The sequence below is a fragment of the Anopheles arabiensis genome, chromosome 2 (genome assembly GCF_016920715.1).
Source record: "Anopheles arabiensis isolate DONGOLA chromosome 2, AaraD3, whole genome shotgun sequence".
In the NCBI taxonomy this organism is placed as follows: domain Eukaryota; kingdom Metazoa; phylum Arthropoda; class Insecta; order Diptera; family Culicidae; genus Anopheles; species Anopheles arabiensis.
Window position 1 is genome coordinate 86347169 of NC_053517.1, and position 275330 is coordinate 86622498.

General features: G+C 45.4%; 22 protein-coding genes, 2 long non-coding RNA genes and 1 other non-coding gene across 56 annotated transcripts; 11 read left to right on the plus strand and 14 right to left on the minus strand.

Annotated features, from left to right (window-relative positions):
- Nucleotides 1–2223: 2223 nt before the first annotated feature.
- LOC120893818 lies at nucleotides 2224–58076 on the minus strand. Of its 9 annotated transcripts, none has more exons than XM_040295933.1 (8): nucleotides 57954–58076; nucleotides 56892–57305; nucleotides 24948–25647; nucleotides 14906–15090; nucleotides 14743–14815; nucleotides 12259–13650; nucleotides 11972–12191; nucleotides 2224–4823 (listed from the first exon to the last, which is right to left on the minus strand). In XM_040295933.1, exons 3-7 carry the CDS (start codon nucleotides 25033–25035, stop codon nucleotides 12025–12027), a joined length of 1905 nt encoding a protein of 634 aa, XP_040151867.1. In that variant the 5' UTR covers nucleotides 25036–25647; nucleotides 56892–57305; nucleotides 57954–58076; the 3' UTR covers nucleotides 2224–4823; nucleotides 11972–12024. The 9 variants fall into 9 exon arrangements, with proteins under 9 accessions (XP_040151867.1, XP_040151871.1, XP_040151874.1 ...); XM_040295937.1 differs by having other exon boundaries at nucleotides 56892–57277; nucleotides 57954–58074; XM_040295940.1 differs by having other exon boundaries at nucleotides 56892–57251; nucleotides 57954–58064.
- On the plus strand, nucleotides 37417–39028 carry LOC120893820. The gene is made up of 2 exons (XR_005738155.1): nucleotides 37417–37869; nucleotides 37991–39028. It is a non-coding gene; the product is annotated as an uncharacterized LOC120893820 (long non-coding RNA).
- Nucleotides 58077–58480: 404 nt separating the features above from the next.
- LOC120897504 (NADH-ubiquinone oxidoreductase 49 kDa subunit-like) lies at nucleotides 58481–60144 on the plus strand. Its single transcript, XM_040302455.1, has one exon. The coding sequence runs from the start codon at nucleotides 58608–58610 to the stop codon at nucleotides 60021–60023; it is 1416 nt and encodes a 471-aa protein (XP_040158389.1). The 5' UTR covers nucleotides 58481–58607; the 3' UTR covers nucleotides 60024–60144.
- A 3109-nt stretch (nucleotides 60145–63253) lies between these two features.
- LOC120896396 lies at nucleotides 63254–64529 on the plus strand. Its single transcript, XR_005738422.1, has 3 exons — nucleotides 63254–63346; nucleotides 63435–63492; nucleotides 63561–64529. It is a non-coding gene; the product is annotated as an uncharacterized LOC120896396 (long non-coding RNA).
- An 18110-nt stretch (nucleotides 64530–82639) lies between these two features.
- LOC120893393 (ADP-ribosylation factor 6) lies at nucleotides 82640–119197 on the minus strand. Of its 4 annotated transcripts, none has more exons than XM_040295235.1 (6): nucleotides 119070–119197; nucleotides 117130–117676; nucleotides 84010–84454; nucleotides 83754–83909; nucleotides 83516–83662; nucleotides 82640–82925 (listed from the first exon to the last, which is right to left on the minus strand). In XM_040295235.1, the coding sequence occupies exons 3-6, from the start codon at nucleotides 84089–84091 to the stop codon at nucleotides 82783–82785; spliced, it is 528 nt and encodes a 175-aa protein (XP_040151169.1). In that variant the 5' UTR covers nucleotides 84092–84454; nucleotides 117130–117676; nucleotides 119070–119197; the 3' UTR covers nucleotides 82640–82782. The 4 variants fall into 4 exon arrangements, with proteins under 4 accessions (XP_040151169.1, XP_040151168.1, XP_040151170.1 ...); XM_040295234.1 differs by having other exon boundaries at nucleotides 119023–119154; XM_040295236.1 differs by having other exon boundaries at nucleotides 119011–119140.
- A 335-nt stretch (nucleotides 119198–119532) lies between these two features.
- On the minus strand, nucleotides 119533–122343 carry LOC120896452 (probable elongator complex protein 2). Its single transcript, XM_040300580.1, has 4 exons — nucleotides 122078–122343; nucleotides 120657–122016; nucleotides 119801–120587; nucleotides 119533–119739 (listed from the first exon to the last, which is right to left on the minus strand). The coding sequence occupies exons 1-4, from the start codon at nucleotides 122198–122200 to the stop codon at nucleotides 119625–119627; spliced, it is 2385 nt and encodes a 794-aa protein (XP_040156514.1). The 5' UTR covers nucleotides 122201–122343; the 3' UTR covers nucleotides 119533–119624.
- Nucleotides 122344–123523: 1180 nt separating this feature from the next.
- LOC120893737 (ARF GTPase-activating protein GIT1) lies at nucleotides 123524–128937 on the plus strand. Its single transcript, XM_040295804.1, has 6 exons — nucleotides 123524–124377; nucleotides 124454–125130; nucleotides 125222–125464; nucleotides 125551–125829; nucleotides 126886–127064; nucleotides 127137–128937. Exons 1-6 carry the CDS (start codon nucleotides 124320–124322, stop codon nucleotides 127852–127854), a joined length of 2154 nt encoding a protein of 717 aa, XP_040151738.1. The 5' UTR covers nucleotides 123524–124319; the 3' UTR covers nucleotides 127855–128937.
- A 462-nt stretch (nucleotides 128938–129399) lies between these two features.
- Nucleotides 129400–131186, minus strand: LOC120893738 (dynein light chain 4, axonemal). 6 transcript variants are annotated; one of them, XM_040295810.1, is made up of 5 exons: nucleotides 131067–131186; nucleotides 130955–130987; nucleotides 130698–130814; nucleotides 130406–130489; nucleotides 129400–130236 (listed from the first exon to the last, which is right to left on the minus strand). In XM_040295810.1, exons 3-5 carry the CDS (start codon nucleotides 130764–130766, stop codon nucleotides 130072–130074), a joined length of 318 nt encoding a protein of 105 aa, XP_040151744.1. In that variant the 5' UTR covers nucleotides 130767–130814; nucleotides 130955–130987; nucleotides 131067–131186; the 3' UTR covers nucleotides 129400–130071. The 6 variants fall into 6 exon arrangements, with proteins under 6 accessions (XP_040151744.1, XP_040151743.1, XP_040151742.1 ...); XM_040295809.1 differs by having other exon boundaries at nucleotides 130698–130875; XM_040295808.1 differs by having other exon boundaries at nucleotides 130698–130833; nucleotides 131067–131185.
- A 525-nt stretch (nucleotides 131187–131711) lies between these two features.
- On the minus strand, nucleotides 131712–131783 carry Trnae-cuc. The gene has a single exon. It is a non-coding gene; the product is annotated as a tRNA-Glu (tRNA).
- Nucleotides 131784–131951: 168 nt separating this feature from the next.
- Nucleotides 131952–140770, minus strand: LOC120897775 (pre-mRNA-processing-splicing factor 8). Its single transcript, XM_040302862.1, has 8 exons — nucleotides 140628–140770; nucleotides 140114–140383; nucleotides 139275–140037; nucleotides 139079–139204; nucleotides 137886–138747; nucleotides 136974–137798; nucleotides 136710–136902; nucleotides 131952–136427 (listed from the first exon to the last, which is right to left on the minus strand). The coding sequence occupies exons 2-8, from the start codon at nucleotides 140370–140372 to the stop codon at nucleotides 132289–132291; spliced, it is 7167 nt and encodes a 2388-aa protein (XP_040158796.1). The 5' UTR covers nucleotides 140373–140383; nucleotides 140628–140770; the 3' UTR covers nucleotides 131952–132288.
- Nucleotides 140771–141867: 1097 nt separating this feature from the next.
- LOC120897776 (myosin-2 heavy chain-like) lies at nucleotides 141868–149866 on the plus strand. The gene is given in 7 exon segments (XM_040302864.1): nucleotides 141868–142363; nucleotides 143031–143106; nucleotides 143172–145584; nucleotides 145586–147077; nucleotides 147149–147220; nucleotides 147310–147432; nucleotides 147496–149866. Coding segments are annotated over 7 exon segments (4287 nt in total). The 5' UTR covers nucleotides 141868–142279; the 3' UTR covers nucleotides 147523–149866.
- Nucleotides 149867–151077: 1211 nt separating this feature from the next.
- LOC120902982 (serine/arginine repetitive matrix protein 1) lies at nucleotides 151078–156781 on the minus strand. Of its 2 annotated transcripts, XM_040312125.1 has the most exons (4): nucleotides 156633–156781; nucleotides 155987–156561; nucleotides 154888–155901; nucleotides 151078–153175 (listed from the first exon to the last, which is right to left on the minus strand). In XM_040312125.1, exons 3-4 carry the CDS (start codon nucleotides 155118–155120, stop codon nucleotides 151360–151362), a joined length of 2049 nt encoding a protein of 682 aa, XP_040168059.1. In that variant the 5' UTR covers nucleotides 155121–155901; nucleotides 155987–156561; nucleotides 156633–156781; the 3' UTR covers nucleotides 151078–151359. The 2 variants fall into 2 exon arrangements, with proteins under 2 accessions (XP_040168059.1, XP_040168067.1); XM_040312133.1 differs by lacking the exons at nucleotides 154888–155901; nucleotides 155987–156561; nucleotides 156633–156781 and adding an exon at nucleotides 153392–154602.
- Nucleotides 155806–174087, plus strand: LOC120902992 (putative polypeptide N-acetylgalactosaminyltransferase 9). Of its 6 annotated transcripts, none has more exons than XM_040312153.1 (6): nucleotides 155806–155928; nucleotides 171792–171991; nucleotides 172063–172582; nucleotides 172645–173012; nucleotides 173074–173295; nucleotides 173371–174087. In XM_040312153.1, exons 2-6 carry the CDS (start codon nucleotides 171884–171886, stop codon nucleotides 174040–174042), a joined length of 1890 nt encoding a protein of 629 aa, XP_040168087.1. In that variant the 5' UTR covers nucleotides 155806–155928; nucleotides 171792–171883; the 3' UTR covers nucleotides 174043–174087. The 6 variants fall into 6 exon arrangements, with proteins under 6 accessions (XP_040168087.1, XP_040168105.1, XP_040168114.1 ...); XM_040312147.1 differs by lacking the exon at nucleotides 155806–155928 and adding an exon at nucleotides 168750–170928 and having other exon boundaries at nucleotides 171369–171991; XM_040312162.1 differs by lacking the exons at nucleotides 155806–155928; nucleotides 173371–174087 and adding an exon at nucleotides 168750–170928 and having other exon boundaries at nucleotides 171369–171991; nucleotides 173067–173254.
- LOC120903019 (protein Lilipod) lies at nucleotides 157088–178415 on the minus strand. Its single transcript, XM_040312200.1, has 11 exons — nucleotides 177526–178415; nucleotides 164749–164873; nucleotides 164087–164226; nucleotides 163775–164005; nucleotides 163602–163670; nucleotides 160970–161125; nucleotides 160734–160895; nucleotides 160503–160657; nucleotides 160187–160418; nucleotides 159956–160112; nucleotides 157088–158318 (listed from the first exon to the last, which is right to left on the minus strand). Exons 1-11 carry the CDS (start codon nucleotides 177595–177597, stop codon nucleotides 157943–157945), a joined length of 1875 nt encoding a protein of 624 aa, XP_040168134.1. The 5' UTR covers nucleotides 177598–178415; the 3' UTR covers nucleotides 157088–157942.
- A 363-nt stretch (nucleotides 178416–178778) lies between these two features.
- Nucleotides 178779–179758, minus strand: LOC120903027 (ATP synthase subunit e, mitochondrial). Of its 2 annotated transcripts, XM_040312219.1 has the most exons (4): nucleotides 179606–179758; nucleotides 179227–179383; nucleotides 179070–179149; nucleotides 178779–179003 (listed from the first exon to the last, which is right to left on the minus strand). In XM_040312219.1, the coding sequence occupies exons 1-3, from the start codon at nucleotides 179648–179650 to the stop codon at nucleotides 179103–179105; spliced, it is 249 nt and encodes an 82-aa protein (XP_040168153.1). In that variant the 5' UTR covers nucleotides 179651–179758; the 3' UTR covers nucleotides 178779–179003; nucleotides 179070–179102. The 2 variants fall into 2 exon arrangements, with proteins under 2 accessions (XP_040168153.1, XP_040168145.1); XM_040312211.1 differs by having other exon boundaries at nucleotides 178985–179149; nucleotides 179606–179757.
- Nucleotides 179759–180010: 252 nt separating this feature from the next.
- LOC120896918 (complex III assembly factor LYRM7) lies at nucleotides 180011–181312 on the plus strand. Its single transcript, XM_040301441.1, has 4 exons — nucleotides 180011–180145; nucleotides 180224–180367; nucleotides 180460–180541; nucleotides 180633–181312. The coding sequence occupies exons 1-4, from the start codon at nucleotides 180125–180127 to the stop codon at nucleotides 180737–180739; spliced, it is 354 nt and encodes a 117-aa protein (XP_040157375.1). The 5' UTR covers nucleotides 180011–180124; the 3' UTR covers nucleotides 180740–181312.
- Nucleotides 181313–185137: 3825 nt separating this feature from the next.
- Nucleotides 185138–186483, minus strand: LOC120894539. Its single transcript, XM_040297191.1, has 4 exons — nucleotides 185923–186483; nucleotides 185783–185851; nucleotides 185620–185712; nucleotides 185138–185393 (listed from the first exon to the last, which is right to left on the minus strand). Exons 1-4 carry the CDS (start codon nucleotides 186481–186483, stop codon nucleotides 185316–185318), a joined length of 801 nt encoding a protein of 266 aa, XP_040153125.1. The 3' UTR covers nucleotides 185138–185315.
- A 5163-nt stretch (nucleotides 186484–191646) lies between these two features.
- Nucleotides 191647–199590, plus strand: LOC120895457 (ras-related protein Rab-8A). Of its 8 annotated transcripts, XM_040298852.1 has the most exons (7): nucleotides 191655–191867; nucleotides 192446–192711; nucleotides 192772–193161; nucleotides 194913–195112; nucleotides 196459–196551; nucleotides 197406–197519; nucleotides 197586–199590. In XM_040298852.1, exons 3-7 carry the CDS (start codon nucleotides 193038–193040, stop codon nucleotides 197712–197714), a joined length of 660 nt encoding a protein of 219 aa, XP_040154786.1. In that variant the 5' UTR covers nucleotides 191655–191867; nucleotides 192446–192711; nucleotides 192772–193037; the 3' UTR covers nucleotides 197715–199590. The 8 variants fall into 8 exon arrangements, with proteins under 8 accessions (XP_040154784.1, XP_040154785.1, XP_040154786.1 ...); XM_040298850.1 differs by having other exon boundaries at nucleotides 191647–191727; nucleotides 192446–193161; XM_040298851.1 differs by having other exon boundaries at nucleotides 191647–191717; nucleotides 192446–193161.
- Nucleotides 199591–199631: 41 nt separating this feature from the next.
- LOC120897346 (serine/threonine-protein kinase Nek8) lies at nucleotides 199632–221535 on the minus strand. The gene is made up of 8 exons (XM_040302166.1): nucleotides 220815–221535; nucleotides 220456–220739; nucleotides 220110–220393; nucleotides 219929–220046; nucleotides 219224–219860; nucleotides 219019–219153; nucleotides 218390–218493; nucleotides 199632–199859 (listed from the first exon to the last, which is right to left on the minus strand). The coding sequence occupies exons 1-8, from the start codon at nucleotides 221526–221528 to the stop codon at nucleotides 199745–199747; spliced, it is 2391 nt and encodes a 796-aa protein (XP_040158100.1). The 5' UTR covers nucleotides 221529–221535; the 3' UTR covers nucleotides 199632–199744.
- LOC120897344 (cysteine-rich venom protein 6-like) lies at nucleotides 199947–200535 on the minus strand. Its single transcript, XM_040302164.1, has 2 exons — nucleotides 200346–200535; nucleotides 199947–200280 (listed from the first exon to the last, which is right to left on the minus strand). Exons 1-2 carry the CDS (start codon nucleotides 200518–200520, stop codon nucleotides 200048–200050), a joined length of 408 nt encoding a protein of 135 aa, XP_040158098.1. The 5' UTR covers nucleotides 200521–200535; the 3' UTR covers nucleotides 199947–200047.
- Nucleotides 213751–214255, plus strand: LOC120897345 (venom serine protease inhibitor-like). The gene is made up of 2 exons (XM_040302165.1): nucleotides 213751–213875; nucleotides 213952–214255. The coding sequence occupies exons 1-2, from the start codon at nucleotides 213815–213817 to the stop codon at nucleotides 214197–214199; spliced, it is 309 nt and encodes a 102-aa protein (XP_040158099.1). The 5' UTR covers nucleotides 213751–213814; the 3' UTR covers nucleotides 214200–214255.
- Nucleotides 221536–222077: 542 nt separating the features above from the next.
- LOC120895577 (40S ribosomal protein S4) lies at nucleotides 222078–224365 on the plus strand. Its single transcript, XM_040299073.1, has 3 exons — nucleotides 222078–222182; nucleotides 222742–223000; nucleotides 223640–224365. Exons 1-3 carry the CDS (start codon nucleotides 222180–222182, stop codon nucleotides 224164–224166), a joined length of 789 nt encoding a protein of 262 aa, XP_040155007.1. The 5' UTR covers nucleotides 222078–222179; the 3' UTR covers nucleotides 224167–224365.
- Nucleotides 224366–225601: 1236 nt separating this feature from the next.
- LOC120895576 (BTB/POZ domain-containing protein 9-like) lies at nucleotides 225602–227267 on the minus strand. Of its 2 annotated transcripts, none has more exons than XM_040299071.1 (3): nucleotides 227180–227267; nucleotides 226282–227138; nucleotides 225602–226193 (listed from the first exon to the last, which is right to left on the minus strand). In XM_040299071.1, exons 2-3 carry the CDS (start codon nucleotides 227069–227071, stop codon nucleotides 225820–225822), a joined length of 1164 nt encoding a protein of 387 aa, XP_040155005.1. In that variant the 5' UTR covers nucleotides 227072–227138; nucleotides 227180–227267; the 3' UTR covers nucleotides 225602–225819. The 2 variants fall into 2 exon arrangements, with proteins under 2 accessions (XP_040155005.1, XP_040155004.1); XM_040299070.1 differs by having other exon boundaries at nucleotides 226282–227112; nucleotides 227180–227260.
- A 9838-nt stretch (nucleotides 227268–237105) lies between these two features.
- LOC120894877 (trypsin 3A1-like) lies at nucleotides 237106–238167 on the plus strand. The gene is made up of 3 exons (XM_040297730.1): nucleotides 237106–237428; nucleotides 237511–237845; nucleotides 237928–238167. The coding sequence occupies exons 1-3, from the start codon at nucleotides 237138–237140 to the stop codon at nucleotides 238118–238120; spliced, it is 819 nt and encodes a 272-aa protein (XP_040153664.1). The 5' UTR covers nucleotides 237106–237137; the 3' UTR covers nucleotides 238121–238167.
- Nucleotides 238168–239926: 1759 nt separating this feature from the next.
- LOC120897724 (paternally-expressed gene 3 protein) lies at nucleotides 239927–247123 on the minus strand. The gene is made up of 4 exons (XM_040302787.1): nucleotides 246991–247123; nucleotides 246757–246916; nucleotides 241089–243398; nucleotides 239927–241008 (listed from the first exon to the last, which is right to left on the minus strand). Exons 2-4 carry the CDS (start codon nucleotides 246760–246762, stop codon nucleotides 240757–240759), a joined length of 2568 nt encoding a protein of 855 aa, XP_040158721.1. The 5' UTR covers nucleotides 246763–246916; nucleotides 246991–247123; the 3' UTR covers nucleotides 239927–240756.
- Nucleotides 247124–275330: the final 28207 nt, after the last annotated feature.

Genomic DNA, 275330 nt, shown 5'->3' on the forward strand with positions numbered 1-275330 from the left:
AGCAAACTCACCGAAACAGAGAACCCTCTAGGTGGATTTGAATCTTAATTCCCACAATGTTTGGATGGTCTGGATGATTTTATGAGGTAAAAAGAAGGCAAGAAAACAAAAATCTCACCACACGACGATAGGTTTTATGTTTTCCAAATTCCTTCACCTTCTCTATTACTCCACCTGCCACCTGGTTTCCTTCTTGCCTCTTAGTCCTGTGTCTGCCAGCAGCACTGTTTCTTATTTTTACCCACTCCTTCATTCTGTAGCCGCTTCTCTCTTTTCTGCATCTTTATCATCTGTGAGGTCTTGGTTTGCCTTCGCCCGCTTAAATCTCTCACCAAGATCTGCTCATACTTTAATTCGGTGATCTTTCATTCACATTCGCTGCTTTAAGTCTGAGCAACGTTCGTACCACCTTCGCGCTGTCTGGCAGGGGCAGAGCATGGCCGGTTGCTATGATACCTACACTAATTCTACCGTTTAAGCATCTACAGTGCACGACCAGTTGGTGGCGATACTGGATAGTGGAGTTTGTTTCTTAGTTTTTCTGTTAATTTTGTTTTGTGTAATTTTTTATATTAATTATTTCGATAAGATAATGTGTGATTTTTTTAAAATAAAAGTAGCGATCAAACGGCCCACCTCGTTCTGCTGTTTGACCTCATGTCGGCAATCAGACTTCAAATACCGTCAATCTGTCTCGACTCACCTCAATCAGTCGCCCCGGACCGTTACTGCGTCACCGGGTCAGCAGGTTTCGTACAGCGGTGGAATGTGGCAGCAGCCACACGCCCTTCTTCAAATATTTTAAAAGCTTTTTGATATTGCCGTATGACAGCGGGTAATGTATGCAAGTTTTTTTTCTCTCTTTCGTAGCGTGATTAGCATCGTACAGGAATGTGGCATTCAAGGTAGACAAACGGTGCTTGCCAATGCCAAAAGGCTAGCTGAATAAACAAGGTCGTACCAGGTGGTTACCATACAGGAGGGCAAATTATGCAGAAATAAACATGGATTAGTGTTGAATGTTTGATTGTTGTTTTGTTTGAAATGATACATTGTTGCTGTTTAGCTATTTCCACATTAAATAAGGTGAACAAAACACTCAGCGTCACGTCGTACGACCTAACAAGATGTTCATCATGGGTTCAAACCCCGTATGGATCTTGTATCATATTAGCAGGACTGGCTGTTATTGTATAGCCAAGCCCATTAGTAGTGACTATGGCATGCTTAGGAAGCGGTCCCATGGTACAGTCGTCAGCTTGCACGACGCTTACCCACGACTTAATAACATGCCCGTTGTGGGTTCAAGTCTAGACCCTAGACCGTTCCTTCGTAGCAAGTACTGCCTATTCTGATAGGTGGTTCTAAATAGATCTCTCGAAAGCCTGTACATGCCGGCATGTCCGCATAGGACGCTACGATTAATAGAAAAATAAGAAAAAGAAAAAGGCTGGCCTAGACTCACTACGGCTATTGCAAATCATAAGGAAACAACTTAAAACTATATTTTATAATCATTATAATAATAATTAACATTCGATTACATGGTGTGGTGCAGTCGTTACGGGTACGGGGCCGACTTTTGACGAAATTCCGATAATGTTACTGATATGAACGTAGGTAAAAAAGTACTTTGAGTGAGTAATTTCAAACACGTATCCCATATTTCATCTAACTTAAATCTATCTTAGATAATTCTTTCATCTGACAGTGTAGGATACAATTTAAGTAATAATAATTCAAATCATATTTCAAGAAGTATTTTTACCTTTGATTTACAGTACCGACATGAACAAGCATTTAGATCAAGGGTCTCCAAACTACGGCCCGCGGGACGCATGCGGCCCTCAAGAGCTTATAATGCGGCCCACCATGACTTTGCCAGAGTTAATATAAATATTACATTATTATGACTTTTTCAAATAAAAATGTATTTTTTACTTTTCTTAGACAAAAATCAAGCTTTAGTAACACGAAACTGTACAAGTATTTTGTTGTAAAAAAGAGCCGCATGTTTTGAAGCAATGCGGCCCGCGAGCTAAAAAGTTTGGAGGCCCCTGATTTAGATGAAGGAATGAACTGATAAATGAATTACGAGACATTTAATAACGCACCTTAAAAAGAAGCACTTACCTTACAAGTTAAAACTTTCGATTACTTACCACTTAAAACATACGCAGCAATAAACCAAAAATAATTAAAAAAGGCCATCAACCATCGTCATCATCCTCGGTAAGTTTTCTCAGAAATCTTCGATTTATTTTTCGTAAATAACGTAACACTTTCACTTTGCTTCACCCCGACTGCACCGGAACTCCCATTTGCTCCAGCACATTGTCCATACACACACACATCCAGGGAGCGATCTGCAATCGTTAGGCTGCAATACAATGCACCGAAACTACCATCCAGAATGTATCGGGATTCAGCCCATTACCCACACCCACTGTACTAAGTGTTTCGTATCATAACCACCGTATTGTATGAATGTATGTATGTATGTATGTATGCGTGTATATATATAATATATCGAGTACAATTTTCTTCCTCCCTAATTACCATTCATTGGATAGATAGTCGATCCTTTGATCCGTACGTGATGTGTTTCTTTCTGTTGTTGTGTCTTCCCGTCGATACTTCTGGCTGCCACATTTCACCACGCCTTTCTTCCCTACTCTTTCCACCATCGAGTCTTTTATACTGCTCGACGGAGAAAAATGCACTAAAATGCAAGAAAATTACACTACTAACACGAGTGATTGAACTCGAACGCGCTAGAACACCCAACACGGGCGCACAGTACAGTTAAGAACAAATTCACCTTGCCATCTGCGATCTACGTGTGTCGGGGAATGTAAGGGGTTGTCAAACTATTTTGTCAAACTATTTGTATTTGTTATGTTTTTTTTTTTTAAGAGCTGCCTTCACTCAAGCTGTCTGTAGAGAGTTCGATGCCAACAGGGCAGAAAACATTCGACCTGAATAACACACGGGTTACGGGATTCCGCTTCCTACCAATGTAGTTTCTTCTGGATGGGTTAGTGTCTACAGAGAATTCCCGATCGCTTCTTAATGTCCTTAGTTTCGTACCCTTCTTTGTTGAACTATTCTAAGTATGTATATACGTGGTAGGTTATAAAGAGTATAGGTCCTTAGTTATACTTGTTTTACATCAAATGTTTGATTCAATAAACTCGGCTTTTCCATTTTGTCCTCACCAGTTCTAAGCTTACTGTTGTAGCTCACTGTAGTATGGAGAGAGTGTGTGAGTGGGCAGTAATAGATAAGAAACCATTGTTAAATGAATGACAATCCTGTAAGCTTTTCAATTGATAACTAATTGCTGGATAAGTGCCAATCAAGCTAACCATTTCAGGGTTTTCGGTTTACAACAGTATTGGAAGACTAAAATTCGTTTGTTTCTACATAATATTACTTTCCAGTTTGAAAACGTTTTTAACGAACACAACATTTGGGTAATTTATTTTGAAATAATACAACCTCAAAGCTGTGTATTAAGAACCAACAATTCGTAAGGAGAATATCTCGTTTCGTTATATAAATCATGGGAAAGTGATCCATTTAAATATTCCACTAAAGTTTAACTTTTATTTTCCTTTCCAGTACACACCCACACTCTTATCTTACTCTTTCAAAACGCTTCCCATTCCATACTAACCACCGTTTTGTCGTCATTCAAACAAATCGTGACGTACGTGACCGTTTCTAAATGAGAGGCTGACCAACCGATAGAAACGGAAAGGAAGAAGGAAATGGGTTCATCCGCAATATTCTGTCGTTTAATCCTACGTCCAAGCGAAAACCCCACTGAAGCCACCGTGTAGATGAGGTTTTAGCCGAGCTTTTGCACCGGTAATCTCATTTTAATAGTCCTTCGTGAAACTTTTTGTTTTGTTTTTGCTATGGTAGAATATGCTTGAGCGAGAGTTCTGATTTTTTTTTGCTTTATACTCTTGATAAAAACAAATCTCACCCAAAAAAGCTACGGTTTTCGGTTTATATTTCCTGCCCATCTGTAATTAATACTTTGCAGATTGGTTGAAACGAAAAGTTTACCTTCAGTTTGCTTGAGCCACGTTGTGTTATTGGTGAGTGTACAGTTTAAGTCTATTTTGTTGCAGCTTTTCATAATACCGCTGTACGCTTCCTATCGTGTTGAGCTGTGTCGAATGGCTGTGAGACAAAGTGCTGTCACCGTTCGGCAAGTAAGAACAAGTTTTATATATTCACAACGAACAATCTGACAGATTTGCTACGAATCTAATCGAGAACGGCTCGGTCTGCCGGCCCGACGAACGGAAACGGCAATGTTTGCTTAACGTAAAACACTTCGGCTTATCGCTACACTAAACTGCACCTTCGTCTAATAGTATCACTAGTGCTAGCGTTTGGAAAGTTTTGTTTTTTGCTCTACGCTACCATTTGATATATTTCCTTCCGGGCAGCCCAGTTTGAGCCCTTGTAGGTGTGATATTTTTCCTTCGATATTGTGTGTCTGTTTGTTGCAGACTGGCTTATTGTTTTGGTTGATGTTGTTGTTGTTGTTGTTGTTGCTCTATTCTTCTGCTTTCCATTCTTCCCAACACTACGCTAAAAAGATTGATCCGCTATGTATGTAATTATCCCCTGTTTTTTTTTGTCTAACTCATTCCAACAGTTTTACCTCACTGTGTTGCGACTAGATGGTGACCTTTAGATATACTTTTTGCCAAGACCCTTTCCTCTTTCCCCTTGTTGGAATGTGTCATGAGTGATCACTCGCGAAGATGTTGGCTGCGATGAATCATCAAGATTTACTTTGCCTGTGAGAAAGTTTGTGAAAAATTACTGCAATTGCTTTTTACGATATTAAAAGTTCAGTGAAACAATTCTTTGTTAAATGCGGCAAACTTTTACCAAATTATAATGTATTAAAATAATAATAGTACATTTTAAACAAATAATGAATAATAATGTCATTATCGTCATTGTTTGCTCTAAATTTTCTACAGTTTGTACCAGCCCATTTTGCAATGTTGTTGTAGTGCACGCTTCAGAGAACTAATTTTCCACAATGTGGCCGTACGACTTCAACACACTCCCTCCCAAGTCCATTAAACCACCAGTCAGCCTTGCCTCTACACTCGCGACAATGAACAACGATAACCATTTGCGTCGTGGAAGCTTGAGAGATAAGAAACAACTTTTCCCATATCGTTTCCGCAAAAGCTACGCCAACTTCATCCTCATTTACACGCCCAGCGCGTCGTGATAAGACTCGTGCAACTTTCCCCCCTACCGCAAAAGGTGGAACAATTTTGTTTTCCAATTTACGCAATTTTATCGAACCGCACTGATAACATACACACTTGAACCCGTCAAACGTCGCTCAAGCCGTTCGCTTTACACAGTAGTCCCTCAGCATCCAGCAACCCCAAATATGGACGACCGTACCCGCATCTTCAGAGCGCTCGATCGATTCCTAGTCCAAATTCCTAGCTGAAAATAATGCCGGTAGTCGGAGAGCCCGTGCCCGCGGGATCGATACATACCATGGTGTGTGGCGGGAAAATATTCTCGACGTCGGCTCATGGCCGTTGGAATGCGGGCATGCCAAATCCCGTCGAATTCGGGGCGACCATCCCCCTCCCCAGGTAGCGCCAGATTGATGTAATACGACAGATGGAGGTTTTGGTTCAAGTCGGTTCCATTACGGGAACGGGTGGTTGGCGAAAATCAAACACTTAAGCCGACATTGCTAGCGGTTAGGGAATGTTCGCTTGCTTCCATTCGGTGGATTGGCTTTTCTAACAATGTATCGAGAGGTTCCCAGTTTTGGGTTTGGAAGGGAAAAAGGAGCGTGAAAATTCCACACACATAATCGGATATTTCCTCTTCCCCTAATTTAATTGTGTTTATTAAAAGGTGCGGAACAAAGTTTCAAAAGCTACTCAAACAGTTCAAAATGGCAGAAACTATGCTCTCCGACGCTCACTACTCAGACTCATAATCCAGTTTAGAACCGTCGAGGCATTTTATTCAAATGAGCCATTCAACGCAATGTATAGCACTTTGCCCCAAAACATTAAAGGTTGTTGCATTGGATGCCGACCCTAGCTAACACCACTAACACGAAGCTAGTAGAGATGCTCTTTGTTGTTTATTTGTAGCAAGCACCTCACATTAACGATTTGTACCCCATTTAAACCGACCCAAACCATAACCATTTCAGAGGAAAACGCATGATGCTCTAGCACGAGCAGAACCTCTTTTATGCTTCACCAACCCACAGCATACAAATTAAACATCACTATTCAATCACCATTCCCTACGCATTAGCTTTTAATTGCTACACATTTATGGTACTACCGAGCAAAACCACAAACCACCCGGCGCATACATCAAATTGAGAATAAAATGGAAAATCCCCGGCAGGCTTTCCAGCACCGCCGCAGTGAACGAGACCTCCTGGGGCAAAACAGTTTGCTGCCATTTCACTTGCAGGACGTAGGTACGTGATACGAGTTGAAATACCAATTACTGAACAAGATCAACTATGCCTTATTGAGTGATGGAATTTTCTCATAATACATTTTCCCGTATCATCAAGAATGCTAATTTTTGAAAGTTCTCTTACGTCGAGCAGGTATTTGCAAAGAATTATGTGTTTGTGCATAACTTAAGGCTTTTAAGAATGAAAGATACGAAACGTTCCAGGTAGCATCCGCAACAAATCACATTCCAATTTGAACCTTTTGATTCACGGCAATCGTGACGAAGCAACACTTTTAATTGATTTGTTTTAGCAAAATCTCTATTAATTAATGAAAATGGCAAAAGTTTGCCAATGAAAATCAATGCATTATTTATGAATGCTCTGGTCTATTATGGGATGATTTTTTCCACCACTGGATTAAGTATCCTCTCCACCACCCGTTCATTTTACCCACCGTCAAGCTGCACCGACTGGTTAAGCACCGCATCCCGTTGGTTTGCTAATGAACTGATTTATTGTTAAAAGATAATTTAATTTACACCCTTTCGAAACGTTCCATCCACCGGGAGCACCGGAACCTGGTTCACTCTACACCGCCGGGTTCAACCACAAAGTGGAGGTCATTTCCGCTCGGACCGAAAGCATCCTTACGGAACGATGCCTCAGCTTCCGATCAGAAGGCAACGGCTATCAATCAGGTAGGCTAGAACGTGCATACAAACCGGACCGGTAGACCCCGTATAACCCACGACGGCGAGTAAAAATGGAAAATTAATAACTCTTCTAAAACTCGTAACCGAACTCGAGAACCGGGCTGCCCATTTGCTAATGGGATGTGTGTGCTGCAAATTGCATAACACTAGGCGCCTCACATCGAGGGGATGAATCGAGGGGTTCCGTTTTACAGTAATGGATTGCCCAGAAGCTAAACCAGGCACAGCATTTAAAACGAACGCTGCCCATGGCGATGTTTTGTGAATGCTCTAGCAGGAAATTGATTCGTTGGAAACCATGCATATGATAGGAAGCATCGTTACCGGAGCATTTAATGATCACCATCGTTTGTTGCTAATTGTAACCTACAATTATAATCTGATCAGGAAGAAAATACGTTAAAATATGTTTCTTTTCACTTTTTATTTCATAATGTAGATCGGAAAAGAAGAACAAAGCATTCCACACCATACAACATTGTAGCATTTTGGTTTCATTGATTCCAGTTACAATAGAATGTTAATTAACCAAGCACAAACTAACACGCAAACCAGACAAATCACAGTTTTAAGCATCGCCTTGTCGCCTGTCACCTTATCGGGCCTTTTAATTGACATTAAATTTGCGAACCCACCCATTTTCACACCCACCGAAAATGTGAAGAAAGAAAAAAAACCTACCACGTAGGACGTGGAAACACTGGACAACCACCCATACCATCTTCATTTATCCTTTCCAAGGATTATGGTGCAGGATTACCCGCCCGTGATTGAATGAAATTACCATACACAAACATGCTGACCCCGTATTCACCGGCACGATCACGCATTTTTGGACACCCGATAATGACCAATATCGTCCTGCCCCACGAGGGCACCACGATGGACGGATGTCAAACCATAGCTTGGCTGGGGTGACCATACCATTTCGACCCACAGCGCCTAAACGGGGTCGAAAGGCTCCGTGCTATTAATCGTGCTGATCGAATTAAGTGGCGGTACCGCTTTATAATTCATCCGACAGGCTACAACATCGTGTCTGATGATGGGGGTTTGTAATTACGTGCCGAGCTCAAAACACGGCTCTTTTGGTTTTGGTTTTTGTGTGCTTGGTTTTTGCCAAACGCTAAGGGATGCATTTTACCGTACCGCATTTTACCGCAATTAATTGAAATGTTAAGGCTATTCTACATTTTTAGAACATTTCGTCAGTCTATTTCAAGATTTTTTTGCGACAAAAAAATCACGTGTGGAGAAAGTATCAATTTACATTAATCAAGCACTAAAATTCAAATGCTGTACCGTTTTATGAAGCGATTTTTTTTTATTATTTCATTTCATTCCACATCTCGCTTTGCAACTACGATTCCCGCTTACTCCTTCATCAATTATGCCATTCCGCGTCGTGCATCATGGAGCATCGTAATGGACGCCATTTTCCAGTCGCTTAAATGGACAATACAATTAGGCAAACGACAGACGCCAGCTAAATGAGTTTCTGCATCAATTATCCAATTGCCAGCTACGCTCTGCGCTGGCGAGCTCTCCTCGTCGAATGAGCCAGCTTTGTACCCTTGCACCAAAGCACGGCCCAGAGTACGACATCTCGTCGTCAGGATTCCACCGTTCAGGGCTTGTATCCGCTTGTTGCGGTCCATGGAACAATAGCGCAAAACCCACCACCCAATCCTAGCGAAAGGCAAGCGTTCCCTTTGCTTTCGCGCTCCGTGCTCTGGTTCAGATCAAATCCTGCCCGTCAGTCATTTGGGACCAAAATTCGTGTAGTTAAACCATTCGATCGTATGCACAGCTGGTTCAAACGCTGCTGGATGTCTGCTGCTGCCGATCAGATGGATGCGCAGCTGTGTACGCCATCCCTCCGCTCACATATGCAACTGACAGCTTAATTCGGCTGCCATCCCGCATCAAATCGATTGCTACAACTGTCAGCCAGCGAAGAGGAAATTAATAACTCGGGCTAGGATAGTATCTACCAGCGCTAAATAAGCGTAACGTGTACCTAGGCAGAAACGGAATCGATCGATTGCAATAGAACGGGATGGGAGGGAAGGATTTCAATTCACATTATGCACTCTTTCTGTTTGATTTATCAATGATGAAGTAGTTTACTCTATTATGCAAATTTATGAAGCAGATTAAAATTTACCCCATGGTATGTACAACAATACGCGCGCGTAATGCAGTTTGTTTGTTGTCATAACAGTCATTGTTGTCAATAAATACGGTTCTTCAGTCAATATTTAGTTAGGACGGCATATAAGGAACAGATTAACATAAAACATCGGGTGCAAACACAATGAAAAATGAATTATTACAAGCAAATTTGCCGCCACAGTTTGTACAACATCGTTAACATCATCATAAACTATGTGGCAAAACATGTATGACCCAATCGTATTAACAATGTAATTTGATTCCAATTCAATAAATTGAAATCCAAAGTAATGAATAAAAGAACTAAAGCAAATATACTACAGATAATCTTGGATATTTCATTCAATTACTAACCAATGAATAAACATTGTTAAACATTTTTGCAACGTGAGTGACTGAGAGGAAATTACATGTCCATTTAGCAAAAGTAACATCCATCAAACATGGTCAAAACGGAATCTTACGATATACTACATCAAAGAATCCATAATGTCCCACGGACGGCGATTACCTTAGTGACCGGAAGTTGGATCGCTGCGGGAACCAATCATTGTCAAGACATCAAGACAGATGGAAGCTTCTTGTTCATGAAGCTTATGTTTTTTTTTTTCATCGATCCGAACGACATATTACGCCTCAGGATCGCTTAATCGTGTCAATAAACTGTGTAACGCAACTTCGTTTCATGGTTTCTTTTATCCGTTCGTTCAGTTAATTCGAACGTTCGTCATTAACTCCTAATACAATTTGTCCCCTGCTCCATGCTTAGATATGTAAGTGGTAAGCAATTTATTATATTTTGGAAACAGATAATTCAGAAATGCGATGAAATTACAAATTTTTTCATTGGTCTAATTTCTATAATGATATTATTGCTACTCATGATATCTGTGAGAATAATTAGTTTTAAGATCATTCTATAAAATTAAATAAAATTCAACAGCGAATTTATATCTGTGAAAACGTTGACAAACCGACATCTATTTAAATACAAACAATTCAATATGTATGTCTTTCCAACTTAAAATTCAAAAGAAAAGAAAAAAAAACAAAAGGATTTGTATCAGCAAATACAAACAGCTACGCAAATCTATTCTCGCACTGATGCAAAAGGCAAGATCACATTTCCCGCAAAGAAAAACTGCTCCATTCCCCGGCAGCACCACGCTGTGTGTAAAAGTACTCCTAAATCTCAAGTAGCGGAAAATTGAGATGTCACTTCTGTACCAAAAACCTATTCCAGGCTCTCTTCTTTTCCATCCCTTGCCAGCTAGCTGCTATCGAGCTCACGCCACCCTCAGTCGCACGTGGGTCAATCTGGTAAATCGTTAACGCTAGCTTTCTCAGCTATGAAATGTTGAATAAAACGGAAAATCCTATCCTTCGTAGCAAAACGATTGTGCGAGTGCGACTCAACAAAAAACTGCAAGACTCATAAACGACCATGATCCGGAGCGGCCGAAGACCTACTTCTGGCTTATCAAAATCGAAACCATACGCACACGCACAAAACATCTCCATCTCATGTCTTCCCTATTCGGCACACACTTTGACCACTAAATAAATCTCCCCACGGATGAAAAATGGCGTCCATTCGTGCAGGTTGTCGGATACATTCGCCGGTCCAGCAAACAGTCAATACTAGAGAAAAAATATGATCGGCCTAAAAAGCGCTTTAGCTTCGGCTTACAACGTCCCTTTTCAATCCTCCTTTTCAGCGGAAAAGCCCATCGCACTGGGTTTTTTTTTCGAGGTGTAAGAGGAAATTGAAATTTTATTGATTTAGTTGTCACCACTGGAAAGCCACCGATGCTGGTGCTGGTGTGAAAATTTTGATGGAAAAATGTACATCGATCCGACCTGGTCGTGTGCGCGCATGTGTGTGTGTGTTCTTCTTACTAAAAGCACAATAAAGCTCACCGTAAAAGAGCCACCGAAACACCGGTAACATTGCAAACATTGTTATGCGAAACTGCGCATCATAATTGCCGTTCGCATCGTGTGCTACGAATTGTGATCGATTTCAGCTCATCCCTGCCGGAGCCGCACGTGGGAACTGCACGGAAACGAAGTGATGCAAATTTATACTTGATTATTTGACATTACGATGAGGGATTTTTATTTCACTGCTTCCCCATGCCAGGGAAATCCCTTCGCACGTTATGGAAATTTTGCGCTCACATTACATCTAGCTCAGTGCATTAGAACAGAGCGACAGACACCTGTCGGCAGGGGGAAATCCATCTGAATTCTCAATGCAAATTTTGTCGTCGTTAGCTGGCTGGTTGCTATTCAATTACTGTAATTATGGTTGAACATCTTTTCACCGGGAAAGGTAAATGCTTTGGCATGACACTGGAGTTAGATATCGATTTCATTGAACCGGAAAGTGGGCCGCGGTAAGCGTAGTCATGTCAACGTAACCTAATGTATGTTAATTTTGAAGGGTTGTACATATTCTACAATCCAAGCATATCGATCGTCTTTGGAGGAGTCTTGGTTTGGTCGAACTCAAGGCTCACAAAATCATACAGGAAACAACTAAAAGCTTAATAAAACGTTATCTAAACATCGTTCTTTCACTTACCTTTACATTTTGCATCTTGTTCCTATTTTGTGTATGATTGCTCCCATCTCCACTTAAAATCCTGCCCCGTCCAGAATATCCGGCAGTATCAAGGGTGGACAGTTCAAGGGCGTGCAGGTAACCCTTGGAGCGGGATCATTCTCGGGACCGGCAACACACACACACTGCAGACAGTTGCCCGTTTCCTGTTTCAGCACTGCTCCCACCGGATAGGTAACGCCTGTGCGGACGAGACATTCAATTTACATTAAATCACATTTAACCGCAAATAAATTCCACAAACCTACCCATAACAACGCAGTGCTGTTCACTTTGATCCTGTCTGGTGGTCGGTGGTGTGATAGTGCTACTACTGATACTACTACTACCACCACTACTGCTCATGGATGGGACTTCCGGGTAGATTAGCTCGGAGTGATTCGTTCCATCGACATAGTCCGTCGTCTCGAGCGTTGTTGAGTTGAGGATATCAATTACCGACGACGGTGACGGAGGCAGCTGCGTCGAATGCAGTCCCTCACCGAGACTGTACTTGCCCTGGGTGACGTTTGTAGTAAGCATGATCGCTGGCGCAACAGCACCAACGTCATCCAGTCGCTCATCCTCATCGTCCCCTTCGTCACTATCCGTAACGTCGGAATCTTCATCACCGTTTGTCGCTTGATCCTGAGTCACACGGGACGATACTCGTCCATCGAAGCTAAGCACATCCCGATACGGTTGCTTCTCAAGTCCGTCGCCATGGTTTTCGGTCCCAAGCTCAGGTCCTGCCATCGCTCCACTATCATCAAACATCTCCACATGCCCGGACGAGGTGATTATGTAGTGCTGCGGAACATCCCGATCATGCGACCGCATCGGAACCGTTGGCTGTCGGTGCTCGGACTCCGACTCGTGGATCATCCCATAACCGTACCCGCCGAACTGTTGCTGCTCCTTGCCATCTGGCGCATTGTTATTTCTCTCGGTTACTTCCACTGACTGATCACGGAACTTGTCGCCTTCCCTGCTAGAGTCGATCTCGGACATCTTCGGCAGTGCGTCACTCGCAATCGAAACTGTCGGTTTGCGATCAAATTCGTACGAAAATTCCCCTTCGTACTTCCCCTTCAGGAGATTCTTTTTGTGTTCTTTCAACTTTTTGTGTCCCAACGTACCGGCTTTCCCCTTTCGAACTCCCGTTGCCGCCGACCCGACCTTGGCGACCTTGCGACCACCGTCTACATACTTTCCCTCCCTCGACGTGGTGGACGTGATAGGACCCATCGATACCGGGCGATACATCATGATTGGTGGTGTCTGTGGAAAGCTTAAAATGTTCTTTGGTATTCCATCCAGCACATCCGTAGTGTGCACCGATCCGTGATGCGTTACCGTCTCCGAGGAGCTATGATCGCTGTCTAGCGCTTTCGATGCGGGTGTTGAAATCGGCAAGGTGCTGCTTATGACTGTTGTTCCACCGTCGCTAAGCGAATCTGCTAGCACGAGCCGTGTAGCTCCGTTCCTATTGTCTTCTGTGGCCACTGCGTCAAAGGATGATTTTGATTTTGCTTCATACGCTGTGCTCATGACAGTTGACGCTTCGGAGATCAATTCCGTTGACGTTTGATCACTCTTGGGTGCTTGCTGGGCTAAACTGATTTGTGGATCCGTGTCATCTACTGTTTTCGCCAAAGAATCTACAAAAAAGCCAAGAATTTACGTTATAATATCAACAACAAACTTTTGGACTTTTGCTTAGTTAAAATAATCTCGTCCCAAATATTCCCTGTTTTAAGTTCCAAGTCCTTCCCGTTTACAAACAAATTTGAATCATGTGCTGATGTCCTTCATGCTATTTTTCCAACTAAACCACCATACACAACATGGACCGGCACCAAAGCGTCCTTTGCCTATTGGTCGGTAACAAAAAGCTGTTGAAAAATTGCATTACCTTAAGTGACACTCTCAATTTGCCAGCATTCTATCTCCAGCCCATCCCGGCCACGGTCACCCTCTTATCGCACCAAGAGTATGCCCATAAATTGCATTATGAATTTAAGGGATGTGCCGATCCGTTTCCCGCAAAAAGGATAAATCACGATAGCCCACAACAGTGCCCGGTACAGTAGGCAGACACCGACAGGCCCGAACGAGCCCTGGTACGCCGCAGCACATGCTTGTGGATGAAAAATGTTCATCTGATTAGTAGCTGGTTGACCTGAATGCTGCCAAAAAGCATGCGAGATAGGCTCGTTTGGTCTTTGGACTGTAGCAAAAATCGATCGGCACCAGTGCCAGTATGGTAAACCGATGGTAGCATTAATTTACGACGGATAGATAAAAGATTCTCCTCCGCTGCAGGTGACGTATGATTGCGGACCGAAAAGGGGTTTAGTGTAAGAGGTCCCAGTATTGTTAGGATCATGAGGATCCGTTTTTGTTTTGGAATAGTTAAATTATAGCTATAAACGGCAGAACGGTACGAACGATACAAGATATATAGAAGCATTGCTTTATAGGTGAAAGATTGTGGAGGACAATATTATGCACCACGTTTGAATAACAACAAAATTATGGAAGATATAAACTTTTACAGATATTCATCGATTACTACTTCGATACTATAGCATATTTCATTGATTCTATGTGCTTTACCATGGTTTAGCCGTATTAAAAACACTTACATGAGCATCATGTGAAATGAAATATAAAAACCACACGAAAAAACGGATTTTTCATTCAATGAATCCAATTATTTCCCTGTCCTTTGTCCCCGGTACATCACTTACCGCACTGTTTCCACCAGCAGAATATTTCCCCGTCTATGCAGAGACAAATTTCACACGGATCCAGTCGTTGTATCTGTCGACAAAAGGAGGGAGAAAAATATTATCATTCTACCGTTTCAAAACACAGCAAGAAAAGCCTCTGTCTCGTTCCCCAAACACCTACCTTCTGGCCGTGGTCATACTTGTAGTCATCGACCAGACAAGATTCCGCCTTCTGCAGCTCACCGCGATCGTTATCGTTAATGATGTCGGAAAGCATCTCCTGATCGTACCGGGCTTCCGTCTGCTCCGCGTCCAGATCGATGCTGTTGCGAAAGTGTTGCTCCATCTCCATGAAATGTGTCGGCACTGGGAAAGAGAAGAAAAAGAAGAAACAACAAACCATAAGCATCTCTCCATTAATTAATCGATCTCGGGGTGAAACAATCTCCGCCACCACCGGGGGTGGCGAGATTGGGCGAGCAAACTTTTCACGAGGAGTGATTTTTCATCCGACCCCGAAAGCAGAGCCACACCATTGCGAACAGCTTTGTAATCCACTCCAAATACTAACACACACACATACACACCATTCATCAAGGAGCAGGTCTGCAAACGAATTAACAAAACAAAGAGCGAGAACCACTTGGCAGAATTTTGGGGAACAAAAACAACCCCGTCGGTTGTTCATTTTGCTGCTCCTCCCATTAGGAGAACGCTCCAAGAAATATTTAAAAAAAATGGCGCAAGGATTCAATTCAACAACTCGGCTGCTTGAAATGATAAACAACCGTCGGCCCATTTAAGTTTTCACCGCAAAACGACTCGACTCGGTGGGCCGCAACTTGCTTATCGTTATTATTTCCGCTTCAATTCAGTACAACAAAATGCCCGGCAGATAATGCATCTTTCACACAGAACCAGCCACATGGTATGAGAAAATGAGAGAAGGAAACTCCAACCCCCTGCAGGGGAGTCGGAGAAAATTAAACTATGAGCAGGAAAAAGTTCAACTCTTCTTATCGTCGCCATACAGTTGCATTCGTGTTTTCTTGTGGACATGCACATTACAATGCTTGCGCAACTGTTCGCCCGTGTTCGCCTCGAGCGCGATGGATAGAGCACTTCTTCTTCTTCTTGTGTGTGTGTCTGTCCACTCGAGAGCAGCGTAAGAAAAGGATGCTCGAACCGATAGCCTGTCCTCGCCGCCATCGGTTGCCATCAAAGCCACAAAGTGCAGTTGTACGATCTTTTTTATTCCCGCCATCTTCGCCTGTGCTGTGAAAAATCGATCGCACACAAAAAAGGAACTCTTTCCAAGCGCTCCCGCCTGCCCTGCTCTGAAGGAACAGGATCCAATTTTTCACCGACTCTCGTTTGACGATGTTTTTTTTTCATAAATTTTCTTTCTTTCGTTCCGCTTCTATCGTGTGCCAAGTGTTCGTACAATTGTTCCAAGTTTTGCTTGTCTCGTCCAGGAGGTACGGTATGGGGCGGTGAATTGAAGAAGGCGGGAACCGAAAGCGTCAACCGTTGCTTACAAGTTTACCCAAAATGATAGACGATGTTTGTGGAGAGCTTGTGGAACGATTGGGAAGCCGGTTGACGACAGCCGGACCGGCAAAAACGGCGACAGAGCGTTAAAGTATTCACAGCTTGCACTTGGTCGTTGCACAATTCATGCTTGCGCGTACTTGAACTCTCTTTCCTTTTTGAAAGGATGTGTGTGTGCGCGCGCCTGAAAGCTGTTTCGTCTACTTGTCTTCTTCATGTCCACGAAAACAAATAAGAAAGTGCAACGGAGGTTGCAATGCTTTTAGGAACAACAATAAGACAGGGTTTGCTTTCCTCTTAGATAATCGTATAGATGCTACCCTTTACTTTGTACTATTTTTGTAAACTACCATGAACAAAACTATGCATCGAACCAATCATCGACAACGATATATTTTTTTACTTACATAAATATGCTATCAAACATTGTGTTTGTACGAATAAACTGATAAAATAAACTAATCTGTTAGCCATACATCAACCAACCCTGCCCTGCGAAATGACCTATTGAATGTGCGCTGGTACGGAAATAAGGCGTGTACAGCTAACGGTATGGATAAAAACCATCCACTTGCCGAGCCGGCATTGCATCCCGAGTGTTGGAAACTGACAAAACCATACGAACGCTTCTGAAAACCCCGCCGACCCCAAAACTCCTCGGTAAAGCTACAACGCTCGATTCTTTATGCACGCGTTATGGTTGTCTTCATTCTTCCTTAAATATCATAAACATTCATACACTCACACCCGCGTCCTTCACTTTCTTCCTTTCCCCGCTCAACCGAACCCACCATAACGCTCCGTGGAGTGAAGGAAAATAATGGTTCCCAATGTTTTCACATGGGGCGATAAAAAGCTCCACCGAACCATTCGCACCACCACTTCCACACGCATACGTCCACGACGATGGTCGTTTTTCTTCGAGCCGAGTCTAAGAAGAAGAATATCTCAATACAATGGGGCACAACGGGCTGTGCTTCACACCGGGCAGATTTGACCACCAACCGCTGGGGAGCTGGGTCCCGGTAGGAGGCTTTAGGTGGAAACTTTGGACAGAACTTTCTTCAACAAAACCCCCTCCTTACTGGATTTGTCTTGTAGCGATTGTCTTTCGTTCCCAGTAGTCGGGAGCAGAGTTTGCTTTTGGCTGCTGCTCGCACTCACACACTCTACGCCCCCCTCATCCCCCGGTGGCAATAGCTGAACTGATTGGAAAGTTTCAACTCGCCCCGGGAGGATGTCCTGCCCGATCCGAGGGCTCGGAGGGTGAACGAAATCGGGCGGACTTTACGGTTATTTTTATAGCAAATGTTTTCTTTCCCCTTGTCGAGGTTTTCAGCGTAATTTGAGCATAAAGTGCAAAAATTGAGTTGTAAAACCGGATGCTCAAGATCACCGATCGTCGTCAATAGAGCTGCTTATGTTGTCATTATACAAGGGTACTTCATTTTCATAGGGAATGAGCACGCGTTTGATAGCTTTATCAATTGGATTTAATTTGTTTGTATAACCTTTACATGATTGAATAATTTCTCTCGCTTTAACACACCTCAATGCTTTAAGCACTTGTTCTGCGTTCGCTACTACTCATACATAAATATGACTTTCGCTCTAGAAAAGCAGTAACATTCGAAAGCCGCATCAACTTGTCAACCTAGTGTTTTCAGAAAGAGTGACGAAAAAATCTGTGTTTCCGCTTTCAGAAATGTTGACGAGTTTTATAATTTTATTCTCATCTTCCACCTCATTTCTTCTCCAAAGGAATCCCCAGTTGGGAGGGATTCATATTCACCCACCAGTCGGAACAGACCATTTCGCGGAAAGTGTCTCAGCAAACCTATGAAAGTATTGCCACCTGGGATGCGGCCAGGGCCACTTTTCACTTTTCTATTAACAACCAGCTCAAAAGAAAACTTATGAAACTTTCTTCCGCTAGCCCATACTAACTGGTACGTGATTGCAAAAGCCGCTGGCCAAAGTTTATCCTTCCACTGCAGCTAGCCCATCCGGGTAAGCGGCTAACCTGTCTCCCGTGCTGTTGTGCACGTTGGTTTTGTTAGCAAATCTGTGCAAAAAAGACATTCTTTGCCAGCGAGGGAGTTTTACAACATTCGCACAACATGTTAGCATATTAGCTAACTCTTTCAGACTGTGGTTAGAAATGTCTGCAAGAAGCGGAATGAAGAAGAGCGTGGCATAAATGGAGGGAAACTCGGACCGGGAGCAGTTTAAGTTTGCAGGAATAATTCAAACCTCCCCGCAGGTGTGCTGCTGGAATTCAAACAGGTAAAAGGAAAAGTTGACGGCACAAGTTTCAGAGATAGAAATTTTCCAAAGTGCCCGCTGCGAAACCGACGGTAAGTGGTTTCGGTTGCTGATGATTGCAATTGGCCAGTTTTCATACAATGCTCGGCTCATGGCTCATCAGGTTTTACCGCCAATTTCACTTTGGACAGCAGGTTTGATGGCGTTTTAACGTGTAGAGTCAAACAAGATATTTTTATACAGAATTATTCCAGTAGAAACTACTTTATTCAGTACATTTTTATGCCATTAAAAAAAACAATTTAATCTATCTTTTTTTACCAAATTCGATTGAGATCAGCACATTCCTCCAATTTCCAACGAAATTCGTTTTCGACAATATATTTTACCAACTTTGCGCAATCACTTGCTTATCATAAACTATGTTTGCTACCAACTTTTCCTAGCCTGTGCTTAAATCTTAATAACACTTCACTATCAGAGCTGTCCGATCGCGGAAGAGCGTCCGTCGTACGAAATAATCCAAGCGCGAATAATCCGTCCCCTGTGCCGACAGCGCCGACAAAAACCTTTGTGAGAGCCTAATCAGCTGCGCTGATAAGATGCAATTAAACTTTCCCAACAAATTTCCTCGCACAACCACCACCACCTACCGTCGCCCGGCGTCCTTCCGGCCTAACACTATTGACCTTCTAATCCATCTTGGCTTGGCTTGGAAAGGAACCCCAGTAGGCCGGGCGAATGTCGTGCTCGCGAGAGGAAGTTTTAATATTTATGAAAACTTTGCCTTCCACACGGCCACATGGGGGCTGTGTCGGCGTAACCGATGGTTTCTTTACTGAATGCCCGGCGCTTAATTTTTCTCCCACCGCTGCTGCTGCTGCTGCTGCAAAGTGCAGCTGAACCGTTAAGCCAACGAAACCGAACTCGAGATCAGTTTTATTTCGTTTTCCAGTCGCATTTTCTCCCGTTGCCCACGCGCGTCGCGACTTTTCCACGCGCTAACTTGCCAATTTTCTCGCGAGGATTGAAAATCATAGCTTTCCGGCTGATTGAATTAAGAGCTTTCCTTTGCTCGTGGCCCAGCGCCCACCCAGTGCAAGTGTCAAAACCCGGGCCACCGTCCGGGTGAGCCACGGCGGGCCAATGTTGGGATCAGCTGCTGCCGTCTTAGCGGATCCACGGGAGCCTAAATTTCACAGCACCGTGTCCCGCGGGTGGGCAGCAGGAAACGTCGCTACCTAACTTCGCCTTGTGAAAACAATCCACCCAGACACTACGAGGTCGACGAGGGACTTCGTTTGGGGGGCGGGAGAAAACTTCTGTGCTGAAAAAGCAAAGTGACTCAAAATCTCGCTTTCTCTCTTTACCGCTTGCTTGCGAGTGGGCACCAGCAGTGGAAAGTTTATTCGTACCGCAGGAAGAAGGGGAGATCCATGCTTTCGCAGTTTTTTTTTCAAAACTGCCTCAAGATGGTGAACTTGTATTATCCAGCCAAGTCAGCAGAAATCCATCGTGCGGCTGTTTTGCCAACTGCCGCTAGCGAGATCTGTGGCCGTCAAAGTAAGGCTCATTAAAATAATAAACCAAAACCGGACCGGGAGGAAAGTTTGGCTTCGTTCGCGTGTGAAGTTTATCGACACGAGGCAACACAACAATAAGAATGAAGAAACAATGAAAAAGAAACGGACAAGCAGGGCAACGTGTTCTAGTACATACGGATTTTGTTACATTATGCTACGTTTTAATCCTAATTTGGAGCTTTGATTCTTTTCATTTTTAACGCGGTGATTTGGTTAATTTTTTATGTGTTGCACATGATGCTGACAATACTAGACATTTAATTGAACATGCTTTTTCTAGAAAAATAGGTAATAACGCAAAGTACCACATTCACTAAGGTAAAATTCTTTTCCTGCTCTGATGTTCCACTGGCCAAAAATCCAATAACAATTGTTTTCCTTTTTCCATCAACTCCACAGAGCATGAAATAAGGTAAAGTGTTTCTAATAACTATTCCTCCGTCGTACCGAAACTCTCCATTTCCCAAGCGTATATACGAGCAAACACCGTTCGTCCTTCACAGTCTACCTAACCATAACCCTACAGGCTTCACTTGAGCGGTCACATTTCCAACATTTCCTCCAATCGTCGACCGATTAATCTTTCCCCGCACATTCTTGAAGTACCTGGTTTTTGCGATCGAAACAGAAATTCGTCCACTAACAAGGCCGACCTGCAAGGTGCCTAATACACGTCACGTCTCACCTTGTCTGACGCCGGTTTTGTTTCACTCTGCTGTGTAGCAGTTTTTTTTTTTGTGTGTTATGCCTCGATGCTTTCCATTCCCAATTGTTATTCCCAAACGTGCGGCCGTGATTTTTGTCGACCATCGGAGGCCAACCGTACGTCCACGTTCAACATCACGCACCGGTGAAGCATATGATGGTAAATAGCAGAAGCAGACTCGCTGGTCGATATTCGATTTCCGCTTTCCGGACCAACGATTCGGTGACCTAAAACCCCGTGCCCTAGCGAGCAGTGAAGCACACACTTTATAATACCGATATAAATTCGGGTAAGCCTTACGCTACCGACCCATCGCATAACTACCACATCGCAGAGAATAGACCGACAGTTGCCGACCAAATCAAGCTCTCGTAAGTTCCACCCGTTCGCGTCCCATGCACCACGCTGCACCGCCGATTTCCCTCTTGAACATCTCAACCGCAAGAAACTAAGCCAATTTCAAAACCCATTCCCTATGCCCTTGCCAACGGACGGCAGATTTGAGAGTTCTGATTCAAAATCCCCATGCTGCTCCGTATGTGTTTTCCATGTGTTCCTTCCGACCGCGGCCAACCACTTGTCAAAGCGGGACTGTGGCCAGCAGCTGTACGAACTGGCTTGCCGGGCTGCACTGAATGTCGTCACCACACGGCACCGTTTGTTTGCATGTCATATCTCGGTGAACTCAGTGCCTGCCAGGAATCGATGTCCTTCACCACCATCCCGGGTCGGCCACTCCAAACACTACAGCTACACTACGGTGCATGTGAATGGCGATTGTGCAACGGGATTACACTACAACCTAGTGTCAGTAGTGATAACAACCGGTTACAACCGGGTCGCCGTGTGCAATTGGAAGACATTTCCTGAGGAATCATCTTGTCGAGGAAGTGCCTGGATTTGTGCACACGGAACTGCCACAACTGCAACACCGCACTGCATACAAGCACGTATGCGCCGGGTTTTCTCGGAAACGAATCCGAATCTTGCCCCATTGCCCTCCTGTCCGCCTTTTGCCGGCCTTTGTCTATCATTTTCCAGGGCTAAACAATCGATTTTCTTGCCCAGCGTTAAGCAAAGGTTCCCGGTCTCATCTCGTATTCATACGCTGGGGTTAGATATTACGAGTAAATAGGATGATTTGATACCATTTCCACGAACACCGGAGATTTCTCTCTCTCTCTCTCGGTACGTTAGATTTGTAAATTCTATCCCTCACAGAAGAAAGCATACGCGTACAGACGGGTAGGAGTAGGGTTGTGGTAAAGGCTACCCAGGGAAAGGAAATAACATTTTCTTCCGCAATCTATCACGTGCACAAACCTTCCTCTGAGTGATGCAATAATAATCTCACACACGTCACGAAGGGGATTCCGTCGGATGATCCTCGTGTCAGTTCAAAAATAAAAGAAGTCTCTGTGGCTTCCCATTCAACCCCATATCCGTGTATTTTTTATGTTGCTGATTGACAAAGAATAGAGAAGCGTCGATGTTGTTCAGTCTGTCCGAATTATGCTTTTGTTACGTATGTACTCTATCACTTAAAATTTAAAAAGTGCGTAAAATATCAATATTACATTAACAGATTTACTTGATGATAAACTAAACAAACTTCAATCCTAGAACATAAAAATTATAAGACCATTGCTGTATTCTTTCCCAATTGGAAACCAAATCCACTAATATAAGCCCTTTCCTATTCCTTGCATTGAAACACGCACCACAGTTTTGCTCTCAAATCCTGTAAATCCTTCTCCACGATCCAGGCCCAACATCTGGAGCTGAAATGCACCGAGCTGGGGGCAATATTTATAGGAAAAGTTGCCACATCCAAACAGAGCTATCGTACGTGTTACGAGAAAAAGGGAATGGAATCCTCACAAACAATGCCCACTGGTAATTCCTTTCATCATCTCCGGTTGGGTTAGTCCCAACCATACAGGCTCCCAGCCACTGTCACACACTGCACACTGTTTGTGCCTTAAGCTGCAACAACCAAATGCAAGCCGAGCGGAGCACACAAAGCAATAAAAGTGTCGTTAATCAAGCCTGCACCTTTGCCAGCAGTTTTTACAATGGCCATCGAGTTCGGTAAAGTTTGTGCCCATTCTTACCCGCTCGTACTATCCCTCCCTCATCGCGTGTCTCTGCAAAATGGTTCCGAGCAGCATGGTTGTCGTCAGGGCTGGGAAGCGCACTGCGATAACTTTTCCGCTAAATTGCAACCGCTTTAGCTAAACCTTTACCGAAGCAGTTTGGTAGCGTTTAGCTGCTGTATTGTGATTTCAAAGTGGCTCTTTGTTGTGCCAAAGCAGTGTCAAACTACCGACAAACTGACATTTATTATTATCCTAGTTTGATGCTTTTCAACGGTACTTTAGTAGCAATATATGCACAAGTTGTAGCTGCAAATAATAATAATAGTAAAAACGCTAAATATACGTCAACTATTTTCTTCTCGATTCAATGTACAATAATATCTACACCAAGTCAATCGAAAATAATTCTATTAATATATCATTTCTTCTTCAAATGTGTTTCTACTGAAACATTGAAAGCTTGCGAGCTCATCGTGCTGTTAAGAAGCTTAAGAGTTTTTAGCTCCTTATCAAAAACAGACTTCATTGTTGGGAAGAGACGCAGCTAGAAGCACCGGCTGACTTCCAAACAAGTAGATATCGAATACGCAGTTGCTGTTTTTTTTGCCTTTCTTCTATTTTTGAACACAATTTTTGCTCAACCTTACGTCAACTTTCTCCCTCTCCAGGCGTCTCCAGCTACAGTTAGACACTTAATTTTTACACTACATCAGAGTACGGAATGCAAAACAGATAGCCCGCATCAAAATGGAACGGACTCCGCAACAGCCATCGCAGCACATCATCAGTCCCCGTCACAGGCGTCGCATTACCTTCGCTTCCATCACACTTCAGCTCTCATTAGTAACTCATCACAGTGCCGGTGTAAGGGAAAAGGCACGAGCAATAATCGAATTCCCCAAGCACATGAACGCCTGGCAACGAGCTGCCATGACGTCGGGCAGCGTTCCTGAGGGACGTTAAAGCTTCCGAAAGCAAACGATTGCTAGCTTTCTCTCGCTCTCCCTATCTCTAGCAGTTCGTCTTTGCGAGTGTCAGTACTTTCAGCCATTATTTTTTGTTTCCTTTGTGCGAGTGTGTGTGTGTGTGTGTGTGCCGTGGCCCACAAAAACCCCCTTCCTCGGGGCCGGATGGACAATTTAAATGCTCATTTCCTTTCCGCTTCCTCGCGCTTGTCAACGATCTCATTAAGGGAGGTGATGCTTTTCTGGACGCTACCGGGAATGGATGAGCCGCCCTTTTATGCATCACAAATGAGTGAACGGCACTGTTCAAAGCACCCACACACACACAGTCGGATGGAAAAGCCTGAGCCGTTATAGCATCTAGGCTCATTAGACCGGGAGCATTTCCAAAACGCTCAGTCATTTCAGAGGGGCCAGGAATTCGGGTGAAATGGGCGACGATGAGTGCAGACTTTTGGTGCCTCCAGTTGCGATTCCGTTTGCTTGGTTGCATTTCCGACCGCTTCAAACGGAATGAACGGAAGCGGCGCATGAAGCATTCAGGAATAATTATTCGCCACAACCGCTTCCCCTTTTTGGGTGACCCGTTCCTGGTAGGTTAATCTGTTCATCGCCCTTTAAGTATTTTCCACCATCTGATAAGCTTTGGATTGATCGGGGTTTTTGCTTTGTTGATACGTTCTCCACTAGAGATGCTCTTTAATTTATTTGTACATTATTTGGTCAAATGAACTTGGTGAATGTGTATTTCTAAGAATACTTAATTTTAGCGCTCAGTAAGGATTTGATATTGGTATGATAATCTTTTTCATTTTCCTATCCAAACTTAGTGTCTTGGGTGAAAGAAGCAATTTTGCATTTAAAAAGCAAACCATTTTCCATGGAATTGGATTATGTCTCGCTGACAGATCTACTACAACAAGAGTAACGATGGTAACAACTTTACACAGCGAAACGCTCCACAGGAGAATCATTTGGCTTCATTTTCGTGAGTAAGTTTTGTCCTAAAAATCAGTTTAAAAATATAAGCAGCTCAGTGAGGAAATAAACTTACCACACAATGACATCCTTGTCGCTAGTAGCAGCACGATAACTACCGGGAAAGCCGCCACCGTCGACATTATTCCAATGTTACCCCCCATTTTTTCTATCAACTTTCCTTCGACCGGGAGTTGAAACCTAACTTCACTGATTTATATTTTTCACCAATCAGCACAGAATTAATACCCCTTTTTCTTGTTTTCAATTTGCACAACCACCACTGGAAAAAAACAAAAAGCACACCCGAAAGCGAAAATCCACCGTTACACTGTCACAGCTTCAAGCGCAAACACAGACACACAGAGCAAAGGACTACGTTTTGGTTGCTTTTTTGCTTCCTTACACCACACCAGCTTCCAGGGCAACGTTGTTCGGGTTCGATTGAATTTCTGACAGCTTCGAACCGATCACCACGATTGAATGCCTTCTTTCACTTCGTTGCACTTGCTGCATGTCAACTGCTCGCTGCATCATCATCGCCGGCGCTGCTAATGCTGCTTCCGTTGAGTATGCACTTCATTACTGCATCCCTGTGCAGCTGCCCTTGGTTACCGTCGTCGCTCGCTGTCACTCCACACCTTACTTTGGTTTCCTTTGCACCACGATTGCACAGCGCTCAACGGAACGGGTTGAGAGCGGTGTCTGTGCGTTTGTGTGTGAGTGTCGAAGTAGACCGCGGAACCCGGAACCGACGATTGGTAATGTTCGGTGAGCTGTAAAGGTGGAAAAGAAACGTGATGATTGTTAAGTAGTGTAAAAACAAGCTGACGGTGGAATCAAATTAAGTTGCCACGCATTTTGTTCCTATTCAAACATACTTAGTATTCTTGGATGATTGTACCAGTGCGAGAAGAAAATTGTGCTCATTGCTATTGTGCTTTTGCTTTGTCTCGCAACGATTGGTTTGTTTCTGAAGAGCATGACTATTTTTACCATTCTGTTGATAGACATTATATATGTGTTGAGAGCGCAAAGTCAATTTTTTTGATAGTGTTAAACTACGTCTTTTATTTTTATATTACTTTCGCGTATTTTGATAAACTCTTTGCTACATAAAATTGCAATTAATTGCCTACTTTTTTATAAAATAAAGATTATAAACGCAAGTTCTTTAGTACACTAGGTTGCCAAAATCCACATTCTCGATACTAAAGGCGAATTCAATTCAATAAGCATTAATATCCGTCCTATGTTCTGCTCAATCAGTTTTTCCTCGTTTGGGAACACTTACTTATGCTTATTGAAAAAAGGAACATTTAAAGTAAAAAGCATTCTCTTTATCGAGCAAAAATAATGGAAAACAAACATTTTCCCTGCCATCGAGCGGTCAAGTGCCTTTCACTCGGATTATTCTACCAAACCAGTTACCGAATGTGCTCCAATACCCTTTCTCCTCGTGTGATGATTTTAATTACGTCACCTTGATTTCCGATTAACTTCATGTATCATGTAGCGCTTGGTGTGCGCATGCCATGTACTACGGGATCGATCCAACCCTTTCAACGGGAGTGAAACTTTTTTAATCCAAAACACAATCAGTACAGTACATTGTTGAAACTGCAACTGTCATTTTCGATCCGAGCGCTGTGTCGTCAACTTCGGGAACACAATAAACCTTTCACACACGAGGGTATGGTAATTCCGGTAACACAACAAACCGTTCACAGTAATGGGTCGGGGTTGGCAATGAATTTGAACCCTTCACGGCGAGAGTTAATTGATTCGAGCTTTAGCCAACATTGAAATCCCTTTTCAACGTACGCAAACAAAGCCGGTGGACAGCCTAAATTGAAGGCAATAAAGTGGTTTCATAGTCGGTTCTCAAACAACCCAACCAATCATATCATACGAGAAAACAACAGACGTTTAATTAAATACTTATTTATTACTGATCAATTTTTGCTCATCAGTTCTCCCTGTCAGCTCCAAACACATTAAAGCACAAGTAGGCCTTAAAACTGCTAAACGTGAATCTTACCCACTCATCAAAATAAATAATACCCACTGCGAATTGCTGATCGCATTCAATCATAAAAAGAAACTTATCATGATTCCCTTGCTCAACTCCCTTGATGAAACGGGGACGCATACCGCACCTTCTAATCTCCCTTTGGACGCGAAGCAACATCAACCAGGCAGGCGAAACCGCTAAGTAAAATGACCCACCTAACCACAGCACCTTTTTGCTTCCGTTACCGGTAAAGTACGAGCAGAAAATAACAAATATAACGCCGAGGCAATGTTTCACTCAGTGCGACCACAACACACACACAAAAAGAAGGAAAATGCGAAACACATTCCTGCACGATATAAGTTCACTTAAGGCACGCGGGTAACTTCATTCCCTCGCGGTCAATCGCTCGCTCCCGCGCTCAATCAGGTATATAATCCTCTTACAGATAAAGTCCAAGCTAAACGGGATGTTGCTTTCTTTGTGGCATTTTTGTTCCTTTCCCACCCTTCCCATCCAATCCCAACGCAATCTGTACCGTTTGCATGCACGCGAAGGTAAAGAGCCGCGAACATTCTCCACCGCAGACCAATTTCGCTTGTTACATCGTGAGCTTTTTTCCTTTTCCTTTGTTGCAAAATAAAAAAGGCAAACCGATCGTTTATGTAAATTAAGCTCAATCCATTCGATCATTTCGGTTACGTTTTGAAAAGCTTGCGATACGCGCGCTGCTTTATCAAATCCCTTAATCCCTTGCTTTATTATGTTTGAAAACTGATGATGGTGATGAGACGAGCGAGAGGAAAAACGCCAATCATTTCTTCGATTGATACCGGTTCTGCGTCGCTTTCCTGCTTGTCCGTTTTATTAATCCATATTGCGAAGTGGAAAAATAACACACAACCATTCCTAGGAGAACCAACCAGGCACGGTAATACGTGGGCTACGTTTGTTCTCTTTCTAGTGAATCCCACATTTTTTACCCACAAAAAAGTATACAATTTCTTTTTACAATGATTGTATTGTAATACACCACACCATCCTCGAACGATGATCAGTGTGTTTCCGCTTCGTATCCGCTTTTGTCGGGTTGATAAAGTAGCGGGACAACGTTCTGGTGGTTTGCGTCTTTGTGTTCCTACTCCCAATAGCTAAACTAACGACGTGATAGTATCCTTTCAACATACCGACCATTACAAGGAATTGACAGAATATCCAACTTCTACCACATCCAACCAGTTTTGTGGCGAACGTGCATCGATGTATTTCACTTCGGGTCACCGTACTTCCTTCCTGATTGACCGCTGTACGGAGAGACAGAGAGATAGAGAGGAAATCGAAAAGCGTCATGATCGGGATTGAGTTACATTGGTGTACGTTTTCTACAATAACTGTCACTCGCCAAGGGGTTTCTTTTTTATTTTCCTTCTACTCCAAGACAAGAGCTTAAAGTTGTGTTATTCCGTATATCGTATGATATCGAGCGAGACACCTATAAAAATGGTACATGCTTTGTAGTGTGTAAACTTACTGAAATTCAAAACAATTTTAACAATAAAATAGTACTATTTCCAAGTCTGTTGTGATTGCTAACGACCAGATTTGAAACGTCTGTGTATCCTTAAAATATGTCACATTTGCTAAATGCACTGCCCTCCATTAAAGCAATGTCACCGACTGCATGATTAAATGACCAGTTGACAGTTTACTTCCCAATCACAAACAGCACACACATGCGCCAGGCCTGCATGTTGTGTATCGTGTCGTGTCCACCCATACCTTGCGAAGTGTATAATTTGCCATAAATTTGCACACAAATTGGTTCACCCAATTACTCAAAACGGTAGTCTACACGCTGCCAAGCCGTTTGCTGCTGAATATTTCATCAGCGCCAAACATTTTCGGGTCTCTTCGCAGCGATTTATGTGTTCACCCTCGTGTCACCCTGTGTTGCAAAATGCCATGCACACCTTTTACGCCAATACGCCTAAACTATTCGAATAAAAATAGGATGTATGCGAAAAGCATAAAGATGCTGTTGTAAATGGATTAAGTTCAGCCCTGAAAGAGAACTGCCTTTTTGGTGGAAGAGACACAAACACCACACACACACATACTAGGCACAGCTAGCAAAACATTCATCCATTCTTTCCGGAGCACATGTCAAAAAGGTTGACCGGAAAATTGAATGTACAAAGCGTTCGTCTGTCGAACAAATTCAACGAACCCATCCCGGTGCCTAGCATGGCTTCGTAAACGATTTACACTTTTCATGCATTTATAAAACAATACCCATCGCTCCAAAACCCGGCACAGGGCGTTCGTTTTGCAAGGCTAGTGTTTGGCCGCCAGCCAAACCGACGCTTCGCAAAGGCGAAAGTACCGAAAAAAGCCCCAAGAGTGTGTAACGGAGCCTCCCAGCGGGGTCACTGGGATGAATTTTCAAATTGCCTCGTTCATTTTTCATGATGCGGGGCAGACAGACTGACAGACCGTGATCCTCGGAAGGTCGGCGGTACGGTCACTTCTCCAGAAACTCTATTCGCTCAACCCCCCTGAGGGTGTAAATGGTACAGAGAGCAAAGGTAGATACAGTGACTTCTCGCAGGGAGGTAGGTTTTGTTCGTTTCTTGCAGCTTTTACTTTTATCGAGATAAGAAGGCGACAAATCAGGGCAGGATCTACAACCAAAAAGACCAACCAAAGAACTAAACAAACTTCACAAGGGACTGGTTTACATAAGTTAATTTCATGAATAGCATCGCTTGTTACCTTTCTATTAATTGTAAATTGATTATATATTTTGATCACAAATCAGAATTACTTTTTGACACTAAATAAGCCATTTTCAATTCACATTCGAATGCTTTGGAATAGAAACGCCAACGGCAGGGTGTATTTCGTTCTTGGCGGTAAAGCTTTGAAATGGCCTCACCGCTTGATAATAGTAATGGATATTTTATCCATCAAGGTGATTCAATTTGGAAACGTACGTAGCTTTGTGTAAGATTTGCCAGAATATTGAATTGCTTCCTTTTTTTCCTACTAAATATTCTCATTTTAGCTAGAAAATGTCATTTCTAATAAATCACAGTAAAATGCACTTTGCAACATTCTTTCTGAAATTAAAATTTATGCCGCATCATCAGCAGTCTGATTTACGATACAACACGAATCATGGACATCTGTTCCTGCAGCAGTGCGGAAACAAGCCCGATGCACCGTAAATCTTTACAGCACAAATTTTTATCTAACCATACCTTTACAACCCAACGGCTCTCCCTGTACTTTCCAGACGCACGCTTGATCGTGGGGAGCAGAAACATATCACCATGCAGCCCAGTGAACCATTTAGTGGTGACCAAAAAATTGTAATACTTGCTGATTTATGATTGTTCACTATTGTCCATCATGGAGCAGGACATGCAGATTGTGGCAAAATAAATCTCTACTTTTACTCTGCTCGTTTTGGTACCAGTTTTGTGTCGATGCACGCATTCAGCTTACGTACAGCACGACGTACGTCAAGTCAGCAAAATATGAAAACAATAAAACAAAATTATAAACTTTACTATCGTGTGCCATCAAACTCTTCTCGGCGTGTTTGGACGGATGTAAAACTGGCACCAATGTACCAAGCGAACAACGCTAAGTCACGCCATACTAAATGGAACACACAATGCAATGCCAAGCCCAAAACAGAACTCTCTGTTGGGTTGTAAAACTGTTTAAAAAAAATTCGCTACCCAAAAGCAGTTCCAGTTAAATTTGAGCTGCGTGTCAGCGCAAAATAACGGCGCACAAATGATACCAATAATTATAAAGCCAGCCAACGAATATCACTCCGGACACTCATCAGCCAGTCCGCACAGAAGATGCCTTCTTTGCATGGCCCCACCGGCCAAACGAATAAAAGCTTCTATACAGCTGAAATGCCCGGTTTTTTTTTGTTTGGTTGGTCTTTTGAATACTGAATATTTTGTCCTGCCTACCTGCCGACCGCTTGTTTTGTTCTAACTCTCGCACACCGAAATGAATTACTTCTTTTCTACTCATTTGCTTAGTTTTATTTTTTCCCCACTCATATCAATTCCATCCCGCATTGTTTATGCGATTGTTTCACCTTGGTTTGGAATGATTTTTGTACCATTTTTTTGCTTTGTTTTGGCTGCTGCTTTGTTCTAGCTGCTTTATTGTTTCACTGCTGGCAGTTGATTGGAGTTTTCGGGTGTTAGTTGGTATACCTGTTTTTTCATCGACAATCATAACTGGCATCGTGCAATCGTGCTTTGTCCGGGTGGAAAACGGCACCGAAAAACCGGTCACGAACGGTCTCCGGGCAGTCCCCCCCTCAGGGCATAAGGGAGAATGCATGAAATTTCACCATGATTGACACGGCCACTGCTGTAGATGCCGGCTTTGCCATCTAAACTAAGGGCTGATGAGGCAAAAAATACCCGCCGGCGCTTTGACTCGCAATCACTGACCATATTCAGGCAATGGAAGAGTTGCCGCCACCGGGGGATCGATGGAAGCGCCTGGTATTTCACGCCAGCACGCAACAGCAAAAGGTATGCTACCTTTGACGGAACACATCAACAACGCAGCATTTGCCCCGACTGGATTTCCTTCGCACGTGATCTTTATGATTGCTTTCTCTGTTGGAATTCACGTGAAATCAAAGGGCACAGAAATGATAATCGGAAATGAATACCATTATTATCTCAACGATTGTCCTTTTTATTGCTTATCGTTATTTCGCAATAATCATCATCATTTTCCCGCTTGCCGTGGAATTGCCCTCTGCCTCCTATCGTCTCGCATCAACCACTGGCTAGTACTTGTTCATAATTTACGACCGCTCCAAATGCAAGCATCCGATTTAACTTTTTCCTGCCATTTACCAACCAAAGAAAGAGTCTCCAAGCTTTTACGACAATAATTTGCAGCCTACAATGCGTGGTGGATTGGATTCGACTTACATCGTGAACACACTGGACCGTACCCGCACTGTTACTGCAGTGCCAAACAAAAAACTGCCCCCACGTTTCGTGGACGTGTTTGTTTCGTTTGATGTTCGTAAGGCGAACCCAGCCGAGTAAAAACGGCAACGCAAGCGTTTGAAAATTGCACCAAAACGAGCGCAAGCAATACTCCTCACACTGATGATGGGTGGGCATAACAAACAGTTGGAACGCAGCAAGTAACAGGAGGAAAAAAAACAGCCAGCATGCCAAGCACACGAAGCAGCAATAACTTTCAGTACCGCTAGTGCCAACAGCCGACCATAACCGCCAGAAACAGCAGCAGCAGCAGCGATAGTGGTTAGCAGCCTAGTAGCCTTCTACCCTTGAGCTTTGTCGATGGATGGCGATATTTTTGTTTAAGCATTTGGTGGCCTAAGTGCTTATATTTTTGTTTTTGCTCCTCCTCATCCTCTTTCGCGTCCACGTTCTACCATTCCTCTGAATTTCAAGCATTTTTGCTTGCGTTTCTTCAAGAAGCCAAGCGGTCGGCCTACGGAGGAACTTCGCTTTACGAGCATCGACCGCACGGGGCACGTGCTTCTTATGTGCTTTGATAGTTAGCTTAAAGGCATATTTGTGACCGAAAAAAAAACTGGAGAGGAGGAAAAAACCGCTTCAAACACACTTGCTCCTGAGCTAACGGTTCAGTTTAAGGGAAGCGAAACGACTACAGTTACGTGCATTTTTTATGGACCGTTTTTTTATCACGACTTGCTGATTCTAGCTGCGCACATTAAAAACAGTCCATCTGGCATATTTTGGATAAAAAATTATTATAAACAGAAGATATTGGTGTACCTTGGGCATAGTAAAGTATTTAACAATTATTAAGACATAAATGATCGGGTTTTAGTACAATAAATCAATCAACACAAGATTTAATTTAAAATTGATCAAATTTAATCGATCCAATCCTTGCCATCAAAATGGTAACTAACAAGGTTAAACTCACTCAAATAGAACACTGACTACATAGCAAAGGATTAAGGGTCGATGTGCTTCAGTGCATTTAAGATTAAATTAATACTTTTCACCATCATCAACGTCGTGCTTCAAATCAACACATTTTACATCCGTTGGGCCCGTGGAAGCTTCTTTTTTACATTTTTTACATACGGCTGCCTGCCTTCAACTAGCAACCAACACGCACATTCCGAAAGCCTGAGTGAGATAGAAGACGAGAACATAAAATGAGCCATATTTCGAAGCACACGGCACAAGTTACGCAATTATAATCTAAACCACCCAGCGAACCCTTTCGCAGAGCGAGCTACCAGTAAAGCAGAAGCTTCAGTTCGGTTGATGTATTCTTTTCCCTACTTTTCTTTTTGTTTCTTTTTCACCCATCGTATCCTCACTCGAGCATTTAATGACCGGTATGGTGACGGAAATCGTCCCGAACTTCATCCGCAGAGGCGGAGAGTCACCCGAAGTGATTAGAAAACTTTTCCCTGCACGCCTTGGCGCGTTGCAAGTATGCAAACTCGTGTTCACTCCATTTCACCCGTTCCTCCTTCCGCGCAAAGCAAAGGAAAGCAACCCATTCAGAGAGCTTTGACAGCAAGCAGGGAAAAGCAGGGAGTACGTAAAATCAACTTTCGAAAAACGATTTCTCGCCAGCACGGGGGGTGGTGGTCCAAAACAAAATAACTTATTGCTTGCCATTCTGCCAACCGATTCCTTGGCGAAAGTTTAAGATGCCCTCCAGCCTCAATCTCTCCCATGCCCGGGCACGTCACTCGAGCGTAAAGTTCGATGGATTTATTACGCCGTTAGAGGATTTCATAAATCTACTCTCGCCCCGAGAGAGGATGCGACACGAGAACAACCAAATTTTCACGATCTTGCGTAAAAATCGAGTTGAAACAATTTGTAACTGAAGAGCGCTTGCAAACTCGTCCACCCTCGAGCCCGATCTGTCCGCGGCGTGTGAGAAGGTGTTGTTCATAAACGTCAGAGCAGTGGATATTAAATTAAATTTCCCACCAAGCCAGAAGCACAATCAAATCAATCGCACACCGTCGAGCGAGGCGTGCTACATCAATCAATGTAGCGCAAACATTCTTCAACCATCCCAGAAAACCAATCAGCAGAAGCGAAAGTGACAGCAAATCATAGGCTCAGAGGGGTCAAATTTCCAACAATAACAACAACCATCGAAAAAAAAGACTTTTGAAATGAGATGCATTTTTAATTATCCATCACCGTTGCTGGTAGAAGTAGACAGACAGAAGAAGCGGTGTTGTGTTGTTTCCATTCCTTCTCCGGCAGTGCACACACAGCCAACACTCCGAACCGTCTGATAATGTTCAGACGCGAGCGAGCCCGTGAAAAATGTGTTCAGATCGGGCTTAATTTAATTAAAAACTTTTTCCTCCTCGCTCCCTTGCTTGAGGTGCAACATTCGCGAGATATTGGACACTAATTGAGGAGAGGTGGGAGCGCTTTCCACCCGACAGAAGCGAGGAGTACAACATACGCCATCTGGTGGTGGTGCTCTGCTGGTGCGGCGAGGTTGAAACCTTCCGGACGCCCTAGAGACACCAGTGGACGGTGTCATAAACGTGAGAGACACGTGACACTGTTTAATTGGTGATGCTTTAAAGGAGATGATGCTTCACAGTGCACGGGTAGTTCGAGGGTCCTCAAGGTGTAGCGTAGACTATGCCATTCGAAACCTTGTGAACAAAATTCTGCAAACTAAGTAAAGCAATTGTTGAATGATGGCAGGTGTAGTTTTTTACGCATTGCAATATTAAACTATGTACAACAAATTCAATTACATTACATCACAATGGATTTTGCTATACCTTTCTGTCCGTAAGCAAAACTATTCTATTATGGATCAACATCCCAAATCACTTCAAGCAAGATCTTGCAAGACTCAAACTGTTATCACTTCCTTTGCGTTCTTAACAATATCAGCCTTACTTCTTACCTCTTAACAAATATTTGACAGATCTTCACAAAGCAATATTTATTCAGGTCATTCTCAGTAAATCCACTACCCCCTTAGCTCTCTTTCATCCGAACACCAATATATATATATAGCCACACATGTAGCACCGAGCCACTACATCAAATCAAATGGAATTGAATGTACACACAGGCTTCCTAATAATAGAATCAATTTCCTCTCACCACAGAAAGCTTCCGCTCTGACTGCCCTATTCCTGGATATGACAATTCCTTGTGCACCAAACTCCATTCACAACCACATCAAAGAGCGTATATTTACACACACACACATAAGTACTCGGCGTAAAGAACACGATACATCAATCGACTGTGCAAAGTACGCCATTCAAATGGAGTTCTGTTGCGGAATCTGATGGCATGAAAAAAAGCGTTCGTATATATCCTTCTCAGAATAATGTTACGATGTGTAACTTCTAACAATAGTGTGGCTGACTTGCTTGAGCACATGCCGAATGCATCTTAAATGCAGTCTCCTTTATTATGATGGACAATGATGGTAGCTTCACAGAAAAGAAGATGCATCCATCAAAGAGCTAAATCCCATTGTCCGCTCCGATCCATCCCCGGTCGTTCAAAAGCGCAATCCAGTTCACTAAACGCTAACCCATAGCTCGAATGGCAGCTACGGCTTCAAGCACATCTCAATTTTCAATCACAAATGCACCCGCGCTGTCAAAAGGAGCAGGTGCGCCCACCTACATACGCGCTCATTCAACGTAATCAATCTCATCAATCTTCCGCCGGACGCTACCCGACGCAGCTCCAGACCATGATGATGGTCGGCTCAACCTCCAAGCATAAAGCGCTCAAAGGTTCCGGTGATTAACTGGAGTAGCAGCGGGCTCGCGCGGCAGCCGATGTAATCACCGCAACAATATGGCCGCTCAAATCGAAACATCAAACTGTGCACGGTACGAGCTCATGTCAGCTGCAGATGTGGACCGGTGTTGGCCGCAGTTTTTGGTCTGTGTTGTGCCGGTGATTGAGTTGGTGGATTCGGGAAAAATTCGACTCGACAAAACGCTTTTCCCACACGTCCAGGCAGCCGCACCACTTCAAAACAATTATCGCACACATCATCATTTTCCGGCTGTCCCAGAAAGGGAAGCATGACCGAGGCCGTCAGCAGGGGTAAGAGGTGTATTTTTTTTACGGCGACGTTATCATCACAGCAGGCGTTGCATTACATTTCCTGAATTGGAATGTATCCGTGCGAGATTTTGGCATCGGTTGGCAGCCGACAGCCGGCGTGAGATGTAGCAGGAAGTGCTTTTTTTCATCAAACCCTTATTCCATCTCATAGCTGGGAACTTCCAAATCCGACAGAGGAAATGCCTGCCGGTGCGGAAAATCACACAAAACATGCAACGGGCAAATGCAATTGCTTTCGAAAGGGAAATTGTCAATCCACACACACGCACACACACACACACAAAACACCGATTGTGCACGCTGCATCCGGTCCCGGTGGAGAGAGGTTTTCAAAAACCATCTGTCTGACAGGAAATTCTATCCCTCCTGTGCCAAACCAATGGCCGGAATCGGACATTCTTTAACCGGCACCCGGCAAAACGAGAATCATGACGGAATTATTGTATCGATGAAAAAAGAAAGCGACAGCAGGCTTGCAACCCGGGTGCCAATCGAACGCAAAATCCAGCATTCAAACTCAATTCGGACGATGCGCAGCGTGTGCGAAATTCGCATCACAAACGGTTGCACCTCCGGTGGCTCCGATGGGCGATTGTTTCGGCTTCATCTCCATAATCTATGCGTTCTTTGTCAGCTTAGCAAAGCCCATGGCATCAAATATCGATGAAATTGCAAATAGGGGGGAGTTTGCAACGGCAACAATAACCCCGGAATCGAACGAGTTTCGTTGAACTGTACAACCACGATTGCTTTAAACGTACACGGGCTATTGTTGGATAGTTCTAGAAATGGGTGAAACATGTTCATTATAAACTATTACTTTCTCGAGTTGGGGATTGTTCAGTATAAAATAATTTAAAAAAAACTCAATCAACCTACACTTTATGGAAGTACGAAGCATATTTTCACAGGATTCTATTGTACGTAAAGATCCAACACAAATTCATAGCATCAAACAAAATATCAGAGCAGTTATAAATTTCTCACTGGGTTATTGAATAGAAAAAAAGCAACTTCCTTCATCAACGTTGTATATGTTACATTTGCCGTTAAAATGCACATTATCGTTTTAGCGATAATGTTTGCATGCTTTAAATGAACTAAAGCATATCAAACGCACGCACCAAGCATTGCACATTTACCCCATAAATAACAACAGCAGTGTTGAAGTGCATTTTCTCCACGATTATACACACACACTCAGCATTTGCCGCGCGAAAGCCTTGCCTTGCAAATGTAAAGGATCAATTTTCACGCCCCGGTTCACGCTTATCGCATTCTCTAATTAATATTTATGCTTCCGTTATACGCAAACACAATCCCAACCAGCTGCTGCCTTTTGTAATGCTGCAACTGCAACAGCTAAACAACAGAGCTCCATGTGTAGCTTCTCTTATCGCAGCCGCAGTTCTTCAATGCAGGCACCGTCGTGCAGGCTGCTTTTTAAAATTAAATTCCACCTTCTTCTAGCTCTGTTTAAAAAAAGGAAACATTAGTGTAGCAACAAACACACACACACTAGCTGCTACACTCCAGTTTCTAGTAGTGCTCGCGTAATGAGCAACTACGCGCTACGAGCCTGAGCCGGAGTCCGGGATGCACGAACGAGCAAACAATAAAAGCGCGAACCCGTCAACCGGCACCGGATATTACGTTTGCAATGGTGGCACCATTGTGCCGGGCTGCATTAATGGAGGATGCTGGGTGTGATGCGAATATCTTGCAATGCAATAAAATCAATCGACTCTATTACTTCCAGCGAATGAACAGTTGCACCGCAACTGTTACAGTGCAGCGTGCGTGTTTGGAATGGTTTGTTAATTTATGTAAGTATATTAAACAAATGGAAATATATGAATATTCATTTCATAGTGAAACACTTTGTGCAAGAGTATAAACTTGACATAAAACAAACTAACGATTTACTTCAACTTTACTCAACTTGAGAGCTCTTTGTTAATTACAGATAATTCCCGAAGCCAAAAGTATTGAAAAGCGTTTGTTCGCTCGTTACTCTGTAAATCACGCTTTTCGATCAATCCGTGTACCTTCGCCGCCTTTAACAACGACCATGGCTGCACTTGCATTAAGCGCAGGACCGCAACCGTTAATGCACATGCCCCGGCCCGCTTCCGCTCGACCGGAAAGCATTCAATCGGTAATTATGGCCACGACCCTCTCGGAAGTGACCCATTCACCGCGAACGATTATAGCCAATCGTTCGACAGGACCTCCCGCTGCCCATATCCTACCCACCCTTCGCGCTTTGAATTGCTCCCGTTAATATGATTTTAACCTTTTCATCCCTTCGCTTTCGGGGCGTGGAAAAGGGCCAGAAACATCGCAACCAACAGTGAAGCGATAATCCGGTCAACGATCAGCATTGTTGTACCCACGTGTGCTTGAAGAGCCGCACCATCGCACATTACAAGGCTGTTCGGAAGGCTGTTAAGCAACTGCGAGTGCAGATAATAGTCACTTAAATTTATGAACCCCGTTCCCTGCCACACACACACCCCGGTTTTTGGAGCGATTTTGGTGGATGAGGATGAAAATGTTCCTGTTGGATGCAGGGAAACAATTTTAAACATTCCATTATCAGTATGGGAGGGAATGTTGAGGATTTGAAAAGGCATGGGAGAATCGGTAATGATGATGATCGTCTATTTTGTCCGTGCAATCGTCTAAAAAATGTGTTGTGCTTTCGCGTAGGCAAAGCTTTCTACTTTTCTAGTAGTTGGATTTTTCATTCTATCTGCAACAAAAGAAAGCTCTGTGAGAGGTACCGCACCACACTCCGAGGTGCTAGACCGAGACAAGACTTGATATGAAATGCTTGATATGGTGCGTCTGCCGGTTGTTAATAACCTAATGGATCGCGTATACCCCATGTAAAACAAAGAACGTCATGTAGTGCTTCTCATTATCATACATATGATAATATATAGAACGGAATATGTGTTATTGTTGTTGTTGCCAATCAAAGCTGTTACCATAATGTGTTACCATTTGTTGATTTGTAACCATGATATGTCACGACGATTCCATGAGGGACATTCGACATTCATAATTGAAGAACATTGTATAGGGTCAATATATAAATGAAAAGTACTTATTTCAATGCTTTTCACGGTATCTTTATATACAATTATTTAAAATATTTTTGTTTTGTCTATTTTTAATTTATTTTAATATGTTTCAACGTGTTCCACCTTTTCGCATTAAATCGCATTAAAAAAATTATCGCATTAAATTGGGAAGTAGTCATTACACCCTAGGACAGATTTAAAAATATTTGATAAACAGGGAAAAATCATGACATCGTTTTTAAAAAATGTAGCGGATCAATAAAATCCCAAGTGAAAATGTTAAATAAATCGTCGGAAGAACCCTGTAAATGAGTACTGTTAAACATAGCAGCTCGTTTCATAATAATATTAAATTCGTTGCTTTATTACATCGCAAAAAGAGTGTGCATAATACGAACAGTTCACCTGAGGTTAGGTTCCTGATAGGATGTGTTCCTCGAAAGGTGCACAAAATAGTTGCCGGTCGACTTGCCACTGTTACACACAGCACAGTGCTTGGTGAGATTAACACAAAATCACCCGGACGGAAAATTGACCATAAGCTAAACCCTTCGCAGAACGGTGGTCAGCAAGCTTGCTCTTTTATCTTTCACCCGGCAACATTTAATTTTTCATCCACCTATGGGTACATGATGGGCAGCGTACATTTTACGCTCGACTTTTTTGATGAGGAAAACAGCTCGAGGAAGAAAAGAAAATTCAACTAACAAACATAACGTACAGGCTAAGCTATCGATTGGGCTGATAGTAATACTCTCGATTAGCTACAGATGGGTGTGAGCGCAGTCTTCATCCTTGCAATCAAAACTAGTCGCTATACACAAAAAAAACAGGTAAAGTTACACAGCAGGGCGGTCTTATCTGAGCTAAGGATTACGGTGGCTCTGACGTATCAAGACTAGCTGTGCTCCTTCCTGTCTCCGGTGCGGTGGTTTGTTTATGTTCTTTGATTATGTTGCTCTTCATTTTTTGCCCCATCTTTTGTATGCCGTTCTCTGCTTCTATCGATGCGCTATCGATGGATTATGGTCAATTTATTATTCAGTATCGTTTGTTTACACGTGTATCTTTATCCTGCTAGAGAGCTACTAGCTGCCACCAGGGAGAGATTATTACAGAAATGAACAGTTTTCACGGTACCATAGCACAAAGACAAAAATAGAAGCAACAAAACGATGCCGTTTAATGTATACCTTATCATTCTTATAAATTGATTTGAACGAAAAACGGGAACAAACAGCGTACAAAGCAATCGATAGATGAACTTACATAAAAAAACGAAACTGGCAATGAATAAATAACTGAATTATACTTCTTTATCAACTGTTTTGCTGCTGGTAGTGGTGCGAAAACATCATTTGGTCTTAATCGAATAGATCATCTGCCGACAAAATGAACTGCTACTATAAGGAGCATCATCTAATTTTAGTATTTCAATGAGAGTGAACGAGAAAAAAAGCTCCCCACTAGCAGCACAAAAAGCGACACACAGAAAAAGCTTTCTCATAAAACCTGCCCATAGTTACCACTTCATACTTTATGGCAACCCATCGCTGAACCATTCCGTCTGCGTACGGATGCAATCACGGCCGAAAAAGTACGACGATAGCGAAAGGTTCGCCATTCGGGAAGGGTAAAACCGAGGGACGACTTCAAGATGATCTCGAGGAGAGGTGAAATTACTTTTTTATTACAAAACTTTCCACCGTGCCCCATCGCTTCTCAGATCCCTTTGCAAAAGCCCACTCCCAGTACCAGCGACTGCACATTTTCATCCCGCAGGGACCGTTTTTCGACGCAAGTCTGAAGTGATATGAAAATTTGAAAGGATTTAATGCTCTTGCTTTGCTGTCAATGTAGAGTCCAATGGAATAGGGAGGAAGAAAAAGGATCGACAAGGTGCACAGCGCGGTGAAGTTTGATGACGCCTGTTGGAGAGATTTGCTGCATCCATCCCATTCCGTCATACACAGCTTAGCTAAACCGGGGTTCCCGTACACATAAACCCGAATTGAGTGCTGGCCTTTCCTCACGGGAATGTTTTCAAAGTTGCAGCGGAAGGTTCTTTTTTTTTTTGGGTAGCCTGGTTGGATTCGACAAGAATTTCTTGGGACAACTTTCTGCAAGCATTCAACTTTTCTTCCCAATAGCTTATACTTTTCCATGCGTTCACACTTCGCTTTTCGATAAAGTTGCCCGTTGGCTTGATGATTGATGGAAATTTTATGACAACATTCGCACAATATATCAGTTCCTCCTTCGTCGGTGTTTCGAGAGTTTTTTTTTTGTTTACTCCAACACCTTCTGGCGCATGGTGAGAAATTTAAAAAATCAAAAATCCATACCTTCGTGCTAGGAAGGTACGTGACAAGCCCATGTTTTGTGGTGCCCGTATCACCCGGAAAGGGCACTCTCGGTCAGGTGAAACGAGCGATATTAAAATCGAACCATACACCATCGAACAGAAGTCGTCGGGATGGAACTTCAGCACATAATGATGTCAATAACTTTTGCCCTCGCCTACCCATAAACCACACAGAGTCAATCTGGGTGGGTGAGAGCATCAGAAAAGAAGAGCCTTGATAACCTTCAGCTACTCCACGTGTCCGGTTGCGTGGTTTTGAGTGGGTTACCAAATACTATCTGAAACTCATTTCCACAGTCTTTAGCTGGTAGGGTCTTCTTGGATCTACACCGATCATCCCAAAGTTTTGTGGGTTTTTTTAGGAAAACAAACAAGCACAATCATAAAACCACATCAAACGTTTGTGCAAATGGAGGCAGTGTCAACGGAAACCCTTGTTGTTGCAAGGTTTCTCTGTAAAACTTACGGAGCATCGGTAAGGATTATTGGGAGGAAACCCTGCGAAGCCTACGGTCACTGACGAGAATTAAAGATTAACAACCTGCACGGAGCAGGACATAAAGTCGCATATAAATGAAATAACCTAAATTTACATCACCATGTTGGTGTCGGCTTTCGTAGAAGGACATTACTATTTATATTGCAACAGCTTCGTAGAATCATATCCTTCCTAGAATATGACGCAAAAGCTTACAGTGCGTGTTGCATGACGTGCTAGCAAAAATGATCGTATCACACGTGCCGCAATGCATTAAAATGAAAAGAAAGAGATAATACTTCTGGCGTTATCACGTTATCATTCTGACAAAGAATATGTCAAACTATTAATCAAATAAAGCAGTTCTTTTACTTGATACGTTGCAATTTGCGTACTTTCTAAAGGGCAACAGTTATAAAACGTTCAAGAATGCATTTGTCTAACTGGATCACCATCAAATAACATACCAGAATCAACATTTAAATGCTTCAAATAATTTAAATTTACTTCCAATATCACATGGTAGCAATACAATCAACAGACAGAAATAAATTCTCCTTACGCGTTCGTACTTACCGTCAACGTACAATGATTATCCACCAAATCCTTTTCTTAGACTAGACATTTGTTCCTAAACTGGCAGCAAACTACCACCGAACCTTCATTGATTGAATAAAATGGGACCTCTATCCTGGCTACATTTTATCACCCCATTTACCCTGTCATCAATCGTCCGTTACAGTTCCCATGCCCCCCAAAGCCTACCGTGAGCAATCATCGTGCACACTAAAAGAAGAATCGAAAAAGGAAACTAGACATCGCTTGTCCATATTTCCTAACCTTGCACCCTTCGATAGACTCCGACAATCCGTTATGAATTCCCAATCCGAGATCCGATAAAGGTTGCTTTTCCTACTTGTTCTTCTTACTACTCCTCTTCCTGATTTCAGCACAGCACCAACACGTCGTCGAAGGCCCTACACTGACACAACAAATTGTTTGAAGATAACCCACCGAAATGGGGTTTGACATTCTTTCAGCCGGAGTTCTCATTCATTTCGCCTTGCCGACTCTAACCTTTTTTGGTCGATGAAGCAAGGCAAAGGACTCGGGTCTAAAACGACAAATAGGCACGACCATCATCAGTGTTAACACTGTTTCACTTAGCAGGTTACAAAACAGGGACGATGGGTTGGAGAGCAACACAGACAACCTCCTCCACCGATGGGTCTAGTCTAGTGGTGGGTGACCATCCACCACCGTGCAGCAACTTTATAACGGCCATATTTTAACTTCTTCCATTTTCATTCCAGCCTCGTTGTCAGGGCTCGTGTCTCGGAAAAAGTCCTTTTTGCCGGAAATTCGACCCTTTCGGTGTGACGCTAACAACGCGACGACTAGACACAGTGTGCAGAGGAAAAAAGGATACTAAACCAAAAGGAAGATGGCAGTCCCCAAAAAAAAAAGAAAGTTACCACAAAAAAAAGCAAAAAAAAAGCAACGAATACCATCGTTCTACGAAAAAGGATAATCGAGCTATCCGTGGTTGACCAATCATTCTACTAAATGGGATGCTTTACGAAACCATCGTTCTCTACGTGTGTATGCTTGCGGGAAGAAAGATGTATGTGTGCGCCCCAAAGGATGCGGTATATACATCGACAGACGGGTTTCTCCACAAATGCACTTTACGTGTTACGTTTTTCTCGCCCGCCGAACGGCAAAAAAAGAAAATAAAATAACGCCCTCAAGCCACTCACTTAATCATCGGCGTTCGATGATCCCAGGAATTTTACGGTTCATTAGATGTGAAAAAGGGGTACTCAAGAGGAAAAAGGATTGTTTTCCGTGTGCCGACAGTATACGGCCGGTGAGGAGTAGAGAGAGAGAGAGGTGAATTGGAGAGGGAAAATTCTTCAGGCATTTCGTATACCCCCACCCAAACGCAAGCTCGATAATGATGAAGCGGCGCTCGACTTTCAAACGTTAATGTTGGTAAATTATTTGTTCAACATTGTTTTCGCATCCATCAAGGATCAAATTTCATAATTCTTGCCCTCATGTTTCATAAGTTTCTTTCTAAAAGTCATTAAAACTTGTCTACCACTTTACGCCTTGTTTTAGACACTTTTTTGTACGACCAATATGTATTATTTACGTTGCACAAGCGACGAACGACTCCAATCACACTAAAACACTTTTCTCCTTGCTCAACGGAGACCGAAGCTGCTGAGTAACATTCTTCTTACATACGTGTACGTGTTGTATCGAATCCCAAAACGACAGCCATTCTTCTGCTCCCGCTGAAATGAAACATTCCCTTGGGGTTGGAAAATTAGAAAGAAAAAAAAAACCCATAGGCTCCCAAAAACCCCATCCAATAAAGCCCCGTGCGAGAGTGTGCAAAAAATAATACATCATCACTCTTTTATTACACTCCGGGGCGCCAGGGGGATCTACCCGTACAGTGTGTTGCGCACAAAAAAGGGGTAGTTTTTTTACATTAAATTCAGCTTACGATGATCCCTCTGCTCCGTAGCATAATGGATGATAATGGGACGGGCTGGCAAAGGCAGCAATAACATACACAAAAAATATACTCTCCACTCAACCTTACGACCGATCATCCTCTACCTAACACACACACACACAGTAAGGTGATCAATATTGATGTGCTGCGGCGTAACCTGCCCCCTACCGGAAACATCAACATTCTTGCTGACGGGAGGCACACATGTAATGCTGCAACGGCAAAACAAAACACAGAACCATCTCAAGCAAGAGCTAAACATTTGTAAGCCGTACCCGGATGTGGTAACGCCAGCTCGTCGTTCGTTCCAGCTCCGGGAGTCGGAGCCGGTTTCGTGCCGGAACTCCCTCAAAACCGCAGTGTTGCAAAATATCATGCTGCGCTGGTCAGTTTTTAAACCCAATTTATGGTGCATCCGATTAGCCCACATTGGATGGTTCAGGCCGGGGGCAAAACTGCCGCCACTGAAAAGAATGGAAGCAATGAACACGTTTGGGGAGGACGTATTTTTTCTGAGAGGTCAGCATCGGGTACGGTACGGCATACATAAAAAGAGCAGGACGTTACATGTATGCAACCACTCTACCAGGGGTGTTTTATGTGTTCATGCAGCCATCGTAAAGGGATTTTTTACTTGAAGTGGTGCAAAAGATTATTGTACGTAATTCGCATATTAAATAAACGTAAAAAGGGCAATCAAATGATTTTACCAAGCGATGATTTTATCAATTATTTTACAGGAATGTACTCCAGGAATGAAGTCCATCAGTTTTGGGGTTTTATAATAAAATTGGTTGTAAATCATTGCCTTTTTGTTGTCGTTTAGTCCTATCAACAAAATCTCTACCATTTGTATTTGTATTTGTAACACTGATGCCAAAACCCTGATCTTCATCCCTAAATCCTTTTTTTCGATTCGATAATCAAAAAAATCTTCCACCAGCCGCCACCAGATGCGCTAGTGAAAATCTAAATTACACTAGCGATTACGAACAATGTCCTCGGGCCTTTACATTTGTTATATAAATCGTCTTAAATCCACAATTGTAGTATTTAATTTACAACTGTGCTTCCAACACAAACAATACATACTCTATCCTTCATACAACATGGATTGTTGCTCAAATCCACAACTGCAAACTCAACCACATTCACCCTTTTTAAGCAAGGTGTTTCCTCTAATTCGAATGAACACTTTCGGTCTAGTTGCAAAGAGCAAAAAGAGAAAAAAACAGAATTGCCGACAGCCTTTCCTTCCAACACCCGAGTGTATTGTTATTGATTTATTAATGAGCTCTGCTTTCTTTCCCTGGTTCGTTACCTTTTGCTTCTTTTGTTCGTGATAACTTTTTACGACCAGTTTAGCTGTACCAGCGCTCAAGTGAAATGAACTCCGACGCTAGTCCGGCCGGTTTCGGTCGGTCGATTCAAGCGCAGATTGTATCAATTAATAATTAATCGTTCAACGATTTGCTGTATCTACAAAGAGAGATACCAACAATCGGAAGAGAAAAATTGTTTTATGGAACTAAGTAACAGTACTTAAAGCGAGGGAGAAGGACAGGATTCCGCTCCACGTTAGTAGTTGATTTTTGTTATTTGTTTTCTTTTCATGTTTGCTTTTGTCGCTCACTGCTGCGTATCCTTGGTAACCAAATCGATCTTTTCTCTTATGTCAATGTATCGTGCTGTAATTTGCTTTTTGTTTCAATAATGGTTCAAAAAGCTGGCATGGATAGTAAGCTTACTTCTTCGTCGCTGATCTCCTGGGGTTTGATCGAAAGCTACCAACTTCACGCATAAACCACCAACTCCAAACATGCTGTAAGCCCTTAAGGCTGTAAGCGATTGTTTTATTTAATAAAAACGTTACCAAACCGTCCGCCGTTGACTGCTGACCGCAGCCAAAGCAGTCATCGGTCGTATGGGGTGTATCATTTGCATTTTTAATAGCCTGGCTCGCATAATAACTTTACCCACCCACGGTCACGGTTCCCTGCTGCGTAATAATGTCAGCCGTATAAAAGAGCAAACTATAGCGTCGAAAACCCCGGACACAAAAAAAAACACTCCAACCGGCAAGAAGAATTAAACCCCATAAACCCATGGTAAAACAATAGCGAACGGGCGCAGGACCGAAGCATAACTTCATTTTCCCCCAGTGGCAATCAATCAAACAAAAATCACGCAACTTCTCGTTCACCCATGTGTAACGAGCCGCACAGGCACAGGTGACAGGAACGGCTACGCGCAAACGGCTGACCAATGGGACCTTCCCACCATCGAAATGTCCGTCGATACGGTAGCTGAAAATGAAATTATTACACAATGTGACACGCTTTTCCTGTACTTTCGTGCCCACCAAAACCGTTTCAATCCAGCTATGAAGAAAGCTACAGCAAAAAGGAAATGTTGATGCAAATTTCTTTCCCACCGGATATTTGAGCCACAGGAATCAGTGCCCACAGGAAAAACGCATCCCAGTCAGACGACAAAATGCTGACACTGGTAATTCTTCCCTGTTTTCGGCGTTTGTTTTTCACGGTATGGATTTGTTTCTCTGTACCGCACAGGATAAATGGCACACAATTAACTCGACACACACACACAAACGCTCACACATTATATTGTTAATGAATCGAATGAAGAATCGTTTACAAATGAATAATGCCTCTTGTTTGGCCCGAAAAATAATGCTAATGAATGCGAAAAGCCCACCCGTGTTTGGGCCCAACACAATGCGAACGAGGCGGAATCATTGTGTAATTTCATTCATTTCCGCAGAATGTTGGTTGGTCGTACAGTACACGTGGGCATCGAGGTTGGTGAAAATTCGTTCCAATTCCAGACGTAGGAAAAATGGATTAATCCTGTAAAATTGTGCATTAAAGTTGATTTCGTGCATTAAAGGAAAGATTGCAACAAATTGAAGCTGATGTTTAAAGAATTATTTTCAATAATTTTTCAATGTATTACATGAATTAAACTCAGCAAAATTGGATAAAAACAAGCGAATAACAGAAAAAATTCGATCTGCTACAGGGCAAGCTAGGTTTAAATTTTATATTCCTTCTTTTCAATACTTCCTTTGTTCCCTGTATGACCACTTTAGTAACAATTTTCCCTTAATAAAATACACTATCGTCTCGTCAATATGTGCTCCAACCAATAGTCTCCCCGTGCTCTTTCTCCTTGAATTGATCAATCCAGCACCCGCGGGCAGTATTTGCACACTCTGGTACGATACTTTGTGCAGGCGAAAGTGATAATGAATAAAACACGAAATGGCTCACCGTACTACACCAGACAGCGAGCAAACTTGTGCCTAAACTAACTTTGCGGACCGCACCCACACCCATGCAAACAGTGCAAACGAATAAACGGAGGTGGTGCACCACCAAAAACAAAACAAAAAACGACACCTTTCCCCCTTCGGGCCAACCAACCCGGAACGGGAGAGAGAGCTCAGCATCTGGAGCATTAGCCCTGCGGCCGCAGCCAGCCAGTTCCAAACCAAGCAGGGAGGTTTGGGAAAAGCCCGACCTTAAAGGGTGAAGAGCTTATTGCTTTAACTTTTATTCCGCATTGTTGCACGCCGCGACCCAGCGCCCGCGTATAAACTACGGCAAGAGTAAACCACCGTATTTTTTGCAACCCCATTTCTTATTTTGCCCCGTTATGGTTTTGCTTTAATTTTTGCAGGCATATTTGCGCCCATTTCCCAATCATCCACACCACACTGCTGTGCTTTTTTTTTCTTTTTTTTTTCTCGTCGGTTATTGTGTGCTGTGTACATTTCCTGCTTTTATTTTTTGTTGTTTGTAATTTTAATACAACACCCAATGTTCACTCTATCTGTTCTATCTTCTCCTGTGCCCATGTGTACCGTCGTATGGTATAATCGGTACAACCAGCAAAACAGCATAACAGACACACACACACAAATTTTTTTTTGTTGCCCAAAATCCCGGACCCCTGCTGCCAGCTGTAATAGAAAAGTGTTACATAAACTTTTGCTCCGCCAGCATACGAACACGATGGGGCACACCAACTGCCCCTCACTCTTTATGGAAGGGGCGGATGGGCGAGGGCCACAGGAACGACCTGCCACGTGGAATCGGTCTTCGTAATGGGATTTAAAAGCTTGCCGAATGGGGAAAAATCGAGACAAAGAATTTAATTCACTTTCTGGTTTAACTCCAGCACTAATCATGAATGTGGTGGAAAGTTTGTTGCTGCTGCTGGTGCTGGTGCTGCTGCCGGTGCAGGAATGGGGTGGAAATGTTTTGCATTTTAATAATGTAAGTAATTTGCAGGAAATATACTTGACGAAGCGAGCTTATTCAAATGAAATTTCATGAATGGTGATTGTGGATTTTTAAAATGAGTGAAATGCAACCAGCTGAAACAGAAGCTTTCGCATACGGAATGGAACTTTTTTTAACAAGGCTGGAATGGAAAGTTAGAAATACATTTAACTGTGTAATATGTGCACGGATGTATGCAACACTTGATCAAATTAGTTTTGACACAGCAAGCAAAGTGTTAGTGTATGTCGAAACTTTTTTTTTTTGTAGCATAAATTGCTCTAGTTTTGAAGCCAAACTGCAAATCCCATCTCCACTTTGCAGCAAAACGGTGCCATTTCATCCAGCTAAATGTGTTTGTCCCCTCAAACAAACCCATCAATTAGGCGTCGCAATCAATCATATTCACGCGCAACACGAGTTGCTCCTCACGGGTAATGCTCGAACAAACGCGTAGATTATTAGACGCCGGCGAGCGCCTGCTTTACAGCGCCTGCTTGCAGCACCACACACACACACACACACTCCAGTGGCATAATTTTCACCCAATAGCGATGTCACATACACACACACACGCTGGCAATAAACGTTGGTGCACTTGTGCTTCAAGGATGGAATCATTATTTGCTCATTTTCAACACACACACACTCACACACACACACAAAAGTAAACGGGATTTTGAAGCCGTGATATTAAGCTTCTGAAGCTTCTGAAGTACGGGATTATGAAACTCACGCAAAGCCTCATCTGCTATTTGCGTGCTGCGTACTTCTTACACAATTCGTACAACGCTTTACATTGCAACATGGCTTTCTATCCCTGTAGGAATCTGAAGAACAAATTGCGACCGAACGAGATTTCTGCACACGCCCCACCAAAGATAGGAAAGACACAGAAAATGTGATTGTAAATCATTGCGCCCCAAAACGGTAATGGCTTTGCTCGAGTTTGAGCAGGACGTGCGCGTGACATTATTGAAGAACCCATTTGCTTGCTTCCTCTTATGGCTGTGTGTGTGTAACTTGTGTCACATTCGATGGTGTGATAGATTCAATTTTCAACTAGAAATCCTTACCCAAATCATACAATCCGCAGGTAATAATTTTCGACCCATTTCAGCGCACTGGCTGGCATGATACAGAAGGAAAATTGGGGAAAAAATGCTAGTAATGCCGAGCATCAGCTGCACGGAGATGTCCACCGTGTCGTAAGGGATTTCAAAGTTTTGCCAAAGTATTGTCTTTTGCCCTGAAAAAAGCCGGTGCAAATGGGCCTATAAATCATGTTTATAACAGGTGATTTAAGTAACTTGCCATGTACTGAGCAGGAGTCACTTTCTTGAAGCTTCAAATTAGGCATTAGGTAGCTCAACGTGTAAGGTTTACTACACCGATTTGAAGTATTAGGAAATTTGTTTTAAGGATTTTGAAAAATCACAGTCAATATGTATATTCCAATTGTGGAATTATAAAAACTAAAACTAACATTGTACAACAACAGCAAAGGGTCAAAGGGTTCATTCAGACAACGACATTGTTCCACAAGTTTTATTGTATACTCAAACAAGTTAATTTATTAACCAATTTCCCTCACACAATCCAGCTTAATTCATGCACCAATGAAGCTACACAGTTTTTCGTACTATTTTGGTTGTTCATTAATTTTCCCACTCCTCATGCGTCCTTTTTGTACTCCGGAAAAGACTGTCTACGCTCTCACCCAGCCGCTTTGCCACCCTTCTGCACCTCCTGACAGCTGCAAAACGAATGAATAATTCATACCCATCGAGAAAAAGTCACCGTGCAGCATCTGACCGACCGGGGTTAATCCCCACAGGACGACAATTAAAACAGCATCCGTTAGCTGCTTGCCAGCCAGATAACCATGTGGGAGGGGACCATAAATTGACAGCGAAGTGCATCGTAGAGCAGGTAAAAATCACCGTACATCTGCGACCTGTCTCGATGACATTATGCACCGTCCGAGTGTTCGAGTGTCCGAGCAAAAACTAGCGCAGCAGCAGCAGCCCAAGCAAGTGGACCGGAAATCAACAACCACTGCAAGCAAGGAGAGTGCGAAACAGGAACAGGAACAAAAAAAACCCCTTGTACACGACGTGCCGCAATCAATCCTTCTCAGCTGGATTGATTCCAGAAGACGATCAGCGAAACGACTGTTCGAACACAAAAACGCTACCACCCAACCCAACGGATGGGAAATAATCCGGATGTTGTTTTCATTTAAATGTAAATTTTCCAATCATCCCACAATTTTCCCTCGCACAGCACACACTTTTCACCTATCGAGACCTATCGTCTCATCCGAGGTCTGTCTGATTGCTGGATCAACCGGAGTCGATTGTGTCTGGTACTTCCCGCATTTGACCGGCAAGTAGACCCAGACGCGTCAGATTGCAGGACTACAAATTGCTTCGCTTTCTCTCGTTTTCGTTCGATGCATGCCGGAGCAGCGTTGTGAATGATTTGCACTGCTCGAAGTTTAAGCCTGCCAGATAATGCATGCTTCTGCAGCCATGCCAACACTCGAACCCGCATGCTAGATAGACGGTTAGTGCCCGAGAATGAGGCAATAGCTGAACGGCTCAAGAAACAAACCACGAACGGACACAGAAAGGTTTGATGGGAGATGGCCTTCATTGAGCTGGTAGATGCGCATAATCAGTCTTCAGGCATTGAAAGATCATCACAAAACAAAAAAAGGTTCCCTTGTTTTTCTTTTTGATGTTTTTTTATCATGTACCCTTAGTTGCGTTGCGCGAGAACCTTCACAAATTGTTTATTATTTGACCGATTTTTTTATCCCTGCCATTATCAATCTGATACTATTCATGACCCTGCGCGCAGCATCTGCGTATCAGTTGCAAATCAGTGAACCTTGGCAACATTTTTTTTTCTATTTTTGCTTCCGCCACTGGCGCTTCCTGTTTTCGTGTTCAGGGTCGCTCTGTGCCCGACCCATCCATCCATGCGATCAAAGAACAACCCATTCATTATGCCCGGAATGCTTCATGCTTCAAAACGCGCGCCTCCATCCAAGCTTTCGCGCTGCAGATGGCCATCATGATGGCCACCGGCACGTTGCTTTTTCCCATCGCGAGCTCGCGAGATAAGAGGCAACGCAAGAAAAGCACCTTCCATGATGGTAGCTGTTGGTCGGTTGCCGTTGTTTGTTGCTGCCATCAAACGAGCAGCAGCACAGACAACACGCCGGTCCAGACGCACATGGTGGTGGAATTTCTCCACACCATAGCACCGCGCCCGTACCGATAGGCAGAGGTTGCTCGCTTTTTGTCTAATTAATGAAGCATGGCTGTTGGGGGGCGGGGGGGGCGAAGGTATCATTCCGCTTTGATTCTGCTTTGTACGTTTATTATCCGGCCTTAAGCGATACTTAAGCGTACTTTAAGATCAAATGGTTAGAATTGAAACCGCTCGGAATGCAGCATAGCACCCGTGGGCGCAGGGGATTGGCCTGAGTGGTCCAGCCAATTGCTTCGTTGGTAATGATGTTTTTTTTTATTGGCTCTTCAAAATTTAACAACCGTAACAAAGTGACACGATGACTCGATGGCAGGGTAAGCTAGGAAAATCTCGGAATTTAAATCCAAACATTGAATTGCTTCGCAATCAAGTAAATCATTAAATATTTAACGATCTAGCTAATTTTAATTCCCGTTTTGTAGCCGAGCTCTTTCAATCTTCGCACCATTCGCTGTGTTTATATTCTTCAGACGACTCGTTCCAATCAATCAAAATCATGCTAAAATTGAGATCAATTAATCCGTCACTAAACGAGTTGATTTACAGCCCTTTAAAGTGTTTGGATGGAGCGAAGCCTGCGAATGCTTGTGTTCTACACAAGAAAAGTCAATTGTACTTTCATGGGCAAACGAAAAGCAAAGCACTAGAACCTATCGGTGAGTTTTATCGCCATTCCGTTCGAGCTCAGCACGGTAGATTACTATCACTCCATTTGCAGAGCAGTGATGAAACAGTTAAGCCTGTCGTCCTGTCCCTCTCGAACAACACTTCATTCCAAACAACAAAAAACTCCTCGTCAAACAACAGACTTCGGCAACCCCAAAGCAAAGTGACTGTAGTGTCCCGACTTGTTCAGGACGGACGCAAACGTCTTGCCCGTAATCGTTAAGTGCTCCACATCGAGACAAGTACGCAAACACAAACCTCGTTTGTGTCTATATTTGATGGGCATCTTCACCGGAAACACGAGGACACTCTGTTGCCTGGCTGGCTTCCTGATTGGTTCCCAACATTCTGCCCCCTTTGAAATGGCTTTCGTAATTAAACAGCACCCTGAACCGAAGCACAACCCGGCCCGCTATGCACTGCTACCGGGCACTGCCATAATTGTTAGCATCGAAACGACGATTGTACCTTTGTGTACAGTGTACAACAACATTCTCCGATCCTAAGCGCTTGGAGCTAATTTCTACCAGCAGGTGGCCCCCGTTCGCTAGCGCAGTAGTGTTTTGCCTTTCCACGAAAAAAGGACAGTCACCAAGATGGGACCATATTAGCCGTTGTATTGACATTTTACGCTAGTCGAAAGAAGCTTACCATCGGGACGGATAGCGAGTTTTTGGAACGATACGTTAGTACATAATCCTCGGTTAAGGTGCTAACAATTCGCTGCGAGCCATCCCGACCCATTCATGCTGCTATCTGTCCCACCAGCTCACAAGCTACCAGGCGTCTCCATTGATTTTCACGATAACACAGACTAACGCAAGAGAGGGAACCAAGCAACCAAAAAAAAAAGCACGTTACATCGCACAGGTCTCCAACACATGTTTGGAAAGGGATTACAGAAGCACAGAAGTATTGTGGGTAGGTGGAAAGGTGCTGTACCGAGCAACAACCATTCAACATCACACACAAAAAAAAACAGGGAGGAAGAAACACATGCTGTAACATAATGTCGCTAATAAAGCCGGATGCTTCATGGTGTATGCGTTCCATTAGGAAAGTGGAAACTGAGAGCAAACACACACACACACATACATACACGCCGGTACATTGTCATCGGTACGTTCTTTTGAGAGCGAAGCAGAAACCACACGATGGGTACAAAACATGGCAGTATTACCAACAACAGCGACACAAAAAAAATGCCAATCCTTTTCACTTCGGGTGTAAACCCTTATGGGACGTGGGCGCGGTGACTCTCCATCAAACGAGGATAATCATTTGCCACAACCTCTTCAGATCAAGAGGGGGAGGCCAGGTAGAGTTTGTGAATAAAAAGATGAAATCTTTAGACACTGGCACAAAACGAGAGAGTGAAAATGCAGACAACAATGAACTTGAGTGTGTAAACAATTGCGTAAGCTGGTATGCTTGCTTTTGTCTTTTTTCCCCATTAGCGATTCGTCCGACTGACGTCCGTTGAGATACGGTACCGGGTGGGCCTGTCTGTCTGTTAGGTCCGCTAGGTCTACCTTGCAGGCTTTATTTACATTTACAAGGGACGACAGTGTGTTTTCACTGTGGCTACGGCCAAAAAAAAAATATGCCAAAAGCTATGCGTCCCTCTTCTCTATCCCTTCCTGTCCAATGCTACACTATGTATGCTTTATACGGGTAAGACCTAGCACACACACCAACATCCGAATCCTTTCGGATCTTCGAGCCTTTTTTTCGTTGCCAATAGCACGCTCAGCCAAGGCTAAAAGATTCAAACACTAACCCTCCCAAATCTGCATTCCCTCCGAGACAGAGAGGGAGAGAGATAGAGAGAAAGAGTTCGAAGTTCAATCTCGTCTTCCTGTCTTCCTCTTTACAACGCGCCGTCGGAAAGCGAAGGGTTAATCTTTTCCGGTCGGTCGATACCGGGCTCGCGCTGGCAGTGACCTTTTCTTTCAATTCCAATGTCGGGTGTATATTTGGCTTCGACTATGCTTGTGGATTTTTTATTATTGTATTCCAGCTCCTCTTTCTACTACATTTGATTCGTACAACTGAAGGCCAACAATGGTCAAAAGGGGAAAGGATACTGGTGACCGGTACAAGATATTAGTTCGGGACTTTTATTTTTCGTTCTCTCTCTTTCACTCACACTCTTTTATTTCTTATCTGCTTCGCACAGAATAGGAAGCGGCTTTGTGGCTAAAATAAGGATCATGGTCAAAAGTTTTCGATCGGCCTCAAATCGGTTTACGACGTTAGGCTTTTGTAGTTGGACGTTCAATCTATAATACTGAGATGATTGATTTATTCCGCTGTACAGTTTGAATTAAATACGAATCTGTTACATAAAATCCGTATTATGAAACATTTAAGCGTAAAATCTTAATATCTTGTCTTGTTTGTTTCTCTATAACAGACACATTACTAGTAATAATGGGAAACTTAAAGGTTTTTTTATATTACCATAGTCTTAAAAGACTAATTGTTAAATTTACAAAGAAAAGTCCAAAAAGTTTAAATAACCAAACAATAAAACATGATAAAAATAACTTCCATATTCAAATTCCCGACTACTCTCAACAAAATGCATCATTCCTGCTGCAACGTTCTAACGCATTGAACACATTGCGCAACACATCCACTGCAGCCTAAATGCACCTCCTTAGCCTCTGTTTTGTTTGCATTTGCCATTCAAATTGTTTGCAGCAAAAAAAACGTCTCAACACCTATGCACACGAAAACACTGGCACATACATACACCAGAGCATTGTAGCATCGCTCCCTTATGGGGAAAAGAATGGAGTATTCTCCTGCAAGACAAAATCGCTTCCGTAAGCAAGCAACGGCGATGCTTCACCGCAATGCACGTAACCCGTACGTAGCCTCTCGCCTGAGCGTGATTTTTCTTACCCCAAGTGTTCACCCCTGGGTGGGTTTGCTGCTGCTTTTAATTCACCGTCATTTTTCCACGCGCAAGGATGTGCACGTGCTCGAGCGGCCGCTATCGGTGCCTGTCTGGTGAAAGGATTTGTCCTTATCGTCCACTTCGGCTAAGAGTTGGGTGAATTTTCCCCCTTCCTTTACTCGTGGCCGCCCTGCACAAACACACACACACAAAGGGGAAGCAAACTTGACGAAAAATCCTCTCGAAAGCGCGCCCATCCCGTCTGAGCCGTCTGAGCCGTCGCTTTGTGTCCAAAAGGCAGGGCAAAATGAAGCCAGATAACTGGAGGTTTTCCCTGTCCAATCAGCAGCATCTCACCCTTCCACCTACCCTACCGAAAAGACCCATATACCCACACAATAATATCCATTATTATGATTACAAACAACGGGTTCTGTGTCGACAGTGGTCGATGCGCCGTGCATCCCACCGTTATGATCGAAAGCACCGCGAGGATGCCGGCGTTCATCAACCGGATGCTGCTTGATCGTGAGGTTGAGCTTCAAGGGGGCCACGCTTGTTTTCTTTCTATCTACCAAGACGCATCAGCGTGGCTCGCACGCCTTTTTATTCCTACACGATGCAACGAGTATGGAGAGGCCTTTCTTTCTTCTAAACCTCACGGGATACTGCCATCCAGATAAAACTGTCTACATTCGCGACCATGATTACAACCAGACACACACCGTGGCACACCCTTTACATGGAAAACACTCACACCGGATGGTTGTGAGCCCTCTTTCATTGTCACTGCAAGGCTCTTCGTTTGAAATTGCAGCAAAAAACAACGATGTCCACGGTTGCCAGAGCGAACGATGAAGGCGAAACACATTCCTTTTATGTGCATATGTGCATCTTGTCTTTGAGTTGCTTGACTTTTTCTTCCACCTTCCAAGCCGCAGTAGGCCATGCAATGGAAGAGGGGAAAACTTTTGCTCGCCTCAGCAGTACTGCCTGGAGTGGGCTTGAAGTGGCGATACCGAGAAAAGGAACGAACAGCCCTGCAACGGTACTACTACTACACATGCTCTGGCGCGTTGCACAAAAGCGTATTCCGTTGCCCCGCTTACAACGCACTGCCCGGGCTAGATGGAGTAGTATCCTATAGCCCTAGTCATCTGTCCATCCTGAATCAGTTCTTTTCCTCCTTGAATAGCGTGGTGAAGGTGGAATGTAAATTTACTCACCGTTTCGTGACTGCTTCTTTGCGTCTTGCACTGCGTCAAGCTGAATGTCAAAACCTGCCAACCCTCGCTGGTCCGTTCTTGGCGAGATGCTGTTCTACGGGTGCCAGCGGCTGCCCAGCCGCTTCCTGCTTCGTCCTTCACTTAGTTAACTCTTGGGCACGATTTTACTTGACACACTGATCACGACCACACACACTCATGCAAACACAATCACACACATACACTGACTGTGTGAAGCTGTCATATGCCACACGGCGACACACACGGACACGATGCCTGCTCTGATTCTGTCAGGCGGTCCGTTTTGCTTTGCTTTTTGCCCCTCTTTTTTTGGGGGGGGAATACAAGATGGACTGGAGGCTGCTGGAAACAGTCACAACAAGGAGCTAGGATGGTAAAGGTTGAAGCTGTCAACTTGAAACAAGAAAGGCAATGCCCAAGATGCACACAAAAACCGTGATTCCACGGTGTTAGTTACGAGCGAGGGTTGAAAATAGGCAACACCGGGGAGGGCAGCGAAATAGCGAGAACGGCTAAGTACTCCCTGTCTCCGGAAAGGGATGGTTCACTGTTGAAGTGTGTCGAGTGAAGGGGGGGAACTAAGGCAGTTTAATAAAAAGAGGAAATAGGATAGGGGAATGACAATCGGGTCAGTATATTATTCCTGCAAATCCACCGACTTTGAGTCGAGCAAAAAAAACGAGGTTAAGTTGAATATGTAAATGGAATCATCCACAAACCCAATGCACACAGTGTCTTAAATATGGAGATGTAGCCCACCAACACAACCATCCCCTCCCCCCCCCTCCCCCCCCTGGTGTGCAGCAGTCATGTTTACTTTGTTAAGCTACGTTGCACTTTTGCCGAGGCTTGCACTTGTGGAATCTAGACGATTCTTACACTACCGGGTGTGAGTGCATCGGAATTCTACACGAATTGTTTGAAAAATATTTCTTCTTTTTTAGTTGAGAAGGATCCCGTTTACTGTATGAAACACATCACACTAGTTGTTCATATCTTGGGTCATTACACTGTAAAGAATCTTCTCCCCTTTTTTCATACCTTGTTTGATCACTTTCACTTAATACACTGTGTACGATACCAACCAACAATGACGATGCTCTTCCAAACACTTCTGCACGACTGAACGGTCACGACGGAACTGCACACGAAACGCGAAAGCGAATCCTGTCCCTCGTTTCAGGATCTACCGCGATGTAAAGGAATGTGAGTGACTCGTTCTACGGAGAGTGAGAGAGTGAGAAATCGAGAGCAAATGTGCAAGAATCCTGCGAGATACCGTTGCCAGAGTTCATTTTCCCAACCCAAAACCATGAACGATCGATGCTACGAGTGAAGATTTGAAGAATAAAGAAAAAGTCATGTTTTTTTTTAAATTTGTTTGGAGTAAAATGAGTAATTAAAAAATCTCTCTAGAGAATTAAAAATAGTTGGCTTATCGAAAATTAAATTATGATGTGAATAATCTGGAAAGGATATCCATGTCAACGTATATTTTAAAATCTAGTGCTTTCACAACTGTCATTCGCCACTGTGACAGCTGTCAAATAGTAGTCGAGGACGGGATATGTCGCGAACGGGAGCATCCTATTCCCACAGCTTGTGCATTGTGCAGACTCTATTCCAATAATCGTAGTAAAAACCAGCATTCAGGACAGAAAAGTGGATGATAAAACAACGAAACAAACAACCAAGATGGCATTCTGTGTGTTAAACGCCGCAGCAAAGCGAACACCATCGACTGTTTACGCAGTCGGTCGTGGGCTGCTGCAAAATGTCACCGCTCCGTACCGATTGTATCAGCAGCCAGCCCGTGCGGCGGGCAAATGGTTTCCGGACGAACAGTTCATCGAACAATTCAAAGGCCCGGTAATGTACCCGGACCACGTAACTGCACGCTGGAAGCTTCCGCCCTGGAACAGCAAGATTGCACCGGTCGAGAAGCAGGTGCGCAATCTGAAGATCAATTTCGGACCGCAGCATCCGGCTGCCCACGGTGTGCTGCGCCTGGTGCTGGAGCTGGACGGCGAAACGGTGATGCGTGCGGATCCACACATTGGGCTGCTGCACCGCGGCACCGAGAAGCTGATCGAGTACAAGACGTACGTGCAGGCCCTGCCCTACTTCGACCGGCTCGACTACGTCTCGATGATGTGCAACGAGCAGTGCTACTCGCTCGCGGTGGAAAAGCTGCTCAACATTGAGATCCCGCCGAGGGCGAAGTACATCCGTGTGCTGTTTGCGGAAATTACACGCATCCTCAACCACATCATGGCGATCGGTACGCACGCACTGGACGTGGGAGCGCTGACCCCCTTCTTCTGGCTGTTTGAGGAGCGGGAAAAAATGATGGAGTTTTACGAGCGCGTGTCGGGGGCGCGCATGCACGCCGCCTACGTTCGGCCGGGTGGTGTCGCGCAAGACATTCCGCTCGGTTTGCTGGACGATATCTACGACTTTGCGGTACGGTTCGGCGAACGGTTGGACGAGGTGGAAGATGTGCTAACGAGCAACCGGATCTGGGTGCAGCGGACGGTGAACATTGGGGTCGTTACGGCCGAGGATGCGCTGAACTATGGCTTCAGCGGTGTCATGCTGCGCGGTTCCGGTATTAAGTGGGACCTGCGGAAGGTGCAACCGTACGATGCGTACGATCAGATGGAGTTCGATGTACCGATCGGTACGAAGGGCGACTGCTATGATCGGTATCTGTGCCGTATTGAGGAGATGCGCCAGTCGCTGCGCATTATCGACCAGTGCCTCAATCGGATGCCGGCCGGCGAGATTAAGACGGACGATGGGAAGATATCGCCACCGTCCCGCACCGAGATGAAACAATCGATGGAGGCGCTTATCCATCACTTTAAGCTGTTTACGCAGGGCTATCAGGTACCGCCGGGGTCGACGTACACGGCGGTGGAAGCGCCAAAGGGTGAGTTCGGTGTGTATCTGGTGTCGGACGGGTCCAGTCAGCCGTATCGGTGCAAGATTAAGGCGCCCGGCTTTGCCCATCTGGCGGCGCTGGACAAGATTGGACGGCATCACATGCTGGCGGATGTGGTGGCCATTATCGGCACGCTGGATGTCGTGTTTGGTGAGATTGATCGCTAAGATGGGTCGTTGCAAATGACCAAAAATGAATGACATAAATAAATTTCAGTATTATATCTGTTAATTGTAATAAATCATAATAAATACAAAAGCTTTAGCGTAAAACCTGGTTACAAGCAAACATTACTGTAACAGGAATTCATTAGCCTTTCTCATTCATCCGTTACAGCAACAACACTCACGAAAATCGGAAAAACCCCGATGGAAAATCCCCGAGAGAAAGAAAAACAGTGAGCAACCGAACACATCTCAGCTGTTCTAGTGAGAAAGGAAAAACCCTTTTTGTCGGAAAAATGCTCCAAACGCCGATTTGTAGAGCAAAGCTTTCCTTGGCAAGATAATCAGAGAGAACGAGTGAGTAATGGTAAATTTCCCCCAAGAGCATCCTATTTTGATGGGGAACTCTCTCCCATCATCCCCGGTATGTGTTGTGTGTTGCGCGTTGGTTTATTTTGCCGGCCGGTGCCGTCTGAATGCCGCCATTACGGCAGGCACATAAGAAGGGGCAGCAGCAGCAGCAGTATATAGGACTGGGTAGAGTACATAGCTTTCACCGCAACAGTTTCGTACCTGTTGTTGTTGTCCTGCCGGTCGGTACTTCAACGGCTTCTAAACGTTTGGGAGACGGGGTGAACACGTATAAAAATGTCCCGAGCTGGGAGGATCGTGATTTTCTGGGGATGAAATTTATGGGATCGACCTCGGCTCGATTTGGGGGTCGGTTGATATGAGAAATCTTTTTTTTCCTAAATACCTGCATGACAGTGTTAGTTAGGTAGCGAAAATATAAGAATTTAAATTGAAATAAGATACGAGACAGGGACAGAACACAAGGTTAAAAATAATTACAGTACTTCTGTCTATTTTGTATTACTTTTTAATTGCTGTTAAAAGTATTTAATTGTGTAGTAGAATGACAAACAACGAGATTTACAGCGAAAAATTATGATTATATTCCATAGTTTCGGAACCAGAAAATGTATATAAATAATATCCATATATAGAATAAGCAATGAAAGCAAAACTGGTTTGCAAAAAATGTTTTAATCATTAGTTTCAAAAATGTTGGTACGATGCTATGACAAATTCGGAAATCATTATAAACGACCAAAAGATCATTGGAACTGCAGACCTGGGTTCTATATGTTCGTTATTTGATTCTTCATTTCCTGGTCCAAAACGTTCATCATTAAACCTTATTAGTGAAATTACTAATACCAAACGTCAGTAGCGTTGTGTAGCGCCATCTATTGCAAAATGAAAGTACTATCATTTCATGTCATTAGTTTTATTTAAAAAATATCCAAAATGCGTCGTAAATATCATCCTCAAACCTACCTAGTGGAATTCTAATACCAAACGTCAGTAGCCTTGTATAGCGCTATCTATTGCATAATTCTCAAAATTCAAACCTTTTATTTCTAAAAACATGACTCACCTAAAGCCCAAACATGTCGCAATCTTCAAACCTTAATACACCATATAAAATTACCTCTCTGTTTGTATGCAAGTTGCTTCTAAAAACAAGATCTAATTGAGCTTAACCGTATCGTCTGACCGCAGATAATACAATTTCAAATCTTTTGTACGCTTTGTACGTGTGTTAACACTCAAACATTCTCTCATCCATCTCATCCTGACATCACTCCGTCTCAATTGGCGGTTTGATCAAGCAACACCGCCGCCACTGCTGACGAGGACGATAAAGGACGCACACAACCTGCAACAAACTTTTGCCTCCCAGCACAAGACAGCTGAGAGATGGCACCACGTGCATGACGCAACCAGCCAGCAGGGCTAAAGCAGAGCCTGTACTTACCTACCACTACCACCAAACAAAACCCACAATCAACCCGTAGTGATCAACGTGCTCCCGCTTCTCCGAACCGTAGATTACCTCCTAGCCCCGCGGGCTGAAAGGAGAAAAACCACAACCGATGGAAGTTTCACGACGTAATCATCAGTGTAAGCATCATAGCAAGCCGTGTCAGGGTATACTTTGTCGCCATCTTCACCCAACGGGACTGGCTGGAGTGAAAGAGAAAGCTAAATTAAGAGAGTGAGAGAGAGTTGCTGCCCCTACACAACGCAACGCACACGTGTGTCTGGCGGGGAGTGTACGTAGGTTGATTGTCTCGTTTACTACTACCGTTGTGCGCTCGGCTGATCTTTAGTAATTTTTAAACTAATTACATAAACGAGTTACTTCCGCTGGCTCCCGGGCCATGCCGTCGGGATGCTGGCACAGGGAGTGTGCGTTGAGACATACCTCCCTTTCTAGTGGTTTGAGGTTTTTGCTAATGCTGTTTACCTTGATTTCTAAACTCGGTACGTCAGGTGGGAGGACGGGAAAACGGGGCGGTAAAGATTGTTGCAAAAAAATCAGGGAAGAGTGGATGAGTTTACCAGGCACTGTCAGAAGTTGTGGCTGTAGATTGATGATAATAGGAAACTCCCAAGTATAACAGTTTAAACAATCTACCGATAAAACCATAAGACCTTGTAGCAAACTATATTGCACTTATGACGATCGTTTCCGAGATCGTTTTGAACTCTCACGCTGAGCAAAAACCTCTCTCGTCAATATGGAATGCGAAGCACTTATAAAGCGTCCAAGCGCCACTGAAGCGAAGACATTCCAGGCAACTCGGCAAAAACGAGAGCCAAGATATGATGCCGGGAGGGAAAAAATCACGCCCAACCTGCACTGCAATCGGCATGCCAACGTGTGCCATAATCTACTCAGCCTCTTTCATAAACTCACAAATGAACGCCGCACCGGTGTGCCGGCCCCTTGGGGTGAAGCCAGAAGCTGGGTTTGCAACTACAAAGGATTCCAATTAAAAAATACCTCCAGCCTCATTGCGTAAGCCATCACGGCTGGGTCAGTTCGCATCGGCAGCAAGCGCAGGAAACCGATTCCCATAGGACAATCGGAAATAGTTCCCATCCTGGCTTCCCCCCTCGCTTGACTTGCACAAAACGCGCGCACGCTGCTTGACACTTCCGTTTGACCGGTAACGGCTCCCCCCCCCCTCCGCGCTCCTTCTCCTCCATCCCGACTCAAGACGGTAAGGCATGTGTGAGTAAGGATGCATTTTTGCGCCCCTCCCTTTTGCTCTGGAATCTTTCTCACCTGTCATGGTTCGTTACCATGTCAACCGAGCGAAAGGGGACCTATTCCTATTTATTTTTTTTTTGTTTCACAAAACTTAGTAGCCCGGTTGGCGCGTTGAAGTGAGGCGGGAAGGTGAAAGTGACTGACACACTGGCTGACAGCGCTCTCTAGCGTGTGCACACACATTTCACTCGATGGGCAAAAGGTAAAATATTTCCATTCAAAATTGCATTCTACGTACGTACGTTTTTGGTTTTTTTTCTCTCTCTCTGTTTTCCCACCACTCGGAACAGCTAGTACACAGTGGAATGCCGGAGACTGTCAGCAGTTGAGGTGGAGCAACCGTACCGAGTAAGCATTGTACCGGGTTTGGACGTGGTTCGGTCTTTAAAGCGGTTGACGGGATTTTTCCTTTTCAGTGACACAATTGGCTGGACGGTTCATGTTGCCATGATAAAAACTAAATCACGGCTATGGGGTAAACCAAAGCTGAAGCGGAAAGGACACCCCCCCCCCCCGAATTCCCGTCCTTCATTCCTCAGGCGCAATCCAGCGGCGGCGGAGGTTTTCCCCGATTAAAACCCCAAAGACCCGTACCTTGATCTCGGCAAACTCTCCCGTACGGGGTACGGGCGCCGACACATGGCTGACAGGGAAATGATAACAAACATTTTCCCCTCGCTAACATACACCCCCCGACCCCTCCTTTTTCCTTGTTCTGTGTGACTTGGGGATTTTTGAGGAGGAATGGGATATGCTTATTTGCTTTCTCTCGTTCCTCCAAAAACAAAAGCAGCAGCAGCAGCAGCAAAAAAAACACCCACGTCGCGTTTCAATCCATCCTGCGGCGGGGGGTCGACGGTTGTTTTGAATTCTTCTCGTTTTCCCCCCTCCCCCGTTTGTCTTTCCCGAAAGGGTGTATAGTAGCGCTCGATGCAACACGAAACCAGCCAGCGTTTGTTTGCTGTTTGGCAAGAGATAATGATAAATGTACACCCGGCCCGTTTGCGCGGGATTTGTTCGGGACTGGTACGACTACGACCATGCATTCATTGCCCTCGGTCTGCCTGTATACGAGCCAACCCACTCCCGAAACGGGTAAAGAGGACCAATATGCTTTATTGCTGGGAGCTCTTGCGTGAAAACGGGGTACCGCTGATTAAAAACGTATTTTAATCTGCCACTCTGGTCGTAAATCGTGTGAGCATGGAGCATGGAAGGAATGGGATTTGGTCGTTCCGTTGGATTGTCTATGCTTCGAGTATTGGTATTGCTGGAGCGAATAAATCTAAAACTAAAACCAGCATCATCTCGCAAAACATGTCGGATGATAGTACATTAAGCTTTGCGCGGGTAACTGCGATCCTCCCTTGATTGGAACTGTTTTAAATGGCGCCATCTATTGGGAAGCTGTGTAACTAAATGCTTGTGAGTGGTTTTACCGCTATTTTTTTGTTCTTGTTTTGTTTGGATATTTTGGATTTATTGTGTATTTTTTCATACTTTTATATTTGTTTTTTTTTATTTATTTTATTTATTTATTTATTTATTTTATTTATTTTATTTGCGACTATTTATTGTGTATTTTTTCATACTTTTATATTTGTTTTTTTATTAATTTATTCGTTTTCTTTTTAGAAGTTTTTCAGTGTTTTGCTTTTATAGTTATTTTTTGGTTAGATTTTTTATTATAAAACTCTTTAATTGTTTTTTTTTGTATTTCTTCGTTTTTCTTTGCAAAATTGAGATAGCAACTAGTGGTGGGAGCTCGGAATCGGACCTACCCGATTCCGATTCCGTGTTCGGAATCAATTCCGGAGCCGATTTCGATGCTGGAATCGATTCCGATTCCGGAGTCGATTCCGGAGTCGATTCCGGAGCCGATTCCGGATCCGATTCCGGAGCCGATTCCGGAGCCGATTCTAGAGTTGGCTCCGAAGCCGATTCCGGAGTTGGCTCCGGAGCCGATTCCGGAGTTGGCTCTGGAGTGAAATCTGTAGAGAGTAGCTGTGTAAAGGTTGCTGGTTGGAACAAGACTATATTTCTAGAATCTTACATTAATAATCATAGCCTACTATTTTACTCAAGGCTTGCTCTTCAACACTCCTCCTCAAGCCTCAGAGATACCCATTAACTCGCGACTAATCTCGAATTTAGTCCGTTGCAATGGTTTAGTAAGTCCATCTGCAATCTGGTCCTCCGTGCTAACATATTCTAGAGTGACAATCCCACGGCTGAGAGCATCTTTGATGAAATGGTGACGAATATCAATGTGTTTCGTTCGTGGATGATACCCACCATTCTTCGCGATCGCAATGCAGCTTTGATTGTCACAACGAATTTCAATCACTTCATCCGCATTCGCCAGTTTCGCAGAAAGTCCGCGCCACCATGAGGCTTCCTGTACCGCCGCCGATACAGACATGTATTCAGCCTCACACGTAGATAAGGCTACCGTCGGTTGCTTCTTGCACATCCATGAAATTGCTCCTCCTTGCGCCATAAAGATGTTGCCAGTGGTGGATTTTCGTTCATCTGGATCAGATCCCCAATCAGCATCACAGTAACCGATAATTTTCGAATCTACATTTTTTTTGTAAACCAATTTAAAATTAGAAGTCCCTCGAAGATAGCGCATAACATGCTTCACTCCGTTCCAGTGTTTTTGTCCTGGATTTTTGTTGAATCGACTCAGCATGTTCACCGCGTACAGAATGTCTGGTCGAGTACTTTGTGCCAAATACATCAAACACCCAACGGCTTCTTGATACGGCACATCTTTCATCGCAGCAGTTTCATTGTTACTCTTCGGACTTTCTTCCTTGGTCAGCTTCTCACTGTTGTTCATTGGAACTGCCACTGGTTTACATTTATCCATATTGAACCTCTTTAAAATAGATTCTATGTAGATTTCTTGATCCAACTTGATGGTTTCTTTTGTCCGTTGAATCCTTATACCTAGGCAGTGCTGTGCTGCTCCTAAATCCTTCATACGGAAACAACTACAAAGATGTTTCTTCAGCTGCTTTTTCCATGCCACATCGTTGCTAAAAATCATCATGTCGTCAACGTATATAGCAACGATAATGATCTTACCTCCTTCGCTACCTACATACACGCAAGGATCGTACTGAGTTGGTATCAGGCCGAACCGTTGTAATGCTGCATCCAGTTTGTTGTTCCAAACTCGGCTCGCCTGCTTCAAACCATAAATAGCTTTGTTAAGTTTACATACCAACGTTTTCCGTTGTCCATCAACGAAGCAAGGTGGTTGCTCCATGTAAATATCTTCATCAAGATCTCCTTGCAGAAATGCTGTTACTGCATCCATTTGATCTATCATCAGATCATGCTTGATAGCCAGGGCAAAAAGGTATCGCAGCGAACAATACCGTACCACGGGAGCGTACGTTTCATCATAATCTTCCCCCTTTCGCTGTGAGAATCCTTTGACGACCAAACGAGCCTTGTATCGAGTTAAATTTCCAGATGAATCGCATTTAGTCCGATACACCCATTTGCATTTTATGGCTTGTCTTCCTTTCGGGAGCGAAGTTAGCGTCCAGGTTTTGTTCTCCATCAGAGCGTTATACTCCTCCTGCATGGCAGTCCCCCATTCTTTGCTATCATCCCTAGCGAGTGCTTCTTGGTGTGAAACAGGATCAGCATATGTTCCACTGTTCATACCAGACGCAACTGCTACAAAGCCATCGACATCGCTTCCGGAAAACCCAAGAAAATCACTCGAATCGTCTTCAGATTGTACCATCGTTTCTGTACTAGTGTTGTTTTCGTCATCTGTCGTACTTTCATCGAGTTCACCATCCGTTTCTGCATCATTTTCTTCCAACGTGCTGTCTGATCCAGCATCGGGTGCAAAATTGGGAACCGGGATTTGCACAGGTTGGATTGAAGTTGTTTCCTCGATGTCCAGTCTAACGAATGTTCTTCTTGGCTCTTGCATTGCTGTAACTGTCACGTTCGATGAACAACCTTCATCTAAAAAAATTACTTCGCGGCTAATGATCGTTTGCTTCTTTTTATGGTCGTACAGACGATATCCTTTCGTTTCTTCATCAAAGCCAGTCAGAACGCACTCATGAGATTTCGGATCCCATTTACGTCGCTTCTCCTTCGGAATCATTACCATCGCTTTCGTTCCAAACACACGCAGATGTGAAAGATCAGGTTTTCTTCCATTCCACGCTTCTTCAGGAGTTAAATTGTGTCCACGTGTAGGAGAACGATTAATAAGATAAACTGCTGTTGAAACCGCCTCCGCCCAAAAACCTTTGGTCATGTTTCCTTCGAACAGTAAACACCGCGCCATTTCCACAATAGTTCTGTTGGCACGTTCCGCCAGTCCATTTTGCTGTGGTGTGTATCCGTTCGAAGTTTCATGGCGGATGCCCTCTTTCTGCAAGAACGATGTTAGGGATTTGTTCATATATTCCTTACCGTTATCTGTACGTAGTGTTTTAAGCTTCCTTCCGCTTTGACGCTCCGCCATCGCGTGGAATCTCTTGAAGGCTTCGAAAACTTCTACTTCAGATTTCGTCTTAAGGAAATAAACGAATATACGCCTCGTCTTGTCATCGATGAACGTGATGTAATATCGATGTCCACCAAGCGAGTGCGTTTCCATCGGTCCATTAATGTCCGAATGAACCAAATCCAAGACATTTTCAGCTCGAGAACCTTTCTTCGGAAACGGTAACTTCGAATGTTTGCCTAACGGGCAAACTCTGCAATCCGCACCGTCCATATTTTTCAATGTGATGCCAGTTGCCAAACCACCAGCAAGTTTCTTGAGATTCACAGCACCCAGATGCCCCATCCGTTTATGCCACAATTCGAAACTTTCTGCTGTGTTACACGACAGAGCCTCCTGCATGTTGTTCGCTACCTGTTCCACCTTGAACTGATTATTGTTGTGAATACCAGTAAGCACCAACTTGCCGCTAGGGTTATATACTTTGCAACCTTTGGTGTTGAATTGAACAGTATATCCCTTTTCTACCATCCTGCTAACCGAAAGTAAATTCGATGTTAAACCTGGAATCAGCTTTACATCGCTGATCGTTACAATCTCTTCCATGCATTTCGGTTGTATTATAGCAGTTCCACGAGCGACAATGTCCAGAGTTCCTCCGTTAGCAGCAACTACTTTACCTGTTGCGTTTTGCAGGTTGCTCAATAAATCCTTGTTGCTAGTCATGTGCGCATACGCTGCCGAATCCAAAATCCACTCGTTAGCTTCACTGTTTCCAAATGTCGATAGCACCGTACACAACGTTGTTCCTCCTTTTCGATCATCCTTGCAGAATTTCGCAATATGACCATACCGGCCACATTTCCTACATTGCGGACCTTTCGACGAAGAAGGCTTCTGTTTTGGCTTGAAAACTTCACGACGTTTGTTAGTGGCTAACGCTTGAACATTTTCGTTACGTAGCAACGGCCTCTCTTGAAGAAGTTTTGTCTTCACATAGTCGCCTGTGATTGCAACACCAGAATTCTCCATAGCCAAAATCATCGGTCGATACTCTTCCGGTAAACCAGCCAAAAGAATCATTCCTACCCACAAGTCGGGCAATTTGGAAACCAATGGCATTTAGTTGGTTTGCCGTGGATATTACCTGATTCACGTATGAATTCATTGAGCCACATGTATCCAAATCAGACTTAATCAGCTTGTGAAGCAAGCCGATTTGCCTAGAAAGCCCTTTATCCTCAAACGCCATTTCCAATTTGTCCCAAGCAGATCGAGCCGATTCCGCGTCTTCAATATGGACATAAATTGTTGGGTCGAGTAAAAGGATGAGCTTCAATCTGGCTTGCAAATCCTTTTTTCGTCCACCGTTTCGAAAGTTCCATCCTCTTTTTTCACAGGTTTTACTACTTCCCAAAGTCCTTCGAGTTGTAGAAACGTTTTAGCAGCAAACTTCCAGGATGTCCAATTTTCCCGACCGAGCAGACGTTCAATGGAGGGAATACTTGTCGAACCGACGAAACTTGACGAGGAATTGCTTGAGCTAGGAAGCGCCATTTTCACTAAACTTTCTAGATTCAAGTCTTCGATATTCTGGATCTTTAATCAATTTTCGAGTCTGGGCCCATAACCTGTAGAGAGTAGCTGTGTAAAGGTTGCTGGTTGGAACAAGACTATATTTCTAGAATCTTACATTAATAATCATAGCCTACTATTTTACTCAAGGCTTGCTCTTCAACAAAATCAGTCCGGGAATCTCCATGAGAGTGGATCGTTAACAAGTAAATTTGGATTTTTGCGGTTACCAATACGTAGTATGATTGGACCCAAACGCCTATTTTTATGGCGATGCCGAAGCTGGCTCCGTTTGGTTGCCGATTCTAATTTATGAGCCATTTCCTATTCGAGAGCCGACTTCGATTCCGGAACCGATTCCGGAGTCCATTATGGAACCGATTCCGATTCCGGAGACGATTCCGGAATCGATTCCGATTCCGGAGCTGATTCCTGAATCAATCCTGGAGCCGATTCCGATTCTGGAGTCGAATCCGGAACCAATTCCGGAGTCGATTCCGATTCCGGAGCAAATTCCGGAATCGATTCCGGAAACTGATTCCGGACCTACTATCCGGAATCGATTCCAGAAAACAGCGGAGCTAGCCGGAATCGATTCCGACAAAAACTTCATTTTTCCCATCACTTATAGCAACGAATGTTTTAAAAGTTTATTTGTTTCTTGTCAGAAAACTTCCCCTCTTCTATCTCATACTGTAACACTTTTGACACTTTTTGAGTGTGTATATGTGTTTGTTTTTTCCCCCCAATCAAGTCTTTTCTTCGTGTTTGCATAATTACAAATTAGCGCATCTTACACCACCGAAGCCATGCACCGAGAAGACTCTGTTGTCGACTGACGACGTACAAGGTTCTAGAATAATAACTCCAAACTCACTTTTCACGCTTCGTTACCTCGCCCAAAACTTTGCGTTAACACGCGGCGAAGGATAAGCCAAAATCTATTAGCAAGTTTGCAACCAACCACTGTCCAAAGCAGGCTTGGGCAACGGCCCAAGACAAGCCAGCGCCAGCGTGCACCAACACGGATCAAAAGAAAGCGGGCACGGGCTAAACGTTGCGGCCCTGCACCTGCCTGGGTGCATCTCATCATTACAGCAAACCGGTGTGGTAAAACCCAGGCGCCCAGCTAAACCACAATCGCGAAGAGTTTCACCCATCGCCGAAAACTACGGATTATTTCTAATACGCAAAACAGAGGGCGGAAGAGAGAGAGAAAGAGAGAAAGGGAAGCTTTAAGCCCTGTAGCTAGAAGCCGGATGCCTGACGCGCGTGGGATGATAATGGAACTTAACGCCATGGTAACCACGGTCACCATACCCTACCGGTGTGAGGCAGTGTAAAAAAGGGGAGGGAGAAATGGGAAATTCACCGTGTGCCACAGGGGGATGCCGCAAATTTCCGACATTGCTCGTTACGGAAATAGTTGAAAGTTTTGCTTGCTGCTGCTGCTGCTGCTGCTGCTGCGACTACGTTTACCATCAACGGAGCTTTTCCGTCGTACTGCTGCTCCGAGGAAGCTTTTCCAAAGGGAAGATTTGAGGCGATGTTCAGTTCCGCGTTGGTTGTTACCGTGCATTACGTGTAAATCTTCCACACACACACACGCACACACGCACGCGCATACCATCCTCGCTTTCACGGGGATTCACGGGGACGAATGTATTATATCTTCATTGAAGCGGCACTCCCTCCATCGAACGAACGCCACAAACTCTGATCCTACCGGTACGAAAGGGAAATCCTTTTAGCCGGCGGCACTGTCACTGTTTTCCACAACGACGACGGCGACACATTTCAATTATTTCGCCTCGACCAAAACCACGGCGAACGAGCGTGTCGAAAATCAGCCATTTAAAACTTTACCATCCAACGCCAACGTTTGGTGAACCAGGAGCATCATACAATTTCTTCTAGCTCTCGCCGTGTACTTTATTTCTTGCAGAGAAAGGATACATGCAAAACTAAAGCCATACACATGCATCAAGCAAGCGAACAAAAAAGAAACGAACTTTACGATGACAGACAGAATGAAACGTTGTGCAAATAGTAATCACCGGGAATTCGGTGACCAAATGTTTGTACAGACACGGTCCAGGGCGTCGTTGCCTTTTCGGTGTGCCTTTCTTTCTTTAATGGAAGCTTATCATTAGATTGGAAGGAAGGGGGAAATTGGAATGCAAAAAAAAGTCTGTTTATGTTAAAATATGTCGGGGATGCATAAATAAACGTCAACATGCATGCATATAGAAGCAGCAAAGTCGGGTGAGCACTATGAAGTGCAAAGGAACTAACGACGATGCAAGCGACGACGCTATTACAGGGTTTCTACAGACACCTCAACACTATGAGCAAATATTTCAAACCCTTTAAATACATTTCCTCAATCCCAATGGCTGCTCAGATCGGTTGTCGTTGGTTGCTTGGACCTACGAAGGTTGTTTAAAGCCTATAAAAGAGAAACGTGTTTAGAGCAAAATGACAGAAAGCGATGTATGCAACATGTTTGTCAGTTGAATAGAACATACGTTTTGTTTAGTGAATTTCTGGTACTGTACGTTGTTGTGAAACGAATGAGAAACTTTTGCATAAGCTGCTATACACATCAAACCTGCATGTCTACATTTGATTGCCCACTTAGTATTTCACTGAAATTTTACACGACACAATTTTATGTCTTTTAGGGCTTTGTTTCGTGATCACGGAATGACAAACCATGAAAAGCGCAGGCAGTGGATTCGAAAACAGGATAAACTCCAATTATTACGTTCCGCGCATCTCTACCAGGTCACGCGAAGGATTGGCCCTCAGCAAGAGTCGCCGGGTCGTAGTGGAGGAGAAACAAACGGCAGACTTTTGGACAGAGTCTTTGACACTTTGTCTACTAAGCAGTCCTTCTCGCTAGTTGCTTCTGATCCACTGGTTGGGAAGCCTATGCAGACGGAAAAGGATATTTAGCTTGGAAATCCAGGGGTTCTTTCGCCATTTCGGATGTTGGAATAAAATGTTTTAACTCCAAGAACTATTCCGTTTGAGTCTTCCTCTATGGAAAACATGGCCTACTTTCAAACTAAATTTTACCTTTGCACGTTTACCCGGTTATCCGCTCGGACTGTATTGTTCGGGTATCCAGAAAATTCTTGTTGTGACTTGGGAGAATTTAGAAGGATAAAACCAATGGTTACTTGGATTAGGATAAGAAAATTGGTGAAGGAAGAAATTTAAATTCGCTTGCGTTACAGCAATAGTTTGTCAGTTTCTGATCCAATCGTTATCGTTAGAAATTCGACTCATCTACTTCATAGACAGTACGTTGCACGTTTGTTAGTGACCACTTTTGCCACCGTAACCGCAGGACTCCACACAGCATCCACACGGATCGCAACATAACAACTGACAGTTGCCAAACGCTTCACCGCACGGCTACACGAGGTGAAATATACAGCGAAATGAACTATTTGACAGGTGAAATATCTGTCAGATGACGCATCACAGCAACCAGCTGATGTGCAAAGCCAAAGTCTTTATAATACAGAGGTCGAGTCGTCCTGAAAATTTGATCAAAAAGCGCGGCAAAGTTTTGTCAGCTGGGTGAAAAAGCTTCAATAGTTTCATCGTAGCATACATTGAGGTTTTAGTTGTTGTGCATGCAGTGGTTTGAATGCATTTTCGGTCATTTTTACATCATTTGTTAGTAATGTTGTACTTAAAAAAGTTGATGAATATCAAGAAAAGATAGAATTATAGTACAATTAATGATTATAACTGATCTTGTTATAAATCATGCCCGAAATTACGACGAAATCATGTGCAGCTCAAGAGGGACAAAGTTAATAGGCTTGTAAGGTAAGGGAATTACGATACTACCTTCGTGATGGTCACTTCTTTAGCCAGGAAACAAGGAACCGTGTACCGAATCGAATCAAATACTGTAGCATACTTATTTTCTTCTTCTTATTTGGCGCAACATCCGTGGCTATCAGTCTATATATGGGTCTTGAACCCATAACGAGCATGTTGTTCCTTTGCATGTAACCTTTTGTTCCATTCCACAGACCACCGATTGTTTTCAAAAAGCTGCTAAATAGTGAACTATACTTAGCATAGATTAACTATGCTTAAAGCCACATTTTACCTTTACCCATCCGCTGTCGATTGCTTCCTTTCAAACGCAAACCGCACACCATTCCTCAAACGTTGCACCATCAGCAAAAATAATTTGTACAGCATTGTGCAGACTAATGGTGGGAGCTCGGAATCGGACCTACCCGATTCCGATTCCGTGTTCGGAATCAATTCCGGAGCCAATTCCGATGCTAGAATCGATTCCGATTCCGGGGCCGATTCCGGAGCCGATTTCGTAGTCAATTCCGGTGCCGATTCCGGAGCCGATTCCGGAGCCGATTCCGGATCCGATTCCGGTGCCGATTCCGGTGCCGATTCCGGAGCCGATTCCGGTGTTGGCTCCAAAGCCGATTCCGGAGTTGGCTCCGAAGCCGATTCCGGAGTTGACTCCGGAGCGAAATTAGTCCGGGAATCTCCATGACAATGGATCTTTTACAAGTAAATTTGGATTTTTGCGGTTATCAATACGTAGTATGATTGGACCCAAACGCATATTTTTATGGCGATGCCGAAGCTGGCTCCGTTTGGTTGCCGATTCTAATTTATGAGCCATTTCCGATTCGAGAGCCGACTTCGATTCCGGAACCGATTCCGATTCCGGAGCCGATTCCGCAGTCGATTCAGGAACTGATCCCGATTCCGGAGCCGATACCGGAATCAATTTTGGAGCCAATTCCGGAGTCGACTTCGGAACCGATTCCGATTCCGGAATCAATTCTGGAGCCGATTCCGATTTTGGAGTCAATTCCGGAACCAATTCCGGAGTCAATTCCGATTCTGGAGCCGATTCCGGAATCGATTCCGGAAACGGATTCCGGACCTACTATCCGGAATCGATTCCAGCAAACTGCGGAGCTAGCCGGAATCGATTCCGACAAAACCTTCACTTTTCCCATCACTAGTGCAGACAGATGGATTGACGCAAATAGTAGTAACAGTAGCCAGTCTAGAGGCAGCCAATAGCGAAAAGATTGCAATATGAACGATGCTTAAAGCAACATAGCAGAGAAAAAAACAACATTGCTGCTGCTGCTACTGCTGCTACTGCGGCACATGCTATACAATGAAGGAAAACCCCACCACAGCGAGCCGCGACCGGAAACGATGTTGCCGATTGCTGTCTGGTTCAACTGAAACAGAACATCCTTTGCATCCTCTCAGTTTGCGTTCACGGCAGAGCACCGAAAGCTAGAAAAAACAGCACCACCACCACCATCGACCGAGACACGGAGAGCGGAAAACGGAAACCGAACCGACGACAGTGGGTTTCCTCTTGCTCGTTGCTTCCCGCCGGTTAGCACAGAGCAGGCTGTGCCATTCGGTACAGGAAAGCGACAAAGTCAGCTTTTCGCTAGCTGCATTGAATCGTGGCCCCACGGGGGAAGTGCTGATGAGTGCTGAAGTTGTTCTTGTAGTCGGTAGCAAAGCAAAGTCGTGGCCTACCCTGGATGGAGACGCATGGTGGCGCATGGTGGATTGGCGCAATGGTTAGCGCATTTGGTACTTCGATTTGCTGCCGGCTGAAGAAAAACAAGGTTAGTGATACGGTATGATATACTGCTTTCTCCCACTTTAATTATGTTCAGCGTTACATGTGTGTGTGTGTATCGACTCCACTGCAAATCCCATTAACTTCAAGCTTGATGCATTATCGTAATGAAGGATTGTGTTTTGCTTTTACGTGTTGCATAGGGGGTAAAATGTAGCGTACAAGGTATTAGAAATCATATTAAAACACTTCACTTACACAACACTTGCTCTGTAATGGGATGGGATCCGAAGCCCCATTGAGGGATAATACAGGCTCTCCCATCCAACTCCTATTCCGACACGTCCTCGTCGTGCAGAGTGGTAACATGTGTCACCACATATCCAAGCTTGGGTACACGGGCTTGACCCAACCCCTTGGGCGGATGGTGGCACATGGCGAACCAGGAGGGGGGTGGGTATTCCGGGAAACTGGGTGCCTGAACGTCGGGGGGGCAACCCGACGCTAAACAAAACGGTCACGTGGGCGCAGGGCCAGTCACCCAGTCCCATGAATCAACGACTACGGAAAGCCACAGAAATTTTCGAAACGGACATCCCGATACCGACCATACGCAATGCCCCCGGACTACTCTGAAAATGGGCTCATGGAACGTACGCACTCTAAGCGAAGCCGGAGCCTTGAAAAAACTTGATGATGCCCTAGCCACACTGAGCATGGACCTCGTAGCTTTACAAGAGATTCGGTGGCTAGGGAACGGTGTGCACAATAGGCGTGGTAAGCAGTGCTACGACATATATTACAGCTGCCACGACCGCCACCGCGTGCTCGGAACGGGTTTCGCCGTAGGTCCCCGGTTGAAACCCGCAATCATGGATTTCAAGGCTATAAACGATAGGCTATGCACCCTGCGCATGCGAGGCAAATTCTTTAATATAAGCCTCATAAACGTTCACGCCCCTACCGAAGATAAAGAGGAAGAGGAGAAGGACCTTTTTTACGGCCGCCTCGCTAGAATTGTAGATGCGTGCCCCAGGCATGACCTGATAATCATCCTGGGGGACTTCAACGCAAAAGTCGGTAGGGAGCCAATGTACCGCCAATACACTGGCTGTCACAGTCTGCATGAGCACAGTAATGATAATGGTAGTAGATTGGTCCAGTTCGCCGCAGCGAACAATCTGGTTGTAGGGAGTACCAAATTTGCGCGCAAAAAAATCCACAAGATTACGTGGGCGCACCCGGGTGGAGAATCCTTCAACCAGATCGACCACGTGTTAATAAGCCGCCGACGACAGTCGAGTCTGTTAAATGTCAGAACATATCGAGGAGCCAATATCGATTCCGATCACTACTTGGTTGGCTTAGTGATACGTTGTAGAATCGCCCGCCCCCGCGCCAATGGGGGCGGAGAAAACACGCAGCCTCGGCTCAACACGGACTCTCTAAGGGACATTACTGTCCAACAGGAATTCAAAGCCGCTTTAGACGAGTCTCTACTACCAGAAAACAGATATGAAACTACGAGCGAGAGGTGGAACGCTCTAAAAACAAAAATAATAAACTGTGCAAGAAATATACTCCCACCAAGTCGTGGCAACACCAAATCTGGCTGGTTCGACGATGAATGCAGACTAGTGACCGAACGTAAGAATACTGCATACCGAGCAATGCAGCAACGGCATAGAACGCGGGCATGCGCAGAGGAATATTCACGGCTCAGACGCGAAGAGAAACGAGTTCACCGCTCCAAGAAGCATGCTTTGGAAGAGCAAAACATGCGGGAACTCGAGCAAACCAGAGAGGCGTACGGACCGACACGAAAGTTTTACCAAGCGATAGCAGGTCACCGAAACAACGTTGTACCTAAGGTAACCTGCTGTCGCAACAAGGATGGAGATCTGGTCAGTAACCAGCCAGAGGTCCTCTCGCGGTGGGCTCAGTACTTTGATGAATTACTCAATGACCAATTTAGCGAACAGCTAGAAGCGCCACTAGCAGATAATGTCATGCTACTGCCACCTAGCATAGAAGAAACACGAAAGGCTATCCGTCGGCTGAAAAATAACAAGGCACTCGGAACCGACGGAATTGCAGCCGAACTGGTCAAGAATGGAGGTGCACGACTAGAAAACGAGATTCATCAAATTGTTACTGAGGTGTGGGATAGCGAATCGATGCCTTGTGATTGGAATCTCGGCATCATCTACCCCATATACAAGAAGGGAGATAGGTTGGACTGCAACAACTACAGGGGTATTACGGTGTTGAATACCGCCTATAAAATATTCTCCCTGATCCTTCAGGATCGCCTTGTCCCGCACGTCGAAGAGATAGTAGGAAACTATCAAAGAGGATTCCGAAACGGAAAATCAACCACTGATCAGATCTTCACCATGCGGCAGATCTTGGAGAAGATGGCTGAATACAAAAACGACACATACCATCTCTTCATAGACTTCAAAGCCGCATACGATAGCATAGCCAGGGTAAAACTGTACGACGCTATGAGCTCTTTTGGAATCCCGGCCAAACTGATAAGGCTAGTTAGAATGACTATGACCAACGTCACATGCCAGGTGAGGGTGGATGGAAAACTCTCAGGACCTTTTGCTACCACCAAGGGTCTGCGCCAGGGGGACGGGCTTGCCTGTCTCCTATTCAACTTGGCGCTAGAGAGGGCCATCCGCGACTCGAGGGTGGAGACTACGGGAACCATCTTCTATAAGTCAACCCAGATCCTGGCATACGCTGATGATATAGACATCATTGGTCTGCGGCTCTCCTATGTAGCAGAAGCCTACCAAGGGATCGAGCAGGCGGCAGAGAACCTCGGATTGCAGATAAACGAGGCAAAGACCAAACTGATGGTGGCAACATCAGCGGGCCCGCCAACAAATAATCAGAATCTACGTAGGCGTGACGTGCAGATAGGTGAACGCACTTTTGAAGTCGTCCCACAATTCACCTATCTGGGATCAAAGGTCAGCAACGACAATAGCATGGAAGCTGAGTTGCGCGCAAGGATGCTGGCTGCCAACCGGTCATTCTACAGCCTGAAAAAGCAGTTCACCTCAAAGAACCTGTCGCGACGGACGAAGCTGGGACTATATAGTACCTATATAGTACCAGTACTCACATACGCCTCTGAGACATGGACACTGTCCAAATCTGACGAAACCCTCTTAGCCGCGTTCGAGAGGAAGATGCTCAGAAGGATACTTGGCCCCGTATGTGTGGAAGGACAATGGAGGAGCCGCTATAATGACGAGCTATACGAGATGTACGGCGACCTCACTGTCGTACAGCGTATAAAGCTCGCCAGGCTCCGGTGGGCTGGCCATGTTATACGCATGGAAACGGACGACCCAGCCCGTAAAGTCTTTTTAGGCCGTCCACAAGGACAGAGGAGGCGTGGTAGGCCCAAGTTGAGGTGGCAGGACGGCGTGGAGGCGTCCGCCATTAAGGCCGGGATAACGGACTGGCAGACGAAGGCGCGAGACCGTGAGCGGTTTCGGACACTCCTGAGGCAGGCCAAGACCGCAAAGCGGTTGTAGCGCCGGATAAGTAAGTAAGTAAGTAAGTATTAAAACACTTCAGAATTACTAAGCAATATCACCATAAAATAATTTTTAATAATTTTACCATTTTTGACTAATATTATTTTTATTATTTATTTATTATTTAATTATTTTGAATAATTTGAAAATTCATATAAAATGGCACACAAATGACCCCAGTTTTGACCTATCTATCCACACAAAAGTTTTCTATTTCCAACAAAACCCATGCTAAATTCACCAAAGAAAGCACCTTCTCCCACCTCCTTGTAGCGGCAAGCGCGAACGGATGCTCAACACGCTCGGCTAAAGGAAATGCTCGTTATGAAAGTTTTACTCCAGTTACTCCACACGTACCCACCCATGTACTGTCAGCGCGGACCGATACCAGAAAACCAACCAGAAGTCGTGCCGAGCGTGGGCAGGGAAAACTCCCCCTCCTACAGGCACGAATAAGACACTTCCGGCCAACATTCTGACATCATTTTCGTTCGTTCATCTCGCAAAATTGTTGTTACAACCGTAACAGGCAGCCGTGACAGAACATTTGCTGTACAATTTAGCTTCTTTCCTGCGGCGGATAGAATATCCCAATTTCCTTTCAGTGGTGGGGATGGAGGGGTGGATTTCGGGACCAATAGAGATAGAATTTATCAATACATCAACTACCTATGGCCTTTCCCTAGTGGTACCATAATTACCATTTTCCAAATGAGAAGCACCACATCTCCACCACCACCGGAAGCGGAAATTTCAATCACACGAAAATGATGTAAAATCCAAACAGTTGTTGTGGTGCCGGTTTCGCGGTGACGCGACTGTAAACAATTTTGGGTTTGGGATAGGAGCGGGGGAAATGTTTTTGTAAAATAAAACGCTAAAAACCGGCGGCCAGAAGTTGTAAACCTGATCCTTGCTGATTGGACAAACCCATAAAGGGCCACGAGATACATTCCGCTAATGTAATGTCGCGCATACCATGGTAATCATATAGTGTAAAACAGTTTCTATAAAGCTTTTTTAGAAACAATTTTTTATACAATCTGTAAAAAAGTACCAATTTGTTTTAGTTCAGAAGCAAATACACTAACCTTGCGTACAAATCGTGTTCAAATGTTGTAAAACATTGAGCCACACGTTGCTCTACAAGTATCACTCTCTCTTCCTCTTTCTCTCTCTCTAGCGTTTGTGCTGCCATCTAGCGGCGGGTTCACTTACATTGAAATATTACATCGCCATTTGTTTCTACGTTTGAAATTTCAAATTAGACGTTACATTTGAATATTTCTACACGTGTTCCTTAAATTTGAACTTTACCCTCAACCATTCACGTACTTTCAAATGATTGTAAAACAATCAAAAACAAAAGTTTTTTTTTTATTATTTCCCATTCGTTTATTCTCTGTTATTCTTACATAGTATCAATTAGTTGCTTTGTTTTTATTACTCTGTTGTTGTTTGTTTTTTCTCTTTTTTTCTTTCTTTTACCGTACAATAATATTTACAAAACGTTCTTTCCTCTCTCTCTCTCTCACACAGGCAGAAATAATAGAAAACATAATTTCTGACCGATTTTTACCCAATTCTAATTCTGCACTTCTACATCTAACCTCGGCTTCTCCTTTCACCTTCTCTGTCTGCGTGTTTGTATGTGTGCGTGTGTGTGTGTGTGTGTGTATTTTGATAGTTTCTTGCGTTCACTTTTACGTGCTATCGTTCGTGTTTTGCTTTATTTTTTATTACTCCGCTTCATTTGAACCGGTGTATTAAAGCGCTTTTCACTATGCACACTCTTATGTACTTTCCAACTACATAAACGGAATTTCCTATTGAACTTTTTTTTTAACCTACACACTGTTGTCACGCCAAGAAGACCGGAAAATGAAGGCTAGGATTTTTGTTTAGAATTGTTTGCCGATGTGGGGGAATTTGTGTGTGTGCTGGTGTGTCTTTATAGCGTAAATTGTGTCCTTCTGTTTTCCCCCTTTCTTAGCATAACCACAATTTTGTCAAATTTGTTATATTTGATAGCTTTACTAAATCCCTACAAAGCAGTGATCATTGTTGTTCATTGTTACTTATTTTCTCTCTCTCTCTCTCTCTCTATCGCTCATTCTTAACTCCAACGCAGGACTGTTGCCGCGGCTGCTGGTGTTACTGCTGCTCCTGCTGCTGCTGCGTATCTCTTTAATTGCAAATACTCTCACACGACGCATTTTGTTGTAACTGTGTATATACAAATTTAAATGAACATTTAACAGCCAGTCAACGGTTCTTTCTGCCCGTTGGTTCGGTCACCTCCAACCCTTTGATGCTTTCCTACTCTTTGTATGATGTTGATCGTTTCCCATTAGTTCGTGCCTTATGTTTTTCACCTTACGATAGGGTTTAATTGTCTGTTCTTATGATTACGACACTTTTTACGGGACAGAACTTATTTATGCTATCGATTCTTCGCTCAGCAATTCGTTTCCTAACTCCTTTTTTTTTTTTTCTTTTGACAATCACAAGCAACACAAACACGCAAAGCCTGTGGTCGGTGTCTCATACAATTGCCACAGATTCACTCAGTTCTATCAATCCATGTTTGTTTTCTGCTGTGTTCGAGCACTTTATCGTTGCCTTTCCCGCTGATTTGCTTCCTCTTAAATGTACTTTATCGGCATACGGTTGTGAAACAGTTGTGTAAACGTGATTCCTAGGTGTGGTGTTTTCATCAAGCTTCTCCCTTCAGCTAGTTCTCAATATCTCCCGAGCAAACTACCTTTTTCTTTTCCAAAATGCGATACAATAAATAATCGACTGCAGCTACTGCTCCTGCACTGTGTCTGTTGGCGCGCAGGCTGTGTTCAATACGTTCCTACACACAGCCGCTTAAAGCTTAATGTGGAACCGATGGGAAGAACGGATGTAGAGTAGAAGGGTGTGCATCGATCAGCGATCGGTATCGGTGTTGTGTGTAAGCTATATTTCCTTTTTTTTAAATGTATTATGAAGATCTGGTTATTATTGTGGTTTAATTTTATCTACTTTTTGTTTTTTTTTTCGTTCTATTTCCTTTATTATGTTTCCTACCACTTTCACAGAAAATATCCTAAAAACAAAACATGGGGGAAATTTTATGAACCATGATTATACGATCTTAACTTGCCCTTCTTATCGTAAATGGTCATTCGATGATGATGATGAATGCTCACCAAAAGCACGTTCGATAGAGGCAAGCAGCATACATTCCCGCGCATCAAAAACAGGCGAAATTAACACGGGACGGTAGCGCCAATGAAAAGCACAAATCTACAACAACTACAGCACGAGTGCGCGCAGCAATTGTGGTTCGAATTTTTTCTTATAGGGAGAAGGAGAAAGAGGAGAACTTCATTCTTTTACTAACATACTGATGCACCCAATCTGCCCGTCGATCGTTCAACGACACAGCACACACACACAACACGGACTCACACGATTTAGAGCTCCTCTAACAAGCATTATATTGAACTATAGCCGCTTACCTTTTTGCTGTTTTAGACTTGCATACATACATATGCGCCCATACATAGCAGTGTATGTGTGTATGTATATATAGACAGAGTGAATTTTTGAATGTTTTTTTTCTTTTTTGCTTCTTCCTCCTACGAACGATGCGAAGCACACAGTCCGCACCGTCACTCACCGCCATCGCATGCATTGGGGCGTTCGAACGGAAGATGAGCACACGTTGATCTCCCGATCGTATCAATTCGATCGTCGCATTAGAATTAGATAATTTATATAACCACATTTGGGTTTGTTGCTTCTGCTTACTATTACGGACTGCACAAACACACACACACACACGCACACAGCAAGGATGCGACGGTCTTCAACGATCCTTCCTTTCAGCTTCATATTTGGACGAAGAACGTGTGGGAGAAGTTGAAAAAACGAGTTTTTGCTTTTATCTTGCCGTCCGTTTGTCCTATCAGTGTATCTAATTTTGCAACAATGCCATGTATGGCCGGCACATGGACAGATGGATGGACCTAACAATCTCCCTTTCGATTCCTCTTGATCTCTAACGCTCTTACTCTTTTATATTTGCTTCCTGATATTATTTATGCTCCGCTGTTTGTCCTACTTTGTATGAATAGTAGCGCAGAGACACACGAGCGATCGTCGATGGTGAGAGGAGGAGGAGGAGGAGGAAGGTCGGTGGTCGAGCCGAGTGAGAAGCTGAAACAGGCGCTGGAGGAGGATTTCATTTGCTTTCTTTTCTGCGCGGGTGTGTGTGTGTCTATTTTGTGGGATGTTCTTGCTGCTAAGACGGCTTCGCAACAACCACCACAGGGCGCTCAGCAGCAGCAGCAGCAGCAGGTCCGAATGGGTGTAGTGTGCCAGTCCCGTTGCGATGCTTACAATTATTCTCATAATTTGTGGTTGGACGTTAGCCACGTTAGTCCCTCGTACAGACCGTCGCCGGTGGTGGCACAGGAGGGCTGCACGTACCAGTTCCGGTCGCGTATTCGCGTCAGGCCAAGCTTTTCCTGAATTTCGTGAGGTTTCATTGCTGAAAAGGCAAGAGGGAGGGCGGATGGTTAGAATACATTCACAGCAAAGCACAGGCAATCAAGCTAATTGGGGGGGAGGGATTGGTTGGTTGGTTCGTCCGACAATGAAACGCCAATTGCCTTGAGATTGATATCAGAATTAGTGCTTTCTATGTGTCCGAAATGATTGTGATCTTCAACAATATCGCACATAAATCGGTTTTCGCGTTGTAAAACACTTGGGACAGCTCATCATGAATTGCCAGATTAAGCGGTTGGGTTGGTGCTAAGCGAAGCCAAAAAAAGCGTATCTCGTCACGTAATACACGAAAAGATAGGACCAAACACCACCAAACCAAAAAAGCCCGATAGTGTAATCTAATCGCAATTTGCACTTCATATATTGCACTGGAATTTTTATTCACCCCCCTTTTGTATTGTCCGATTGCCAAACAGCGCCTGAAGACACCTGATAGTGATTTCCTGTTCTGCTGGCCGACCTTGTTCGAGCTTTGTTTTAACCGCTCGGGAGTATTACTCAACGTGTCGGGCTATAAACCCCTTAAAAGGAACGTTACAATGCAAAAAAAAAACACCCCCACTCGCTCACCTTCTGGCAGGTCTTGCTTGTTTGCAAATATCAGTATGATCGCATCCCGCATCTCGCGATCATTTATTATCCGGTGCAGCTCCTGCCGCGCTTCATCTATCCGGTCGCGGTCCGCACAGTCCACCACGAAAATTAATCCTTGAGTACCTACAAAAACGACAAGCGAATGTTGAAAACAATATTAATATAAACCGATGATCGATAGAAGAAAACAACAACACCCGAGCAACACACTTACCTGTATAGTAGTGCCTCCATAAGGGTCGGATTTTGTCCTGCCCACCAACGTCCCACACGTTGAATTTGACGTTCTTGTACGTTACGGTTTCGACGTTGAAGCCGACCGTTGGAATTGTGGTTACCGATTGACCTAACTTTAGCTTATACAGTATAGCTGCAACGAAACAAATAAGGAAAGGGGTTTTGGCGGTTAGGAAACGAGTCTACTAAACGGTAGAACTATAAAGAACCGTTCTTCCACTTCCACCACTCACTTGTTTTGCCGGCAGCATCCAGTCCCAGCATCAGGATTCGCATTTCCTTGTTGCCGAAAATTTTCGACAGCAGCTTCCCCATGTTGAGGCGGGCTTTGAACTTTGTTTCTTATCCGATAAGGTTGCCCAGAAGCAGAGGGATGCTACAAAACGGGTAGTGGTCTTTGTGTGTGTGTGTGTGTGGGAGGAGGTGTTGTAGAAACTACCTCCAGACACACACACGGCTCTGCTGGTCGCTCTCTGTCTGTGTGTGTTTGATGGCCTGTGGCGCTGCCACACACCGTACGCTTCCACTTTCTCTTCCGCGGGTCCACGTCGTCTCCCTTGCTCCTGATGTGGTGTGTTCCTCTCAGTGCACCATATTCCAGCGAGATAACGGCGGAGGAGCTGCTCTGTTTGTTGTGCGATGATGCTTAGTAGTTTGTTTGCCGATGTTCAATTCCAGCTGCAAAGATACAAGAAGCGTAGAAGAATGCTGTATTATTGATGGAAGGCAATAGATTGGTCATAGAGGCATGGTTTTGAGTGGAAATCGATTTTTAAACAGCATCCGCCATGGGGGGTGGCTTTCAAACAACCACATGAGCACAAGAAAACATTCCAACACCAGACGGTCACATACCACAGCCGGATTCTAATGCATACAAAGGTTAGCTATTGCTCGTGCAACTTAATTAGAGAATGAGCAGAAAAAGCGTCTTGTGTTTGAGACAGCAGTAGTGGTAGAACAACGAAGATAAATGACCTTAAATGCAAATTACCAAACAACCATCACTTAATAAATTCTTAGTCAGAGAAATTAATTGAGAATGTTCTTTACTCCTTCGCAATACAATTGTTAAGTTTATATTAGTGTTGGGCTCGATAAATCTTTCGAAAACATTCATTCTTATGAATCTTCAGTAATGGGTGATTCGAATTTCGTATCATTAATCAACAAAGAATCGTGAATCTCCGAAGAATCGTGCGTCTACAAAGAAACATGAATCTCCGAAGAATCATGATTCTATAAAAAATATTAATCTCCGAAGAATCGTGAATCTCCGAAGAAACGTGAGTCTACAAAGTATCATGAGTCTACAAAGAATCATGAATCTACAAAGAATCATGAATCTACAGAGAATCATGAAACTACAAAGAATCATGAATCTACAAAGGATCGTGAATCTCCGAAGAATTGTGAGTATACAAAGAATCATGAATCTAAAAAGAATCATGAATCTACAAAGAATCAAGAATCTACTAAGAATCGTTATCTACAAAGAATCATGAATCTCCGAAGAATCGCGAATCTCCAAAGAATCGTGAGTCTACAAAATATCATGAATCTACAAAGAAACATGAATCTACAAAGAATCTGAAAGCTGCAAATAGGCATAATTCTACAAAGAGCACTGATTCTACAAAGAATGATGTATCTGCTATGATTCATACATATTTAATACATAAATCTATAAAGATTCATATACATAACACGAACAAATATGATTCACGGAAAAGAGGCAGAATTTGCTATAAATGCACAAAATTATAATAAAACAACCCCAGAACCACAGCAAAACCCAACTTTAATATCAAATGAGTGCAATAAAGAGACAATAATCTTAGATAGAGATTTATGAATCTATAAAGAATCATAAATTCAGAGGTTCATAAGTCGTTGAGATACTAGTCAAGAATCTCAAGATACTCATGTGCTTACTTACTTACTTACTTCATATAAGAGATTCGTGTATCCATAAATATGCATGATTCTTATTGAAGAATGATTAGAATGATTAATGAGCCTCCAAATTCGAGGTTCAAATTCAAAGAATTAGTTTGATATATTTTTCAGATTAATAAATCTGATTCATAGTTACCCATCACTACATATTATTGCATATTTTAAACACAATTTCAAACCAAATCTTTAACAAAAAAAAAACACACGAGAGTTTAAACAGCTCCTCCCGTAACCGAGTATTCCTTCTTCATTCATAAACGTCTGCCCACTATGCCGCCGCCGCCTGCTTCGCTCACCGCGTTAGGGAAATATTTCGATTATTAAGTGTACATTTCGCATCATAATCGCACAAATAATCGCAACGCGGCTAACACGGGGCCAAGTGTCTATCGTTTTCCTTCGCTGCTTCATGCCGGGCTCGGAACTGTGGCGGCACAAAGGTTAAAGTCGATTTATGGTATTTACTTCCGTTATCGGAACATCCGCGCTGGGGATGGGATGAGGGGGAGAGCAGTGCACGCGAACGCAGGGCGAAGGAAGCACACACACACACACATTATTACCCTCGACATAATTGCGCTCATATTTTGTGTCCGTAAAAATAAATATTTTATCTTGCAAGATTCCGTTTTATTTTTTTGGTCCGTGTTTTAAACAACATTGCCTGATGGTGAAGAAAAAATTGGAAAAGTTGTATCTATGCTTTCTTTTTTGTTCGTAATAAAATGCAAAATATTTTGCCCACTTCTACACCCTCTCGTTACATAAACTTTGAGGTGGGGTGGGGGAGGGCTCGGCAAGACGACAAAAAAGGAAAAGCGTGGCAATAATCCCGTGCTTTACCTAATCGTGGGAGTTTCGAGAGAGCTTTCCGACAAGCGCACAAGAGGGGCACCACCATAAAAATAGTTTATCAGCATAATGAACCATCCACACTCCACCAGCAGTGTCGGTCCTTCACTACGAAAACAAAAAATCATGCTTGATAATAGCGTGACGACGGTTATAAACTCCCCCAAAAAAAATTGCCGCATAAAACACACGACTTTACACGGCTGACGCACGGTACACAGCACTGTCGCTTGCACATCATCGCCACTGATCACGGATGTGAACAAAAAACTTCACAAAAACACCCGTGTTTCTCTTTCTTCCTTCTTGTTGTTTCTCGTAGTTCGTTGCAATGGGTAGTTTTGTGGTATACATTTTTGAAATAATTCCCACCCGCGAATGAGCGTGAAAAAGCCGAGCTTGAATGGAATTAACCCACCATTTCCAGGTGAGCGTAAATTCATTCACAAATTACTGTTGCAAGCAAGCAGGGGAAGCTAGATAGCAGAGCTGGATTCCTTTCCGCTTGCCACCGATCACACCCCGGAAGAGCCTCTGGCCGGGAAGCAGCAACAAAAAGCGCAAAACATCCATCAATAGTATGTCGATAATTTATGCTTCTCGCGTGCACTAACTGCTGCTGCTGCTGCTGCTGCTGCTACTGCCAATTCCAGTCAACTTTAAAGCGTCCCAGGAACTATCCATTTGTTAGTGGCATGATCATGATGTAATGATCGAAAGGGGGAAGATGATGCAGCCGGCGGTGAGGCACGGAATGACAATATCGTGTCTTGTCCGGTGTCGCATGATGTAACGCGAATGAATGGAAGCAATAGCAATTGCTTTGCTTCAAAATCCCCCCATTGCTGGCCAGCGAGCTTAGGAATAGATTAGAAGCTACATTCTTTTTCAAATACTGTGCGCAAGATAGATAATCATTGTAAGCTGAATAACCTCGTTCTGGAATGTCTCACAATAGTGTAGAGAGCAGAGTTTGCGGTGCGATTCCTGCTTGATTAATTAACCCTCTCTCTCTCTCGCTGTCTCCCATCTCACGCTGTAAGCCAATTGACAAGGGAGCGATTAGGGCGGGAAGAGATAGGGCGGGTGGTAGGTAAGGCAGAAGAATTATTAACCTAACACACGTCAACCCCATCTCAATGACATGGGCACGAATCGGGGATGGAGATAGAAAGAGAGATCGACCATTAGAGACAGCACCCGGGGCTACTGTTAGATGCTAGTGTGGCACGCACATGACACTACTGCACACTACACACACACACACACACACATGCTGGGGTAACACTTTAAGTTGCTGATCACGACACCGAGATGGGAGTCGCGTCGGTAGAAATACCAAGAATTGCCACCTCAATTCTATGAAGCATCGTTATGCCGAAGGAACAATAATGGACCAAGCACGTGATGACGAACAGAGCCAGGTAAATACGGATTGGTGTACACGAGCGTCAGAATGTGGAACGTGTTTGAAATGGAAACTTAAGTTACTGTATTTAATTGAAAAGTGTAAAAAAGTGTAAATATTTTTTAAAAAAGTATTACAATAGTAGAAACATTACAGAACAGGATCATAAAAGCTTGACATAGCATGCTTTAAGCTCCTAACAGGGCTTCTCAGACCAGCTCCAATATTCAGAAAGCAAATATTGGCGCCTTTGATGGTTGACGTTCGAAAGTCCAAATGTCATTGGAAATTTTTATCAACCGGATTGTATTTTCCAGATCAAACTAACGGTTATGTTCCACCATTTCAACAATATTACGGCATTAAAAAAATCTTTTCCTCGTTTTTTAGTTACATAACACACAAATTGTAATAATTTTCTAAAAAAAAATATTTCAGCATCAACAACAATGTTTTGCACATCTATTGAGCATTTGTTTACATTGTTTAGTTTAGTGATGAGCTGTATGGAGCGCACCCACGACTCCGATCCGACTCCGACTATTGTTAATTCGATTCCGACTCCAGCAAAATGGAATCACTAGATCCCCCGGAGTTGGAGTCGTTCGGAGTCGTCCGGAGTCGTCCGGAGTCTTCCGGAGACACCGACTCCGGGCGACTCCGGACGACTTCGAATGACTCCAAACGACTCCGAACGACTCCGAACGACTCCGGACGACTCCGGACGACTGCGGACGACTCTGGACGACTCCGACTCCGGGCGACTCCGGGCGATTTCGGACGATTCCGAACGACTTCGGATATTGCAGCGCAGACCTACCTTCCGGAGTCGATTCCGAATTTATCGGAGTCGGATCGGAGTCCACTCGGAATTTTTGCCAACTTAACCCATCACTAGTTTAGTTTAAAAATAACTATACTAAAAATCCAAGTTTGATACCCACGTCACACGAAGCGTAAACTGGATTTCAGCCATTCAATCCTACAACCTTTTTGAAGTGAAGTATACGCTCTCTCGTACAAATCAAGCGTAAACTTTTTTGCGTTTACGTTTCGTGTGACGAGGGTATGGGCGCTGGAGTGATGACAACATTTTAAATGTCATCTGTCAAACTCTCTTTAAAAAAAACACCTAGTTGGGATCGTAATTTGCTCCAACCCTGCAAATACCACATCAATGTTAGCTCGAATGCTCCATCATAGGTTGCTTGGTCCTACAGTCGGTACACAACTGCAACAATGCTCAAATAGGATTGCGCTAATGGGATAGAACCACCCTGTAATAACCCTTAATTCTGCGCCCCCACTAACACCAAGCATACTGAGATGATCCCCTTTCATAATTGTCACCCCCTTTGTTGTGCTGAACTCAAATAAACAATTATTGATTTATCATCCACATGCGCGAGTGGGCGAGTCTGCTGGTGCTGGTGGTTTCGTGCTGCTGCTTCAAATTGAGTCTCGCTCTACAGACAGACACAACAGGAGCACCAACACTAGGCACTGTAGTGCCTTTTTTCAGGTCATTGCATCCTCTCTCTCTTAGGCTACATGGTCTATGTGAGTTGTTGCAGTTTCTATCGCGTTGTTTTTTTTTTTTTTGCTCCTTCTCTCCCTAAAATGCTGGCTAGACGACACACACACTTGCAATGGGTGTCATGATGATGCTGCGCCATCCCATCCACTCCCACCGACCATTAACACACGTGTGGTGAGAAGATGAAGGTTTTATCGCACTGCTGCTAGAGTGAGAGAGATAGACAGACATAGAGCGAGGAAAATCCACACCGAGTGTCGTCGTTGCAGACATTGCGGCGGGTGGTACATCACGGTTCAAGTCGCGTCTTCGTGACCCCGCCGCTAGTTGGATGGATGGGCACGTTCCGAGCTAAACTGTACTTTATTGGGTTTCATTTCTTTTGCGGTGAACGTGTGGGGCCCCGTGTTAAGAATCGAAACAAAATTGAGGCTATAAAAAGGGAGCTACAACTAACCTAAATGGACGATAGCCAACGCGTATTGGTTTAGTGCTTATTTGTGGGAATATATGTATCAAAGAGATTATATATAATTGGTGCCACCGGTTCCGAAATTAGACAAAAGGGTAGACGACACAGATGATACAAATCGTAAGGAGAAATGTCACCAAAAAACCAAAAGCAAAACATCGTCACAATTCAACAGCTACGAGTTGAGATAATTTCAAAATGTAATAAATTGGTCAAGATCATCTACACCCTCGGCACATCCAGTTGGAATCGCATTACGCACCAACCAACTCCACGATACTGGTGGCACCAAAAAACGCATAAACACAACTGTAATAAAATTAAAGCTTTATTACATCATCATCATCATAATTTGCAATTCCTCGCCCACGTTGCGCTGTATCAAATCTCATTTCCATGCTCTACATTTACTCACAGGACACACTCTGTAACCGACGGCGTCCCGCCCCGCTTTCTGGTGGTAAGCCAGATGGCATTGCATTACAGGATACACTTTGCACCAACCTTTGCATAAATATTTTGCACTCCACTTCTGGCAAGGACATCTCTTGTACCGCGGCCCGTGACCAGTTGTAGAGTAGTTCATAATTTTATTTCGCTTAATTTACCTCCAAACGTCAAGCGCGCCCACGAGGATTGGTTTAAATCTGAAATGACTACCAGACTAGTGCTGCTAGCTGTCCACTTGGCCCTGTTTGGCTGTATTTTGCTACCTTCACTGTTCTATTAAAATACATTTGCTCTACATACATTATAAATAGATAGGCAGAGAACTGTCTCTCTCTCTCTCTCTCTCTCTCTCTCTCTCTCTCTCTCTCTCTCTCTCTCGCTCGCTTCGACGTCAAAGTCCTTTTGCATTCCACACCGATCTATCGTTCGTCTTTTGTAGTGTCAATCAAATCGGAATAATCTAATTTCCGGTACCATGGGAGGATGGTCACCACATTATTCTTGGACCGTATCAAAATGCCGAGCTGCGGCACGTCTCACGAGTGTGCAACATTATGATATATGCTTCTCTGGAGAGCTGACGCACACGACCAGCTTTATGATGATGATGATGGCTCCCTGTGAGCTTACTGCTTCTGGTTGGGGTCTCCCGTGGATAACGACTGAGATTGCACAGCGACGTGACGAAAAGCGTGAAGCGCCATGTTGAGTGTGTGACATGCATTGCTAAGCATATACAGCAAAAGGGGTTTAAATATTTTAAGAATAAATTATATTATAGATATAAAGCATAAAATATCGCCCAGACATACAATTCTAAGAATAGATATCTTATTGCAATAAGTTATCTCACTTTAAACCCATCACCAACCAATAAGCATTACACCAGATGTGTGTGGCATTCTAGTAGCAAAGGAACGCAACGTTCCCACACGATGCTAATCTAATTTATGGTTGAATTGAATGATTGCTCCAACTTCTCTTGTTTGGTGGTCTTGATTCTTCACTTCAATTGACTACAAAATACTCTCTCTTTCACTCCTACCCACACACACACACACACACACACACACACACACACACACACACACACACACACACACACACACACACACACACACACACACACACACACGCTTATGTGCCTTTCCTGTTCCGCTCAAGATGATGATCGATTGGTTCCACCAGCTATCCACCAGAAACAGCTTTTGTTAGCTTTTCAGCGTTCTCATTATCTACCCCTGCACGGCATTGTTGACATTTCCCATTTCATTCTCCCAACAAAGCCGCGAACATACCTTTAGGCGTGTTTTCGTAGCTTTTGCCAAATCACAACAGTTCCTAATGTTAATCATGGAGCGAAAATTTTCCGAACACACAGATTTTCCTTCCCTTGCTCCGGGCGAAGGTTGATTGCAGCACAACCACCAATCGATCGATCCACTGCAGACGAAGTAAAAAGTGGACCGGCAGCCCACACCCCCCGAAAAAGCTCTGCCACACGGCCTAGAAAAAAAAACAAGCTCGTGCTAAAAGTTTGTTCATGTTTTAGAAGCGATTTTAATCATCCGTTAGTGCCTCTTCACGCGAATGTTTTACATTTCCCACGCTGATGTGGTTCTGGTGCGCTCGTGTAGTGGCTTCTGCTGCTCTTCATCTTTTTCGAGAGTGGGCAAAAGCACCTGTTTGAGCTTGTAACGAAGCTTGCAAAGAAAGCCAAAAAAATAGACCCAAAATGCTAGACCTGTTATGAAAACTCCTGAACAGGACAAGACAGACAGGTTTTATCGTGTACCTTTTTTTTTTTTGTAGATGATTTTCTTCTCATCTTCCCACACCGAAATGGTTTCAAAACGATGAAAAGTACACGATATATAAATATTAGCTTTCACTCGACTATTTTCAACGGGTTTATACCAACATCTCGAGCCCCACACACCATGGGTCTGCAATCCGATCCAAGGAAAGCAAAAGAAGCATCAAGCCAGCGTTGAAACCGGGCTGTGCCTTATACGCGGGTTGGCATAGAAACCATAGTGTACGGTTCGTGCACATACACAGCGCACGTGGAAATTGCGCACGAAGCTTTTGCAATTGCTTGCTCAAAGCAATCAGCAGCAAGCATCCACAAAAAAAAGCACCGGCTTCACTTTAGTTACCTATTCCCCAGACGGGCAAAAGGAAGCCCAGCGCTGGAGGCTTATTTCTAATTCGGTCGTCTCGGTTTTGTGATACACTCCTCCCCCCCACCGAGGGGATGATGAGATGTAACTGACGACCCCAAAAACCCACAGGGGAAAAACACGGCCCTTAAAATAGAATCAAGGTACAACACATCAACGTATTTCACATCGTTAACAGATCCTTCCTAGTACGCTTTTTTGTGTGCACTATATGGCGGTAAGTTAGAAAGGAGAGTGGGAGAAAGTTCACTTTTGTTTCTAGCACATCATCAACATTTACGAAATTCTCAACAAAAAAAACCCCACCAGGGTATTTGATGACGTTTTTTGGTGCTCGTTTGTTGTTCGCTGAATCATTTATTCTGCTAACAAGTGTGCCTGTGTACCCTTTAGTGCAGGTACCTGCCGCCTTCCACCTGTTAAGGACTTTCAATAAAACATTGCTCCTTTAAACTCGAACCTTTTTTTTTTTTTGCTGTGGTAAATCAAGGGCATCATCATCATCATCGCCATCAACACGGGCGAACGAAAATTAATCATGCCCTCCTCTCCTCTTCATGGAAAACCAAACGTTTCCGATCCGACTATAGGGTGATGCCTCCTATAGGGTGAAGGTCCCATTACTTCTCCAATGCATCCGGCAGGGTACCGGGCAGTTTTCCATCGATATTTTATGAGTGAAGCGATGGTGGTGTGTGGTTGCGGTTTGTGCGGTTTTGTTTGATTTTTCATCCAAACCCAACCACACAAACAAACTTACCCGACCCAGAACGAACGATGTTGTGCTCCTCTCGGTGTGCCGCTGTGTTGTTTCTGTCCACATAATAAAAATGGTGTATTATAATAACAACGACGACCATCCAGAGACGAACGTACCAAACAAAAGGGGAAACAACCGAGGGACGTGCTACACCCTTTCCCTGTAGTCCCCATATCAATAATACCCGGTGGTTCCGGTTCACAAAAGCCTTTCCGGTTCCTGTGGCTGTGTGCACGTGTGTGTGTGTGTGTGTGTGTGTGTACAGTGCAGAGGAGGGGGGAGGTAGAAATACGTCAGAGAGCAATCGAAACCATAAAACGAATTTGGCTGCCTTTTCCTTCGAACTTCGAATTGATGGGAGGACTTTGTGGAAACCGGGAAGTGCACACTCCCGCCAATAAAGCCACCGGTAAAGCTCACCACACCCACCAACAACCCAGTTCTACCACGTTTAGCATGCGTCTGTGTGTGTGTGAGTGTTTGTGTCACAAACCACAACGTTCCGTCGGTTTTTGTTTTGTCCCACAAAGGTCACGAATTAAAGCAACAGAAATTTAAGAACCAAATATCACCGAAAAACACTGAAAATAAACGAGCAAACACGGCACGGAATCATTCAAACAGAAACATAAACACACCCGCCCTACAAAGGGGACTTTTTATACAAAAAAAAAACACTCCCCTCCCCTGAGGAACACTCGCTGTCAATCGATGCTTGGTCGGAGTGTTTCGTTCTGTAGTGTTTAGGAATGGGAATCAGAAATAAATCAATTTTTTCCATTGCCCGTCGCTTGTTGTCGCGCGCGCAAAAACCACCCAGAAAATGGGGGCGACCACAAATCCCACCCAGCAAAAAAAAAAAGAAAAAAGCACAGCATCGCATCAGGCGACTGACACGACACGGTGGCGGCGGAAGCATGCTCAATCGGGAAGTGGGGAAGGGGAAGGGGAAGGGGAAGTGGGGAACCGTGAAATGAAGCTTGTTTGAGTTTTCCGATCGCACCGTTTCCCCCTCGAGCACACAAGTGAAACCAATACACAAAGACAAATAATGTTACACGCCTCGGTTCGTGTCCAATTGTGTCGTGTTGGGTTGGCAGACGCGACGACGGAAGCAAACATCGCTGGGAAAGCAGCATTTTCATGTATAAATTTACACTCAAAATAAAGCTTTTTTAACACACGTCAGGAGTGCTTATGAAGGCTTGAGACGATGTTTTTCAAATTATGAGTTCAAGAACGTTGAAAAAGCGCTCACAAATCCACACTCGAACGTTCTGAATGTTCATGCTGGTAGTATCAAAACAACTGCACTAAATGATAAGAGGCAAAGGTTTTATTAGCTTGCGACAATGTCTTTTTTCGTTTCTTTGCCCAAACACACACACTAAACGTCCCCGTGTACGCCGGGCCACCTTGTTATCGTGGAAAAGGAACAGCTTGAGAGGGAATATGCTGAGAAGGTGCCAGAGCTCTGTTTGCTGATGGGTGCTAATTTATTCATAATTGAAATGGTTTAGCACAACCGGAGCGAAGGTGCGGGGCGCGGAAGCGTTTTGCGCAACAAGCATTTTTATACATCTTTAAAGATAGCGCAAATTCTTATTTATATATAGGATGTATGGGGTTTATAGTAAAAATTAACAATCATTTTAATAATCCATCGTGTTTTTGTGTGATCGCTTGATTAGCGCTTGTAAATAAGCGGCACTCATATATTTAATTTTCCTAATCAACCCACAATCGCACGATGCGCCCTCTCTCGCCCGAACCGCGGCTAATTGAAAGATAATTTATGAACAGTGACATAAGACGTCCAAAACGCAATGCAATTTGCAATTTCACGCCTCCCCCCCACGCACATGCATCATTAGTAAACTTGCACAGCCAAAGGCCATCGTTTCACGCTGGCCAATCGCTCGCCCGTGTACCGGCACCGAACGGGTAAAAGTGATAATTAGACGCCGTGTGCCTTGGTGGGGATCGCTGCATCATCCCACGTTCGGGTGATGATGGATGCGTTTCACAGTGGAAGCGTCTCCTGCAAAAAAAAAGGTACGAATTTCTCTACCCATCCACGCAACGGACTTAGCACGTATTCTCTCGTGTTGCGCCCTCCAGCCCCTCGCGTATCGCGCCTAATTAACGACATCATCTCATCAGTTTGAAGGTCCTGTCAGTCGCTACACATGCACACAGGAAGAGAAGGAGGGCGAGTAGCATGCTGGGCAGGGTGTAACACGGTTCCCATAGCTCGAGAGTCCGTGTGAGCGTAAATAAATGAAACATGACACACACACATTCACACACACACGTGAGGGGCCATCACCCACGACCAGTCACAGGGAGAAGGTAAAGGAAGGAAGAGTAGGTGCAAAAATTAGTTGCAGATGGATATACCTGGAAGCAGAGTGATAAAGTTGTAACGCTTCACTAGCACACCTCAGTGTTGGTTGTGTGGTTGCAGGTTGAAAAGTGTATAGAAAAATAAGAAAATAAGATAAAACTTAAATTGACTTTTACTTGTATTTATTACTCGAAAGACGTACAAAAACAAGACAAAATTCTAAAATAAAAATTTGTAAAATAAAATCAGTCAACCTTCCTCACAGAAACTTATCAACTCATACACAATACATCCTTCAGAGCAAAAAAAACTTTCCCCCAAGTGTTCATGCCCACAACGTTCCTCTAAGCAGACGCGCTTTAACTACATCATGCAGCACACCAACGGCACGCATGATTAATCAGCAACAAAACAAACGCAACGACATTTGGTACAGTAGTTGGCAGCAAAAAAAAAGCAGCATGCAAACATAACACATTACACGCCAACCAGAGGGAGCACACACACACACACACACACACACACGCAGCATGTGTTGGTGGATGATCGTGAATATTACTTGCGGGGGAGGAACAAAAACCGAGAATTGAAAGGGAAAGAAACAACGATAATGTACAGAGAGGAAAGCAGTAAACAAACACACACACACACACAGCAGCGCATATCAAACACAGCACGAGAGGGGAGGGGGGCCTGCCTAATGGTATGTTGAGCTGCGAGACGAAGGCAGCATACATCATAGTAGCCAACCGAAGAAGTAGGCGATAAGAAACGGCACCAGCACTAGCAGCAGCAGCAGTACCCCCCTGGCGTAAGTGCGCACCCGATAAAACATTCCATTTGCACCCATTTCATATTCACTTAATTCGCCGGCGGTGCGGAAAAATGCTCGGCAAAAGTTGAAAAGTGAGACAGCGTCGTAACAAAAAAGGGACGCCACAAAGGGGGAAGAAGGAAGGGAGAGAGTGTTGGACCCGTCTGGGGTAAGGGGGGAGGTGAGTGATCTGGCCTGCGTACGTGCGTGCGTAAAATTATGGTATAGGAAACGGGGGAGGAGGATGAAAAGCATATGCAAACGTACTAAAGCGTGCGAGATACACGCCCCGCGTGTCTTCGTCTGTGTGTGTTTTTACGGTGCGATCGTGTTTCCGGTCGCACAGAGACACATTGAACGTTACGCAGAGGGAGGAAAGGGAAGTAGAACCACCTCGATGAAGGTTCAGTTTCAATATTTGATCAACCGTTAAACGGGCGGAACGAATCGTCGGGAGAGTGTATGTGTGTGTGTGTGTGAATGTGTAAAACGTAAGTTTCATCCATTTATTGTTTGAGCATGAGAATATAAAATATCAAATTAAAATATTCAAAAAAAGCCTTTCTGGAAATCAAACATTATGACGCAAACCTCCGGTACGAAGGACCAAAACAATTCATCGTGTTCGATCGATAAAATTTTCCAATATTCCGTTCATGCGTTAAGTATTAATAATACAATCGACATACAGGGTTTCGAATCATATAATGGACTACTTGATCCACTCGGTGGAATGTTTCAAATGGTTAGAGGATGTATGCAACGTTGCTATGGAGGTTTGCAAGCATATAGGGGAATATGTCAAATGCTTAGGAGAAGTGTACAAAACGGCTATGGAGTTTTGCATCCAGGTATGGAGCGTTCGGTTGTAGCGCTGTAGAAATTAATTATAATTTTTTTTGATGATTTCAGAGTTTGGGGTGATTAAACATATGTTTTAGGATCATTAGAAGAAAAAAGTGGTTAATCCGTAATTATATTTATTCGGACCAAATTTTCAATACGTCCTATCCGATTAAACATCCTATTCTACTATTTCTTTACATCATCAAAATTTTCATACGTATTCAACAATGATGATTATTGAGGGTATTTTCAAAGTTTCAAAAGAAATCGTTTGACATAGTCTTTACTATTTTCTGTAATTTCATGCTGGTTCTTAGTTGGTTCTAAATTTAACGCTGGTGATTAAAGAATTGATTACTTTAAATCACCATTTTAAAATTTTGATTACTAGGTAGGAGAACTATTAAGAACATTATTTAAATATTCATGTTTAAATATGAGGAAAAATGTTGCCGCAAAGAAGAAATAGTAGAATAGAGAATGTAAAAAAGAAAAATGTTTAAATAGCAAATTCAATTTAAAATTAATTATTATGTTGCATGACAATACCAGAAACATATGTTTAATCACCCCAAACTCTTAATTGTCACGCGGTGCTTTTAAAAAAATTAAGATTAATTTCTACAGCGCTACAACCGAGCGCTCCATACCTGGATGCAAAACTCCATAGCCGTTTTGTACACTTCTCCTAAGCATTTGACATATTCCCCTATATGCTTGCAAACCTCCATAGCAACGTTGCATACATCCTCTAACCATTTGAAACATTCCACCGAGTGGATCAAGTAGTCCATTATATGATTCGAAACCCTGTAAGGATTTAATTACTTATTAATCTGTGAAATTAATACCATCAGACGAATTAAAAATGAATGATCAAATAGGCCCATGCGAAATCAAAGCTTCGATCGAGCTTTAAAACGCATGAGCTTTGTGAGAGGAGCGTAAAGAGCAAAGCGTTTGCGATTAAAGCTATGAGCTTGCGTTTGGTCTAGCAGGTAAAAGATCAATTCCACCCCAAAAAGAATTATTAGGAATTCCATTTCCGAACAAACATTACCACAAGCAGCAAAGCGCGAAATATAACACCAAAAAAACCATTCATCGCCATTTGTTGCTAGTTCAATGGCACACTCAAGCAGTGCCACACTCCACTCCAGTACGGCGCGGATTGGAGAGCGTTAAGAATAGACTGGAATAGGAAGTTCAACGAACTGAAAACGAATGAATTATCTCAACAACGGTTCCACAACGACAAGACGGCTTGCAAGAAACTCAGAGGAAGAAAATATAAGCATTTAACGTCACTTTGGATTGAAAAAATAGCACAAAAGTAATTCAAATTGAATAAAAAAAATTGCACAAAATCAGCAACATTAATTTCTGGGAGCAGAGACAACAAATGAACAGTACAAAATTATGCTTCAATGCTCTCCTCTCCACCCTTGTTCAAAAGCTCAATTGTTTACCAGTACACGCGTTTCAGTGCACACTTGTTTCGCACAGATAACACACCGCACAAATGGGAAAGTATTACACCGACAGACCCATTCCACCACTAGGGTTACTACCCGGTGAGAGTAACTTTCATTCAAGCTTGCTGTTGTTGTGCACCACACACAAACACACACCGAAAGGAAAGCCGTTTGCCGTTCGGAAGGAAAGCTGCTGAAGGTCCATATCATTCATGTCCGACTCGTAGTGCAGGGAGAGAGAGCCGGTTTTGGGAGGCTGTGCGACATTCAAAGTCCCCCCAATGTCCCCCCTTCCTGTGGTAGGAGGAGCAGAATGTTCACCCCCAACGGGCATAGTTCCCCCCGGTGCGAAAATAGGTCACCTCGCAGAAGCAGCAGCAGGGTTCGCTCATGTGCACTTGGCCTTTCTTTTTCGCTCCCACCCGAGAGAGTCACATTCCAATCGGCCGGGTTGTTCTTCATTGAGAAAACGAAAAGTGTTTAGGTGCACTGCTCTACCTATGGAGGGACGCGGGGGCTTTGTCTTTATCATGTCAGTCACATGCTAACATACTTTTCAAGCGACAAGCGCATCCGGCAAGCAGCAGCATGACGGCATGTAAAAGCTTGTCTCGCAGCGCCGGAACATGGCGTATCTCGAGACGGAGACACAGACGTCTTCTTCTCCAACGATATGATAGATTCTCCATGCTAACGGGTTCTTATGCTCTTGTGCGCATACCTTGCCCGTGGAGCTTTTATCTCCCAACATCATTCCCTTCAATTGTGAGTTAATGATCGTTTTGGAGTTATTCTTCTGCGAGAAGCGAAAAAATCAAAACTTCTGCCTCAAAATTCCACCCAAACCAGCCGGGCCAAGAAAAACAGCAGGGAAGAAATCCAAAATATAACGGAATTTTATTTGCATTCCAAGAGGAAAGGAGAGAGAGAGAGAGAAACTGAAGAATCCAATCCATCGACAATTCGTGAAGAACCTCCCCAAAAAAAGGCGACATCGATTAGCATCGAAAACCGGCGATGAGAGTACAGCGAAACCATCCCCTGGCGGTAAGAGCTTTGAACAGCTCCAATGTGTGTGTGTGTGTGTATCCTTCAATTCCAACGAATCATTCCAATTCTCCGAAACAAGCGGCAAAAAACAGGGACGAAGATAGGAAATAACCCTTCCAAGCTTCTTCCAAGAAAGGGATTGCTTTGCTTCATGGTCACTTGACCTAAAATTGTTACCCGTCCTCCTAACGCCACTTCTCTCGGGCACGCTGGGGAACGCATAAACGAGAAGATTCATCACAAGTAGCATGTTTTTGTGTGTTTGTGTCTGCAGCCTCCCTCTCCCGACCAAATCTGATCTCCAAATAATCAAACGAACGTTCAGACTCGTTTTTGGGAGCCAAAGTGGGACGTTGGAACCAGCCCGCGTCGAGCGCGTCTGATGAGGAGGGGTTCGTTCGGGCGCCAGGAAATGGGACAAACTGGAAAGACATATTTGGGCGTTCTTTTTCGCTGCGTCCTTTTTCTTGCCATTCCGCGTGGAAGTGAACGGAGATGAACATTGGGGCTTACAGGAAAAAAAAACCGGTCAAATCTAACCCGTTCCTCCCGCGGCGTGTGTGGCTTCTAAGCGCGAACAGCTTTGCTTGAGCTCGGTCACGTTACAGACGTTAAGAAACCGGTTTTTTAAGCACGGAGTGCGGGCTTTTTGGTGGAGCTTTTCGTGGGGAACAAGGAGAGAAAAGACTTTTTTTGTTAACCAATATCTTGGCATATTTTTATTTTGGTAATCATTAAATTCATAATTGAAATTGTCATACTTAACCACCAAAAAGTCCCACAACAAACCTGCCCTAACTCACACTGATTTACGCCATCGGGTAAATTTAAACACAATCTCCTATAAATGGCTCTCCTCTCCACATGGTTATAAGGGAAGGCAAGTGCTTCCCACATCATCGAGATTCTCCCCAACCCCAACACCCCGGTCAGTCGGCAGTCAGCAGCTTAAGCAGCCAATTGCGACAAGTACCGGCACGGTAACTCCCCCCATCATTTCGAGCAAGGGCGAAAGAAAGATTGCAGTTAAAAATAACTCATCCACCAGTCACCAAGTGCGTTCTTACTGTATGCGCTCTCTCCCTTTCTCTCTCTCTCTCCCACTCTGCTACTTCTACTTCTCGTGGCGATAAACTATTCAAAAATATGTTTCAATTGTGTGGCCGCGCTCCGAGTTTGGTATCATCATCGTAGCAAATTCCCCAACTGTCATCACTTGAGGCGACGGGTCGCGCCGCGCGGACGGGAAGGAAGTGTGGCAGTGGAGGATCAAAAGAAACGAACCCGGCAGGCGACAGGAAGTGGGATAAGCATGCGTCAGATTGCACAAATTGCCCATGATTTGCATACTGTTTTCCCAAACGATCAGCCGGAGAGTGCGTGAAGCTGATGTAGTGTATTGTGGTTGGGCGGTTGTGTGTGTGTAAGAGAGAGGATTTCTTGTGCTCGTGTACTAGCTCGTACTCCCGGATTCCCTTGACACCGATTTTCTCCCCTTTCTAAACGTCGAGTGCGACATTCAGCGATCACTTTGTGTTATTGCTGTTTTCTGTTCCGCTGAGAATCATTTATTTTATTATCCTCCATTCTTCTTCCGCTGCAAGTCTTAGCGAGCAGGGGTAGAAGGGTAGAAGAAATCTTCTCTCCTTCGGATGAATCATCACCTTCGGAGGGTTTTTTTCCCGCCTAAGCTCCATGAAGATCTGACTCTGAATGTAGGCAGCAAACCGGCCACAATCTAACCACACTCGGTCACCATCGAGAACATAAACCCCAATGACGGATGGTGAGTTTCAAATGAAATCATCCCGCAAGACGACGGCCCATGTGCAGCAAAGAGGAACGAGTTTTGTTTTGTGTTCTTTATGAGCATGTTTTATTCATCTTTCATCACCTTAGCAGACACACCACACCAGGGATGGGTGTGTGTGTGTGTGTGTGTAACGACTCAACAATATGTCACCATAAACATGCTACCGGCAAGGGTTGCTTTGTTTCTCTTGCTTCTCCCATCCATCCCCTCTCGGAAACGCAGCAACCAAACGACAAACCGATTGAAGAAAAGCATAGCCAACTTCGCCTGCTTAGCGCACGCACACACCACGCTGTGTGTGTCGCGCGATCGAGTTCACGATCAAGTTCGACCGGCCGGCGGAGAGGTTCCACCGCCCACCCACCGTACCATACTATACACGCGATATCCGGAGGCACGGCAACAGTAGCAAAAAGGCGATCGGAAAGAAAAACCATTAACCGTGAAGGAATAGTCAACCGTGAGTGTAGTGGGCAGCGCAAAAGGTGAGACACATGGGTGGAAAAAGGGTCGTTGACATTTCACGTGCCTGTGGGGAAGAATCAACCCGTTAGACGTAGAAGGCGAAACAAGGCTGGAGATATTGTGATTCAACAATGAACACAAATGCATTGAATAAGAGTATTAATATTAAACAAAAGTCAAAATAGTTTACATTGTGATATAATATGACTCAGTTGTAATAACATTTAGGGTAAATGTACCAATAGTGGTGCAATTTGTAGTGGTACCGATGTGTTTTAATGGATTTAAAGTGTCAGGAAGGATAATTTCTGAATATTTTAACACATAGCAATTGGAATATGTTTTATCTACGCAATCACAACCATTTTTATCATGAAATACATCAAATTTACGAAAAAATACATATTTTTGTGACTGCTTCGTTGTACCTATAATGGTGGTATGGTTCCTATAGTCGTCGTATTGTGTTCCTATAGTGGTGGTAAACAAAGATGCATCAAAAACGGTGTATAATATCAATAAAACTTAGTTTCGAAGCTGTTTTCGTATAAATAGCAAGGATTACTGCCATAATATAGGTTTCTTGCGTAATTTGATCGTAAAACAATGTATAAATTTAATCAATGAAACTATTGACTAAAGTACTGCATCACACCTGTCATCAACCTACACCCGGAAAAGTGTGCTTGATTTGAAGTCAATTTTTCATTCAGCCATATAAGCGAATTTTGGCCTGTTTTTGGTAAATTACCTACATAAAACTCATTTCTGTTGCTTATTTTAGTGAAAACAGTACGACATGTCAAAAATGTCCTCGACAAAATCTAAAACGACCTGTTTTTATTGATTTTATAACTATAACCACTATAGGAACATGCCTGTTTTGTGTACCTATAATGGCACTATGGTAAAAAACACTCAAAAATGCATAAATATGGTCAAAAGGCACATAATTTTAGTAAAACAATAACATTTCATAACAGTTATGTTGAAAAACTAGTAATTGCGTGGTTATGTGGTCATTTAGAACGTTAACAGAAAAATGAGTTTCGTTATGAAATCCTAAGGATTTTGGAAAAATGTTGACAAATTTCACAAAATAATGGATTTTTCGGTCACTAAGTAACGGAATGGCCCCATTTAACTTTTAAACCCTTTGTAAAAGGCTAAAGAACATTTCACATTAACGTAAATAACTTAATTACTTGTAATTTGCCGTATGAACCGCATTTTAGTGCAATACCACCACTATTGGTACTACCACCACTATAGGTACATTTACCCTACAAATAATGTCAGTGAGCGAATTACGTTTGCGCAAGAGAGCGTCGTTGGGGTGCTTTTTACCTTTACATTTAGCTTATGAATTACTTTTGAGCTATGAAATTTTTGCAATCATCATAACAGTATCAAATGTAGACATAATTATAATATTCACCTGTATTATTTGTCTAGAAATAATTCTTTTTTTTCATTTTTTGTATAAAAATATCCGACATTTCAATTAAGTAAATAAAGGAATATACCCCTAGCTCCATCTATTCATCCAAATTTACACATGTTTATACCAAATTACTCATCAATTCATACCTAATGCAAATTCAACTATCCTTTACCACCATACATCATAAACAAAAACTTTAACACACCTCCTGTTCTTTCCCAGCCATCCTTCAACCTGATATAATCGCCCCCCATGTAAGAAATAAACACTATCCATGAATTTCATTTTACACCCCAAACATTAAATCGTAACCGAAACCCCCTCTCTCTACCGGACATCTCTCGCCTTGAACCGACCCCAATCGATTGACCAAGAAAAAAAAACTGTAGCATAACGCAAACAAAACCTTCGACGAACGTAATAACAAACGATTCCCGAAAGGAACAAAAAAAAACACACGCATAAACACCGATTGTAACATTACGGCTAACGACGACATCACAAGCATGGCGTGTAACTATGTTTATGTGTTACTAAATTCGGGTTGAGGAAAGTAAGAGCACAACCTCCGCCAGCAAGAAAACATTCCGGGATGGTTTTTTTTTTTGGGTTTTTTTATGGGGAGTGATTTGAAAATCGATACGGCATTAAAAGGATGGCGAGCCAGGTGTTGCTACAGTTGCGCGCTGTAGCATAACTTTGCCGTTTACTTTGGTCCGAATTTTCACTCTCCCAAAGGCGTCTGGCTGGGAGCGTTGCAATCGGGTGTGAAGAAGGAAATGATTGTTTTTTTCGGTTGGCCCTGACCTTGGCTTTTGTGTTCGGTGCTGGTAGTAGACTGGGATTTGACCATTACACCACACTAACCAACCAAAAATCGTAACACTATCCAGAGAGCTATTTTGAAGCATTGAAACACATCGATCGTAATCGGCTTATTCGTATCGAGCATAATGATTTAGTATGCAAGCAAGATAAATCACTGCTACTTTACTAAAAAGAGTATTTTGTAAGGCGCACACCAACACCAGCTAGTGGATTAAACAAGCTCCTTTTAGCACCGGTTCTCCACTGGCGGTTTGATCGCTTCACACGCCAAACCATACTCCCGGCGGGCATGGGAATGAGAACTCGTGCACACCGCTTACAGAACGGAAGGGCGTTTGCACAACCAAACAATGCACTTGCACATTGGCGGAAAGCCACAGCACTACATCGGTACAGAAACACTGTTGACTTGACCTAGTTTCTGTGATGGGGAACAAAAAATCCGTTTGATGTTGCTCAGCCGGCTAGCATTAGCCTAAAGGGACATGGGCAGAAACAGGAACGGGAACGGGAAAACCATGCGCCAGAGCTAACAGAACACATCATCAATCTAAAGCCACACGGGTAAAACACACCAACACACACACACACACACACACATACAAAGCACGTGTTGTGTGGGGAAGGCGAAAAGATCACTATCAATGAACAGGATTATTTATGTCACACGGTTCAGCTCCCTTCGGCTAACACTCGCCGGCGCTCGTGAAGGAGCCGGCGGAAAGGGGAAGAGAGGATGATGGGTGAGGACGGTGGGAAAATCGATTTTCCAACCCAAAGCCGGCACACGTTTTGTCCTGGCCCTTTACAAGGTGCATCTACAACGCAGCGGTGCAACGCAACCGAGAGTCAATGGCAACCGGCCACAGTTAGTCCAATTCCAATGTTTGCATGTCCCTATTGAATTAGCACACAGCACAACAGCAAGCACGGACAGGATTAGAGACAACGAGACATGGTGTGGAGTGAGCAGCACACCCGAGGTCAACCTGAAGGACGGCCGACTTGAAGAGTTTGCCCTGTTCACAAGTCATTTAAAATTTAGCTCAACACATCACACAACCATAACTTATTCAGCGACTGTTGACCGTAAGACAAACGCTTTCAACTGATCCTCCCTCGGGCTGTGCTGAACGTGTTGAAAACGTGGGATTGGGAGCGGCTTGAAGCAGGATGGTTTGGGGTTCTAATTAAATTTCCGATAAACTACCACAAACGAGTGCTAATAATGGATGACAAGACAAACACGCTCTACAGCTCCTTCAGATTCTCCACTCTCCATTGAAAAACACTTTCTTTCCTCCCCCAACCGGGATCGCGCATCATGCATGCGTAATGGAATGGTGCTTTCAATGCATGAAACTATAACAGCGCCAGAAATTGGCTTTATTATGGCGCCATCGATCAAGTGAATGTGTGCCAAAGGGGGCGCTCGCAACCCACACACACACACACACGGCTTGCGATAAGCAGCATCTTGCCCGTTTGACACAGAGCGAAACATAAACATCACCATGTTGTGATTAATGTGTCACACATCGTTCTTCTTTAACGACTGCGAACATCCAGTGCAATGGTACATGAAATCAATAAATGCTTCCCCGACGGCTTTTGCTTCACACCCCACCATTCGGGCTCGGGTCGCTTTTCGGATGGCACCGTCCCTTTTGGGTGTGTTTGGGAAGTGACATACCGAAACATCATCATTTCTAATGCACGACTCAGGCACTTAAACAGACGCTTTGATGAAAAAAACACATCGCAAAGCGATAGAGGATTAATGTGTAGGAGCTATGAATATTCATTTGAGAGAGTGCTTTTGAATAAAGTGCTCCGTTTTCAGAATGATCTGTCTTTCACTCAGTCAGATGTAAAACATAGGGGGAGGGACTTAATTCAAACTCTTATACTGGCGCTTGTAATATCAAGTGCGAAGGTTGTCTTAAGCATATGATGACGTTCTGAAAACAACAGATGCGCTCAACGTTTCTACGCTTGCAAAATCGAGTAAAAACCCCTAATACCGAAGTATTCAATTAAATGTCTTCTACTCTGAAAAAGGTTCCTTCATAACTCCAAATAAGGTTCTCTCTGCCCCAAATGAGTTGCTCTAGGTCGGGATCGATCTCACGACATCTGATGCATAAGACCGTACTCTTAACAATGGCTCTATATCAACGCTCAGGCTGTTCCTCGTTAAAACCCACTTTTTTGACGACAGTTCGACAAAAGCTGAAACAATAAAAGCTTCGTAGACAATGCTTGCTAATTATTCCAGTTTTTTTTTCTTCCCTTCTCCACTGCAAAAACGACCCGCATATAGCATGCTCCTCATCTAACACACTACTATTTTGTCCTCGAAACTACACCACTAACACAACACACAGGCGAGGCGTTATCAGCCCGCCTCTCTGCGAAGCGCTGCACCAGACCGAGCTAGAAAGGCAAACAAACAAGAACCAAACCTCCCACAAAAACGGTTCTCCACCCGTGGCCTCGCAACGCAAGGCTAGATCTCGACCATTTCAGTCCCGTTTTCAGTGTATTGCGATCGCACTGGACTGATAACGAGCATGCTGCGCTGCTCCCCGCCATTCAGCTGATTACGGTGGCTGACATTCGGTTTAATTCCCCACAGAGACACTACATAGGGCGGTGTATAATGCTCAGTAGAGAGAGAGAAAAAAAAACATAAAATGGAATATGGTTACGAACTATCGAGACTAGCATACTAACGTGACACGGACGCGTGGTTGCATCATGGTAACATTCCCAAGCAACACACGTTACGGTGTGAATGCTAGAATTTCAGACAAGGAAACTGCAGCATATTTTAAGGACCCATTTTTTAATTCAAATACTTTAAAATTCAACAACCTTTTCGGCAACCTTGCTGTCTTTCATGATTTGACCAATTTGCCTAAACCTTTTTCCCAACACTGTTCCTCTGCGACCTACCAACTCTGACGTCAGAGGGAAGATAAGTAGAGCACGCAAAGCATGGCCCCGAAACAGATAAGCGTACGCGCAATCGTACTGCCAAGATAAGACGCTTCTTGCCGAGACGACACCGAACCCCTGGCGGACCTGGTCCTGCACGAAGACAAGCCGATTGTTCTTGCGGTCGGCACGTACCAATAAAACGGGAGACGTGGTTAGAAAGAAAGAAACGGAACGTGATGAGATTAGAGCGGATATGATACAATGAGGTGCAAAAGGTGTCTGCACCGTGACGACGGTATTATGTTCCATCGGTAGTAACCTAACATTACTAAGCATGAAGCATGATTTTAACTTTCATGTAACTCAATGTCGTCCGAAATTTAAATTTAATAAAATGTTCCTCTGATTTTTATTGACCTTTTCTCCATTTATGGACACACTTCAAAAGCAGATGAAACGTCGTCCCGAAATAAATGTTCCAGTGGGATAAGGGTATTCATTTTTGATTTCATTATGATCGCGATTGGGAAGGGAGAAAGTATGGCATTTTCATCTGTGCAAAAGTGTAATATAATTCCATATTTATACTTACATTCCCATTCCGTGTTACTTCAATCAGCAAACGAATCTACCATTCGCCAAAGTTCCCCATCCCCGCCGCTTGCTAACGTATTTTCACTACAAATAGCAACACCAAAAACCAGCTCTTGCATGTGAATGTGGGAAGGAAACTAATGAAAAGAAAGAATAAAACCAACACCGCCGTTTCGCGCTAAACGGTGTATTGCATAGCAACTTTCAGAGAGAAGCAAAAAGCTTCCGAAAAGCCCACAGGCCTCGAAGCAATCGGAACCATCTGTGTGACTGGCGGGGGGTTCGCTCTGACTCGTTGTGACTTTGTGCGTTACCCGCCCCGATAGCGACCATGACCCTCAACGTAAAGTGAAGATGGAAAACGCTTCATTCAAACCAACAGTAACAGCACCGTGGCAATTTCCCGCGCGCCTACAATAATGATATTCATTTTATTTTTATTTTTTTCTGCCCTTCCTAACAACCCAAAACGGAAAGAGGAATTCGGTACACAAACACACACAGAGCACGAGAAAGGAGAGCAAATATCAACGACACAACAAACACACCGAAATTTAGCTCCCTTCTTTCTTTCTGAGGTGAATTTCTTTTCCGCTCGACCCCGATTATCATTCGCCGCCGCCCGAGACACTTTTGTTTTCCAGACTTTCGCTCTTCGTTCGAATCTGCGAAAGCCAACCATTCTGAAACTCACCCCACGGGCTAGCGGGGCCATGTGTGGCAAAGCCATCTCGGTTTCTTCCTCCCCATCCCAACCCCTACTCTGTGATGTGTCGTCCTCCCCGAGGGGTGAAAAGTGAAAATCGAACGGGCAATTATTTTCCTGAAACTGGTACGAAATAATTTACACCGAAATAACCCACTCCGGCAGCAGATTGCCGCAATCGAACCCTTAAAGAAAGGGGGGCAAAATATATTGGCAATTCTCTTTCATTTTCCCAGCCCAGGCAAAGAAAGGGGCGGATGAGCAGAGACGATCGTTTTGCCGCAGGTCAAACGATCCGAGGGGCACCACAGCAACGCCACAGTTGTACGATCATCATCATGATCACCTTCTCCTCTTTGCCTGTCTGCCATGCCCCTTTTCTTTTTGCCTTTGCACATCCTTTCTTCCATTAAAATACACTTTCATCTTCTAGCAGAGAGAAGAGAGAAGAGAGAGAGAGGGAAAGAGAGGACATTAAAAGTAACTTTTCCCTCGCCGCCACACGGTACAGAGCAGCAGAGCACGCCAGGCCAGCTTTCCCTTCCTTGTGCTTGGCTCCTTATTAATCACCTCTTCCGACTCTCGCTTCCCCGTCGGTTTGGCCCCTATTATCGGGACCAAGTGCAGAAAAGAGTGCAGACACACACAGACTGATGGTTGAAAAGTGCGAATCGACGGAAACAATTAATCGAAATCGACCCAACGACGAGAGAGAGCAATAGAGAGTGAAAGAGAGAGAGTGTGTGCAAAGAAAGGCAAATCACGGTGCCGCCACGGGGCGGATCACGCCCTGGCCTGTGGGGTTGTTCATCTCATTTATGCTTCCGACACAACGCAGGCAAATCATTTCCTCCAACAAACCGTATGCTACTCTCAATCTTTCTCTCTTTCTGACTCTCTCTCTTTCTCTCTCTCTCTCTCTCTCTCTCTCTCTATGCGTGTGTCTTGTATGACAGCGAGATTTAATTAGGGTATAATTTATGAATCTAGCACAGTGGCTACCACAACCGACCGGGTGCTGGAGCATCGCATGAACCATGATTAACCCGTTGCGCACGTCTGTGTGTGTGCAAATTCCTGTCCCACAAGCACAAGAAGAGATGCATCGGCCAACCGAGCCTAATGCATTTTCGCTAATTTTGCTAAACGAAAGTGGCGGCCACATTAGCAGCAGACGAGCTTCCGTGCCCAAGCACAAAGGAGAGGAGCGACTAATTTCATTCAAAATATGCACACGACAAAACCGGCAAGGGAAAAGGATGATGATGTTGTATTGAATGAGCAAAAAATGTGGCACTTTGCAGCAGCACATGGAAGCAAAGTTAAGCGAACGTTTATGCGATTTACCATCAATCACAGGGGTTTATCACTTGATTTCACAAGCGTAGCAACGTTTAATGCAACCGCAGCGTTTGACAGGACAGTGGCATCAGTTGTTTTCGGAACGTCATCATGCTTAAGAACAACCTTTGCACTCGATATCGCAAGCACGGGACGCAATATCACAAACAAGCATTCAACCAACGCCTATAAACGTTTTCAAAGTAAGACACATACCCGAAAATCGAAAGTACAGAATTAGGAAAAGTGTTTGTCCCTTAAAATTGTGAATTTTGGGGAAAAAGTGTTTTGGAATTTTGCTCTAAAATCTTTAAAAAATGTTTTCAAGCTGTCAATAAAAGGCCCTGAATCCGTTTATACACTTGTAGTTGGATACTTCGTTGTATCCGCAACACTAGAATTGTGATATTGTGTACCGCGCTTGCGATTTCATGCGCGAAAGTTGTCTTTAGCGTCATGACGTTCCGAAAACAACTGACGCGCTTGTACTGTCAAATGCTGCGGTTGCGCTTAAAGTTGCTGCGCTTGTGAAATTAAGTAAAAAGTGTCTTTAGTGTATTTTATCGTTTTAATAGCGAGTTTTTATACCTTCCACCACTAATCAATTTCTTCAGCAATTTGTAGAAGCATTGTTTTCTATATTATGATCCAAAACATTGAAATTCGTACAGAAAACTTTTCATCCATACCTCTGTTTCACAACCACCACAAAAACAAACTTCGATTATCAGTGCAAACATCCTACCCTCCCCCGCTCTGCAATAATCACGCTCTCCCTTTTGCTGGACTCTTGAGCCACCAAGAGCAGGAGTTCGATAAGGGTAGAGAGCGAAAACACATTCCATTCACCATCATCATTCCGATGACCTTTTTGCTCAGTTTCTTTGCGCGCACAAGACTTTGCACTACTGAAATTATCAATCTCACAGTCGTGTGCGCGTTTTTCGGTGTGTAATGGGAAAAGGCACTAGGCGCCACACAGTTTAAAGCAAAGATTATTGTGCTGTTGTAAAAACATTTTTGTTTCACAGACACTTTTTGCTGTTTCTGGCGTTGATTTGTTATTGACATTGCTTTTTAACATATTGCAAAAGAGCGTGTTTCGGGAGGGGGGTAAGGCATCCGTAATTTAATGAGCATTGTTTGTCTTCTACTCATTACACATTTAGCAACATCCTCCGCGAGCTTTCTCACAACACAAAAGCCCTTCAATCGTCGGCGGAGCGCGCACACGACGTTTATGCCCGGAGAGTGTGTACCGGAAAAAAAGGTGAAAGCTCATAGTGTGTCATAAAAGTGGCATGAAGCCCCCGCCCCAGCAGCAGCAGCACACAAACAGCAGGGTCAGGAATGCTGCTAGCCAGCCAGGGTAAAAGGTGTCGATGGTTTTGTTGTGCGCTGCATGTTTTCCTCTCTGTAATGCCGTAGGTGTTGAGGGATACGTTTTTGGTCTTTCTCGTTTTGGAACACACTGCTGCTTTTTGGGCAGAAGCTCACGTGCCACCCGCGCTGTCGGTCGTGTCCTCGAGATGCTTTCCTTGCCGGCGCAAATCATCCACCTTCGCACCTTCGCACGATCCACGTAATTCCGGCCCGAGCAATCGGGATGGGAGCAAACGGGGACAGACGCTGCACACACAAAGGACCGCGGAGGGGTCTCCACATAAATCCGATTGTGCCTGTTGGTGTGCGGCACTCTATTCATAAAACGTTGTTTGTCGCTGGCTGGCTGTTGTGTTGTTTGGGCAACGCTCGCTTTCCTTTTCCTGTGCTCATTTTCCACCGTTTACCAAAAGACGCCTAAAAGTGTCGCGCTTGTTTCGTTGTTGCACAAAAGACGAGGTTTCTTTTCTCTCCCTCTCTCTCTTCCTTTTTGCTTGCAGAATAAAAGAACAAAAACCCACCGCGCCAACCACCATTTCTCTAAACATCTTTTGCACAATATGTACTACTTTCGCCGCACATTTTAATATTCCCACACAGGCCATGAACAGTGGCCAAGCGGCAGCGAGGAGATAGTTTGCAACGGCGGAGAAGCGTGCACCATTTTCGCACATTTACTTTATTAACCGGATAGCTTTTTTTGTGGCGTGAGAAAGATAAGTTATAAAACGTTACCTAATTTTACAACCTGACACAGCCATAAAAAAGCATAGTTAAAAGTTGTAAGAACATAAACTGCTTTGACATACGTAATGTAACGTTTTGAACGGATGTAGTTTTATTGTCGAGTTTATGTAACCGGAAGCTACGGTCACACAAGACGTGTTTGTTACTATTCCGTTTGGTTTGAAAACATTTTTCAATAATTTTAACTTTTAAAGGCATTTTAAAGACACACACATCGTGCTCGAAAGTTATGTCTCATTTTACACCGAAGTGTGTTATTTTTTGCACATCGAATAAACCCTAAAAATAATGACATAATTCTAACGCCGGTCGACACCGGATCTACACCAATGTACGTGTGAGTGTGCTGGGGCTGCTGCTCACAACAACAACAAAAAACCAAACGCAATGACAACGCGGAACAGTCGCAGTGGCGTCGCAAGCGTCATACAGCACACACACACAGCAAACTCTTTGGCGCCACGGGTCCAACCTCCTACCTCCAAACCTTAAAATTAAAGCCAAAGTGTCATGTCTCTCTCAGTCCCCTCGTTTACGACTTCCGCACACGATTTCATGGCGATGTGTGTTCGCCCCCTCCCCCCCCCCCCCTGGAACTCAGCACCGCGCTTCTCTCAGTGGCAAAGCGGAACCGGACCGTTCAGAACGGAAACTCGCCCCTTGTGCTTTCCGGGATGAAAAGAGCACACCATTTAATTGGGGAGCTTGAAATCTTTCATTTTCTCGGTCGCTTGGCTTCTGCTGACAGCGTTAGCGTTTCAAAGGCTGATGATAAAATGGATCAGTTTACGGTGGAGCTATTGGCAATGCTGTCCGCTGTACTGGGCTAATATCTCTCGTAGGGACAACTGTGGAAGAGTTCAGCTGCAACCACATTTTTCCTTTTGTAATTCTAGCACACTGTGAACATACTGTTTAACATTGATTAAATAGAGAAGAGCAAAACTTCAATTATCTTTGTCCAGCTGATTCAATTTGTAAAATATTTGGCCCCTTTCCGTTTTAAGAACTGTAGACTGAAATTTCAACCTGTCAGCTGTTTGCATTGTATAGCAGTTTTCGAGCATCTATCAAAGTGGGTATAATATACAGGTGGGCTTATCCCAAGGTGTATGTATTTAGAAGGTTGATATTTATCGCTTCTCCTGGCCGACATATTGTGGCAAACATCTGTCAATCCCTACATACAAACTTTCACAATGTTCTCATAGCCTATTTTTATAACCAAATTTGAACGTCACTTTTTGACAGGACGGGAGAAGACTTGCTCAAACACTGGTAACAAGACGTATACACAAAACACTCTTACAATCTTCATTCTTTTTATTCAAAATTCTTCAAACGTATGAAATATTGCTAATTGCAAGCTAAATCAATTAAGAACGATTTGACATCCATTTTTGTTTCGATACAACATCTTCGATGAGGAGATCAACGTCTGCTACGTGTGTTAGCGCGTGGCCACGGGGGTGAAAAAATGTTGAAAAAATTTTCAACTTTGTCAAAATTGCTTGTTAATTGCAAAAAAGAGCTTTTCTCGTGGCCGCACCAAAAACATACACAAGAGCGACAAAAAGCTCCAACATCTGAATATCATCGATATTTTGTTTAAGAAGCACGAAATAGGTACATAAATCAATTATAATCATGCATTTTAGCATTATTATCATAGCAATGGGTCACAACTGCGCCAAATAGCTGTTTGTTTACGCTTTTTCGCGAACGTCAAATTTTCTCACTTTTTGTCAACTTTTGTCAACTTTATTTCCTGGCTGCTCCAGGTTACAAAATTTTGACAAAAGCTCACATTTTGAAAAAAATTTCAGCATTTTGTCACTCCCATGGCCTTTCGCTTTGTGATGTTATGAAAAACGATCTGTCAAATTGAGCTTTTTTTCTATTCATAAATTAGTTGTCAAACTATATCGAACGAGACCACCTGGTCTACAAACACTTGGATTCTAGATTCCACCACCTGATCTCTTTAATGCACCTTGGGATAAGTGTAAACACCACCTTGTTTTGCCATTTTTTCGAGCAGGTACTCGAATCTAATTCTAGCTTTGAGGCTAAAATAATCTAGGCTGAAAATAGCTCGCTAGTTTTATGTGTGGTTTTGTATGGAGTGTTGACATGCTTTCAGCCTCCAACTGTCAAACTCCATACAAAAAAGCTGGCTAGTATCGTGAAAGGTCCCATTCTTAGTGAAGCAAACACTCGCTTAACCGCATGTATCATGTATCGCTTATTTACGGTCGGTATGCGGATTCTCTCTCTCCCTCTCTCCCTTTCCCCCTCTTACAGATTTCCATAAAACTTGCGCAAAATAGCGTACGTTATCATTATGCCAAACGGCAGCACCGGAAGGAGCCGGAACGGCGATACAACAAACGGCAAAGAAACAAAGCGCAGCGAAAAAGAAGCATAAGGGCCAGCTCAGGCATGGACCTCTCGACAAACACACAACCACACACACACACACACACACACACACACATGGCAAAGCGATGTACAGGATGTGAGATGTATGCTTGGTGGTCCCTTTCGGACGCCCTACTACCGGAAGCAAATGGGCTATTATCTCTTTCCGCTGGGGGAGAAAAATAAAGAAAAACCCCATTGGCCACCAAGGGAGAGAATTTTATGTTTTTTTTTTTTACACAAATAACGTAACAATTTTAGTTTAATGAAAAAAGGCCATTCATATGAAGAAATTTATTAAAAGACACCGCTTGGTGGATCTTTAATCAGTTTCAATCGGAGCTGTATGGTTTAAGGTTCATTATTTGGTTGTATTATTAGAAACTCTCGTTGACAACATTAGCCAAGGCACATCGTCGGCTCACAAACACAGCAACGACAAGCATCACACAATCGACTGTTTCGATCCAGGAGGGTACCGAATAGCTCACGGGATCGTTTTCTTGCAACGGTAGATAAGGAAACGACCAGAAAAAAGCAGCCACAAAACATCAAACCCTCCTCTCTTCTTGGGGTGTAGCAGCCAGCAAGGCACAAAAAGAACATTGTTCGCCTGTGCATCTGCTGTGCTAGCAGGCCTGAGGTTGAGAGTTGTTTAATGAATTTTCTATGCTTTTTATCGAGCACCGAAAGCCCTCGTGATACTGCCCCCTTCTTCTTCATGCCCTTGTTTCCCTCCCCCCGGATGGCGCATAATTGCCGAACTATTTGAATGTTCAATGCTCAAACATCCACTCTCAGCGCAATTGTTGGACTATTAGCATTACTTTTTTTTCTCTTTCTTTTCAATTTCCCATCTTACGGCATTAAATATGCATGCTAAATCAAATAGAGCCTCAAATTTGTGTCCCAAACCGTATTTCGACTAGATCTGTTCTATTCCTAGGAATTGTTCGCATTGTTGCGCTCTTTTTCCTCTAAATTTCGGTTGCTTTTGGTCAAAGCTTTACCTTCACCGGCGCCAGACTGCATGATTCAGGGTGGGGGGCGAATGACACGATCCAGGGGAATCATTTTCATCAGAATCAACTCAATTAACCTTAAAATCTTCTGTATCTGCAACCGCGCGCTCTGATGTCGACATGGCACTAACCAATCGCATGGACGGACGATGGCTGGTTTGTCCACTAATTCAAATCGATTCGAATGTTCTGTATTCCTCTCTTCTGCCACCACCACACCAGAGCCAAAAGCGAAGCGTATTCCCCCCAATCAGAGATTGATCGATCGATCGATCGAATGTTCGGTTGCGATTTCCTCCATTCCCTTCCCATGGGAAATGGTGACGACGGTAGCGCACGAATCGGCATCATGGCATTCCGGCTGCGCCAGCTGCACACCGCCCAGCCTAACCCTTTTTTCATGAATTTTTATGTTTGGGTATCTTTTCTCGTATGAATTATGATCGCACATTCATTTTGTTTCATGTTATCCTTTACTATTGTTTTTTTTTTGTTCTTCTCTCACTACAAAAACATAATCCTTTGCATTGATATTAGGCTGGGTTTTTGTGCAACTTTCAAAAGGATTGTTACACACATACGAATAAAAAAACCCATCAAATCCATGTGTACAAGCTCTCTTCTCACACCTTTTACTCGTGCCAGAAGTCTGTCTGCTCTGCGTGTTTGAGCCACTTCAGGTAACTTAAGGAAGGAGATATACGACCCAAAATACACAGGAGAAAAAAATTGAACCAAAAACCAGATTTACTGCCCCGGTGCGTATCAAATTGTCCAATGAAGCTATTAACACGGGAAACACTCTCAAACATGCGGAAGGGCACAGAGAGAGAGTGAGAAGGTCTCAAACCAGCATTTAATCCACGAGGCTGGAGAGAAACACGATACGAGTGTGGTCTCGGATAACTCGCGCCGTTCAACGTTTGCCAAGGGGTCCGAAAGGAAAGCAAGAGCAAGAATCGGGGCCTAAAAAGGTCATTTCCTGCAAAGGCTGCTGCTGCTGGCCTGATTCAATCGGCACTAATTTCGAATGGTGAATCTGAAATTCTGGCAATTGAGCAGAATTAAAAGCTCTTGAGTCTACGAACCAAAGGGGCTTCAAACGACCCAGATTGGAACGGGACGGGGGAGGGGGGGGAACCCCGTCTTCTTTCGCACATCAAAACAATCAACTGTCATTAATGGGAAGGGAACCCCCGGTCGGGTCGTTTGGAAAACCACACACTTGAGACTTGCACAGTCGAGGCATCGAAGTAGACCGGGACACAACCATCGTGCTGCTGTGTATCGTTTGCCTGCAAACTGCAACCACTGCAACCACCGCTGCAACAACAAACCACTTGGCCGGATTTAAATGGGTGCTGGGGTGGTGGTGCCACATTCCGAAAATTCTTTCCCCGGACGGATGCTGCTGCTGCTGTTCGTGATTTGGTATGCAAAACAACAAACCCCCCATTTGTGTGAATCAAGCATTTTCATTCTTTAAAACCTACCTTTTTCCCCCTCTGCTTCGCCTGTCGATGGTGGTTAGTCGTTCCGATCGTCGCTCTCCCTCTCCTTCTCGCAAGGTGTTGAAACGGTGCTTTTTTTTGGGGTGTTTTTCCGTGTTTTTTTGTTTTTCCTGTTTCTCCACTTCACACAGCAAAATGGTTGCCGAAAAAAAGTGCAGCGCGTTGCAGGAAGTGGGAGGCGGTGTGCTCTGGCAATGGGAAAATCACCGCTACGTCAACACAACTGGGGTGGGACACATACGCGTTTCTAGGCGCACACACACACATACACAACCACTCACACTAAAGTACAGCACACCTTCCAACGGAACAGTGCGCTGCTCCAACAACAACAACGAAATCAAGGGGGGAAACCCACACTGCACACACTCACACCGGGGGAGGAGTGCGCACACACACACACTCACTCACTCACACAAGCGCGCGCGGACGAACGGGCCTACCAGCTCGGGGGCCTCCTTGCACACACTTGCTTTGCGGCACAATTACGCTCGAACAAACATATCTCCACGCACGCAGCGGCAAACGGCTGTATTAGAAAGAGAGAGAGAGAGAGAGGGAACACGCACGAACGTTGAAAAGGGCGAAGAAAGAGAAGAAAGCAAATGTAAGCACACGAAATCGATGCAATGATAACGCTCCAACTAAAGGGCTGCGTGTATGTGTGTGTAGCGTATTTGGTACGCCAATGAGTTGGAAACCTGGGCTTAAAACAATACACCACACCGATAATCAGGTTAGCCGAGACCAACAAAAAAAATGTGCAAAAACATGTCAAAATAACACACAACCCCTAGTTCAAACCACACACTAACACAACCAAAACACACAGACACACAGTCACAGCAGGATGCGGTCGGGCAGACAGATACTTCTTATTATTTGTTTTTTCTTCTTTTCTTTTCTCGCTTGCTCTTTTTCTCTGCCGTGCAGCATAAATTATGCTCGGCTACATGCCCTGCCGCCTGTGCATGTACGGCGGGCAAAGAAAAACACACAGCGCACCGTCAAATGCAACCAAATGTGAGACGTTGCCAAAGAGGGAAAGAGAGAGAAGGAGAGAGAGAGAGAAAGAATGAGAGAACATCCACCACCACCACACGCACACTAGGAGGGGCCGCCACAACCGCACACAACCACAGCCAGACACACCTAAGCCCTAGACAGGGGCGTACATCGCAGGGGCACACACTTTCCGGTTTCTTTTGAGCTGGGAAGAATTCGTCGAAGACATGCGTATGCAAGAATTAATTTGTCACGAGTTTTAAATTGCAGTTTTAGTGCACAGCACACACACACACACACGCGCGCGCACTCACATTCCTATACGCGGGTCTTCGCTTAGCACTGCTTCTCATTCGCAGCCGCTGCGATTTGACCGATTCGAAAAAAAGCAAACCGAAACACATCAAACACACAGCCTAATTGATCGCATCCCGTTCCGCCCCTACCCGCGTACCACGGCTCTTCCGCTTTGTTCCGTTCGCTGCTGATGATGATCACCACCCCCTGCCTGCCCCACCGTTGTTTTGTTCCCGAACATAAAACGGACCCAACAATCATTGGCCAGCCGAAGAATTGCCGTAGAATAATCATTCAAGAGGGTGCCCGCACACTACTGCACCACGCACGCGTATTCTTTCCTTTGGATATTGCATATACATACACACATGCATTTACACACCCATACACACACACCGTTGGTCGTTCTTCTCCCCACGAAAGCCACGAAGAAAGCCCAAGCGCGTTCCGTGAAATTGATGATGACGCGCGCACTGATTGCCCGTCCCGTCCCCACGGAATGAAGCGATTTCTACTGCACCCCAGGATGAATAAAAGCAATGCACTTGAGGAAACACACACACACACACTCACAGGAACACTGGCCACACTGATGTTGCCCCCAGCACCGAAAAACTCACTCTCTGCTTGGCTCAACCCCAAAACATACGCACGCACGCTCACGGGACGATTGAATCTTCTTCACTGGCTGCAAATGAGGGTTCCACTTTGCTGGCCCGCTGTCAGCCAAGCGCTGTCAGTCGGTGGTGAATGGTGATTTTTGGCCGATTCCGTGGAGAAAATTTTAACGAAAGAATGGATTTTGTCCATTGAAATGTGCACGTACTCCCACTGTGTAAAACGAAGGAAAGGGCCGAACGACAATGGACGCGTGCTGCGGATTGCATACCATAAGGAGTATAAAATTTAAATTGAACAGTTGCAATAGGAAAATATTTTATTTGCGACAGTCAGGCTACATTGTACACCGTTTTGAGTCGCTCACAGCTGGAAATATTTAAAAACTGATCCTCATACACTAAGGACAGTGAAAGGGTTGGGGGATTCATTTTTTTTTTCAATTGGAAATGACTGCACACGTGCTTTTGCTTATTTCAGATACTGTTGTAGCAATAGTTGTTTTTATTGTTATTATTATCGTAACATATAGCTTCATATGTGTTCGTCGTATTCTTCTATAGCTTTATACTATACACTCGCACCAAACCATCCTCCCCGCAGCTGGCCAGCTGATGTTGTTCTACGTGCGGCCGGAATGAAAGACGCTTGACCGTGAGATGATGTGCGTGACTGAAATAAATACATTATAATGTAAAATGTGTCTTCAAACGCAAAACCAATTGATACTTACTCTTCCGAAATATTTAACAGAAGATCCCACTGGCCCAATGCGTACAGCTTAATCACACCGCTCTCAAGCCCGACGGCCACTAAATATCGGCCATCCGACAACTTCCTCCTACCAAACGCGACCGCAGTGATTGACTCGTTTTTAAGTTCCAAAACACCGGCCTGTTCAAAGGGAGCAACTGCCGCGCCATTCGACTCCTCGTTGGCTGCCTTCCATGCTACCACCTTGCCATCGCGCGATCCCGTAGCAAACCGCTCCGAATCGTGTGACCAATCGCAGCACCAGATGATGCGCGTATGCACACCCTTCGTCTTGTCGGAGCGCATCACCAACTCGAACGCGCTCGACACGCGCCGGAACACGGAAAATGTACGATCACGTGACACGGATAGGAGTTGTTGGCCGTCCGGAGCAAATGCCAGCTGTGTCACCGTTAGCTGGTGTGCGGTAAGCTGTTGCACAACGCGCCAGGAAGCCGTGTCCCAGAGAAGGATCTGTGCCTGATCGGTCGAGGTGGCGCGGCAACCGGACGCGATGAGTGCGCCGTCGGGCGAGGATGCGATCGCATACAGCTCGTTACCGTGTCCGTAAAGCTTTTGAATTTCGGGCCACAGCGTGTTTTGCATAAGGGTTTCTTCCGCCGGCGGGGATTCTAGGGCGATCGGGCTGAAGTAGTGCTCCGGATACATGTCCTTAATGTGCCGGGAGTCCGTTTCCGGTGTTTCAACCTCAAACACGGCCTTGTTGGACAGTCCCAGCGAGGGAACGGATGCACCCATTGGGTTACCTGAAGAAAGGAAAAAGAATTAAAAGAACAAATATCGTTCTCAATCATCAACCACTAGGCAATACACACTTTCCACCACTGCATCCCCCTCCGGATCGGTCACTACACTGCACAGAGCTCGGAAGTTTTGCACAAAGTTCGACGGCGCTTGAAAGATGCGTATTATCTTCTCTTCAGCCGCACTGGCCAACCGGTAGCGCGACAGCAACGTTAAACACTGCATATCGTAGCCGTGCACCTGCGGACGTCCCAGCTCGTGCCACGTTTCTTCCCCTTCCGGTCGGCTCCACGGTGCATGGACGCGTGTCGTTTGATCGGCAGAAAGTGTCACCACGTACATTCCACCGGCCGGATCCCACGCCAGATCTCTTACACCTCCAAAATGGCCACCCAAGATGGTGCTCGGTTTCCAAAGGCCCGGCTGTTCCGCATCCTCGCGCCACAGATGAAAGCTGCCCTGAAAACCGTGCCCAATGATGGAGCTGCCGTCGGGTGAGAATTTTCCTCCGTAAAATCCGAGCGAAGATCCTCCCACCTCGCCCACGCGTACGCTTTCCACCCAAACGCCACTCTCGGACGGTGTCCACACGGTCAGGCTCTTGTCGATGGAGCTGGACAGCAGGTGCAGCTTGGCGTCACGCATACAAAAGTGCACCCCGTACACCCACCCTTCATGGCCCTGCAGAACGGACTCCAGCGAAAGCGCATAGTGATACTCGGCTCCATCCGCGGCTCGCACCGTAAACGTACGTTCTTCCACCGTTATGTCCTCTTCGAGCAGAATTTCCTTAAACTCCTTTTGCTTCTGCAAGGACGCCCTCGGCGAGATACGCCACAAGCGTATGAACGTGTCCTGGGACGAGCTAGCCAACAGCCAATCCTCACTGTCCGGCAGCTGGATGCAATCCAATCCACGCACCCAATCGCAGTGTCCCTTCAGCTGTTCCACCGGCTCAAACGTTGCCTCGTCTGCGTCGGTTCGCTTCTGTCGGACGCACAGCTTCACCACATCCGTGTCGGTTGTGTACGCAAGCATCACTGCGTTCGATCGCGGCAAGCAGAACAACTTCATCGCGAACGTCAATCCCGAGCGTAGATCAATCGTTTGAGTGCATTCGAAGGTGGACTCGGCAGTCGCTTGCCACAGCTTGATGGAACTATCAACCGATCCAGTGGCAACGATCAGATTGTTCGTTGCAGTATTGACCAGTGCATCCACCGCAGTCACACCCTTCGTGTGGCCCTTTAGAATGTATCGTACCGCACCGCCGTCCTGCTTCGTGTTCCACAGTATGCACGTTTCATCGTCCGAACCGGAGAGGAGATTAATGCCACCGTGACACTCGCTCCCGTCGCGAACCACACGCACCGTGTTTACTCTCGCTTTGTGGCCAATTAGTGTGCGAACGATTTTTACTGAGCCATGGTACTGTGGAAAGAAGAAACGTTCAAGTCCTCGTGCTCATGTTGATGGGGGAGACAGAGTTTACCTTCGGATCGAACACTGCAATGGCGTTGTTGGCGGCGAAGTAAATCAATCCATCCGGGCCCCAATCCAACGAGTCCGGTGTCCGATTGCAGGCAGCAGAGGTGTAGATCGTTTCTACGGACATGTTTAAGCTTTCGTCGAAGGAAGAACGCGAACCATCCGCATGTGCGCTGGCGAGACCGGGCAATGTTTACAACCTTTGCGAGGCGTGTTTTGGTTAGGCTGTCAGTTTGACAGATGGAACTGATTTGTAAGGGCTGCTTCAAGCGGTGGTGATTTATTCAAAATTGTCGTCATTTTCTCACAAATTAAAGCAATATAAACGTAAAAATAATAAGAACTTGTGTAATTGGAATAACATTACACATTATTTAACGCATTTCTAGTAGAGTGGGGGAAAAAAGCGGAACTGGGTCCGAACGGTTCCTTCAAATTTCGGAACCAGTTCTGAAGGGTAGGTTCAATCACTCACGCTGGAACCGTCTGGAATCCTCCGGAACTGCCCGGAATCGTTTAAATCATCAAGCATCAACAGAATCGACAGAATCGTCAGAATTGACTGGAATCGTCGGGAATCGTCGGAATCGTCAGGAATCGTCGGCATCGTCCGGAATCGTCTGTATCGTTGAAATCGCGTAGAATCGTAGTCGATCTAAATAAATGAATGTGAGAAGAAATTTTTGTATTGTGCGCACCTCTGGCTAATATGCCCTCCCTAAAATGTTTGGAACGTTGATAGAACCTCTTAGTATACTGGCATCAAAAGGAATTACTCGTATTACGGTGTTCAAGTATTTCGGGGCAATCTGTACGGTGGCAGTGAACTCCGATCCATCGAGTGTAGTTTTAGATATGAGATCGGACCATTTTATTTTTATTTTCCTCCGTTTTGTTGTTCTAAATATGGCCAAGAAAAAGTTGACTTATATTCTAAAATACCACGAGCTAATGCACAGTTCACTTAACATGTGATCGTTTAATTTAACTTGACTTATTGTAGCATTCATATTAGGTATGTGGGCTCGGTCCATTCAGGAACCTATAGCTGGCGTTTTGTTAAAGTCGTATGCACTTTCACAAATATCGGTCGACTACATTTCGATTCCAAATGATTTCGATGTTTCGGACGTTCCGAACTTTTTCGGATAATTCCGGACGATTTCGGACGATTTTGGACGATTCAAAACGATTCCGAACGATTCCGACGATTCCAAACGATTCCGAATAATTCCGATGAATCCGACGTTCTGGCCGATTTCCAATAATTCCAGTGGCGCTAGCAATTCCATTTCTCTGAACTCGGAATCGGAAGCAACCTTGCCAGAACTGGAGCGGAACCGTGGGTGCGTTCCAAAGAACCCATCACTAATGTCTGCCACCAACATCGTTCCATACCGATCAAGCCAACCGCACCACCATTCAATCCAACCCTGCAGTGCATCCGACGCAACCGGGCAGGGATGCGCGAGGTGCGGCCGCAGTTGTGTCAAAACATTCAGTAGGTGTGTAGTTTGATGTTTTTTCCCCCTTGTCGCTGCTTCTAAACATAGAACAGTGGAAGGAAAAAGGAAGCAACGCAAAGCAGCAACAGCACCAGCACCAGCAGCAGCATCTCGAAAAATGGCGACCTTCGTATTGGTGGTGGTGGAGAAGATCGCGCTGGCCTTATAGGAAACCTCAGCCCGAACACGCACTTGCTTGGCGCTGCGTGGGTGCTGGCCGTGCAATATTGCAATATACCCAGCAGCAGCAGCGATTGGTCATCGTCTCTCGTCCACACCGACGCACACATACGCACACACAGTGATTCCCGTGCTACTCCCAGCATCCCAGTTGCCCCGATCTGATGACCGTGTGTGTGGGGTCTGGTTTTCCTCGGCAACCTGTTTTTGCTGCTGACGGCGAGGCTGCATTTTCCTGCCAAGGGTGACCCTGCTGGTGCGGGAGTTTTTCTTGAAACATAAAACGGGTTTTGTCGTCGTGCCACAGTGAAGCGCCAACCATCTCCCCGGGGGCAACCCATACGTGAGTTTGTCTATGTGTGTGCGTGTTTGTGTGTGGTGCACCCTCTGCTGCCTGGCCTACTGATCGCGGCAGTGACGGTGAAATAACGGTTCGCCCCCACAACCAGTGTGTTCGCCAGAGTGTGGCGCATTTCGAAGCGACAATTTGATAAGTAAACAGTATTTAGAAGCATCTGTGACTACTAGGAGCCGATTGCCCGGTCAAAGCACAAAACCACCATGTCACGTGCTAAATCGCGCATACAAACGGATGTTTGCGGGGACTGCGGGAGTGCCGGTAGGTGGTCACCATTCCCTCTGTTTTTGTAGGCTTACACTCACCGCTTCGTTTTTCACCCCTTGCCCATTGCCAGATCCATCCTGGGCCTCGATCAACCGTGGCATTCTTCTCTGTGCCGATTGCTGCTCGGTACACCGCAGCCTCGGACGACACATCTCGCAGGTGAAATCCCTGCGCCAGGGCAGCTGGCAACCGTCCGTGCTGAACTTTGTCAACCAGCTCAATGCGCACGGTGCCAACAGTGTGTGGGAGCATCTGCTGCTCGATTCGGCCGCACCGAAGAGCCTGAAGCGCAAACCCGCGCCCAAGGATGCGGTACACCCGACCAAGGCGGACTTTATCCGCGCCAAGCACGTCCAGCTGGCGTACGTGCTGAAGCCGACGTTTCAGGCGGAGGAGGGAAGCAGCTTGGAGCTGGAGCTGAGCAAACAGCTGCACGCCAGCGTGCGGGCCGGCAATCTGGAAACGTCCCTCCGGCTGCTGGTGCAGGGAGCGGATCCAAACTTTTACCACGAGGACAAGGGCTCGACGCCGCTGCATGTGGCCGTCAAGTCGGGCCAGCTGTCGCAGATCGAGCTGTTGCTGGTGTACGGGGCGGACGTGAATGCGCTGGACGCGCAGGGCAACACGCCGCTCGAGCTGGCCCGGCAGGCGAAGCAGAGCGTCATCGCGGAACGGCTGCTGGAGGTCATGTACGAGGTGACGGATCGGCTCACGTTCTTTCTGATTGGCAAAAAGCCCAACCATGCGGTAAGTGTTCGTTACAAGTGGTTCAAAAATGTTGTGTATTTTGTGCATTTAGTAAACAATTTCTTTGTTGTTTTTTTTGGCCGCTGTACAGTCTGGACAGCATCTGCTAATCCCGGGCCAGTCGAAGAAGGAAATGAGCGAACAGCTCAAGATTGCACGCGGCAAGCTGCAGCTCGTGCCGAACCGGATGTTCGAGGAGCTGGTAATGGATCTGTACGACGAGGTGGACCGTCGCGAAACGGAAGCCATCTGGGCGACGAGCACACTCAATCCCGACTCTGGCGCGGTGCCGTTTCTGCCCACAAATCCTCACCTTAGTGCCACACGAAATCAGGTATGTCGTCCACGTGTCGGAGGAACGCCCTTTACATGCAGCCAACACACGAGGAGCATCATTCTCCGTTTTATTGTTGCTCACAGGGTCGCCAAAAGTTGGCTCGCTTTAGCCAGCAGGAGTTTGCCGGCCTGCTGATGGACGTCCTGCTCGATGCGCACCGGCGTCAGAATATGGCCAACCTGCGTCCCATGGATGGGCCGTTGCCGGCCGGTTTGGCACAGCTGAAAGCGGCCGCCCTAGCACCCGGGGCGGCCGGTGTTGGTGGTGGCATCCGCGATTCCAATCTCTCCGACGATGAGCCGCTGTACGATGCGGTCGCGTCCGACGACGATTACGCTGCGCTGGCGCCGGTAGCGCAACAGGTAAAGCTCCTAATGCGCCAGAAAAAGTCCGTACTCAATCATAACAACAGCTTCGGGTGAATGGCTTCCGGGTGGTGGGAGGGATCTCCGGGTTGGGGTGTATGTTACCACGAAACGAACAAGGAAAATATCATTACAACCGGTAGCCGGTAGTTTAGCCAAATTTTTACGCATCCGCCACTAACACTAACCATTACTAACGCATTGTGATATTAACGTAAAACAAACGCTGAAGTCAAACTCAACGAAGTGGGTGGGTGTGGGAATTAAGGATAGCTTTTGTAGAGCAGGAGAACGTTGTGCTGAAACGTGTAGCATACATATATATGTGGGATGATCGGTTTCGCGCGGTGCTTAGATGTGTTACATGTGCTCTCTGTACTCTGTTTGCATTGTATCGGTACACTTATCCATTCATTCGTTACTATAGGTGTTTGTTTCTATTTACACTACCACTTTGCCACTACCACACTGACAATGCTCATGTTTCATGTTTTGTAAAACATCTAAACGATAGAACTGTTCTCATTGTGCCATCTCAGCTCATTTAGCGCTATGATTTACATACGTGTTGTTAAAAGCCAATGTATCGAAAGTTGTATGTGGTTTCTGTGCAGTTAACCAAGGAAAAAAAACAACGACACACAGATCATCCGTCCGTACTGTAGCAAAAGCCATGGAAAACTATTCCCATGTCACAGCAAACACTAACTGAACTAATAAACGGTTTTGCGATCGCAATTTGCGCCTAATACTAACATTCTGCCCACTCCTAACCTCGTTCTTCAGTGTGTATATTCGTGTCATCTATCTTTCCCCTATGCATGTTTTTTTTGTGATGTTGCAAGAAGTTCTCTGTTTTGTCCGGCCTATTGTGTACTATACGTAAGTTTAATTCCATTACTAAACGTCTAAAACTAACACTCTTGAAAACCTGAACGATGTTAAAGAGAGTTAAATGGAATGCGAAATATTTCATCCTTATTGCTTCAATTCATCCCCGTTTTTCCCGTATCATCGTCATCTCCTCCCGTCCTACCTCTCCTGTCCTGCCAGGCCCTTGTGAACAAATCATCCCCGGCAGCCGTTTCCAACGTGGAGGTGGAAACGTTGCGCCAGCGAATACAGGACCAAGAGCTGACCATACACGAGCTGCGCAGCATGATACAGAAGCTGGCCTCGGAAAACAATCAGCTAAAGTCGTCCATCGACACAAAGGATCACGATGTGCAGCTGTAAGTGTTGTGCGGTTGACATTATTCCCTCCAAAAACAAAAGTACATTCACGCCTTTTTTTATCTTTGCAGACGCATCGATTCGCATCTGAACGGTTCCGGCGGTGCCAGCGAAGGCTCCCCGGAACGGGACCAGGAGGCAAGGCAAGCAGCCGCCGCGGCAGCCGCTGCCTACGCCAAGCGACCCGTAAGTATGTACGAAACGCGCCAGACGCCACGCGACGAAAGCCGGCCACCGATCACGCAGAGCCTTTACTCGATGGCTCCGGCTGGTGGCAGCGCCAGCATGGACCCGGGCAATGGCACGCATGTGAACGGTGGCACCGGTGCTGGTCAGCTTCCCTCCTTCGAGGAGGTGAAGCGCCGTACCGATGTAGTAGCGCGCCGCATCAAGGACCTGTTCGCAGCGATGAAAGATCTTTCCCAGCGGGAAGCGTTCGTCCCGTCCGCGGAACGGATACGGCTGGCGGTCGTTGATTTGATGGCCCTGTTTCCCGCCTCGATCATTGCGAGCGAATCGCTCCGCGGTGCCCTGCAGCAGCTCAACTTTCACGGCAACCTGATCCAGGCGGAGTGTGCCCGGCTGCAGCAATGCTTGGCAGCGGAAGGTATGGTGGCGACGGCGGCCGGCACTGTACCGAACGGTGGTGGTGGTGGTAGTGCCGGGGCGGCCGGTGCAGCCAAACCGTTGGCGGAAAGTATTCAGCAAAGCATGGAACAGGTGCGTGGCTGCGCGTACGATCTGGCAATGTCCACCAAAATGCTCATTACTCATCTGCAGCAAGCGTAGAGCTGGTTTAGCACTGTATTAGCCTTGGTTATTTTCAAAAATGTCTATTCTTTCCACCTGGTTTCAATTCCCTTTTTGGTAGTTTATAGTCGAAAAAGGGAATAATTTGTAGCTAGCACCATTTTCCGTTTAAATAACTTACACTAACTTACTCAGACGGCAGCTAATGTAATCCAACGTAACCCAGCCAAACCCAGCGCGCAGCCACCGAACCAACAGCAACAGCCCGTTCCGAAGTCAAAACCCGCACAGTATTCGTAGCCATTTCTCTAGCAAGGACGTGTGCGCAAGTCCTTTTGTATTTTCGCCAAAGCTGCGCAGCTTTGAGCGTTTCTTTTTGCAATATTTGTTATTTCTAGTTTTATTGAGCACCCAGCAATTGCCGATTAGCCTTCATCCCGAAAGTGCCAAACGAACACAGGACCAGTGAACGCAGTTGTTACTAGTGAACCATTATTTTCTTATATTTTTCTTGTTGCAAGCAGACAAAACGGGACACTCGTTTGCATAGTAATATTAATCAATTTCACAATGTATCTACTTTTACAATTAGACGGCAAGAAAAGGTATGGCCTAAAGTTGTACACGATCGTTTTCGTGTGAGTGTGTGTGTTGAAGATAACTATTGAATGAGATTTTTTTTATAAATTTTATATGAATTTTTATGTTTCTTTTTTTCCTACGCTATAAACCTAAAACACAGAGATATCTGACAATAATGTGAAGAACAGTGGGGCAATTGGGATTATAGAGCTCTGTTTTATTAAATACTAAACTGAGCAACTCAAACGTTTACAGATTTTATAAAAGTGTTTCTTTCTTCGTTTGTCTAACATATAGTATAGGAAACAATTATACAAGAGATTAACGTTTGAATGTGTTTCAATCGAGTCTCGCAAACTCTGCTAATCGGAAGCAACAATTACACACTGGAAGAGTATTTATCAGCTATTGCAATTGATAGTCCGAAAAATGGCTTCTAATCGATATAACGATAAAGATGATGATAATGATGTTACTAAAATAAAAGATTTAATAATGTGCGGGTCATGTTGAAACCTGGCGCAGCAATGATTTCATAAATGTGTGTACGCTGAGTGCTTTACTGTTAATTAAATGTTAGGTGCTTAAGAAAGAATTACTATTAGTGCACTATGTAGCTAAGTGTCTTACGGCTAATACAAAAGTGAGTGTCCTTTTAAAATCGCATATCTACGGCACTACTACGGAAGGAAAGAAGAAACGAGTACGGCACGAAGACAGTGTTCAGATAGGCTCGGGAAGTCACACGCACACTTCCAGTCTCGGTGTGATCTTCATCATTATTCACTGATCCGCAAAACAACAATGACGCTGTAAGGCGCAGATTAGAGTAGAATAGCATTGCAGAACGTGAGAAACGGGGGGTGGTGGTTGTGGGTGGTAGAGAAGCATCGCGGGAGCACATGGCATGGCAACACCCGACACGGCCACCGGGGAATGAAAAGGGAAACCCATTCACGTCTGGCGCCCTCTTCAGCCCTCTGGCTATTCCCTGAACTTCCAATAGTCCGGAGATGCCGGGGCCGGGGTGCCAGCGCTGGTGCCACTAGTTGTTGTACCCTGCATCTCCCGGGACACTTGCTCTCTTGCTTCATTTACAAACGTGACGCCATTCACTCCTGCTTATTTTGCTTATTGCTGTACATGGTTCGTTTTTGGAGGGTTAAAAAAGGATTTTTTACAGATTTTTGAACCGATCTCCAATTATGGTACATTAATTTTGTGTTTTACCATTTTCTGTACAGTTTTCTTTTTACACATATACAAAAAGAACACACACACACACTTAATAGCATATGTACAGAGGATCATCAGTTTCCAATTTTCAAAGTAGTGCAAATAAGAAGGATCGTTTTTTAATGTTTTTTTTTACAAGGTAGGGACACTTTTATACACACATGTGCGCTTTTGTGTTTGAATTTTGAAATTTTACATGATTTTGAGAAGGATTATTGGGCGGGGAGAAAAACAAGGATCGGGAAACTTACACAGGGATATGGCCGCACTTACACACACATTTACTTAACAAATCGCCATCAAAGAGCAGCGGCTGTATTTATCTTGAATTTGAAAAATGGGAACCTTTCATTGCTGCTTACTGCTGCACGATACTAGAAACAATTGGACTACTATTATAAAAAAACAACCATGCCGCCATTGATCCTAAGCGGTTGCTTAGGAACACTTCCACAGCACGATCGCTAAGTTGCCACCGAAAAACAGGTACAGTATGTTCTTCGTCTCGTACGACACCTCGTAACCGAAGCCTTCGCCGACGACCACATGCCAGAAGGTGCCAAACTTTTTGTCCATCAGCTCTTTGATCGTTTTGGCGGCAACCTGCGGCGGAACCGGGAATCGAAACGGATTGTTGGATTGTGTACAACAACAGGGCCGGTATGTAGATTTTCAGGGTGTGGGAATAGGATTTAGGTGGTGGATGTGGGGAGGAGAATCCGGGAGGAAGCAATTAATTTGGTGGTGCTGAGAGCAATCCAGTGTTCATTACCTCGTAGTTTTGTGCGTATTTCTCACACGCTGTAATGCTCAATTCTATCGCCTCGGCTCGGACATCGTCATTCATATCGGAATACTGGCCCCGTCAACGTGGTGTGAGATTGGTGGTGGTGGTGGTGGTGAGAAAGTGTATTTTGAGTGCATTTTGGTGCAGGATTGAAACAGGACAAACGTTAAAGAAGAAGGGATACAGCCGAGTACACACGGTACAGGAAACATGGTGAATAATTCGCAAAGCGGACATGTACAAACCGAAGAACACACTACTCAAACCACGTACGTACCTTGACCAGTGGGTATACGTGGACAATCTTTTTGTCCGCCTCACCTTCGGCCTTCGGTTGGTCCTCCATGGTGGGTGTAAGATTTGGAAGATTTGCTCACTTCTACTGCAGATGAATCTGTTGGATGAAGAAATTGCTGAACAGCTTTGTTAGATACATCGGAACACATCGCCTAAGTCTGACGGTGATTGTTATTGGAGAATGGGAAACCTCACTTGAGCACACACTGTGTGTAATTAAAGGATTGACTTCCTCACCAATTCCTCTTTAAAAGCGTGTTTCCTACAGCGCTATATAAAGATAAAAGAAAATACAAAGCAAAATTATGCTTTATTTCCACTAAATCAACCACTTTTGCACCTTTTTCACCTTCTTAAAAACTCAGCTAACTTCCAACTCCAAAAAAAACCTCACGTACTAGATGCTGCTGCACTGCAAACTTTGCTCCAATAGTGTGTGGCTTATTTACCGGGCGTTACCATGGTGACTCATCCGTGCAAGGATTCCTACGACGGCATTCTCTGACTGGAATCGGCGTTGTTATGGTGCCGGTAGGGAATGTTTACACCAAAAGGTGCTACTCATGCGCAGTCCGGTAGGCAGCTGCATCACGAATCCTTGAACATCTTTTCTCCCTACTGCTGGTTGTTGTAGCCTTGAATGCGTTCGTTATTCTGAACACGTGTGCTTGAGCATTAGAGCGCTTTTTTATTGCGCGAGGGGAGAATTTGGCCATTTCGTAAACGGGACAGGAGGTGTTCCGATGTGCCCTTAGGATATTTGTTGCTGGAAACAATGTGGGAGGGATTGCTAGATTGTATTTGATTTCTATTAGTCTATCGTGATTGTGGGGTATTTGAAGCTATCGAAGGGTGAAGTCAAATAAGCATTTGTTATTGAATGTCGTTACAACTAGCTTTTGTTGCAAGTTGTATCATTGAATTTCAATGCATCCGTAGATAATCGTGAAAAAACTAATTGATCTAAAAAAGTAAAGCACAACCAAAAGTGATTTTCCCATACCGGGAATCGAACCCGGGCCTTCCGGGTGAGAGCCGGATATCCTAACCACTAGACAATATGGGACTTGTACCTAACTAGCGTTAGGTTGCGATCAGATCCCAGATTGATGTACACAAGGCACTGAACGTTCCTATTCTTCTAACTATTAATAATTCAGCATATTTTTATAATTTGTAAGTTGTTCTAAGCATAGCTTCGGAAAATAGAAAGCAGTATAGCAACGCATTCATATATTGTTGTACTTGGGCATTTATTACAGTCTGTCTGTTTAAACCAATGGATTTCAGTTACAATTCAAAGTAGTTATCGATCATGATTTAGTTTTCTCTAATACAAATGATTTATATTTTTGCAAAATTATTTTGCAAACACAAACAAATCTCTACTCCCTACTGTATGACTGTACTGATTTAAACACAAGTCCGTTTTTAATGCGTATTTGTAAAGAGCGTAAGTAAAACATATTATTTATTGACGTACTTTAATCATATTTGCCTTATCGTATCAATGTCATACACACACGCACACACAATCTAAACCCGACGTTCTAATCCCCATCGCCTTCGCCTTAGCCAAACATGTCCTCCCGGTCGGCCCCGTTACCATCGCCGCCCTCCTCCAGGCTCGAAAACAGCAAAAAGTGCGACGGACGGTGGATCTCGTGGTAGAACTCCTTCGGGTTGGCCAGCTGCAGCTCGTACTTCATGTTCGGATCGTGCCGCACGCCCATAAAGTTGTAGTTCCAGCTGCCCTGCGCCGGCACCATAAAGAACCCGAGGAACTTGTTCGACAGCAGCATCTGCACGCGCTCGTAGTGCGACGGCAGGTAGCCCTTCGGATTGTTGCCCTTGTCCGTGTTCTTGTGGCCCCACTCGTAGCCGGACGGTGTCAGCTTGTACGCCGTGAGCGAACAGGAGCCGGGCGTGAACGAGCACGTAATGATGATCGTCTTCTCCCCGTCCCAGGTCGGGTTCTCCGACATGATGCGCGCGTGCGTCGTAATGTCCTGGGGCGACAGCTGCGGCAGCTCGTTCGGCTGCGTGTGTATCCAGCCCAGCGGCTCCATGTCCTTCAGGTACTGGTGGGCCGGCAGCGAGCTGGGCAGATTGATCTGCTGATGCGTGCCCCACTGCGGCGGCATCACAATGCACCGGATCTCCTTCACCTGCGGATTGTCCGGCGGGCTGACGCCGTACAGGTAGCCGGCAATCTGGGCCCGCAGATCCGAGATGGTGACGAACTTCTTGAGCACATTCTTCGGCAGAATGTAGGTGTAGCCCGTCTCCTTGATGTCGTCCGAGCTGACGTAGATGTGGTTCGTGCGCAGGTGCAGGTTGGTGGCCGAGATCGCTCGTACTCGCCACTCCGTCTTCGAGCTGAAGGTGGTCGTCTCGTAGTTGCTCGTCGTGGAGGTAATGATCTCGTCGCCGTGCTTGTTCGTCGTGCGCGTCGTCGTTGCCGTTAGCTGGGACTGCTCCTTCGTCTGCTTCTCGATTTCGGCAATCTGCTGACGCTGGGCGGACGGGGCCGAGATCTCCATGCCGAGAATGATGTCACGAATTTCCGACTGCGTGAGCGATGCCACGTTGACGTTGTTCTTCTTGCCGTAATCGGCCAAAATAAGGTCCTTCAGCTGAACCTCCACCTTGATCCACTCCTCATCGGTCAGCGTGGGCCAGATGTGGTGCGCCTCGGTGATGGTGGTTTTGTCCGGCTTCAGGATCACCTTCGTGCGCTCCGTGTTGACGTGCAGTGCGCGAAGGATCAAAATCAAACGCGAGAACGCCGTGTAGGAGGAAATCGTCTTCAGCCAATCGTCGTACAGGTTGAACAGTACCATCTGCGGCTCGGTCGCCTTCAGGATCAGGTCGCCGAACTTCTCCACCTTCAGGCACGCCTGGAACGGTAACTGCAGCTCCGAGCCCTTGATCACAATGTTCGGGAAGTCGAGCAGATGCACCTCGAGCGGATCCAACATGCCCTTGCGCGTCACAATGATCTGCTTCGGCTGCTCCTCGACCGGCAGCGAACGGATGAGGGCCGCCACTTCTTCGGCCGTCTTCCACTTGGCCAGCTGACCGAGACGCTTCTGCCCAGCCCACACCGACGTATGGATAATCTTCAGGAACAGCTGTCCCGTGCGCGGATTGAAGATGAAGATCGCGCCGTTGATCGGTTTCGTGGTCAAGTTGCCCTCGAACGTCTTGTGGATCGTCACTCGGTAGACGTTCGTGTCGTCCACGAACCAAATGATCTGGTTCGAGAACAGCTCGCCGTAGTTTTGCGAGCTCAGGTAAGGTTCGGTCGGTTCCGAGCTGTACAGCTGCAGCGCCTTTCGGATGCGCTCGCGCAACACGTACAGCGCCGGGTTGGCCTTCATGATCTTGGCCATTGCCTGCTGGATCAGTGGCTTGCAGCCCGGGAACCAGTTACCGTACGCGCTGTGCAGATTGTAGGCCAGATCGATCGCAATCAGCACACCGGTGGGTGACGGATAGATCGACATGTTATCGGTCGTGTAGTCGAGGAACTTGGCTCTCGCATACCGCTCAATGTCGTGCGAATCGTAATCGCCCCAGCGCAGCTGCACGTCAATCCAGAACTTTTGCGTTGTCGTGTTGTCCATCGTGTCCTTCGTATCGGCGAGCAGGGACGGGCGCGACACGTTCCACTTGTACGCCGGGAAGAGCAGAATGTCCGCGCACGACGAGTTCATCTTGTACGACTTGCGCGGATGGATCGTTTCCTTCTGCACCGTTTCAATCTCCAGCGCGTCCAGCTCCTGATCGAACACCTGGCACAGATCCATCACGATCGACTCGTGAATCTTCTGCCACAAGTGAGCGCGGAAGATCTGGATCAGCGAAATCTTCAGCGTCGGGATCTTGCCGTGCATGAAAATGCCGGTCAGATCGAGCTGCACCTGGAAACCGACGTACACGTTGGCGCGATTGATCGTCGGCGACCACCAGAGCGTGAAGCGACGGTTCGGAATCTGGTTCAAACCGGACCGCTGGGCGTTGGTGAGCTTCTTGTACTTCATCGACTCTTCGAAGCCGGACGCCTTCTCCCAGAACAAACCTTCCCAGGTCGGGAAGTACGTGCCCTTGAACAGCGTGTGCTCCAGGATGCCCTCCACACCGCCCAGCGCCTGTATCATGTCCGTGCGGTAGTTGTTCAAATTCCACAGCTTGCCGTCGTGGCGCTGGTGCGTCCACCAGAACGGATTCTGCTTCAGCACCTGGTACTGCTTGAACTCCGTCCGGATGCGCCAGCCCTTGTCGTACGCGAGCGTGTGGCGATCCTTCTGGAACAGCGTGTTGATACGCGGAATGCCCCGATCCCAGCTGTCCTCCAGATCTTCCAGCGTGAGGCGACGGTTCTGCGCGTTCGCCTCCTGGCGCTTCAGCGCGTACTCGGCCCACACACGCTGCGAATCGATAAACTCACTCTCCCACGGCTGAATGTAGCGGTACAGATTCGGAATCAGCTGATCCTCGTCGTGCGACATACCGGACCGGAAGTGCGTAATGCCCACATCGGTTTGCTTCGACCAGCGCAGATCCGACTGCGGGATAAGCACGTGCCCCATGCTCAACATGCCCAAACCACCCAGCTCCTTGGGCGTGTAGAACACGACGGGCGGGAAACGGGAGGGCATTTTCGAGTTCAATCCAATCTTGATACGCGTCTGGATTTTGTTCTCGCACTTCACCAGCAAATCCAGCAACTCCTGCGTGTTGACCACCGCCTCGCGGAAGTACGTCATCAAACCGATCAGCGCCGTGTTCCACTTGTTGACAATCTTCGTGAACGTCGTCGATCCCGATGCCATCAAAATCTGGCGCACGCGATTGTGGAACCGGCTGAGCGACTCATCATCCACACGCAGGAAGCACTGGGCCGTACGCTCCTTCGTCACCTCGTTCTGCAAATTCCACACCCCATCGCGGTGCGTAAACTCGTCGTTCTGCGTACGGCACTTGGGCAGAATGCGACACTCAAACCCGGACATGTTGAACAGCAGGTTCGGATTGTCCTTCGAGTACACCGACACGAACGTATTGTCCCACTGCACCGTCGTAACGGAGCGCGGCAAGCGGTTCTTAATGTCCCAGAACACGGCACGCCCCAGATTGACGTCGTGCTTCATCAGCCGCATGCGAGCGTCCCGCGGCCAGCACTTCTTGTTGTTGTAGCCCACAATGTTCTCGTTGTTCGGATCCGGATGCTCGGTGAGGTAGCGCTGGATCAGATCGCGCGCCTCCTCCGCCGTGAAGCGGAAGAAAATGTGAATCCGATCGACGTACCGGCAGTACAGCCGGATCGGATGGCACGACTCCGTCGCCACGTCCTGGAACGTCAGGAAATCGTTCGGCATCTGCGGTGGACCGGCCATTTCGCTCGCCCGCTGCAAACCGAGCACGAGCAGATCCAGCACCAGCCCGTAGTACTGCGCCACAAACGAAGCGAACTGCAGGCCGCGTATGATACCGTAGCTGTTCGTGTGGTTCATGTCCTTGTAGTTGATCACGACGTTGTTCTTGGCGGTCATGTAGTCGGCAATGTTGTGATCCACGATCAGGCGCAGCAGTCGATTCAGCAGCGTCAGATCGATCTTTTCGTACAGCTTCTCGAACCGCGATTCGAGCAGCACGTTGCATTCGCCCTCCGAAACGTCCCACACATCCTGCAGATTGTTGATACCTGGCGACGTGGAAGTAAGGGGAACATCAAGTTAATCGATTGTAATAGAAAAACTTACTAAGTAATTGCAAATAGGTCAAGATTAGCACTGTTTTTCTTCCCAAGGTTGATCGATGTCAATCGGAAACACCGCCAGCGTGAGGTTTGCAACAAGGGGATGAACTTAAACTATTAAATCTCATTGTCACAAAACACACACCGGCAGTGTCCAATGCTTCACAGCCTGTTTTATCCTTTTTTTGTGGTATTTTTCCATTTTTCCGAAAAAGATTCTCTACCCACCTTGACACCATTTGTAGACGAGCAGTGGCGGTGGTTCCGTATCGCTCGGCTTAATCCATGGCGGGAACAGTCGTCGCTTATCGGCCTCGTACCACAGATACTGGTCGAGGTACGCATCGGTAATCTTTTCCAGTGGCTCTACATCATACACCGGAATCAGATGGCTGTACAAGTCCATAAATTCAATACCGGTCTGTAAAGAAATGCATTAGACACATGCATTACTGCAACAGCTCTTTAACAACCGTCCAAACCGATAATTACCTCTTTAAATGCACGTTGCGTCAGCAGATGACGCTTAATTCTAGACAACGCCTCGTGCGGATTATCGTACGCCTGTTCAATCAACCCGAGCTCTTCCCGCTGGCTCTGATTCAACCGTGACTTCACACTGTACGCCTCCTTCAACCGTTCCAGTGCCAAAATGAGCAGCTTCGTATCGTGCTTGTACGACAGCGGCGGGAACGGAATCGGAGCAAACCGGCGCGATTCCAACCAGTGCACCGTGGTCGTGTAGATGGCCACCGCTTCCTCGGGCGAAATGTACGGACCGTCCTTCAGATAGTTGTGCTGCCGCTCCTGTTCCGCCTTCAGGTAGAGACGCGTCAGGCGGCCCAAGTTCTTCTTGCACACCGTCTTATCTACCGTCGCACCGCGCCGTATACGCTCGCGGTTGTAGTGGGCCGTGTTGGTCCACCAGTCGGCCTTCATCTTCACGTACCGCAGGATCATGTTCTCGATCGGTATCGGCAAACCGGGCACCTTCCAGGGAATGTTCGCCTTCCAGCAGCGCCACGCCTCGGACAGATGCTGCAGGATCGTGCGGGCTTTGTTTTGCTTGATGCCTTCCGGCATCATGTCGACGATGTCGTGCATTACCGAGGCACGCAGCTCCAGATCGAAGTGGGACTCGACGCGCTGCTTTGTGACTGTTTTGGCGACACCCTTCGAGTGGCGACCCTCGAACTGACGCGAAAGCAAGTTACCCAGCCAGCGCTCCAGGAGCGGCGTAATGCCACGCATGAAGAACAGCCAAACGCGCCACCCCGGTGCCCAGAAACCGCATCCCGGACCCTTTCCGACGGGACCCTGCAACGAGAGGAGAGAAAAACAACACAGCAACAATCAGCTCACATTGCACAAAGAGCATTAATTGTCCCAAATATTCTCCCTTACCGTATTGAAGCGATAGTAGATGAGATGCTTCAGATCCTTGCACATTCGAATCTGTCTCATCAGCTTGTACTTGTACCGGTACATGCCCGTCAGCTGACCAACGTGGGCGAAAATGTACTGCAGCCCATCGGCCAGCTGGAAAGCATCGACGTTGTTCAGCCGGTACTGGACGTGCGAGTCAATGATCAGCTTGGTGAGGCGCAAAATTTCACGACACAAATGGAACGCATTGCCGAACCGAGACTTCTTGCGCTCCTTGGTGGTGAGCGTTTTCACCGGCTTCAGATTGAAGTTGTAATCCAAATGCAGATAGTTCAGGTTTTTGCGGTGAATCAGCAAGTTCAGCATGTTGTAGCCCTGGCGGCACACCTGCAAACCCGCCTCGACCCAATCCAGCGTCGTAGTTTGAAAGAACTTGGTCGCCTTGAAGGAACGGAACAGGTAGCGCTTCTTTTGCGGTTTCGGTTTCCGGTGCTTCAGAGCGTTCAGTACGTAGTACTTCAGCAGCTTCTGGTAGCTGACGCGCACCTTCACCGGATGGCCCGGGGGGCAGTGCTCTTTGTACCACGTTTTCACCAGCGGAATGTCGATTGCCCGCCGGCAGCGACCCGACCGCATGTTGAATGGGCGCGGTGCCCAGAGCAGCGAAATGCCGTTCGCCGTGTTGTCGGTGTAGAGCGGCGTGTCCTGCAGGAACGGTTGCACCTCTTCCGGTAGGATGAACTCTTCATCGTCGTCCGGCAGGATTTCGATCGATTTCACCGCATGCCGATGGGCGATCGGATTGATCAGTGGATCGAAGTAGAAGGCGGGCAGATCGGGATCTTCCGTCTTGATGAACACCACGTTCGGGGTGTGATACCTTTATGGAACGAGCAGAGAAGAGCTACATTAGCCGGATAGTAATAACGAGCTTATTGATATAAAATGGACAACCAATAAAATATGTTCATGGGCATTAGCGATCGCTTTAACAGCTTCAATCGAGCGATCAACATTGGCACCATAATACGAACGGGATAAAGAAAACGCTTTATAGTAGTAAGACAAATTCTAAGGACTTATTGCTCTACCACCGAACATTGATTGGCGCGTTCGTACGAATCTTTCGTACGAACGTAACAGTAGATGGATGTTGAAAATCGAGTCATAGCTTAAAAAAGAATATAAACTACAAACACCACAAAACTTACCATGAAAGATGCACAAAGTGGGGCATATTGTTGTACAGATAGGGGAATGCAATACGATACTCTGTACGAATCGGCTGGCGAATGATGATTTTGTTGATATCGTTGAACTCATTCCAATCTTCATCGCTAGCGGAGAGATGAAAGAGATGAAATCAACTAAATGCCTTTACGGTAACCCTTTTCGTCCCCAACTTACCCCACATTATGATCCTTTATAAGCGGCTCAAACTTTGGCCCACCGGGGATCGCCATGTTGAGCGCTTTAGCCGTGAAGAAGCTTTTCGGATCGAACAGGTAGAAGAAATTATCATCCACCAGATCGGTCAGCAGCTGATTGCCCAACCGGTACAGCGTGGCCATCTGTGGCAGCGTAAGGTTCCACTTCCGGTACGTCGACCCATTCACATGCGGTGTCCCAATCAGCGGCCGATGCTCGTAAAACCAATCGTACACACTGCCGTCTTCCTCCCCGTCCAGATCGATCTGAATCGCTTCCAGCGGCTCAACGTCCAGCACGTTGTCAGCGTAATCAAGTGGCGGCTCCTCGTCGTCGAACGGTGGGAAGCGCATTCGCTTGAAGTGCCGTCGATCGCGCTTTTCGCGACGCATCATGATCCACATCGTGCCCCACTGGGCAATGTACAGCGGTTCGATCACCCACGGAATCTCGTTCACGAACGTGATCGCACCGGTAATGTGGTACAGCACGGGAACGTCGCGAATCTGTTCCCACGGCATGGGCATGTTCTCCAGCAGCTTCATTACGGCGTGCGGCATGTACTTCAGCGCACCGAGATAGACACGCTTGTCGTGTCGGTACTTGCGACTCGTCATGTCACCGTGGTCGCGTATAATCTTGCGGATGTGCTCCGGCGGCATGTCCTCCTTTTGCGCATCCACAAACCCAAACTTGCGCTTTTCCGCGAACCGTTTTGTCTGCAGCTGTTGCCATTTTTGAGCTGCAAACGTAGAAGAGAGAGAGAGACGACGCTATCAAAAACATGCTCTTAGCGTTCGTTCATTTCGCAAAAGAACCTTTTTCTTGCAGTTTTTCCTCCGTCAGCACCACATCCGGCTTCGGTGGCCCGGGCGGAATGTGACCCATCGGCGGCATCTGCATCTGGTTCGCGGCCATCTGCTGGGCGTGCATGTGGGCCTGGGCATGCTGCTGATGTTGCTGCTGCGCCTGAGCCTGTGCCTGGGCCTGGGCCTGCTGCACCGCAAACACTTGCTGCTGGGCTGCCATCATTTGGGCCCACTGGTTGGGTGGTATCATGTATGGCGGGATCGCCATGTTGACCGGACCTATTTGCACACACACGGATGAGGGGAGGAAAAAACAATCAGCAAACAACAACAACACAGTATGTACATACAACAATTGGTCTGCGAAAACTGTTTTCACGAGACAAGCCCCGTTTGGTGAGGTTGTGAAATTGGCCGCCATGATACGCTAACGCTCCTCCGCACGCCCGGCGCAAACAAGCCACATTTTCACTCCATTTTTACGCCACTTTTCGAGCAGCACACGGGAAGAATTCATACTTACGTTGCTTCTTACTGCTAGAACTATGTTTTTTCGGTTGTATTTGCCAGTTTTAAGAGGTAATTAAGGTAAAAATTAAGATAAAATTCCACACTACGCAGTCCGTGAGCTTTCCCTTGGAAAAGGTTGACACTTCTGCAAAATCCCCCTTGGGTTACAGTGGTGGATTGACGGCTTCGAATTCAACGATCAACTTGGCAGCGCGGTAAAAATAAGACGGCGCTCTGGCACCAATCGAACAACACATACAAACACAACCTTGTTTGAAAATAGCTCTGTTTTCTGTTCGAAGTGTTTGTTTCTATTTAAATTAATAGTTTCTAGCTATAATTAATGTAAACAAAATGTGTTCAGTTCGGTTTCCTTAATTTGACAGATCAAATCATCATTTTTCATAATTGCGATTGTCGCAAAAACCTCTGCGATTTTCGGAAAAAAAATATTTGCGATTGTCGCGCAATTGCGATTGCCCTTCGATTGTCACAAAAAATCCACAAAAAGTTCTGCTTGCTATCGTAAACAAAAAAAGTGAGTTTTGTTTTGTTAATTTTTGATGAGGATAGCGGGAATACTTGTCGGTCTCGTGGTACAGTCGTCAACTTGTGCGACTTAATAACATGCCCGTCATGGGTTCAAGCCCCAAATGGACCGTGCCGCCATACGTAGGACTGACTATCCTGCTATGAGGGTGGGGGTAATCTATAAGCCACTCAAAGCCAAGTGGTACAGGCAAGCCTTGACCGACAACGATTGTTGAGCCAAAAGAAGAAGAAGAAGCAGTTTGTGAGTTAAACTTAGAAATTGAGTGAAATTTGTGTTTAATTGTTGGCTTGGATTGTAGAAGAATACAAACGTTGATTCCATATGGATTTCCCGGTGCCAACGGGTTAACCGCGCCCACAGAAACGCGCTTCGTGTATTTGAGGCCTAATGTTCATGAATTAGGCCGTAAATACAAGACGCGAGGATTCCTCGGCCACGTCCTCGTGTAACGGTTGAACAGTTCAGCTGTCAAATCCGCCTCCCCTGAACTCTTGCTCGCAATTCCGCAGAGATATGCACCTTGAACATTTGTGCGTTTTCTCGGCAGCGAGATTGAATGACATTTCATTGCTTTTGCTGGATTGACAACCGAGTTATGCGAGTTCGATCGCGCCGAGGTACCGTGAAAACCTCGCGTCGTGTATGTGCGACCCAATAGCTACAAATCAGACAGCACCCTTAATCACTGTCAAACTGTTGTCTGTTGTCAAATGCAAACGTCAGAAGAAGGGTGGGAAGAGGAAAGTGAAAAAATTTCTTACACGTAGTTTTCTAATCTTCCATCCCCAGTCCGTACCGTATCGAACGGATCGTGAGCACCGAAATACATTCCGTTTTTTTGTTGTTGTGTTTGTCCCGTCTCGCAGGCAGTGTGTCCCCGATTTCGGCGAACGGCGCTGCGCCAGAAAACGGGGTCAAGTGCTCACGGGTTTGGCGTGCGAGGCGAAAAGTAGTGTGCAGTGCAATGTAATCAGTGCATCGCCCAGTGCACATCACCCGTAATAGGGCGACGAACAAATCACAGGTCACGGCAGAACGATTTACACGGGGATCGTCGTGAGAAGTGTGAATAGCTTTGCTCAAAGGCGCAACAGCACTAACTCGGGCCCAAAATGTTCAAAAAGTTAAAGGACAAAATCGCGGAAGAGGTGAAACAGTCGCCGCAACGGTTCGAGCAGATATCGAAAGGATTGCAGGTACGGTGGGGGTGCGGTCGGTGGGTAGTGGAATGAGGAGCGCGGCAGCAGCTTTCGCAATCCAGCAAATTTTCGTAATCGAGTGGCATTGCAAGTGAAAGATCACCATCCTCGTCATCCCCATTAGCTTCTCTCTTTCTGTGCTGTGTTTGGGACATTCCCAAACCCCTCCCAGTGCGCTAGTTACTGTGTAGGTGCGTTTTTTCAGTTTGCCACCCTCTGGTCATATTTTATGCAGAAGGAAACAATTTGTAATGAGCATTGTCGCTCATCATTCACTTGACCCCTTCACCGACTTTGTTTATCTTCTCTCGCCGTAAGGGGGGAAAGGGTGAAAGCACCGTACAGTTACAAACGCCTGCTGTGTCTCACGGTGGTAGTGTTTACATTGTTTACATTGGGGCCATCGGTCTGCTTAATGTTCTTAGCAGGCGCTGGCGAGGGTGTGAAGTGTCGTCTTCGCTCTTTTTACATCACTCCCTAGCGGAGGGCAGGGTCACTGCACTTGATGAGGGAGATGATTAGCATATTTTGCACTTATGTCAAAGATTGACGTGGAAGAATGCTGCTGTATGTTGTAACTCGCCCACTCGGAACTGAATCATACAAAGTACATACTTTTACTGAGCTCTTTTAATTATACTTGCCCGTTTGCTTTACTTTGCAGGCCGCCGTAAGCTCGGCATCCTCTACTACCTCCGAAGTTTCTGGCAGTGAAAACTTTTTCAGCATCACGGAAGATGGTATGAAAGTATTCGTTGTAATTCCTTTACAGGCAAAATAATCCTCCTGCTCCTCCGTTTTGTAGATACACCTCAAAACTCTCCGCAGCGAGGAACGGCCGCCACCAGCACGAGCACTCCCGTACAGCCAAACAGCAGCAACGTGGCGAACGCATCGTCCGCCAGCAGCTCGATACTGTCGAGCACTAGCCTTAACAATGGCATCTCCCCGTCAACGCCGCTTACCAGCCCAGGTTCGGCTGGATCCGCCAGCCAGCAGCAGCAGCCCCGCACCCGCCGGCTATCGAACTCGTCCATGGCAAGCGATGTGTCGTTCCGTCTTCCAGTGTACGACTCGCCCGCCATCTATCATCTCGAAACGGACGTGGACATCTCCGCGAGCGAGACGGAATCCGTGTCCGGCAGTGCCAACGCCAACCAGCTGGACCTGGTAAGCAAGGACAAGCTGTTTCAGGCGTACAAGAAGGCTCTCGATCGGTACCAGAAGTATCGCGAACGGTACACCGAGCTGGCCCGCCGCTACCGCGAGCTCGAAAAGGACAACAATAAGGCGCGGGCGGTGCTGGTCGAAACGCAGGACAAAGCGCTGCGCCGGATGAGCGAGCTGCGCGAGCAGTGCGTGCTGGAGCAGCAGGCGAAAGCGCATCTCGATTCTGCCCTGCGGATGGAAATAGATGAGCTGCAGTGTGTGGTGAAGACGCTCCGCTCGAAGCTGGAGATGGTGGGCGAGAACGGGAATATAAGCGGCGGCGGCGGTGAGAAGGATCTCATCTCGCTGGCCGGGGAGGACGGCGCGAACGGTAACACGGATGGGCACGTGCCGGTGCGTGATACCGGCCCGCTGGAGGACCGCATCAAGGCGCTCGAGTCGAAGCTGAACGACGAGCTGCGCCAGAAGGCCGTGCTGAGCCTGGAGGTGAGCGAGCTGAAAAAGCGGGAGGAGGAGCACACGATCACGATCGCGGAGAACAAGATGGCCATCCACTCGGAGCTGGAGGCGAAGGAGGCGGAAGTGCGCAAGCTGAAGGAGCAGCTGGCCAGCCTGGAGAAGAACATGAAGCAAACGCTGCTCGAGAAGGACGGGCTGGGCAAGGAGCTGTCCGAGGTGCGCAAGGTGGCGGGGAAGGTGCGGGAGCTCGAGAGTACGCTCGGCACGTGCAACGAGCAGAAGAACAAGCTCGAGTCCAAGTTTATCGATTTCGAGCGCACGATCATGGAGCTGGAGAAGGACAAGCAGCAGCTGAAGGCAACGAACCTCACGCTCGACTACGAGAAGGGCGAGCTGCAGAAGAAGGGCAGCGAGATGGACGCAAGGTTGGTGGCAATGGATAAGGAAAAGGCGGACCTGCTGGTGCAGGTGCAGGAGCTGCAGAAGACGGCCCAATCGCTCGATCGCAAGGCGGAGATCGAAACGCTACAGCAGGAGCTGGACGAGGCGAAGAAAAGTGTGGAAGAATCCGCCCAAAAGGTGACGGCAGTTGAGCAGCAGCTAAACGAGAAGGAACAACAACTGTCCGAAGCTCGCACGACTCGGGAAAGCCTTGAAAAGCAGGTGAAACAAACGGAGGCACGTTTGGCTGAGAGGGAAAAGGAAATCGAACGGCTGCAGAACCAACAGACCGAGCAGCACAGCAAGGATCGGGAGGAAAGTGTGAAAAAGCTTCAGCAGGCGGAAGAAGAGCTGGCGGCGTTCCGCAAATCGCAGTCGCTCGATCAGGAGAAGCTGCTCGAGCTGACCAAAGCGCTGGATGCGGCCAACGAACTGCACGATCGCGATCGTAAGAGCAGCGAAGCCAGCCTGAAAGAGCTGCTAGAACGCAACAACCAGCTCACCGAACAGCTGGAACAATTGCAGGAAAAGCTGGACAAAACGAGCGGCAAGCAGAAAAAGATTCAGGAGGAAAAGAATGGTCTTCGAGCGGCAAACGACGACCTCACGAAGGAGCTGAAACAGGTGCGCCAGGAGATGAAGCAGCTGACCGCGCAAAAGCAAACGCTCACGGAGGAAGTGCGCAATTTGAAGATAATCAATGAAAACTCCGAATCGGAAGCGCTACGCTCGTTGCAGGAGTCGATGCGCGCCTCGATGGCGGCGGCCGAAACGAAGCTGCTCGAAACGACGCGCGATTTGAACCACGTGCTCGAGCTAAAGTCGGACGAAAACCGACGGCTCGGCGAAGAGCGCGACGAGCTGGTGGAGAAGCTCGAGGGTGCACACAAGGAGAAGGCGGACCTGGAAACGGAAGGAAGCAGCCTGCGGGCAAAGATCGAAACGGTGCGCGGCGAGAAGCGTGATCTGGAGAAAACGCTCGAGCGTGAAATCCGCGAAAAGACGGAGCTGAAGGCGCAGGTGGAAAACATCCTGCAAGAGATCGGCCGGCTGGAGGAGCAGCTGAAGGACATCAAGGAGGCACATTCCAAGTTGCAGGAGGAGAAACAGACGCTCGAGGAGAAGATTGAGCGACTGCAGCGGGAGCATGAGGCCGGAGGTGAAGCTGGAAGGACGCCGGGAGGGCCAGGAAAAGTGTGGCAAGCTGGAGGAGCAGCTCAGCCAGTGTACTGGCGACCATGCGCGGCTCTTCAACGAGAAGGAGCTGCTCGACCATCAGCACCGCTCGCTGCAGGACGCGATGGAGGCGCGCGAAAAGGAGAAGCTGTGCGTGCTCGACACGAACAAGTGTCTCGAGGAGGAGCTCGCGAAGGTGCGCAGCGAGAACGACTACCTCAAGGGTAAGCACCACGAGCTGAAGGCACTGCTCGAGAGCGACAAACGCCGACTGATGGACCAGAACGACGCGCTGCAGCGGCAGATGGAGGAGCTGGCGAAGGAGAAGCAATCGCTCGGCCGGAACGCGACCGATCTGGAGAAGCGGCTCGCCACCTACGAGGAGGTGAAGATCGAGAACGAGTATCTGAACACGTTCAACAAGCAGCTGCAGGGTGAGCTGCAGGAAGCGAAGGGCCGTGTGGCGGCGAAGGAGACGGAACTGACGACGGTGCGCACCAAGCAGTCGCAAACCGAATCGATGCTGGAAGAGCGCGACAAGGAAATCACCAAGCTGATCAACGAGTTTGTGGCGAAGGAGAAGAAACAGGAAGCGGATCACAAGCAACGGTTGGAGGAGCTGGAGCAACGGCTTCGAGCGGAGCTGGATGGCGTCGCGGAGCGTGTGCGGAGTGAGTGTGATGAAACGCTTGCCAAGGAAAAGCAAACGCTACGGGACGAGCAAACGGCTTTAGAGGGACGGCTAGAAGAGATGAGGAAGGAAGAGCAAACGCTACGGGACGAGCAAACGGCTTTAGAGGGACGGCTAGAAGAGATGAAGAAGGATAATCAAACGCTACGGGACGAACAAACGGCTTTAGAGGGACGGCTTGAAGAGATGTCCAAGGAAAAGCAAACGCTAGAACAGAAGCTGGAAGAGCTTAGCCGCAAAGAGGACGCCGAAAAGGAGCTACGACTAGAGAACGCAAACTTTGCCCGCGATCTGGACGAGCTAAAGAACGAGCTAAACGCAGCGATCGTAGAAAAGCTAAGCCAGGTAAAGGAGCACGAACAGGCGCAGCAGGAGCTAAGGGCGCAAAAGGATCGGCTCGAAACGGACAACGAGCAGTTGCGCTCGCGACTGGCCGCATTTACCGTCGAAACGGAGCAAAACGTGCGGCGGTTCGAGGCGGAAATCGAACAACTTAAGATCGCCTCGTCGTCGGCAGCGAACGCGCCGCACGATGGTACGGACGGGGCGGGCCCGGGTGCGACCGCCGAGCTGCAACAGTCGTACGAGGAGCTGCGCAACAAGAAGGAGGAGCTGGAGAACAAGCTGAAAAAGATCATGCACGAGGTGCAGGACGTGTCGAACCGGAACCTGTTCCTGGAGCAAAAGTGTGAGAACTATCTCATCCTGGAGCAGTCGAACGAGCGGTTAAAGCTGGCAAACGACAAACTGTCCCGGCAGCTGGACGAAACATTGGTAAGGGAGAGGGAGAGCCCGGTTTTACGTGCTTGCAACAGCTATTTACTGAGCGTTTGCTTTCACCGCAGGTTTCCATGCATCACAATGAAGGAATTGCCGCCAACACGGAGTTCGAGTACTTACGCAACATTCTATTCCAGGTAATAGGCATTGGCCCTAGGGCATACGTGGAATCCCAATCGGAGTAGGCATTCTTTTAAAACGCATTCTTTCCTTCCTTTCTTGACAGTATCTCAGCGGCAGCGTTACCGGCAACAACAGCACCCTTGTGAAGGTGATAGCGGCCGTCCTAAAGTTTTCCCCCCAGCAGACGCAGGTGGTAATCGAAAAGGAAGCGCATCGAAGATCGTTGGTAAGTAATCGAAAAGCGCACAACAGGTTGGTTATTTATGGCTTGTCTCCTCTTTCCCTTCAGATGGGACAGATAAACAATCTACTATAGCAGGAAAAGACGATGGCAATGCAGCAAACGCAGCAGTATCGCAAGGGTGGATATGGTTTTCAGTTTTTCTAATGTGCGATACCCGGCTTCAACTTCGTCCCGGTTGTTGGTTTCTTTTGTTTGTTTTTTTTTTTACTAGACAGGCAGACAGAGTTTAGACGTGTATAGAGACGAGCGGGGGAAGCGAGATTGTATTTATATATACATGTTATATTATTATTATTATTATTATTATTATAATTATTATAATTATTAACAACTATTCATACCGTTGTGGAAGTATAAATAACTGATCCCTTTCTGAGCGTGCTGAATCGTTGTCGAAGGGTTTTAGTGAAGGCATTTTCCTTTTTTTAATTTTTTACCCTTGTTTCTGTTGTTTACAGGGGTTTCCAGGAGTTCTCATAGCTGTGGGACACTTCATTGACTCCTGCTTTAGTGAAATGAACCTAATGTAATGGGAATTGGGCTCTATAGCACCCTTGTTGGGCAAATGCAATAAGAATATCCAATAAGAACTTGTCTAGTTAGGATGCCATAGAGTCCAATTTCTACAATATGAAGTTCACTTCACGTAAGAAAGAGTCAAGGAAGTGAAAATTATGAGAATCCCTGTGAAAACCCTGTATTTTAGTTTTGGGGTGTTTTACTTTACCTAACCTTTCCAAACGCCCAACTACTACTACTACTTGCAATGTTTAATCAATCTTCTAGTGTGCGAAGGAAAAGTGGTGTGAGATTAGCAAAGTGAAATTAAATAGGGAAAAACCAAACAAAAATCATTATATCAACAACAACAAACACCGAATGTTCCATAGCGAGCAAGGACAAGGGCAGCATGCATGTGTCTGGCCGAAGGGATTGCAGTTGAAGGCGCAAGCAAATGTGTTCATTCGTCGTACTGCAAACGATCGATCACTTTAAAAAAACAGGAGAATTCTCGCATCAGCCAATTTACTATTACTCTTGGAGAACTTTTAGCCTTTAATGACCAAGTACCATCTTCAAACCACGTTCTTTTGCCTAGCCTGGCGTGTGTATAGATCTTTACCATCATAAAACCAAGCATAATTATGAACTAGTTAATTCTTTCCCCATGCGTCGTCCGATTCGATTAGCTTTGCAGGGCGAGTAAAGGAAAATAGGGTTTTAGGAAAAAAAGCGCTAACGATGTAGCAAATGGGAAATGAGACAGATTAGGCTAGCGGATGCGATTCCTATTGATTCGAACTTCAAAAGTTTAGCTAACGTGCATTTTAGTCAAACTCTGTTGCAAGCAATTTCTACAATACCTCACTAACTAACATTCTTTCCATTCTTTCGTTGTGCTTCGTTGTCCGTCCCCCGCGTACTGTTTGGCAGTTGCAGAAGCATTTTATTTTTGGTTACAGAAAACTTGTTCAATAGGTTGTGTTTCGTTTAGTTTTATTTTAGATAGATTTTCCATCGGTTTTGTCACTGTAATAATAGATTAATACTATAGTGGAATGGACGGAGAGTAAACAATGAGATATACGAAGAAAATGAAAATGACAACTCTAGACACCGCAGCAAGTGTTGTTGAATGAGTAGATTACAACCAAAAGAACTCCAACGTTTAAGAAAGAAAGGCTTTTGTTTGCCACCATCGTTTGATTTCCCATTCCCTCTAACGAAAAGTATCTACCGTGTTTTAACGACAGCGGATACAGCTTTAGGCCTTAGGCAAAAGCTCACCACTAATGGTTGACGAGTTAGTGTTGCGCTGTTGCGCTACAGCATCCCTCTACAGAGGAAGCAAAACACGACAAGCTTTGTTTTCCTGCAGCCGGAAGCAATATCCTTGTGCTGGCGACAAGTAGAGGACAATTGACCGTACACCTCTTGTACCCAACAAAGACAAAATAATTCGGTTTGTCAGCTTTCCTTTGCTTTGCTCGGGAAAACGCCAAACAAGGGTAACGCTGTTCTGCTGTAGCGCGCATCATCCCCCCTTAGTTGGATGGTTTTTAGTATGATTATCGCATTGGGAAGCATAAACTACTTACTACTCAACGCCACACACACTCACCTACACCCAGTATTCTTTAGCTGTAAATCAATACGAATATGAGCTTCTCAGACGCCCCGATCGGTTGTTGACTACCGTTGTAAATTAGTATGGTAAGAAACATATATAGGAACAATTATTCAGTAGCAAGTAAAACATAAACTTACTAAACATCTAGATACATTCAAGAAAAAAGGGGGATATGAAGCAGGACAAAAACATTGCAAACGGTTTCTCTACAGAGTCGTTCTCCATCGATAACGCCCCGCTAAACTGCTGCTTAACCAATAGCTCAATAGAAAGAATGCTTTAGAGCAGGGGTCTCCAAACTACGGCCCGCGGGCCGCATGCGGCCCTCCAGAGCTTATAATGCGGCCCACGATGACTTTGCCAGAGTTAAAGTAAATATTACGTTATTTTGACTTTTTCAAATAAAATTGTAGTTTTTACTTTTCTTAGACAAAAATCAAGCTTTAGTAACACGAAGCTGTACAAGTATAGCTAGTATTTTGTTATAAAAACGAGATTTAAACGTTCACTCATCAGTTAAAGGTAGCGTCAAATGGCCCTCAACATAGTTATTTTTGAAGCAATGCGGCCCGCGAGCTGAAAAGTTTGGAGGCCCCTGCTTTAGAGTAAACGAAAAAGCGGGTTCGTTTTCGTACACGACTAAAACGCCAAGAGCAGGAGCAAGGCTGAAATGAATTGTAGCTAAAACATTAGACAAATGTGAAGGGAGCGCGAGCGCGCGCCGTGATATATGCCAGCAACACAAAAACATGCAAGGAATAGTCATTCTGTTATCAAAAGACACTTTTTGTATTTCTTTTTTCGTTGTTTTTTGTCTAGTTGTTGATGCTTTCTTCTCTTCATCCGGCGTTCCGAAAGACGGCACAATTTTAAACGCAATCATGCACTACAACGTTCTACAGTTACACACGTTTCTTAACCCTATTTCATCACTAAATGCTCGGTTTGCTGCTGTTTGCGCTTAACATGCCTAAGGTACCATTATTATACAATCCGTTTTTTTTTGCTGCTAGGGGAATACTATTTAAGGCACCCTCACCGCGTTCATTCACTGGCCAAAAACGATAGGAACGATTTGGTGTGCGGGTTCACCTTCTGGGGCGATTCGTCCTCCAGCGGAATCAGCACGTCCCAGGAGAGATTTTCCACATTTTCCTCCCGCAAGTAGGAAGGTTTCACCTTGTGTTTCGGCTTCGATACGTCTGCCGCGCCGGTTGAGTCGTCCGTCTTTTTCGTGCCGGGTTCATCGCTGGGGGTAAGATCGTGTCTTGCCGCCGGTTCTGTTGTCGCACATTCTACCGTCTTGCTAGGCTGCTCCGGTTGTGATGGTGGTGGTGGAACGTAGCTCCAACTTTCTGTAGGATCGACTGGCGTCGGATCAGACCAATCGTAACGCTTTGGCGATTCGGGTAGCACAACCGGTTGCGGTTCCAGTGAAGGGAGCGCGAGCGCGCGCCGTGATATATGCCAGCAACACAAAAACATGCAAGGAATAGTCATTCTGTTATCAAAAGACACTTTTTGTATTTCTTTTTTCGTTGTTTTTTGTCTAGTTGTTGATGCTTTCTTCTCTTCATCCGGCGTTCCGAAAGACGGCACAATTTTAAACGCAATCATGCACTACAACGCTCTACAGTTACACACGTTTCTTAACCCTATTTCATCACTAAATGCTCGGTTTGCTGCTGTTTGCGCTTAACATGCCTAAGGTACCATTATTATACAATCCGTTTTTTTTTGCTGCTAGGGGAATACTATTTAAGGCACCCTCACCGCGTTCATTCACTGGCCAAAAACGATAGGAACGATTTGGTGTGCGGGTTCACCTTCTGGGGCGATTCGTCCTCCAGCGGAATCAGCACGTCCCACGAGAGGTTTTCCACATTTTCCTCCCGCAAGTAGGAAGGTTTCACCTTGTGTTTCGGCTTCGATACGTCTGCCGCACCGGTTGAGTCGTCCGTCTTTTTCGTGCCGGGTTCGTCGCTGGGGGTAAGATCGTGTCTTGCCGCCGGTTCTGTTGTCGCACATTCGACCGTCTTGCTAGGCTGCTCCGGTTGTGATGGTGGTGGTGGAACGTAGCTCCAACTTTCTGTAGGATCGACTGGCGCCGGATCGGACCAATCGTAACGCTTTGGCGATTCGGGTAGCACAACCGGTTGCGGTTCCTCGACCCTTGTTTCGTATTGTGATCGTGTTTCATTCGGTGCATTAACGCCCCCTGGGGAAATGGCTTCAACAACTCGCACCGTTGCTTCTTTGCCAGCTGTCGCAGCACCACGAGCACGATCCTGTCGCCCACGGGAAGCTTCCGACCCGTTCCTCACCCCGTACTGCTGTCCCTCGCGGCTGTGGGTGGGACTTCTCGGCGGCTGGTGTGGCTTCTGTTTGCCTATCGATGGTCCCAGCACGGCCCGGGGCGATACGGCCGATGGTGGTTTGTCCTGCGCCCGTTTCGGCGACGGTGTCGCACAGGTGATCGTGATCTTGGGCAGTGCTGCCAGCTTTTCCATGCGCGGCGATAGTCCCTTTTTCGTTGGAGAGCGTGGGCTGGCGGCATTTGGCACTGGTGCAGGTTGCGTTGCTGCGGCGGGGTGATGTTTCTTGGTCGGCGTTGTCGGAGTGTCACGTGTCACAATGGTGGCCACAATGTTGCCGTCCTCGTGCACCCGAATCGAACGTCCGGTGGACGCTTTCGGGGAAGTTTTCTGCGCTGCCGGAGCTGCCTTCGTCGTTTGCGTGGTGCGGCGTTTGTTTTCCTTATCGTTTGTGGTGAGGTTCTGGTTGGCGGCCTTTCCACCGCCCGTGGAGCGACCCGATGGTGCGTTGGATTTGCTTCCCTTTGGCTTCTGCTGTACCGCTGTGTCCTTTTGGGAATCTTTTTTCGCCTGCTTTTCCACACCCTTTTCACCATTGACCGCCGATTGATTGTGCGCACTGGGCGGATCAGTAGGACCATTTGATGTGCCACCGTTCACAGCGACTTGCTCGGCCTCCTTGCTCGGCTCGGTAAGATACTTCCCGTACAGCTTGTCGAGCAATTCGTTGCCCAAGCTCCCACTGTACAGATCGAGCGCCATCAGCAGGAAGGCTTTCGCCGGCGCACACAGGTTCGGTATCACAATCAACGCTTTCCGCATCGTGTACAGCAGATCGTTCGCCTCCTTCTGGTGCACCTCCTTCCAAACCGTCCCGTTCAGTGTGATTTGCTGCAGCAGCACCTTGGCAAACTTTGGATCCAACCGATGCGCGGACGCCGGCTGCTGGCAGATCCGGTTAATCTCCTGCTCCAGCTCGGACGTCAGCAGCAGTAGCAACGATTGGCCGAGAATCTTAATACGACAACCATGGCCCACCATCTTGCGGTTGTAGTACTCGCCGAGCAGTATGATCGAGTTGTGGAACCGTTCCCCGCCCTCCTGCTTCAGCCGCTCGATCGCGAGAAAGTTGTGCTGCAGCGTGGTGATCATGGCGTTGCGCACGTTCGTGCCACCGATCGGAACGTCGCCCAGCTGCCGGGAAGCGAACACGAGCGCAAACTGTATCGCAAACCCACTGTCGGCCAGTGCCGCCTCGTTGAGATGCAGGAAAAGATCACTGTAAAATGGAGAGAGAGAGAGAATACAGATGTTAATTGATGGTGAAAGTACACAAGCACATGTTAAGGCCGGGCTACATTGATCGTACTCGCACGCATGGAAAATTAACGTATTTTCTGGAACGGCTCCAAATTGTTTGGCAAAATGCTTCGGTCAGCTGCCACCAGATGCGCTAGTGAAAATCAAAATTACCCGGCCTTTAGACCGCTCCTACCACCAGGCGTCTCCATAATGTTACATGGAAATGTTTCGAAAAACGGTCACATTTAGCCCGCTAACCTTTCGAGAAGCCTTATCAAATGAGCGCCTCTCTGTGCTGCACCGTGTGGTTTAGCGCGTTAAGGTGAAAAACTTTTGGAACGATACGCAACACGTGCGGCACCGTTCAGGGCCACGTGCTTATTGCGCGTGTGGCGCTTACGCAAATGATTCATGCAGAGCTCTGCGTCAGTGAGATGTAAATAATAATTGAATACGCTTCGCAAAGGGAGAGGGAGTTGCGTTTATGTAAATGTGACACACAGTCGTGTGCAGCTTTTCAGCTTCAAGAACTGTGCTGCTCTTCTTCTGCTGGGGGCGAGGTTAAACTGTTTCAGTTTACTAAGAATTAGAACTAGAACAGTTAATTCTAAGGCGAAGGATAAACAAACGGTGACATACTGTGGTCGTTTTTACGTTATCTTAGTTTTTGTGTCGCCCAATCGGAACATGTTTTGCTTTCAAAATGTATATAAACCTATCGTCTCGCCACGTGCTCAAAAAGGCCCCAAAAAAACAACAACTTTAACCACAAAACAACGCGCTTACACAGCTTTATCGCCGTATTAAAATAGATGCGCTATTTTACGTTTGTTGGTATTGTAATTTACCACCCCACTAGGCCGCTTGGCGAGAGGTATGTGTACGTTATCAGCACTACAGCACCAGCTCTCTCTCTTTTATATCAGCCACACAAACCAAGAAACGTGGAAAAAAATATCTTCATTTTTTCGATTCAAATCAACAACAACACATGTCTGTGTGTTTGTGTGTGTGCCGTGGGAACACTTCCACCCTTAGATCAACAAACAACGCTTGGGTGTCTGTGAGCATCGTGAGAGCATAATCAAACGGAGGGAAAAGCCGGTAAACACAGCACATTGGATGAATGTTTGTGTGTGTTGGTGCGTTGTAAAGAGAAGCATATACACAGCACAAATGTGTAACGCTGTGCGTTTGGCCCCGTATCAATCGCATTAACCTTTGTGAAGGACAGGTCATCTCTTTTCCGAGACACTTCATCTCTCCATCTTTGTTTCGATGTTGGCTTCGACGGAAAGAGAGGGCGCAAAAGGGAAACCCCAAAATGGCCAACTTAATTGGCAATTTTCAAAAATTGATTGGGAACTATTTTCTCAACTGAGCAGTCGACAGGCGGTATAACAAAAAAGTTCTCCAAAAGGCGCCGTTTCTTCCTGTCACAATGGCCTCAGAGAGAGAATGAGAGCCTTTTAAAGGGGAAGGGAGAATACCTGACGTTCGTCAGCAAACTGGTTTCTGGACGGGGAGCCCGGTTTGGAGCCCGGTGCACCAACTGCAACACATCACATTCACCACTCGAGTTTGCACACACTCGCTCAGCTTGCAGGAGCTGCATTAGAGCATCGATCGAAAATATGGCTACGGCCATAGCAGCAGCTTGCCATTCTTCCACCCATGTACGAAACTTACTTCAGCTGCTGCTCGGTGGTAATGCGTCGCCGGAACAGTTCACCGAACTTTCGCAGATGGTACGTTAGCTCGATCGTTTCCGCGTACACATCGATCTTGCCAATTTCCTGCCGCAGTTCGGCGAACATCATCATGGCTGCTGCTTGTTGTTGTTGTTGCTGCTGTTGATCGCCGCCAGTTTGATGATGGTTGTCGTCCACCCGCCGTTCATTGTTGGTTCCCTTTTGCTCCATGCTCCGCCGAGAGTGGATGACAGAGAGTGCGATCAACACTTTTCTTATACGCGCAGCTGCTGTTGCTGCTGTTGCTGCCACCACCGGAAGTACCGGCAACACGTGCGAAAAATACGCGAACAAGCGCTACACACAACAGCAGCGCAGCAGTATGGGAGATACGCACGCACAAAAACGATTGCTTGATCACGCACACACACACACACACACACACACACACTTATTAGAGGTATTTTAAATGCGATTTTATGCTGCACTAAGCACACGACCTTTGTGCTCACGTACGGTGTTTGTGTATCAAATCACTTTGGAACCGCTTTGTTTGTAGCAGCAGCACGGGGGAAAACACCTTTCCGATCAGGTTGTTCTACGCGTAGCTATTATTGTGGTTTCTATACACACACGCACACACATACACAGTTTAGTCTTACCGTCACCCGCGATGGAGGAACAGCAACTAACGCGACTAATCAGTTTAAACTCTCCAGCACAACAACTTCTGGCCGAATGCGCGTTTGTCTCCCTTTACCCGCGCGAGCCTAAATCCCGTGTGTGCGTATGGCCGCGCGCGCGCTCTCACTCTCTCTCGTACTCTCTTCTATAGCGAGGCTTTGCTACCTGGCCGCCTGTCTGCCTGTCTGCCTGCCTGCCGTGGACGTTGTATGTTTTCTCACCTCTGCTGATGCTGAACTTCTCCAAGGTAGTAAGTCCCTTTGCGCCTTTGCTTTACCACCACGACAGGAACGTCGCGGGCCTGAGAGCGTCGAACACCTGCGAGAACCTAAAACGACAAAGAAGGGAGCGAAAGGTAAACTGAACTAGCTCTGGTCCCCGGAACGCTGGCCGCTCAAAACCCAGCCACTTACAATGTATAGGAGCGTTTTGTGTCGTTGTATTTGTGGGGACACAACATCGTCATCATCGTCATCATCATCCCCCCATAAAGGGCTTAAGTCGTTGTGGAGCATATAGCCGGCGGGAGTACAATATGCCAACGCAATTTGAACCGAGACAGCTAGCGGCTGTGTGTGTGTGTGTGTTCGTGTGACGGGGTTAGTTCGGAGTGCGCTGCCGTGCGGGGGGTTGCTTTTGCGTATAACTTTGCGCATTAAAACATAACGAAAACGTGATCCACCACCATCAGCCGCTACAACCGACTCATCAGGAGAGCGACAGAGAGAAACGAAAAGAGTGAGAATGCGCCAGAGATCGTTGCGAAATATGGATGGACCGACACCGGGGGAGGGTGGGTAGCGCGCTGCAAGGGATGATGACGCTGAGAAGGTGGGGTGCGTAGCGCTCGTGACGCACTACCAGCTAACCAATACACAGTGCCAATACCCCCGCCTGGGTCACCCGGGGGTTGAAGGGGCGAAACGATGTTTAAATGTCGTCGACGGCAATGTTCATCGTCATCGTATGCGAGTTCGTTTAGGGGAGCCTGGAGCGAAAAGGGAACGTATGCAGAGTTTACTAATTTAAACATATGGAAGAAATTTAAACCAAAATTACCTTCCTAGCTTCTGTTGGGCTTCAATGTTTGTACCCTTTAAATCATTCCCTTTTAACACGCGTTTTTTTGTTATATTCATTTTTGGTTGGTTTTTCGCACCCCTTTCTTTTTCGTCGTGTTCGTATGCCATCCCTTCGGATTCGGGGTTTCTACCTGTTCGAAGGGACGGCTGCTGAAGGTAAAAGACTGAAGGATTTCAAGAGCAAGGTCATCATCATACGCTTTGCTACCTACTGCGAAAACCCGGCTCTACTCTACGGTGGCAAAATAGGGGACGGAAACGAAACATTTTTAACCGTTTTGGTACCGTTTTGACTGAGTGATCACTTACGCGTACCCGTGTTTACACAGCTGCAAGGGAATGGCTGAAATGTCGAAGGACTCTCCCGATTGCTTGCCTCGAAAAAGAATGTGTGATATTAGCTAACGGGAATAGACCTTATTTGCTCACTGCTTTTTGCTTACTTGGTATAGATATTTATGTTTAATATGTTGCGCGCACACACACACTCAGACTGCATAATACGCATTAGAGATACAGGGATCGTACTTTTTAGTTTGTGTTTGTGTGTGTGTTGAGTAGCTTTGTCGTTTGATAAAATCTAAACATTAAGGCCGGGGTACATTGTCCGCACTCGCTAGTGTAATTTCTATTTCGCCACTAGCGCATCTGGCGGCGGCTGGTCGAAGCATTCTGCTAAACAATTTGAAGCCGCTTCAGAAAATATGTTATTTTTACATGTTTTTTTGGTCAAACTGGACATGAAAACCTTTGTATATGATACATAAATATGTTGTGCAAGTATTTCAGCTATTTGCGCATAAAAAACGGTGGAAAAAACTACTTAAATTTGAGATCCGGCACGACTTTGATCCTCGACTAAAAAAAGCTTCAGTAAGCCGCCGCCAGATGCACTAGTGAAAATCGAAATTACACTAATAATCGAGTACTGACAACCTTACCCCGGCCTTAATGCGTAAAAGGGAGCGAAGAAAAGGTGTGAAGAAAAAAAAAACTCATCATTATACAGCCATGAGAAATAATATCCCGATTGAAAGGGGAGGCTTAATATCACTTAAATGGCAGATGGTAATAATATATTAGATTTAGCTGCATTCGTGCAATCAGGTCGGCGGATCAGGATGGCTCGTACGGCACGGAACGGAACCAACAGCGACTTCTTACAAATATCTTACTGAATGGGTTGGTTTCACTGGGTTTCACGCGGTGCGAGAATCCAACTATCGAGAGCAGGTTTTTGCGGGTCATTTGTTTGCTTTGGAAATGGCTGCTACCACACATCCGTCTTCAACGTGTCTTTTTAACATCCGCATGAACTGCGCCCCCGTTGGTAAGCGTCAACCGTGTTGCTGCTGCTTGCTCTTTGGTGTCAATCGTGCTACTGCCGGTAGCCACGTGCGCATTTCCACGATGATGCACAGTGCTGCTGTTTGCATGTTCCACCGCAATAAAGTGTTCCTGTGGTGTTGTGCTAGTCGCACCATTATTCGGTTCAGTCGAAACGGATGATGATGCGGGATGCTGAACAGCATGGTTGATCGGATGGTGGTGATGGTGTTGATGGTGCTGCGGTAACGCCGCTGGATGCAGATGATTCAGCTGGCCAGCATTTTGAGCAATGCTCAGCTCAATGTGGCTGCTGTAGTTAAACAATGCTTTTAATCTGCGATCATTGTTTTGAGTTTCCAATTACACGAAGGTTTTAGTGAACGCCGCCATGATCGAACGTAAAGATGAAACAGGTAAAACATTTGCAAAGAGGAGAAAGAGAGAGAGAAAGAAAAGATGAGTGAAAACAACAAAAAACAGTTAGAGGAAGGGATTTGTTAAAATTACATCTTTGTGCGATATGAAGTGAAATGTTAGGAGAAAGGGTTAGTTTTGAAGAAAAAACAATGTACTACATTCAATCACAAGCAAATCTAAGCGTGGTGTGATACAGATATCAATGTTTTCGAACTACAATCACACAATTACCGTGTCACAAGAGAGCATTATAGTGTGCAACAATTCTGCAATTACTATTTATTTGACTAATTATTGTTTGTTTCTTTTATTTTTTTGTTAAATTAATTTCACCTACACAACAAAACTTATTGTCCTTTCTTTTTGCTTTTGTGCAAACACTGAAAACATTGCCAAGTGTGCCGGCGGGGACAGGGCAGTACCATCTTTGTAATAGCTATAATATTCTGGGAAATGTTTTAACTGGTCGATTTACATTTGTGTGCGTTGTTCTTATTTCCTAACCACTTCCTTCAGCCTTATGCCCTAATAATCTCAGTTCTGGCAAACAAAAAGCAGTCGACAAGTGGCAAACAGTGTCAGATCACACATGGGCTTTTCTTCTTCCTACTATAAACTCTTTCTCCGCACATTTTATAGACTAGATTTGTCGGTCTTTTCATCCATTCTGGCATTGTTTTTTGATACGTGTAATTTATCACGTGAGTATCATGTTTGCTTGGTTCAATTGTGGGTGCGCATGCGACACACAAACAGGATATGGTTTTTTTTATTATGCGAATATCCTTTTCTACTACTTCCACCACAAGCAGGAGGAATTATACGTTTTTTTTTCAATCTTAAAATGCGACTGCATGGTATGCGCACCGAGCAATATGAAGCATAATATCATGGAATTAATGGAATCAATATGATTGCTGTCAGCTAGCATGTTGAAGCACGTTCGAACAAGTGCACTACACAGTACCACTCACACAGAGGAAACAAACGATGACAATGACAACGTTTTACGATGAAGATACGATAAATAGTCGATGGACAAATGAACAAGTTAATAAATAATTATTCGAACCCCTGTCCGGAAAGGGATAAGGTTAAAGATTAAATAATTCGCTCCCACCGGCGCAAGCGAAGCGATGGGTGAGAAGGTGAATGATTCACGAACTAAAATAAGTACAGTCAGAAAGCGATCCCACAAAAGCGCCTATACGGCCGCTGCGTACTAATAGTTAGTGGTGTGCGTCTTCTTGCAACTACAATCTACGTCGAATGTGTGCTAGGACGAATGTATGGGATAGCGGGCAGAAGCTTGCTATACATTAGGCTCCCTTTTAATGGCAGTAGTAGTTTCGTCTTTGTGGCGGTGCAGGTTGTTCGTACGCTATGGGGCCTCAAAACCAATGACCCTAAATCCTCCCGCCCCGAAATGAAAGCATTTGCGTATACGCGTTGCATCGAGCGTACGTGGGGGGCGTGGGGGGGACAGCGAGCATCACCATTCAGTTGATGATGAACGTAAGGTAGCTAAGAAAGATGAAATAATTCTCCACTAACCGAGCACACAGCTCTCGCCGCACGGTTGCGGTGAACTTGTTGAACAGGCAGAGCGTGGCCGCCGTGCCGAACACCACGTTGTACAGCAGCACGATCAGAAAGTTGCCGAGCCACTCGATCTGGCCGAAATCGCCCAGCAGATCGAAATTTGTAATACCTGGAAAAAACGGAAAAAATACATCACATTAGTAAACGTGTAAATCATGCCGGTTTTTCTTTTGTAATAGTTACCTAGAATGCGCGCAAGCAGTGGCAGCGCAGAGCTAAGAATAAGCACGAGGCCACAGTTTGCTATCAGCTGCGCCAGTGATGTGTTGCGCCGCTGGGGCCGCACGTTACGCATGAACGGCATCGTGTAGAGCCCAACGGTAGACGTGACGCCTAGGTAGGTGATAATGCACACCTCCAGCGTGGCACCCAGCGGTCCCAGCTTCGATAGGGAAGTGATGCCGAGTGTAAATTGCTGAAAGCACAACGTAAGACGAAAGAAACACTCGAATAAGCATAAACACCTTTGAGGAACTGTGCAAGAGCGCTGACGCCTTACCCTGGTGCTCAATGGCACTGCCTTGATGCCGATCAGCAGCTCGAGCGTGTTCTGCACGACCAGCAGCACCGTAATGCCGGTTAGTATCAGCAATAGCAGCATCGCTATCGGATAGACCAGATTCCTCTGAAGCGCCGAAGAGCTGCGTTGCTTATCTGATGGGACAGAAGGATGGAGAGCACGGTTAATAAGAAACGGATCGTCAGCAATGGAGTGTCCGGAGACGCTTACCGAGCACTTTACGTTCAGACTCTAGCTCTCTCAGTCTTTCAAACAGCTTGACAGATTCGCTCGTCGGGCTGCCATTGGTGGCTGGTTTGATTTGATACAAATCATCCAGCCCGGAGCAAAGTTTGGCAGGCGTTAGGTCTATCGTTGTTACGCTCCTTAGCTCTGGAAGATGGAAAATAGTGGGTAAATTGTGTTCGTTTCTTTACATGCAACGATTCTCGTCCTGGCAAACTCACCTATATTAAGATTGGCATTCGCCAGCTTGCGCTTGACAGTGGCCTCCTCTATGTTGAAGGCGTGGAATTCTTCGTTCACGTCGCGTAACAGGTTTGGCTTTACCAGCACCTTGCCAACCACACCGAACAGTCTTACGAAACCCATCGGGGTGCAAACTGCAAGAAAGGGAAAGAGAAGCAATCGTGGGATTGTGGTTTTAATTAAGAAAAATCAATCAATTTTGATAATGAAATACATTAAAAAAGGAATTCAGCGGAAAAGTTCTTGAATAAGAGGATCCCTTTTTTTAGAAGGAACCTGTCTTCCAACCAGACAGTAGCAGTGGTTACCAACTCCATCACGGGGAAACAACAGTCGAACTACGTTGCTACGGTGACGAACTTCGCATTTAGCAGCCCTTGTGCGGTGGCTTCCACCAAATCAACAAGCGAACCGTTGTGTAGTTAACAACGCGCAGGCAGGCAAGAGCAACCTGGTTGCCCTTGCACCCTAGTCAGTCGACAAGGAGCCAACGGGGCGCCTGGGTGGACCTTTTTCAGTTCGTGGCTCACAGTAGTGTGCAAAACGTGCGTCCATCAAAATGATGTCCAAAGAGGACGAAGAAGCGTTCGAGGCAGGTCTAAGCAAGGTGGACGAGGTGATGCGAATCCTCAACCTAATGACCAGCGGCGACAAAGCCAAGGAGCAGATGGGTGTCGCATTCGCCGACCAGTAAGTGCAAAACGTCATTCGTATTTGTCTGTCTACTGCTCAACGCTCTGCCTCCGTGTTTCGATTTATTTGGACAGATTTCTTGGCACCGACAGTGCGACGAAGAAAAAGGACGAAACAAATGTGGAAAACTTTATCGTGCGCGTAAACCAAGAACGCACCGTTATCAACCGCAAAGACGCCGCGGACGAGCCGCCGCTCGAGCAGCCGATGCAGGACAAGTACGCCTTTATGGCGGAAATCGAACGCGACGCGGCAAGACGTGCGACCGAGCGGCGCGAACGGGAGCAGGTCGCCCAGGGGTTAAGGCGGGCCGGCAACCGGGCGTTTCGGCGCGCCGAATACGAGCAGGCGATCAACATGTACTCGAAAGCGATCGATCAAATACGCGACAGCCCGATACTGTACAACAACCGGGCGCTGGCGTACATACGCATCGAGCTGTACAAGCGGGCGATCATCGACTGTGACTTTGTGCTGAGCAAGCTGGACGAGAAGAACTTGCGGTCGTGGATTTTCCGCGCCCAAGGATACTACCGGCTCGGGGAGATGAAAGCGTACGAGAAAAGTGTGGCCGAAGCGCGTAAGCACAATCCACGGGAGCTGCCGTACATCGATCGGATAGTGCGCGAGATTGAGGGTAAAGCGGTCACCGGGGAGATTGTTGTGGCGGCGGGAGATGAGCCGATGGTGGCTGGTGAGCAGTCCGGAGAGAGGGCTGAAGAGGCGGGTCTGACTGCTGGAGCAGCGGCAGCGATGGATCATCGGTTAGCTACGAAGCCTTTACCCATGGACGATGTACAATCGACGTCTTCCGGAGAGCTGTCGGAAGGCTAGAGGAGCAAAAGCACGGCCGCAGCAGTTGGGTCCATTTACAATTCTATCAAGCACGCTCTTTGTACAGTAAAATAAAGCAATTCCCTGGTATTGAATATGCAATGTTCGCAATGTATCCCACCCCACACATCTCTCTCTGCAATGTTTTAAAGTACAGAACGCCTCCACTGGCTGAAATGGTAGCGTATAATTTGATTTTTCCACACGCCACTTCCATTACATTACAACCAAAGGATTCCCGCACCGTTTGGAGCTTGGTGATGAATTGTCTGACCAAGTCTGGGAGTGGTTTTTGCGGTTGATGCGCGTTTTGTTTACATGTTTATTGATTAAACTTTTGTTGCGCTACCGTGCCGCGCCGTATAGCGCCGCAGACAGAGCGCTGGCAAGAGACGTAGCCTAACCGGGCGTCGTAGCCCTATTGCTGTAGACATCCATCATTGGTTTTTTAGAGGGAGGGGAAGGAACCCACCACCAGACAAGGTCTAGTGCGGGGTTGAACCACTGGCAAACGGGGAGTTCAATTTTGTCATGACAAATCACGACTGTGCGGGAAATTCGTTAGCCAGACGCCGCAATGCTGATTGACTTGTGCCAAAATTGTCTGCTGGGTTTGATAGCATTGAAAGTGCGTTGTTTATAAAAGGGAATTTCAAAACTACTTTAAAATAGAGGAAATGCATTCCAAGGTTCATGAAAAAAATCTGTTTCATAATCTCTGACGCCTTATTATCTCAGTAAGACCTGCATAAGAGTGAAATCTTGATGCTTTCAGAATTCCAAAGCGGCAAACCACAAAACGGACACCTTACACCAGGCTTGAAATATTCTATTACACTCTTGCGCAAGTAATTCGCTGTTTTTGTTCGCTGTTATACGTCGCATTATTCGGATGTGGTTCTGGCATTGTCATTGTCCCTCGGCTGTGTCGATTACATGCTGTAACAATGGCTTCGTGGCGTAACAATGGTTTGCATACGAAACGCATTACACATAATCACAGCTTTTGATGACGAAAGTACGTAAAAAAGCGTATTGAGAAAAAAGAGAAACTAGAAGCAAAAGGAAGACACATTCACTTACCTAATAGTAACAGTACACCTAAAAACGACACACACGAGTACAAGAATGGCAGATGACATTTGGCTAAATCTGTTGAAGGAGCGGGGGGAAAAGACACGGAAAGAACAAAATGAATTAAATCAAGCAATGCAAACAAGTCAGTCAGTAAGGCTGACTACACGCTGAACACTTACTGAACAGTGCCTGAAAGGTGTTGCGGTCCGGGTCGCGCAGCGCCGATATGACGTACGTCGTCGCAAACACGATGAACGCGAGCAGCGAAAATACGGTAAACGTTTCGTACACCCGCGCCATGATGCCCTTCTTGTGGCCGCTAAAACCGGACGACTCGGTAAACAGGTAGGAGAACGGGAGCAGCACAAACAGCGCCAGATTCGAGAACAGAAATACGTAGTTCCAGAGCCCTGTTGTGAGGAAACAAAAAAGGAATCACATTATGTTGTCATGTTGTGGAGTTTTTTGGTGGATAGGGCGGGCGCACATACCTTGTATTAGCGAGCTGTTTAACCATTTCACGTAGTAGCTGTTCGGGTAGAGGATGAGCACCTCGTTGCTGGCGATGGAGATCGGCAGCAGCAGAGCGGCACCCACGGCCACGGCCAGGGAGAACGTGCACAACCATAAGCTGGCAGGGTTGCAGCATAGAACAGACAAAAGAATAAGCGTACAATAAGTTAGTGAAGCAGAACAACAACAATGGGCGGCAGTGGGCTGGCCGGAAGGAATGCAAATGTGCAACACGAATGACGCGTAACCTATAGTGTTCTGAGCCATAAGGCAATTTTTTTGTAAAGATTTAGACAACATAGGAACAAGCTAAAATTAATGTTCTATAGCGTTAACAGACGAAAAGTACTAAGTCGAGTTACTAATTTTATGGACGAAGGATACTAAGTTATACTTTTCAGTAAATTTACTGAGTATTGTGTACTAAATTTTTAGTAGTTTTACAAAAACCATATCAGATTTTCATTTTGAAGAATTCCTAATAATTTAATAAAATCAAGATCGTAATTAAATAGTAGAATTATCTGGACTCCAAACGAGACTTGATCGCAGATCATCCTTCGTTGCTCGCACACACGCGTTACCGTCTAGACCACGAGACCGACCCTGAGAGGCGAGATTAAACGTTTATATATGTTACCTAATGCGATACACAGTGATTTCGTCCTCGTCGGGAGCAAACAGATCGTCACGATCGCGCCTCCGGAAGCGAATGATCAGTGCATAGCTTCCAAGGTAAAGCAACAGAAACAGCAACATAAAGATCTGCAAAGAAAAGGGAAAAACGTAAAAATGTAAGTTAAATTGTCATTATAATTGAGCCATCGGTAGATATATTTATCAATGATTTTTATCCATTTTTTAATCGATACAATACAAACTCCATAGTGTCACGCCCCATTTAACGCATTTAAAGCACTTCTCCTCCTCCATGATCGTACATCACAATTGCACAATCATTTGCGAGTGCAATGATCCTCATCCACAAACGATCGTGCATCAACTTTCCATCCGCCGCCACCTCTCGCTAACGATCTCCCAAGTCCGTCCCATTCCAGCATGAAACCACATGCATTCTTCACCCATGTAGAGCTGCACTCAAAAACAGGCTTGCCGGCATCACCCAACATCGCAGTAGGCGAAACTGGGGCTTGTCGCGACAGTTCCGCTCCATTGGGGGGCGAAGAACGGCCCGGCAAGTTGCTATTTTTGGCTGTCGACTGACTCTCGTTTCTAGTGTTTTGTTGGTTGGAGCTGCAGTGGCATTGATCACCTACATTCCATCCCCCGCAGCAGCAGCTGGGAGCCGGGATTTCTCTTTTCGGGATTTTACGAAACCTCATAATTTGGTGGGTTAGAATATGGAAATACAATCAAGCGTGGTAATTATGCTGACGTTGGTGCTTAAGTAAATCAGGTTTTTTTTATTCATTGCTGCACCAAACCGCACCGGGTGTAACGGGAAAAACCACTGCAGCTTGTCCTCTCGCGTCTTGGCGGTCGTCGAACGACGTTGCAGCCTCTGCACAATCAATGCTAACGGAGGAAGTGGCCGTTTATTTTCTGACTCTTTTTTTCTTTCTTTTTTTTTGTTTCGTTGCTGCCGTTGTTGTGCCGCTTGAACGGTTACCGGGCAACAACAACCACAACGAACGTTTTCAGCTGGCGATCTTGCACGATCTTGTCCCGATTCCCGACCGTTATGCAGCGTACAATCCAGGAGAGAGATAAAAAAAACGCAAATCAAACTATTGCTATTATGCTGCCCAACAGGCTGGAAACGTTTGGGGCTGGTGAAGCTGGAGCAGCAAGCGGAGTGGATTTTGCTAAACGGTTTCGAATTGCAATTTTGAAAGCAATTGTGGAGAATCGCGAAAGCTCTGTATCGAATTTAGTTCATGATTTCGGTTAAGCATGGAAAAAAGATAAGAAGATCCAGATAGTTCACTGAAGAATGTGCCTCAAGTTTAAGTATAACATCAACCAGCGTGTCTGCGACGCGTCTAGACTTATCGACACCGTCTGATCAATTCAATTCAATGTCGCCAGACGCCGACGATTCTCCTATAAAATGATAGCCCACCCAAATACCCAAATTGCTGCACAAATATTTGACCAAACCCAGCAACTAACAACGCACGAAAAAAAAAAGAACTCCGCAGTTCGTCACGCACTTTGGGGGGTACAGCACACACTCCATTCGATTCGTTGATGCGAGACACTCAGTTTATGGACCATCACCAACCCGAAAAAAGAAGAATGCGTGCCCCCTTGTGGTCACGTGCCATTGGGCCACCAAGCATGATTTGTTTACAGAACGATCAACTCGGAGGAGAAGCGCTGCTTTTTTTTTGTATTGAAGGAAGGTTTTATTTATGTAAGGAGGTTTATGATTTGTTTGATGAGTGTTTCCCCGTTTTTTGGCATGGGTTTGGGGGTTTTGTTTGTTGTGTAGGTAGTAGTGATGGGTAAATTCAACAAAAATCCGGAATCGCTTCCGAATGACTCCGCCAAAATTGGAAGCGGTTCCGGAAGGTAGGTGCAAAACTCCGACCTCGGAGCCGTCTGGAGCCGTCCGGAGCCGTTCGGAGCCGTCCGGAGCCGTCCGGAGCCGTCCGGAGCCGCTAGTCGGCAGTCGGAGCCGTCCGGAGCCGGCGGAGCCGTTGGAGCCGTCGGAGCCGTCCGGAGCCGTCGGAGCTGTCCGGAGCCGTCGGAGCCGTCTGGAGCCGTCGGAGCCGTCCGGAGCCGTCCGGAGCCGCTAGTCGGCAGCCGGAGCCGTCCAGAGCCGGCGGAGCCGTCGGAGCCGTCGGAGCCGTTGGAGCCGTCCGGAGCCGTCGGAGCCGTCGGAGCCGTCGGAGTAGTTGTAATAGTCGGAAGCATTCTGAAGCGCATTAATTTCTCGATATTAGTGATAATTTTATTGTAAAAAACAGCTTACGAGTAAAAAAAGAGTCTTCTTCATTTATTGATATGAAGTTTGTTTGTGTGTTTTTTTTTCAAAAATAAAGCCAAAAATAATAAATATATAGGAAAAAAATGAATCAAATTAGGAGGTCAAGGAGCAATAGAACTATGACGGGAGGTGGGTTTGATAAAATACGAAACAACGTAACGTAATTATGGCAGTTTTGTTTACATCGACTAACGTGTATGGTTTAGGCCGCACTTGTTTTTTACCGAATAACATGATGGCACATGGACAAGACAAAGAATATAACTATCAATCATCCGTCCATCTTTTATGAAAATAAAGATCAATAATAGTTTGATTCATAATTTTTCCCTAGATATACGGAGCAAACAATTGTTTTTGATTTTATTGTTTAACAAAAAATACAAAAAAAACTTCAGAGCAATAAATGAAGAAGACTATTTTTTTACTCGTAAGCTGTTTTTTTAAATGAAATCATCGCTGATATCGGGAAATTAAAGCGCTTCAGAAGACTTCCGACTATTACAACGACTCCTACGGCTCGAACTGGCTCCGTCGGCTTCGACGGCACCGACGACCCCAACGTCTCCAACCGGTTCCGTTGGCTCCATCGACTACGACGGCTCTGTCGGCTCCAACGACTACGACGGTTCCGACCGGCTCCGGACGGCTCCGTCGGCTCCGTCGGCTCCGGACGGCTCCAACCGGCTCCGTCGGCTCCAACTGCTACGACGGCTCCGACCGGCTCCAGCTGCCGACTAGCGGCTCCGACGGCTCCAACGGCTCCGACGGCTCCGAACGGCTCCGACGGCTCCAACGATTCCGGACAGCTCCAACGGCTCCAACGGCTCCGACGGCTCCGGACGGCTCCGACGGCTCCGACGGCTCCAGCTGCCGACTAGCGGCTCCGGACGGCTCCGGACGGCTCCAACGGCTCCGGACGGCTCCGGACGGCTCCGACGGCTCCGGACGGCTCCGACGGCTCCGGACGGCTCCGACGGCTCCGGACGGCTCCGACGGCTCCGGGCGGAATCGACGATTTGAATTTTTCGGAATCGGAGCCGGAGTAGCAATGCTCGGAAGCGATTCCGAGCCGTGGGTGCGATTCCGGTTACCCATCACTAGTAGGTAGTGCTGATGGAATGAGAGGAGTGTAGGGGAGGATGTTTTTTTGCAAATTACATTTTTGAGCATGTTTTACAAGTGTATGTAATAGCGGTTTTAGGAGAGGTTGCAGATTAAAAGGCTCGTACCGTTCGGTGGTTTTGTTATGATGAATTCAAAGTAAACCCCGTTTTGGATCGTGATTTTGAGATGCTACACATAGTAGCGGGTAAGAATTGTAGTGTAGTTCGATTGAACATTGATTTCATTAGATAAGCGGATGTTTCTCATACATATTTGAGGGTAATTTTCATTCATTTCTTTAATATTTGACGATCGATCTGTAATATGAAATTACAGTTTTTTATAACAACAGATTACAGGGTGTATACACATGATGAAATGAGGTGAAAAAGGTTCAAATTTCACTCTGATTTGCAATCTAAAAATAGGACACTGCTGAATAAGCGTATTTTTCCTTTCATTCACAGTCTCACTTCCATTAATCGTGCACTATCAGTTTTTCTGTCCCGAGAGAGTGATAAGGAATAGGACACTAAACTGCGACGTAGCCAGTGAAACGCTTGAGGTTTTTGCATTAAAAATTACTGTCTACTAAACCTTATCAGAAATAGAATTTGGTAGTCTTGAACTCGAAAACATTACTACCGTCTGGTCAAAAGTATCTTTAAGATACTATTCCCACTGCACCAAACTCTTCCAAAGTGCATTCACCTTTTTGCGGCTGTGAGTGACATAAGACATAAGAGTCTACAAAACGCTACACCTAAACTAAACGCTACAAAACATCGTCCCAAAACGCGATTGCATTCAAATCAAAGCATTCCAGCAGCATTGCGCTAAAAATAGATGAATAAAAACAACACGATCAAAAATCGGCTGCGTTTCTTGCAGTTGCATGCCACACAAACCGAACGAACCCACCACCATTCATAAATCTTCCACCTTTTCGTGTTTGCATGTAAAACTTAGTCCTACCGTAAACGATGCAACCACCATAAAATGCTGCACGCAAACCGCCGATAGCGCTGTTGCCATTTGTTGCTTCTTTTTTTTCTCCAACATCAAAATAAAACATACGAAAATGGTTTCGATCCGTCGCAACTGGGTTCGTCATACGCAATCTGCGCGGAATCCGTTTGCGGACATGGGCACATGGAAGGAATGGATCACGCTGCGAGTGGTTGCATGCGTCGAAGTAAACACACATACAGTGTAACGCGGAATGCACTGGAATGCATTTGTTTCCATTTTTGTGTTCGCTTCAAATCTACAGATGCTTTCGGTCGGTGTAGTTTCGGAAAGCCATTGCGGAGAGCGGATTGATGAAATACGTACAAGTGTGTGGTAGTAGCTGTACCGTGTGTGCAAGGCACACTTGCACTAGCCACTGTTGAGCTACGATCAGCGCACGCATGGGTATAAGATGATGATAAAAGCCAGTCGGGGCCGGAGGGGGAGTAGTGCAGCAAGCATTAAACACGTTTTGCTTTCGTTTGGCCGTCGCATGTGTCACGCTGATTGACCAAAAGTAGTACACGAACGGTACCGAAACATTGACCCCGGGTCCAGTGGTGGGGTAAGATTATCTAAACCATTGATGCTTCGGGTTGCCAAATTGCGGGGAGACTGAGTTTAAAAATAAACAAACCCACTCATTGTGAGAGGTACCAAGCGTACCAAGAAGCGGAACCGCACTCTAACCGTAGGACACAATTGCTGTATTGTGCCATTGTCAATAAGTGGCGACGGTCATTAACTGCTGCTGCAGTTGATAACCCTTTTCCTTCTCTTTTGCTGATTAAGAGTTTTAGGAGAAGTTCGAAAATAGTTTCAAATAATAATAAAAATAATATCATTCTAAGATAAATGTCCCTGCAATGCTTTCTTATCACATAACGAAAAGCAATATTAGAACAAGGAACGAAATGTTACAACAGGGAAAATTCATGACATACTTTGTTTGAAGCTACTGCGCCGTTATTGCGTGTAACGCACACGTGTGTTTAGTACGCAACAGAGAGAAAAGGCTGTGCGTGTCTAGCCGCCGGAAGCTGCAGCGACATTCTAATGCGCTGGACAACGGTTGTGGCGCACAAAACACAGGGAGCGAACCCTCAGCAACAAGGGGAGAGAATCAGATTCCACAAGTAAGTGAAAAAAAGAAATGTAACACAAAGAGAGGGGTTACACGGGCGTATATAGGGATGATTTTGTGCGCTTCACATTCCATTCTTGAAATGAAAGAAAAGCGGCCAAGAACGGAATGGGAATAAATGGGGAAGTTTATTATTATCTATTAGATTAATACTAAGCTCAATAACCCACTCAATTATTTGTTTTTATCAATCAGAATGAAAATAAAGCAAATTTGTAAAATAAAATCACTAAGCACATCGTTACACTTATCGGTTTTCTTATATCAGTTACAGTTTTTACATCAAGATTACGATCAGTTTGCTACACGTGCTCGAGGAAGCACGGCACAAAGCACATGACGCTCCGTTTTCCAGCCGCGCAATGGCCAAGTGTCGGCTCTGTTTACCAAACAAAGAGAACACCACGTCATATCAACGAGTAAGGCCCGGCCAAAACGTTTGTAGTAAACAAACCCTTTATGTTTCGAGCTCACAACTCCCGTCACAACTCACTGATGGAACACAGCTGTGAGGAGCATGTAAATGTAGTGATTTTTGTTTACATTTTCTAAATTTGTTTGAAGCTCAACCTTTTTTCAAGCAGAGACGCTACGTGTATCGAACTGTACTGCAACGTCACTGACTGTGTGTGTGTGTGTGTGTGTGTGTGTGTGTGTGTGTGTGTGTGTGTGTGTGTGTGTGTGTGTGTGTGTGTGTGTGTGTGTGTGTGTGTGTGTGTGTGTGTGTGTGTGTGTGTGTGTGTGTGTGTGTGTGTGTGTGTGTGTGTGTGTGTGTGTGTGTGTGTGTGTGTGTGTGTGTGTGTGTGTGTGTGTGTGTGTGTGTGTGTGTGTGTGTGTGTGTGTGTGTGTGTGTGTGTGTGTGTGTGTGTGTGTGTGTGTGTGTGTGTGTGTGTGTGTGTGTGTGTGTGTGTGTGTGTGTGTGTGTGTGTGTGTGTGTGTGTGTGTGTGTGTGTGTGTGTGTGTGTGTGTGTGTGTGTGTGTGTGTGTGTGTGTGTGTGTGTGTGTGTGTGTGTGTGCTTTGAATATGATATTTACCTCTTTCTAGGCGCAAAACCATCACCAAAACACATGCCGATTGAGCTATATTTTGCAGCGTTAGATCGCACTTTATAGCCCTGACGGCATAGATAGGCCGCGAAGAGGTGGCAAGAAGGGACAGCTGCAAAGCAAATGGACAGCTAAGCGACACACTGGTTGTAATATGGCACGAGGACAAAGCGCACAACCGGCCACGTATGGCAGTGATAAGCGATATAACCTAACGATAGCACCGGCACACGGTGACTTAGGTGTCTAGTGAATGAACAGCTTTGTTGGCTATCGATATGCGAGGTTAATTTCCCTACATAAACTGTTACACTTCAACATTCAACTACAGTTTGAGAGACCCACCAACATCAAGAAGCAGTTTTATCGCACATTACCAAATGTACTGTTTTCATTGATTCAACCTTTCCGAATGTTCAAGATAAGAGACAACGACAAGAAACAAGAAAATTACATTGATGTAGCATCAACTCATCACGATGCTATTTTGGGCTGTGTTGGACCTTCCAGTAAATGAACCACAGGCTTCAGTCCCAGTCTGGTACGGTGCGTTGGTGGGAGCTTGTCTTCTGTTTCGTTACACTTCTCCAAACATGTCCCAAGTTTAGCTTCAATATGAGAGTAAGTGTTGCGAGATCTTATATTGATTCCTGTCAGAACTATCTAACTACTATTTCATTCCATTTTTCCAGTTCGGTCCCTCGTACCGTTTCACCTTGTGCCGGTCTGAGTTGATTCTACTTTTCTTACTTGCCATCGCGCTTGTGCTTATCGTACATCAATATTCTCGGGCAGTGTTGCAGCAGGTTTCGGTGGTATCTTCCCAGCCCCACTATAAACGTCAACAAGCACCCCAACATATCGTCACGGCTCATCATGCCCCACCGGGTCACATGGGAGAACCGGTAACGCTACCACAAGAGCATGGAAACATACCGGACAACGTGCAGGAACAGATTGCACTCGGCTGGCAGCGGCAAGGTTACAATCAGTTCGTTTCGGATTTAATTTCCGTGCGGCGGCAACTGCCTGATGTACGCGATCCCTGGTGTCACGAACGAACGCGATCAGCATTGCCACCGGTCTCTATTGTGATTGTGTTTCACGATGAAGCTCTGTCGGTGCTGTTGCGCACTGTCCATTCCGTTTTGAACCGTACACCACCGGAACTGGTACAGGAGGTCGTGCTGATAGACGATTGGTCCAGTTTGGGTGAGATTCGTGTACTACAAACATTGCCTACATCTAACTAACGATCGCTTCTTCATCTCCAGTACAACTGAAAACATTCCTGGACGACTACTTTCTGCCGTACAGTGACAAGGTACGCATTCTACGAACTCCAAAAAGGCTTGGACTGATAACGGGAAGAATATTCGGCGCAAAACGTGCATCGGCCGACTACCTGCTCTTCCTCGATGCGCACTGCGAGTGTCTCGAGGGGTGGCTAGAGCCTTTGCTGGAACTAGTGGCCAGCAATCAGGACCGCCGGAAAGTGGTTGCAGTACCCACCATCGATTGGCTGAACGAGACCACATTGGCGCTTCAGGTAGGCGCTTCCAGTGGACTGTACGGAGCGTTCGATTGGAATCTTAGCTTCCAGTGGCGACCACGGTACGATCGACTTCAGGCCCCACAAGAGGTGAATTTGGTGACGCATTGGAGCCAAGGGGGTATTATTATTAACAGCGCTTAGTTTACAGCACTTGCTCGAACCATTCGACACACCAGTAATGGCGGGTGGACTGTTCTGCATTGAGAAGGCATTTTTCGCCCAACTCGGCTGGTACGATCCCGGGCTGCAGGTTTACGGTGGCGAAAACATGGAACTATCCTTCAAAGTGTGGATGTGTGGTGGAGCGATCCAAACGGTGCCCTGTTCGCATGTCGCTCACATCCAGAAGCGTAATCATCCTTACATCGGGGTAAATGCTACTGAATGATCATCTCCGCATCTGTGTGTTTGCAAGTGATCGTATCGGCTTCTTCTCCCAAAACAGAGCTACACCAAGGAACGGGACCTAACGATGAGGAACAGTCTACGGGTGGCCGAAGTGTGGATGGATGAGTATGCTGAGTTTCTCTATCGCCTGCATCCCGATTATCGAACTCTTTTAGCATCGCGAACTTCCAACACGCCATCAAGCGTAAATCTCGACGCTCGTCGACAGCTTCGCAGTGAGTTGGGCTGTAAGTCTTTTCACTGGTATCTGCAGCACGTGTTTCCCGAGCAGGATGATCCATCCGAGGCGCAGGCCGCGGGTTGGATCCGGCATGAAAACGAAGCCGGTCAACTCTGTCTCACCTGGCCGATGCGTGATCGTTCGTTGGCTTTGCTGCACTGCCATGGGTTAGGGGGGCAACAGATTTGGTTTCACCGCAAAACGGGAGAGATCACCCGAGAGGGACACTGTCTGGGTGTGGACAGTGATAATAAACCACAAGAAGCGGAGGTGACGATCGCACTCTGTAGCTCCGAGGGTAGCTCCGGCGCCTATAGATGGCTCTATCGTCGACAGACAGGCCAGCTAGTGAATGTTGCCAGCGGACTGTGTCTAGTGCCAGCGGATAATAATTTTCGCGTGACGGTGGAACGATGTGAGTCGTCTGATCGAGAGATCTTTACACAATCCAATCGGCAGCGGTGGACTTTTCAAATCGATGATATATGAGAGGGGTGTTTTTTTAAGAGGATCAATAAAATTAATTAAAAATAAAACCGATGGAAATTGGTTTCCTTCCACTTCCTTCTCTGGCACCCGTGCCAAAGCATCGTACCAAAGGAAGAAATGTGATCCCTCCGCTAGACACCGTCATGATCATATGCAACGTGCAAAACCTCATCCGCAAAACCAGCCACAAAAACAACCGGATAGTGCACACCGGCGTTGGTGAAAGGAGAAAACCCACATTCCCTTCTTCCCCTCTTCCGTTTTGCCGAGACGCCACTGCCGTGTGGCGGTTGCTAATTTTGTCGACGCTTTTACAACACCCACCGCAAGGCGCCATTATCGTCCGCTGGCGGCAGGGCTTAGGGTGCGACACGCGAAAACGGCAAAAATAAAACAATTACTGCTTGCAGACCGAAAGCGAACAGATCAATGACAGTTGATCATGGTCGCAACTCACTCTCGCTCTTTTCTTCGTGATCTTTTGCCAGTGCAGCTCTGTGTCTACGATGCCCGCGCTACACACACACACACAAGCACTTGCGGAAAGGAAAGTACGCAAAGGTGCTAAATATAGGCCACGTGCTGTGAACGGCTTTGTAGAAAAGGGTTTGCGCCTAGCGTCTATCGTTCAAAGACACTGGGAACGCGCTTCGTGAGATGAGTCTGCGACGTCGAGCCGTCGAGATTACGATGAGTCGATTGATAAACCATGATGTAACATGGGGCAATAGGTGACGGGGCTCTCGCTCCGAGGGTCGAGGCTGTATGTTGGGAATGTAGTTGTACGGAAGCGAGCAATTCCACTTCATCAACAAATCTATCATCAAAAGCGTACCTGTCGACGCCATCGTTAATCATTGAAAAATGACGTCACTCCCAAACATTTATCATAGAGTTTAATTATTTTTTTAAATTTTCAAATGCAAACGTTTTTTCATATTCTGACATGAGAATTGTTGCACGTTAAAAGTATAGGCAGAAGCTATAGCGAGACAGCAATCATACTTTTAACAATTAACACGATCGTGTTAGAAAATTGCAGCTGGCTGGTATTTCAAAGCATAAATAGAGAAAACTGGTATGCACAGCAGATGTTGCTGGTGCAATATCTCTCGCTCGCTCTACCTGCTACTACTTCAAACGGTTGCAATTCCGCTGGGCCACGCACAATAGGCATGCGTTTTTCTTCTTTTCTTCGCGCCAATCCTGGCAGATGGGCAAGCTGCAATTGTAGCAAGGGAATTAATTTGTATTTGGTATAATGGAGCTTTTTGAACTTTTCACGAAAAAATAAAACTCGGTTTGGACTAATTAAATGAAGCGCAATTAAAAAAAAAAACTAATAATGTACAGTGGAGCGCCGTTTATCCGGGCTTCTCGGGGCTTTACCTCGCACGGATAAGCGAATAACATGGATAATGAGTCAAATGATATATTTTATCTCCAATTCCTGATTAATTTTTGGAAAATTATCTTATTTTTTGATAAAAATAACCCAGTTTTAATTACCTTCATGCTTTTTCCACAAGAATATTTGAAATTTGCCTTGAATTATAGGGTCTTTTGTTATGACAATATGCTCTTTTAACCGCTTTTTCAAATATCCTCCTCATAACGAAATGTCACCATTGTATTGAACTGTCATTTCTCAACAGCACGGATAAACGGACAGCCGGATAAAAGGTACCCGGATAAACGGCGCTCCACTGTAATTATAAATGCAGACAATAAACTATTCCCCCGCTAAAATCATATCCAATTCCCAAAAAGATGTTTACGATCTTCCAATGCCGTCATCGCCTACTTGAGATCTCGATCGATCTTTAAATCAATTTTACAAGTGGCATTCTTGACTGTAAGCCAGACACACCGTTGCTGTGGCGCGTTCGAGATTGATTGCTACACGCCATAATCGAAATGTAAGGCGTTTTTTGTTTTGTTTTGGAAATTTAACCTACTGATAAAAATACATCGATGCATTCGAAAAGCATTACCCCCATTCGTGATCGGAATTCCCACCCACCCCGTGCCTAACAAAAACATACCCAAAACAACACCCTCATGTGTGTTTAGAGGCGACCTTAAAATTCATACCAAGCAGCACACCGATTTGCTTTGCAATCCAATTTTCACAGCGAGGGGAGGGGTACAACAACACTCGCTTTGTTGTGCTTTTTTTCACTCTCTCGGTGTATATGAAATAGGTGGACGAGAGAGCACACGAATGAAGGTCGAGACGTTGAAAGCACCAGCAGGCGGCACCCGGTACCCTTCTTTTGTGTGCGTTCAAAGGTACACATATTTGCAATTACGCGTTGCGCTTCCGTCTGCCGAGAAAGCCACTCCACCACACGGGTTCGGACGGGGTACGGAATGGCGGCCACAAAAAAGAAGCAAGAGCCAAAACCAAATTGTTCTGCACTTTATCGAAAAGCTTTCCCAGCGCCGGTCGGAACGTGTTTCCTTGGTGATGCTACTACACCCTCCAAAAACAATGCCGAGTAGATGATGGGGCGAAAAACGGATGGTAGGATGGTATAGCAGAATGAGCAGAACAGTAAAAGGAAACCCCTTACCGTGGCTCATCCAGCTGGTCGTGTAATTTCTGTAATACACACACACCCACAACCGCCGGCGCGATAACGAATAACAGGCGGATACGTGGTACATGGGGGCCAGTTCCTCCCCTGCTGCTCCCACCCCTTAAGTACACCGACATGTTTGCGTTTGGTGCGGAGCATAGCGAAGAAACTGGACTATCGCTCTCCAGCAGCTGGTACACGATCGACGCACACAGCACACGATATATGCTGAACTGATTTCTAATTCGTGTGCCAGACCAAGTAGTATTTAACCGTCTGCTCGTCTCGTTCCGTATCCCGCTTTGCTGCTTGTTTTGCTTCGGTGGAAAGTACTGAACCCGATCCGAATCGAGCCAACATCTGTGTTCACAATTGCATCCACCGACGCCCATCGTTATCAGCATTAGCCACACCAATTGTTTGTAGATTTTGTCTTATCGTGCTATACTACACCTTTCCGCACCGAGCAGAGAATTATTCACAGCAACAGGGACATTCTGTTTCGGTTTGGCATGTGTATTTCGTGCCTCTAATTACGCTCTATCCCGGGATGTCCGAACCTCGGGCTCGAAGGTCAAAGTCGACTATGATTAAATGGTTCTCCCATGCCAGAGCAATGTTGTTTTGTTGTTACGCAATGGAATCGCTGTGGCTTCTTGGATTAAGGCTTTTCCTTGGCGCCCACCATGTGCTTTGCCCGCGTACTGGAGCGGCAACACCCATTCGCCGCACCGGTTGTGCCGCACCGTTGACACCGTGACCTAATTTTGAGCTTCAAACCCACCCCAAACTGCATACTCCCGATGGGGTTGTCGTGGTCGTGAATATGCAACTCCCGTTCACGCTAAAACAAATATAAGCCACTTTTATATCCCCCCATCCCCCTCCCGGTGGTACTTACGATATGCTCGCGGACCGTGTTGTGAAACATTTGCTCCCGTATGTCGGGCACTTGCTCCTCGTCCTGCTCCATGGCGTCCAGGACGGCGTACAGTTGCGTTGCGTTGAGCGTAATTTTGTTGCCGTTGGTGGCCTGCCGCGGCCTCACACGATAGCAGTGTAACGGGTGTTTTTCTCTCTTTCTCACTGGATTTACTGCTGTCGGAAGCAAATCCTTCCGGCGAAGATGTGCTGGCCACTCAGCACCGCCGAACGGACTGGCGATGAGTTTGATTTGAAGGTGACCACAATTTGTTACAATCGCGCAGGAATTTGGACACGAAATTCACTTTCTTTCGGAGCGCCCCCTTCAGGCACCTCGATCCGCCGATCCAGGAGGCCTCAAAATATCACAACGCATCAACATGGGTGCTCTTGCTTTCTTCCGAACCAGTGCGCCTCACCGTGGCAACACACATACACACGGAAACGCGACACACACAAACAAAAACTTATATTTTCGTACAGATTCCCTTGCGACCGGACACACCTTCCCGGGCAGGGATCATCCTCCCAGATAGCTCGCTGCCCTCGCTGGGTGGAAGGTGGAATTTGTTTTAACTACTTTCACTTTGAGGCAGGGAAGGGGTGACGCCGAAACCAATCCTGCTCTGCTGCACTGAACCGATGACCGCGGGGAAGCTAGCGCCCCTTTCACCACGTTATTACACTTTTTCTGCTGTCGAATTCTGGCAGAACGGTGCCCCGTGTTGGAGAGTACGGGCCCGAATTGTGTCGCAATTAGGATGGAAATTTTCGCTCTTTTCACTCGGGCCACTGCGCGATGCGAACGTTGTTGATTGCAAGCTTGTTGTGTTTACGAGTCAAACGTCAGGCAGCGGACGCGTTCGAAACGAGCCAGCAAATGGCTCGGTACAAAATGGCAGGTTAGCTCATTCGTTACATTATGAAAAGCCGTTACAAAAGACATTGAGTTTTAATTTATTACGTTTGTTCTAGTTAAGTGCAGAACTGTCTTGGATTTTTTACACATATTTATATAGTTTTGAGTTAATTATATGTTTTCATTCTTTTACGTTGTCTTTATCATTTTGAAAAAAAACGCTTTTTCCAACGTCAGCTTACCAAGATGGCGTTTGCGATTGAACGAAAATAACGTCAAAAATGGCGGAACATTTTAACGAAAGTTTATATCAAAAAACACATTCTTAACGAAGGAAGGGCAATGATAAAAATAATAGTCAACAAATCAGATTACATTCGACCATTCGATTTATATTCTACTTCACTAAATGAACAGGATGATGCTTTTATCCCTCACACACTCTTCTGTACTGCATTGCCGTTGATTCTTTCATTAAACGAAATTTCAACGATTCCACTGAGCTGAACACACACGGTACATCCGCACAGTATCCGACCCGGCGTGGACTGTCACGAAAAGTTACGACGCGGGATGGTGGTTGTTTGTTTTACTTCCTATGAAAGAATTTATTGATCATCCCAGTACTGCAGCATTAACACAGGACACAAGATGGTACGTGCCTTAGAACGGAAGCAGTTTCATCCTTTCGCTGTTTACTTCTTGGTTGGCATGGACAGCTCAGCGATGGCCTTAGCTTCGGCTAAAAATGCGACAAAAAAAGCGCGTTAGTATGCCGTGCTTGATTCGCTCACAGGAGGCAAACGGCCGGTCACTTACCTTCCTGGTTTCGCTTCTTCTCCTCGGCCAGCTTAGCGTCACGGATAACCTTCTGTTGTGCTTCGATTTCGCGAATGCCAACCTCACGCTTAGCCAGGCGCTGCTGATGGTACGCACCGTAGGCAACTCCGACGACCAGGAACGACCAACGGCCAAACTGTAAAGATACACAAAATCCAAATTACGTCACTCTTCCTTGTAGGGAGCTCAATCTTCTCCGCTGCATCATGCTCCGGAACTGGCCAGCTGGGGGAGGCGGAAATCCTTCCGGAACCGGGCGCAACTCCGGCAAAACATTACATAATGTTTTGGTAACACGGCGGATGGCGAACGGGCCCGCTGTGGCCCAACCACGCCAGACCACGCACTTATGCCTTACCCGGATCAGTGGGGATACGCGGACTGGAGCACCAAGATCAGCCATTTCGGATTCTGCGGGAAACGAGTTTGCGGCGATACAGAAAAATAGACGATTTTCTGGCGCAGTACAATTGCAATCGGTCCGAAAAGGCAGAATGTGAAAATTTGACAGCTGACAGGCATGTTGAAAAATCGATGCAGGGTTCGTGGGATGGATGGATGTGGATTTATCGACGAAAAAATAGTTTGTTGTAATTATGGTATTTTCTTGGGAATTGTATAAAAATGCTTTGATTATTTCATAAAAGGCGCAACAGTAATTATCTAAAAGACTTTTATTTATTTTTTCTACACATTTTAATAATTTAATTTGATTGTTTGCTTTCATCGATTTTCATTGAAGGACAGCTGATTGCTTCCATCGATTGCTTGACAGCGGCAACGTAAACATTGGTTTTGCCGCTGTTGCGTAAAATTAAAACATATCTGGCCCATACTCTGCACACGATCGGTTTTCCCGCTGCCGGCAACACAAATTATGAGCTCTCTCAGGCGTGAGGTAAGTAAAAATGGCAATAGTTTTCCTCCTCCCGTAGTTTGTACCCATCTAACGCAAGCACGTTTTCCTCTATTGTAGGCCCTTCGTTGGTACAAAATATTGCAGCGTACCAAGAATGAGGTGTTCTCCGGAGACTTTCGTACCATTTCCGCCGCACGGCAACGCATCCGGGAAGAGTTCGTCAAGAACAAAGATATTAAAGATGAGAAGCAAATTAAGGAGGTAAGTAAGGACGGCTGTCTATAATTATCCCACCGGGACAGGTGTACTAACGAAGGTCCGAGTGGGTGTGTTTGTGTGTACCGATCCAATAGAAGATTCAAATCGCCAAGGATGTCGATGTCGAACTGCGCCGATCGGTAGTGCAGGCGGTGAGGAAGCAGCCGACCCTGTTCGGTAAGTCGTGTGTGACCGTTGGTGGCCGATGGCCAAACATCCGGGCCCGCTGTACTTACGGTGATTTTTATTGCTTTTGCATCATTTACAGAGGCTCGCATCACGCCCGACACGAGAAAGATGGACAATGTAATGTTCGACCCGGACGCAGAGCTACCTCCCCCTCGGAGCAAAAAGTGTAGTGATAAAAAATCGTAAAATGCATGTCTTCCATGACCGACACGGGGCAGCGGGCAATCGGTCGGCGCACCATTTTTCGGTGTAAGCGACGGTGCCCCTTGTTTGTGTGTGTGTGTTAGCGAAATTGTTACCTGGCATCAAGAGGCTCTTAGCTCATGGCATTTCCCAGTAGACAGCAATTCTTAATCCCAACGATGATTACTTACCTAAATTCGAGCCTGATACGGTTAAGTGGTTGTTTCTAAATTGCTCTCCCTCTTTGTTGTCCCCTCAATTTAGCGTTAACACCCTTCCACACGGGAGAATATGGTAGATGCAATTATGGTTCCATATCTAAAGATTATCTTAACCGAGTGTTGGTAGAAATTTGAAGCTAATTTGAGTTTATTGAAAGTGGCAGCAGGACCGACAAAAGTGCGCGACGCTTAAACGGAAAGGTATTAGTGATTTACATTGTTAAAAGACCCGGTTTTGTTTGCTTGTTAGGCACCTCATCACCTCATCCCGTAAATTTTAAGCAATAGACATATTCAAAATAAAATTTTGATGTTAATGTTTAGATTGCCCTTGCAAGCAACAAACTGCTGATAAAAACTATCTTCGTATTGTGCTTTTTTTTGAAAATTTCTGAGAAGCTTTTGAGTTTTACAATCCTGTGTCGGAAAATTGTATTAGAACCACCATAATGGACGTGATTGCTGCAACGGCCTGCGGAAAAGGAGGTACTATTTGATTTTCAAACGAATCTTAGCTTAATATAGGATGTTCGCCAATAGTGATAGGAAAAATGAAGATTTTGTTGGAATCGATTCCGGCTAGCTCTGAAATTTTCTGGAATCGATTCCGGATAGTAGGTCCGGAATCGGCTTCCGAATCAGAAACGGTTTCGGAATCGAAATCGGTTCTAGAATCTTTATCGGAACCAGAACCAGAATTGGAATCAGGTCCGGAACCATAACCAGGTCCGGAATCGGAATCAGGACCGGAATCAGAATCGGGTCCGGAATTGCAGTTGGCGCCGAAATCCGAATCGGCTTCGAAATCGGAGTCGATTTCGGTATATCAATAAGAATAGGCGTTTGGGTCCTATGATGTTACGTATTGATAGCTGCTCCAAATTTACTTGTACACGATCCATCCTCATGGAGATTCCCGGACTTATTACCTATTTAAATTCAATAACTGATTCTAATTGCGGAGCTAATTCCAATTCTGGAGTCAATTCTGATTCCGTTTCTGGAGTAAATTGCGATTCCCTAGTCGATTCCGATTCCAGAGCTGATTCTGATTCTAAAGCCGATTCCGATTCCAGACACGATTTGGATCTAGAATCGGCTCAGGAATCAGCTTCGGAATCGGCTCCGCAATCGATTCCAGCATGGGAATTGATTGCAAACACGGAATCGGAATCGGGCAGGTCCGATTCCGATTTCCCACCACTATTCGCCAACAAAGTCACTTACGTTTGAGATAAGCTTCATGTCCAAATTTAACATTCCACACGCCTGGTGGACATCATGCAGGTTGGAGATCTGTGAGATGAAATGTTCAATCTGTAATGACAGGGAATAAACAACCATGAAATCGCACGCTGATTATGGAGGGGCAACCGTTTGAACCTTACCGCCTCGTTCAGTTCTACGCTACATGATATTCTTTTAATTCTGTACAACATAAAAAGCGCCTTTTGATTCTAGAAAAAAAAAAATCAATCGGAAAAGGGAAATACTAATACTTCTGCACACACTCCGACACGATCGTTATTTCTCAAAATCAATCATCACCTCCTGTTGTATTAATCGATTCGGATAGGCTATCAAGATGTAGAAGGAAAACTTGGATGCCGCGTACAGAAATTTCATAAATATCGTTGTGGGAGTGAGCGTGCCGAGCTTGATGCTCTGGTAGAACTCGAGCAGCTCAATATTAACGCTAGCAAAGGCGGCAATCACAATCAGGATGATAACGATGCCAAACTTTTCACTCAAACTACCGGCCGTTTGCACCGTTCGGACGTGCAGCAGGCGAAGCTGTTCCAGCTGATCCAGGCGACTGCTTTCCATCTTCAAGGATTCGCCCAGCACATTGTATATGAGTGGTTTACCGCGCAGCTGACCCGGTGGTTCCGTCGCCGAACCTGGCAGCATGTTCAGGAACCGTGCCAATCGTTCATTCATCTTTCTCAGAATCGACGTTAGATGAACAAAGACGCAGAAGTACTGGTTCAGTATGAGCGAGCTAACGACGAATGGAACGGTTTGCGCCATTACGTACGGGATCGTAGCAATGTCCCACAGGATCGTGGTCATTACAATCGGCACGGTCAGGGAGGCAATGCAGTATAGGGCCAGCAGAACTTTGGTCACGTTTCGGTACCAGATCGTCGTCTTGCAATCGGGTTGGTGAGACGTTTCCTTCATCAAATGAAACACTTCCTCGAAGTAGCCCTCGTACTCGGCACGTCGCTGCTCGCAACCGATCATCATGTTGCCCGTCGTCAGCGTCTGCAGTATGCTCACGATGTAGTAGAGAATCACGATAAAGATCGGCACCTTCGGTTGGTACATAACGTGGGGAAAGTAGTAAAACATTGTAAACTGCGAGGCAACCACTGCGACCGTTACGCACGTGGAAAATGCGTAACGGAAACATATGATTATTCTAATGCGAACACTGCGCGTGGAGCAGTTGCGCTGGAACGCCGAAAGCGGATACGGGGCAAGTGATAAACACTGCGAGAGGCGCATCGTAGGGCTGATGTTTTGCCGAAGCTGATGCCGCAATCGGTCTATTTCCGTGTCGTTCCAGGCCATTGTTCTAAACGATACTAAAGGTTTGTGGGCTAGAATCGTCCAGCGGAAGCCACGCGTTGGGTTACGTGAGGCTTGTTTAAAATTAAAAATTAATACTACATTTTACAACCCTGGGATTTGTGCTTGTGTGACATACAGAAGTACCATCACGCAATTTATCAAACAAGCCGAGCCTAAGGGAGTTTGAGCGAAGGAAGTTCCTGTCCTGGTAGCTTCGTCGTATTTGCGTTTTGAATTGAATGCAGCATTGATGAGAGTGGCGTATTACTTACCGTCATGCTGTTCATATAATTAATTTCAAATGTTGTCGCTGATTTGGATGAACGTGGACAGCACGATGATCAGCATCAGCACGCCGAAATGTTTGTTAGCAGCGCGAGCCAACCTCATCAACGCCATATGCATCGTGGAAAGCCGCACGATCGTTGCTACGTCTAGAGGCGAGGTTTCTCTCTCCTTGCCTTCCTGCAGCATGATGTAGCTGATCGTCGTATGTTTCCCGTACGTTCGCCGTGGATCTATCCTATCCTGTATCGTGATCTCGCGCAGATTATCATTCAAACAACCCACTATGCCAGCTATAGACGCTAGCAACGCTCGGTAGAGAAGGATGTACACGGCAATCGTTACGTACGGTGCTAGATAGCTAACGTTCAGTAGGGTTGATACGGGATGTTCCGTACTTATCCACACCGTAACGGTGATAATGAGCGCGTGGAGCCCGTACAGTAGAAGCAATCGATTCGTAATAACCGAAATCGCCGTAAGAATACTCTCGATCTTTACGGCACGATCGAAAAGTTTCATAATGTGCACCAGGGTGTCGATCGTTTCACGAAAATAACGTCCACTCAGGCGTGGTCCGACCAATGCAATCAGTACCATCACCACACGCAGCCAGTTCTCCACGTGGTACATAATTTGCAGTACGGCCGGAAGATTTTCCTTGTACATCAAATCGGGATAGTAAATGTACATGGCCAGATAGCAGACGAACGAGGTAAGGAAGATAAGCACGGCAAAGGTCAAGTTCAGGCAGGTTAGCACCAGCGTACGGAAGTGAAGGCGCTCGACATCCTGCCGCAGTACGTAGGCAGGAAAGGGCAAAAATCCGGCCAGCTGTGCGGTGTTCAGGAGTAGGTTGAACTTTTTGACCAGCAGCTTATGATAGAAGGTTGTATCCAACTTTATGGGATCCATGGTGGTGACTAACTAACGACAGGACAGCATTGCCACTGTCTGTTGAGGTAGGTGGGCTTCCACCATGCATAAGTAATGATCTCGATTGGTGTGAGAAATGGCAATCTAATGTAGCGGACGCGATAAAGCCGCGATAGCGTGCCATACTAGTCGTCCGAAACAAGCTTTAAAATTTCTAATTAATGTATTATAGCAGGAGTTTCATGCCTCAAGCCCGTCATGGGTTCAAGCCCCGAATAGACCGTGCCCCCATACGTAGGACTAACTATCCTGCTACGGTAACAAAAAGTCACTGAAAGCCAAGCCCACTTCACTAGTGGGTACAGACAGGCCTTGACCGGCAGCGGCTGTTGTGCCAAAAGAAGAAGAAGAACAGGAGTTCCAGTTTCGGAATTCAGTTGGAAAAAGTTTTTTTTTGCGTTTATTTTGTCATATAGTGCTAGGAAATGCTCGTGCCAAAAAAGCGATCCATATAAATGGGATAGTTAAAACGGGATAATCAATTGTATGCAAATGAAAGGTTTGGTCAATGCTAGATTTGAACTGAGTAGTACTCGCGTAGTGCTTAGAGTTAGAATTTACTACAGTTGGTTGCATGAGGGTTTCCCGTCAGAAAACTGTACCAATACTACTAGAATGTTGGTTAAACCGGCAACAATCTGTAATGAATACACGAATATTTGTTAATGAATATACAATACAGGGGATTTCAGGGGTTCTGATACGTTGGCACACTTTCGGGATTCCTTGGAACGGGAATGGTTTGCTACTAGCGCGCCAAAGGTATTAGCATTAATTCCAGAGCGGAAGAATCTGGAAAATGTCTCAAAAGTATTAGAAGCCCTTGAAAACCATGTACCGGAACAAAAAACCGTTCCATATTACACTTAAGATCAGGGTCATATCGATCGAGATCATGCTGTACGCTTCGTGTCCATTTGCAAGGAAGAGTGTTGTCTGTGTAATGAACCGATTTGTCTGTGAAGTGAAGAGACGAAGATCTTAATTATTTCCTAAGCCAGTGCAAAGTCAACATCAAATTACGTACAATTTCATGACATCGTGAACTACTGGAGGAACTGTGCAGTTGAAATAAAAGTTTTAATCCACGTAAATTCTGTTGTGAGTAGAAAATGAACAAAAAATGTCGTTTAAACTGTATTGCTACCCACGGTGGCCTCAGCTTACCTGTGTCTGAATCGTTCGATTTGCAATCGCATATACAACCATCATCCCGAACTTGAGTGCCGAGTTAGTCAGCTTTGCGCCGATCACGTCGAACGTGAAGGCGCTCGCCTTGATGCCCTGGTACAGCTGCAGAAGCTCAGTGTTGAGAAAGATAAAGGTAGTGAGCAGAACCACTATCAACAGTAGACCATATTCTCCCCCATTGGTGTGAAACACGATTTGAACCAATTTAAGCTGCAAAAGGCGTATCTTTTCGATCGTTTGCTCATCGTCACGCGTGAAGCGTACTGGCTTGCGAAGGCGTGAGTGGGATCCGTTTGTTCCTTCATCGTATGCCACTGTACCGTAAAGGATAAGCTCAAGTGTGTCATTCATTTGGCGTAGCAGCACGGCCACTATACCGAACACGGTCAGGTACTGCAGCGTAAAGCTTGTTGCCATCAGTTGCGTCGCTAGGTAGATCCCAACCTTTAGCAGGTTGGACCACGAATGGTCGCGTACAACAAGCGCACTGAAGACTAATATCACAAACACTAGACTAGCGATCAGTAACCGACACATGTTAGTTTGAAGCGCTGACAAACTTTTGTCAATATCTCGTCGTCCAAAGTGCTCCAGCACGCACACGAGTCGATCGAAATAGAACCGATGAAAACTGGTGCGAAATTGGTACACCAAAAGCACGTAGCTTAATGTGCCCATCTGCAACAAAGCTTGCAGATAAAACATGAGTCTGATGGACAACGGAATCTTAAACGCGTTCACACGATCAGCTTTGAGAAAGTACAACAGAAAAGGAACGGAAAGCGTAATACCGAACACCAACGCAGCGAGGAACCGTCGGAGGATGTTAATCGTTTGGAAGGATTTTGATTGCCGGTACGGTTTGATGCGTTGATAAGGATCGAGTGGGTAGGGAGCCGTGCAGCACCATTGGGAAAGGCGTATCGCCAACCGGCAGGTGTCGACTAGGAGGTTTCTAAAATAAGCACACTTTTCCGTTCTTAGTCGATGCATTTTTCCGAAAGACTGAGACCATTGGTTCTGGCTTCCTCGTGTTTAAAACAGTCCTGATGGCAGTACGTTTGCAAAATGAATAAAGTACTAAAACATGCACTACCTGTACATGGGAGTTGCGTGCTCCATGGCCAGTACTGAAGGGACCTACGTGTATGAAATAATTGGTAGCGTTTTATAACATCATCAACTTTTGCGTGTTGAGGATAGAGTAATCAGAGGAGTGATCGTTGAGGAATGTAGTATCTTCCACACTAGGAACTGAAAACTGTTATGTATTATAATTGATTGTAACACCGAACATTGTTGTTGAACTGTTGATAAGAGTTCAGTATCGCTCACGCAATAAGGATGTTAGGTTTCCACACTAATATTGTATATGTTGTCTAATCTGTACACTGTCTCGATGTCCTGGTTCCGATCTGCATCAGAAAACTGCATTAGTATAAACAGAATCGAAGTGATCACTGCTATAACCTGTGAGGAAAGTTCAAGTGTAACGAATAGTTAAACTAAGTACTAGATACGGTACATCGTTAGTCCTTTTACGTACATTAGGTACGAGCTGCATATCCAACTTAATCATTCCACATGCCTGATGGGTGTCCTGAAGATTTGATACTTGCAGAAAGTAGTAATCAACCTAACAAATAGAAAAAGAATTATTTAAATACACTCTTTTGTACACTTTTTGGGTGGAACTTTTACCATGGCGTTCAGTTCACTGTTCCAAATGCAGTTAATATCAAGAAGTAGCAGTAGCGTACGCTCGTTCTGCAAGAAGAGGATATAATTTCACATAATTTCATTTAATTTCTCATTGCGTACCACCCAATACCTCCATTATAATTGCATGGTTCGCATAAGCAATGATCAAGAAGAACATGAAATATACTGCGGCGTGTGTGAGACAGATACCAACGAATAGTAAAGGCAGATCGTAGTTGTCAAAGTACAGCTCCGCCAGGATCACACTGATCTGTATGAACGAATACAGCATAATGATCAACAGCAGTACACCGTAGTGTGCGTTGGTTTTACATGTCAAGTGCAAGAGAGCTGTGTGCAGCCGGACCAGCTTGTCGATCGTCGTAATGTCGTTTTCTTTTATATTGCTCTTTCGCCCGCTACACGATCGATGTCGATCTTTCTTTCCCTCCACAGTGATGCCATAAAGCGTATCGTTCGAACAGCTCATAATTCCACTGATCGTTCCAAATAGTGCGTAGTAGTGCAGGACGTTAATGACGATCGCAATAAACGGTGGAATGTAGCACAGATTGATTAACGTTGCAGGTGCACCTTCGATAATAAAATACAGCCCAGTGGCGATCGTAAAGTCATCGAGTAAAAACACTACCGATAAGCGCTTCGATACGGTAGCCACAGATGCTAGTTCACGTTCAATTCGCCAACCTTGATCGTACTGTACCATAATTTGCACCAAACTATTGACCGTTTCGCGAAAGTATGCCGTACTAGTTTGAGGGCGTAGCACGGCAACGAGAACGGTTACTATTTTGAGCCAATTTTCCAGATGGTAAGCAATGTTTAGCACAGGTGGATAGTCTTCTTCGTACATGTAGCTGGGATAGCAGACGTAAAGGGACACACAGCAGGTCAATACAGTTCCGATCATCGCCAGCCCGAATGTTCGGTTCAGAATTGAAAGGATTTTCTGAAGGACAGTGTTTTTCACATCGGCTTGACGTTGAAAATCGAACGGATAGGGAAGAAATCCGAAACATTGTGCAACGTTTAACAGTGGAAGAAACTGTTTCTCCAGTAAGTATTGATAAAAGGCTGCATCTAGCTCCACGAGACACATTTTGTGTTGAAACTGCAATGTTAGATGACAGAATTGTAACAAGTATTGCCTAGTCGATGTAATTTATAACCAAGTACGTGAGATTATCCATAATTAATGTTTTGTTTTTGTTGTTTCCTGTAACTCATTACTAAACTGATCAATCTTCTTTATTGAGACTTTTTATTAAGCTCTTCAATTAACCTGTATGTGCATTCTAATCTTTTTTTTGTTTCAATCAACTCAATTTACCTAGTTGGTTGATGGCTTCGCATCAGCAAATTGTACCAGCACTACAAGGATATTAGTCAAGCCGCCAACGATCTGGAAGGGATGGGAAGCACATTATCGTTAAGTGATGATATTTCCCTCACAATCACTTATCACTTATCATTACACTCAGAATAAGTGTCATGTCGATGGAAATCATGCCGTAAGCTTCGTGGGCTTTCTCGAGAAAGAGGGTGGTCTGCGTAATGAAGCGATTTGTCTGTGAAAAACAAGAATCAAAACTGTTTGTAAGAGCAATCAGTTTGATGTCGAGATCGTTTTTCTTACTATTTCATTCGTACGAGAATCGTTTCCAGGTCGGTTTAGTTGATACAGCAGCTTCAGACCACGTATATTCTGATGATTAGATGAAAATGAAAACATAAAGAAAATGATGTGGACTTTGGATTTACACCACAGTACACTGACCTGCGTCTGAATCAACCGGTTGGGATACGCAAACAGGAACAGCATCAAAATCTTTTGGGCTGAATTGAGTACCTTCGAACCAATCACATCAAACGTAAACGCACCCGCCTTAACGCCCTGATACAGCTGAAGCAGCTCGGTGTTGAGATAGATAAAGGTGGCCAGAAGAATCATGATCACTAGTCGGCCATACTCGCCACCATTTGTGCGGCGCACTATCTGCAGCAGCTGCAACTGCAGCAGACGGATCTTTTCGATCGTACGATCGTCGTCGCGGGTTAAGCGTACGGGTGTTGTAAAGTACGCCACTGACTTGTCCGTGTTTTGATTGCTTATTGGCCCCATAAGGATGCTCTCCAATGTGTCGTTCATTTGGCGCAACAGGACGGACACTGTTCCAAAGATGGTTAAGTAGAGAAGGGTAAGGCTCGTTGCCATCATTTGCGTTGCCAGGAAGATTACGATCTTGGCCAGTACACCCCACGATTGATCGTGCAAGATGTATGCGGCAAGTACGAGGGCAATATGCAGTGGGATTATTGGCAGCAGGCGACGGATGTTTGTGTGCAGCGCACCAAGACGTATGTCAATGTCTGTTCGACCAAACTGCTCCAATACGCCGACGAGCCGATCGAAGTAGAACCTATGGAAATTGGTTCGAAACTGGTAAACCAATAGAATATAACCCATGGTGCTCGTTTGTATGGCCGTCTGCACGTAGTACATTAGCTTCACGGATAGTGGTATGGTATAGGCGTAGATCTGACCGGAGTATAGATGATACAGCAGGAACGGTGCAGCTAAGATCAAAGTGAACAAAAGTAGGGAAAGTGTTCGACGTAATAATGCCACCAGTCGTGAGCACTTTGCTTGATAGTTGCGTGTAGCGCGTTGGTAAGGATCCAAAGGATATGGAGCGGTACAGGACCATTGCGAAAGGATAATCGCTGGCCGGAACGTATCCATTAGAAGAGCTCTGAAATGGACTCGATTTTCCGTTCGTATGCGAGACATGCTGAAATGAAACTAAGCACGTGTCTCGGTGCATTGCAACGGGTGCTACAATGAGTGTTACTGATGACTAATAAATTATTAAAAAATGCATCACGGAAACAAAGATATGATAACTATTTTACATGAAAACAGTTTTTAGACGACACAGGCGCTCGCTGATGAAGACTTTTTTATGTTTATTAACAGATTGAAGCCGCTGTAACTTGTTGCCATAGTCGCTTTACAGGTGGCCTATGATGATTAGTTCTTTGTTACTATCGAGTCGAGAAGGCTCCTGTCACTGGACCTAACTTAAAGTAATGAAAAATTCCTGCCGTAATTTAAAAAAATGGACAAAATTTGTCGATATTTTAAGGATTTATCTTCACCCACACTTACTAAACGTTTATTGTACTTTCAATAATAGTATTCTATGAGTTAAACGACAAACATTTACACCTTTATCAGTCGAACTCTAAACGTGATGGCCAAAAAATTGTGGCAATCTCATTCAGATGCGTGCGTTCAATCCTGTTCCGTCATCGACAACATCTTGGCACAGTTAGACAACAATCAGAGCATCAACAGAAACCCGAGTTCCCTATCGCCGATGACCCTGTACGACAAGAAGCTCCAAAGGAAGCTGAAAATGACGACCGGAATTCTACATCGTTGCGTTAGATAGGTCGGGAGGGATACAAACGTGCAAATAGTGAAACAGTTCCTGGAAAACATGAACAAACATATTAGGAAGTAGAAATCGAAATCTTCTGGCCTAAATTGATACAAATGCTCTACTGTGTAATTTAACTATTTTTATGAAATATCTAAAAAAAGCTTTCTTGGCATTGTTTGTACCTGTAAATACATATCATTTTAGAAGACTCCAATTCCAAATCATTTTGGAAAACACTGTTTGAAAAATTAGGTTAAACTTTGCAGGCACAGTTATTGACTTACAGTCATTAAATTCATGTCACAGAATCAAACTTCGATGACAAGGAGCCAAATTCAGCGACATATTTATAGTATTCATTTTTCAAATTACTAACGGCTCCATTCAAACAGTTGGGAATCGTTTTCCCGCCAGATGGCACCACGGCGCAACAATCACATGGCGTTGTGTACACGTGGGACGAAAAGCTCGCGCAAAAAAGTGCGCATGCGCTCGGTTTTGTATTGATTTTTCCTTTGCTACTTTGTTTTGTGTTCAATCCGTGCACAGTCTGTGTCGCGAGCCAGGAACACAACAACAGTGTGACGGTACCAACGGTCGTAGGTTTGTGAAGGTAGTTTCTGTGTAGTGTCTGTTGCTGTTTGTTGTTACTAGGAGTTGTTAGTAACCCTACATGAGTGACAGTAACTGATCTCTCTCAGCTACATCAAAATGGTCCAGAAAAGTGCTTAAAGTGAGCAAAAAAGAGGCTGTGTAAGTTGGGAGTTGTCAGGTCTACTGCTACATTTTTTATTGTTATAAGAAACAAACTAAGGTGAATAATTGATTTTTTCGATCTGTTCTTTGTATTGAATAATTATTTTTCAAATTACAACAAAGTCATTTCCCATTCACGTTAAGTTTGTTTATCGCAACATATCGTAAGCAAGTGTGTGCATTGTGTCCGTTTGGCTGTGCCGTGAGGCAAACGTCAGCAGAGGAGCGTTCAGTGTTTGCATGGCAAAAAAATCCCTCCGGCCGTTTGCAAGCTTTCAAACACACTTAAACACAGACAAACATACGCCTGCATACACCAGACACGAACACTTACATGCACATCCTTTCCGAACGCGCAGTTGTGATGTAAGGAAAAGTCAACAAGGAAAACTTTGCGTTCGGTTCGCGTGAGCAAAACACAGTTGCAAGTGAGCTGCGGTTCTGGTCCGTCGACGGTTCGGCTGGCTCAACGGTGGATGTCAATGTCAGGGTTTTTTTGAAGGAAAAACAAGACAATTTGTGTAGCCATAAAAGCACATTAAAAGTGATATTTACTGTGTATTTTCTATCCGTAGGTTCGTGTCGTAGTGCAGGTTGCTTTTCTATCGCGAAAACAGAGCCATTTAAAGTCATACAAGTGGTTCGACGGGGTGTACTACGTAACGCAAATTTTCCCAGTGACAAAGAAAAACACGTCAAATACGAGTGAAAACCTTCTTTCAGTGTGTTTGTGTGAGTGTATACGCGATTGCCATCAATATTGCAAGAGCAGCATCAATTCGTGCATCAAGATTAACTCTCCAGCGCTGAAGCAGGACGAGCAAAACATCATTAGTAATCCGTACATTCAGGACCAGTGACGACGTGGAAACAGTGTGCTCACAGTGTGTTTGTTTTTTAGCACTTCCTCCACCGGAAGGAAATCTTAAGCAGCAGACAAAGACACCCATTTCCATCGGATCCAGCTGCGGACAAAGCAAAGTGGTACGAGATCCGGAGAGAAAGACTCGTCGCGTCTCGTCTCGTCTCAGCCAAGCGCACTCCGTTTGCACTCCTGCTGTGACTCACCCAACCCATTCGGGAAGCGAAAGGGGGTGGGAAAAAAAGAAGAAAAGGCAACATCCGTTTTAGCTGTTTTGGTGTGTGGTTTTCTGTGCAGCGGACAAAATGGCACTCGATTTTGCGGCCACGTACAAGGTGCTGGTGCTGGGCGATTCCAACGTTGGCAAGACGTGCATCGTACATCGTTACTGTGACGAGCGGTACTACGACACGTACATTTCCACGATCGGTAAGCTATTTATGGGGGAAAAACTGGGATACAATTCTTTCATCAATTAAGCAAAATCGATCCAACACAACGCGGAGAACAGATCCGTTGCGATAAACCTACTGTCGCTTCAACCGTCGCAACAAGCTTCCTGTCTGGATCCTGCTCTGACCTTCGGTCTGCCTTCCATGGTCATATTTTCCTTCCTTTTAAATCGCCGATCGTCCGATGCGATGATTCATCGCGCGTTTCGTGCAGATAATTGCAGTGGAAGGGGCGGGCTCTGGTGAATTGCACTTTGCATATGCAATGATGCATCGACGCCATGCAAAGAGATGTGCCCTTGCTGGGCGCATCATCACCATCATCATCATCATCATCATCATCATCGTCATTTGGGGGTATGGAGGAAAAGTGCATCCGTTTGATATATGTGTGTGATACGTGCCGGAATGAATTATAGGATGCATTTGTGTGGGGAAGGAAATGAGGGCAGATGAGAAGAACGATTCACTAATTTCTTCGGTAATGAATGGCTGCATTCACTGGCATTTAAATGTAATTACGTTTGAAATTTTTAATCACTCCATCAAAAAGATTTTATTTTTATAAACATACTTTAATTGTTAAAAAGATATTGAAAACAAAGAAAAGCCGTTGATTATGAATAAGAAGGACAAGGAAAAGTACAAGATTTTAATATAAAGTAGTAGCTATAGTAGCTAGTATCAACAGATTTTACTAGTTGCTTGACTCTATATAAAATAACCTCTTTCCTTGCCGGAAATGCATGAAACTGAATTCATCATACACTAAGGCAGAAGGCACAGCAGGATACTCAACAAACTGTGAGATACTACAAAACAGGACTTGTGTACAGCTCGATGCTTTTTTTAGGAACCTACAAACACACCCAAATCGCCGGAACGGACAACTGTTTTCTTTTTTTTTCGGAAAAGTTTTCGGAACCGAAACTCGCGTATCACATTGACCACCCACTATCCCTCACCCTCGCACCTCTTCCGGCACATCGACGAGACACTTTTTACGATCGACATTTACGGGTCCCGGTGTCGTATTTTAGTGCAGTTTACCACCGCTTTTCCGCTTGCTTCACACGGTGGCCTCTGGCCGCATCGGGACAAAACGAACGAGAGATAGAACAAGACATGAATTTTACATCCCTCACGCTAAGGACGGTGAATTTGAAACAGAGAGCGGCCATTAGCGAAAAAGTGATACCGCTTGTCTAGGATGCGGGAGTTCAAGTTTCCTTCGACCATCCGGATGCATGACATATGGTCAACGAATTGCGATCCGTTGACACAACGACTCTGTTTGCGAACCGTCTGGTCTGTGCGAATGGTTAGAAAACGCCAAAATCATGCCCCACCAGGTGCGGCCTCGTGCTCCCAGCAGAAATCTAATAAAGCGTCATGTTTTATGGATAGTATTTGCTCGCCCGATCGCACGAGCAAATGGGAACCGCCAAAAAGAATGCAAAAAATCGGCAACGATTTTAAAATATCAAAACTCAGCCCGCAAAGCTACTGCTGGAAATTGGAAAATTTGTACTTCAGCACCACGAGCGTACCTTCTCGGTCGAATCGGAGTGGGGTCGCTTTTATTGCGACCGGAACAAAAGCTTCCTCCATTGGGAATCCCTATTCCAATCTGCCTTTTTCTTCTTCTCTTTGTACGTTTCTTTCCCTACGACTTGTTTGTTTTATGACAAAATACACACACACACTCACATACACACGTGCAAACAGGAATCGATTTCAAGCAGAAACTCATCAACCTGGACGGTGTGCCGATCAAGCTACAGATCTGGGATACGGCCGGCCAGGAGCGGTTCCGGACACTGACGACTGCCTACTACCGTGGTGCGATGGGCATACTGCTGATGTACGACGTGACGAGCCTGGAGTCATTCAACAACCTGTCCTACTGGCTACGGAACATTCAGGAGGTAAGTGGGGGCTGTGCTGAGATGCGAGATCTAAATAGAACACTTACTTTACAGCATCTTTGGAGCTATATTTGATTACTTTATCCATTTAAGTTTGTCTTAAAAAGTGAATTTAACGTGATATCACACTGACTAAATCATACAGTTTTCTATGTATTCTTTTTTATTGTTTATTTTTGTTTCAGAAATTTCTCATGAATTTTGGAACCAAATATCGCTTAAAGTCTAATTTCGATCTATTAGTATCGAATTATTTGTGTCAATTTATCTAATCAAATTTCGACACAACCCGCTAAATTCACAAGAAAATATAAAAGAACTTTGGATTTATTATTCAGAAAGAACGGCTACGGCCGTAATGCTAAAAGAACTTTGGATAATAAATATTTCAGGGTTGCATTACTTGTCTGTTAAAATAGTGATTTTGTACGAACGCCTAACAGTATGCAAAATGAAAGATTTTTAGTATATTTTAGATCTGATTTGATTTACTAGACATTAATAGTGTTAGACAGTACAGCCAAACAAATAAAAAATCCCCAGAATAACTTTTTTAATAAACAAACACAAAAAGTGTTATGAAACGGTGATAAACAAATGATGATTGTGTAGGAGCGCCTAAAAGTATGATTCTTCGATTGATTTTTAGTATATTGTAGTTATAACTGCTCTAGTTAACACTTTCACGACCATAAGATTTCTAAGATTAAAAATACTAAAACAATACTATTGTTCATATGAAGGAAGAGAATACTACAGTCTGTTCCCGAGTTACACGGTTCTCGACCTACGCGGATTTGGAGATACGCGGTTTTCTAAATTTGACAGATTAAATGTCAAATCAGTACAATTTGCTTCAAGTTCGGTATAAATTGCATTTTTGCTAACAAATTGAAACCGCTTAAAAGCCAGAAATATTAGAATTTTCTGCACGAATCATATCAAACAAATGATGAAGTGTATAAAAGTATTAATTTAAATCAAAAACTGCGAGTAATAAATAGTATTTTAGTCAAAAAACGTGAAATTCGACTTACGCAGATATTCGAGTTACGCGGATTCGTCGGGAACGCAGAAACCGCGTAACTCGAGAACAGACTGTACGAATAAGTTGTTTTATTTTGTATTCGTTCAGAGATAGATTTACCATAATCGACATAGGTTTAATTTGAAGGTAATGCCAATAAAAATATCAATCGAAATAAAAAGCAATAATATTTTATGAACCTTTAACGAATTTTGTGGAAGGGAAAACATATTTTCCTCGCGATATGCACAAACAAACCTGATTCACCATCATTAAATTTTACATACATCTTCTTTCTACTCCCTCTCTAACTTCACAGAACGCGGCTCCAGATGTGGTGAAAGTTCTGGCTGGCAATAAGTGTGAATGCAATCCACCACAGCGAGCAGTCGACAAAGAACGAGGCGAAAAGGTACGAGGGAACCGTTACCGTTACCCCACTCTCGATTCTTGCGTGCTCTTACCTGGTCGAGGAATTAATTGAAATTAATTTATTGCACTGTCGCCACGAAAAACGCTTGCGTTTGTCGTGTGTGTTTTGTTTTGGTGAAAAAAAGGCCCCAGACAAAATACTGAATACTAACGAGGGTGCCACGCTTCGCCCAGGGAAAGGCTAACTTCCGATTCAGTTGACGCCATTTCAACCCACTAATCGGTGTGAATCGTACGTACTGTAGCGCGGTTCCAGTACTTTCCACAGTCGTAGTTCCCATTCCTACACTACTCCTCCTACCCCGCGCGAATGTATGGCACCGATGAGGTAAAGCCCTCGTGGAAGCTTTCCACCTCCAGAGGAAAGTACCTGTGGCGGAAATGGGCCAAATGGAAAGGAATATTAACCGAGACAAATGGGCGACACACGGAATGCGATGTGCTGGTGGCGCCGTGGGTTTTTCCTCCCGATTCCTCAGCTGGGATTTGCTTTCTAACTAGACGCGGAGGACTATTCATTAGGGGGAACGAGCCGAGGCCGTCTTAGTAAAGGGGAGTTGCTTGCCATAGGGGATAGACGAAACTAAAATAATGGTAAATTATTCCCCTGGCTTGCCGTGGCGTTTGCCACCGAACGGAAGGCATTGACCTGTAGATTCTGAGACTAAGCGGTTGAAGTGGATTGATTAGCCAGGGAGCCACACAGACGTGTAAACGTTTAGTGGGAACAGCTTTATGATTCACACAGTGCTGTAGTAAAACCTTTGATTGATTTAATTGATTTATTAGTCCCAACACTTAATAAAGCTAGTTCCGTTTCTCCTCACACCCTAGATTGCGGAAAACTTTGACATGCCGTTCTTCGAAGTGTCGTGCAAACAGAATATTAACATCGAGGACGCATTCCTGACGCTGGCCCGAAAGATTCGCGAACAGAGAGAACACCGGGTAAGCATAACATGGTTGTCTGATTATGTTTCCATTATTTTGATTTCCAAAATTGCATTGTTTCAGGGTGAAAACTTCGATGATGGCGATCGTCAGAAGGGCCTGCAGGATATGATCAAGAACGGACCCGGTTCGAACGGACTGGGCCCATTTACGTTAGGCAGCGGTGGGGACGGTGGACGCTGTTCCTGCTAAAAAGGTTGCCACACGAAGGAAAACCCCTCGAGGCAACGTATTTCACAGAGTGGCAAGCTACGGATGGCGAAGATATTAATAAAACTTTCAACACAAGACTTACATCGTAAGCGGCAATTTAAACAAAAGGGGAAAAACTTCATGATTTGGTCGCGAAAGGTGCATTTTGGCACATTTGGACCGAAAGAGCTAGGGTTACGATAGTTACCCCTGCAATTGTACCGAATGTCGCTTCGTCACTACAGTATGCAGAGCACAAATTGGGAAGACACAGTGATCGCGAACGGCAGCAAGCGGGATGCAGAAGAAACGCAAGGCTAAAAGATTAATTTGAATTATTTTAAATACCACATACAACAAAAAATCAATACTTTAGATGAACAACAACATTCCTGTCATACGCTGCCTACCGAGCGAGCAGCTTACCGTGGTAAACCTAATTACCACAGCCGAATAAAGCATTGAGCTAGCTGACGGTGTTATTTTACGGTTCTCTTCCCGAAGGATTTTTTCTAAATTTTATTAGCAATGCTCAGTCAATCCTACTTATCCTTGAACCGCGGAAAGCTGCACTCGCTAAGTGGAACATTTAATCAATTTAGACAATTTTAACCCGTTGCAATTAATTAGCTAAAATCACGCATAACCGTGTGGGAAGAGAAGGAGAAATTACACAAGGAAATGAAACAAATTTGGTGCAAAAACACGCAAATCAGTAAGACAACATGATAAACAAACAAATAGCATGTAAAAAGGATGAACAGTCTTTCAACAAGCCTTTAAGCATTTGTTTTAAGTAGTGCAGAAATGTTCTGTTAGTGTTTTCGTTTGGTCCAGCCACAATACAGTTGCATCCTATGTATTAACCATTAATGCAATTAGTTTTTATAACCAAAAACAGTACGATCTCATAGAAAAGTGCAGAATCACGATCAGTTTCTCAAGTGTAATATTTCAGTTTTGTTACAATTGATATATTGTTTATAGCTGGCTATAATACGATCGATTTTAATTACAACATCAGCAACTAACCTCAAAGGGGCGCTGCAATACACTTGAGAGAATTCAATCATTCTTTGATACTATTCAAACTTAATGTTGATGGAGCTCTCATTTCCCTTACCTTGGTCATACTACCGCTCAAGCTCATAATTGGATCGGAATGTGTCGGGGGAAAAACAACATTCAGAAGTAACACGTATAGCGTATGTAATAGCCAAATTTATACCCACATATTATTTTAGTTGAATAGATCATTGTTTAATGATAAGAATGCATTAAAAAAAAAACAAGCCACCGTTTTCGATTTAAAAGGTGAGAAATTTGGTGGCCGGCAGGAGCGCGTGTGGTGGAAAGTTTAGCACGAGACAGGGGCACAACACTAAGAGCCATTCAAATCTTAAGCATTACCGCTAAAAAACAGGGGAAAGGCGATACTACTAAACGATAAGCGAGTAAGATAATTATTAAAGCGAAAGGTAAAACTAACGTAACACGATTGTGGCAAGGACGAAAGTACAGTTTAGGTTCTGGGCTGAAGAAAAGTGTAAGAGTCATTACGAGTATGAGGAGCTAGATACGAGGATAGGAACGTATGATTTCGATCTCCCTGAAACGTGGCTTCAATCTAATCGAGTTCATTGAGTTTACCAGCAAGTTGGATGCGTCGCGATCATTCGTGTTCGTATGGGCAGATAGAACGATCAACCCTTGATACCCTGTACATGAGCAGGCGAGTTTACACGAATGGAGAGATGACGTGTCGAAAGCGGAAGCACGATTAGCAGATGGGGAGGTGGCATTTGCGTTGTAAAATTGATGGTAGTTTTCTTTGGACTATTTCGAAATAAAATTATCAGGAAAAAAGTAACACAAACACAGTTGTTTAGTTTTGTATGTTCTTTGTAACTCGTTCGATTTATTTTTACACACACTAAAAGTTTGTTTTTATATTTCAACTAACGAAGGCACTGTTCTAGTAATCACCTAAGTACGTTCCAGCTTTGCCTCTCTGATCGATGTGGAAGAACCTATGCCAACGGACAGTTCGTTTCCACCAGCACGAGAATGCTGTGCTGCAAAGGATGCACATCGAGCAGCTTCACGTACGATCCCGCGCTTTGCTGTTGCTTGGAGGAGTATAAACTGAATAGAAGGTTAATGCACAAACCGACAATCCATTGTGCGTGAGATTGAAAAAGAACATTTGATGGTGGAGTGCAAGTACTATAGAGTGAAACAAACGTTTGGTGGTTTACTTAAAGCTTTATTTTGCGTAGAATGTGCAGTGCTAAACATATGATTTTAACTATTACACTAGTTTCACTTCCAGTTTATCCGAAGTAGTTTTTGTACGGGCACAGGTAGGGTTGCACGCAGATACCATTACTGTTTCGTAAGAAACCCTTACGGCAGAAGCATCCCACTTCACACACCGTTGGACATTGTGTGGAGCGGCGGCACTTTTCCGTGCACGAGTTGCCACAGTCCGTGTATTCTTCGTTCCGTTTGCAGGCTGGCCGTTGCGTGGTTTGTGCCGGTGTCGAGATGGACGTTGGGCTTTGTGCTATCGTGAAGGGACAACGTGTTATAATCCGGCAACTAGTAAGGACACCCGAGTTTACAGCTTACCATATACACAAATCACTAACACGGACAGTACGATGACTAGAAAGCTTGTTTTGTACATTCTGATACCACTTGGTTGGATTACGAAGGAACGAATGTCCACAGATGGTAAAGCGCTGCTTATATATCGTAGTCGGTGGTCCAATGTTCTAGAAGCTATTTGAAGCTTCTTTACCATTCCTGCACTGTGCAAAGAAGGTGGCTTAAAAATATTGGCCAATGCTAAAAAACACTTGAGCAAAGTTGGGCTGCGTGTACACGCGCCAAAATTCTTTACGAAACACCTACTCAAGGTTGGTCAGGTGGCAGCCAGCTTGTAACGTCAAATTGTGTCGATAATGTGGGCGCCGCAGTTTGAAGATGGATAATTTGCGTCATCAGTTGAAACGATGATGATGATGATGATGATAAGTCTCAACCTCTTACCCCAACACAGGTTTGAGAAGGACGGAAGTATTTTTACGATAATATTACTCTGATAGGTATATTGAAATATGTTGTACGAGCAAGTGTTGTAATCGGAAAATACTCAACGGAACCCGCCGAGTCATACCCACACCCTAGACGACCTACATAGTTTCATCAAGAAAAAATGGGTCATACTACATCGAAAACAATGGTATTCTCTAGCATCATTTACGTTGCCCGCCAAGAACCAATAAAAGGATCTGGCGCACCACTTATCAGTACACAACTGCGACATGCATATGGCCAGTTCTACTGATGCGAATCGCTGGCTCCAGGGTCTCTGGCATCAATGGCTGGCTCCAAGGCACTGCCTTCCGAAACAGGAGAATTTAATGTATCCCTTTTGTTGCTCGCCATGGACCAACTAATGGATCTGGCGCACTACTTATCAGAACACAACTGCGACATGCATATGACCAGTTCCACTGGTACCATCTGCTGGCTCTAGGGCACTACCTTCCAAAGCAGGTGAACCTAATGTATCTGGAATTGGCCACTTACAATCATCAATGATTGAATCTTGCTGTGACCTCCCAGACCGTGTGCAACGAGTAAATTCCTCCAAATAGATCCCAAACATACACTTGTACGCGCGGGTGTCTCAAACCTATGTTGACTCTTTCTTATATTTTTTTCTTCCTCATTTTAGTGATGATATATAAAGAAAAATCTTATCGTCACCATAAAGATTGTTATGACAACTGCAATTACACATTTAATAATGACATGGGACATCTTATTTCACATACCTTCATACAGTTTGTTTCACATATACGACGCACTTACGATTGAAATCCGGTAAGCTTCTCGCATTCCTAATGTAGTATGTAGTTCTTAATGCTTAATGAAGTTCTTGATTGTATTCTAGATGTAGTGTTTGTAAGTAAGTAAATTCTCGCAAGGTGAAATTGGATCACCAATATGATGCTCTTACTCTAATAAGTAAACAGAAGAAAATTTCAAAAATCACTTGATCACTTGATTCTTCTCTAGGCATTTTATCTGATCTTACAGAAATAATGAAGTGAGCGCTCATAGCTCTGTGATTTCTGCAACAAATCGAATCGACTAACGTGAATCGACGAGCCCATGAACATGAGAAATCTCGACGAGTACATGAACAAGGAACATGACATGAGATATTACAAATATAATTCAATCCATTTGGTGAAAGGAAAGAACAAATTTAAACAACGTTAATGAACTGGCAACGTCAAGAGAATTCAACCCTACCCGAACAATACATGTTAAAATGCCTGCATTGGAGTAAGAAGGTGTATATGGACTCCATCGAATAAAACGCGTGATAGCAAAAGAACCCTTAGTTTAGCGTTTTAGATCGTTGCAATGGGCTCCTCGTTTACCGAAAGGGTTGAAGGAAATAAGCCAGTCATAATGGGTTATATCTGTAGTACACTGATCTTTGTGCAGTTAACGCACCGTGAGTGCCAGAGAGTGATCGATCGCGAGGATCGATTTGATTGCTTTGCGCAGTGCTCGGAGACTTCGCATGGAAAAGGTTTGTTGTTCAGTTTGATTATTATTTGTGTGTTTTCCAAAAAGTATGCCAAAAGGTATGAGTGCGTGCGATTACAATGCAGTCATTTAGGCGCCAACATAAGCAGCCCACTATTTATAAATACTTTTGGGATGCATACATTTAGGCGATTAAGATTATTCTATACTTTTTCAACAACCTCGTATGTATAAACTTACTATATCGTTCACTGTGAAATATTCAGTTAGAAGTACCTAATCTTAGAGGTTAAAAGAAAAAAAAAACATTTGGAAAGGTTGATTTAGTGCTATGCTTTAAAGAAATGATACGTTTAAATGTTTTGAGAATTGATCAGAAACACGCAGCAGGATAATCAGTTCTTGTTACGGGGGGACGGTCCATTCGGGGCATGAACCAATGACGGTCATGTTGTTAAGTCATGCAAGTTGACGCTTATACTACTGTATGTGTTCAAAAGAAAACATTATAAAAACTTTTTCCATGAAATTTACGAAGAATTTATTCGCACTTCGTCCAAAGATGAGCAATATCATTCCGGTTGGTTTTGTCAAAGGTTTTGATACGATGCAATTGCTGCAATAGATTGATGGAAAATGTATTCCGAGATACCAGTATCACTCTAAACACAATTCAAAAAAGGTTTGTGTATTCATGTGTTTTTCAACGTTTACGGCTGAGGTGTACAACACCAACACTCAAGAGCAGAGATGGCTCTTTTTTGGATCTCCAACACTAAGCCTGAGGCAATAAATGATACTACATGTTTGAGCAGTCTTATTAGCTAGACTGAAATTAACACAAAATGAAATGCAATAATGACAACATTCGAAAACATTCGCACTTACTCTAGCTGCTCGTGTGCTTATTTTCTTTGCTCAGGTGCGTTAGTGTATCTGTGTGTTATTGGGAATGGTTTTTACTATACAGCCAACTCATGTCTTTTTGTATTCAGTATATAAGAAGCAAGCAGATGGGCTTTTAAAATCACACCTTCTTAAGGAATCCTTTAAAACAGTACGACTGTGAAACGTGAAGTGCCTTCTAGCAACCATGATACGTCCACTAAGTGTTCTGGTTGCAGTGTTGTTTTTGCAGCTTTTGTTTCCTCAGGGTAGAAATATGATTTTCAAAACTTAAAATGCTTCTTAGCTTATCTTCTCTTCTTTTGCAGCACAAACTCAAAGTTCTCTTATTACAAGATACTTATCATGTAGAAACCAAAATGAGATATATATAGAATGCAGGAATACACGGGATTTTATATGTAACAGACCGTACGACTCTAATTCGATTAGTCCATGTAGAAAAGGATGTTTTTGTAGACCGCAATATGCTCGAAATAGTGCTAACAAGTGCGTTCGTGCGTTTATGGGGGTGAACAAACAATGTAGAAATGGAATTCTAAGATGCGTGGTTTGCCCTCTATAATTCAAAATGTCTGAAAAACACTTTCCTTTTTGTATATCAAATATATCACAAATTTGGCCTATATTGCCCTCTAAAACTCGATAAAACTGTCCAATAAAAAAAATTGTTGCCTCAAATCTGATCAAATTTGTATATGTTAAATATAAACGTTGGACCGGTCTGCTGGTCGTACGAGTCGTGAACTGGAGTGATTTAACGGCATGTTGTTCGTCATGGATTCGAGTCCCGAATGAATCGTGCCTTCATACGTAGGACTGACTATCATGCTATGTGTAATCATTAAGTCATTGAAAGCCAAGCCCAGAAATGCTACCGGCAGGCCTTAACAGACAAGCCTTAAGGTTTTTGAGCCGAAGAACAAGAAGAAATATGGACGCCAACAATGCTAGTCATATAAAAGCGAAGGATGTTTTAGACCAGTAGAATTGAAGGTTGCAATCTTTAACGAATATATTCATTTTTAATCATTATTTATAGTCGATTCGTTAGTACAGTGTTGTTTCCTACGATTCTCAACAGATTTTAAAATCGGCCCGCGTGGTCCCGAAAGATACCGATCGAGACTAGGAGAGAAGATCTATCTTGCGTCTAAGGACGAGACAAGTGACGGATTTTTTAGAATGTTTTAATGAACCTTCTCTACAAAGAGTTCTAAAAGGCATGTTTTATTGAATAATAATTAGCTACGGGGGAAAGCAAAAGTGCTGTTGAATTGTGTCAGCGTATAAGTTGCGTTAAATGTTAAATGACTCCGATATCAATGCATATTCAATGCACTGAATCATGAAAGATCCATTAAAGAAACCCTGACAAAACACGTTAATTGCACGTATTTCAAGGCGTTTAAGCTGGAAATTCTATAAACTAGTTTTACATTTTTACGAATAGCATTTTTAAACAGTTATATTCACTGTGAAACCTACTCTTAACGGTACTTAATTTGAATTGGTCAGATAATATCAACCGACAATTGGAAATGTGCGGTGCCCAGTCGCACTCGGGTAATTGTTTTCAAAGCGTTTTCAATTTCAGTTTATGGATCTCGATCGTTGAACCCGGTGTTAAATATTGATTTTCCCTAAATAAAATTGAAAATGGCAAAAAAGAATTATTTATTCAAGTGTTTCAGCCGCCTATGTATTTATTGCGACAAGCAGCAGCACTGAAAAGAATCAAATAGGGGATTTGAGCTGCTTCACTCTAAGAAAGAAGCAAACAATGACTCGGCAAACACATTTCGACTGTTCGAGAGCCCGGGAACCAGCTGTACATCCAAATATTTGATATTGCCACTGTCGTAAATTCCGTCCGAGAAAATCAGCACCGCTGTAGTGAAACTACGCAATGAAATCTATATAAACTAATTAATCTCGAATTCACTTTACTGTTTATTTCACTAAACAGTAATAGAATAAGTCTAATTAATAGATAAGTAAATATCACAGAAACTCAAATGTGATGATAACAAAGTGCGACTATGTCCACACATATTACATTAGCAGCTTTTTTGCCCAGGTGTGATCTGGTGTCAGAGGGATGGAGAAGATCTTTTGTTTGATTGCATGTCAATCTAGTATATAAGGGGCATGCAGATGTGCTTTTCTACAGACAACTACCAAAATAACCGTTTAAGACAGTACGGCCTAAGACTCTGCAGCGAGAAGACTTCAAGCTACCATGATACTACGTTCCCTAATTCTTCTGGTTGCAGTGCTGTTTATGCAGCTTCTGTTCGTAGAAGGTATGTAATTTGTACATTATTACTGGTACTGGGAGTGTTCCAACGCCTTTTTGATATTTTTTCGCAGCGCAAACGCCAAGAACAACGACTCGAAAGCTACTCTGCAAAGCAAATGAGGTGTATTACGGATGTAGCTATTCAAGTGATTTTTTTTGTAATAAGGGAGGCCGGACTTTTAGCAAAACATGTATGAAAGGTTGTTTTTGCAAAGGTGGGTATGCCCGAAACAGTCGTAATATTTGCGTTCCAGCTAGAAGTGGTTGGGGAGAAGGGTGGTGTGGAAAAGGACGTGCATTTTGTGTGATTTGCACCGCTAGTAAATGAAAATGTGGGGCAAATTTCGTGTATCGAAAAACACATCAATATGGAAAAAATTCACTAACACAAAAGCAATAAACTAGTTTTCGTTGATATAATGTTTGCATAGCATAACAAAAAACATTTCCGACTTTTCATTGGTTTATCTTCAACCACAATTACGAAATTAACAATTTCGTAATAGTAATCCATGAGACCACGATATTCTACCGGTCTCTACAATTTATTGGCTTTGCGAATGACATCGATATCACCGGCAAGTCTACAGCGAACACCTGACTCAAACGTGAAGTAACAAGAATTAAATTGAGAATCAATGCGACAAAGACTAAATACCTGCTTGCCTGAGACCAACACCAACTGGGAAGCAGTGTATAAGAAGACAGTAACAACCTCGAGGTGATAAAGAAGTTCTCAGCGACATTAGCAACGAAATACGGAAACGCATCCTGACGGTGGCGAAGGCAGGCAGGATACGATGGCTGGGGCATGTTATAAGGATGCCGGCCGGACTAATACCCCACCAGGAAAATATCCGACAGCGATCCCCAGTTCCTGAAGGGCATGAGACACACTGTCAATATTCAATATTCTCTTGGTCACTTGATTCTTCTCTTGGCACTTTATCTGATCTTACAGAAATAATGAAGTGATCGCTCATAGCTCTGTGATTTCTACGACAAATCGAATCGAATAATGTGAATCGACGAACCCATGAGCATGAGAAATCTCTAAGAGTCCACGAAAGGACTTTAATTTAAGCAACGTTAATGAACTGGCAACGTCAAGAGAATTCCACTCTACCCGACTAATACATGTTAGAATGCCTGCATTGGAGTAAGAAGGTATATATGGACTGCGTCGAATAAAACGCGTGATAACAAAAGAACCCTTAGTTTAGGTTTTTAGATCGTTGCAATGGGCTCATCGTTTGCCGAAAGGGTTGGAGGACCAGCCAGCCACTCATGGGTTCTCTCAGCAGTAAGCTGATCTTCGTGCAGTTGACGTGGCGTGAGTACAAGAGAGTGATCGGTCGTGAGGATCGTTTTGGTTGCTTAGCGAAATGCTCGGAAACTTCGCATCGAAACAGTCCGTTGTTCAGTTTGATTATTAAAGTGTTTTTTTTATTTAAAAAAAGTTGATTTATAAAATTTGTGTTCGTGTACATTTATCCATGTCATTCAAATAACACGGACATAAAACAAAGCTATTGCTGAACATTTTGCATAATGTAAAATGCAATTTCCGCGTTTTTCGTGACTCAACAAATCTTATAGTCAACAACAAAATAGTCCACTTACAGGGTTTTCGAGCATTATATAGACATGTTCAGCGAGTTGTAGATTCGTTCAGGCATATAATAGACTCTTTCAGCGAGATATAGAATTGTTCGGAAGTAGGTGTAGACATGTTCGGTTATACTGTAGAGCTGTCACTTTCGTACCCCTTGGACTGCAAGTTGGATCATTCTCATCAGAAGGTAAACAAACGGTTTTCGAAAAAATATGCCTTTTTCAACTAATTTATGTATTAAACAGCTTGGAGAATGATTATTAGCTACTTTTAGGACTTTTAAGAATGTAAAATTGAACCCTGCGGCACAGTGTGTAAACAAAACAAATGACAGCTCTACAGAATCGCTGAACATGTCTACGCCTACTTCCGAACAATTCTATATCTCGCTGAAAGAGTCTATTATATGCCTGAACGAATCTACAACTCGCTGAACATGTCTATATAATCCTCGAAAACCCTTTATAGTAACAGTAACACACTGAAAGATAGTTCATAAATTATTTGTGTTATTTTTTGTGTGTGTTTTCCAAATGGTATGTCACCGATTGCGTGCGATTACAATGCAGTCATTTAGGCGCCAACATAAGCAGCCCACTATTTATAAATACTTTTGGGATGTCTACATTTAGGCGACTAAGATTATTCTACACTTTTAGAACTGCCTTGTATGTATAAACTTACTATATCATTCACTGTGAAATATACAGTTAGAAGTACCTAGTCTTAAAAGCCTTAAAGGTTTTAAAGAAAATAAAATATTTGGAAAGGTTGATTTAGTGCTATGCTTTAAAGAAATGATACGTTTAAATGTTTTGAGACTTGATCAGAAACACGCAGCAGGATAATCAGTTCTTGTTACCGGGGGACGGTCCATTCGGGGCATGAACCAACGACGGTCATGCTGTTAAGTCATGCAAGTTGACACCTATTCCACTGTACAGTACCTAGTTTCAATGATAAAAGAAAACATTATGAAAACTTTTTCCATGAAATTTACCAATAATTTATTCGCACTTCATCCAAAGATGAGCAATATCATTCCGCTTGGTTTTGTCAAAGGTTTTGATACGAAGCAACAATCAAAAATTGATGGAAATGTATTGCGTGACACCAGTATCATTCTAAACAGCAATCAACAAAGGTTTGTGTATTCATGTGGTTTTGAGCGTTTACGGCTGAGGTATACAACACCATCACTCAAGAGCAGAGATTGCTCTTTTTTTGGGATCTCCAACACTAAGCCTGAGGCAATAAATGATACTACATGTTTGAGCAGTCTAGCTAATAAAACTCAAAATGAAATGCAAGAATGATAACATTCGAAAACATTCGAAACACATTCTAGCTGCTCGTGTGCTTATTTTCTTTGCTCAGGTGCGTTAGTGTATCTGCGTGTTATTGGGAATGGTTTTTACTATACAGCCACCTCATGTCTTTTTGTATTCAGTATATAAGATGCATGCAGATGGGCTTTTAAAATCACACCTTCTTAAGGAATCCTTTAAAACAGTACGACTGTGAAACGTGAAGTGCCTTCTAGCAACCATGATACGTCCACTAAGTGTTCTGGTTGCAGTGTTGTTTTTGCAGCTTTTGTTTCCTCAGGGTAGAAATTTTATTTTCAAAACTTGAAATGCTTCTTAGCTTATCTTCTCTTCTTTTGCAGCACAAGCTTAAACGTCTCGGACTACACGATACCTAGCATGTAAAAATCAAAATGAGATATATCGGGAATGCAGTAATAATCGGCATTTTATATGTAACAGACCGTACGACTCTAATTCGATTAGTCCATGTAGAAAAGGATGTTTTTGTAGACCGCAATATGCTCGAAATAGTGCTAACAAGTGCGTTCGTGCGTTTATGGGGGTGAACAAACAATGTAGAAATGGACTTCTAAGATGCGTGGTTTGCCCTCTATAATTCAAAATGTCTGAAAAACACTTTCCTTTTTTGTATATCAAATCTATCACAAATTTGGCCTATATTGTCCTCTAAAACTCTATAAAACTGTCCAATAAAAAAAATTGTTGCCTCAAATATGATCAAATTTGTATATGTTAAATATAAACGTTGGACCGATCTGCTGGTCGTACGAGCCGTGAACTGGTGTGATTTAACGGCATGTTGTTCGTCATGGATTCGAGTCCCGAATGAATGGTGCCTTCATACGTAGGACTGACTATCCTGCTACGTGTAATCATTAAGGCCCGTGTCTGTGCTCCATCGCATGCGATTTTATCGCATGTGCTGTCAAACGCTTTTTCGTATAATATTGCGATTATTTGGATGATTTTAATAGTTTAACGATTATGAAAAATTAAGTTGAGATTGTTCCTACAAAACACCACACATTTAGTTTTACAGATAAAATCGGATGCGGCGTCCGACGAAATCAAATTTTTTTGATTCCGTCGTACGACGAAATCGCACGTCCAACGTTATCTGTCAAATCTCATGTACAATTTTGACAGGCCTTCCGATAAAATCGCATCCGATGGAGCACAGACACGGGCCTAAGTCATTGAAACCCAAGCCCAGTAGTGCTACGATGTTTTAGACCAGTAAAATTGGAGGTTGCAATCTTTAACGAATCTATTCATTGTTAATCATTATTTATAGTTGATATGTTGGCACAGTGTTGTTTCCTGCGATTCCCGACAGATTTCGAAATCGGGCCGAGTGATCTCGAAAGGCGGTCCCGTGGTACAGTCGTCAACTCGAACGACTCAATAACATGCCCGTCATAGGTTCAAGTCCAGAATGGACCGTCTCCCCGTAGCAAGGATTGACTATCCGGCTACGTGGTAATGAATTAAGTCTCGAAAGCCTGTATAGGCCGGCATATCCGCGTAGGACGTTACGCCAAATAGAAGAAGAATAAGAAAGTCCCGAAAGATACCGATCGAGACGTCATTATACAGGATACGGGTACTCCCATACGATGAGGGAGATCTGCAGTCCCACGTTCCGAGCTCTAAGTGTATTACCCATGCAGGGCATGTTCGAATCCGGCTTGCAAGACCTTCTCCAACTTCCTGTCGCGTCGTAGGGCTTACGCTCGCTGGCTTCTTAGCGGGTCTTAGCCGTCTTTTTCAACTGAGTATATTTTGGCTTTCCGTCTGACAGGCAGACCCTTATGGTTTTATGCGAAAAGTGTAAACAAAGTCCAGGGTTAAAGTATATTGGCAAATGATAGGGCTTCCACTCGTTCCGGACTCGTGTAGCGTACCGTAATGTCAAACTCTCCATACAAACAGGAACGGTACGGTACGCTAGGCCGTAACGTGTGGATGCCCGCTTACAGTCTTCCAGCGAGTCAAGACGCGATTAGCCAGCGCGATCCTGCATGAAAGGAAAAGATTCAAAAAGGGTATAACATTAAACTTAAATACAAAATCAAATACGAAAACTACAGCATTTGTAAAAAATAATCGAACAAATTCCTCATGCTGCTTGTGTGTATCTTGCTTCTCTTCTTTACTCTTTATTTTATCTCTTCTTTATTCAGGTGTAGCTGGGTAATTGTATGTTTCGTATTTGTATGATGGCGTAAAGCATTACTGACGACTCATGTACATGTACTAAATAAGAACCACACAGATGTGATAAAATATAAAAATACAACATCCGAACTTTCAACCCATATCCCAAAAACAGCTACAAAGTGACAAGGCCAAACTTTCTTGCCAAGAAAAGATAAACAATACTAACTAGGTGAAAACAAAAACTTTCAATTAGAACAAATACTCGACCCGCAACCAAATATAACAAACCCACAATTAGTATACTTAAATTACTTAATTAATTACTTAATTACTTATCGTTCTTTTACTAACATAATCAGAACAGAGTTAGTTTAGGTTGTTTAGGGATGGTTTAGGTACACCAAGAAATACCCTCAGACGGTACGGATTCTGCTAAAAAATCTCCAATGTCCATTGTCCTCGTGGAGGGGGAAACCATTCAGGATTCGCAAAGGGGAAATCTAGTAGCAAAATCATTCACTTGCTTTTGAGGGGGGCACCTAATAGGCAAAAGTTGTGTGACAAAATTTGCATCGTAGTAACAAGCATGTTAAAGATGCCATAGTGTCAATAGCAGGAACAAATCAGGTCAAACACTCGCTCATATTCTACTAGCTGCTTGTGTGCCTCTATTATTTGTTCAGCTGTGATCGGATATCAGCCTGTCGTGGAATATGGCCGCTGATATTCTACTAGTATATAAGAAGCATGCAGATGTACTTTTTAAAATCACATCTTCCAAAAGAGCTGTTGAAAACACTGTGCAACGTGAAGATCTTTCTAGCAATCATGTTACGTCCGCTAATTCTTTTCGTTGCGGTGCTGTTTTTGCAGCTTCTTGTCGTTGCAGGTATGTAAGGTATTACTTGTACTTCAAATGCTCCTAATACGGTGTTCTTTTTTAATCACAGCACAAACTTCTAGACTCACCACTCGAACTCCAACCTGCAAGGTAAACGAAGTGTATTATGCATGCAGGGCATGTCCGAATCCGGCTTGTAAAAGGGTATCAGAATGTTGGATAACGATTTGTCAAAGCGGATGTTTCTGCCGGGCTGGATATGCTCGAAAGGGTGATGTTTGCGTTCCTGCCCAATTCGAACTAACTTGCACAAATTGGAATAGATCAATCTGTACTAAATATGGTTTCTTGGCAATTTGTTAATTTTTTTTAATAAATATAAAACAACCTCAGGCGTATTCTATTCTTATTATCGAGTCGTCTAGACGTCGTGTTGATGAAGTTGGGTTGAGTTGATGAGTTTTGTGAGTTCATTTGTATGGAAAAGTTCACCTTGGAGTTCAGTTTCTCGACTCGAATCGAATCGAGTTCAGAATAGAATAAGCCTGCCTACCTGCTTTCTAGCGGTTTAGGAGAAAGCACGAATGTTGTATTGCTTGAAAAGTGGTTGATTCTCAAACTAGGGAACAGATCAACATTGCGAATATCTTGTTAAAATCTTGTTAAATAAAAAGATCAATGGGTACTCTTGTACCCAAAAGTGATCCACATTTGTACCCTTGTTGAATGGATACTTACTTTTAGAACATATTTAATAAATTTCACTTAAAACCCTACACACTAAAACTTTGTCTGACTCTGTCAGACAAGTGTTCGCTGCTGAACCCCAAGAGAGGACGATCGGTTTTTGGGCCCGATCACTGCCTCCAAATCACCGAGATCGAAACACCTGACAGTTGTCGCATGATATCGACAAACCAGTGTGCCAATGTCAGGCAAAGGTGCTGACGTTCACAACACTGGCTTACTCATTCTAACGTAACATTGAAGCCCTGTTGTATATGGTGGTGTTAGTGAACTGATAAAACTCGGTGACGAAACAACAGGACCCTACACCGCTCTTCTTTGTTCAGGTGCGTTCGGGCATATAGGTTTCTACCACATATCTTATTACATCTAGTATATAAGAAGCATACCGATGTGCTTTTCAAATCGTATCACTCAAAAGAACCGTTTAAGGCAGCGAGACTGTGCAACGCGAAGAGCCTTCTTGCAATTATGTTACGTCCCCTTGCAATTCTTCTGGTTGCGGTGCTGTATTTGCAGCTTCTGGTTGTTGAAGGTACGTATGGTATTGCTATTACTTGAAATGCTCCTGAAACGGTGTTCTTTCTCAAACACAGCAAAAACATCTAGCCTCATCACTCGAAGGCCAATCTGCAAGACAAACGAAGTGTATTCTACATGTAGTAAATGTGGAAATTTGATTTGCAACACGTTAATATCTGATTGTCCGCAGACATGTCAAAGTGGATGTTTTTGCAAATCTGGATTTGCTCGGAAGGGTAATGTCTGCGTTCCTGCCGCATTTGAGCTACGCTGCGTAACTGGAGAGAGAGTGTACTGTTCGAAGCTTAGCTACCTGATAAAATGCTGAAACTGTTAAATAAATTGAAAATAAATCAAGCTGAAATTGATAGTTCATAAAAAGATGACTGCTACTGTTTACCTTTTTTAATACTTTCATGTAACAATTTCAAGTAACATTATTAAAGCCCCAAAACCTTTTTTTTTACAAACTTGTTGGCTATAAAACTAAAGTAAATCAAATTGTCTCATGTACAATCAAGCCTTAAGTCCTAAAAATAAAGTGTTTTCAAGTTAACCATGTCTAATTAGGTCAGTTTTCGATAGTTGTGAAAAGTTCTACGACGTACAATGTTATTAATTCTTGTCAGTAGTTCACAAGCGTTTATTCTACTTGAGATATGTTGCGAATTTTGGATGCAAATTTGTGTCAAGCATTAGTGCAACTGCTAGTACGGGTCTATAAGACAAGCTCTAATAAGCAATTAATAGTACGACTGACGAGGAACTACATTACAACACGGTATGTAAATCACAAAGACAGTGCTGAAATACAAAATACAGCGTGTAAACAGAATCATACTATCGAGTCGTCTAGAGTATGGGATTCACGAATGAAAGAATAGAGTGGAAATTAGTGTAAATCCCACACAAAGTGGAACGATACAAACGAGGGTTGCAACCGGTTCCAGGGTTCGGTGTTGGTGTGATTTTTTTTTAGTGCGAACAATATTATCTTTACATATTGAGTTGCTTTAAAGGGTATATAAAGGGCGGTGAAATGATCATTTCCTAGATTATTCCCTATAAAAACTACACTCTACCACGCTCTACCTTGCAGTAACAATGCAGCGCGCCCTAATTATTCTTGTAATTGTATCGTGCATTCAGATACAGTTTCTCGATGGTAAGTGACGAAAAGTGCCGATTAGTTTGTGTGTTAAAGATATTAATTGCTGTATTGTATGTTTTTTTTTAATCAGCTCATAAAAATTGCGGAAGAAATGAGGTGTACTCTGAATGCCACAGCCAGTGCCAACCAAAGTGTGGTGATCGCCTAGATGGTATATTTTGCACAAAAGTATGTGTTAGAGGATGTGGTTGCAAGTCCGGTTACGCAAAGAAGGGTAACGCCTGCGTACGCTATACAAAAGAGAATCGATGCGCTAAAGTGGTAGCACGCCATGGACGATCCCACTGCGCGGAGACAGGGTCATATGTAAAATGTTAACTCTAAGGTGTACGTAAAATAAATTGTGTTAAAAGATTAGCAATTTCATACACAGATTTGAAGAAAAAAAAATGAGTAAAACACATACACATAAATAAATAAATACACTAAAAAATATGCCAGAACCATGGCCAGAACAAACCTACTGCTCAACACCTCTCGCACGCACAACACAAACTAAGCGGCCAGCGCTTAGTGTGCGTACGACACCTCCACTTCCATCTAACTATTCTAGCGCACGTCACTAACTACTGCAGTATTTAACAAGTACCAATATGCGGGTCCACAGATGCGTAAAATGTCAGATGTTACCCATATAAACGTGTTATTTTTTGTGTGTTGTGCACACACAGCATTTGCCAAGTGCTAAGTGAATTTGCTTATGCAATTTCTTGAAACGTTATACTTATACATTATTTTAAATTATTCTTTCTGGCTTGTTGTACTATCTTGTTATATAATCTTAACAGTGACGAAAGGGTAACAAGTTTGCCAAAAGGTGACCTTTTTCCGAAAGCCCTATTTACTACGTTGTTAATCATTCCTATAAATCATAAATCATTCCTATAAATTATTTTTGGTTATATTATCATCAAACGAGCATATAAATATTATTGCAATAGCTAGAGAAAACAATCGGTAACAGTTGTCTAATTGACCTATCAACAACGGCTATAGTAGTATTACAACACACCGATACAGCCTTACCAGCCATCAACTAAAGCAACTTGTTTGCTCATATGCCGCACGGCTTTAGCGTTTGTTGTTGTTGAAAATGGCAAATTCTCAAGGACATCAAATACGTCATCCAATCGAGGATTACAGTGTTCCGCATATGAGGTAGACAATGTCACCACCAGTATTCAGACATCGAGACCAAAGTCTGTTTCAAAATTTGAGCGATTTACGCACACACCTAGCTGAAAAGCAAGTCTATGTATCAGACGCTACCACAAGGTTGATGAAGTTTAAAAAGATGTCTCCGTTACAGTGGTATATAAAATTAATGATACAGTAGTAATCGAATGATTTTACGTTTAATTGTCCTTGCACTTATTTAATCCTTCAAACAATCGAACGTCTTCGTGCTATAACTTGTTTCAAATTTATGATTAATTCGAATGATACAACTGCTTTTGGCTATGTGAAGAAAATAAAAACATCAAAACTAGGTCAACTAGTTGCCGAGGCTCTTTCTTTCCCTCATCTAGATTAGCCAACACATATTTTCATGCGTCTTCTATTCTCAAGGATGTGCAGTGTAGCACAAGTAGCTTGAGGTGTTTGTTGTTAACACAACTTGGTAAAAACGAATTATTATCCTACCATTAAACATCAAGATTGTTATAAAGCAGGGTTTGTACATAGCAAGCACATGTACTGCAAAACATGTGTCATATGTGTTTTTTTATTTGTCGCGAAAAACTAAGCTCTCTAATTAGAAGCCTTACTTAAAATCCGAGAATCTGTGACACATTCCTGCGAATCGACGCTTTTCCGGCGATGGTGTATGATGAATTATACGGCCTCAGCACCATTTTTCGATCGAAAAAATTCGATAGGCGCTCACGTAAAACTGACAGTATAACTATTTCTTTCATACTCCTGCATGAAGTCGATTCCCATCGAGTTCAGTACTTAGTGTAGGCAAACCATTTTTTCAAATATTTAATAAATGATTTTTTATCATCCAAAATATTGAAAAAGAACCAGAACAATTACCAACTTGCTTTTACATAACGTTTTTCAAAACCATTAACCTTAATTTATGGCATTTTTCTGATATTCGAAAATTTCCGCAGCTCAATGAGTTGCGGATTTTTCGCCATACAAAGCGGAACGATCGAATTTTTGTAGCATAGTTCATTTTGCTCGTGAGTGTCATGGTATACCAGTTTTCAAAAAGACCAGTAAAATGAACACCTTGGCGGCGAAATGAGTGTCAAATGACACCAAAATTACAGCCGGATCGATCGAATTTTTTCTATCGAAAAATTGTGCTGAGGCCGATAATGTTGAATTTTCTTTAGTATTCGGCGGATAAGTAATGAAAAAGTAACTGCTTTCAGCTGTCCTAGCAACAATAGCTTTGGTGTGCCGTGATCATGCTACGACTACAAATTATTCTAGCTGTTATGTTGTCCGTACAGTTGGTGCGCCTGAATGGTAATTTCTAAGAAAAAAAAAACAACCCCTTTTTAAATTGATTTTTAATGCTGATTTTGCCTCCATTAGCATGTATGAAATGAAATAAATATTTGAAGTGACGCAACTAAGCTTTTATTTCTTTACATAGCGCAAGTGCGGCAAACCTCGCCACGAGTCACAACATGTCCACGAAATGAAGTGTATACTAGTTGCGGCATTAGATGCAGAGAGCGTAAATGCAATGATGTACTACCCTTGAAGTGTATTCAACGATGTGAGACGGGATGCTTTTGCAAACCATACTTTGCACGCAACAGCAAAGGCGTTTGTGTTCCTTTAAACTTTATAACGAGATGCCTGGAATCACCATGTCAAGCACCGATACTTTTAAGAAGATGTTAAAGAGTGTTGAATGAGTCCTGAATGTACAGTTAGAATATGTTCGTCTAGTTCTCACGGCTATAAATATTTTCACAAACTATTGATTCTTATTGGCTAGTCCAATTATTTCTCTGAGTGAGACTACAGATGAACAATCTTTTATTTTCCACACAGTGAGCATTTAATGGCATTTGTGTTCAGCCTTATTCGATGCCTTAGTCCACTATATGGTCAAAAATATGTAGTGCAGGCACTACTAAAATCATGTAAACGGTAACAGTTTTCTTTATCACCGTGCAACCAGACATTCGATTGATTTTGGCTACTCTTTCATGATGCACGGCATAAAATTGTCTCCATATGTCTGGTTGCACGGTCAAAAAGTCTTCTTTGTTTTACTCAAATCTGGCGCAGGTTTTTGCATTCGGTGTTTCGCGGGTTCGCCACAGTGGCGAGGTATGTCCACCCAGCATTATTCGGAGTCTTTCGGTATCGTCCGGAATTGTCCAGAGTTATCCGGAGTCGTTCGGAGTCGGCGTCGTCTGGGGTCGTCCGGAATCGCCCGGAGTCGTTCGGAAGCGTCCGGAGTCTTTGGTAGTCGTTGCTAGTCGGAGTCGTTGGTAGTCGGAGTCATCCGGAGTCGTCCGAATTCCTTCCGAATCGTTCGGAGTCGTTCGAAATCGATTGGAGTCGAAGTCATCCGGAGTCGGCCTTCGACACAAAGAGGCTTAATGCATGCTCAAAGTGAAAGAAGAAAAAACACAGCGAAAAGAAATGCCAAGCACATTGCATCGCACGGCTCCAGTTGACTTCGACCCACTCCTTTTCCGGTTGACTCCGATCGACGCTAGACCACTCCAAACAACTCCGGACGACTTCGAACGACTCCGGACGACTCTGCGTAGAATTAGTGATTAGGATTTAGGAGGACCGTATGCTCACAGGACTGCGGCAAGCACAAGCAACAGTACGATGAAGTTACGATGCATTTTGTATTAGGGGTTTCGGTTGCAGCAATCTTGCCGGCACTGAACGAGCACTATTTGAGTGTTATTTCTTAAAACACGAGAACGGATATCTTCTTCTTCTTCTTCTTCTTTGGCTCAACAACCGATGTCGGTCAAGGCCTGCCTGTATCAAACTTGTGGGCTTTGGCTTTCAGTGACTAATTCACCCCCCCCCCCCCCATAGCAGGGTAGTCAGTCCTACGTATGGCGGCGCGGTCTATTTGGGGATGGAACCCATGACGGGCATGTTGTTAAGTCGTACGAGTTGACGACTGTACTCCGATACCGGCTCACGGAACGGATACCACGTGTGGCATTTTTGCTGGACGACCGGACGATCCTTGCGAACGATCGGGGAACTAATGCAACACATAGAACACATTTAAAACACTTGCGTACACAACCAGATCCATACCAGATATTTTTGGATTTTGCACATTGAAGGTCGCAGTACAAATATGTGAATTATAGATTTTGCTATACCTTACTATTATAGGCACAATGGTGATGGAGTTGGAAAATAGTGTATTAGTTTAGCTAAAACTATATATATTTTCATATTTGGAAAAAAGCGTATTGCAATAAAAAATCAATTGTGTGCAAAATATGTTCTAAAACAAGCAGCGTACCAGCTGTGTGTCCAGATGTACTTACGCTAGAACGTCGGCTGGTTCCAGGATGGTCTCCCGTTTGTAGAGAGAGGTTAAGATGTTGGCTAGTGCCGTCGTACTGTTTGCAACCGTTGCCAAGGAAGGCCGCTGCAAGGAGAAGCAACACATCGGGGTTGAGCGGTGTTATCTTACTGCTATTAACGATGTACCTCTAGCGGGGTTATGTTCGGTGGATGTTTGCCAGTACAACAAGATGTGATTTGAAGTTTATAAAAATACTTAAAAACTAAGCATGGTTTTAGTGCTCACATTTATAAGACAGTTTTAGTATTACTTTCAAAGTGTGGCCCGGTCGTCGTATAAGATATCCATATGGAACGCTCCCTCTATTCGTAAGTTACAAATAGCCATTTAATTGCGATGATACTACAAGACCAAAGTCTCCAAAGCCGAAAAAAAGGTTAAAGGTGATGAATATTACATTTTAAAACTAATTCCCTTAAGAACGACAGTGCAAAGGATGGAATTGTTCTCGTTGAAAATTGCTTTCTGGATTTTAGAACATTGTTACGCGTATTGCATGCCTTTGGGGAGAAAACTAACCAAATTTCCGCAAGGGTATGCAATTCGCACAACACAAATATCACTTTCGTACAGCGCACACATATTTACCTGCTCATTATTGCTTCCGGCACGTGATTCACTGCAATCCTCTGCGCTTTCCGGAGTGCCGGTGCGCGTCCCCCAGTGTACGACACAATTGTCGTCAGTAGTCGCCACCGAATACGAATGGTTACATTTCACATTCTACAAAAAGAAAATCACATAAGATTCAACATAAATCGCGATTTTCGCAGTACTCCCGTCCCCCTCTTACCACAACGTAACGTGACTGCAGCTGCCGGACGATCGATGGTTGAGCCAGTTCAAATTTATGCCCAGCACCGCGCTGCCCATCCGAATTGTCTCCAAGCATAACCAGAAAGCCACCTTCGATGAGAAATGCCGCATGCGTATCCGCCACACTGACCGCCACTATCTTCGGGCGTTTGGCCGCATCGAGATGCACCATGCGCAGTGTAGCCGTGCTGGCCACTTTACGGCCCAGACCGAGCCGATTGCCCGCATTGCTTCCACAGCAGTAGCAATCGCCCTGCGTGGTGATGAGAATGGTACAGTCCGGACCGGCGTACACCTCCCGCACGTTCTGCACGAGCTGCGGCAGGATGATGCGTTCCGGTTCGAGGGCAATGTGAATACGTTTGCCAAGCGCTAGTGCACCATTATCACTGCTGCCCCAGCTGTACACGATGCCACCCTCGGTCAGGGCCAGCACGTGCGTGGTCCCGCTCGAAACCTGCACGATGGGGATGTGTTCCAGTTTGGCGATTTGCTTCGGCACGAGCAGTGACGCTCTGTTCCCCTGCCCGAGACATCCATTGCTATTGTCACCGCAGGCAAGCAGCAGCCCGGAAGCAGTACGAAAGATGCTAAATCCATCTCCAACGGCAGCACTAAAAGAGAAAGAAAAAGAAAGGCGTAACAGCCCGTCCGTTCGCTTACATTCGCGCTCGTTCCTTACCTGACTATTCGGCGCGACCGGATCGCATCGATTCGCATGGGAATGTGGTGCCACGTTTCGAGTGCATCGTGGCCCAGCTGGCCCTTGTCACCTTCGCCCCAACTGTACACAGTGCCGTCTGCAGCAAGGAAGCAAGTTTGTTTTAGATACGATCTTACTCATACGCTGTCCGCATAATTACCTTCTAAAACGGCCACAAAATGTTGTCCACGTGTGGCTACTTGCATGATCTTTATCGTCGGTGGTAGATGCAACGGTGCCAACGAGGAGGACGAACCGAATGAGTGTAATTGATAGAGGACGGTACGTTCGATTGGATGATTTTGATTGATATCCGTACCAACCCGGGCTGTCGATCCATCTGCATACGATTTGGTAGTGGCACGATCGTCGTGTACCATCGATTCGACCTTCAACAGTAGTTCCGGTTGTTTGGGTCTTGAATGATGCGCTTCAAACTGAAAACTACAAAAAAGAAACTGATGTAAAATACTTAAACTGTAATTCAATCCATTCAAATTCCATACCCTTCGGCAGATCCCAAATTCTTGTAGATAAGCGGAATCCAGTACTGCAGCAGCTCTGAAGCGGATGGCCGCGCGATCGGCTCGATTTGAAACATTAGCCCCAACACGTGGCGCAGCGAGTCGGAGTAACAAGCCGGCAGTGGCACGTACTCTGCGGTCATAATTTTGCCCACCAGCTCGGACAAGTTCGAGGCGGTAAATGCTTTCTTCAGGCAACACATTTCACCGATAATGCATCCGAGCGCCCAGACATCACTTTTTTCGTCATACTCCTTGCCTTCACACTGTTGAAGGTGAAGAGAAGAAAAAGCATGTTAATGAGGGAAAATAGAAAACTACTCCTTTTAGGGCAATCTTACCATCTCTGGGCTGAAATAATACGGCGTCCCGAGCACGGTCTGCGCGTGCACATTGCTGTTCATGATTTTCGATATCCCAAAGTCGCCCACCTTCACCGTGCCCTTGCCGTGCAGGAACACATTGGCCGTCTTCAGATCGCGATGCAGGATGTTTTGCGAGTGCATGTAGCTCAGCGCACTGGCCAGCTGCTCGAATATGTTCAACACGAACCGTTCCGGCAGCGGTTCGCTTTGGCTGCGCACGGCCAGCATCTGCGCAAGTGTGCCACCGTCTGCGTACTCCATCTCGATCAGCAGCACATCGCCGCGCACGGACGAACCAAGGTAGGCGATGATGTTGGGATGGTGCAGCTTGGAAAACACCTCCACCTCGTTCATCGCCATCTCGCGCTCGGGTTTGGCCAGATTACCGAGCGCTATCTGCTTCATGACCACCTGTTGCCCGTCGGACTGCCGCTCGTACAGGACCGCGACACCGAACGAACCCTGACCTACGGAGCGTACCTTTCGATAGCCGGTCAGGTCGAGCACATGTTGCGGCCCAGCCGTACCTTCTCGGGGGGCCACGGAGGCAAGCGTTTGGCGTGGCGAAGGATTTGGACCGAGCAGGGTGAGATTTTGAAACCGACTCAGCACGGACATCTCACCGGTCGTTTGCGTTGGTCCGTGTTTTGGTTTTTGGCTGAAAGCAGGTCGAATTTCTTTAAGCTCCATTTGCGGAAGGTAGCCAAAACTGCTGCGTCCCGTTTGGAGTTGTTGTAAACAGTAAATAAACGATTGTGCGAAAAGTGATTTGTTGTGGCTCTACAATTACCATGGTTGTGCGCTTTGAAAAGAGCGCAAGCGCTGTGATTTTTGAATGAAATTCCTTACCCCGAGCGGTGCTTTTGGTTGTATTTTAATAAAAATCAAATTTTCTACCCAATGTGCTCAACACAACCCAATTTCAAGGCTCTTAAATAACTTTTCACATTTAATTGCGGGAAACATATGTAACCGTTGTTTTCAAATTAAACGATTTGACAGCCGAGTCCCAGTGAAAAACGTATAGCAATACAACAGCACGGTACGATGCTGTCAGTTTTCATAAAATTATTATTTTTTAAACTAGCAATCATTTATAACCAACTAAAACAAATGCAAAAATAAAATTCTAGCTGTGATACGTACAAAAATAGTTCAATTATTGACTTTTATGACAAAATTTCCTTAATTTAATTTTGAATTTTGAAATCGCACACACACAATGACAGGTGTAAATTGCCACCAGACGGCGCTAGTGAGCCCCGTTCAGCCACTGCACGCAGTTTGACAACTTCCGGCCGCTTGTCGTTTGTCGTTTTCTTTTCGCCCTGAACTATCAAGATGGTAAGTAACGTGTGCGGAGTTTCGGAGTGAATAAAATGGAATTTGGCCGGTAAAACAGTGTCGATTTTTCGAAATCTTATCGTCACCGGGTAGCCAACACGGTACCCATCACGGTGGTTGTGTTGGAAAGTGAATTACGGCAGAATGTGTGTGAATAAACCGGATTACAAAGGTGCCACATTGTTGATATTTGGAATGCCGGATGCCGCGAGCAGCAGCAGCAGCAGCAGCAGTTCGTTCGCATGCCTGGCTGTGTTGCAATTCTGCGGGTGACAAGTGTAGCATGGAGCGGACAAGAGAAGCTCCGCAGTTATGTTTCGATAAATCTTTCGATAGTTTCACCGCGGACAGCATAGTTTAACCTTTTGGTGTGCCTTGAGCTGTGGTTGAAGGGAGAAAAGGAGGCGCTGGTAGGTTAGGGTAGGAGAGAGCAGTGCAGCAGAAGCTCCGAAGGCCAATTCCATTCACTCCGTAATTCCAGCGAACAATATTGTACGAGTTGTTACAACAATATTCTAATTCTATTATCTTTTCTCTTTCCCTCCTTCTTACTTTCTAGGCGCGCGGTCCGAAGAAACATTTGAAGCGTTTAAATGCTCCACGAGGATGGATGTTGGACAAGACCGGCGGTACCTTCGCGCCGCGTCCGTCCACCGGCCCACACAAGCTGCGCGAATCGCTGCCGCTGGTGATCTTCCTGCGTAACCGCCTGAAGTACGCACTGACCAACAGCGAGGTGACGAAGATTGTGATGCAGCGTCACGTCAAGATCGACGGCAAGGTCCGCACCGATCCGAACTACCCGGCCGGATTCATGGGTACGTATTCCAGTTTTAGCAGAAGAATGTTAGCTTAGCAACTGGAGAGGAAGAAACAGTGGGGTGTGGTGGTTATGGCGCTATCGAAGCGGGCTAGCGAATGAAACAAGCGACGTCTGTCAAATTAAAGTTGCCAAGAGGAACATTTCTCCATCGACAGTCGCTGAAGGCATTGCTAGTGAATACTAGATGGCCTCATCAGTAACATAACTGACGGAGAGACAGTATGAATTGAGTGAATCAAGCAAATGTGAAGTCCTAACGGGCTTGGTGAGACAATGCTAAAGTGTATTCATGTTTGGAAACTGATTCCTAATGGTGAAAATTGAGGGAAAATCGGTCCTGTCAAAACACGGTAAACTGGGGTTTAGCTCAGTATGGGCAAAAGGAAACATTTCATATTACGCCCAATCGAAGCGGGTTTAGCGAAATAATAAGCATCGCCCGTCAAAAATGTGGCCAGAGTAAAGTTACTCCATCGACGGTCATTGAAGGATTTATTCATTGATAGCCTCTCAATAACATATTTGATGGAGAATAGTCTTTAAACAAGTGATTTTTATGACTGTTGCTGTCCGTCCATTACTGTACAATTTACTGATCATGCTTTCTCTCTACGCCTTTTCCACCCCCTTCCAGATGTCATCAACATCCACAAGACCGGCGAATACTTCCGCCTGATCTACGACGTCAAGGGCCGCTTCACGGTGCACCGCATCACGAGCGAGGAGGCCAAGTACAAGCTGCTGAAGGTGAAGCGCGTCCAGATCGGACCGAAGCGCGTGCCGTTCCTGCTGACGCACGACGGCCGCACCATCCGCTATCCGGATCCGCAGATCCACCAGCACGACTCGATCCAGTACGACATCGCCACCGGCAAGGTGCTGGACGTGCTCAAGTTCGAACCGGGCAACCTGTGCATGATCACGGGCGGAAGAAATTTGGGCCGTTGCGGTACGGTGATCCTGCGCGAGAAGCACCCGGGATCGTTCGAGATCGTGCACGTGAAGGATACGACCGGGCACGTGTTCGCGACCCGCCTGTCGAACGTGTTCATCATCGGCAAGAGCACCAAGGCGTACATCTCGCTGCCGAAGGGCAAGGGTGTGAAGCTGACCATTGCCGAGGAGCGCGACCGGCGACTGGCCAACAAGGCTGCTCAGTAAGCGCGGGAGAAGGCGGAAAGGAGGGGGGGTAGAGGCCCTGCCCTGTTCCGGGCGAACAACAATTCCGTTTGTGTGTGTGGAATGTGGAAAATGATCGGAGAAGAAGCGAGAGGACAAACAAGTATGTTCCGTTTGAATGTCTACCATCCGGTTCAAATGCAGGAGCATAATAAAGCCTAGAATATACACAAAAAATCTACGTTTGTTTGTGTTTCAAGCCCTTTGTATTAAATAGAAATTACATGCGAAATTCTTAGAGTATTGCACAGTAAATGGAAATAATGATGCAAATAAGCAGGGGCAAGGAGCGCTGAAAGTTTAGAAGTTGAAGGGCGAATGGTAGGGAATGGTTTCTGGACAAACCCGTTTAAAGGTGTAATACTTCTCTGCAGTACAATGTAAACACTCGGTTCGACCAGTATTTTCTCTCAAACGTCAATTTTACACACCAAGCAAACGAAAACGGATGATTAAATTTCAATCTATAGGTTTATTTCTGCTCAACTGTAGTGAAGGTATTTGGTCCATGTTCCGATAGCGATTGTCGATAGCGTCTTAGCAGCTGCGCCAGTCAGTCCTTACGATTCGTTCGATGCCGAGTTGGAGGCCGCAGATTCGGCCGATTCGACCGATTCGACGGAATTGACCGGTGTCTGTCCCATGGCCGCCGCCAGCAGGGCGAAGAAGGTCGCGAACAGGAACTTAAGATCCATTCTTCAGGTGGAAGTGGTAGAGCTTTTACTTGGTTGTGGTTTGCTTGCTGGTGAAACCAAACTGATGATGGTTAGACGAGACCGTGCGGTGCTCTTTTTATACCCAACGGAAAACATATGGGAAGTTTGACTTTCTTTCCAGAAATTTGCGGTCTCTACCGGTCGATCACTTCCAGTTAAGACGAATTCCATTGTCTTTGTACATGGTTCTTCTTCCTTCCGGTAGGATCGGCACACGGTACACTTAGCTGGCTCCGTGACTGGCAGTAATGCTGAATGGAATTTACTGTTCATGCGAATAACAAACGGTTGCGTGTGAGACGCAGTAGGCCGAGAATAGTATGAGGCGTTGTTTGTAAACAACGCGCGTGGGAAGTGGGCAAATTTGGTAACGTTTAAAGTTTTACTTTTGAAGCTGGTTGAAACAATCGACTTTATTTCTAATCCTTCCTTCGTGTTGTTTAAACGATTAACAGTTCCAGATAATTCTATGTATTTTTGGTAGCCACGTGCACGTGTTCGAATTTCAAAGCCAAGTCAGTGTTTCTCAAGCACGGTGATTTTTATCAGTGGTAATAAGAAGAAGTTGCCCGGTCTCGTAGTACAGTCGTCAACTCGTACGACTTAACAACATGCCCGTCATGGGTTCAATCCCCAAATAGACCGCGCCGCCATACGTAGGACTGACTATCCTGCTATGGGGGGAAATCTATTAGTCACTGAAAGCCAAGCCCACAAGTGGGTACAGGCAGGCCTTGACCGACATCGGTTGTTGAGCCAAAGAAGAAGAAGAAGAATAAGAAGAAGTTCTAACTGGTTTTGAGTTGTCTTTGCCGCTAAGGAACCCATAGAAATTCTATTAAATAAAGATGAACAAAACCTTCAGATAATTTTAAAATAGAAATATTACATCATTCTTAACGAGGCAAATCTCATTCCTTTAGTTTGATTGGTTTAACATGGCCGAAAGAGAAATGCCTGAGTGCGGTGTGTATAATGGTGTCTCAAAACGGATGTAACGTACTTGATAGATAGGGAACTTAATGCTTGTATTGAGCGTAAAAAGAGAGGTACTGCTTGTCCCTACAAAAACGGTTGACCATGATGCGCCATCGGGTGACACCGACAAACGTTCCTGCCCTGCCACCGGCCGGTAAGGCGATGATACTGGTTTATAAAGTTTTTCGTTGGAGACCAGAGTAAGATGAACGTAATTGATTAAGTATGGTTTTCGTAGGTCAAAGTATGCTCGATGACCTTGTCCAGCCATAATCCACGTCACCCTGGCGTTAGCAGCCACATCTTTATTCGTTGCTGGGGATGTAAAGATTACAGTAAGTTAGTACACAGTAAAGCGCTACTAAGATTGTTCATCGAGACCATTTGTTTCCGTTAAACTCACTTTTGCCTGGTGGTGGTTGATAGCGATGTAGATCGATTCCATCCTGGATGGAAATTATGTTCAGCAGATGTTCGGTATTAACAACACCGGCAGGTCGCACTATTTGCAGTAGATTGTTTCGAGATATCGCTGTATATCGTACTCTCCCATATAGATATGTTTTCTTTTCTTCCGCTACATCGTTATTCTGGCACCATTTGTGAACGGCTTGGAAAATTTCGATCTCTTCGATGCGCTTGAACCTTTCACGACCGAGCACCATGACAAGCGTGTCGAACGACAGATTGCTCAGAGAATCGTGTTTGATTACGCTGCACGCATTTCGATCAATAATTTCGTAACATTTATCCGACAATTCCACCAGATCGAGCAGACGGGCCTCGTCTGCAATGGTACACACGTTGGCCACGGTCAACACGCCGTACAGGTGGTCTGAGATGGCTTTCACGAAGGCAGTGATGCCATATTGGTGGGCTAATCCAAGCAAGGTCAGTATCTCGTCCACCTCCATGTCCTTCAACTCCGAGGAGCCGGTGTAGATGTACCGGAGCAGCTGCTTGAAAGCGGTCGAAGAGACATCAAGCGTTATTTTGCTCTGGTTGCTCTCCTTCAGCCCACCGTACAGTAGTGCCCGGAAGTACTCGGACCGAGCTGCTAAAATTGCACGATGCGCTGGAATCTGCTCGTTCTGTACCAGGAATGTTACATCGGAATAATCAACCGATGTGCACAATTCTCCCAGACATACTAAAACCTGATCCGAATGATCGATCATACTGGTGCTAATCATTCTTTAGTGCGCGGTAGGATTAATCAAACATTAAGAGCTGGCTGTTATGGAAAGAAAAGCGATAAGACTTAGAAACTAAATTGCGTATCATTTGCAGTTTATACTTACTCAAAAAAAGGCCAAGTTCGTGTTGAGTAAACACTGTAGCGCCACCAGTGGGTATTCGAAGCGGCAAGTAGCCTGATGGTGGGAATCGGCATCTTGACAGGTCGAGGCAGTGATTGTTTACTTGTGATGGGCAAAACGGCTCCGAAGCCGGAGCCGGCTCCGACCGGCTCCAGACAATTTCGGAGCCGGCTCCGCACCAACGGCTCCGGTGCTAACACACGGCTCCGAAGCCGGCTCCGCTCCGACGGCTCCGGAGCCGGTTTAAACACAAAGGACCAAAAGAACTTTTTCAATTAAGTTTCAATCGAGGAAATCCGTAAATAGCGGAGTACGTCATGTTTAAAAGAATTTATCAAAAAAACATCGATTAGTTTTGAATATTGTTAAGAAAGACGAGACTAACGAATGCTACACAACGTCATGTACAGTGGAGCGCCGTTTATCCGGGTACCTTTTATCCGGCTGTCCGTTTATCCGTGCTGTTGAGAAATGACAGTTCAATACAATGGTGACATTTCGTTATGAGGAGGATATTTGAAAAAGTGGTTAAAAGAGCATATTGTCATAACAAAAGACCCGATAATTCAAGGCAAATTTAAAATATTCTTGTGGAATAAGCATGAAGTTAATAAAAAATGCGTTATTTTTATCAAAAAATAAGATAATTTTCCATTCTGTCCCCAACCACGAAGCGAATCAGACGTGATCGATACGCGCTCCAAGTGGATGGATTTTTTGCCGGACAACAAGCCACTGACCTCGACCATACGCACTGCAAAGGAATACGTGCGAGAACGATCGGAAAGCTATCTGTGCTTAGTGTATAGTGCGTACAGTGTGTAGTGCGTAGAGTTGTGTGCAGCGCGTGTATACGCGCTGCGTGTGTACTGTAGTGTAGGTTTGTGAGTGTAGAGCGCTCTCGTCGGACAGGTGCGTAGCGCTCGTTCGTCGTGTACTCTCGCTCTCGTCTACTTGTGGTAAGTGATCCTCTCTTGTTTACCTATCCTTTCTCGTCACACAGTTGGGTTTTTTTCTCTCGCTCCGACTCTCTCATGGAGGCGGAGCCGATGGATGAATCGGAGGAGGGCTTTACTACAGTGAAGCGAAAAAGTTCTGATCCAGGACAGAATGCGAAAAAAAAGGCTAATAACGAGCCCTTACCTTCAACGTCCCGTGATCAATTCATGGGACAATCGTTGAAAGGGAGTCCCAGATTCCGAGCGTATCCCGCATCTTATAACGGGATACATGATGTATTTTTCATGCCGAAAAATAAACAGCTCGATGTAAGAGCAATTACGGCATCAGTTTATAAAAAATACCCAGGTGTCTTAGACATTATTCGCCCGCGTCCAAACAAGCTGCGGGTCACCGCAAAAGACCGGATGCAAGCCAATGCTATTGCGGCCGATCCGTCCTATACGGAGGATTACCGGGTATATATTCCCGGTGGATTGGTGGAAGTCGTCGGTGTCATTGATGACTTAGATTACCCCTTAGAGGACATCCTAAAGTACGGACAAGGGGCTTTTCTACACCAATCCTCCCCTCGGGTAAAGGTCCTTGAAGTTAAAAAACTTTACGCTTCAAGTGCGGTCGATGGAAAGAAGGTGTTCCGTGAGACTTCCTCACTCCGGATCACCTTCGAGGGTACAGTCCTGCCAAACACGCTGTACATTGAAGGGCTCAGAGTGCCCATCCGTCGACCATTTGTGCAAAAAATAGCATGCTGCACAAAATGTAGCCAGATTGGACATTCAGAGCCTTACTGCACAAACTCCGTGAAGTGTGGCAAATGCAAGGGATCGCATTCAACATCCGAATGCAAGGCCGAAACCCAGAAATGCATTCACTGCAAGCAGGAATGGCACGAAATGTCGTTGTGTTCTGTTTACCGAAAAAAACAATCGGAACACAAACGGGCCGTCTTGCAGAATACAAGAGGATCGTACGCCGATGTTTTGAAGTCCACCTCAAATGTGAATCCGTTCGATAACCTTTCCCTATTGGAGGGTAATGAACCGTTGCCCAATCTGGCACCATTAAATGGAGTTAAAAGATTGTATACAACACGGGTACCAAACAAAAAACGATTAAAAAAATTGTTAAAGCTTCACCCAAAAAGGCACCTCGACGTCACGACAACGCGACCCCACGCCAAACCCAGGGCTCCAAACCCCCCGTGACGCTCGCACCCATCCACGTTCCCGTAACCCTTCCAATCCCAGCAATCTGGCGTTCCCTAGCGAACCCAGATCTTTCTCCAGGCCATCCCTCCCAAGCCTGACAGAGATTTTACACTCTCTCCTTGACTCCCTCCACCTCCCGGAACCCCTTCCCGGATTGATCCCCCTGGCATTTCCTTTCCTAAGAGGAATGGTCAAGCAGTGGTTATCAAAATGGCCTTGTCTTAGTATGATGGTCCGTTTGGATGATTAATTTTCCAATGGCCACTATACTACAGTGGAACTGCAGAAGTTTTTTGGGAAAAATAGATTCTTTTAAGGTATTACTAGGGCAATATAATTGTAATGCATTTGCCCTAAGTGAAACTTGGCTCTCACCCGATAAAAATATTACCTTCCCGGGATATAATATTATTCGTCAAGATCGACATGATCCAACTAGCGATAGGCGTGGTGGGGGAGTGTTAATTGGTATTCGTAGCAGTCACAGCTTCAGCAGAATACCCCTCCCCACACCCGAGGTAATCGAATACGTCGCGATCCAGGCAAAGCTAGGAGATCTTGACGTTTCTATTGCCTCAATTTATATCCCACCGGGAGCCAATCTGGATCCAAAGAAGATCAACAAGGATCTTGAGACAGTAGTAACGGTACTACCAAAACCATTTTTCATCCTGGGCGACTTTAACGCCCATGGATCAGATTGGGGTTGCACGCATGACGATAATCGTGCACCAATCATTAGGGATATTTGCGACACACACAGTTTGACAATTCTAAACTCTGTTTAAGCAACTAGGGTGCCCTCACCTATGGCACGACCCAGCGCAATAGACCTTTCTCTTTGTTCGTCGTCTTTAGGGCTGGATTCTATGTAGAAGGTAATCCAAGACCCGCTTGGTAGCGACCATCTGCCAATAAAGATCTCGATTATCAAGAGGAGTCGCACAGTCGATCAAGTCCCCGGTAATTGTGACTTAACGAGGAACATCGACTGGACGAAATACGGCGACCAAATGACCGCTTTGCTAATCCGCGTAGAACCCAGTTTCTCCGTAAATGAGGAGTATGCAAATCTCGTTATGGCGATAAACGAGTGCGCCCTCGGTGCCCAAACGAGGCCGCCCCCCCAGGCAAGGATTTTTAAAAGACCACCCACTCCTTGGTGGGACGCGGATTGTAAAGCGGCATTCTCAGCGAAGCGGAAGGCTTTTGCCAGGTATAGAGACACCGGCTCCATGGATCTATACATCCATTATAGAGGCCTGGAGCGTAGGTGCAAAAACTTGCTTAAAGCAAAAAAAAGGTCATACTGGCCGAGGTATGTCAAAAACCTCAAGCCTTCCACTTCGCTAACGGAGCTTCAGAGCATGGCGAAAAGGATGCGCAACAGCAAAGCAACAAACGAGAGCGAAAGGGTTTCTGGGGCATGGCTAGAGCCATTTGCACAAAAAGTCTGCCCTGATTTCGCTCAAGCACCACCATATCAACAGAGTGCTCATGGGAGTGATCCGCAAATGGATTCACCGTTCTCAATGGTTGAGCTATCGCTTGCTCTGTACTCCAGCAATAATTCGTCTCCAGGACTGGATCAGATTCGGAACAAATTGCTCCATAATCTGCCAGATCTGGCGAGGAAACGGCTGTTGAGATTATTCAACATTATGTTGGAGCTTAACACCGTCCCGTTGGAGTGGAGAGAAGTGAAAGTAGTCACCCTTTTGAAACCTGGTAAACCGGCATCAGAATATAACTCATATCGACCGATAGCAATGTTATCTTGTCTGCGAAAATTATTTGAGAAAATGATTCTTTTTAGACTGGACAATTGGCTTGAATCCAAAGGCCTCTTGTCAAGTACCCAATTTGGCTTTCGCAAAGGCAAGGGTACCAACGATTGCTTGGCGCTGCTTGTGTCCGAAATCGAGATGGCTCATTCTCGTAAAGAAATGATGGCATCTGCATTTCTTGACATCAAGGGGGCTTTTGACTCAGTATCAGTCAATGTTCTGTGTCAAAAGTTAGAATCTGCGGGCTTAACCCCAAGACTGAATAACGTCTTATTCAACCTCCTTTCAGAAAAGGCAATGAATTTCGACAATGGCTTCATGAAAATTCGGAGAGTCAGCTTTTATGGACTACCACAAGGGTCCTGTTTGAGCCCCTTGTTGTACAATTTTTATGTCAACGATATAGATACTTGCCTTGCACCCGGCTGTAGCCTTAGGCAATTGGCGGACGACGGTGTTGTATCAGTCGCCAGCAACAACATCGCCGACCTTCAAAGTCCTTTGCAAACCACACTCAACAATTTAGAAGTGTGGGCCACAAACCTAGGTATCGAGTTTTCTCCAGAGAAAACGGAAATGCTGATATTCTCTTTCTTTTACAACACTGAGAGTAATAGACGCTTGAATTTGGTTGACCCAAAGGTCGATATCTTTTTATATGGTAAAAAGATATCCATTGCCAGATCTTTTCGATACCTAGGGGTTTGGTTTGATAGCAAAAATGTATGGAGGACACATATTGACTATCTGGTACAGAAGTGTACAAGAAGAATCAATTTTCTCAGAACGATTACCGGACTCTGGTGGGGTGCACACCCCAAAGACGTCCTTAACCTATATAAGACTACGATACTATCCGTCTTGGAGTATGGTTGCATATGCTTCCACTGGGCAGCCAAGTCGCATTTAATCCGACTTGAGAGGATTCAGTATCGCTGTCTTAGAATCGCGCTAGGTAGCATGAAGTCGACTCATAACATGTCACTCGAAGTGATGTCCGGAGTGATGCCGCTAAAGCTACGTTTTGAGCTACTATCGCTTCGCCTTTTCGTCCGCTCTACAGTATCAAATCCCTTGATAATCGAGAACTTTGAAACACTGCAAGAGATAGGTTCTAAATGCAAAATCATGAAGGTCTATCATGATTTTGTTTCCTTACAGGTGCACCCTAGTACTTCTCAAAGTATAACTAGTGCCAGCTTACCAGAGTCCTGCAGTTCCATTTTAAGTGTAGATACCTCATTGAAGGAGGAAATTAAAGGTATCCCCGATAACCTTCGCCGGATGACAATTCCCAGCAAATTTGTGGAGAAACATGGCCATGCTAACAGTAACCATTTTTATACTGACGGATCCTCATCAGAGCAGGGCATTGGATTTGGTGTATACAACACGTGCTCCGAAGCATTCTTTAAATTACGCCAACCATGCTCAGTATATGTAGCGGAGCTCGCCGCAATCTTTTATGCCTTATTATTGATAAGTGCATGCCCAGCGGATCAATATGTAATTTTTTCAGACAGCTTAAGCGCTATTGAAGCATTAAAATCCGTAAAGGCTGTTAAGAGCCCAGACCATTTTGTGAAAGAAATTGTAAAGGTTTTAAGCTCACTGTTTGAAAAGTCGTTTCGCATATCGTTAGTATGGTTACCTGCTCATTGTGGTATACCAGGAAATGAACAGGCAGACCATTTGGCCAAAAGGGGAGCTGCAGAAAGGTCTTTCTTTGATAGGCCTATCCTTCCTCATGAGTTCTTGCGGGCCCCACAGGCGTTTTGCATGGCACGTTGGCAAAATCTGTGGGACTCGGATGAACTCGGAAGGTTTCTGTATACAATCACTCCTCGTGTAAGCTTGAAGCCTTGGTTCCATAACACCCCTGGCGATCGTGCGTTCATTCGAATGATGTCTAGACTTAGGTCTAATCATTTCGCATTAGGTGCACATCTCCAGCGTACAGGATTGGTCGGCTCCAAGGTATGTGGCTGCGGGCTTGGATTCCACGACATGGATCATCTTTTGTGGTCCTGCGTGGAATACGAGTCTGCTCGACCTGCCTTGGTGGACGCGGTCGAAAGACTGGGAAAATGTACTGATATTCCGATTCGGGATATATTAGCGGCATCGGACTGGGAATTCCTGAAGGCCATATTCGATTTCTGTAGAGAGAACGGCTTAACTGTGTGACTTTCCTTAAGCAAAATGTCTGTGAACCAACCAACATTGTTGGCAACAGCAATCTTGCATCCTATGTTATTTCCTCTTGTTTGTCTATGTGTTACATGTTGTACATCGCTTGTATGTTTGTGATGGATGAATGTATGCATGAATGTAAGAATGAATGAGTGCAATGTGTATGGCTGAGTAATCGGCATTGACGGCAGACAGAAGATTCTTGCTCGAACGATGTTCTTGCAAGGATTTACTAGATAACTGGAACGATACAGACCCCCGCCATGTCACTCGGACCACTGAAGGAAAGGACTACAACGATACAGACCCTCGCAATGTCATTTGAGCCACTAAATGGGAATATACTCGGACCGCTTTTGATGGATGGATCCGACGAAATGCCTGGAATCCACACGATACAGACCCCCGCAATGCCATTTGGAACACTGAACTGGAATAGACAACCTCGAAACCCGAATGATGTAGACCTTCGCCACGCTTATAGGACCGCAAAATCATGGACTGGATTGATTATAACCAAACCGTCCGAGTACACCCGGGATAAGGTGCCCTTCCATGGCTCAGAGAAGGAAATGTCTCCCTGCCAATATGGATTGTAGCGCCATGAATTACATTTGTATTTTCTACTCTTAAGCAATACGGCCTTTTTGGACCGTTACTCCTGAATAAAAAAAAAAAAAAAAGATAATTTTCCAAAAATTAATCAGGAATTGGTGATAAAATATATCATTTGACTCATTATCCGTGTTATTCCCCAAGTGCCACAAATCCACTAAACGACCACTAAACGGCTTCTAAACGACTCAAGTTCTCTACCTAAACGGAATATAGAAAGACTTCGTTTAGCAGACGGCAAACGACTCATGCATTCTAAAAATAGCAAAAAAGCTGGTGGCGCTCTCTGTTGGTGAGATACCCCAACCAGTTGAGCTTCATCGCTTGGAGGAGAGCTGTGATTTAGACAGGGGGAGAGTGATTCAGACAGGCCTTGAGCGACAATGGTTTTTGTGCCAAAAAAGAAGAATATATTTACAATAACGAAAGTTTAAGTTTTTTTTAACGAAATGAAACAACATTTAAGCAGTTCATATGAACCAAACCTACTAAACTCCAGGTAAATACCAAACCTACTAAACTCTAATGAGCCTACTGAACTCGCTTGAACCCACCAAATCTACTAAACCCACTGAACTCCTATGAACCTACCGAACTCGTATGAACTAGGCTTGGGCAATTCGGTTCATTTCCATGAACGTGAACATACTAGTTCTTTCATTCAGATGAACTGAACGTGAATCGCGATTCATTCGTTCATTTCAGTTAAAGAAAATATGGTAAATTGTTTTATTTTATTGCAAATTGTAAATTGTTTTGCATCTTGAAAATTATTAGGCAGACCAGGAATATCCTTATTACGATTGGTAGGACGTTCTTTTCATGAACGTACTGGTATTACGGTTTAAATTCATAGTTGTATGGCGGGAATGAACGACCTAGCGTACTAGGACGTTCTTTATTTCGACGGATAGGTCGTTCTTTTCGTGAATGTCCTGGTCATACGGTTCACGTTCATATTTGTATGGGGAAAATGAACGACCTGGTGTACTAGGACGCTCTTCATTTCGACGTGTAGGACGTTCATTACATGGTCCTGGTATTACGGTTCACGTTCATATTTGTATGACGGGAATGAACGACCTAGCGTACTAGGACGTTCTTTATTTCGAGGGATAAGTCGTTCTTTTCGTGAACGTCCTGGTCATACGGTTCACGTTCATATTTGTATGGGGAAAATGAACGCCCTGGCTTACTATAACGTTCGTTATTTTGGCGGCGTTATTTAGGACGTTATTTTGGTGAGCAACTCAGTGCATTATGATTTTTAAAGAATCGATGAACGTTGATTAGATCGTTCGTTCTTTAGGATGAATTGAATGAATCGTACAGTTCTGGTACTTGAGGCACAACTCTAGTATGAACCTATTGAGCTCATATGAACCTACCGAAATCGTATGTACCTATTGAATTCGTATGAACCTACTGAACTTGTTGCACCCACGAGTCGGAGTCGCATATGCTTTGCTGAACCTATTGAACTCGTATGAACCTACTGAACTTGTATGAACCTACCGAACTAGTTGCACCCACGGGTCGGAATCGATTCCGGCCAAGGCACAGCCGACTCCGGGTCGATCCGTTTGTTGAGTCGTATGACCCATCGCTAGTAAGGACCAACCAAGGATCGGTATGTGCAGTATTAGTTGTAGAATCGGTAAGGATCCTCATATAATTTCAGAACCGATATGGATTCATTACCAATTCCAGAACCTTTATAAGACCGGGATCAAAATAATTAAAAGTCTGAGATCTTTTCCAGTATCACTATGGGTTTTTGTCAGTTCCTCGGATTTAGGATCACTTCCAGGATTAGAAGAGGTTTGGGAACAGTTATAAAACCAGTACAGGTTCAGCATCAATTTCAAAACTGGTATGTGTTTGTGATTAGTTTCAGGTCCGGTATGGATCAAATCTAGGGCCGGTATATGTTCGGGATCAGTTTCATTATCGGTATGGGTTAGTTCAACGACTGAACAAGTTTCAGAATCATTCGAATCATTTCGACTATCAGAAAAAAAGTGGAGAACAAGAGTCAGGAGTTTCAGATCAATTAATGTTTAATATTTATTATTATTAATCAAGGGACTGTAAAGCCCTCTCGAAATTGCTCAATTTAAGTTTGAGTATAAATTTCATTTCATTCAAAAAGACTGGCAAGGCAAATACAACATTCATATTAAAATACGATGCGACACATTTCGAATATTTATACCTGTAGTCAATTCCGCTGCCGTGGTTCCGGGCCTGTAACGTTCGTTCACAGTGTAACAAGCAGTCCACACAGAGCATCAGATTGGGGAGCCAAGAGACGTACGGGACTCAGTGATAGCTAGCATTGGCCTACGTCGTAGTGTCCTGGCAGGCACGTAAAGATGGATCCACGAAAGCAGCACAAGATGATGCTTCCCATCGAGCAGCTCGGTGAGCAGCTCGGTGCTATTCTGGCCTGTGGTTTGCGGTCAGTGAGGAGTGGAGGTCCCAGCAACAAGCGTCTTGTCTTGTAGTCATGGTTCGAGTTCGACATTAGCTAGTCCAATTTATAGTTCGACGCTAGTTTGTACATTGCACTGGGTTAGGCAACCGTTTCTTTTTGCGTACACCTCGGAGTTAACACTTTGAGCGTTAGTACTTGCTGAGTACAAATTGAAAATTGAAAGAGCGTAGAGAGCTATACGTTGACTAAGGATCGTCGCTCTTCTAATCCTCAAAGAAAATGTCGATTCTGCATTATGTTTTTTCGATATTTTCCCGCAGCTATTCGTTCTACTAAGGCCAAACTCAGTCCGCAACCTTTTCCCACAACTGTTGAAGATGCAAAAGTGCCCAAACCCCCACATCAAAGAAACGGCACAAATCAGCAAAGCAGGATTAAGAATGTTTCATCAAAACGGGTTCTTCCAGCCGTTGCGATAAGATACTCTGTACTGTGGTTAATCGATTTTCGATTGTAATGTACTATGGCTGACGTCGAAGGATTTCCCATCCACCGGGTGGCATTGTGCTTGGTTGCCCGTAAAAAAATGGTCAATCCCGCTATCAAAAGATATCTTATCGTACCCGTCCCAAAAACCGATTAGAGATCGGTGCACTATATTAAAGCAAAACACATCTCAAGACCGCCAGTTACAAGTTTCGTCTGGGACGTTTCGGTAAGAACAGATTGACAGCACGATGGCGTTTAGTTCCTGGTTCGTGGTGGCACTGCTCATTGGCAGCAGTTTGGCCGGCTGGGAGGAGGATCTCTACCAGTCGAAGAGGCGCCTGCCGAGCGGGCTGGTGCTACCGATCGCACCACCAACCAGTGGCCGCATTGTCGGTGGATTCGAGGCAAACATTGCCGACTTCCCGTACCAGCTGTCGCTGCGCCAGAACGGTGCGCACATTTGCGGCGCGTCGGTCATCTCGAGCAACTATGCGCTGTCGGCCGCCCACTGTACCTTCCCGGCTCCTCCGGTAGCGGCGGTAGGTAGTGGTTGGAGGGGATGGACGTGACAAGTTTTGGTGAGAATTGTGAGCTTTAATGTGCACCTTGCGTTACCCATAGATTACGCTGCGCGGTGGAAGCACTGACCGAACGGCCGGTGGTGTTGTATTCCAAACGGCAGAAATCATCAACCATCCGTCGTACTCGGACAGCAGCCTGGACTTTGATGTGTGCGTCATCCGCATTACGACCTCGTTTGTGGGGGCTAACATTGCGCCGATCACGCTAGCCCCGGAGGGTACGGACTATCCGGAAGGTACGCGCACGATGGTGTCGGGCTGGGGTGCGACCAGTGCCATCGGGGCGCTGCCGATCAATCTGCAGGCGGTCGAGGTACCGCTTATCTCGCAGGAAAGCTGCCGTGGCGTATGGGGTGCGGCCAGCGTTACCGATAAGTAAGTAATCCCGGGGGGCGGGCCGAGGGCTTTTTTGGGCGAGTTTGGTTCGGATTTTCACGTTTTGGATTTCGTTTGACAGCATGGTCTGTGCCAGCGAGCCGGGACGTGATGCGTGCGGTGGTGACAGTGGTGGCCCACTGACCAACAACGGGCGCCAGATCGGTATCGTGTCCTGGGGATCGCCGCTGTGTCTGGGCAATCTGCCGGGCGTGTATGCGCGCGTTGCCGCGCCAAGCATCCGTGCCTTCATCCGGGACAATGCGAACGTTTGAAGTGTGATAAGCATTAGTAAGACCAAATAAACATATTTTTGACAGGTCCAAAGTTTTAACTAAAAAGAGTTGTTAATTTAATGTAAAAGTTGCATGCCTATTTTTCTCGTTTTCTAGCCAATAAAGCTCACTTCCATCATCTCTATCTCTCTGTTGGTGAGGCCCTCTACTTCTTCTTTTTCTTCTATTTGGCGTAAACGTCCTACGCGGACATGCTGGCCTATATGCTTTCGAGACTTTATTCAATACCACGTAGCCGGATAGTCAGTCCTTACTACGGGGGGATGGTCCATTCCAGGCTTGAACCCATTACGGGTGTGTTATTGAGTCGTTCGAGTTGACGACTGTATCACGGGACCGCCCCTCTACTTACACGATTCAAATATCAACGGACGTTTCTGAAGGTAATATTCGTTAAACACGCGAAGATTGTGGAGCAGTTCTGCCTATTGATGTGCTTCACCGACGGTCTTTACATGTTTCCAGGGGTTTAAGGGGTTCTCGTATTTTTGGAAAACTTTCATGACTTCTTAAGGGAAGGAAGGCAGTATTTGATTTGAGTATTTGATGTGTAGTGTACTCTACGGCCCGGTACACACGGGACATCAAAAACAGCCGAAAACATCCGAAGTCACACATCTTCTTCTTCTTTTTGGCACAACAACCGCTGTCGGTCAAGGCCTGCCTGTACCCACTAATGAAGTGAGCTTGGCTTTCAGTGACTTATTGTTACCATAGTAGGATAGTCAGTCTTACGTATGGGGGCACGGTCTATTCGGGGCATGAACCCGAAGTCACACTAAATCATCAAAAAGTCTGCGTTTCGGTATCCATCATCGGAGCAATTACGAAGTTTTACCGATGTAAGCGTTGAATAGTTGTGTGCGTGAAGCATCCGTGCTTATCTGTTAGCAGAAGTCGTACTGCGCCGATATATCGAGCGTCGTGAGGTAACCAGAAGTTTGCGACCAAGAAGTTTACGACCAAGAAGTTTGCGATTAAGTAGTTTGCGACTAAGTAGTTTGTGACCAAGTAGTTTGTGATCAAGTAGTTTGCGACCAAGAAGTTTGCGAACAGGAATTTTTGTGACCAAGAAGTTTGCGACTAAGAACATTGCGACAAAGAAGTTTGTCAAAGCTTATCTTCAAAGCAGTTGGTTAGGTGTTAATCCAATTATTTAGCTTCTGTATCAGAAACCTAATATTCAAGTGGTTGACCTTGTTTAAGGTTGTTAGCTGTTTGATTGGCTTCGTAGTGTACATGATTTTGCATACATCCACAAGGGTTGCTAAGATATTACGAAACATATTGGATCATTATCCAAGAAAACATCTAAAGATTAAGGGTAAGTATGATGCAAACGAACGATCATATGCTGCGGCTCGATCCACTCGCTGTTGACATCCATCCATGATATCCAACGCTATCAAAAACTCGTTTATTCCACCATGTATTTGCAACAGCAATGGCTAGTCAAATGGCAAGCGGGTTGGATAAAAATAAGCGGTCAAACTGTGGGACCGTGGACCAATTGATACAAGATCTGCACGAAAAGGAGCAGGAAATTAAATGTACACAGGTGATATTATTCAATGTGTTTGATAAAAAAAATACAGGTAATAGCGAACGATTGTGTAACTGTGAAGATCATTTTTCTCACCCTTTTACTACGCACGTCTGCAAACGAGTTCCCCGAGGCGGCGGTTTCTTTCGCTCCTAAGCAATAGGAAGTAAATGTAAGATTTCAGATAAGGCTCCTGATCTGGAGGAAGAACTAGCCCCAAATTATGCATCAAGCGGGAGCGATTTGTTTTTAAAAAAGAGTAATAAAATACATATATTTGTATGACACTTCTATCACAAAGATAACATGATGGGATGAGGGAAGGATGGAGCTGAGGCGGTCCGGCAAGCGTCCTGATGGATGTCCTGGAACGAGCGGTACGGGCAGGTTGCGGATTTTGGGGCGGATGAGAGATGTGTGTGTGTGGTTGTGAGAATGGACAAAATACGAACAAAATACGGCCTGTTTTCGTGAGGTGAGCGGTTTTTTCTTTTTTTTTCTCGAGCACGGTCGTGTATGATATATTTACAGGGTTGTCAAAACAGGCGCGGACAGATTTTGAACAGGACGGACGGGTTTGACACACTAGTTCCGATTGCTACGAACTTGTTTTTCTTCTCTGTCCTGCTCTGCACAGCACACTTGCCCGTGCAACTACTCATCACGAAAACAATAAATAATCGTAGTATACATGTACATACATACAATACAAAAAAAAACAAACAATGTAAAACTGGACACACCGAGTGCCTGTGTGTGTGTGTGAGAGAGAGAGACAGCGTTATGGCGCGATACAAATAAAACATCCAAAAACGGCAAAGAACGAATATGAATGAGTAAACAAAACAAGGCACACATACATTAACACGTCTCTACGCTACTACCAACACATCTGCGCTTTCGAATGGACAATGAAGTGTGTGTGTGTGTGTGTTGGAGATGGATGAAGATTCGGATGAAGAGGAGCGATTTTGCAGGACGTTCTCTGTACACAGCGATCACTGCTTCCTGGCTGCTGCCACCGGGACGAGAGTGAGTCCCCTAGTGGAAAATGGGAGATGGGTGGGACGCCTTACGCCTTCACGGTGTCGCGCTTGCCCAGCACCTTGGTGGCGTGCACCTGGTCCCGGCTGTTGGTGACGGTCGCGTGGAACCCGGTGGCCCAGTCGGCGTAGTAGTCGACCGTGCGCACGTTACCGTCCGGCTCGACCAGCGAGTACTGGCCGCGCACGACGTCACCGTCGCGCTCCTCCTTCTGGTGCTTGATGTCACCGGTCAGCGGGTCGTTCACGCCGTACTCGAAAGCGTAGCGGGCATTATCTTCCTGTGGAAGGGAAGGGAAAGGAAGGTGTCATCAAGTGAGCGGTGAAGATTAATGGTGAAAAGGGGCACGCCACAACTCACATAATGTTCGAGGTACTTCTCGGCGACCGTCTTCACGACGGTGGTCGGCGCAACGGTCTTGACGACGGTGGCCGGGGCCGTGTAGGCGGTAGTCAGGGCAGGAGCAGCGGCAGCATAACGGTAGCCTCCGTAGTGAGCGGCCGAGACGGCTGGGCCGGCGGCGTAGTAGCCGTGCGTGGCACCGGACGTGGCGTAGCCGGCAACACCGGACGTAGCGTAGCCGGCAACACCGGACGTAGCGTACTTGGTGACGGCCGGAGCGACGGAGTAGGCCGAGTAGGCTGGACCGGCGCTGTACGCAGCGACGGCCGGGGTGGCCGAGTAGGAGGAGTAGGCGGGACCGGCACTGTAAGCAGCGACGGCAGGGCTCGAGTACACCTTGGAGACGGCCGGGACGGCACTGTAGCTGGCAACGGCCGGCGTGGAGTAGACCTTGGAGACGGCAGGGACGGCACTGTACGAAGCGACGGCAGGGGTGGAGTACACCTTGGAGACGGCCGGGACGGCACTGTACGAGGCAACGGCCGGGGTGGCAGAGTAGGAGGAGTAGGCGGGACTGGCACTGTAGCTAGCAACGGCCGGGGTCGAGTACACCTTGGAGACGGCCGGGACGGCACTGTAAGAAGCGACGGCCGGGGTCGAGTAGACCTTGGAGACGGCAGGGACGGCACTATAGGCGGCAACGGCTGGCGTGGAGTACACCTTGGAGACGGCCGGAGCGACCGAGTAGCTGGAGTAAGCCGGTCCAGTGCTGTAGGCAGCGACGGCTGGGCTCGAAACTACCTTCGAGACGGCCGGAGCGACGGAGTAGCTCGAGTAGGCCGAGCCGGTACTGTAGGCCGAAACGGCCGGGCCAGTGCTGTAGGAAGCGACGGCCGGTCCGTACGCGGTGGCAACCTTAGCGACGGCCGGAGCGGCCAGATAAGCGCCAGAGTACGCCGTCTTGCTGACGACCGGGGTGGAAACGTACGCGCTGGACACGGCCGGTGCGGACGCGTACTTGGTGACGGCCGGGGCGGACACGTACGAGGCGTACGCCGGGCTGGACACTACCTTCGAGACGGCGGGCGTGGCGTAGTACGAGGAGACGGCGGGCGTCGAGACGTACTTGCTGACGGCCGGGGTGTACGCTTGGGCCGAGTAGGGCGCAACGTAGCTCGAGACGGCCGGGGCATAGGCAACGCCGGCCGCGGCGTACTTGGTGACGGTCGGGGCGGACACGTACGCGGTCGACACGGCCGGGGCGGACGAGTACTTGGTGACGGCCGGGGCGGAGTAGTAGGAAGCGACGGCCGGTGCGGACACGACTGTCTTAGTGACGGCCGGCGCGGCATAAGCCAGCTTGGAGGTGGTGGCGTACGAGCTAGCGTAGCTGGCGGCAGGCGCGGCGTACGCAACCTTAGCGGCCGGCGCATAGGCAGCGTAACCGACGGCCGGGGTGTACGAGGCCACCTTAGCGGCGGGCGTGTAGCTGGCGTAGGTCGTGGCCGGTGCGTAGCTGGCGTAGCTGGCCTTCACGGCCGGAGCATAGGACGCAGCATAACCGTAGGCGGGGGTAGCATAGGTCGCGACCTTGGCAGCGGGCGCATAGCTCGAGTAGGTGGCAACCTTGGCCACCGGGGCAGCGGAATAGCTGACAGCGGGGCCGGCCGACACGTACTTGCTGACGACCGGTGCGGTGGCAACGTACGACGAGACGGCGGGCGCGGCCGCATACTTGGTGACGGTCGGGGTGGACACGTACGAGGCGACGGCTGGGGCGGTGGCGTACGTCTTCACGGTGGGCGGCAGGTACTCCTTGGTGACTTGGTAGGCAGGGACAGCCTCACTGGTGTACACCTTGCTGACGGCGGGCTGGGCGTAGACGGCCGGGGCGGCCACCGTCTTGGTGTAGCTGACCGACGGCACCACGGAAGCGAAGGTGGCGGCGGGCGACTTGTCCGCGTACACCACGCCGGCGGTCTTGGCGGTGTACGTGACGGCCGGGGCAGCCTCGACCGTCTTCACGCCCGCCTCGTAGCTGGTCAGCTTCAGGTCCTCGCCGGACGCACCGTACGCACTGTAGGCGGGGGACGCTTCGTACGAGCTGTAGGACGGACCGACCGACGCGTACTTCACCTCACCGTCGACGGAGTAGGAGGAGAAGCCGGGCGTCACGCTGACCGAGTTGATCGCCTTGCCGACGGACAGCTGGACGGTCGGGGCCGGGTAGGAGTAGCCGGAGACGTGCCCGCTCGGTGGACAGTCCGGGGCCGGGCTGGCCAGGCTCGATGTGGCCAGGCAGGCCGCCAACAGCACGGCAGCAAACATCTGCAAACAAGCGCGAGCGAATGAAAGAGAGAGAGAGAGAGAGAGAGAGAGAGAGCGTAAAGAGGTAAAGACAGCTCATTAAAGAGTGATGGTGAAGGTGGAGGGGGAGTTCGCAACCCTCCCTTGTGATCGCTGCACTCTGCAGGAATGCCACCTTGGTAACCTTGCGATCCTTAGTGAAGCTTTTTTCAGCAAGTATTACATCAGCTCACTTGACTCCGGCGATTTGTGGCCGCTCTCCGGTTGGAAGAATGAAAGAGTTCTTGAGCGGTATGTGACCCCGTTCCCGCTCGCGCACAGCTCCAGCTCGAGCTCCGGAGCTGCCGAGGCCGCCCTGCGATTCGCGGTGCGAATCGATACGAATGCGGGCCGCGCACCGTGGCGACTGGTTAACGAACTTGTTTTTACACACCCGTCTGACCAAATTGGAGCACGCATGCGGTGTCACACACAAGAACATGTGACATTCGGTGCGTATGTGAGTGCGCAATGTCACTCACGATGGTACGGTGGCAGATAGTTCAGCGTGGCCTGCTGGGTGCGCTTGCTGACGATTCAATTAAGCCGCACTGTTTATGGTGCACGGGTGCGTGTAGCCCGCAGCCAGCCCGTTTGCCAAATATTCTTGTGCGCGGGTACGGAAACTGGTTTCTAATTAAAATTTAAGCTGCGTGCGCAGAGCGTTCTCATCGCAGGACGATACTGCGGTGGGAATTGAAATCGAAGCGGCCAGTATTGGTTTATTAATAGATAATGATATGCAGTGCGGTTTAGCAGGAATTATAATTACAGCAATGCAACTGCACGGCCCCTTGGTGCAAGATTGTCGTATTCAGTGACAGTGACATGGTGGCCGATCTCGGGGGAACTAGTTTGAGAGCAACTTTAGGTGTATGATGGTGGTAGTTACAGTTCTTTGGAAATTGGAGCTTTGTAGAATAGTATTTTTGTGCAGGTTTTGATGGAAATTGAAGGAGATCTTGATTGGTTGCTTTCAATGTTGACACTTGTTAAAGAGAGCTGTACAAGTTTACAACACTATGCTCTACAGAGTTTACTACTATTTTTAAAACTACGATATACAGGTTTTAAAATGAGTATCTTTCATTTAAATATTTCGGATATTTCTATCTTTTCAGAGATTTTTTTTTAATTTTAGCTTTAAATATTTAACACTAAACAATTTTTGGAGCAAATCCACAGGATGCAATAATCCAACAAGACACAGGATTCAATAATTTAATTATCAAATTCGTGTAAAGCTACGACCACACTACTGGGCAACAGTCTATACTCTGTCGATTTTTTTTTGTGAAAGTCATACAGCACTTGGGGTCGAAAAAACGTGCCAACTCTCATACACAGCATAAGAAGTTCTTCAAGACAGATCTAATTTCCATACGGGTTTGACGCAATCGCAAACCTTTGGTATTCTTTCTTTACTCAATGCTATGATTTTGACACGTTTGATGAGACACGGTTTAGTTATGATATTGATCGAGATCAATATTTCTAGATCAATATTACTAGACATTTTGAGGGGATCTAGCATATTTCTTACGATTTATTGATTATATCTAAGCTAATAAGCCCTATTAAAAATGCTTGACAAATTGTCCGTAAACTTAAAAAAAAAAAATACAATTCTATCTGGCACAGTCTAGAGATATTCTATTGCTTGAGTATTTCTCTAAACACGTGTTTTTTTAAATAGTCTTGTACTTGATGTTCTGAAACAAAGCCGTTTGAACGTCTAAAACATCCTACCTCTTGATTCATGTAATTCCTCTCCTAAGATGGTTCGAACAAATGATCAATATCTTCCCGCCATGTACATTCAAACCCAACGTTAAGACATCCGCCCTTTAAGACGTTCTTTTGCAAACCCGTTACAGCAAATCGACAACTTCCCACGCCGAACAAAACCCGCAGCAGCATCCTTCTGTGACGTGCACCTGCCCCACCCGACAGCCGGATGTGGGGCGGAAAATGTTCCATCGATCACTGTCAATGATCGTCATGAACGGCACCCTGGTAAAGCTGTCATAATTTACATTTCCCGTTGGGCGACCTACACCTACACGACGGTAAATGGGTAACCGTAAATCTTGGTGACAACACCTTATAGTGGTTCGCCAAAAGTAGCGGATAAAGCGGCGCCCAACGGTTCTACGCTAGAACGCCCTGCCGTTCCCGGTGCCATACGGGGAAGGGTGCAATTACTGCAAACTCATTGTAATGTGCATGCATCACACAACAACAAAAAAACGCACCCAGTCAGTGAGAAATCGAACTCCACCCCACATGACTAATGCACCGCGCGGTTCGATCGCAGCGACGGCTCGCTAAGGTTAGCCAGTTGCCTAGTACTGCTGGTGGTACACTTGTCCAGTACCAACGCCTTGCTGCTTTACATAACTGGCCAGCCCTCCCCGCTGCGTTCACTTTCCGCTGGGGCCAGTTTTTTCATTCGCTACTTCTTTGAAGTAGAGCAGAGAAGAAGGAGGCAAAACGACGCACGACGTGATGCAGCGTAAAGTATCTCGCCTTTAGAATCAGGTTGCGCCGCCAAACACGCGGAGTGGAAGAGGTGCGTACAGGGGGTGTGTGTGTGTGTTCCATGGCGTTATATCAGATTCGAATCTTTGAACCGATTTCTTGTCGCTTGTTTGCGTATATGTGTATGTGTGTGTGTTAGCTAAATGCTTCACACGCACGGATATGCACGGTTGCGAGGTGTCCCTCCCGCCGTTGACCGTTTGACGCCCGAGGGCATCATCGCTAGCGCTCGACGCGCTGTTTGTACAGGTCGCGTGGCCTCCAGCCAGGCAGCGCTAGTCGTTACTCTCGATTTCATTGAATCGATTGCGAGCGGGGCGACACGATTCTATGACGGTGACGTCGTGCAGCGTGAATTAGATCACACTGCCGGGTCGCGTGATCACGGTCGTAATCCGCGCTAGCCGTGAAATTGAACGACGAGCTGCCATTTATGGGGCAGCCCAATGTGATCCGGGGCTTTCGGGATCTGGATCCTGCTCCCCTCAAAAAAACCTTCAGAACATTCGGAACTGCCAGCTGGTGGAAGCCAACGATTACACAATCAGCTTGGAGGGCGCTTTGAACACTTCGGTCACTTCTTCTCGTAAAGTCTTACGGTTTGATCCATAAAGCAGATCACTCGTTTCATAGCTCTTTCTGGAGGTAAATGTTCTTTTGGTAATCACAGTTTTATTGCACTGCGGCTCTTCACTATCCTTCACTGCCTTTCCACCTTCGCCACAACACGACAATGTCCACCATATCCACAAAGTCCTGTCGTACTGCGTACTGCGTACCGTTTGCTGCTCTCACTCACCTTCATGATGTGCACTTTGCGAGTGAAACGAACGCGCTTTAAATGTGCTCTATCCCGCAGGATATTAGGAACCGGGACGCCGACTTGCTCTCCCGTCGGACGGATTCACGCACTCTCACACGCACTAGCGACACTCAACAAAAACGGCTACAAAACAGCACTGAAATGAACGAAAAGATCAGCACGGATAGGTTCCAGCACGGTTTGGGCACTATTCCTTATTCCGAGTCGTACCGTGGTGTGTGTGTGTGTGTGTTTGTTTTCAGAGGTCCTTGCGATGCGGAACGCTGCTCGAGGATAGGTACTGCTGCTCTACATACAGCGTAGAGCCGTTACTACACTACTACTGAATGGTCGGCCTAGCCCACCGGTCCCTTTTATACAACCGAAGTGTCAACCCAGGTCAGCCCGAAAAGGAACGCCCGCCAACTGTGGGAACAGAACGGCATCACCGATCGAAAAGCACGCGGTGGAGTCTAGACTTCCCACTCTCCAACGTTGACTCCACTCCGGGCCCAAGGGGGTCCGCGGTGGCTCGTGCGCGCTTTTCTCACAGCGTGCGATCGCGCGCGTGCGGAATCTTGCCAACCCTCGGCAAAAGGTTCTCGGTAGGGAAGGGTTTAGGCGTAGTGGCGGGCACTGGTTCGGTTCGGTTTGCTCTCGTTTCGCTGCTCGGGGTCTCGGGTGCGTATCCTTCCTGAATGGTACGCACACGAACGTGCGCGATCGTTCGGACGGGCCAGGTAAGCTCTGCGTGCGTGTGTGTGTGTGTGTGGCGATCGGCCACTTCCCTACCAAAGTGGCAGTCGATGCCGGGGTCAAATGCGGCCCGCGAAGTGGAAAGTGATCTCGTTCGCGGTGATCTCCCTCTACCAGCTTGGTGCGTTCGGGCCTAAAGGGAGGCTGGCCGTACTTCGGTGCGGCTGCGAAAGGTGCGCTCTGGCTTGCTGTGTGCGTTGTGCAGTAGTGCAGCACGGTGTCGTTGGTATCGGGGTTTGTCTGTGGCTGCAATATTGCTAGAAACTGATGCGAGCATAGGTAGATCAGGATGCAAGAATGTTATACAATAATTAAAGAAAGCTGGAAGAAAATACATTTATTGACTTCTTACATACAATACATTCGCCGTGTTGACTTCTTCTCCAATACAAACTACTGGAAAGGACGCAATACTTCATCTCAAGATTTGTATTTCAGTTTCAAAACGCTCGTTTGATCGGTGTTTTGTTTGGATTAGGCATAGTGAGGAAGATCCTGCAATTGATCAAAGATCTTCCTCAGGAAGCATGATCTATACTGTTCGGTTCTTTTAGATGCATAGACATGCAATCGAAATTAACGAAAAGTCTCAGAAGACATTAAAACGGATATTTTTTATTGAAAAAAAAAGAAACTGTCAGCAAATACTAACAATAAGCTAAGCTTCTTGGATTAACGAACTTGCTATGTGTGAACAAAAATACCTACAGACTTGTCCATGTTTCAAGCTATTTTATATGCGAATACCATTTAAATAATAATGCTATCTAATTTTTTATAGATAGAAATTTTTATAATAAGATGAGACCTAAATGCGAGATTAAAATAGGATACCATAATATGAAAGACAACTGAAAGGATCAACAGAAGAAGTAAAAGATGCAACAAGTGGAAGAAATCATTAGAAAATAATCAAAGGATACTAAACTATTAAAGGTAACTAAAATGATCAACAGAAGATTTAATGATGCAAAAAGTGGAAGAAATCATTAAAGAAAGAAGAAAAAATCCAAAAAATGGAGAAAAAACTAAGAGAAGACAACAAAGATAAACATTTTATGTCTGTATTTTATTTTTATTATCAACACTTTAATTTAAATAGTACATCAGTATCTTTAAAGATTACATTCATTTTTAATTCTTTCAATGTGATTTAATTACAATTCATAACACCAAAGAAATAATAAATAGTTCAATATGTAAATGCAAAAACAAACATCATTATCTGGATTTTTTCTTTCCATGACACCATAGAAATTGTAGCTCAAAACTCAACCAAATGTGACCGTTTTTGGTAGGTTGTAGTAAAGACTTTACTACTAAAGTTTTATGGGAATAACACTAAAGATACAGCACACCTGCGATCGTCACATACGCTGCCATGTTACAACTGATCAGTGCGTTATTTTGTCAGTGCTGCTTGTTTATTTCAACAAGTCGTTAAACGCCCTACAATCATAAACAAAACTATTCGTCAACCCTTTCCTTTAGATGGTTTCCCATTTATGGTGCCGTCGATTAACGCAGCAATCGATTACAAACGCTGTCTCCGTCTGCGGGATTGAGAAAAGCTGCCCTTAAGCTTTACTGTATCACCAATCCTTCCATTCCCCTCGCAGGGTTCAAATTGGGTCAATTTAATGGGCGTCTCGCTTCACAGTTCACAGTGTAGCCGGTGCATCTAAAATCTGTGTGCGTACACAAGGGTCCTTTCGAGACAACGGGACAGCGCTGCCATGTACCGCTTTGCGACCTCGACCAACTAAGAACCGATTGCATAACCTGCAAAATGGTACAAAGGTGCAAGAAATTAGACGATATACTTGTGCTTGGATCCTTACGATGCCGATCCGGGAACGGCACTCGAAGCCAGACAAGATGGGGGAACGAACAGTCGGGGTGGACGTTGATTAATTTCATGCTGCGGTGTTAGAGTGTTTTTATTTCAACCGAGTCGTGCCGCAAAAAGGTTGTCCCGTACAAACAGTCAAACCCCCAGTGCCAGCGAGGGGGCGGTGTATGTGTGTGTGTAACACTGTAGCGAAAAGAAATGGCTGAACTGAAATGACCAAATCGATCGTCTGGAAAGCGTTGGGCGTCGTGAAATGTAAATCCTCGTGCCACGGCAGTGCGTTGTGGCGGGTGAAGGTACACTATGGCTAACGCTACTACTTCTGCTTGCGCGGACTATGGAGGGATCGTACAGAGGGAGCCCAATGCTAACGAATGCTTGAGGTCACATTTTACGAGTGCCGGGGTTTGGAGCTGACGGGCGCTTAGCTCGCAGCACGAAGCAATTTGTCACATTGATTGGGCGATGGCAAATCATCACGCAGACGGCCTTGGTCGTTTTGGGCCCTAATGTGCGCCCATTGCTCTCGCACAGTGCATTAGACGGGGGCAATCGTCAGGGTGGAGACGGATCATCGTATGAAACCGATCGAATGTAGATCGGCCGTGGAAGGCTGGTACCGCTCATATGTGTACACTTCCGCTCACGGTTGGAATTGTTTCAATTCGAGGGGATTTGTTAGTGGCTAAGAGATCTCACGAATGCTTTCGGATGACCATGGGATGTAATTTTATCTAGGTTTCGTTCGGTAGATGAGATATGCCATACGAAATTTATGAGACAAAATGACTGCAAGTCATTTCTCATATTGGTTGATTCATGAGATAACTGAATGGAAGATTGAATGATTAGAAGTGTTTAAAAATGATGTATTTTGGATATGAAAAAACGGCAAAATAAATATAAAACACTTATTTATAAAATACAAAGCAGTAACGACTAAAAATATAACACACTTACATGAAAGCATAACTGAAGCAAGTGTGGAATTTCGTTAGAAATAAACAGAAATAGAAATTCACAGATCATAACACAGTTATCTGGTACTGCAGGCTATCATAAAATCATTATCCTCGAGGTGGAATGCACCAAACAATTTAACCCTCGCACCTAATTATCCTGGTCATGGCACCACGCCAATGCACCGTACGCACATCCGTCGGGAGGTAGAAAGGAAATGCATGAAATACTTGCGCGCCGTGAATGAAATCAGAGATACACAGCAAAACCAGTAGCCGAACCTTAATGACGATTATAAATCGTTTGCCGCATGTTCGCTAATCGATTCTTCGGCTGGGGTTTTATTCTTCTAAGCAATGTTGTGTAATAAACGGCACAAACACATAAACCGCACCGCAGTGCGCCGCCATGGTTCTTGGCTGATTTATAGCTAGAAAACGGGGCGGGCAGTAGCAGCTGCTGCTGCAGCAACGCGTGCTTATAAAACGCTAATTTGAGCAAATAAAATCCAAAGCATCAGTCGCAGCAAGACCAGCAGCGGGGCTGAGTAATAATGGGCTTCGTGTAGGGAGGTTAGCGTTGACCGAAAAGAAGAAAATCGGTGTGGTAACAAAGAAAAAGCTGCTGCTCGCACGGTTGACAAACGCACTTGGGCCACAAACGCATGCCCGCTTGTCGCCACAGCTGCTGCACACGCATGCACACTTCTGGAGCATGTGTAGTGTGCACCACAAACCCACGACGATCGACGAAACGCATCGGATATATAGTTTTGGGAAGGTCTCGGCACAGGTGAGCTGCCGCTGCTGATGCTGAGGTGAGGTTTGAAGTTTTGTTGTTTGCCAATAAATCTCAACCCGTGGGCCTCTCCGGCACCGGTCAGCGTCGTTCGCTCGGGCTGAAGTTTTCATTGGGCTGACGACCATGGAACGAAACCACCGCCCCGCCGGTTGGACGGTTTTTTTTCCTGCTCTCTGCAGAAAACGAAACCGTCCGCCCGGTACGACTGATACGGTGCGGTGTTGCCTTTCACTTTCATCCGCACACGAATTCATGGTTACGCCACGATGACAGTGCGCGCCGTGCGTGCAGAACGGCCGCGAGGACGGTATCGTGGCCGCGCGATCGAGAATCGGCACACAAACCGGATATTGGGAGCGCACGTACCACGGGGGGGAGCACCCGGGATCTTCAGCCGATAGGTCAGGAGGTTGTTCACTGAAATTGGCAGCTTGATGTCTTGATTTGAAGCGTGCACTACAATCAGCGCGAGCGGATCAATTGTTCGCCTGAAATGGCCTTCGCCGAAAGGAGCAGAAAGGGGACTTGTGCGGACTCTCTTCCGGAGTTTACTGTTGCTGAGATTGGGCCATTCGTTTCGGCAGCAGATCGACAAGCCACGGTTTGTGTATTGATTAGGGGCGGGCAAACTCGGTGCGTGACACTTGAACGGTCCGTCGACCGGAGGGGCACTCATGCATGTTCCAACAGCAACTTGCACTGGGGGTAAGATTCGATGTCGTGCCGTGGATTAGGCCAACCATTGGAGTGCTTGGTGAAGCCGCCCGGCGACGCATTCCATTCGGACGACCTGCACCTGTCAAGTGCAATCGGCAGCGCTTTTGCACCCAGCGTCTCCACTGGAAGTTCTTACACGCGCGAGGGACGGAGGCAGCAGGTAGTTGGGTTAATTTTTGCGAAATGCATCGCCTGCAACGATCGACATGATCGGAGCTGCATGATCTCAGTGTGTGTGTGTAAATGCGTTGCGTAACCGAACCGCTCGGTTGTGCGCTGGATCTTTCTCCACCGCCGGATTGCCGGATTGCACTTGGCTCGATCGGGGGTCCGTTACATGCGATGCGTTTGCGATCAGAAGTCACCACAGCGACCCACTTACCCGCGGTTCCGTTTCGTCCCGGCTCGGCTCGCTTCATGGCGCGGATCGCGTCTAATTTGGCCCGCGGCTGTTTGTGCTGTTTGTGTTTTGCGTCAAATTTTAACTCGTTTAAACGATCAATTATCGAAATCGTTTCGTCGCCCGGGCGTGACGTTCACGTTTTGGAGCCACCAATTCCAATCTGGCGCTGGGTGGCGTTGGGTTCACGTTAGGTGGAGCATCGATGGGAGGGGAGGGCTAGAGAATATTGAAGCGTTTTTTACCTCTTTCTTCTAACCACACAAGCTCGCACAAGAATTCTCCCCGTAGAGTGAAGGCTGTCCGTGAAGGATCGGTAGCCTTCGGGCGGGTTCAATATCATTAGCGATTATGACATTATCAATTACGGTGGAGTTAGTTTTTTTTGTTTGACAGCCGTTCCACATTCGATTTGGATTTTGGAAGATTGTAAGATCATTCTTCCCCATCGTGCATTCTTCCCCTGCTCAAAGCCACACAGAGTTCAAGTTCGTGTGGCACCAGGTGCCAAAAAAAAGCTGTCTTCCATCTCATGCGAACAAAACGAAAAAAACAATCAACCCAGCACCTTGGGGTAATTGGATCGCGCGGCACACACGGTGCGGCCAAAAGGTGTTATGTCGCCTGCATGTGTGTGTGTATGTGCGCGCTATTGCACATCATCGTGGCGTGGAAAAAGGGATTTACGAGCACGCACGCACGCTTGGTGGCACCGAGCGTACCAAACTCACTGTCATTTAAATTAACCCAAATGGGTAAAGGATCAAACGACGATCGCCGACAGACAGGCAAAACAATAAGCAAACAACGGCAACTAAATCGTAAACGAAAAAAAAAAAACAATCATCAGAATAGTAACACGAAATGTGGAAACAAAAGCCATCAAAATAGAGAATTTGGGCACAATTTGCACAAGGCAGTCGCACATTAGGAATTGACTTTTCGAACTTCGCATAATCCGCTTACGCTGCGCAACAATCGATTAAACGATTGTTGCCCACGGTGAAACACAGTAGTCATAGGACCTTCTGCTCGGGTATTAGGTGTTTAAGTAAGAATAATCACTAAATTGAAATGAAGCAATCAGGCGGGTTGATTTATTCGTTTGTCCTTTGGTAGGGGTTTTGCCAAAAAAAAAGGCGATTGGGAATTGGCAAATGGAACCATGACATATTCAAGGAGGATACATTTGTTATAGTCTTTGTTGCTGGCTTTTAAGTAATTTGCCAACGTTCGTGCCGAACCTTTAATAGTTTGAATGTTAAAAGTTAAAAATGAAGCAGTAAGCTTTAATAATAACTTAAATTCTAAAAGAAACATGGAATTTTCACAAATATAAAAGAAATACAAAAAATTGAGAGAAGAATACTAAAGAAATACAAAAAAATAATTGAGTGAAAATTAGAAAATTGTATAAGCCATTAAACTTGCATGCTCATATATAACATCCATTGAAATCGCTTATAAACATATGTAAAGCCCGTTAGGAGAGAGTGCAAACATCACCGAGCACAAGTTACCTTCGATATAATGCACTTAAACAACTTACAATTCCTGCACAGACCACCGATTAACCATCAACTAATGCGCCAATAAAATGCATTCAACCAGGAGCACCAACCGGCTTCTCTCGCGCTTGCATGACTCATCGTAAAAGCAACTTGCACCAAACATTGTTGACCCGTCCCGGTCCCTTGGCACAGTGGAGCTTGTGGTCGGTTTCCCTCCCGGCCTCCTCCCTCCCCGGGCTCTGTGTGTCCCTTAAGTGGACAGGTAAAGTGGCCCCATAATGATAATTCTCAAATGGAAGCTGTTTGCATGCTTCGTGACGTACGTCTGCACTTCTCTTCGGGCTCGATCAGCGCGCTCCGTTCGATCGTAATAATTAGCGGACTGCAGTGTGTGTGTGTGCAGCAACAATCCAACTCGAACAGCTGGAACAGCAACACTGCCACACACTGGTCGAATATTCGAAGCATCCAGGGGGGACAGTACGCTGTTTGCTTAGCATCGGTGATGGTCATACGATCTGGGGTGCTCTTTGCGAGTTCGATTTGTTGCCACAGTTTGACGCCTGGACGGGGTGCTCGGGCTGGCAGGTCGCAGCAATTGCCTGTGCAGGATCGTCGACCTGTAGCGCAGTGGAACGAACCTCGTATCGGGTTCGATCCTGTACTGTTTCGCGAGAGGTTCGTCGCTTGCTCGGGTGACTTAGTTTAGTCTAGCTTCACCTTGGTTTAGGCTATCAGATTTCTACGCACTTTTTTGTACCAGGGGGAGGGAGCCGGGTGGCCGGGCTCAGTGCGGAATGCCCAAGGGGGGGGAGGGGGGAGGCAAAAATGGTAAGACCAAAGACGTATCGGAAAGCAATCTGATACAAGTGGTTCAGTGTGGTTGCGGTATAATTTATGTTTCAAGCCGTACATGCCGTTTGACATGTTGCACAACTCTTCCTCACACACACTCACACACACACACGCACGCGCTTACTAATCTCGGTGCCCCGTGGCAGCTTGGCCGCTGTATGTGTATGTGTGAGCGGCTTTCTTCCCCTCCTTCCCTGTGCTACCCGTTGTCTTTATCTGTCCCGTGTGTTAACAGCAGAGAAAACGGGGAAAATCTTGCCCCCTCCCTTGCGGACGACTGCTCGGAACACGTGAATTTGTCAACGAGGTTGGCGCGAGTACGCTGCTGCTGGATTTGGGATCAGCACACTGGTAGGTAGCCGACACCTTCAATCGTTTGACCAATGGACCCTGCTTTACATAACGCCCGTTAGCAGATTGTTCTCCCTTGCTGCGCCGGCAGAATGTGATGACGAAGAGAAAGGATCGGACCTGCTGGATGTCGATCGTCCACAGAGAGCCGATCACAGCGGCGCAGGCGATATAGTTTGTCAGGCTGGGCATTTGACTAATTGGCTGGATTGCATTTCATCTCGAGTAGAGTGGCTTTATTATGAGCACAATGAATGGCAAATGAACTGGTCAACATACATTTTTCACCTTCACACAATAGATTAGGTGTCCAGTGAGGGTGTGTATCCTTCGAGAGGGTAACGAGTCTGTTGGGCACACGTTTTGACATAGGATCTTTGTTCCAGTGGTGTTGTTAAACCATTGAAATGAGCATAACAAATCAAACTATTCTTTCAAGCAATGACATCATGATGTAAAAACTGAGAGTTGAAGATAATTAGAGCAGATTTTTTGCAGCTAAACAGACTCAGAAGACTATTTTGGGCTTCAAATTCAAGATGATACAAGATGTAAAACGCAATAAAAGTGTAATGAACCTCTTACAATGTTGCAGGAGTATGTCTTTCTGTAAAAATGTAGAACATCGGCCACACACAAACACAATCACCGTGAGAATGACTGCCGAGAAGTTACTAAACGATCGATTACATGTGACACTAATTAAATAATTACCAACATTACGCCCTAACATCGTTGATAATGGTTCCATTGTTGACTGATTCCTTCCACAGAGCGCTACACCGCTACCAAATTACAGCGGCACAGCATCAATATTGAGGTTAGCTAGACGCAACGGACGAACGGTACGCTACCAGCGAAGGAATGAGTTCACCCGTCAACCCGGGCTCGGACTCTTCGAAAGGGAAAACGGTAAGCTTCCGTTGCACCGGTTTGCGCCGGCGGTGATGGTGGACCCCATAGGGGGCAGGGCGGGCACCGTTGGGCGGTCCTAATTATACCTTCGGACGCCGAAACTCGATCACTCATTAGGATCTTGAGCAGCTTGACGCGTACAGAACGGGCCCATGCTGCTGACCGCATAACCGTGACGGCGTATCCGCGTTTGCGCGAGCCCTGTTGTGTGTGTGAGTGTTCTGCCCTCTGCCCAGGGTCAGCAGGGTGGCCGTGCTAGCTTGTGGCGGTAATGCGGTCACCGTCATCTTTGGGTCAGATTGAAAGATTGAAAGATTTTTGTCACATCGGTGGCATGAGACGAGCGAACGTCGGTCGGCTGAATGGTGGTACGGAACATGGAACACTTTGTGGGCTACACCACTCACCAGTCGGCCCAGGTGGTGTTGGCTGTGCGGTGTAATTAATTAGATTTATTATTCATACGCTTATTAATGGTAGCCGTGTGCGCGGTGGTACGTGCGCGAAGAGCCAAATAGCTCGTACTAAACGTAGCTAGCTGGCTGCGTCCTTAGCTAATTCACAAGCTCTGCTTTGTCTAATTTGTTTTCAGTGTTACAGTTTGTTTTGGGGGGGATTGACGGATGTGGATTAGCGGTCGAAGGTCAGGCAATCGATAGACCGAAGGCATTTCAATCATCCTTAGATCGCTTCCAAAAATGTATTTCAATGCAGGAAGTAAGGATGGTATGTGGCATTCGGAAGCAGGAACTTTCACGAACTCTACAATGTCTCATTTATCATAGCGACTAGGCATAAGTCCACTAATTAATTCTAGGCTATTTTACTGCAATATATCATTTTACTAAGACGAAACCACAACTCTAAAAGTCAACCTGTATGTATCCCAGTGAGTCATAGTTATCACATCAAAGTGGGATTTGCGCTGTACTTTTAGCTCGATGTCCACTCTTTCCGGTTACATATTAGGAGAGGGGCAAACCTATGCATTCAACGCAAATATATCGCAGAGAGAAGAAAAAAAGAAGCCATTAATAGAAAGCAAATTATATTTCACCGATAACACGCCATTACGCCACGGAGACGACAACCGCACACCGGGCGGTGGATTTATTGGGCCGCACAAGGGGGAAGAGTTTAGTTACGCCACCGTCCCAGGTGCAGGTCGTCGGGAGCCGTATTTCCTAGCCGGTGCGAAGACCGGACTTGGGAAAACTTTACGCAATGAAAAACACGCTTTCGATTAGGTGCATGAGGTTAGTGTGTGTGATGTGGGAAGTTGAATCTGGAATATGGAACGGAAGGACTGGATTTGAAGAAATGATGTAAAACTCTCAAGATCACAGAGCAGAGTGACTTGGAAGCAACAAACACCAACGTTTTTTTCGAGCCAGGAGGTGATGTCTAGCAATGAATTACTTTGATCTATAACGTTGTCTCCAATTGTATGGCCTTTTGCAACGCTTTACTGCACGTGCAAAGCAGAGGACATTTTAATATATGCGCCTACTGTTTCTTAATACTGTTTCAGATTTAGGTGTGATTTCTGCTGCGTACCAGCTGCTTTTACTAACCATTTCGAGGAGGAGTTCAGCTAATGTCCTCCCGATACACTCTATCCCGCACAAAAACCCGCTCGCTATCTGTCCCGCGTAAGTGCAGACCGGTGCGTTTACGGTGAGTAGTTTAATGTTTCCCGAAAGTACGTGTACGATCATACGCGCAATTGCCTAACGGTACGCTTTCTGGTCACCTCTGGTGTCGTATTTGCGCGGCAACTGGAGTTGCCTGACCGATCGGGCAACCAACCGTTTCGATCGTGCAAAGGGTGGAGTAGCTTGTAAAGGAAAAATATTTGACTGTACAAATTGTAACATCCATTAGGTAACGAAGGTGTGTGTTTCTGTGGGTATGAAATGCTTTCAATAACATACCAGTAGTGCATGCAATGTTCTCCGACAGTTGGAAAGGTTTTTGGGTAAGGTTGGGCAGTAATGTCCGGCAGGTTTGATATTACGTCAACATTCCGATGCGTGCGAGACGATCGTCTGGATATGGTAGCATAGCACGGCCAGGACAAACTGTAGGTGACGGATACACCATAAAGGACATACAGTGAATGTAGCTTTTGGCTTGTTTTTGTAGGGCTCATTCCTGTATAATCGTTATCAGATCCGGCTCGGTGGCTCGTTTGGGTGATTTATCTCGGCATAATTGCTAATTAACTCCTTCACGCTGCACCGCAAGGAAGGAAGGACAGTTCACACCTCATAAATCACGTTTCGTTGTTGCTGTTCAGCCTAGACCAATTTTGCCTGAGCGGCACAGCTGAACAGGTGGCGCGATTGCGCTTTGCCGGAAGTTGTTTGCCAAGGGGGGAGATACTGTGACGCCCCGGCGCTGGATCGACAGGTATTTGGAGGAACTGAGTCATTACACACTCTCTTTCGCTCGTACGTGCACGCGTACATAGCGCGTCGTCTCGTGCAGCCTTCGAGGGCTAACCGAACATTAACCGGTTCGGCCAAGTTTGGAGGTTTCGTCCGTTGCCGGAACCTCCGAGCCCGCCTTTCCCTGCCGGCCTGGAGTAGCCGCGAGGGGGCAAAAGAATGCTCCAGCCCCGTACCATTCCGTTCAATGTCAATTTCAGTGAGCGTTGTTTTTTTCGTTTGCTGTTGTAGAGTCCATTGCTTGAGTTCGATTGTTGTTTTGCGTTGGGAAGAAACGCGTCGCTGTTGAGCTGTCTACCGTTCACAGTGCAACCAACAGCCGCGAGAATGTTGAGGACGAGGCCATCTCAGCTGCCCTCGGTACTGGTTCGATCCGTCGTTGGGCTCTGCCCATGCCGCCCGGTATCACAGGATATTTTGCATTATCGACACTTAAAGTACGGCGTTTGCGAATGTTGGTGTCCGACGCCCGAGACATTGTTGTTTTAATGGCCGCTCTTGACCTACGGCTCACCGGGGTAGTGAGAAGGCAAAGATCGCCAAAGCTCACTGGGCGCTAGACATTCGGTCCCATCTCGCGCCGTTCCGTGAGTGGGTGCAGTGTGAATGGGTCCGTGGCTTCGTTTGTCAAAACAAAGGCCCCCTTGCACGATTGGACGAGTCTCCAGACTTGACCATGAACTGGCTCCCGCTTTTGGTTGGCGCCTGGTGGCGGAACTTGGCGATGTTGTTGTCTCGTAGCGTCTGGCCGGACCGGATTCGATTCGGTGCTATCGAATTTCGCCGGAGCGCTTGAAGTTGAAAGTTGTCCCAACGTTGGTTTGGGGAAGGTGTTCCAGTTAGCGGCGAGCCGGCCGGCCCAACGAGTTGGAAAGATAGTTTCAGCGCGATGGGGGATTGTTTTGGTTTCGGATGATTTTCGGAGCAGTGAAGGTCACGGTGCACCGTTCAGTTCGGTGACAAATGAGTGGAAAATTGGTCTTGTTTTAGTATGGACGGAACAGGTGCATAAAGAGATGTGGAAAGAACAGAGGATTTGGGACGCATAAGGTATTTTGTATTATCTGAGAGAAGTGTAGTCAAGGTAATCGAAAGAAATGAATGGCCCAAGAAGTTTTTGATAGAAAGGCATTTTTGGAAGCACAAACTGAGATGTTTGGTTACTTTCAGCTGTTTCTCATACTTTTATAGAATGTTTGCCTCATCTGTTCGTACAACATCTATGAATGAATGCTAAAAAAAACAACTATTTCTAGATGAAATGGCATCGAGAAAAAATAAAAAAAAACATTTCCAGCTATTGGCAAATGTCAAACATTGTGTAACTGAAATCGATCTGCAATGGTTCAATACTATTGTCCCGTTCTACAGGGAGACACGCTTCAACAAAATGGTCAAACGTTCAAATGCTGATGTTGAGGTGAAGCGAAAATCCCTGCCCCCCTTCTATGCAAATATTTATTTGGCGATTGTTACAGGGCCCCAAAATCTAGGTTATAACCCAGCACCAGCACCCTTAAGGAACGCAGGGAGTGCGGCAACGCTACAGCGATAGCCTTCGCATCAATTCGCTCGGCACAATGAAATTAATTGTCGCAATTTGGTTTAGCGCAACCGGGTGTCACGGGGCATTTGGTGGTGTTTGATTAGCCGTGCACAACCGTCCAAAAGCCGCTGGCATGTGCCAGCGATGTGCCGTTTGTGTAGTGCGCGACGTGTAGACAAAGACAGGTTAGGTCGTGAAAAGTATTTCGCATGCCAAGGGTACGGACACTGCGGGATACCCCGGTCGATGGTTGTTGCCTCTGTGAGTCACGCCACAGTCTGCTGGTATATGGTTGGGCCGTGTGATTTGGGCCCAGCGCGATTCCCGCAGTGAAGACAGATTTTGAGCGCTCGCACTCGCGACAGAATTCCGGCGGCTGATGAATGCGTTCGCGTTTGAAAGCGGGAGGGTGGAACCTGCCAGCAATAGTGCTCCAATTCTAGCGAGTTTCGGTGTGCGAGCGCGCTCGTTCGATAATTGTCTATTCTCACGCACCCGCGCAGTACGGAATCTGCAGTCATATATCACCGTTCGGACTCTGCGTAATGGATTTACTAAAGGAATAGTGCAAACTATGCTGTTCTGTACGCACGCACGATGCATGCGCAGCTCCTGGGTGTCCGTTGTTCGCTAATGATGGTTGACATTTAACGAGCGCGCGTGAAAGATACCTTGCCTGGCGACCAGTGGGGAATTGGGTGTGCGTATTTAAGGTTAGAAAACGACCGACAAACAAACAAGAGGACCTAAACGAGGGGGTTGAAATTGGCAAGGAAAAGAATATTAGCAAACAATCAGACATTCTGGAATGCACGTTCAAATAGTATTCTGGACCATATTTGACAGATATATATGATTGACAATTAGAACATAAAAGCTAGGAACTGTTGGTAGCAGTTTGTAAGAGACTAACTGTTATTTAATTAAGGCTAGAATTCATATCTTGTCATGCATTGTATAATAATTGAGAAGAAATTGTATAATATTTAATTTATAGAAAAGGATCTCATTCCGAAATCTATCGATTGTTGGAATTATTAATGTTTCTTTGTTCACGTCCATTAAATTTTATAGACATTGAGATCTCCCTTAAGCTTATTTTGTAAAGCTGGGTCTTACAGGAGACTTTAGTTTTTCTCAAACACGATCTCAATGTATTACTTTACATCACATAGTCTTCAGAAAGTGAGCTAAAAGTATCAGAATCGCTGAAAATCTGTCATTCTAAATATTTAAACTACATTTGATGTACAATGATCAATTCAACTTAGAGTATCAAGATCCAAGTTGGTAAATTTTTCCGAACTGCTCTTTACTCTGCTCATGGAAACATCAGAAAGCTCCTTTGCTGGGTAAATTTGCTCACATAATTTTGACAACTGAACATTCCACACTGAAGCCATCGATTAAGACAGCAACATTGATTTTTCACTCTACTCAAGTCCACCTTAGCCTCGGTGATAAAGTTGTCCGCTCGGTCCTAAAGAGCTTGTTATTGCCTACGCGGCTGCCTTTACGTGCTCTTCATTTGCTCGCGTCGTTCAACAAACTCCTCTACAGAAGTCGATGTCACTTTTGCCGTAATTTCTCGCGTTCCTCGGTAAGACTTGGCGGTACGAGAAGCCTGTTATTTGCATAATTTACTGCGCGTGGTTTGTGCCTGCTGCTTTCTTGTGGGTTGTTTGAATTCGCCGTTTTTTGTGTGCTGTTCTTTGTAGCGGGTACATGCATTTCACATGTTAGCAGTATTTCTTGATTGAGAGTTTGCAGTATGAACGTACTGCCACTGTTGAAAGGAATTAAGAGGAAAAATAAAAATCAGCAAGTTATAATTGACAAAAACCGTTAAATTTTTGGGAAACAATCGATAAACGCCCTTTTAATTATATGTCCAGGTGAGTAGTTCTGAGCATCTAATAAACACATCAAAACAACAGCCAACTTCAACAATGCCTATTACCGTCCAATAATTGGGTGTTACTGGTAGATGAAACGATTTTATCTAAAAGAGGTATCAACGTCTCAGCGCATTAGTGTTGCATTTGTTGCGTGCACTGGTTCGGCTTTGGCTTTTATCTTTGTTCCGCGAAGGGCCGTTTCCCACCGGTCCACCTGCCCACCGGCTTCGTTTGGACAGTCGATGCAGCCTTGAATCTCCTTGAAGAGTTGGTCAGAATGGGCGTACGCGATAGAACGGCACGGTGTTGCCAGCACACCTGTGATGTGGCGTTCACTTGCCGTGAACCAGATCCACCCGAGGCCCGTGTGTCCGTGTGCGCACGACCACTTCTACGTGTGCCGGCGCGCGCGCGCCTGTGTTTATATCAAGTCGCACACGCGAGAACATAATTTTATTTAATTAAAAAGGAATATTAATTTGAAGTTTTCAAATCGAAATATCATGTTGGAGAGGAGGTGCTGCCGATTCAGTGTCGCCTGTCCGTCAAAACCTGCCGAACGTGCATTGATCGACGAATGGCCGAGCAGGCCGTGCAGGGTCAAGCTAATGAAAGCCCAGCGTAAGCTCTGCGCAAATCGGTTCGAGAAGTGCCCACGGTAGGGGTCGAGCCCTTCATACGTATCAAACGCCTGTTTCTAAGCCCCCCTCTCCAATGGTTTGAAGTGTTACATCTTGCAAGGGTTTGCTGGAGCATCGGCTGGGATCGAAAAAGGTACTGGGATTTGGGTTTTCTGAGCGACTGAACAGTTTACCGCTACGTTTCTGGCGGCATGATTTATGCCTCCAATCACCTCTTCATAATTCAACGCGTAAGGTGCCGTTTGCTGTAAGCAAACGTTCGAGTAGAAGAGTGTATAATTTACAAACAATCGACACCGCACCCAACGCCCAACGCAATCTGATCGTCGCTCGGTGGCGGCGTCGACTTTTGTAAGCGGCTCCCTCACGGTGGCTGTTATTTACAAGTGTTAAGGCGTCTGTTTGACACCTCCTCTCTCTCTCTTGGATCCCGGTGTGCCTCAGCTTCGACGCACAGTAACGATGGGGTACTAACCGAAAATTAACACAGGGAAGGCGTCAATCCGAGCGCCATAGGAGCACGAGGTAATTCGATTCAATTACGCCTACTCGGTGCCAACGAGAAGAAACGCCGCTTTGCCTGGGTGTAGGATATGAATGTAGTTATACGAATGCAACTGCACCTTGCTACAGCAGTTGTCGTGGAGGGAGGAGAGCTGCTGATCAGCTTTGGCTGGTTGATAAATAGTTCTAGGTCACGGATGGTGCCAACGCTGGTGGGACATTGCTTGGGAGCGAGCGATTGGAAACACGAATTTGCAGGTTATGTTTGGGTAATGCAAGGCTGTTCGGTGATATATAAAGTCGAACCCATTAGGGTGCAATTGGAAATACATGTAACGGAAGCGAAATTATGTCAGTAGTCAGCCCACAGTTCCAAACTGGGGCAAGAGAGTGTCATTCCTTTTGTCTTTTCCAAAGTTTGCAAAATATCTTTCGTTTTTTAATTGTTTCTTGTGGATATCCATTTATGGTTGAAGTCATTGAGCGGTTCAGAGACCTTGTGTTTGAATTTAATTTAGTGCGTGTGTTACAGTCTGAGTGCCGCAAGAAGTATGGCATACTTGATTTCTTATTGATTCCAAGATATCCTTGTGTCTCCAAGAACTAATCGATGAATGCCCCATACGATCATTGTGTTTTGTGCTTGGGTGATCACTTTGTCCTCATCTTCTAAGCACACACACGTGCGCGCTTCAGTAAACTCTGCTGACCCACTGTCTGATTAGACGTCTCCAAAAAGGGCAATATCGGCTGACATTTGACAACTAATCCATCAATTTGAATACGGCCGGGTAGATGACTCAGCTCCCAGTTTTTGACACCGGTTCCGTTCGCTGCGTTTGACTGCGTGACCTAGCAGGAGCTCGGGGTGACTTTTCTCCAGCCTCCAGCCACACTAGTTGTTCTCTTTGCCAACCCAAAACTGGACTGAAAGCTGGCCGTAGTGTCAGCTAGGCACTAGGGCGCACGGTGATCGAAACTGATCGATGCGGATAATACCGATCCCTAGCAGCCGTGGCGGACTTGCCGTCCGGAGGTGTGATCCAGCACGTGACCTTTTTCATTGACATTGGCTGGCGCCTAAGCTGACGGACGGCCGGAACGGATGGAACGGGTTCGAAGCAGTTTGTTCGTACGCAAGCCGGATCTGTAAAGCGTATGACCCTTGCCGTAGTAACCTTGCAATATAAGGCCTCGCATTGTTATCCCTTCCCCCGTGTATCGGGTAACAGTTCTAATTTGATCGTACTTCTGTCACACGTGGGTAGCTGCTCCAATCCTGTATGGAGTTCTATCGATCGCTTGCTTGGTCGAGACCTCTACGTCACTTATTACAGATACTAAATTTGGGCTCAAAAATTGTACGCAAGTCAGCATTGAGCATTGAGCTCAGCTCTGTGCATTGAGAGAGACAACCCCCATTCGTTTGTAAATTATGATATCTATATTTCCAATGAAATTAAGCATAAATAAAGGTTGACTGACAGCTACTGGGTGGCGCACGGCAACACCTAAGTGAGTTGCGAACGCGGGCCACACTTGGCGCATTCGTTCCACCGTCTGTACTTGACAGCTCAGGTGCACTCGCTCGATTCGATCGTAGAGTTCCCGAAACACAGCACGAGCTCTGGCGAGGATGGCGAGCGAGGGAGAACGCTTCCCCGGACCTTTACTTTTCGCATTGTCCGTTAATCTAAACTGTTTGACGTCTGGTAACGCCACCTTTGGCCGATTGCACCTTAGCAATAGCACACGCCCCGAAAATGTCACAAATGTTTCGTGGGACGGCACCACCAACATCTACAGCGCGAGGACTTTGGCCGTTGCTTGGTCGTCTCCTCCGCGGCTGGGAGTGCGGCTGGGTGGAATTGAGGTCACATGCGTTTGTAAAGCACGGTCCTTTTACTTCCACCCCTTCCGGGCTCCCCTTACCCCGGTTGGTGGGCTGTTGGAGTTCTGATTCTGAAAGCGCGTCTCTTGATTCGACTTGCGATCGACACTCGCCAGCGATCTCGCATTCCATGAGGTTGCGCAGGGCTGTGTGTGAACTTGTGCCCACCGTAATTCAAGGGCAGTATCCAACAGCAGCTGGGCGAGGAAAGGTAACTGCTATTGGGCAGCTCTTTGATTTATGTTGACCGTTTTCCCGCCTGGGGCCGCCTGAAAGCGCACACCGCGCGTACTGGTGAGCGCATTCTAGCAGGTCACACTGCACGGTCCCAGCATCAACTGGGCTAGCAGGTGAAACCGCACCGGCGTTAGGTTCACCGGACCGTTGATTGATCGAGCGGCGAGCATTGTGTGATCGTGATACTGCGGGTGGTCAGTACTGACTGCGGGGCTGCGTGCGTGTGGAACGGCAAATACGTCGGTCACGTGATGTTCGAGGTTTGTTGCATTTGTTTCGCAGCATGATAAGTTAATATACAGATTATGGATTAGATGTTCATATGTCTGTGTTTATTAGGGGTAACTGTTTTCCTTGTATCGTATCTCTGTTTGGTTGATAATGGCTTCGTTTTGCTAGAATATTATTGCTATATTTCTTAAAAATATCCTTCATCCGTTCACGCTAAAAAACGTCCTTGATGATATTCCTATTTCTTCTGCATCCACTCTGGCTCAGTTCCTAAAAGCTCTCATTATTTTGATTATTATAATCTCACGCTCAAATTCGAACCCAAATTCATCTCGACCCACTTTGCAGGGTGTAATTTTGTCACATTTTGTCACTGGGCTATCAAAAGGTTGGCAAAACTGACTGCAAAAAAAACCCCTGAATAGCCATGTATATTACCCACAACAAAAACTTGTCCACAAATTGAATGACTCGCTTGTTGAAGTTGTTGTTTTTTTATCGATTCGGCCACTTGATCCTGTTTGATGCAAATTTCACGCACCATTTGGCACACTGTATGACCGTAGCTAATCCGGTCCGTTCGTTTAAATAGGCAATGCGAGGGTGAGCGCGGGTGACAGCGGACGGGCAAAAAGACATACCGATAAAAGCCTTTTGCCAAAAGCAGACACCCTTAAGGCAGTGTTTGCAAACAATTGGCATGGCCTGGCACCGCCGCCATATTCGGTGCCATACACTTCCACACGATTTTATCGTGCGTTACCGTTTTCGCGCACACACTAAATCACGTTCGTTTTGGGGGGTATGGGGGTATGGGCCGATTTGGAAAAGCAGCCAGCAAAGCTCTAGCTCCGGCTAGGTTCGATGGGTAATGTGGATACGCGCACCAACAACGGCGGGCCTCCGCAAACTCTGCAACGATCTGCGAATGTGGTGCTGGAGCCGAACCTTTCGCGAATGCGATGCGTTCCCATGCGTTTCGTTCTGAGCGCGGGCCCGGTGGCGATCGTTATCTGGCTACCCTTCGAAACTGGAGCGGTACGGTTCCTTTCACAATAATGGCTGAGTGGCCGGCTGCTGAACGATTAGATCGCGCCGATCTGGTTCTGTGTCTGACGCTTTCGGCTGATCGGAATCAGCCGTTGGTGGAGAGCGTGGCAGGAATTGATCTGGTAGTTTGGTGTGAAGTAATAATGGGAGGGGGAGAGGAGATTTTTTGGTTTGGTCGTCAAAATAGTGCTTGCTGCGACTCGAGCAAAGCAGTTTGGATATGATTTTTTGTATCTGTTTTGGGGTGTTAAATGCCGGAGTTAGCTGTATGTCTAACATAAAACATGAGATAATGCTTTATTTACCAATAATTGATCAGTTCTTCGGTAGAGTTTTGTGTGATCGTAACGCTTCCAACGCCTTTGCCGGCCACAAACAATCAATAACCACAGAGCAATTTGTTGGCAGCCATTTAATTTACAAATTACGCTTAATTCTACATGCCTCTAATGGTCTCTCCCTCGGCACCGTGGAGTCGCCGTGGAGCTGCAACAACGGTGGTTCGTTTATCATCGCGCTATTACCCATGACCGAATGGTGGATGTAAAGAATTTGCATGAAATGGCACTTAACCGTCTGTCTACGAGGCACTTTATCACATTATTGGTGACAGCAGGGACAAGAGGTTTCCTTTTTATAATGTTCAATCGATCGCTCTGTTCCGCCGAACGTTATTTCTGCGTATCATTGCGTGTAGGGCAGGTTATCGGGCTACCCGCAAGCCGCACAGAAAACGGCACACTGTTTGTTTTGACGTACCCGTGCTACCCGCGGGGAGACTACCGATTGGCGATGAATTGGTTAATTTTTTGACACGTGGCAGACATAATTGAGCGCGTGATTAATGGTTCGGCCGCAAGGAATGGCAACTGCTGGTGGCTGTCAATAATTTTGGCTACCAGGGTAGGTGCGGAACGTTGTGTGTTGGGGTGAAGCAGCAAGCAGTGGCTGCAGTGACTGTTTGACCTGATCGCACGAAAAGTCATGCTCGGGTGCATGTCGCTGTCAGTGGTGAATTGAATCGAAAAGTCACTTAATGCTCTCCACCGGACCGCTGCTGTGTAGGAAATTTCACAATTTTTCTTAAGGGCCATTCTGTTCGATCGCGTTCTAGCGATCAGTCAACTTGACGGCCCGCCCGCATGTGAGTCACCTCTGCCAAGTTTGCAAAGGTCCTTCGGACCAGTGTCGCGGGTTTCCCCGTTCAGTTGCAGTTGCAGTATATCATCGGGTGAGAAATATGCTTATCACAGGTTAAGCGCCGGCAGCATTAGTGTCACGCCGTTGCCACTCCCTCGCCAAATGGGCGTCCCCTCCTTTCCAAAAACCTTTCCAAATCAGTCGCCTTGCGCTGTGCACCACGTTTCGAGCATTCGAAAGTGGCGAGTTTGGTGTTAGCGCACAGGATTAAAACGGCATATGATAGACACGAGGCCCGCTCGCAAAGGTGTGTGTGTGAGTGTGCGGAAGGGGGGAAGCTGGGTCAGCGTCGCCAGTGTGACTGTAGCGGATTAAAAGTGCGAAAAAATGTCAACCAAGGGTGACCGGGGCCGGGGAAAATCAATCGCGTCACATCGTGCACAAGCACTCGCGCGGGTGAAGCTTCGTGCTTCCTTCGAGGTGCAGTTGCAGTCGTCCGGACGGCATAAACCTGCTGTCGCCGCTGCCACAACTGCCGGCTGCCACTGTCATGCTTTATTAGAGTGGAGATAAATTTAAATAGCATAAATGTGTTTCACGATCGACAAAATTGGTGTCAGATCGTTAGCGCGGGGAAAAGCCCAACATATGCCTGCACGCCGGCCATGTGTGAGCATAGATAGAGAGAGATAGATAGAGATACAGAGAGAGAGAGAGAGAGAGAAGGAGAGAGAGAGAGAGAAGGAGAGAGAGAGAGAGAGAGAGAGAGAGTGGGAGTATAGAAACAGTGCGAGTCTATCGTTGACTTTTGGAACAAGTTTAACAAGTGTTCTAGTAGACACCGGCCTCGAACTGTGGTGGAATGTGCGATAACAGCTGTCGGACAGCAGGGTTATCAGTGTGTTAGCTGTGCGGTGGAATTTCCATTTCAATGCGATTGGCCAACAGGTGGTGCTAAGTAAAAAGAGAAGAGAAATAAAGAGCTCAATAGGTATAATTAAAAGAGCGATACACTGCTTTTGCTATTCGTAATGATGCCGTCGATCAAGGTGATAGTTTTTATTGATACAGAGCAGTACTCTCAACAACTGTGAATAAATTATTCTAAAACATACAAAAAATGATAACTGTAAATTCTCAAAACATGTGATAAAACCCTGTTATTTGCACTTTTCGCTGCTATCAAAAACCAACACGCTACAATTTTGTAATTAAATTTGCACCGAAGATTAAGTAATCCAGACGCCATGTTCTTGATTATGTCGCCGATTCATGACTATAAATAACACATTTGCGTTGACGTAAACTGTGCAAGGTCCTGAGCATGCGTCGGGATAACGCCCCTCTGAATGGTTGCCGATAGCGTGCGGCACGCATGGCTACGATTTAGAAATATCTATATCGATATTTTACCTAGCCCGTGTCCTAGCTTCAATGGCACCCATTCAACACGTTCAAACAGTTCCAGCACTGCAGCGCCATCTAGTTACTGAGGCTGCCGAGGGTACAGTGCTGCTTGGGTTTGTGCAAAAGTTTCGATATAATTATACTGTATCGGCACCATTTCCTAACCCTTTTTGCTCGTGCGCGATCGATACGAATCAGGTATGAATATGATAATAATACCACCGGTACACCACGGGTGCACTGATGGCGGATGGTGCGAAGATGGCGATCTCTGCGGTGATCGATACACACGCACACGCACATACACACGGTTACGGTATATCACTTAGGATAAGCTGTTTGTTCGCCCCGCAATTAAAGTTCGCAGATAAGGATCGCGAAAAATACGTCAGATGATACGCAAAGCGGCGACACGCTTGAACAGTGATTGAACAGTCGTCCGGTACACTGGCAAGGGGCTGCCTTGCCGTGCGCCCTAGCGTTCGTTAGGCAAAAGATCTGTGTGGCCATTTAGTGCGGCTTTTTTTTTGCTTCTCTTCCTTCCCTTAGGCTTGAATAAACTATCCTAACCCCATCCTCCGTGGGTTAGTGCAGTACCTGTTGCAGTAAAAGTAACCGTAGCGATGTGTTATAACCACCACGAAACCCTCCGCAAGCCGTAGGACCATGAGTGTGCGTTCGGTATCTTTAAGAAGTGCTGTAGCAGTTTTTTGTTGTTGTTGTTGTTGGTTTGCTTGCTCGTTCGTTCATTCCCTTCCCATTCATCGTGGCTAGATGGAGCCGTCCCCGCCGTACGTTAAAGTAGAATAGTGCCGCCGGGCGCGGAGAGCGGCGCAGTCACGCAGCCGACGTTATGAATAAATAGAACAGCAAGCGACGAACCCCCCCTGGCCGCCCGGGTCCCCCAGCGCCAGAGTGTGCCAGTGATCGTTATCAGGCTAATACACTACACATGTAACCAGCCGCTATGCCGTCTGTAATTGTAACAAATCAATTTAGATCACCGGATAATGATTGGTTAGGGGTGTTGATCAGGGGAGGGTGCCCGGACCGGTTGAAACGCAAGGGGGAGAATGTCGTGGCGGTTGTTACGGGGTCGACCTGGTACCGCCAACATGCTAAAACTCAGCGCAGCCAAAGCACAGGGGCGAAATGTAAAATGGAGTTGCGCGAAACAAACAAACAAAAAGGACCACCGCGTGCGCGATCATGACGCTGGCGGACGCACGGTCAAAGTGTTAAACGCGAGAGTGGAAACTATAATTTGGATGGGTTGTGTAGTAAAATTGCTTGGCCTTTGGAGCTAAACGGTGGTGATTTGGGTGCTCGTCTTATCTGCACACGGATCGGTGTAAAGCTTTATTAAATTGTGTTTATTGTATCGAAATTGATCGGAAAATTGTTGGCCATCGGAATGTAATTGTTTGATTTTGCTCCGGGCGTGTGAAAAGTCGTTTATTAAGCATCCATTATTGAGGGATGGATTGGTAGTGGCAAGATATTAAAGGAGTGCCAGATGATCTTTCACGATCTACAACAACATGTCTAATCCATATCACAGTTGTAAGGCTCTACTAAAAAGTTGTTGAGCATAAACGATCAATACAATTGCATGTTGATGTGGTAATCGTTTATGGAGGTTAATGTGCAATGATAATTTTGCATTTCTTTGCCCATTCTCACCCTCCGGAGCGGAGGCAAGCACATCGCATGCAAATCGTCTAGCAAAACAAACAAACGCACCATACTAATAACCGTGATAGTTGACACAAGCAGAACAAATCTGACCGGTTGTTATCACGCCGGTAAGGTGGGCATACACCGGTACGAAACCGTTTCCTCCTGCACCGGTGTGTGTGTGTGCGTGTGCGCTTTCGACGCACGATTGTGTAAATCAATTAGCAACGGTTTTGCAGATTCCGTTTAATGAATACCGTACATGTCGGTCGACGGGAATCCAACGGTCGTAATGTCACCTTTTGACGTTTCCGTTTGTGGACGGGGTGTATCAAATTATGGTAGCGTAATGAGCGCGAACAGGTTGCGCGCAGGCTGGCTGCCCGATCGCTCGATCGCTTAACCGCCGCTCGCCGTGGCCACCGACAAGAAGTAATTGCAGCGATCTTTGCCACTGCTCTTTGGCGTTTGCGTTAGCTGAAACCGAACCGAACGGAGCCAAACCGGGGTGTCCTGTACTGGTCATTTGAAATCGATTCTAGGCACACAACACACACTGGCTAGAATTTCGTCACACGCGCAGCCGCTGATGGACGGGTTAGTTGGATCGTTACCGAGCTGCGTACGTATTGACTGCTGATAAATTATTAATTGGCTGCGAGAATACAGCCGTTGGCCACAGCGACACAGAAAGGAAATTCCACCACCCCGCTGGGTCGCACCATATAGCTGAGTGTAAAGCACTGAGTTGATTTGCTGGATTTTCCATTTTCACAGCACAAGCTCACAGAGGTCTCTGTCTTTATCTAACACACACTCTGCCAAACTCGCAAAGCGGACTGATGACTTCGACCACCTTCCCGTGTAGTTAATCTGATTTAAATTTTCTTTTAATTGCTTCATTTATATTACTTAGACTGGACGGCACTAGCTGGGCGTTCGTTGCGAGTCGCGCAAGTTTCCAGGGTAGTGTGTGTGTGTGTGTGTGTGTGTATGTGGATGCGAGCGTGCGCCCAAGACATCGGCGGGTGAACTATGAGCGACCGTTAGACGCATTCCTAACCAATTGTGGCAAATTCGCGGTGCGTGCGTGTCCATTAATCCCGATTTCTTAGCGTGACTGGAATTAATTCGTTTGTACATTCTTGTCCACTGTTGCAACAAACTGTTATATCCTCGCACCGAAACATCGACCGGAGTAGCCGGTTTGGCAACGATTCCCGGGCTTGGCTAATCGTACCGCGGACGGGATCTTCAATCAAATTGAACCCATGTGCTGTCGGGGGTGTCCCATGCGCGCGGGCCAACTGCAAGCTTGAGAACGTCCCCGGACACACCACGACGCACTAAGGTTACGTCGGTGGCCGGTGGCTGTGAGCTGTACCGAGCGGTGCAGTGCCGTTGCTTTGATGCATGCCGCACGCACGGGGCTTTCCGAGTGGCGGATCTTGCCCAGCTTCGGGCGGCCCCCTAGCACAGCAGCCGGGGTAGCAATTTTCATGACAGAAACATGTCAAATCAAGTCTCGATCGTGAAAACACTTGCAGAGTGTTGCACTCGGAGGAGTGCGGTTTGAGTGCGCTGCGAATGACACGGGTGAAAGGTACCGCGGCCTCTGGTACCGGCCAGTCTGGGCCGGCCGCATGCAGTGGGTGCGCGCTTTGTGTGAAGACGCAGTTCGCCGGACAGCGCCGGCATGTAGGAGCGAAGAAAAACGGACGCACTGGGTCCGAAAAGATTGTCTACCCCTGTGTGGACAAAATCCTCTGTGCCGTTACGCTGGCATCGTAGCGTTGAAATTGAGAAAATAAAACCAAAAGCTACCATTCGACCAAATGTCCTGTGTGAGATAATGTTGCAGCACTGCAGGCCAGCAACGCACTGCAAACCCGTTTACGAAAAGGTAATATAATTTTTCCGTTCGATTTAATCTACTTAATCGTGGTGCCCCCCGGGGGAATGTCGGTTTGCACTTGGAAGGGAATAGAAAAGTGACAGAAACAAAACCGCGAAAAAACAACAACAACAAAAAAACAGACAATCCTACCGGTCCTACTGCTGTCGGGCTTTGGTTGTGGGCCGTAAATCATCCGACGCTAACTGGTACTTACTGTGTCTAAATGGATGAACGTTTAGTACGTGTGTGTGTGTGGCTGCGTCTTTTTTTGCTACTATTGCTGTTGTATTATTTTGTCAAGCTCTTGCAAGCAAAAGGACACATATGCCGCAAATACAACACAAAAAAAACGTAGTCATCAGCTCTACTTTGTTGCTGACAAATCCAAATGATCGCGAATTGGCGGCCATGATGGTGAGAAAGATAAAGTCGCTGACAAACTGTGCCCCTCGAACTGGTATGGATAGTGTGCTTAGTGTACTGGTAATGATGCCAGTAGTTGAAATCGAGCCTTGTATTATGGGCTCGTGGGGACAGATGTGATAGATTAGGCAATATTTAGTATGATCGAAACGTAAGCTGGAATGTAAGAAATGGTTTCGTGAGAGAAAAGATATATAATTAAAAAACAAAATCATTTTAGCACTCAGGTTGCGCAGATTGAAGATTTGTGGTAGAATGTGCAACCCGAGTATTATAAGTGTGCACAGTCTGTGTCTGTGTCAGTGTTATGAAGCTTGAGAGGGATGACGATCGCGGTTCACAACAGGACCCGAAGATCATCATGGGAGACCTCAACGCGCAGATTGGACGAGGGAAGGTTCAGAACCTCAGATTGGACACCAACATTTGGAAACTGTTCAGAACCCACCAGCTAATAAACGACGTTGGCTAAAGGCTTATTAATTTTACCTTCTTCTTGCACATGCACTTCGCTTCAGTTACACCTGGCGATCACCACAGCGCGCATAATCCCAAGCCAATCACGTCTCAATTGACGAAATGTGCTTTTGCATATCATTGGTATTATAGCTTATATACGATCGATTTATACTCTTTGGCAGGTCTTCATGTATCCACGTTATACCCAAAAACACTTGAAATGGTATGCTATCACAACAATTTACCTAACAATTTGCAAGGTTGTTAGCTACCGTGCGTTCAACACCCTTTCGAGGAGGTTGCCATTTCTAGTTTCCATAGAAATGGTCACAGTTCTTTGACATTGTGTTGTCAACCGTTTCGGCTGTGCTAGCGCTGAACAGACGACCCAGCATTTAGGTGTTTTTCCTACCCGAGTGTCGAGACGCTAAACAGTCGGCATATTTTGACACCCAACACTCGCAACGACCAAACTACGCCGGTGCGCCAAGTCGAGACGTCGCCGTCGTGGCAAAAACCTTGATTGGAGTTCGTGTTGTTTTTGGCGAATGCGCCAGTGTGTCACCGGTACTTGCAAGGGTATCCGCAAAACCATCTACGCCCTCCCGAACGCCTTCCACCTACTACACTATCGGCCTATCGGCTTGGTGGACGGTCGACCTCAAGGAAGTCCAGAAACTGGTGCATGAATAATCGCACCGTACAGAACCGTACCGGCCACGGTCTCGTGTCACCTTGGCTGAGTCACGTTTCTGGTTGCGGGGTGATCGTTTTTATGTTGGTGCCGTCCACAATTCGCTCTAGGCGCTCTTTATCCTGGTTCCCTATTTCGGAGCACGCTATGGAATTGGGATACACTACATGGATTGAGGTTTTTCAATTCAATCACTGTGCCTTTCGCCTTTCATTCTCGGAATGGAGGATCGTAGCCAGATAGTGGACCGTTCCCACCCGTCTGAAGCGACCTTGCAGGGAGGCAAATCGCAGTGTTTACTGGTCCGATCGGGCTTAGCGCGTAGAAGTATATGGGAAAAGGGATTCCAGCGAGGATTTGGCTCGGAGTACGATCGTGCTTTAAAACAAAAGTGAAATTTAATCTCCAGCCCAGACTATCCAATATGCAGATACAGCCGGTCAGAGGTCACGGGAGTACATTATCCATATCCATTCGATTAAGTAAAATCGTTTCGGAGAGGGTTTTTTTTTACCGTAACAAGGCGATATATACATTGGAGTACTTTTTTTTATGAAGTTTTAAAAATTTGAAATGATCAGGGTTTTTGTTTGTGGTATGAAGGTGTTGGTGAACGATTGGAAGTGCAACTGGAGCGTCGCCTGCGTTGGGTGACCCACAGCAAGCACAGGTTGACCGTGGGGTGGAGTCGAATAAAACCGAATGCAGAATGAAATGGGGCCGACCGATGAAAACGAAAACTGTCTGCACCGATAGCAGACTAGCCTACGATGGATTAGCTTGGCGCCAATCATACGCAGACACACACACACACACACACACACAGACATATCGTTTGCCCACCCATTTTTTTGCGATCAGCCAAAGCGTCGAGAGGGCGGATTGGATTATTATTTGCGTTTACGCGCGATCCCTGAGGGGGGTCCTAACAGGGTGCACCGCATATCTCAAGCAACCTCGCAACCCTGGCGTGATGGTTACGCTGTCAAATAAAATTTAATGCAAGGAGAGTTGCAAATGGGACAAAATAACCCTACAGAGAAAGAGAGAGAGAGAGAGAGAGAGAGAGAGAGAGAGAGAGAGAGAGACCACTCTCGCATGCAAAAAAAAGAATCCAGAGCACTCCGGTCACAAATCTGGACCAATAACGTCGATGATTTATTTCTGTCACACAAATGTTTAGGAGTGCGTGCAAAAAAAGCGGGGTATGTCTGCTTTGTTGCTGTGGTTGTCGCCTGTTTGCCACCATCGCATCGCGAGGCAGCAATAGAATCCGACTGCGTACGGTTGTCCAGCCCAGTTGCTCGG

Bases quoted from the DNA above. Each gene is read 5' to 3' on its own strand.
- LOC120894877 (XM_040297730.1), top strand. From the start codon at position 237,138: ATGGCGTTTAGTTCCTGGTTCGTGGTGGCACTGCTCATTGGCAGCAGT. The intron at 237,429-237,510 runs GTAGGTAGTGGT...CGTTACCCATAG, and splicing joins CGGCTCCTCCGGTAGCGGCG to ATTACGCTGCGCGGTGGAAG. The intron at 237,846-237,927 runs GTAAGTAATCCC...TTCGTTTGACAG, and splicing joins GCGGCCAGCGTTACCGATAA to CATGGTCTGTGCCAGCGAGC.
- LOC120903027 (XM_040312219.1), bottom strand. From the start codon at position 179,650: ATGGCTGATCTTGGTGCTCCAGTCCGCGTATCCCCACTGATCCGG. The intron at 179,384-179,605 runs GTAAGGCATAAG...GTATCTTTACAG, and splicing joins GCGTATCCCCACTGATCCGG to TTTGGCCGTTGGTCGTTCCT. The intron at 179,150-179,226 runs GTAAGTGACCGG...TCGCATTTTTAG, and splicing joins GAAGAAGCGAAACCAGGAAG to CCGAAGCTAAGGCCATCGCT.
- LOC120893393 (XM_040295235.1), bottom strand. From the start codon at position 84,091: ATGGGGAAGCTGCTGTCGAAAATTTTCGGCAACAAGGAAATGCGAATC. The intron at 83,910-84,009 runs GTGAGTGGTGGA...GTTTCGTTGCAG, and splicing joins GGATGCTGCCGGCAAAACAA to CTATACTGTATAAGCTAAAG. The intron at 82,926-83,515 runs GTGAGCGAGTGG...TTGCCTTTTCAG, and splicing joins CAAGCAAGACCTGCCAGAAG to CAATGAAACCTCACGAAATT.
- LOC120893818 (XM_040295933.1), bottom strand. From the start codon at position 25,035: ATGGGGGGTAACATTGGAATAATGTCGACGGTGGCGGCTTTCCCGGTA. The intron at 15,091-24,947 runs GTAAGTTTATTT...TCTCTTTCCCAG, and splicing joins GACAAGGATGTCATTGTGTG to TGCCGACACATTTCATGGAG. The intron at 13,651-14,742 runs GTAAGTGATGTA...GCTTTTTTGTAG, and splicing joins CTGCTGGTGGAAACAGTGCG to ATTCTTTGGCGAAAACAGTA.
- LOC120895576 (XM_040299071.1), bottom strand. From the start codon at position 227,071: ATGATTAGCACCAGTATGATCGATCATTCGGATCAGGTTTTAGTATGT. The intron at 226,194-226,281 runs GTGAGTTTAACG...TTACATCCCCAG, and splicing joins TCAACCACCACCAGGCAAAA to CAACGAATAAAGATGTGGCT.
- LOC120902992 (XM_040312153.1), top strand. From the start codon at position 171,884: ATGAACCACAGGCTTCAGTCCCAGTCTGGTACGGTGCGTTGGTGGGAG. The intron at 171,992-172,062 runs GTAAGTGTTGCG...CCATTTTTCCAG, and splicing joins AGTTTAGCTTCAATATGAGA to TTCGGTCCCTCGTACCGTTT. The intron at 173,013-173,073 runs GTGAATTTGGTG...CTTAGTTTACAG, and splicing joins GACTTCAGGCCCCACAAGAG to CACTTGCTCGAACCATTCGA.
- LOC120897775 (XM_040302862.1), bottom strand. From the start codon at position 140,372: ATGGCGATCCCGCCATACATGATACCACCCAACCAGTGGGCCCAAATG. The intron at 137,799-137,885 runs GTAAGGGAGAAT...CTCTCGTTGCAG, and splicing joins TCTACTATCGCTTCAATACG to GGTCCCGTCGGAAAGGGTCC. The intron at 136,428-136,709 runs GTGGGTAGAGAA...CCACGTCGCCAG, and splicing joins CGTCTACAAATGGTGTCAAG to GTATCAACAATCTGCAGGAT.
- LOC120897724 (XM_040302787.1), bottom strand. The intron at 241,009-241,088 runs GTGAGTTGTGGC...TCCCTTCCACAG, and splicing joins AGAAGTACCTCGAACATTAT to GAAGATAATGCCCGCTACGC.
- LOC120897344 (XM_040302164.1), bottom strand. From the start codon at position 200,520: ATGGTAAAGAAGCTTCAAATAGCTTCTAGAACATTGGACCACCGACTA. The intron at 200,281-200,345 runs GTAAGCTGTAAA...CCTTCACGATAG, and splicing joins GTTAGTGATTTGTGTATATG to CACAAAGCCCAACGTCCATC.
- LOC120895457 (XM_040298850.1), top strand. From the start codon at position 193,038: ATGGCACTCGATTTTGCGGCCACGTACAAGGTGCTGGTGCTGGGCGAT. The intron at 193,162-194,912 runs GTAAGCTATTTA...ACGTGCAAACAG, and splicing joins CACGTACATTTCCACGATCG to GAATCGATTTCAAGCAGAAA. The intron at 197,520-197,585 runs GTAAGCATAACA...GCATTGTTTCAG, and splicing joins GCGAACAGAGAGAACACCGG to GGTGAAAACTTCGATGATGG.
- LOC120896918 (XM_040301441.1), top strand. From the start codon at position 180,125: ATGAGCTCTCTCAGGCGTGAG. The intron at 180,146-180,223 runs GTAAGTAAAAAT...CCTCTATTGTAG, and splicing joins TGAGCTCTCTCAGGCGTGAG to GCCCTTCGTTGGTACAAAAT. The intron at 180,368-180,459 runs GTAAGTAAGGAC...CCGATCCAATAG, and splicing joins ATGAGAAGCAAATTAAGGAG to AAGATTCAAATCGCCAAGGA.
- LOC120894539 (XM_040297191.1), bottom strand. From the start codon at position 186,483: ATGTGTCGGTTACTGATCGCTAGTCTAGTGTTTGTGATATTAGTCTTC. The intron at 185,852-185,922 runs GTAAGCTGAGGC...TACTCACAACAG, and splicing joins ATCGAACGATTCAGACACAG to AATTTACGTGGATTAAAACT. The intron at 185,713-185,782 runs GTACGTAATTTG...TTCACTTCACAG, and splicing joins GTTCACGATGTCATGAAATT to ACAAATCGGTTCATTACACA.
- LOC120902982 (XM_040312125.1), bottom strand. From the start codon at position 155,120: ATGGAGCAAAAGGGAACCAACAATGAACGGCGGGTGGACGACAACCAT. The intron at 153,176-154,887 runs GTAAGTTTCGTA...TCCATTTTACAG, and splicing joins ACCACCGAGCAGCAGCTGAA to TGATCTTTTCCTGCATCTCA.
- LOC120895577 (XM_040299073.1), top strand. The intron at 223,001-223,639 runs GTACGTATTCCA...ACCCCCTTCCAG, and splicing joins CTACCCGGCCGGATTCATGG to ATGTCATCAACATCCACAAG.
- LOC120897345 (XM_040302165.1), top strand. From the start codon at position 213,815: ATGCAGCGCGCCCTAATTATTCTTGTAATTGTATCGTGCATTCAGATA. The intron at 213,876-213,951 runs GTAAGTGACGAA...TTTTTTAATCAG, and splicing joins TCAGATACAGTTTCTCGATG to CTCATAAAAATTGCGGAAGA.
- LOC120897346 (XM_040302166.1), bottom strand. From the start codon at position 221,528: ATGGAGCTTAAAGAAATTCGACCTGCTTTCAGCCAAAAACCAAAACAC. The intron at 220,394-220,455 runs GTATGGAATTTG...TCTTTTTTGTAG, and splicing joins AATTTGGGATCTGCCGAAGG to TTTTCAGTTTGAAGCGCATC. The intron at 199,860-218,389 runs GTAAGTACATCT...CCTTCTATTCAG, and splicing joins GAACCAGCCGACGTTCTAGC to TTTATACTCCTCCAAGCAAC.
- LOC120903019 (XM_040312200.1), bottom strand. From the start codon at position 177,597: ATGGAGCAGGACGAGGAGCAAGTGCCCGACATACGGGAGCAAATGTTT. The intron at 160,419-160,502 runs GTAAGGCGTCAG...TTGTGCTTTCAG, and splicing joins CAGTGCCATTGAGCACCAGG to CAATTTACACTCGGCATCAC. The intron at 160,113-160,186 runs GTAACTATTACA...CGTTTTTTCCAG, and splicing joins ACTGCTTGCGCGCATTCTAG to GTATTACAAATTTCGATCTG.
- LOC120897504 (XM_040302455.1), top strand. From the start codon at position 58,608: ATGGCATTCTGTGTGTTAAACGCCGCAGCAAAGCGAACACCATCGACT.
- LOC120893737 (XM_040295804.1), top strand. From the start codon at position 124,320: ATGTCACGTGCTAAATCGCGCATACAAACGGATGTTTGCGGGGACTGC. The intron at 125,465-125,550 runs GTATGTCGTCCA...TGTTGCTCACAG, and splicing joins TTAGTGCCACACGAAATCAG to GGTCGCCAAAAGTTGGCTCG. The intron at 125,830-126,885 runs GTAAAGCTCCTA...CTGTCCTGCCAG, and splicing joins TGGCGCCGGTAGCGCAACAG to GCCCTTGTGAACAAATCATC.
- LOC120893738 (XM_040295810.1), bottom strand. From the start codon at position 130,766: ATGGAGGACCAACCGAAGGCCGAAGGTGAGGCGGACAAAAAGATTGTC. The intron at 130,490-130,697 runs GTACGTACGTGG...TGACGGGGCCAG, and splicing joins ACGTATACCCACTGGTCAAG to TATTCCGATATGAATGACGA. The intron at 130,237-130,405 runs GTAATGAACACT...GTTCCGCCGCAG, and splicing joins AATACGCACAAAACTACGAG to GTTGCCGCCAAAACGATCAA.
- LOC120896452 (XM_040300580.1), bottom strand. From the start codon at position 122,200: ATGTCCGTAGAAACGATCTACACCTCTGCTGCCTGCAATCGGACACCG. The intron at 122,017-122,077 runs GTAAACTCTGTC...TTCTTTCCACAG, and splicing joins TTGCAGTGTTCGATCCGAAG to TACCATGGCTCAGTAAAAAT. The intron at 120,588-120,656 runs GTGTGTATTGCC...TCCTTTCTTCAG, and splicing joins GGGGGATGCAGTGGTGGAAA to GTAACCCAATGGGTGCATCC.